General features: G+C 44.2%; 6 protein-coding genes and 1 pseudogene across 37 annotated transcripts; 5 read left to right on the forward strand and 2 right to left on the reverse strand.

Annotated features, from left to right (window-relative positions):
* The first annotated feature begins 7,331 nt into the window (after window positions 1–7,331).
* Window positions 7,332–152,748, forward strand: Ppfibp1 (PTPRF interacting protein, binding protein 1 (liprin beta 1)). 18 transcript variants are annotated; one of them, XM_011241625.2, is made up of 32 exons: window positions 7,332–9,406; window positions 12,191–12,241; window positions 59,629–59,712; window positions 97,327–97,425; window positions 98,767–98,972; window positions 111,237–111,323; window positions 113,125–113,238; window positions 114,029–114,160; window positions 117,113–117,205; window positions 117,532–117,624; window positions 118,890–119,004; window positions 120,385–120,417; window positions 121,664–121,725; window positions 122,917–122,992; window positions 126,571–126,725; window positions 130,695–130,810; window positions 131,586–131,642; window positions 133,178–133,241; window positions 133,641–133,670; window positions 136,945–137,116; window positions 137,584–137,616; window positions 139,757–139,904; window positions 140,183–140,311; window positions 142,024–142,174; window positions 142,869–142,980; window positions 143,085–143,173; window positions 146,238–146,360; window positions 146,878–147,003; window positions 148,031–148,219; window positions 150,284–150,460; window positions 150,806–150,871; window positions 151,037–152,748. In XM_011241625.2, exons 4-32 carry the CDS (start codon window positions 97,362–97,364, stop codon window positions 151,121–151,123), a joined length of 3,099 nt encoding a protein of 1,032 aa, XP_011239927.1. In that variant the 5' UTR covers window positions 7,332–9,406; window positions 12,191–12,241; window positions 59,629–59,712; window positions 97,327–97,361; the 3' UTR covers window positions 151,124–152,748. The 18 variants fall into 18 exon arrangements, with proteins under 18 accessions (XP_011239927.1, XP_011239926.1, XP_006507161.1 ...); XM_011241624.2 differs by lacking the exon at window positions 12,191–12,241 and adding an exon at window positions 38,471–38,631; NM_001355728.1 differs by lacking the exon at window positions 12,191–12,241 and having other exon boundaries at window positions 9,217–9,406.
* On the reverse strand, window positions 72,024–75,162 carry 1700034J05Rik (RIKEN cDNA 1700034J05 gene). 10 transcript variants are annotated; one of them, XM_030255626.1, is made up of 3 exons: window positions 75,002–75,162; window positions 73,609–74,309; window positions 72,024–73,220 (listed from the first exon to the last, which is right to left on the reverse strand). In XM_030255626.1, exons 2-3 carry the CDS (start codon window positions 74,263–74,265, stop codon window positions 72,975–72,977), a joined length of 903 nt encoding a protein of 300 aa, XP_030111486.1. In that variant the 5' UTR covers window positions 74,266–74,309; window positions 75,002–75,162; the 3' UTR covers window positions 72,024–72,974. The 10 variants fall into 10 exon arrangements, with proteins under 10 accessions (XP_030111486.1, XP_006507175.1, XP_017177265.1 ...); XM_006507112.4 differs by having other exon boundaries at window positions 72,024–73,223; XM_017321776.2 differs by having other exon boundaries at window positions 72,024–73,223; window positions 74,998–75,162.
* Window positions 148,226–150,276, forward strand: Gm35876 (annotated as a pseudogene).
* A 511-nt stretch (window positions 152,749–153,259) lies between the features above and the next one.
* Rep15 (RAB15 effector protein) lies at window positions 153,260–154,241 on the forward strand. The gene has a single exon (NM_025620.2). The coding sequence runs from the start codon at window positions 153,388–153,390 to the stop codon at window positions 154,078–154,080; it is 693 nt and encodes a 230-aa protein (NP_079896.1). The 5' UTR covers window positions 153,260–153,387; the 3' UTR covers window positions 154,081–154,241.
* A 9,209-nt stretch (window positions 154,242–163,450) lies between these two features.
* On the forward strand, window positions 163,451–191,629 carry Mrps35 (mitochondrial ribosomal protein S35). Of its 5 annotated transcripts, XR_869605.3 has the most exons (9): window positions 163,464–163,623; window positions 166,834–166,871; window positions 168,857–169,024; window positions 170,551–170,611; window positions 176,575–176,714; window positions 180,865–180,974; window positions 182,146–182,215; window positions 186,211–186,454; window positions 191,277–191,620. XR_869605.3 is itself a non-coding variant. In XM_006507037.3 (8 exons), exons 2-8 carry the CDS (start codon window positions 166,860–166,862, stop codon window positions 191,544–191,546), a joined length of 831 nt encoding a protein of 276 aa, XP_006507100.1. In that variant the 5' UTR covers window positions 163,451–163,633; window positions 166,834–166,859; the 3' UTR covers window positions 191,547–191,626. The 5 variants fall into 5 exon arrangements, 4 of the variants coding, with proteins under 4 accessions (XP_006507100.1, XP_017177050.1, NP_663548.2 ...); XM_006507037.3 differs by lacking the exon at window positions 186,211–186,454 and having other exon boundaries at window positions 163,451–163,633; window positions 191,277–191,626; NM_145573.2 differs by lacking the exon at window positions 186,211–186,454 and having other exon boundaries at window positions 163,493–163,623; window positions 191,277–191,625.
* Window positions 191,630–195,784: 4,155 nt separating this feature from the next.
* On the reverse strand, window positions 195,785–207,755 carry Mansc4 (MANSC domain containing 4). Its single transcript, NM_001034903.3, has 3 exons — window positions 207,471–207,755; window positions 202,309–202,443; window positions 195,785–196,487 (listed from the first exon to the last, which is right to left on the reverse strand). Exons 1-3 carry the CDS (start codon window positions 207,685–207,687, stop codon window positions 195,826–195,828), a joined length of 1,014 nt encoding a protein of 337 aa, NP_001030075.1. The 5' UTR covers window positions 207,688–207,755; the 3' UTR covers window positions 195,785–195,825.
* A 3,582-nt stretch (window positions 207,756–211,337) lies between these two features.
* Klhl42 (kelch-like 42) lies at window positions 211,338–233,501 on the forward strand. 2 transcript variants are annotated; one of them, NM_001081237.1, is made up of 3 exons: window positions 211,798–213,090; window positions 222,289–222,482; window positions 228,418–233,501. In NM_001081237.1, exons 1-3 carry the CDS (start codon window positions 212,255–212,257, stop codon window positions 228,867–228,869), a joined length of 1,482 nt encoding a protein of 493 aa, NP_001074706.1. In that variant the 5' UTR covers window positions 211,798–212,254; the 3' UTR covers window positions 228,870–233,501. The 2 variants fall into 2 exon arrangements, with proteins under 2 accessions (XP_006507101.1, NP_001074706.1); XM_006507038.4 differs by lacking the exon at window positions 222,289–222,482 and having other exon boundaries at window positions 211,338–213,090; window positions 228,418–233,500.
* Window positions 233,502–286,763: the final 53,262 nt, after the last annotated feature.

The raw sequence follows: 286,763 nt of genomic DNA on the forward strand, positions 1-286,763 counted from the left end.
TCAGAAAACAGCACTCCTGAGGAAGAAAGTCGGGGGTCAAGGATACATAAAAAACAAATACTTACTGTTTTCTAAAATTATTTAGAAGCCAGTGGATTGAATATTATAATGAGACTCCCAATTAAAAACAAGACAAAACAAAAACTTCTTTAGAGGACGATAAAATGGGGAAATAATTTTTAGCGTAAGACATAAAGGTCTGACTGCGTAGACGTCCCCCAGCAGTTTAGTAGATTTCCTGGGTTGTTCTTTGCAACTTACTTGCAATCCAGCCTCTCTCGGGAAGGGCTTAAGCTCGTCCACTCTTCTCCTACCTCAGAGGAGGATGGACTCCATCCTTTGATTAACAGGAAAGCTCAAAACATTACAAATAACTTTATAAGAAAAGCAGCATTTTCTTTGTCTTGCTGGTCCTTCTCATGAGAGGACTTCATAAAAGCACAGCAAGATTGTTGGAAAGATTTGTGTGTGTGTGTGTGTGTGTGTGTGTGTGTGTGTGTGTGTGTGTGTGTGAGACAAGATGGTAGCAAGGTATGCTCTGACTTTGTTCTCCCCCTAATTAGAACACAGCTAAACTTCAGGACCCTCAGTGATCTGGCTGCAGATCTAGAGGTTCTGGGAAGATAACATGGCGTTCAGGCCCCTTTCTCTCGGTCTTCGTTCACCGGACCTGTAATCACAGCTTCCTTCACTCTGGTTGCTTAGGGAAAGGATGAGGTGGAGCAGGGCCTTGTAATTAATATAATGACATTAATTAATATGCAGTGGTAATTACCTGGTGCAGAGTAACACATTCTGAACTCCTGTAGTGTCTGAAAAAAATAGACCCTAAGACAGACTAAGACCGACTCGAAACAAGTCACCAGGAAACAAGATTAGAAACATGATCTTGGCCACCAGGTTGCATCGCATCTTAAAATTTTTCTCATCGATTCAGAATAGAATACTCAGCTCTGTACTGTCTGCGGCTCTTGGGAAATATGAAACACTCCCACGAGTGTGCCTCAATAGAACCATAGGTTAGTGACGCTCATTCAAGGGTTTCAGATCATCCCAGCTGATAGAGACAAGGGTGTGAGACAACCCGAGAAATGAGAGAACTGGGGGGTTGGGGTGCCGGGAGAAGGTGGAGCCACAGAGGCTCATGGGAACAGGGCGCAAGCTCTCCCAGACAGTCTGTATGCATCCTCTATGTAACAGCCTTTCTTTCTGCAGGCACCAGCCCCAAACTGGGGTGGCCTCAGGGAAGTTCATAAGCTCTTTGTGGCTGTACAAATTTAGGAAATAAGACAGGCTTTACAGAATTCATGCTAGTGTACATTAAAGATTTAAAGATTTAAAAGTGGTGTGTGTTTGTTTACTTTTACAATTATTATTTTTGTTATTGTAGTTACATTTGATCCCATCTGCAGCTGCTACAGCCATTCGTGTCATGGCATCTACTGCCCCATGACTTCTGGCCACCCAGTGTTCTATGTGGGACTCTCAGACCCCCTCCCTTTCAGTCACTAACTGCTTTGTTTTGATCTCTTTTTCTGTAACTTCACACTCCTGCTTACTCTTGGGGCGGCCCACTGTTTGCTTTTCTGTCTTTGCATCTGCTCTACTCTAGTGTCTGACATTTAGGTTCTCACACCCATTGTCTTTGGAGAAGACTTGATTGGGCCAGTTAGTGAAGATTCAACACGGACTTCTGAGATCCTATTTTTGTTGCACTGATAGAGACAAGGGTGTGAGATAATCTAAACTCACACTCAACTCTCTGAGTCAAGTGAGGATTCATGGTACAGTCAATCCTATCACATTCTGTCTGGCAAGATGGCTCAGTGGGTAAAGGTGCTTGCTGCCAAGTCGGATGATCCAAGTATCACCTCTAGCACCCACATGGTGGAAGGAGAGAAATGACTGCCACAAGTTGTTCTGTGACCTCCACACACAGATAAATAAATGTAGAAATAATTTTTTAAAAGATAAGGTAAGGAAAACAGGTGGGGGATGGGTACGGCAGTATGCAACTCCCATTGCAGGGGCAGGGGCAGGGGCAGGGGCAGGGGCAGGGGCAGGGGCAGGGGCAGGGGCAGGGGCAGGGGCAGGGGCAGGGGCAGGGGCAGGGGCAGGGGCAGGGGCAGAGGCAGAGGCAGAGGCAGAGGCGAGAGTCAGGAGCAGCTCTTTGAGTTCAAGGCCAACCTAATCTACACAGGTTAGCTAGGGCTGCACAGTAAGACCCTCTCTCTCTTTTAAAAAGGAAAATTGTCAAGGCATATTACCTTTACTGATTTCTTTCTCCGGTGGGGTTGTTGAGATGGGGCTTCTCTGCTGAGCCCTGGACGTCCTAGAACTCACTCTGTAAACCAGGCTAGCCTCAGACTCAGAGACCAGCCTGCCTCTGCCTCCTGAGCGCTGAGGTTAAAGTCATGCACCATGACTTTATTATTATTATTTTTACTGTTATAACATTTCCCATTACATCCGCAGGTACTGTCTACATTCTCCCTGAGGGATCCTCTACAGTGAACCTTCTCAGACTGCTAGAAGAAAAGCTGTGGGGTCACAGCTGCCAGTCTGTCTGTCACATGCCCACCTCAGTGGACTCTGCCTTCCTCCCTACTGACATCTCATTTATAGATGGAGAAATTGAAGCCCAAGATGCCAAATGATGTAGGCTCAGATTTTACCTAAGGACAGGTGCTGATTTTAATAGTTAACAAACAACAACTCAGGTATGGGTGATAACTTTTTCCCCGACTCTCCATAAAAGGATGCCTGCGGTTATTACATCATATCTCAGTGTGAATTCAAGCAACAGAAGGTCACGTGGAAATGACCTAAGATGAACTAGAAGCACGGTGGTTTGAAGCATTTAAAAGGGAGACATGCTTAAATAATAGTTGTGACACTTTCCCTTGGCTTCCTGATCCCCTGGCTACTTTAACAGACCACAACACTAATTACTTGGCAGTGGAGCTGCTTCAGGCTCAGCATCCTTCCTTGGAAAGGCATTTCTGAAACCAGTGTCTGGAGGAGCCAGCGAGGGCAGGAACGCGAGAGATACACTCTCCAGCCCGAGCTTTATTTACCAGGAACAGTTTCAGCTCACCAGGAAGAGTCCATCCGTGAAAGCAATCTTTCAAACTAGGGCTGTCTTTCTCATGTTATATCTGCTTTTAGAAAACTCTTTCTCCTCAGCCTCCTTAGACAGTAGTTTCTGGATTGAAGTTAACAACAGATCACTCGAAAATGTAAATTCTGGCTTAGTGGGCAAATTCTACTTAAGGTTAAGGACTAGGAGAGACTAAATAAAGAAACATTAACTTAATGATTGTCCAGGAGCAAAGGTGAGCATGGCAGAAATGAAATGTGTTGGTGTGAGGCCTAGGAATGACAAAAGGCATTATTACTCCGGGAAATGAGGTGTCCCAGAGTGCCAAATGGGAGACATTTGTATCAGCAGTAAGACACGAGATAATGAAGCAGAGCTTTGCCTAACGCTGTAAAGAGTGGAAAATCAAAGGGCAGGCAGTCACCTCCTGAGCAGGCTCTGTTGTTGGTCCAGCACCTTCTGTTGTTCCTGAGATCTGTAGACATCTCTGCACAGAATGCATTAGGCAGAAGGATGAACCTGACCTGGGATTCCTACAAAGGCCTGGTGGCTTGGGAAGGGGTGGCCTGCTTGCCTTGAATGCTATGTAGATCATCTACACAGACTGGGAAACAGGAATCGCACCTATGTCTTGAAAAGACTGGACTCCGTATCCTGGGGGTTTCTTCAGAATAACCCAGTTAGGGCGCCCTTCCCCTTTGGCCACTCCTCCTTTGAAGGGTCTTGCTATGTGGCCTCAAATTCCAGGTCGTTACCAATCTTCCCACTTCAGTGTCTTGAGAGGCTGAGATTACAGACGCACACCACTACCTAATATTTAAAAATAACTTAATCAGCTGAATCTGTAATAAGATTATTTAAGGGAATTTAAAAAATCTTATCATTAATCAAAGGCCGTGAAAGGTGATCATTCTTATTTTTAACTAAGAATGTCTCCTTCAGCTTTTAAATGGATGGATACAACAGATAAATTGAACGTACCCAGGACGTTTTTAGATTTATCTGGTGAATAATTAGAGAGTAACCTTGGGAAAGAGTAAAGTAAGGCTCACCCTTGGGACAGAGCATTTCAGTATTACTGACCTAGTTCTTGGGAGGGAGAGGGGTTGGAGTCACAAATGATGTCTGTAGTGCCAGCTCAGTAGTGCCTCAGTTAAGATTGGGTGCTGTCACCAAATGCCACACTACTTACTGGTCAGGCAGCACAGCAGCAGCGTCCTTGTGAAGAAATTCTAAAACCAAGCCTGCTTTGTTTGTTTTTGACTCATGGTTTACACCACATGTTTAGCCCACTCACTGGTCATGTGACTGAAAGCAGCTTGGGGCTCCAAAATCCTTTGGAGACAGTCTGTCCATGTTGCTCCTGAGCTTCTAAAGACATTGCCCACAGCAGGTTAGGGGGTGGAAGTATTCATTCAGTGAGGCTCTCGGTTGCTCTGGGTGTTGTGGTACTCTGCGCTTCAGAATCCTGCTGAGCCTTCACTCTGCTCATTAGAACGCCACTGATTGACGATAGTCATGTCCGGAGCTCTGATTAAGAGCACTTGCTATTCCCGCAGAGGACCTGGGTTCGGTTCCTAGCACTTGCATGGTGACTCATGATAGGGGATAGTAAGCTTGGGAGTTTCAGACCCCCCCTTCCGGCCTCGGGGGTCACTTTGACTTCTGCAGATGTTTGCATACATAAACTAAATCTTAAATAACAACCTGTTCCTCTCACAGATGGTTCAGGATTACAAGGCAGAGGCTTTTGAAGAGGAAAATGTGAAACCAGGTTCTGGCATACTGGGACAAAGATCCTCACCGTGGTCACTTTCCTGGCTTGTGTGTGCCTCTTCCTATGGGAAATACTGAAGAAGGGGCTTCCAATGACATTTAGGGTTCCTGTAGGGCCTCACTTTCCCCATTCCCAGCTTTCACTGAAGTCTCTCCCATTCCCCACCCCAACATGATGATAGCACCTGGCAGAGTTCCCTGAGACTCAGTACTAGAGTAACTGGGCAGACAATAGTCATGTGACCTACAGACCGATTGTGGACACAGGAACATTCCCATAAGCCACAGATGACCTGGGATAGAGGTTGGTGCTGGGTTTGACCCTTATCATCTTATTTTCTTCTGTAACGGTGTCCTGATTGGAGTTTCCCAACATACACAAAGGTCAGTGCCTTCAATGTTAAGTAGCAGACTTCCCTCTATTTTATTTTTATTTTATATGGATAGGGGTTTTGCATGCATGTCTGTGCACCATGTGTGTGTAGTGCCTGCAGAGGCTAGAAGAGCATGTTGGACCCGCTCAGACTGGAGTTACAGAAGGTTGTGAGCCCCTGTGTGGTTTAGAGAATTGAACCCTGGTTCTCTGGGTTGAGCCACTGAGTTGAGCCCTTTCTCCAGCCCCTGAGGCTATCTTATAAACATTCAGTATCACAATAAAATCCAAATGTAGAACAGGTAAGAGCTGGGACCATGGTAGAAAGGAGGGAGTCAGAGGCTGAAATGGCCCCCACCGGCCCTGCTCAGTGTGACTCCTGGTTTGATCTGCTCCAGATTGGGTCTTTTTCAGCTTTCCTTTTGAGTCTCTTGTTCCTTACACTTCGGTGGCAGCTGTTATCATTCCAGCTGTAGAGGGAACAGGAGGCAACTTCCTGTTATTCTATCCTGCCATCTCTATGGGGGTGGACGTTCCCTCCCCCTCCTGTGGCTGGCTGTGGTTTTGGAAGAACTGGAGTCTGGAGGCAGCCATCCTGTGACTAGGGCTTTAGGAGCGGCTGGAATCTTCCAGCCACCCTGTGAGGGCACCTGGGAGCAAAGCAGAAAGCAGGCACTGACTGAGGGAAGAGGAGGCTGGAGTAGTAGAGAGAAGTCAAAGGATGAGTTCTAGGTTGAATGAGAGACTGGCAGGAGGAGGGGGAGGGGGGAGGGGAAGGGGAAGGGGAGGGGAAGGGAAAGGCCTGCTGCTGAAAGGAACAGGGGCAGAGGGACATTGAGAGAAAGCCATGGGGAGGTGGTTGATGTTTTTGGCTGGAAATAATTCAGGAGTAGACTTCGTATGCAGAAGTGACAGGCCCCATTTTCTCCAGCCCTCTGTAGTTGTTACATTTGCTAAAGTCTCTCTTTGCATTTGGCACAAGGAATACACAGAGGCTCTTCAAAAAGTTTTAAACTTGATGCTGATGTGTGGTACAGACCTGTAACCCTAGCATTCTGGAGGCTGAGGCATTGGCTACATGTCCAGCCTGGGCTGCATCGTGGGTTCCAGGCCAGCCTGGACTACATAGTGAGACTGTCTCAAATATCAAATTTGCTGGGTATGGTGATGTATGCCTTTAATCCCAGCATTCCGGAGGCAGAGGCTTATGCACCTCTGTAGGTTCCAGGCCAGTGTGTTCCAAGACATCCAGGCTACATAGTGAGACCCTGTCTCAAAACAAACAAAACCCCCGCTCCTTTCACAAACTATAAAATGTTAAGAGAAAGGCAGGCAGGAAATACCTTGCTTTTTGTTTTGTTTTGGTTGTTTTTTGAGACAGGGTTTCTCTGTAGAGCCCTAGGTGCCCTGGGACTTGCTCTGTAGATTAAGCTGGCCTCAAACTCAGAGATCCTCTTGCCTCTGCCTCTCAAGTGCTGGAATCAAAGGCATGTATCACCATTGCCACTGGCAGGAAATATCTTTAACGAGGTAAAACTCAGCCTTTACACACCTGTAAAATACCTCCCACGGTAACCTTGGTAGGCATTGTGGGCCCCACTTAGAGTGGAAGTAGCTGAAGTTTCAAGTAGATAATTTGAGTGTTACACAGCATGTGGCAGAGCTCTGTAGAGGTCCACTCCCAGACCTCCCCACCCTGCCCTGTGATTTCACTGTGGCACACAGCAGGTCCTGACAGGTCAAAGCTTTAATTGGACCTTGACAGAAGAGTAGGCAATCTACTTATACCTTTGGTGAAAGTGACAAAAGATGGCACCCAAGCAGTGTCTGTGAGTCTCTCTACTAGAGGGATGGACAGAAGAGGGAGATGGGTGGGGGTGGGGATAAAATAGAAGCCTGACCAGGGCTAGTTTTAGGAGACCAGCTGAGAATTTCAGGGCAAGATGTTGATGACAAAAACAAACACTTCAGAAGCTCATTTGGTTTGGTGTAGACAATCACCGCTGGGGAATTCAAGGGAAGGCTTCAGAATAGAGTCAGTCAGACAGTTACCATGGTGACAATATAAAGTCAGTGCGAGCACAGGGGGCAAGTCTAGTTTATCTGTGTAGCTTTAGAGTTTCTGAAACTGTGTGGAGTATGAATAATCAATACTATTTTTTTTTTAAATGTGAGTCTCTTGCCCAGAGGTACCCCTGGGGGACAGAAGAGAGCGTCAGATCCTCTGGATCCGGCTTTATAGTCAGCTGGGACCTTGCTGAGGCTTTGACTCCTTATGTTAAAATCAGTTTACTTCCCATGGACAGGTGGGCTGGGAAGAGCATATGGGACACAATGAGGGACATTGTGAATCCATTGTGGTAGAATGGCGAATGTGCGACGTCATTAATCAAAGAACACACAATAAAGCCAGCTGAAAAGTCACATGTCACACACCTTAATCCCAGCATCTGGGATTAGTGGAAGAAGGTTCCTGAGTTCAAGGCTGGCCTATGTTACATAGTGAGTTCAAGGATAGCTTCAGCTACTTAAGAATCTGTCTCAAGAAAACTAAAATCAAACCCCCCAGTCAACACATACACAAACACACCACCTTCCGTTCCCCAGGGTGGTGGCAGCGGCGGCGGTGGGGGCTGGGGAGGCTCATAGCCAACAAAAAGCTAACAGAAACTAATCATATTCTGTATCCATAAAGCTGCTTTTCATTATTCAGTTCAGTTCTGGGTCTGACAGGGGAAACTGAAAGAAGGGCTCCTGAGAATCTCCCTGACTTTGCAGCCAAGAGGATTACACAGCTGATATCCACCAGAGGGTAAATAGTAGTTAATTCTTAATTGTTAGCTCAGTCACTGCAATTGGTTCAACAGTAATTATTATCATGTGGTTTGAACTCAGTTGTGAGGGTTCTCCCTTTTCAGTTGTGCATCAAAACAGAAGCCTTATGGGACTTAAAAAGTTCAGCATAGGGCCTGAAGAGATGGCCAAACAGTTAACCTCTTCTGCTCTTTTTGCAGAAACACTTGAGTTCAGCCCACAGCCCCTATCTCACAACTGGGAGAATTCAATGCTTCTAGCCTCCATGGGTACACACACATACTACACATAATTAAACAAAATAACAAAAATAGCTGGGTGTGGTGGTACACATCTTTGATTTGAATAGTTTGAGGCGGAGGCAGGCAGATAGCTGTTCAAGACCAGTCTGGTCCACACACAGTTTCACGACAGGACAAACAACAACAACAAACTCCAACAAAAATAATAATAAAAAATCTTTAAAAAGCAGGTTATTGCTGAGTGTGGGCCTGTAACCTCAGCTATTAGGAAGGCTAAGGTAAAAAGATAACAATTTGAAGACCAGCCTTGATATGTGTCACAGCGGGGGGGGGGAGAGGGGGGGAAAACCTCGAAAAAATATAAATAGTAAAACATTTACCCCCTCCCTCTGGAGAGTTCATTTTATTTCTCTGGAAGCTTGCGTGTCTTTTTATTTTTATTTTTGTCTCGTTACTAAATGCAAAAGCAGCCACGTGGTTGAGCGCCGCTAGATGACCACGCGGAACTAGGGTGGCCACCTCTGGGATCCTCGTCCGCTCAGTCTCTGTAAGTCCTCAGTTTCCCCTCCGGGGCCTTTTACTTTATCCGCGGGGCTCCCCGCCCGCCACGTCCGCTCGGTCCGCGACACAGAGGCGTTCTTTCGGGATGAGCGTCGCTTCTGACCCGGGAAGAGCTGCGAGCGACCGCCCGGCTCAGCGCAGCCCTTTATCCGCGCCCTACGGACCGCAGCGGACCGGGCGCGCTCCCCACCGACGCCCACTCCCAGCTCCGCTGGGCTCGGCCAGGAATGTGGGAGACCAGGCGCCGCCTCGGAGTGACCGCGCGCCCGGCCAATCAGCGGGCCGCAAGCGCGAGGCCCCGCCCCCTCCGCCCCTGGGGCTGGTTCCCGCCGGGGGAGGGGCGGGGCGGTGGGACGAGGAGGACCGAGGGGAGGCGGCACCTGGGCGGCGGTGATGTCAGCCGGGCGCTGTGCTCCGGCCCCGGCTCCTGTCGCCGTGTAGGGCGCGGGGGCGGCCGCGTCGAGAGTGGCGATCTGGCAGCCGGGCGGGTCCCGGGAGGCGGAACTGCAACTTGTGGAGCTCGGCGGCCCTCCGCCTCAGGTAAGCCAGCCGCGGGCGGTTCCTTCTGCGACCCGCGCCCGCGTTCTCGGGGATCTCTAGTGAGTGGGGGGCAGCAGCTTCGGGGTGACAGGAAGGGCTCGTCTGGGTCCTCGGTTCCCTCACCCGGACTCCCCACAGCACAGAACTCCAGTCAGGGAAGTGTGCTCGGACTCCCCCAGAGACTCCAGTCAGGGAAGTGTGCTCCCAGCTCACACCCAGACTCCCCTCCACAGACTCCAGTCAGGGAAGTGTGCTCCCAGCTCACACCCGGTCTCTCCTTCACACCACAGTCTCCAGTCAGGGAGATGTGCTCCCAGTTCACACCCGGTCTACCCCCCCCAGCACCCCCCCCCCCAGACTCCAGTTAGGGAAGTGTGTTCCCAGCTCACATCCAGACTTCCCTCCACAGCCTGCAGCCAGGGAAGTGTGCTCCCAGCTCACACCCGGACTCCCCGACCCCTTACACACCCACAGTCTCCAGCCAGGGTAGTATAAGCCCATCTCATACTCGTCCCCTCACCATACCATAGACTCTGAATCACAGAACTCCAATCAGTGAAGTGTGCTGGGACCCCACGCCTCAGAATCCCCACCACACCACAGCCTCCAGTCAGAGAAGTGTGCTTCCAGCTCACTCCTGGACTCCCCACCACACCACAGACTCCAGTCAGGGAAATGTGCTGGGACCCGAACACCCCAGAATCCTAGTACCATGGAACTCTAGTCAGGGACATGCGCACAGTTTTACACAGTGGGTATCTCACCACGCCACAGACTCATTCAGGACAGTGTGAGCCCATTTCACACTTGTCCTCCCACCACACCATAGACTCTGATACCACAGAACTCCAATTACAGAAGTGTTCTGGGACCCTACACCCCAGAGTCTCCACCACACCACAGACTTCAGTTAGGGAATTTTCGTGGGACCCCACACCCCGGAACTACTCCAATAATACCATACGCTCCATTCAGGGAACTGCAATGGGACCCAGACTCCCTGTAATATACCCCAGATTCCAGTCAGGGGACTGTGGTGGAACCCCAGAATCCCTATATAATACTGCAGAGCCACGCCACACATTTGGAAAGTGTGCTCAGACCCTGAATCTCGGTTTCCTCATATTACAAGAGAATGCCCATCAGGGACATATGCTTGAGCCCAGTCTCCTACACTACTACAGAACCAGCAGGGAAGTATATGTGCAGGTGGGAATATTTAAAAGTGTCACAAATATGTGAATCATCTTCCCAGAAAGTAAAGAGAAAATAGTTTTATGTTTTCTCAGTTTCCTTACATCCTACCATATATTGCTTAAGTAAAAGAACATCAGTGTTATCCTTGCATATCAATGTAAAATATTTTTTATGTAGTCCAGTTAGGATGTGAGAAATTCACTTGTATATATTCGTAGCTGTGGGAAAACTGGTTTCTTGGGGGCACAATTCTATAACTCTGTTGGTGTTTATACACCAGAGCAGTTAGGAAAGCGGCTGACAATCTAGATCTTGCCTGGGGCTTCTTGAGAAAAAGTTGAATGAAGGCTGTTAGTTGTGTTTTCAGGGTTCACTTTTAGAGAAAGGAGTTTAAGTTTTATTTTATTACTTTTTATTTTTAAAACAGGATTTCACTATGTAGCTCTGGCTGTTCTGAGCCACTGTGCAGACCGCTCAGGCCTCAAACTCACTGAAGTCTGCCTGTCTCTGCTTCCTAACTCTTAGGGTTAAGCCTGTGCCAGCATTACTGGTTGGGAAAGGAGTTTTAACAGGGGAATGCTGGGAAGCATGGTATACAAACTCTTAATAATGAGAATATGATTTTTTTCCGATGTGGGACCAAAACAGACCCTTGCTTTCAGTAAGAATTGACAGCAGTGTGAGGGGAACTCAAAAGGTCTGATTGTTAACTTGAGAAAGCAATTGTCTATTGGCAGGATTCTGATTTTATTTCTTGTTTCAAACTCCTTTTCTTGCTTGGAGATTTTCTGCTCATGGGTCACTGAGTGTGATTGTCTCTCTGGGGGAAAATTAACTTTGAGTACTCTGACTCCAACACTGGCTCTCAGAGTTTCAAGGCACTTTCTTTTAGAGCAAGAAATAGAAAGCATGTAGCTGAGATTTCTGAGTGAAGCCAGTTTCCTCTTTGAGGGCAGGGGTGCCTCAGCAGTGAGGATTCCCTGGTTGCCAGGTCTGGAGGAAGTGGGAGTGGACTTCATTGTTAGTCAGAAGCTGCATCCCAGACTCTGACCTAAAGGGCATTTCCAGGAGCTAGGTAAAGAAAGTCATCACATTATGTCTAGTAAACCCAAGTCAGGAAGTGTGGGCATAGAGGATTTTAAAAATGGAACTTAAAAGACGTCTCTATAGCCAGAACTGGGAAGGACATTTGTGTGTTATTTGCTTTGTTTTCAAACAGCATTGTTCCTAGTTCCCGGAATAACCAAACAGCACGGGGCATATGAAGAGCAACCTTTTGATAGGGCCAACCCCACTCCCCCTTTCTTCTTTGAGATAGGATCTCACCCTGTTGCTCAGGCTGGCCTTTAACTTTGGTTCTTCTTGTCCCCCGTCCCCCCCACCCCGGGATTACATGTTTGTGCCATCGTACCCAGCAAGAACAAGCTTTTGTAAAGGGAGTATGTACTTTATGGGAACAGAACATTTTAATTTTTGTTGCATTTTTGAACTAAGGCATTGGAATTGCTAATGACTCAGTAATAATATTGGACAAAATTTTGGTATTTATGTTCAATGAATGTATGTAAAATATTCTGTATTTTCTAGTGCAGTTTTCTTCTATTGAGAAAGAAATGTGGAATTCCTGTGGGCACTAAGGTGGGTACTATGTAGTGTAGCCTTGCTTGATGACAGATTCTAGACAATGACATGCAGATAAAGATGGAACCTCGAAGACCAGATAGTCAAGCAAAAAGTATTGTGTGTGTGTGTGTGTGTGTGTGTATGTATGGGTTTTTTTTTGGGGGGGGGAGCAAGTTTTAAAACACTTGAGCAATAAGTTATTGTACAACTTAATTTGAAATACTATTTCTCTTTTTCAGTTCATGGTTATGAGGGCAGATGTGGTATAGTAAAACATGGCACTTTTATTCTTTTATTTTATGTGTATGAACTTACTGCCTGTATGCTGTATAGTGTGCCCCAGGAGCCTAGAAGAGGATGTCAGCATCCCTGAAACTGCAGTTACAGACAGTTTTAAAACCCATGTGAGCGCAGGGTCTGTGTTAGAGTCATGAGTGCTCTTAATCACTGAGCCACCTCTCCAGCCCCAGCGTGGTAGTTTGAAAGGCAAGTTCTTGGGCCAGTGAGATAGCTTAGTGGGTAAAGGCACTTGCTGCCAGGCCTGATCCCTAGATAGAAGGAGAGAATGGAGTCCCCCAAGTTGTCTTCTAGCCTCAGCTCCTTATAACATATGTGGGACACATACCCTAAGTAAATAAAAGTGAAAAGAAAAAGGAGAATTGTTAAAAGATATGAAAGTTTTTAAGAAAGGTGAGATTAGGTTTTGATTTAATTCCTTTTGTTAAACAACTATTACTATTATAATAGTGACATTAACATAAGAGTCAGTTGGTCTTACCAGACCAGAAACTTGAAATCTAGGCTACGCTGTAATTCTAAATTACCCATGTCTAATCTGAAAGTTGTCTTAAATTGTTCTTGGGAACACAGTCACCGAGGGAGCCTCATGCAGTTCCTGTGGTCTTTATGCCGTTCTTTGTACCAGTATGAGGTAAATCACAACAAGGTCATTCTGTCGCAGAGCAGCTGACTTCTTTTACAGTCTTTTATACCCATGGACTACTTAGGTTTTGTAGTAAATTATGCTGACAACTTATTACATTAAAATCAACTTTTTGAGGTTTTCATTTCCAATTTTTAAGGTACCTATTTTTTAAACAGCTGAGCTAGAAGGAAATTCTGATTAACTGAAGGAAAATCTTATTTAACATTCTGTCTTTTCAAAGATGTTGCATGTTTCTGTCCTGGTTTGAATTACCTTTACAAAACAGTGAGTGAAGGATTTAGTTAATGTCTCCATATCCATTCATATTTGGGTCTATATCTTTATTTTATTATTTTTTTAAAATTTGGTGTGTGTATGTATGTGTGCGTGATTGTATGTGGAAGGCCAGGAGCAGATGTTAGGTATCTTCTTAAGTTTGGCTAGGCTCACTACTCAAAAGCTGCAGCGGTTTTCTGCTTGTCCAGCTCCTGGTATTACAGGTCTGTATTGCTGTGGGTGGTGCGGCCCAAACTCAGGGCTTCACTCTTTTGTGGTAAGCACTTTAACAACAGAACCATCTCCCCAGTCCTAAGTATCGAATCTGTATTTTAAAAATGTCAAAGGGGGAAAACATGAACAGGCAAGTTAATTAATTAATTTCTGAGATAGGGTTTCTCTGTGCAGCTCTGGCTGTCCTGGCTTTGCAGATCAAGCTGGCCTCAAATTCAAGAGATCCACCTGCCTCTGGCCCCAGGTGTTGAATGAAATCAAAGACATTGACCACCACCACCCAGCTCAATTAATTTATTTCTGTTTAATGTGAACAGATGTTTTGTTTGCGTGTATGTCTGTGCACCACATGCCTAGTGCCCTTGAAGGAAGGCCAGGAGAGAGCGTTGGATCACCTAGAACTGGAGCTTCAGACATTTGTGAGCTGTCATTTGGGTGCTAGAAATCAAGCTGAGCTGTCTCTCAAGTCCCATAATTTGAATTTGGAAAACCATTGTCAAACATGAGTTTAAATAAGAAATTCAAAGTTATTACAGTTAAAGCTCTGTTTCGGTGCTGGGTCATGTTTAGAAATAAAGCAAACCAAGTGTCTTCTGGACAGCGTTGTGGTGCAGCTAAAAGTTTATAAAATTACAGTTAAATCAATTATCAAATGTCTGAAACTTCTGTGGGCTCGTGCAGTTCCTCATCTGTTGTGTTACGTACTCCTGAGACTTATTGCAGGGCATGTCAGAACGTATGCCTATTACACCCCTGCAGCTTTTGTCATATATATCACAGAGATTAATGCTTTATTAAATAAAGCTCATGGCAAAACCAAAACAAACCAAAACAAAACCTAAGATGATTTAGCCCGCCCTACAGAATTCAAAGACTTCCATTTTTTTTTCTTTTCATGTAGTAATTATGTTGTTGCTGGAATGCAAAGTGGTGAGGATTCTTTTTCTGTTTTATTTTCCACTTTGAAGGAACTGAAATGCCAAAAAAGGTTGGGTTATAGATTAAAATTGGCCTCTCTGAAAAGATTTAATTTGCATGCAGTTTTGTGGTGAGGAGGGAGGGAGGGTCTGAGTTCAGTGTGGAACAGTCTATGCATTGAACAGTTTCTATTTCTGAAATGTGGGCCAGGTGGGTTTGCCCTCACAGTTTGTGCCTGCGTTGGGCTTATGTGTCTCACTGGAACCTGCTATGACTCACATTTTGACCAGCCCACACACGTGTCTTTGTTTTGGTTGGCAAGTTTAAGGAGTTGAGAATAGACAGACCATTTAGTGCTTTCTGTATAGTTCTACACCTGAAAATGCCCATGAATACAGGAATTGTATAGAGTACCAGTCATTATGCTTAGGTATTTGGAGCATGTAGGGGGAAGATCAGACGCTATAATGTTTGGGGGTTGTTGTAAATTTCATGGACACCCCATTAGCCTGAGTGTGAACGGGTATTTTTACCTGTTCTCTAACCAATCTAGTTCAAGCACACATCTTTAGGAAAGCAGGTATGCTGTTCATAGTGTATGAGTTCTAGATAACAAGGCAAACTTGATTAGATAAAAGTAAGATTAAAGATGGTGCTTTCAGAGGAAAGAGCTCATGATGCCTCAGTGCTAGCTGAGGAGCTGTTGCCTGCCATGGAATGGAGTCAGTTTTCTTCAGTTTTCTTTGGGGATGTGGCCTCTGGTGTATTGCTCCAATGATTGGCTATGGATATATGACATATACATTTATTCATATATACATGTGTATGATATGGTATACATATATATGATATATCCATACACACACACACACACATATGATATATCCATATATATGACATGATAACGAGAGAGGGGGATGTGTGTGCATGGGGTGTGTCCCAGTGAATAGGGAAAGGGGAGTAGGGTGGCGGCAGATATGACCAAAATATATTGTATGCATGTATGAAATTGTCAAAGCATAAAATGAAAATGTTTTAAAACGATGCTGTTTTCAGTGGTAAGATTTTTTATGCCTAGAGAAGTGACTGAGTCCTTCAGGCAAACAGGACCCAAGGCAGCTCTTGGAAAGCTCATTACATTGCTTTTGCTTCTCTCGTTTCAGTTGTAGAACTTTGCATAAACATCATCGCACTGCTCCAGAGTTGTATGGGATTTTTTTTTAGTAGGGAAATCTTATTGAATTTACTTTATCTAGAAGAACATGAAAACATGAGGAACTTGACGACCTGTTTTTGTTGCTGGTTTTTTTTTTTTTTTTCCATTTTTTATTAGGTATTTAACTCATTTACATTTCCAATGCTATACCAAAAGTCCCCCATATCCACCCACCCCCACTCCCCTGCCCACCCACTCCCCCTTTTTGGCCCTGGTGTTCCCCTGTACTGGGGCATATAAAGTTTGCAAGTCCAATGGGCCTCTCTTTCCAGTGATGGCCGACTAGGCCATCTTTTGATATATATGCAGCTAGAGTCAAGAGCTCCGGGGTACTGGTTAGCTCATAATGTTGTTCCACCTATAGGGTTGCAGATCCCTTTAGCTCCTTGGCTACTTTCTCTAGCTCCTCCATTGGGAGCCCTATGATCCATCCATTAGCTGACTGTGAGCATCCACTTCTGTGTTTGCTGGGCCCCGGCATAGTCTCACAAGAGACAGCTACATCTGCGTCCTTTCAATAAAATCTTGCTAGTGTATGCAATGGTGTCAGCGTTTGGATGCTGATTATGGGGTGGATCCTTGTTGCTGTTTTTAATCATGTAAGAACTCAGCAGCATAGGTAGTGTTGAACAAATAATGTCCCTACGGCCATTATGTTTTTCAAAGATGTACAAACTTGAACAACCACTTTGGAAATCAATTTGGCAGTTTCTCAGAAAACTGGGAATAGTTCTACCTCAAGACCCAGTTATACCACTGGGCATATATCTAAAAGATACTCCAACATCCCACAAAGACCCTTGCTCAACTATGTTCATAGCAGCTTAATTAGTAATAGCCAGAAACTGGAAACCACCCAGATGCCCCTCAACTGAAGAATGGATAAAGAAAAAGTGGTTCATTTACAAATGTAATACTGTTCAGCTATAAAAAACAAAGACATCATGACTTCTGCAGGCAAATGGATGAATCTTGAGAATATCATCCTGAGTGAGGATGACACAGTAGAAGACCTAATTTTGTTTGAAGTAGAATTTGAACTTGCTCTACTGTCATCTTGTGAATGATGGAAAAGCCTGTGAGCCTGTGTGTTGTCTTCTAGATTGGCTGTGGGCAGAGGGGTGGGGGAGGGGAAGGGGACAGGGAAAAGGGAAAAGGGAAATGATGAGTCAGGAAAGTATCTGGTTGATCCAGTGAGTCTGCTGGGACCAGACCTGTGAAGTTACCTGAGTAACTGTTTCCTTGGAATCAGGTACTTGGATGTTCCTGTCAACCTTTCACATTTTCCAATTGTAACTGCACAGTTGAGAAGCTTTTTCAAGAGTTATGGTTCTTGATCATTTTCTCTGCTTAAGGACTTTGGTTCTCTAGGGTGACATTTCCTTCCCATTGCCATGTAGGGGTCAGTGATGTGCAGTCGCTTGTGGACTTAACTAAGTTTAAATTAAAAAAATGATTTTTTTTGTTTTTTTAAATTAAAAGACATTATTTTGTGTGAGGGGGGAAGAAGAGTGTGAGGTTAGAGCCCCATAGATACTAAACTAGAAGTCTTGTTTATAATAGGTTGACACTGGCAAGTTGTTAATCTCTCAGTGGTAGTCTTTCTATCTCTAAAGTGGTATAAGTATTGATGCTTGTGTTGAGAGTATTTGCTAGGATTAGAAATCATTGGAAATAATGAATCAAGATAAAAAATGGCACTGGAGGTAGGAAGCTGAGGGCATAGAATGTCACGGTTCTGGGAAGTTAGTTGGAAGCTGAGAAGTTGGTGATATTCTGGATTTGCTATACTCGATTTTATCTGCCCATCTCTTGATTGACACTGGCATACTTGGCATATAGACTTCCAAGAAAAGATGTTAGCTATTATGGAAGGAGCATTGTGTAGAGACCCTGGAGAAAGGGGTAGCTCTCCAAGTAGGTTCTCAATTAACATAGGTAGAGCGGTCGGGTGACGGGCCAACTGTGAACTCTTTCCTATCTACTTATTGTTCCTTTAGCTCTCACCTCACTCCTACCTCCTTAAACCAGAGCACCCAGGAGTCTGCTCTCCAACTCTGAGAGAGTAAAAGATGTGCTTATGAAAATTTTATTAGCTGCAGCATAGGAATGAAGGGTGTGGGCTCTGGAGCCAGATGATTGTAGATTTGAATCCCTTGTCCTTACTAGCTATGTGATTTTGGTTAATTAAATTGCTTGTGAACTGAGAGTAGTTGGGTGGTTATGAGGATTAAGTATGATAATGTCTGTGAAGCACTAATAGCTTTATTCTTGGCAAACAACCTGCCTTGGATAGATGACAGATATTGTTATTATTTCATTGAATATCTGACAAGCTGATCCCACTTGTTTTTTTTTTTTTTCTTAAGGTGTGGAGGAGGGTGATTATAAAGAAGGGTTTGGAAGTAGTATGCTGGGTATTCCTAGGTGAATAGATGAGAACAGGACTACAGGGAGCAGATGACTCTTAACCAAGAAGAGCACACAAGAAAAATGGAATTTTAATGGGAAACATGATGGCTAAGTCTGATTGTTTGGAATTCAAGATTATATTGTGGTTTATATATAGTAATCAACCTTAGATAATAATCACTTTACTAGGTTTTTAGGTGAACAGTACCATCAGAGAGAGTAGCTAATGCTTACCTAGCTCTTGCTGCACCATAAACAGTTATAAGCATCTTACATGTTTCACCTTAATCCCTGCATTTGCTCGAGAAGAAAGTACTGCTATGACGTGTACTTTATACACAAGGGCTCAAAGACCCTGAAAGGTTCAGCAACTTGGTCAAGGTCATGAAGATTGTGTGAGCTGGGCTTGGGTGGGGAGAGGGGACCATGCTATAAATCAGGCTCTTCATTAGCCACTAGTGCAAGGTAGGTAGGGTTCCAGGGCATGTTCCTGCCTTTGGTTTGGCTTTGTAAGTGGTATATTAAAGGCTTTCAAGCATTGTTAGTGGGGGCTGGAGAGATGGCTCAGAGGTTAGGAGTGCCTGTTCTCAAACCACAAGGACTGGACAGGACTGGCATCTCTGCATGCGCCTATAACCTCAGCTCTGAGAGAGGCGGAGATGGAAGGGTTGCTGTGGCTGTCTGGATTCTAGTCTAGGCAAGAAATATAAGCCCCAGGCACAAGGAGAGACTTTTACCTCAAAGGGAAAAAAAAGTGGCAAGTGATAGAGGGTATATTTAGTGTCCTCTTCTGGTTCCTGCATGTGTTTACATCTGTATAAACACATGTGCATGTACTCATATAGACAGAGATACAAACAAATAAATACATCTTTTCAAAAAGGATTGTAGGTTGATATTATCCACATGATGATTTTAAGCAATATTAGAAATTTAAGTTTGCAGTGTGGGCAAATTCCTAGGTTGATAGTTCCTAGTTCTCTGTAGAACTGTTACATAAAAGCTGGAGTGTAAACTCTGAGGAGTGTATAAAGAGAAGCAAGTACCTAACCTTGAGGAAGCACGTGGCACTTAGGAGGCAAAGGAAAAACTACCGAGGGAGGTAGAGCAGGAACCATAAAAGAAAATGGTGGTCAAAGCACGGGATGAACCCTGTGTTGTGATTGTTCGTATGCTCACAGTCAGCAGGCTCATTACAGGGGTAGACTGGGGAGTCTGCCAGTCTTTTTGTGAACTCAGAGAAAGCAAGCAGTTCGAGTAGCACAGGAGAGATAGAATCCAGTGAGGAATATTGAGGATTACAAGGAGAACAGTAAGCCGCAGCAGGTGAACATTTTGTCTGTTCCCTCAAGGAATTGATGGGCGAGGCACTACCGATGTAGTGAGTAGCTGAGGTTGGAGAAAGTGAGGTCAAGGAGCAAGTGCAAGGCACAGGGGCGGGGGAAGGATGGGAGAAACACAACTGGGCAGAGGGTGGCGGGTTCATTTTGAATTCTAGAGAACTCTTCTTTAAGTGGGGTTGAAGAAAGCACTCAGTGAAATGGAGGAAAATATAATGGGAAGGGCTAAGTGTTGAGTGAGTTCTCTGCAGGCCATCTTCCATACAGTAGGAAGCAGTGAAAGGAAATTCATAGACAAGTTGCCCTGGCTCCAGAGGAGCTGGCTCTGGGGATTATTGTTCAAGAGGAAAAACTCGAAATAATGACAGGAGTCTCTCATCTAAACAATACGGAGTGACATATTTACCAGGATGTGTCTTGAGGCAGTCAGTTAATTTATTGAAGTGGAAAGCAGTGTTAGCAAAGAGAAAAAAAAAATCAGACAAAGGAAAACTTGACTTGTTTGGAGGAGGAATTTTTAGACAACCAGACTTAATGGCTTAATGGTTCACAGGCTAGCTTCTTGGGGAAACTTGAGCATTCCAATTGGTGAGAAACAGCTGGTTTTGGTGCCACATTCAGTTACTGGTTAAAGCAGAGCTTCCAGTACCCCAGGAAATGCTCTATAGAGAGGTGTTGTGACGCAGAGGCCATTGCGTTACATGCTAGTTTTGATAAGGTTGTTGTTAATCTTTATTTTAACTAGTTATTTCTAGTCAGAGCTTTTGCTGAAAAGACATTGGGTTGTGGTTTTCTAGAAGATTCGTTGTGGTGATGACATCAGGATAATGAAGCAGAAGACTAAAGCAGTCCAGTGAATAAGAGTGTGGTCCACTGATGTCCCCTTAGGATTGGCTTTGCATTTTGCTGTTTCAGTTATCAGCAGTCAGCCATCGTCCAGCTGAAACCAGAGATTCCAGAAATAAACACTTCCAAATCATGCGCCATTCTTAGTAGCATGATGAAACCTTTCCCTCTCCCCCATTTGCCTGGGGCATGAATCATCCTTTTGTCCTGAGTATTCATGCTACCTGCCTGTCTTTACTATGGCTTACATCAGAGTGCTCACACAGGTAATCCTGAGGTGGAGACCACATGGGGATAGGTATGTGTTCTACAGTCTTTAATAAATTTTAGCCAGCATTTGGTCTGGGAATTTTTACTTACTGAATTAAGATTTAGAAAAGGTCTGTCTCCTGTGGGCCTTCACTTTGATGAAGGATGAACATGAGAGCAGGGAGGGCTGGGCATGGAGATAAAGAAGTTGGAGTTTATCTCTCTATGGCCGCTTGACCTTTTGTTTCGGTAAAATCTCTACCTTCAGTCACACAGCTTTAAGCATCTTTCTATTTTCAGTGAATTCTCGCCAACCAGTCAGAATGTACATCTTTTATTCTGAGATTCTCTATGGAAGTTAAGGATATGCTTTGTAGCCACTCTTGCTTACTTTCTAAGGAAAATGGTATTTCTTGGATTTTGCCTGGCTGTTGTCACAACTGTGTCACTGTGTCACCTCATCTGATCTTGATCTCTTTCCAAGCTTGTCTTTCCTGCTCCTGTGCAGAGGGACTGACCTGTGGCAAGCTCAACAGGCGTTGGTCCCCTTCCTTATTGCTTCTCGTGCTTAAACCGGTCTTGCCTTCAGCCCCGCTGGAAGCAGCTTTGCTGAGAGGCTGTGTCAGAACTCAGCTTGAGAACTCTACCAGAGATCAGGTAACCTCCAGTGTAGATTTTAGATGCTCAGCTACTATGTAGGTGAGGCGTTTAGCTTGCCCAGCCTAACCCATTTGAGACTTTGACGCTAGCCTTGTTTGTTGCCACTCCTTTGGTTTGTAGTTGTTTCTGGAATTGTACTTTACAATGGGAACTTCAGTTGTGCTATCTCAGTTAGTTATGAGGGCCATGTAAGCACTGTTTCTATTTTACAGATGTGGGAAGAGGTTTTGTTTGTTTATTTGTTTGTTTTCCAATACAGATGGCTTGTGTCTGGATGTATCTTACTTTTTTCAGATAGATTATATGCTAGTTAAAGACCATGATGTGTTTCCCAGTAGGAAGTAAATAAATAGGTGATGAGGTTTCTTAGACCAACATTTGCTGAGGTCCATGGAGGTAGAAAGGTGGTTCAGTTAGGTAAGATGTGTAAGGTAGGCATGAAGAGATGCATGAAGTATATAGAATTGTGGATCTTAGGCTCTGGAGGCCCCACCACTCCGTTTGCCCGTTTGTCAAGTGAGGGCAGTAACAGTAATTTCTGTAGCAGTGGCTTGCAGAGGAGGTGATTTTGACTCCAAGAAGACATCTGATGATGTCAGGAGACATTTTTATGTCACAACTTGGGGACTGGAAGAATTGTCACCAAATCTTGTGGTAGGGTCTGGAGATGTGCCTAAGAATCCCACAGAGAAAGGCCATCCTGACAAAGACTATATGCCCCAGATGTCTGTTGTGGGGTTCTGAAGATGAAGCAGGATGAGGAGCACAAAGTGTTTGCTGAGTTAGCAGTTGCTGTGGGAAAGCCATCTCAGAGACCGAGCCTTCGAGAGGGTGAACCCCCAGGAGTTAATTGTGATTTTGCTGAGGCAAAGCCATGTGCTGAGAGCTTCATGTTGTCCTGTTGAGCACGGACAAGCTCACTAAAGATGGCTTGTTTATGTTACACTGTGTACCAACATGAGCTGGCTGTTATTCAGAGCTGTGAAAACAATGATTAGTTTTTAAGGTGTTCCTAGTAACTTCCTGCTCAACTAGTTTGTTTTGTGGAGATAATTTTGGTGTGTTCCCTCATAGAAAAGGTTTCAGTTTATGAATTTCTAAAATATGCTTTGATATGTAAAACATGTAGCTTTTATTCTGATACCAAGAAGCCTAGTGTTGTGCTAGACCTAGTTCAGTACAAAATAGCTTTGTTCCTGATAGATGGCCTTAATTAACTACAGCTTATGTGCTACCTGCAAAAATGTGAGAGCCTTTGGGTTTACATCTATTGTTCATCATGTACTCATATTTGAAATTGTTAGGTTTTTTTTTTTTTGTAATCACAAAATGAATTACCTTATAAGTTTGAGTAGTATAGAAAAAAAATACAACGGAGACCCAAATTTTAAAATGTTATCAGGAGCTGAGGAAATGGCTTAGTGATTGAGAGCACTTGCTGTTCTTACAGAGGACCTGGGTTTGGTTTCTAGCACCCACATTGAACAGCTCATAAATGCCTGTAACATCAGTTCCAGGGGATCTGGTGCCCTCTTCTGGCCAGTGGGCCCTGCATATATGTGGCACACATACTTATGTTCAGCTCCCCACCACTCCCACGTGTTCCTTAAAAAAAATCCTGGGCAAATCCAGGAAGGAAATCAGGCCGAGCGTTGAGGTATACTTCTTTTGTGTGGTAGAATGTTTCCTTTCATCTTTTCCCCTAGTCATATATTTTCTCTATAAGTCAAATATTCTGAGTATATAATTTAACTTCCACTTTTATACAACTTGTCTCATTTGCATTGCTGAAGTATCTGTAAACAGTTCTGAGGACTGTGGTGCTCTGTGTACTGGGGGGCATGCTGCTTGTTTTCAGCTTAGATGAGCATTTGTGCTGTCAGTGTTCTCTGAGTTTTATATTGGTCTCATTTTCACAGGATGGAATGTGTGGAAGTCCTGGTTAACATTTCTGTAATTAGCCAGAATTAACTAATTCTTATTCCCATTAACAGAAGGATATTCTCACTTTGATAATATTTGGGTCTTTTTTTTTTTAAACCCCAAAGACTTTTTAAAAGACATATTTCTTTATTTTATGTATATGAGTACACTGTGGCTATCTTCAGACACACCAGAAGAGGGCATTAGATTCCATTACAGATGGTTGTGAGCCACCATGTGGTTGCTGGGAACTGAACTCAGGACCTCTGGAAGAGCAGTCAGTGCTCTTAACCGCTGAGCCATCTCTCCAGCTCCACATATTTGGGGCTTTTTAAAGGAAAAAAGATACCTTTTCTTTTTTATATATTTGCTGTTAATGAGATCAGATGTGCATATGTGACTAAGGGCTTTGTTGCTGGAATTTCTAACCACAATAAACCCTGTATAAAAACCACTCAATCCAGTTATTTAAGATATAAGCCTAGACTGGGCAGACCTAACACTATACTAACTTATTCCCCAGCTATAAGACCCCTTGCTACTTGTGGTTTCTCCTGGCCACATGGTTCTGCTCAATCATGGCTTCCTCCTCCTCTTATTCTGTCCTCTCTCCTTCCCCTCTGGTCCTCTTCTGCCCCTCTTGAGGAAGCAGAATTAATATCAGAATACAAACAGCATCAGGAAAACCCACAACAGGCTTCATGTATCTTAACACTCTTCATGTTATTGTCCCATTTTATCTATTGTAAATTAGCATTTTTAACTCTTTCAACTCTAGCTCATGTTTTTAAATATTATTTGCCCTCTATATGTTATACCTATTTTTACCTAGTTTTCTTATCTAACTTTTTATTTCAATGACTTAATTTTTATTTTATTTATGTATAAATGTGTGTGGTTTTTAGGCACATGCAAACATGTGGTGCCTGAGGAGGGTAAAAAGGGAATGCTGGATCCCCTGGAACTGGAGTTAAGATGGTTGTGAGGTGCTGGGACCTGAGCTGTGCTCCTGCGAGAGCAACATATGCTCTTGACTGCTGAGCCACATTCTTCTTTTATTGTTTTCTTTTCTACCTCACATCTACAAATCTTTTAAGTCAATGTTACAGTGAACTCCTATTGCTCTGCAAGTGACCATTTAATGTAATCATTGTTTAAAGTTATATCTCAAAGGAGATGACTAGTGTTTCCTGTGGAGGACTGACCTCAAGTGCCTGTGTCCCCACTGTGTCCTGGGATAAAGAACCTTCATGCACACATATGGGATACAAAAGGGAAAGTTGGCAAGAGAAGATGAGGCTCTTACTGGGTCAAGGGTTGCATGATTGGTTTTGTTTCTGATTTCCCTTGCCTCTGGGTGGAAGGGAGTTTACTGAAGGCTTCCACTGATTCCAAATTGGCTAACTAACTATGACCAGGAGTCCATTCAACAAACTGTGGCCTCGATTTGTATAGAGTTATCCCACAATCAATTTTTTATCTATGGGAAGGTAGCTGAAACAGGGGCTGTGACAGGTTTCCTCGATGCCTGGGCCCTTTCCCCTTCAGGCTCTGAGGTGTGGTCTTAACTGGGCCCTGGACCTGCACTCAGTTGCTCATCAGCTGTACCACCCCAAGCTTGAAGATGAGGTAACATTATGGAACACTTGGCTGTTTTGGTAAGGCCTTTCACTGCGGCTTTTATAGCTGCTTCTTACCTCAATGTTATGAGGTTAAATACCATCTTCATCTCCATTAATTTGGGAGGAAACCATCACTCAATGGAAGTGTTGTTAAAACAGAGCTTCTGACTCCAGGGCTGATGGGCTCCACTTAGGAGCAGCCCTGTCACTGTAGTCAGGGTCCTGAATTCCTTGGTGGAACTAGTAGGTAGTGTGCAGCTTCCAATATCTTAGGTTTTGGAATCAGTTGTACCTTGGATAGAATAGGATTCTATTCAAGGGTGCTCTTGTTTTAGGATTACAGTTCTGTTCCTTACCCACCCCGAGCTCTGTCTTCTCATCAGTAGCATGAAATAACTTTGCTTTTTAGGATTGTTGGATTAAATTGAGATGCCTATCATAATACGTGGCTCATTTTCTGTGGGAGTTCAGCAGATTATGTCTTAGTTCTCAATTTAAAAAAAATGCAACTTTTCTTTTTTGTTCAAAAGTTTTAGAATATCTGATAAGTGAATTTTTCTTTTTTCTTCTTTTCTTTTCTTTTTCAAATATTTTATTTAGATGTGAGAAAATTTCCCTGTTCAGTGCTTTTTTTTTTTTCCCCCTTTCTATTGTGGATAAGTTACCTGCTCCTCACAGGTCTTTCTGTTTTGTTGAGTTCATCATGAACTTAGGACTGTGCTCATAGTCAAGGCAAAGTGTGTTTTGTCTGTTTATTCACGTGAAACACAGCTCTTGCGAAGGGTGATAGCTCAGTCATTCCTTTGCACATAGCTAAGAGTTTTGGCATCCTTTAAAGAGTTGTTACTTTTCCATGCTTTATTAACAGAATCATGAGAAAAGAATATCAAGCTTAAGTTATCATGCTGTGTAGAAGTCAGGTTTGGTTGGTGCTGGTGCTAAGCCCTTATGACCTAAGAGAACGGCACTAATAGGAAGTCTCTGCATGAAGAATTCCACATGAGGTTATCTTGTCATTTAACTTCTATTGTGTGTATGTTCAGGCTTTGCATGTTAATGAATTAAGCCAAATAGTTTATGCTTTCAGAATTCTAAGCCAATATGCTTTTTATTCTGCAGAGTTAAAGAAAGACATTCATTGGGAATCCCCTTTATGCTCTATTTATTTAATTTTAGTCCCTGAAGCCATGATTGTGTTTAATTAAAAAATTTTTTTATTATTATTTTATGTGTATGGGTGTTTTGCCTGCATACATGTCTGTATATCACATGTATTCTGATGTCCAAAAAGGCCAGAAGAGGGCATTGGATCTCCTGAAACATAGTTATTGATAGTTGTGAGCTGTTATGTATGTGCTGAGAAGTGAACCTGTGTTCTCTAAAAGAGTCATCTTCAGCCTTGTGGTTACACTTCAGCAGTGAATTAACTCAGTATTTGAATAGAAAGTGAGTTATAATTACAGGAAAGAGCTTCTGAGCTGGTGACTGACAGCCTTGGTTTGGATCTTGGAGCTTGGATCTATTGTGTGGTTTTCTCATCTTCTTTCCTGCATCTTGGTAGGAATGGAGAGGATATGGGAAATTTTCCTCATGTAATACATATAAGTTCATAAATTAGAATTATAATATAATTTAGGGCATGTACATTCCATAGGTAAGACATAGATACAGTAAGCATCAGTGATTATGTAAATTGGTGTGATTTCTACATTCCCTTACATGTTTAATGCTCAGGGGTCATTGGCCAAATCTTGGGACTGCTGCAGACTGAGGCTTGAACATTGTAAAATGTTGTGCCATTGGCCAGTTGGAACTGTTTCACTAAAATTCCAGTCTTGCAGTTTGACTGGAAGTTAGAGTGGATATTTGGGGACGGAGGTAGAAGTGGAAGTAACAGTGAGGAAAGTTGAAATTGATGAGGAGAGAAAGGAAGAATAAGACTGATACTGATCTGACTATTTATTGATGGCCCTGAAGGACTGGAGAGAGTGGTTCATGATCTTGAGATAGGAACCCAGCAGGCAGCTCTGTGCTAGTAGTCACTTGAAGTCATGTTGGCTCCAGCCCTTTGAAACAAGGCAGGGGTGGTGCATGCAGGAGTGGAGCGTGCCAGCTGTTTTGTGTTTTATTGGCTGCTTGGCTGATGGAGTTAATGGAGTGATTAGCTTCCATTAGTGTTTGCCTTAGCTGAGTCTCTGTTGATGGCATGAAGATCCCCTTCTGACTTCCTGTGTCCCAGCATCTTTTATTGCAGAAAGAGAATGCCAAGTTGGCATGAGTAAATCCTGCAAGGGCCTCAGATAACAGCAGACAGCACCCAATGACCAGGGACAGTCTTTTCTAAGTTACTATGACTAAGGAGTCTGTGAGCTGTTTAAAGTGTCGTGTCTACTTCCCTCCGCATATATGCATTTGACATGAAGTGCATTGGTGAGTGAAGCTCATTGTGGTGAACTTGACCCTTCCAACCTCTGTCATCTGTACTTTGGAAGTTGTGGTTTGTTATCAACAACAGAAGATCTGGATTATTTAGAGTCAGAGAGGCAGGTGGGGGATTGGCTCTGCCCCAGGATTATGTGCCATTAACAGTCCCTGTCTTTATGAAATACTGGTCTGTAGCATGAAGGTGGGAGGGAGAGAAGTAGGGGGAGCCAGACTTTCAGGGGTTTTGTATACAAGTTTGAAAAAATACTTAGACAAATTGGAACTGGACAGATTAAAAACTCTGAGTCTTTGGAGGGAGGAAAGGGAAGGTGAAATGATGTAATTACAATCTCAAGAATGATGACGATGATAATTATTACTATAAGGAAAACTCCCACACCAAGATTCTGGCAGTCTGACCCCAATGTTGATAAGCTTTGTGGTCTTGGACAAGCCATGCTGCCAGTTGTAGACTGAGTATGATAATTCCAGGCCAGCTTTCATAGGAGGGCTTTCAGGCTAAAAAATGAGATCAGATGTAAAAATGCTGACAAACATTAGACAGAATTGTACGGTTAGGCTAAGTTTTCATTTGAAGTATATTTTCTTCCCTTTAAACAACCTGACCACCCCAATCTTGCAGTAATAGGAAGTAGTCATTGCTTTCCCTCTGACTCCTGGTGCTGTGACAAGTTTCCTTTTGTCTCATACCCTTAGCCTGTATGGATCCCAGCCAGCCTCTTAGGGTTTTCTGAAAGAAGATGCAGCTTACCGTGCAAAGCAGTATAGGAGCTCCCAAGTCCTGCTGCAGCCCCTCCCCTGTCTGGTCTCTTGGGGGATTACAAAAATTACTACCATGTCATCAGTATCAACCCCAAACCTTTGTTCTTGTTAGTAAAGATTTGGAATGCTGTTCCAAGTTCAGTGTATACTTAAGATAGAGAAGTTCTTGACAGGTAGCTTAGCAGGGTGAGTCTACTGGGGTGTGAGGGTGGGGTTGACAGTGCCAGTTTGGGCACCCTTTGTACGAGTGTCAGTTCATAGCGCCATGTGATGTTGTGATGTGCATATTATTAGTTAAGATAGGTCTTACTGTCCTGACTTGTGACCTTGCTGTACTCCTGTACATCACTTAACTCCTGTGGTTGTTTACTAGCTTCGGTTGGTGTTCAGAAAGTGGTCAGAGCTGACTGCTAATTATTTGTAGTTTTTAATTGAATGGCCACCTAACAAGTGTTTTTAAAATTTCAGCCTTCATGAGACTTTTGAGGGAGCTTGTAGTGTCCTCAGCACAATTTAAAATAATTCTCCAGACTTAGATTGCCTAGAAGCTCCAAAGTGGGTGTCAAGTGGAGTTACGCTGTGTGTCTGTTAGGAATCAAACACAAGTGTAGATGTGGCAAGACACTTTATCTGCCAGGTTGGGAAATTTGGACCCTGTAGCCAAATGAAGGGGGGGATCATAACCTCCTTGTTAATTATTAAACAGCAGGCCTGTGGCTTCTTGGAAGTTCACATGATGCTTGGTGATACATATGCCTGATTGTGGTGTAGTGGGGCCTAGCTTCTGGATTTCTGAAATGGCTGATTCCAAATTGAATAATTTTCCCCAAGTGTGAATTGCTGCATGATCAGAATATTAATTCTCTAAATATATAAGTACAATAGTTTCTGAAACAACCTGTGTTGCACTTACAGAGCTGGTGGGTCATCATCACAAAAGGCGAACAAGCAGGCAAGGCACACAAAATATCAACCCAGAACTTTGTGGCCAAACATTTCCAGGGTTAATGGATTTTTGTAAAAAGCTTCTATCTATCTATCTATCTATCTATCTATCTATCTATCTATCTATCTATCTATCTTCTATCCATCCATCCATCCATCCATCCATCCATCCATCCATCCATCCATCCAGGTGCATTGGAGGTTGGAGGACAAATGGAAGGGATTGTATCTCCTATTGATATTCTAAATCCATGCTAGGATATTTTAGTCATGGCTAAGGTTTGGGATTTATGAGTTTGTTTTGGTTGTTTCTTTTGTCACTGTGACAAACCCTGACAGAAACAATTTAAGGGAGAAGAGGTTGCTGTGGATTACAGTTTCAGAGGGCTCAGTCCTTCATGCACAGGGGCTTCGTGGTGCAAGTGTGGTCAAGTTCCTCACATAGTGGCTAGACCAGGAAGAAAAGAGCTAGGTGGAGTCAGATGCAGCCTTCTAAGCCTTCCTCCTAGTGGGCTACATTCCCAGAGTTCTACAGTGTCCCCTAAACACAGACCAGCAGGGGACCAAGTCTTAAAAGCACGAACTTGGGAGGGACATTCCAGATTCAAACTAGAACAGAGTTCTCTTGCCAGAAGATAAAGTTAGTCTGCTGTGGTTAAAAAGGAGTCAGTCAGTTCCTGGCATTTCCCAAAACCCGTTGTGTTCAGCAAATTTCTGAAACTGTCAGTCATGGTTTGTGGTGTGAGTGAACAAAGCCAAAGTCATACATAGATAATCATGCCCAAGCTCTTTCCTGAGCCCAGAGTGAGTCTATCTGCAGAAGTGAACACACATATGCTTTTCTGTCTTCTGGGAAGTGAAGGGGTTATAGGTTCTGTTCATCTAATGTATCAATAGGTTAGGTGTCCTGTAGGTCTAGAGATGGGGAATCTTGGTGATTTGTCCTTGGCACACGGCCAAAGTGGTAGTATGTTATTGTGTGCTGGTGTGTTGATGTGTATGTGTGTGTGAGTGTGTGTGTATACATACTGGCTTCTGAGAAAGCCTCCCTCAATCTCTGGACAGCTTTGTCACCTTTTCTTTGACACAATGAGGCTGGAGCTCTGTAGTGCCAGGTGGAGGAAAATGTTACCAACCTGTTTCCATGATGTTTGTAGTGGAAAGATAAATAAATAGTTCACTGTTCTCTATTCAGAAACTGAGCAGATTCAAGTTGCCATAGTGACAGGTTTTGTACAAAAAAAAAATACCCATTTTTAAACCTCTTAAAGGGATGTTGGCAGTTGGATTGTTGGGATATGAAATGGCTGATCTGCCACCGTTTTACTGTGTTTGCTAAAAATAAGAGACAAATAAAGAATTAGAAGTTCAAGTTTTCCTCAGATGAAAAGGAAAATTTGAGCACTATGATTGCTTGGTGGTAGAAAGACAGAAGATCCCTCTCTGATGGGTATGTGTGCTGTTCAAGAAGACTTGGATTCTTTTGTGTGAGCCCTAGAGCCTTTGGAGTCTTATTTGGTCTTTTGAACATGCCTGTACACATGTGCCTACCCGCCTGCCTGAGGTAGACCACGACCTCTTGTCCAGCTCAGATGAGGAATCTCCAGCTGTGCCTTTTCATTGTGACTCATGTCTGCAGAGGATGAAAGAAGAGATTCCTGGCATGAATCATGGTGCTGTGCAGAGAGAGATGACTGGTGTTGGGAGAAAAACTTCTGAAAACCCAGAATTTTTAAAAAAGTCTATCAAGAAGAGCTAGACCAGAAGGAATTTTCAGTGTTGCCTTCACACCTGAGAAGTCAATCAGGACAAGAAGGGGAAAAGGCCAAAGGAAAAACCTTCTCCATGGGACTGGCTGCACCTCAGGAACGAGGCAGGGCCAGTTGGGCTTGGAAACCACTGGAAACTCTCACTCACTCCACACAACACCACACCACCCTCTTACCCCACCTTGGCCTCATTCTCCTGCAGTCGGAAGGTTTGACACACTCTCTGGGGAGAATGCTCTTGGCTGTTTGAGGGTGGGACCTCAAAGTGTGGGAGAGAGCTGCCTTCTTTAAGCTGATATTGCATAATGTCTCTAGGAGGTAGGGTGTAATGGTTAAGGGCAAGCTGTCAGCCAGGCCGACTTAGGTGCCTGGACCTCAGGAAAATAGGTTAGTCTGAAAGAGTTAGCTGATTGTAACAAATAAACACTCATGGTTTTTATTTTTACACACTAAGAGGTGTAGTGGTTGAATCTGTGAAATGTACTTTCCTATCCTCCCAGACCCCAATGTATAGACTTTAAGCCAGAGTTCAGCTGTTGCCAAATACTGAGACTTTAAGGGCCCAACATGGGGGCTGGTTAGTAACCTAAGCTTTGAGTAGTAGTTAAATCAGGGGCAGGTCCTTATAAAGGGTGTTGGGTCTTCATGAATATTGTCCTGTTAGAGGGACCTGAAGGGTCATATATTTAACTTCTGATCTTTGGAAAAAAAAATTCACTCCAACCAGGGTTTCTGCATACTCAAACATGTTAGCCAAACATTTCCAGGGTTAATGGATTGGTTGTTTTGTTTGTTTGTTTGTTTGAAGATTTTTTACATTTACTTTTTATGTGCTTTGATATTTTGACTGCATGTATGTCTGTGTGAGGATGCCAGATTTCCTAGAGCTGGGGTAATAGACAGTTGTAAGCTGCCATGTGGGTGTTGGGAATTGAACCTGGGTTATTTGGACGAGTGGCCGCTGAGGCATCTTTCCAGCCCAACAGCAAGCATTCTTGAGTGCTGAGTTGTTTCTCCAGTCTCTAGATTGGTTTAGTCCCATTTTCAAAAGAGAAACAGACACACAGACTACCAACCTAATCTTGGGACAAGGTCATAAAGCTAGTACTAAATGTAAATTCTGTACCATGATAGACAGGCTTATTTATCTGCAGGACAGACTTGGTTTGGGTTCTAGAAGTGTATGTTCTGGTGAGGGATCGCCACAGTTCCGTATGGACACATAATTTAGATTTATATTGGGGTCAGGCAGGATACCCAAATGGGGGTTGGAACCTTAACTAATGGGTATTTTTGCTTCTACATCCTAGTAAACACACTGACAAAAATAGTCACACTTGCCCTACATTACAGACCACTCCTAGTCCCAGGTCTCCTACGCTGGCTTAGCACGAAGGAATTGGCTTTATTTATAATTTAGATCTTTCCACTTCCTAGCGCAATGAAGGAATTGCACAGATGTGCCTAGGAGAAGGCTCAGGAGCCTGACTGAAGAATGGCCAGGCCTAGAGTCTTTGTCTCTCAATTAATTTGAATAAAAGGGAAATTAACTGCCTTGCTTTTCTAGTCCTTGCCTGTGGTAGAGACAGTGGTGGATTGAAGGTAGCTATGAACACAGTTTGGGGATGATAAGAAGACAGTGGAAAGACTAGGCTGATGCTTCTGCTGGCCCTCAGTGGTGCTGTCTCTATCATTGCGCACCGGGTACCACAGCACTCACCTGTACTCTGGTGAATGTTGCCTGGTGTCAGGCTCTGATTCTCCCGTAGCCTTTCCTGGTTTGCTGGCTGACATCCGTCTAGAGCCTAAAGGACACTGGCTGCTGGGCTGGATAACCTGTGACTTCATGAGTGCCCTGTTCAGAGTTCCCTGGGTGGAATTACTGTGTTCTTTGACAAATGTCAGAAAAGTCACTAGAACTGGAAGAGCTCTTCAGCAGCCCTGTGTTCTGTGACAGCCTTCCAGGAGTGATGGATTGCCTATGAACTAAGGACCTAGGAGTTACAGAGAGAGTAATTCTTGTCTGCAGATTTTAACCTTCAGTGACAGGAACAGGCCACTAAGAAAGGGCCCTGATGACAGGAAGCCTTATTCTCAGAGACTCAGCACCTATAACAAGGGCACCACTCACTCACACCATCTGAATTTGGCCCTCTCAGCAATTCTCCATACATTTTAGTACATTTTCTGGTGACACTTTGTGAACAGGCATGTGGATGGGGTGGGGGAATGATCTTTGGCTAACAATGAAGTGATTTCCTCTCTCCCCCCTCCCTCCCTCCCTCCCTCCCTCCTTCCTTCTTTTTTCTTCCTTACTTTCCTGCCCCTCTAGGTCTTCCAAATTGAAATACTAAATGCTTTCAGAATTATTGGTTATTTAAAGCCTGTTTAAAGAGGCAGTAGATCAGCAACTCTTGCTAAGTATTTTAGATAAAACATACTGTCTCACAGAACTGAGAGGGCAGGAAAATGCATCTTGCAGGAGTGCCTGTATTTCCACACAGTTTCATTTAGGAACAAGTACTGTTTAACATCATCCATATGGTTTGCCCAGGTGCATAGTTGTAAGGAGAATGGCTTCAAACTGGCTGTCCTGCTAAGATTCTTGTCCTAGTGAAATTGTTCATTCCATTTAGTGCAATTTGCTTTCGGAAGTTTTGTAAATTTTTTAGTAGAAAGATTTGCTTTCAGAGATAATTTGGAACTCAGTAGCACTCACCATAAAACTCTTAGCATTATATCAGTGATTGGCTGGAATCTATAGTTGAAATGTAGCTGAGACAACTGCTGATAGTCAAAATCCAGGAAACAGCCTGGAGCAGCTCCATAGTGTGAATCCATACTTTAAAAAAAGTCTAAAATGGGGATACTTGGTTTGCTTACCCTCATGAGGTTTGTCATTCAGCACAAGCCAAATGTGCAGTGTCACTGCTAGTGGGAAGTTATCCCAGCTGGGGTTAGCAGGTTAATGTAAGTTAATGTCTGAGTGTGTAGTTAATGGCCCTTTGTGCTCCTGCCTGGGGATTCTGCATCTGGAGTCTTTGTCCTTCCTTCTGTTTAAAGAGGAACGTTGCCCTTGATGTGTTTCCATGGCAAGAGGTTGACCAGAGGCTTGCAAGTTGTGCTCCTGTAGGCACGGTTTGCAGAGCCAGAGCACGTGGAGGTCAAAGGGGAAGGAAGCAGGGCTGTTGGTATCAAGCACATGTCTGTGTGCCAAGCAGAAGGGGCAGGCTGATCATGTGTGATCCTGAGAACAATCCTTACAAGAGCATGGGGCTCTGGAGTGAGGCCCAAGTCCAGGAAGGCAGCAGGACTGACCCCAAGTGTTTCAGAAAGTACACTGGCCAAGGCTGCTGTGTGGAGCATGATAGGGCACTGTTACTATCAGCACTCAGGAGGAAGACATGTGAGGGCCATGAGCTCAGAGCCAGTCTGTAGAGCAGGGCCCTATCTAAACCAAACCAAACTAACCAACTAACCAACCATTCTGGAAAATATTTGGGTCTTGATCCTAGCCTCTGGCTCTGGTCTCCTTCAGCAATGAGGTTCTATGATTTTGTAACTGTTCCTGCTCCACTCTCCTTTCCGAACATCATTTAAATCAGGAAGTGGGGCCCAGAGGCTCGTATTCATGCTCCATGTGTCATAGAAAGGAAAGCCGACTGTCTGAGGACCGCTGAAGAGGCTCTGGAAATTTTTCTGAAGGTGGTTTCTCATATTTCTGCCAGCACTATGGAGTCTTTATTTGCTTTGATTTTATTTGAGTAGATTAAATAGCAGTGATTATTATATGCAAAAAGGATTGCTACTTTTTTTTTTTTTAATGTGAAAGCTGAGCCTTGCTTGGCAAATACCATGCTTTTTTTTTTTTTGGTGTGTGGAGGAAATCATAAATCAGGATTGAAGGTAAAAGTTATTTTGACTCAACTCTTTCCCCTTTCTCTGCAGAGGAACAATTGCTTGGCTCTGGAACAGCTCAGGGATTGGTGACCCAGAATTAAACTCTGTTAGTGAGCTTGAATTTCTAAGGACTCAAGTGTTTTGAGAAGTAATTTTGGGGAGCAAGAGCCCCTGCTTTATGCTTGTTTGCCTGATCAGATACCAAGCATATTTTTGTTTAAGGCCTTTCTTTACATAGAACAGTAGCTCACATTTTATATTAAGTGCTGTATTTTATGTGTATGTAATATATGCTTACATTCACGTATGTAGGAAAAGCAATTACTTGTTAGTGTTAAACTTATAATATTTCAGACTTAATTGTGAAGCTTAAGTTGAATTGTGAATAATTAATACAGAATACTTTGGAATTAGCAACTTGCTTAGTGACTAAAGCTGCTTCCTGAAGACATCTGTTGATAATGGAGTGAACTATTTTGTTGGCATAATATGCTGGTTTTGAGTAATCTTTTTATGGTTGATAGGCCAATTTTAAAATCTGGAAAAACAAGAGCTTTACTGCAGGCTTTTAATTTCTCACAGTTTAACTTTAAATTAATTTCTGAAATACATGTAAATGGTTTTAAGTATTTCCTTTAGCCACGAAGCGTAACAAAGATCAGCAGCATCCATATCTATATGTCAATGAAACATAAATATTTTACAAAACAAGAACTGCCCAACCTGGATCTTTGAGCACTGTTTCTGCTCTCTGCCAGTGATAATATTTGCTGTCATAGAATGGAAAATTGGCTTTTCAGTATCTCCAGACAGCCACTGTCACAGCAATGACCAGAAAGGGACAAAAGCCAAATTCCAGCTGTGTAGATTTTGTCGTAGAGCCTGCTGGGAGGTTAGGTTATGGGAATTGGGAATTCCAAATGAGTTTTAGTCTCACATTTATTGTTTCTTGTTCTACAGTGTATTGTTCTTCCTTACTGAGGGCAGGAAATCCAGTATAGCTCTGACTTCTAATCCTTGACTAGGAATGGGAGATTGTGTTGGAAGGACTGACAGAATGACCTAAGGAACCACCTCACTGTTAGGTTTTAGTTTCCAAACAAGACTTTTTAGAAAGGTTTGGAACTAATACATTTGCTAGGGTATATGCATTTCGAAGGTGAGGGAAGGCTGGAATCTTAACTCAGTGAAGACCTTTTATCCCACCAGCCCATGTCCTTGAATAGGGCTTACTCTATGCCTCAGTGGCTTGGATTTTACTTTTATAGTTTCAGAATCTGAAATTTTGTTGAGACCTCTCACGTGAACATACATCTCTTTGTTGTTTGATTTATTTATTTATTCATTTATTTATTAAGACAAGGTTTCTCTGTGTAGCTCTGGCTTGCTCTGTAGACCAGGCTGACCTCAAACTCAGAGATCTGCCTGAATTTGCCTTCCAAATGCTGATATTAAAAGCATGCACCACTGTACTGGGCATTTGATTGATTTTTAAATCAATGAATGATAAACCTTTCTCCCATTGCTCTTCCCCCCCCCCTTTTTTTGTATTGAATAGAAATTTTTGGGAGTAACACCGTGATAATAGTATTTACTTTTAAACAAGACAAAGGAGTAACCTGAAAAGTTAAGTCAGTTTAACAGAGACACAGGACTGTCAGATGATGCTTATCATCACAGATGTTTACTAGGCATTTCTATGGCTTTAAAACTCTGTCTTTCTCCAGGTGGTGATGCTGCATGCCATCCAGCACTTGGGAGGCAGAGGCAGGGGAATCTCTATGAGTGTGAGGACAACCTGGTCTACAGAGTTCTAGAACAACCAGCATTGAACAGAGAAACCCTGTATCTAAATACGAAACAAACAAACAAAACCTTCTGCCTTTTGTTCATGGGTGTCTATGTCAGTGCTATTTTTAACCTTTCAGGCTGACTGGGAAGTGTCCAGTCTTGTAGGCATGGTACATTCTATCTATTTAAGTGCTAACCACTTTCCTGGAGGTTTTATACTAGAAATGAGTGATTCACATTTATTAGGGACAAACATACAATTATTGCAACATGAGCTGCCTTCTGTGATTCCATTTGCCTAGGAGAATTCCCACTGTCTGAGAGTTCTAAATGGAGCCTCTAATTGGGTGTGTTTGAGTGTAAGCTGGCTGAATTGTTTGCACCGCATCATTTATAAATGCTTTGTTAGCATGTGGCTGCATGCTGATTCTCTCTCACACCTTTTGCTTTTCCTGAGATCTGTGCTTTTCTGAAAGTATTGGGTTCTTAGAAAATGCAACTTTTAGATAAGCAAGGCAACATGCAGTTAGATCATATAATTAAAAATGGAAAGAGCTACTCTCTTCATCTGCCTGTTTCCCAGGAGGACAGCAGTACAGGCAAGTGAGGTTATGTATGATCATGTCTTAGTGTGTGTGTGTGTCTGTGTACTTGTGTGTGTAATGCCATATACCTGTATTCAATATAGGTGGAGAAATACCATACTCATAAGGAGGTATAGGCTTGCGAAAATAGTTTTACTTTGTCAGTTCTCTCTCCCTACTGCCCACCCAAACATGCTGCTTCTATTGTGTAAGCTATGAATTGTGTGCATTTTCCTCCTGCAGTGCATAAGTGAACCAGTGCGAGGCATACCATGTGGTTGGTTTGGTCTCATTTATTTAACCTGAATTTGGTCTACAGCCTAAAAATGGGTTAATACTGACTGTTTATTAATTTGCTGCCTTGCCAACATGATTATGGAACCCAAAACTTCTGGTATTCTACCATCATTGAGACATACCCTAGTTTGCATGCGTGCATGCACATATATGTGTGTGTGTGTGTGTGTGTGTGTGTGTGTGAACACTTAGTTATGTGAGGCTGTAGGTTGATATTGGATGCCTTCCTCAGTCACTCTTTACCTTGTTTTTTTTGACTAAGGGCTTTGCACTGAACCTGGCTGACCAGCAAGCCTCAGGGTTCCTCTTTTCTCCCTTTCTGGTGCTGAGGTTAAAGGTACACACTGTTGTCCTGGATTTTGATATAGGTGCAGGAGATCTGAACTCTGGTCCTTATTGCTGATACAGTAAACACTTTGAACCATCTCCTCAGCTCTATTCATGATTTTAAAGTGTTACCAAATATATTTAAAAACCTTATCAGTGGCAAATTGATGATAATATAATAGCTTAATTTCTTTGATAAGCAAGTAAGCAAGCAAGCAAACCCTTTAGCTAAGATTTCCCGGTATTTCCTGAAGCCTGGGAGGTGTGATGGCCTAGGAGAGAAAAAAGCTAACTGAGTACCACAGTACCAGACCCCTCTGCAGTTTTACAATCGGATCATAGAGATAGATACCTATGGTATTAGAAGTCCTAATTATAGTTATGCCTCATGGCATAATTATAGGCTTCACCTTCCAGACATGAAAATTAAATAGTGAAGTTTCTGTACACATACGTAGCATCAATGTGAACAAACCCTGCTATTTCCCAACATGAAAAATATGTGTAAGTGGGCTAAGTTGACATTCTCTAGCAAGGGCACACAGACTAGGAGCTGGTAGCATGGTGTATTCCTCCTCCTCAAGACCCCAAACACTGTAATTGTCATTTATGCCAGTCAGTCACATGCTGATGGCCAAGGCTTCCTGTGCTGACAAAACAGACCGCTTGTACTGTGCTCTTACGTCATGCAGGGATGTGCCCAGAGACTTCACATGTGAATGTTTCACAAATTGATATTTAACTTTGTCCTCCTGTATATTACATTTCCATCAGAACCAAGTTTTTTTCCTCTTTATTTTCAGATGGCAGTCAAAACTCTTTTATTTTAGAGTTAGATGACTCTCAGACACAGCGGCAGCTTTGACCTGTCATTCCAGCGCTCAGGAAGAGGTAGAAGTATCCTTCCTGAGCCTCAGCCACAGGAGGCCCTGCCGCAGAGAGCCAAGTTAAAATAAATAGATAAGTAAGTAAATACATAAATGAGAAAAAAGTGTTTGTCTAGCTTATGAGGGCCTTGCTGGAACCCTGAAAGAGGGTTTTCCCTAGGAGGGATGAGTGTACCCTGGAGCGGTGTAATAAACTGTGCTTTTGTGAATTCTATTAATCTTTGTTGGGAATTCTGTTAATTTTGTTGTTGCTGTTCTTGTTTTTGTTGTTTGTTTGTTTTAGCCTCTTTTGAGACGAGGTCTTTCAGTGATACATTCATAGCTGGCCTGGAACTCCCGACAGTCCTCTTGCTTCAGCCTCCCCAGTTCTAGGAGTGCAGACAAACCACGATGTCCTGAAGGGACTTGTATTTTCCTGAGGTGACCTTGCTGAGCACAGACAGAAGAGCCCAGGGGGCTGTGATTTGGATCTCATACACGCTGCTAGTGCCCAGCCTGTGCAGTGGCTCCTTAAAGAAGGACCGACTGTCATGCTTTTGTGACAGATGCCACTTTGTATGGTTTGCCTGGGATTTCCCAGTTAAGGTGGCTCACCCTTCTATTTTAAGCTGAGTGAATTGGGGTTGGTAACTTGAAAGGGCGGAGCTGGGATCTAAATCTCGCCTGGATGACCCTCCAGATCCTGCCCATCGGGCCCACTGTCCTCCTCTGTGTGGAACCACATCACTATCCTGGGCACCTTCCTTTCAAACAGTAAATGAGTTAACCTGGCTGGGTTAATTGATTACTTACTTGCTCATTTACTGGGTAACCTTTACAAGTGCTGCTGGGAAGAGAGAATCGCTGCTGATTTTGGTGCATTCAGGAGGAAGCGTTCCCTTTGCTCCTTAACTTCCAGTTTCAAGGCCTGTGAATTAAACAGAAAAAAATAACAGATTTCTCTAATCTTCCCTCATCTCTGGCTCTCTTTTTTTTTTATGTTATTTCTTTTTTTTTCTTTCTTTCCATTTTTTATTAGGTATTTAGCTCATTTACATTTCCAATGCTATACCAAAAGTCCCCCATACCCACCCACCCCCACTCCCCTACCCGCCCACTCCCCCTTTTTGGCCCTGGCGTTCCCCTGTTCTGGGGCATATAAAGTTTGTGTGTCCAATGGGCCTCTCTTTCCAGTGATGGCCGACTAGGCCATCTTTTGATACATACGCAGCTAGAGTCAAGAGCTCCGGGGTACTGGTTAGTTCATAATGTTGATCCACCTATAGGGTTGCAGATCCCTTTAGCTCCTTGGCTACTTTCTCTAGCTCCTCCATTGGGAGCCCTGTGATCCATCCATTAGCTGACTGTGGGCATCCACTTCTGTGTTTGCTAGGCCCCGGCATAGTCTCACATGAGACAGCTACATCTGGGTCCTTTCGATAAAATCTTGCTAGTGTATGCAATGGTGTCAGCATTTGGATGCTGATTATGGGGTGGATCCCTGGATAAGGCAGTCTCTACATGGTCCATCCTTTCATCTCAGCTCCAAACTTTGTCTCTGTAACTCCTTCCAAGGGTGTTTTGTTCCCACTTCTAAAGAGGGGCATAGTGTCCACACTTCAGTCTTCATTTTTCTTGAGTTTCATGTGTTTAGGAAATTGTATCTTATATCTTGGGTATCCTAGGTTTTGGGCTAATATCCACTTATCAGTGAGTACATATTGTGTGAGTTCCTTTGTGAATGTGTTACCTCACTCAGGATGATGCCCTCCAGGTCCATCCATTTGGCTAGGAATTTCATAAATTCATTCTTTTTAATAGCTGAGTAGTACTCCATTGTGTAGATGTACCACATTTTCTGTATCCATTCCTCTGTTGAGGGGCATCTGGGTTCTTTCCAGCTTCTGGCTATTATAAATAAGGCTGCTATGAACATAGTGGAGCATGTGTCCTTCTTACCAGTTGGGGCATCTTCTGGATATATGCCCAGGAGAGGTATTGCTGGATCCTCCGGTAGTACTATGTCCAATTTTCTGAGGAACCACCAGACGGATTTCCAGAGTGGTTGTACAAGCCTGCAATCCCACCAACAATGGAGGAGTGTTCCTCTTTCTCCACATCCTCGCCAGCATCTGCTGTCACCTGAATTTTTGATCTTAGACATTCTGACTGGTGTGAGGTGGAATCTCAGGGTTGTTTTGATTTGCATTTCCCTGATGATTAAGGATGTTGAACATTTTTTCAGGTGCTTCTCTGCCATTCGGTATTCCTCATGTGAGAATTCTTTGTTCAGTTCTGAACCCCATTTTTTAATGGGGTTATTTGATTTTCTGAAGTCCACCTTCTTGAGTTCTTTATATATGTTGGATATTAGTCCCCTATCTGATTTAGGATAGGTAAAGATCCTTTCCCAATCTGTTGGTGGTCTCTTTGTCTTATTGACGGTGTCTTTTGCTTTGCAGAAACTTTGGAGTTTCATTAGGTCCCATTTGTCAATTCTCGATCTTACAGCACAAGCCATTGCTGTTCTGTTCAGGAATTTTTCCCCTGTGCCCATATCTTCAAGGCTTTTCCCCACTTTCTCCTCTATAAGTTTCAGTGTCTCTGGTTTTATGTGAAGTTCTTTGATCCATTTAGATTTGACCTTAGTACAAGGAGATAAGTATGGATCGATTCGCATTCTTCTACATGATAACAACCAGTTGTGCCAGCACCAATTGTTGAAAATGCTGTCTTTCTTCCACTGGATGGTTTTAGCTCCCTTGTCGAAGATCAAGTGACCATAGGTGTGTGGGTTCATTTCTGGGTCTTCAATTCTATTCCATTGGTCTACTTGTCTGTCTCTATACCAGTACCATGCAGTTTTTACCACAATTGCTCTGTAGTAAAGCTTTAGTTCAGGCATGGTGATTCCACCAGAGGTTCTTTTATCCTTGAGAAGAGTTTTTGCTATCCTAGGTTTTTTGTTATTCCAGATGAATTTGCAAATTGCTCCTTCTAATTCGTTGAAGAATTGAGTTGGAATTTTGATGGGGATTGCATTGAATCTGTAGATTGCTTTTGGCAAGATAGCCATTTTTACAATGTTGATCCTGCCAATCCATGAGCATGGGAGATCTTTCCATCTTCTGAGATCTTCTTTAATTTCTTTCTTCAGAGACTTGAAGTTTTTATCATACAGATCTTTCACTTCCTTAGTTAGAGTCACGCGGAGATATTTTATATTATTTGTGACTATTGAGAAGGGTGTTGTTTCCCTAATTTCTTTCTCAGCCTGTTTATTCTTTGTGTAGAGAAAGGCCATTGACTTGTTTGAGTTAATTTTATATCCAGCTACTTCACCGAAGCTGTTTATCAGGTTTAGGAGTTCTCTGGTGGAATTTTTAGGGTCACTTATATATACTATCATATCATCTGCAAAAAGTGATATTTTGACTTCCTCCTTTCCAATTTGTATCCCCTTGATCTCCTTTTGTTGTCGAATTGCTCTGGCTAATACTTCAAGTACTATGTTAAAAAGGTAGGGAGAAAGTGGGCAGCCTTGTCTAGTCCCTGATTTTAGTGGGATTGCTTCCAGCTTCTCTCCATTTACTTTGATGTTGGCTACTGGTTTGCTGTAGATTGCTTTTATCATGTTTAGGTATGGGCCTTGAATTCCTGATCTTTCCAGAACTTTTATCATGAATGGGTGTTGGATCTTGTCAAATGCTTTTTCTGCATCTAACGAGATGATCATGTGGTTTTTGTCTTTGAGTTTGTTTATATAGTGGATTACATTGATGGATTTTCGTATATTAAACCATCCCTGCATCCCTGGAATAAAACCTACTTGGTCAGGATGGATGATTGCTTTAATGTGTTCTTGGATTCGGTTAGCGAGAATTTTATTGAGGATTTTTGCATTGATATTCATAAGAGAAATTGGTCTGAAGTTCTCTATCTTTGTTGGATCTTTCTGTGGTTTAGGTATCAGAGTAATAGTGGCTTCATAAAATGAGTTGGGTAGAGTACTTTCTACTTCTATCTTGTGAAAAAGTTTGTGCAGAACTGGAATTAGATCTTCTTTGAAGGTCTGATAGAACTCTGCACTAAACCCGTCTGGTCCTGGGCTTTTTTTTGGCTGGGAGACTATTTATAACTGCTTCTATTTCTTTAGGGGTTATGGGACTGTTTAGAAGGTCAACTTGATCCTGATTCAACTTTGGTACCTGGTATCTGTCCAGAAATTTGTCCATTTCGTCCAGGTTTTCCAGTTTTGTTGAGTATAGCCTTTTGTAGAAGGATCTGATGGTGTTTTGGATTTCTTCAGGATCTGTTGTTATGTCTCCCTTTTCAGTTCTGATTTTGTTAATTAGGATTTTGTCTCTGTGCCCTCTAGTGAGTCTAGCTAAGGGTTTATCTATCTTGTTGATTTTCTCAAAGAACCAACTCCTCGTTTGGTTAATTCTTTGAATAGTTCTTCTTGTTTCCACTTGGTTGATTTCACCCCTGAGTTTGATTATTTCCTGCCGTCTACTCCTCTTGGGTGAATTTGCTTCCTTTTTTTCTAGAGCTTTTAGATGTGTTGTCAAGCTGCTAGTATGTGCTCTCTCCCGTTTCTTCTTGGAGGCACTCAGAGCTATGAGTTTCCCTCTTAGAAATGCTTTCATTGTGTCCCAAAGTTTTGGGTACGTTGTGGCTTCATTTTCATTAAACTCTAAAAAGTCTTTAATTTCTTTCTTTATTCCTTCCTTGACCAAGGTATCATTGAGAAGAGTGTTGTTCAGTTTCCACGTGAGTGTTGGCTTTCTGTTATTTTTTTTGTTATTGAAGATCAGCCTTAGTGCATGGTGATCTGATAGGATACATGGGACAATTTCAATATTTTTGAATCTGTTGAGGCCTGTTTTGTGACCTATTATGTGGTCGATTTTGGAGAAGGTACCATGAGGTGCTGAGAAGAAGGTATATCCTTTTGTTTTAGGATAAAATGTTCTGTAGATATCTGTCAGATCCATTTGTTTCATCACTTCTGTTAGTTTCAGTGTGTCCCTGTTTAGTTTCTGTTTCCATGATCTGTCCATTGGTGAAAGTGGTGTGTTGAAGTCTCCCACTATTATTGTGTGAGGTGCAGTGTGTGCTTTGAGCTTTACTAAAGTTTCTTTAATGAATGTGGCTGCCCTTGTATTTGGAGCATAGATATTCAGAATTGAGAGTTCCTCTTGCAGGATTTTACCTTTGATGAGAACGAAGTGCCCCTCCTTGTCTTTTTTGATGACTTTGGGTTGGAAGTCAATCTTATCAGATATTAGGATGGCTACTCCAGCTTGTTTCTTCATACCATTTGCTTGGAAAATTGTTTTCCAGCCTTTTATTCTGAGGTAGTGTCTATCTTTTTCTCTGAGATGTGTCTCCTGTAAACAGCAAAATGTTGGGTCTTGTTTGTGTAGCCAGTTTGTTAGTCTATGTCTTTTTATTGGGGAGTTGAGACCATTGATGTTAAGAGATATTAAGGAAAAGTAATTGTTGCTTCCTGTTATTTTTGTTGTTAAAGTTGGCATTCTGTTCTTGTGGCTGTCTTCTTTTAGGTTTGTTGAAGGATTACCTTCTTGTTTTTTCTAGGGCATTGTTCCCGTTCTTGTATTGGTTTTTTTCTGTTATTAACCTTTGAAGGGCTGGATTCGTGGAGAGATAATGTGTGAATTTGGTTTTGTCGTGGAATACTTTGGTTTCTCCATCTATGGTAATTGAGAGTTTGGCCAGGTATAGTAGCCTGGGCTGGAATTTGTGTTCTCTTAGTGTTGTATAACATCTGTCCAGGCTCTTCTGGCTTTCATAGTCTCTGGTGAAAAATCTGGTGTAATTCTGATAGGCTTGCCTTTGTATGTTACTTGACCTTTTTCCCTTACCGCTTTTAGTATTCTATCTTTATTTAGTGCATTTGTTGTTCTGATTATTATGTGTCGGGAGGAATTTCTTTTCTGGTCCAGTCTATTTGGAGTTCTGTAGGCTTCTTGTATGTTCATAGGTATCTCTTTCTTTATATTTGGGAAGTTTTCTTCAATAATTTTGTTGAAGATGTTTGCTGGTCCTTTGAGTTGAAAATCTTCATTCTCATCCACTCCTATTATCCGTAGGTTTGGTCTTCTCATTGTGTCCTGGATTTCCTGGATATTTTGAGTTAGGATCTTTTTGCATTTTCCATTTTCTTTGACTGTTGTGCCGATGTTCTCTATGGAATCTTCTGCACCTGAGATTCTCTCTTCCATCTCCTGTATTCTGTTGCTGATGCTCAAATCTATGGTTCCAGTTTTCTTTCCTAGGGTTTCTATCTCCAGTGTTGCCTCACTTTGAGTTTTCTTTATTGTTTCTACTTCCCTTTTTAGGTCTAGTATGGTTTTGTTCATTTCCATCACCTGTTTGTATGTTTTTTCCTCTTTTTCTGTAAGGACTTCTACCTGTTTGATTGTGTTTTCCTGTTTTTCTTTAAGGACTTGTAACTCTTTAGCAGTGTTCTCCTGTATTTCTTTAAGTGATTTATTAAAGTCCTTCTTGATGTCCTCTACCATCATAATGAGATATGCTTTTAAATCTAGGTCTAGGTTTTCGGGTGTGTTGGGGTGCCCTGGACTGGGCGAAGTGGGAGTTCTGGGTTCTGATGATGGTGAGTGGTCTTGGTTCCTGTTAGTAGGATTCCTACGTTTACCTTTCGCCATCTAGTAATCTCTGGAGTTAGTAGTTATAGTTGACTCTGTTTAGAGATTGTTCTTCTGGTGATTCTGTTACCGTCTCTCAGCAGACCTGGGAGACAGATTCTCTCCTCTGAGTTTCAGTGCTCAGAGCACTCTCTGCTGGCAAGCTCTCTTACAGGGAAGGTGCGCAGATATCTTGTTTTTGGACCTCCTCCTGGTCGAAGAAGAAGGCCCAAAACAGGGCCTCTCTCAGAAGCTGTGTTGCTTTGGCAGTTCCCAGAAGCTGTCAGCTTCTGTGGTGCAGACTCTCACCTGTGCAGACTAAATTCCTAAGTTCCAGGGAGTCCTGGAACCAAGATGGCGACCGCTGCTCCTGAGGCTGAGGCCGCCTCCCGAGCCAGGCGGACACCTGTCCTCTGGTCCGGACGGTGGCCGGCTGTCTGCGGCCCGTTAAGGGTGCTGCCTCAGCAGCTCTGTGCTTCTGCCCGTCCCAGAAGCTGTCCGGTTCTCTGGCACACTCTCTAACCTGTTCAGACTAATTTCCTAAGTTCTGCTGAGTCCCGGAACCAAGATGGCGACCTCATCTCTGGCTCTTAAAAATCTTTCTTCCTCCTCTTTAAAAATGGTTCCTGAGTCTGAGGGGTAAGGGGCATGATATAGATGTCACGTCTGTGGCTGAGTACTCTAATTTTTTGTGAATTTCTATGCTAAGCATCCTTCAGTGCACAGAGAAACTTGCCTGATGAGGTCTGAAAGAAATACTAACGTATGGACACAGAGATACGGCTTTGGAGGTAGTTTGATATTGTCTGTTTAGCAAAATAATAACACTACACTTACCCTTACCTCTAGGACCTAAGAGCTCCATAACCATGGCTTTTTTTTTTTTTTCTTTTTTGGGGCCAGCTTGACAGTAGTAGGGATGCATTTCTTCCTTAAGTTCAACAGGAAAGCAAGCAGTTGGTTACACCATAATATTCACTCTACTATCACACCCATGGACATATCTTTCCATGCTGGTTATTATTCTAGTTTACACGGTTCACAGCTGGACAAGACTGGTTTTGCCCACCCCGACCCCTCTAGCAGCCTGAATAGGACCTTCTGTAACTAGCCAGCAGGGAGGAAACTTTCTAGTGAATCAAGAAGCAATGGCATTATCCTGTATTGTTTGGTGAGTCTTTGGAATGTCCGTGACCAACTGGAGGGGAGGTCGCCCATGCCTGGGGGCCTTTGACAACCTAAGAATTCTAGTAGGAACATGACTTGTTGTGTAGGGTAGCTGCAATTAAACTCTCAGAATGTGTGTGTGTTAGTGTGTGTGTGTGCGCGAGTGCATGTGTGTGCATGTGCATGCATGCACGTGTGTGTGCATGCGTGTGTGTGTGTGTTTTATGAAATACTAGATTTCCATGCAGGTTTCCCAAACATCCTTAGTATTTGTTTTTCCACTCATCTACTGCCTGCTCTGCCCTATCTTCCCATCCTTCTTCCCACATAAACGTTCCTCATTATTTCTCCTTTCCTTTTTATATTACCTATGCTATACTCTTTCCCCCTACTTTCACATCAGTGGTCCATTACAGTGTCCTTGATTCAACAAGTATCCAAATCAAACACGCAGACTTGAGAAGTCAGCAGTAAGTAAGAGGTGTAAGTGGGTAAGGACGTCCAATGTCTGTCTTTCTGTGTCTGAGATACCTCACTTTTCAGCTCCGCCCACTTACTGCACGGTTTACTTTTCCTCACAGTGGAATAAAATTCCGTCGTGTGTAGGTTCCACATCTTCATTATCCATTCATCAGTAGATGAGCCTCTAGGCCGCTTCCATGTCCTGGATGTTGTTACCCATCAGTTTTGTTCTTCCCAGGCATAGAGTGTTCAGATACACACACATACCTGAAAGTTTTTGTGAGCTTATAAAAGTGCTGTCACCTAGTTACTTTAACAAGCTGTTTTCTGCGACTCCTAATGTGTGAAAAAATGCCTTTCTGTAACATACACAGCTCAGTTTTTAAGTGACTCCACTGTGTTCTGTTCGGCTAGACTCTGTTCTTTGATGTAAGTCATTCCTAGTTGTTCATTGAGTTGCTTGGTAAACAGTTCATTTTTGTGCATTCCTGTGAGTAGTGTTTGTAGGTCACAGCTTTCATGCATTTAAAATGTTGCCACATACTGCTGTACTGCCCTTGGGTAAAATATATTGATTTGTGCTGTATCAATGGTTTCCTATTCTCTGGAAACTCTCAACAGGTAGTTGGTTTAAGGATAGGGTCAGGTATGTGAGGGTCGGGCATAATGAGGAGACTTAAGTGTTACAACTGCCTTTTCACCTTTCAGATTCTGGGCTCTGGGCATGCATTATCTCCTCGGCCATGAAACAAGGGCACAGTTACTTCTTGTTTTCCTGAGCCTTTCCAAATGGGTGTTCTGGGAGGAAACTCTTGTTAAAATGCTTGGTATCGTATGTCCTTCAGAGTTCAGAGTTCTTCAGATTTTTTGAATATTTGTGTAGATTTTTGGGCTGAGCATCACAATTGCTCAGACTTTTTCAGAGTATTTTGGATTTGGGCTGGGCTGTTTAGTTTATACCACAGTTTTTAGTACTGGGGAAAAAAAAAGGCTCATGTTAACTTATATTCTAAGACTGTTAAAGAGATTGCTTTAGTTTCATTAAAAACACAAACACAATTTGGGAGGTTTTTTTTTTAATACATTTAAAAAATATAGTGTGCACACACTCTTGTGCATGGGTCATCATAGTGCATATGTGAAGAAGGGGTTGGTTCTCCTTCCTCCTTGTGAGTTCCTGGGATTGAACCCAGATCGTTACCTTGGTGTTAAGCACCTTTACCCACTGAGCCTTCTTTAAAGGACCGAGCCTCAGTTTTAAAAAGTTTAATTTGAAGATAAAAGAACAGATGCTGAGTCCGTTCTTGTTGAAAAAGCAAATATCAGATTCTGGAAGCTGGTAGAACTTTGGAGAAGTCTGTGTTTAGTTTCCCATTTTGGGGCATGAGCTTTAAAGACATTAGTGGGCTTATGGGATATGTAGACCTCAGAGTTCGGCTTCTGGGATGAGCCAGTAATAAACGTTAGTTCCTTCTGATTCTAGCTGCATGTGATAGGTCTGGAATGTTGACTTGGTAAGCTTAGGTTTCAGCTGGAGGTGGTTGTAGGTAGGCACCATTCTGCACATAAGAAGAACCAATATACTTTTTATGACTGTTTGAGAGTAAATCAGCAGCGTAGTTTAAGAACAGTCTTCTTAAGCATTCCCTTGGGGCTGGTAGGTGTGGCACCGTGGGGTGGTACATGTGCAGTGGGCAAAGCCAGGGGCCTAATCCCTGCATCAAAGCAGCAGAACAGAACACACCCATTTGGTTCATTTCACAAGTACAGTTCTGTGAACTTATTTCAGCACAGTTTGCCAAGCCTCATCTTGTTTTCCCCCCTTTTAAATAAGGTAGAAATAGGATGTAGTTGTTTTCGAGAAGTTGAATGTTAAGAGGTGAAGGTAAATGAAGGGAGACTGCACGATCAGCTTTTCCCTGCTGTGCTGTTCTTCAGAGGCCTCCACTTTGTCTTCTGTGGAGCCTTTGATGTGTCTGTCATCTAGTAGTTTTGCACAGATATTATTTGCAACTTGCTGCCAGAAAGCCTCCAGGGGGAATCTTCCTGCTTTCCAGGTCCCTCCTTCGTGCTTATCTCTGCCCTCATGGAGTCTCCTGTTCTTTTTCCCAGGTCACCAGTTCTGTCAACCTTTCTAGGTATTGGCAATGGCCACTGTCCTCACCAAGGTCCTGACTAGCACCCTAGACTCTTTAGTCTTGTTTGTGACCTCTGCTTTCAGACTGTGGGTACTGCTGGACCAAGTGACGATTCACTGTAGTCTCTTTGGCAGAGGGACAGACAGCAGTCTTTTGATTTTTTAATCTGTTGACTTCCTACCCACTTTTTGAAGCTGTTATGATTTCTTCCCCGTCCTTTTTAAGTCTCTTTCTGCAATCCCCACTTACTCTCTAGGGATGATATCATTTCCTTTATTTATTGAAAAGATCCAGGCCAGGGGTCACATATTCAAATGCCACCAGAAGGCATTGAGATAACTTAAAAAAAAAAAAAATCTAAGAAATGAGACAAGAGGCAGGGACTGTAAGTGCAGTGTGTGTGTGTGTGTGTGTGTGTGTGTGTGTGTGTGTGTGTGTGTGTGTGTGTGTGTGTGTGTGTGTTTGACCTTTGCCCCATGGGAACTTGGCTTTAGTGTTGCTCCCCTCTCTGTTTTATCTGGAAAACTCAAACGTCTGTTTTTCTGTGTGAAATCTGATCATGTTAAAATCATCCTGGGTAGGCCACCAAACAGTCACTTTCCTTTGCCACCTCAGCATCTTTCTTTGTCACCCTTTCTTTGTCTTTGTGGTGTTCTGTGTTTACCATCCTGTCTCAGGGGTTTAACCCTTTGTCCACAACTTTCTTTTCTCTACATAAAGACACTTAACATGCCCCCTTACTCCTGAACGGTCTTGGTGCTCTCTGTACCTTTGCTGTTGGTCTCCGTTGGTTGGACAAGCATCTTACCTTGTTAGAATGGGAATGATTCCGTCTCCTCTTTCCCAGCCCCAGCTGCTTACCTGGGTCCTCAGGGCCTCATCATTTCTCTTTCATGCCTAATTGGCTTTATAGGGCTTTTCATTCATTGCTTTCTTGATTGATTGAGGCAGTGTCTCAAGTAGCCATGTGTGCAGGATCTGTGCAGCTGAGGTTTCCTTTGAACTCTGATCCTCTATCTCTGACTTGAAGTGCTGTGACTACAGGGGTTCACCACCCTACTCAGCTGTTGCCTTTGCTTTTTTACATTATTTTGCAGATATTAATTGAACAAACCAGTGTGTTTCATTGTGTATTTTTTATAGACAAGATAACATACTTTGACTATTCTTATTGTCTATGTCTCCCCTCTTGATGCCACTCCCTACCTTTTCCTTATTCCCTTCATGTCCCCAGGATCTCCTCACTCCTCTAATGCTTTAGCTGTTACCTTCATGACTTGGTCTTGAGGATCTGAGACTGCATTGACTTGAATTTTTGATTTTGAACATAAATTTACCATCTGGTTTTACTTGTCCACCCTGCTGTGTCCCAAATACTGTATCTCAAAGATTTTTTTTTTTTAATCACTGTTTGCTGTACTTTTGCTGTTAGTACTCCTCACCCAACTCCACCTTGTGGAACAGGACTCACTTCATCTCCCTCTCACTCACCCAGCTCCTCAATGGCTCCTGTTCAATTTCAGAGTGACATTTTTCCTTCTAAAACTTCGCTGCTGCTCTCCATATCTTCTTGGAAGGCTTTTACTTACAAATTAGCCAGAGATATCTTCTCCTTGTCTTTCTCTGGTTCCTCATGTGTCCCTGTTACCTTGTGGAAAGCCCAGCTCTGGCCAGGCTACTCCTTGGCTTGGAAAACCTCAAAGACAGTGAGTTAGCAAAGCTTATTGGCTTGCTTGCCAGTGCTGTCAAGTATCATTCTAGACTCTTCTCTCATTGTCCCTCCAGATACTCTCTACTCCAGTGCACTGGAACCATGGATATTGCTGAACACTATCTTGGCCACACTATTCAGTTTTCTGTGGCTGATTTTCTTCTTGCTTCTCCCAGCCCTGTCTTAGATACAGGGAAATTTATATTGTTACACAGCTGTCTAACCCAGCAGATCTCAATCTGTGGGTCTCAACCCCTTTGAGGGTCATGAATCAGAGATCCTGCATATCAGGCATTCATATTATGATTTACAACAGCGGCAACATTGCAGTTATGAAGTGGCAATGAAGTAATGTTATGGTTGTGGGGGTCACCACAATCTGAGGAACTGTATGAGAGCATCGCAGTGTTAGGAAGGCTGAGAACCGATGGTCTAACCCAGTCTCCCTTCTTTGGTAGGCCTTGCCACTGCCTTTAGCTGTGAGCTGCTCTTCCATTTTGGCTTCCTCAGATTTTCTTCCTCAGATTTTCACCTGTGCGCGTCCAATGGCATCGGTCATTACATGTCATTAGTTTATTTTGTAGAACATTAATAAACCTCTTTTCTAAGTCTGTTCTTTAGAAAGATTCTGTGCTTTTTAAATTTTATACCAAGTAGGGTGTAATCAAATGGTAGGAATTGAATACAAGTTTTAACTGAAAATTCATGTTACTAATAATTAAAACATAAGAGCATTGAATTTTTTTTCTCTCCTTCCAACTCAGCAGATTAGAATTCATGAAGTGTGTGTGTGTGTGTGTGTGTGTGTGTTTTTCCCTGAATGCCATACTTGGCACATGACAAGCACTTTGTCAAAGAAAAAAATTCTTTGTCTCTGACTTGAATGCTTCTTATATATTGAAGGTCAGCTCCACGATTGTATCATGTAAATAACATCATTGTGAAAAATATATTCACCTTCTTTATCATCTGTCTAGCCTAAACTTAATGTGGAAACTGAATCAAGGCTGTAGTTCAGACTTTTGGCAACTATTGCTAGTTTTTAATTTACTCTACTCTACAAGCATCTAACAGTTTGTTCTCTTCTAAAAGAGAGAGAGAGAGAGAGAGAGAGAGAGAGAGAGAGAGAGAGAGAGGACATAGCATTTTCTTACAAAGATGGAGAAGGTGAGAAAAGCTTTGGTATTGGCCTTGGTTAACACACTGATAGGGGAGTTTGCGGTTGTCCTTTATGATTTGCTTGGCCTCAGTGCTTTGTTATATAAGATGTATATCATAGTCTTATCTGTTTGCCACAGAGACTGATACACTTAGAATCTGAACTGTGTGAATCCCTGTGTGTACTGTGCCATACGGCTATGTATGTGTTCATTTGTGTATAATTTAGTGGAAGACTGTAGTCATTACATTCAGTTCAGGCAGAACTTTCAGAAAGTAACAGTGCTTAAATTCCCAAGCTGCTTAGGAGTTTTCAATTAGAATCTTTCTTGGGGGTGGAAGGACACCTTTCAGTATTATTTAAAACAAGTCCTTATTAACTACCCCAGAGATGATTATGCAGCAGCATGCTGATTTAAAACTACATGGGCTCTTTTTGATGTACTCAGGACAAATGTAAACACTTTGGAATCTTCAAGAAACTAGCAGGACTATAGGGAGTGCTATTTTAGCAGGGGAAGTGGGTTGACTGAGGACCTCAGATGTCACTGTCAGGTTATATATTCCTCTGGTATGTATGTATGTATGTATGCATGTATGTATGTTTCACTTTGTGTGTGTGTGTGCATGTGTGTATGTGTATTTATTTGAGATAGGGTCTCTTTATGTAATTTTGGATGTCCTGGAACTCACTAGACCAGATGAGCCTTGAACTCACAGATCTGGCTACTTCTGCCTTCCTCATGCTGGGATTAAAGGTGTGTGTTACCATGCCCAACTTTATTCTTCTGACTTTAAAGCTCAGTGATTGTACTATGGTGACATACAAGAACCTGTACACCGAGCCCTGTACAAGCCAGAGGGAAGAAACCATCTCTTTGTCTAGCTTTGGACCTAGAAATGCACTACAGCATTTGAATATCTGATTTTCCCCTCTCTTCAGTGTAGTGGTTTTAAGTTTTATTTATTTTCAGTGTTTGGTTGCTTTTGCTTGCATGTATCTGCACAACTGTGTGCAGAAGAGGGCATCAGATCCCTGGATTGGCATTACTGGCAGTTGTAACTGCCATGAAGTTGCTGAGGGTTAAACCCAGGTCCTCTGGAAGAGCAGCCAGTGCTCTTATCTGCTGAGCCATGTCTCCAGCTCCAGTGTCCTTGTTCTCTTGAAGCTAAGGACCATGTCTTTCTTGTAGCACTCAACCTGATCTTCAGTTTCATTGCTAGCTTTATTTTTCTGCCTGACCCACAATGAAATAGTTTTTGTCTTCTTTAGAAGTTGCTGGATAGGCAGAAAGCAAAGCTGTGTTGGAACACAAAGATGTTATGTTATTGCTTAGAAGCATCCCATGTAACTAGCCATACTACCCAATTACTCAGGAAGTGGGTATGCATGTAACTAGCCACACAGCCCCATTGTTTGGGAAAGTGTTCATGTAACTAGACACACAATCCCAACTTGTGACTGAAATTTGCTCAACTTGAAACAGCTTAACTTAGTGTTGCTTGCTGAGGACCCTGGATTGACAGCTTGCATATGCCAAGTGTCTTTCTGAGAGAAACTATGTCCTCCTAACAGACTCTTACTGAGAGCCATGGGGATGGAGTGTGAAGTTTGTGTGCCATTAACTCCCCCAGAGGATGGATGGGAGGGAAAGTTAATGCTGTCTGCAGTGAGAGCAGATGTGAGGACTGTGATTCCCACAAGACTTAGGAACCCACTCTCGGCATGTAGCCGAGTTAGACTCCAGCCCAGGTTTTTGTTTTTTTTGTTTTTTTTTTTTAATATCTGAATTCCTACACACACGATTCCAGCTACAGGTCTCAAAGATTTTGGACTCAGGTCTGTCTAACTCTAACTTCTGTGTTACCCTTCTACCTTTAGAAACAACCATCCAGCCTCCACCGGTCTTTCCTTAAGGTCCAGTCCAGGTACCTCTCTCTCCTCAGAACTTTTTAGATTTGACCGTCAGGAGCCTGTGGAGCTGTGAACCTTTCACGTATAGCTTTGCTTTAGTCTCTGCTACCCATTTCCTCTGCGAGGTTGTGAGCCTCTTCAGTGAGAGAAATGCCTGTTACACTACACAGGATGGAGTGTAGACACTGTGCACTTAGTGTGAGGTCAGTACCTAATAAAGGCTGAGAAGCTCCTCAGAATTCCCTGCAGTCAGTTGGAGCCTCGTCAACCTGTTTTCAGTACGAAAGGGCACTAGGTCACATGGAATTGACACACTTCCTCCAGAAATCCCAGGGAAGGCAGGAAGTGTGGGGATGATTCAGCGAGGGGGTTCTTCCTGTGCACGGATGGGCGGCTGTGGCTGCATGATTTCTGTCAGTGTTTGTTCCACCTCTCCCAGGTGGAAGCCTCATGGGAGCAATGAGACCAGGTGGGTACACATCTGGAAAATGTCGTGTCTGTCTGGTCAGCCTCCTGCAATGCTAGCTTAAGATCCATGTGATCAGTTAGCTTCTTTGACTGTTTACCACAGTAAAGAATATGGTGGCTTTTATGTTTCTAATACCCTAAGGTTAGATCTAACTTTAGCACCAGAAAGAACTCAAACATATAGGAAAGTCCAACTTACATTATTTTAGATGTCAAATTAAGAGGGATACTTTATTGTATTGACACAGCATTTAGAACTAATAAACCTTTTGAGATTTGATTGTATTTTATATGGCCTGCTAACATTAGATTAATGTCATCGTAGCCTGGAGATGAAGTTATATGGGCTGTGTAGCTGGGTTACCTGGGCTCTGGCCCTGACTCACCACTCATTAATTAGTCTCGGGCGGGTTACTTAATACCTCTGCCTCAGTTCTCTCTCTAATTTATTTTTCATGTAAGGTTTTTGCCTGAATTAAATGAACTAATTTTTTGTTTACCTACTAAAGATAAAGCTCTCAGTATCTAGTATTTATTTTTCCCAATGAACATTAGCAATTAGTGTATCATAAATGATATAAATAAAGCAGGTTAGGTAGGTATGAGGCAGTGTCACTCAGCGAGTAGCAATGGGTCGCTGGAGTAGCTTTAGAGAGGAACAACCTTTTTCTTTTTCCTTTTTAAATTTAGTTTTATCTTTTACTTATTCACTTTACATCCTACTCACTGCTCCACTCTTGGTCACCTCCTCCCACAACCCTTCCCCTACCTCCCCCTTTCTCTGAGCAGATGGGGGTCCCCTGGATATCTCCCCACTCTGGTACCTCAAGTCTCTTCAAGTCTAGGTGCTTCCTCTCCCACTGAGGCCAGATAGAGCAGCCCAGCTAGAAGAACATATCCCACATATAGGCAACAGCGTTTGGGATAGTCCCTACTCCAATTGGTCAGGACCTACATGAAGACCAAGCTGCATATCTACTACATATGTGTGGGGGGCATGTTGTCCTCTGAGAGGCTCCACCCAGCAGCTGACTCAGACAGATACAGACATCCATAGCCAAACAGTGAATGGAGCTTGGAGACTCTTACGGAAGAATAGGAGGAAGGATTACAGGCTCCAAAGGGGGATAGGAATTCCACGGGAAGACCAATAGAGTTAACTAACCTGGACTCTTGGGGCTCTCAAGATCTAAACAACCAACCAAACTTTTGGCCTGGACCTAGGCCTCCCTGCAAACTTTTTCTTAAAGGACCAGATACTAAACAGCTTATACTTGGTGAATCTTACAGTCTCTGTTGGTATTATTCAGTCTTGGCATTACATCTTGCAAGCAGCAGCTATGGATAATATGTAGACACATGGATACAGCTGTATTCCAGGCAAAATTTAATTTACCCAAATAGGTGGGAAGCCACATTTGGTTGTGTAGAGTCCCTGCCCTGGGCACTTTAGTCACGCCTGGAGCTTGAGGGACTGTGAAGACACTAGCTTCACTCTCTATTCATTGCTTAGCACAGGGTCAGGCCTTAGATCAGCAAAGAGACTTAGATTAGCTGTCATGAATGAGTCCCTTTAAAGGGTGGCATAGAAGTCACTTATTTAAGGTCTCAGAGCATTTTCTTGTGATCCCGAGGTTGTGGAAAGATCAGGGTTTGTTTTATTTGATGGGCACAAATACAGACTGTTTTTTTCTTCTATAATCTCTATGTAGAAAAGGCTTATGAGCCAAATAAAAAGCAATTTGCAATTGTGCTTGTTGGTACACTGAGGGTTTTTCTTCTAGATGTGTTGTTTATATGGGTTTGGGTCTTTTATTTCTTATTTTTCAGTACAATAACGAGCTCTTGTTTTTAAATTAAACTTGCCAGTGGGCCTTTTTGTGAGTGGCTGACTGTGTTGGTGAGTTTGTATTTATAGTCTAGGTCGGTTTCTGAGGAAGTGACTAAAGTCCCTTGCATTCCATTAAGACAACACAACAAAGACCATCTTTGACTCAGGGAAACAGGGCCTATGATGAAAACTCAAAAAGCTAATGGTTAGTGTTTATCAATGTTTTTATGTATTCAGTACTGCTTGGGCCAGATAATCAGAGCTTTGTGCTGAGGGCCAGGTTGGATGTTCGCTGCCCCTCAGTACTCCAGAGAGAATTCCTCTGCAGCAAGTTCAGGCAGCACTTAACTTACTGATGGGCCCTTTTTACCCTTTAGATGTTTTAAAGTGGGTGTTGTAGAATATAAGTATATACTGCTCCTCTCTTTAAAGTATCCTACCAGAACCCTTGACACATGTCCAGCAGAGAGGTTGATGGTGGTGGGACCCAGGAAGCGACTAACTTACGGAAATCCACTGTGTCTTGTTCTTTGTTACAGGTCCCTGGTTTCCCCATCTTTCTTTTTTGTAGTACTGTTATAGAATACTTGAGGCTGAGTCAGTTATAAAGGAAAAAGTCTGTGTGTGTGTGTGTGTGTGTGTGTGTGTGTGTGTGTGTGTGTGTGTGTGTGTGTGTGCGCGTGCGTGCGTGCGTGTGTGTGTGTGTTGGACACCTTCTGCTTGTTCTTGTAGCCAGTGATGGTGGCTGAAGGAGGAATGAGCTGGTCCAGTTCTGGGCTGTCTTTGTTTCTGGGATCCAGGCCAGAATTCACATTTCCCCAGAAAGGACCCATTAGGAATGGTGGGTGGGACTGGGCTGAGCTCAGTGTAGAGTGCTTGCCTTGCACTCGTTGGAGCCCTGGACTCATCCCTAGTAACATTTTTTTTGTTTTGTTTTTAAAAGGGAAAGAAGGCAAGGGAAGATTGAATTTTGTGTTTCTGTCTGCTCAGTGCTGGCACATTGAGTTTCACACTGGTTGAAATGGTCATTGTTTGCTTTCAGTGCTTCACCTTTAAAGGGGTTTTCTGCACTCAGCATTTATTATTATTATTACATAATTTTTTTTCTTTTTTCTTTTCTTCGAGACAGGGTTTCTCTGTATAGTCCTGGCTGTCCTGGAACTCACTTTGTAGACCAGGCTGGCCTCGAACTCAGAAATCCGCCTGCCTCTGCCTCCCAAGTGCTGGGATTAAAGGCGTGGGTTATCACGCCCGGCTTACATACATTTCTTATTTCAGTCTTTTCATAAGCAAGTTACTTTAACTAAGTTCTAGACAGAATTATAAAACAAAGGAAGGTAAAGTTGCTCTGCCCACTGTCATGCATGCCCACTGTCATGCATGTCCACTGTCATGCATGTTCCCTGGCTCCTGCCTCTGTTCTCAGAAGCACCTAGCTGGCCTTCCTACAGGTTACTTTTAAAGCACCTATTTCTGGCAGCTCACAACCTCATAGAACTCCAGCTTCATGGGATCTGACACTATTTACACACACACACACACACACACACACACACACACACACACACACACACACACAAAGAGAAAATGGCTTATCTGTTGAACTTTATTTTTGGAGCGAAGCTTGATCTGAAACTTAGGCTTGACTTTACAAACCATATCAGCTGCTATAGGAAACTTTAGGAAAAGCACAATGCACAGATACTTTCCTGATGTGATTTGATGAGGGGTAAGAAATTCCTTAAAGACCATGTACACCTCCACTCGTGCCTAAAATGCCCTTGCCAGGGAAGAATTCTGTTTCACTGTCAAAACCCTGTTCCTGGAGCTTTTATAAAGAGGAGATGGGAAAAGAATAAGTAAATAGATGCCTCCAGCTGGAGCAGATCTTTGTCTCCCTGCTGGAGGCTACACTGTCAGCTGTCTTGGAGGGGACGCATAGTCCTCATGTGTACACTGGAGTGTTTCTTATGTATGAAATGTGTAAAACAGTAAGGGTATCTGAAGGGCGAGCCATGAGGCATACGTGTCGTCTTGTGTTGTCCACACAGCTCCTCTTAGAAGAGAAGCATCTCCTTGCTTCTCTTTACCTTGACACACCTTTGTACATCTGGCCCCATAGCTATAGGACCTCATGTGGATTCAGTGGAGTTGGACAAAAAGTATTTGAAGCAATGACATCTGTTCCCAGACTGAATAATCCCATCCCTGTCATTATTCCCTACGCCAGGGCTTCTTAAACTTTACACTTGTCACCCATTTCTGCCCAAGAAATTTTTACGTGGCCTGGGACACTTATTATATACAAGCCAAACATCTACTGTTAAGGAATCAAAAAAGATTTTTTGGTATATGTATATATGGTTAAAGATGGATGGCTGGATATTTGACGTTGTGGGGCAATGAGCATATTAATGTTTTTAGTTTATTAGTATTTCATTTTTAGACAGGATCTCACACAGCCCAGGATGCCTAAAACTTGTGAAGTAGCACAGGGTGGCCTTGAACTTGTGACCCTCCTGCTTTTGCTCCTCAAGAACATTTTGATTTTTATAGTGCTGAGTATGCTACTTTGCATAAGTATGTGAAATAAAATGGCCAAAGTATGTTTAGGGCTATTTAAGAAAAATTTAAAAATTCTGTTACAATCTCAAGTCAAAATTCATTTTAATAATTAAAAAAAAGAAAGAAACTCAGGCAAGCAATTCAAACAAAAATTTAAAAAAACCAAGCATTCTAGCATAGTGTAATCTGAAGGTACTAATTTGCTACTTCTGTGATGAGGAATGGCGTTAAGAAGATATTAAAAGTCTTTGTTTTCATAATTAAGCTTTTATGTTTCTGCAAGAAGGCTTTGTATGTACGACATACAAGTCTTTTGAAACTGCCAGAAACATTCAACCTTTGCTACATGTTTTAATTGCTTTTTGGTGATTCCATATTCTGAAACCTTTTATTGCTGTGAAAATTCTCATGACTACATTCAGTTATGTGGTCCCGTATTGGGTGTCCACCTATGGTTTGAGAGGCTGGACTCTAAACAGTATAACGACAGCTTTCATAGGAACAAGCATTATTGATAACCTAGGCACGATATAAAGTACACAGGATAATGAGCTTCGGCCATATACATCCGTGAGCTCTTGAGCATCTTAAGGTTCTGGTATCTAGCTGGAGATCCTAGAACCAATTCCTGGACAGATTTTATTGTAAAAATCCTATTCATTTGTTTACCTAACAGCTGTTCATAGAGCATCCACCATGTGCTGAGTGCTTTGGCTGTAAAAATTAATGGTAGTGATTTTAGCAGAAAATTCGACTTTAAGGAATTTTTGAGACTGTCCATAGCTGAGGTGTACAGAAAAACATGGGGCCAAAGAGGCAGAAAAGGAGGTGCCTGGGAAAGGAAGGCGGTAGAAGGAAGTCCTTCACATGAATTTTCTCCTTTTAATAACTCCCATGACAGTAGCTTTATGTGAGTTGTTTATGTAACAATTTACCACCTAAGCCCTTTTTCCTGCTGTGCTATGATTTGAAATCTGTTTTAACCTAATTTTTGATTTCTTTTCAGTACCAAACGTCTATGGATCAGTTTGCTAAGGACGTGCAAGATTGGAGGAGCTGAGAAATCAACACTGAACCTGTTCCTTTTAAAGTGAGTAGGCTTACTCCCATAACCGTTCATTTCAGACATCCTTAGCTGTAGTTAGCAGTCAGCACGTCACACCCGAGAGCTTACCCCCTTCCTCCTTACAAGCACCTAAACTTTAAGAGCATCGTGGTGAAAATGGGCATGTACAGGTTCAGACGTGTCTCCACGGCAGTCTGCCAACCAGTCTTCATCTGGCAGGGATCAAGCAGGACAGCACAGGCCTGGTAGCATACCAAAGGCACCGCCCTTTTCCTTCTCAGGTGCTTTGTTGCTCTTTGCCTTCAGACCCTGTGATAGCTTGTCCACAGGAGTGAGGCTTGTTGGCCCTTCCGTGACCCTGCAGGCTGAGGAAGTGTTTTCATGTGGCTTAGCGGCCTCCCTTCTCCCCATTCCTCTTGCCAAGTGGTGATATTATTGCTGAACTTGTGCTAGGTGGTAAGTGTTTGATTGACTTGTTCAGATTTATTCTGTAAGTTCTACGTTTTACCTTGCGCCAAACACTCCTCTGACCCTATTGCCTCATCCCCAGGTAGTTACTGAGTCGGAATTTTAGTGGCTAAGAGAAGGGAGGATGCTGAGGGTCAGTGTGTACTGTCAGTCATCCGGATGTGAGTGTGGACACAGCTGTCACTGTCTGACTTTTTGATTGCCATATCCTTAGTAGTGTTAGAATGCCATTCCTCCCGGGAGGTGGTGCTGCAACATGTTTAATCCCAGCACCCGGGAGGCAGAGGCAGGAAAATCTCTGAGTTGGAGTCCCCCCTGTCTACAGAAGGTGTTCCAGGGCAGCCAGGGCTACTCAGAGAAACTCTGTGTCTAAAACCAAACCCACACCTAAAGCAAAAAAACAAAACAAAGCAGTGCCATCCCTATCATGGTGGTGGTAGGACACTGGTGCCTTCTGAGTTGTGATTATAATAGAAATGTGATTCTGATCCCCCGAACCCTGACAGGAAGGACGGGAGTGGGGAGGAGAAACCCTGTTTCTCGTCAGAGTCAAGAGACGACTGGTCCTGGGTCAGTGTTTCACACAGAGATGAACAAGCCCTTGCTAGATAGCTGTGTGGAGCAGATGTTACAGATGAATCCATCTGTGTGTGCAGCATCTCTAGTAACAAAATTACTGGTGCTGTACATCTTCTGCCCTCGGGGTCCCAGGAATAACCAGTGTCCCGACTGTTAGTGTCTTTGAGTAGTTTTACTTGCCTTTAAAATGTATGGCTAGAATCATACCGCATATATTCTTTTGTGTGTGGCTCATTTCACTCAGTCTGTATGTGACATTCCCCCGTTACTAAATGTGGTTTATTTTTTCCCTTCTCCTTGCTCTGATGAGATCTAATTGTGCAATTGCAGGGCACTTAGGTACTATCCAGCCTATTTCTAATGCTGTACATACATACAAATTCTTAAAAAGACCTTATTTTGTGTGTATGGATGTTTTGGCTGCGTATATGTCTGTCCACAGCTTGGGATCCTGGTGTCTGGCCAGAAGAGAACATTGGATCTCTGGAACTAGGCGTATAGATGGTTGTAAATCAACAAAGTGACTGCTGGCAATCAAACTTGGGTCCTCTGGATTAGCAGTCAGTGCACTTAACTGTTGAAACATCTCTCCAGCCCCTTATTTTTTTTTAATTATGTGTTTATGCATGTGTGAGGACAGGTATGTGCATGTGAGCACAATGCCCATGGTGGTCAGAAGAGAGTGTTAGATTACTGGAGCTAGAATTGCAAGATGTTGTGGACCTCCACATGTGTCCTGGGCACCTAACTCAGAGTCTCTGCAAGAGCAGTATGTACTTGTAACTGCTAAGCTATCTAGTGAGGAGGATGTGTGGTCTTTTCCTCTATGTGTGAAACTTTGAGTTTCCTTATGTGTGAAACTTTGAGTCTTTGGGAGGTTAGCCACCTCAAGGCCACAGAGACCCATGGGCAGTCGTCTCCTAACTCTCTCTAACATGGTCTTTCTAGGCTGAGTATTCAGTTTTGACCCTTTAATTATTTCTGTGCCTATCTTGTCTTATGCTCCTTTGTGGATCACTCAGCAATTTAGGTTCTGTGGAGTGAGATGAAAGTAGACTTCTTTGAAAGCAAAAGTATTGATATTTAGGTGGCCTACTTCCCTGTGATGTTCTGAGCACCACAACCATAAGGGACAGGAGATGCTTTCATGGGTCCTCTGGGGCATGGCCAGGCAGAAGTCCTCCCTGGAATGCATGTGATGTGTAAGGCTGGTCCCTTGGCACAGACAGGTTTTATTTGCATAGCATAAAAAGGGATTGCAGAGGAGAGAAGAGAGTCTAGAGAGAGGTGTGTCTGCGCTGCCCTAGAAACTGTGACGACACTTGGTGGACCAGATCAAGAGCCTGGGAAAGTGACATCTCAGAGGAGGACCTGATGTGTAAGACCTGATGAGTCTAGGGCCAGGAGTAAATGAAATGGATCTGATCTAGCATGCTAGACTCACGAGAAGTTTTGATTTTCCTTTCAGAAAGCTTTGAAAAATAGTCCCTAAAGACTGAATCTCGAGCCAGGAAGTAACTGGATAAAATTACCGAACTAGGAAAATGTAGTTTTATAATGGATGTGGGCCTCAGAGCTTTCTTTTGAGAGAGTTCTGTCTTCAGATCACAGCCCCACCGTCTTCTTGGCCTATGAACCCTGGGTTAGCTTCTTTACCTGTAAAACGGGGATATTATCATGCCCCATGCACTTCCTGTTCCAGTTTAGCACAGGCGTGTCTTCAGTGTGTGCACGGGTGCTCTCTTATTCTTGTGACTAGCAGCCATCTGACTATCTAATACAACATAGTGTTTTCCCAGTTAAAAAAGAACATTATGAAACTAAGCATGGGAATGCTAACCCAAACCTCAAGTTGAAAAGGAAAGATGTAGGAAACACCTGTCCCATGTCCTGGGTGTGTCACTCAGCAGGGCCCTCCACTGAAGACCTTAGTTATTTACTTGTGTCAGCTTGAGGCCAGTGCAGCTGAATTCAGGGAGAGCAGGGTCATTTTGCACATTGTCATTTCTGGCCTTGCTTTTAACTCTTGCTGGGTGTTTTGCAGTATCTTGATGGTCAGGGTTTTGGCGAGGTCTCAGAGAGTGACTGATTCTGCAGACCATGTCCAGTATGAGGTCTGGAAGATTTCCAGCTGACCATGGTCAGTGTCATCCACCTCTGTCAGAGCTGTGGCACATGATGAGTTCATGCTCTAACAAAATAGCCTAGTGTGAGAAGGGGACTTGTAGAGGTGGTTGAGCCAGAAAGAGCAGTGACTGTGAGTGTCTAACTCCAGCCCCCAACTTTTCTACTGTGTGGTGGAAAAGCAGGAATTTGGTTTAGATTGAGACAGGAGCAGAGGTGGGCTCTATGAACCCACTAAATACCTTGTCTTGTGTACATTTGTGCTTTTCTTGATATTATATTCTCTCTCATGCCTGTCCAGGATCAGAAGTTTCTATGACTATAAGGGTGAAGATGGTCTTGTGTTGCAACTTGTGTTTACAAATAGAAACTGTGACCAGACTATAAGTGATGCAGGGTTCTGTGAGTGTGTGTAAATCTATATCTCACCGATACTACTTTGTATGCTTTGTTCATTAAGGGTAAGGTTTATTTTCCTCTGAACTAAATAATAGGTAGATTAAAAGTCATTGCATATTCATTCATGGTATACATAAACACTTAGGTTTATGTATTTATTTATTTAATGGGGTGACTCCCACTCTTGATTCAGGGTGCTACTAAAAGCTTTCTCCTCAAGGAACAACTTTCTGTAGGCTGACAGAAGACAGTGGCAAAACTAACATACAGGACTAACATTTGTGCAAAGCTAAAGGCTGTGGTGATAGCATTTTGGGGTTTCACATCCGTAAAGTAGAAATCGGGGTTCTGTACTTGAGTCTTCTTGTGTTTCCTCTCCTCTTCTGTTGAGGGATGAAGGATGTCTTCTGTAAGAGATCTCCTTGTCTGTCTTTCAATTCTCAGTTCCCACATTCTAGTCATGCAGTTAAGAACGTTCCTTTTAAATGTTGGGTTTGTTTTATTGTTTAGATATTGAAGAAATATGTATTTAAGAGCACCAATTAAAATACTAGCGGTGCCTGGTAGAGTGGTTCATGTCTTGATCCTAGTATTTGGGGAAGCAGTAACTGTGAGTTACTCAGCCTGGCCTACATAACAAGTTTCGGGAAAGCCAGGGCTGTATAGAGCCACCCTGTCTCAGATGACAGCAACAGCAACAAACACCAAATATTAGCATCAAGGTGGGTGTGTCATGGTATATTTATCATCCTAGTACTTGGGAGGTTGAGACAAGAGGATTTTGTTTTTGAGGCTGCTTTGGACTACATAGCTGGACCCCATCTCCAGAAGAAAATTGAAATATTGGTATGCATGGAATTAACAGAATAAAAATAAGTGTTCAATTGTGTTTTTCACTTCCTCATTATGGCTGTCCTGAGCCTGACGGCAGGAGCAGCACAGGAAAGCATCCAAACCGATGTGACATTTGTCCACTGGGCTTGGGAGGCGTTACTGCCAGTTGAGTATTGATGTAGTAGCATCCTGTGCCTAAGAGCACAGGTAATGCCTTTGTCCCTCCTCTATGATATCGATTCTTGCTTTCTTGGCTGGGGGTAGTCTGTTGTACCTGGTTATACCACTTTTGGGGGTGGCCGGAGCCATTTGTAAGAATGAGGTGAAGCCCCCTGTCTAGCTATGTCTTTGCCTTCTCTTAAATGGTTTAAGAATGGCTGTAACATGGGATGGCTTCCACCCATACAGGCCTGCCTGTGTGTCCATATAGCACTTTGCTGTGAGCCTGCAATTTGCAGCCTCTGATAGAGTATAGCCCCTGACATAGTGTCAATCCTGTCTCCCCCCGCCCCCTCAGGAAAGCATATCCCATGACTATGTCCTATCTGCCCTTTTCTTTATAACCCCCTTGCACTCACTGTCACTCTGTTCCTTAGAATTGACATGTCTATTTCCTGACTTTTTTTTTTGTGGAGTGAGCATAATTAATATGAAATACATTTTACCAAAACAACAATAAAAAACAAAAGTAAAGATCTCATGTCTTTAACATGAAGTGTTTCTAAAGTTTTTTTTTTTTTAAAGATTTATTTATTTCATTTACATGAGTGCACTGTAGCTGTCTCCAGACACAGGAGGGCATCAGATCCCATTACAGATGGTTGTGAGCCACCATGTGGTTGTTTGGAATTGAACTTAGAACCATCTCTCCAGCCCTTAGAATTTCTTGAGAGTGGTGCTAAGGATTGGATTTTAGAATATTTAGGATTATAGATTTTTGTGTTGGGAATAATCCATTGCTTTCTGTGTGACAGGTATCAAATGTGAATTTCTTTTTCTCTCCCTCCCTTGCCTTCCTTCCTTTCTTCCCCCCTCCCTCCTCCCCTCCCTCCCTTCTTCTTTCCTTCCTTTTTCCCTCCCTTTCTTCCTTTGGAGGTGATTGGTCCCCACATCAGGGTTCCAGTAAGCCAAGGCCTTCCATTGCTTCAGAAGTACAAAAATAGAGAATAGATTTAAGTGGGTTTGTAAATCCCCCCCATTTAGCCCAGTTCATACATCTGTGCATCATGATCCAAGGACAGAGACTCTGCCTGCTGTGTGCACATTTTACTTTCAGGAGGTATTTGTAGAAATTATGGAAGCTTTGAGTTTGTGGTATATAATCCATTGCTAACTATAGTACAATAATGTCCTCCCTGTTTACATTTGTACCCAAATTCAAATTGTCATGGCACTGTCAGATATGCTTGTCTGTGTGGATTTTACTTTATATCTTCTCTCTGTAGTAGTAATTCTGGCTTGGCCTTAGAGTGTTATCGGGCATTTGGCACTGTGATATGCAGATTTTAGAGGAAAAGGTCAGCAGCTGTCTTTCTGGGCTATTCTGGGCATTTTGTACTATATTTACTTGGGACCTAACTTTTCTGACCCTTGTTTTTTGGTACCTACCCCTGCCGTGGCCTCTCAGCTTGCTTGGAAGCTTTTCAGTCATTGTGTGCATGGATGGCAGTTTTGTTCAACAAATGAGCATTCGACTTAGAGCAGAGCTAGGACATAGGGCAGAAGCCTCCACTAATGTCCCTCATTTTGAGCATGGGATTCCTGAATGACGCAAGGAAGCCAGATTCCTGTGCCTGGGCATTGAAATTGTTTACTCTTGGAGGAGGTTAGCTCTGTCCAGGAGTCATGTGGCTTCTGAGGCATTCTTAAAGGTTTTGTTTAGCTTAGTGGAATCTGAGTTGCCTTATTCTTCATAATTTTTGAAAACCGTACAATGTATATTTGCTTAGACAAGTGAGACCTTGAATTGTTCTAGGAAAATTCATTGTGTTAGAACTGGCTGCCAAAGGCAGAAGGTGTCAAGGGATTCAACAAAGACTCAGCTCCAGGACTGTGCAGAAACACAGTTATTAGTGACTTATGCATGGAAGTGTACCTAAGGTAGGTCCTCATATCATGAGACAGAAAGACGTTTATATGATAAACTAGGCAAAGGGAGCCATGGGCAACTGGAATGCATCTGGGCTTTTTCAACAAGAAAAACCAGTTGTAGAGGAGCCAGGCATGGTAGTGCATGCCTGTAATTCTAACACGTGGGAGGCCGAGGCAGGGGGATAGTGAGCATGTGGCCAGACTGGCTTACAGAGTAAGACTCTGTCTCAAAACAACAACAAAACCCTGTTACTGGGCTGTGTGTGCAGTCCAGGTTTTACCTAGTGTACACAAGGCCCTGTTTGGTTCCCAGCTCTGCAAAGAAAAAGATATATATTAAAATTATATATAATATAATATATTACATATATTAGTATTATAAGGTCACTTCAGAAGCAGAGTATGTGTCAATGGCTGGCACCAAAAGCTTATCTGAGGTTTTTTGTTTTTTGGGTTTTGAGGCTGGGATAAGTCCTCAAATTAACACATTTCCAGCCTCAGCTTCCTTCATTGCTGGATTGCAGGTGTATGCCATGTTGCCTGCTTGACCAATTATCTTTTTAGAATTTTTTTTAAAAGATTTATGTTTATTTCTTGTATGTGAATGCTTTGCCTTTGTGTATATATGTATGCACACCACACGTATGCCTGGCGCCCATAGAGGTCAGAAGAGGGCTTTAGATACCCTGGAAGTGGAGTTACAGGTGGTTGTGAGCTGGGAACGGAACCTGAGTCCTCTGTAGTTCCTTGGCCAGTTATCTTAGTGACTCTGCTGATTCTGAGGAGCCTGGATGCATGCAAAGGTCTCCTGGAAAGCAGAATAGACACCTTCGTGTCAAACTGGGTCCTTGCTGTGCTATGTATTGGTTTTGCCTGAGTCCGACACTGAACAGCCCTTTCAGAGCCCTTTCACCCACACTGGGGCTCCTGTGTGTCTGGGAAAGGTTAACACCCAAGCTCCAAGCAGGAAATGATAAGAATGGCAGGCCTTCAGTCATTGGCCTTCTCACAGGAGAAGACAGCACGCACCCCTAACCCACAGCAACCCCCTGGGTCTGGTGGCTCTCCTTTGTAAGGCTGAGTGATCCAGAAAGGCTGAGATAGCAAACTGGGGCCCAAGAGTAGTGCAGGCTCTGGGGGCTGGGTGTTGTTTCCTGAGATAGCACTGAAAAGGGAAAAAAGTGTCTGTGGTGGGACTCTGCTCTCCGGACTCCTGTCTCTTGTCACCTCATGAGTGATGCTCTGTAAAGTTGGCATGAACCTGAAGTAACTGGGTATTTTTCCTAGAGGAAATACAGAATTAATTTCCTGCCAGCCTCTGGTCACGGCATTTTTTGTCAACCAAATTAGTACCTAACCTTGTTTTATGTGTTTCTTTTTAGGCATGATTTAATAGTTGAATCATTAACATCTAGCTCATGGCCAAGTGCATTCTGACCCATGCATGCATAAAGCTTGGCTGAAAAACGTATTGTTTGTCCCCGAGGTCTCTCAGCCTTCTTGACTTGGGGATGTCAGGTAGCCTTTTTCAGCACCAAGCTGGGGGCAGGGGTGGGGATGGGTGGGGAATCTTTGAGACAGTAAAATTTCCAGTGAAAGGCACATTGATGTGAAAACCTTCAGGATACACCTTGGAAAGGGCTGTCACAGTCTGAGGGTCAAGCTGAACCAAAAGGCCAGGAACCTCCATGAGGGCTGAGGGCAATCCCCGACGCCCATACTTCCCCCTCCGCCAGCTGGAACAATCCTGAAACCACCTAGAGTGGTGGTCTTGGGTTGTACAGTGTTAGCACAGGACAAATTCATGCACAAAACAAGTGAACACATGTGAGTACACTGACCCTAGTTGTCGGCCATGAATCACCCCCACCCCCAGTCCAGCTATACAGGTCATGTGGTTGAGGCGCAGATACACTCTCCCACAGAAGCTAGCTAAAGGTTATGAAAGGAAGTGACATTCCATCCTAGATCTTATCGACTTAAATTGTTTCCTGCAGATTAACCATTCATTTTACCAAAGGTTTATCATGGAGCCTCTGTATGAGAAACTGGGTCAGGGGCTTTGGAGCATGCAGAGATAAGCAGAACATCAGAGCCTTTGTCTGGTGGGAGAGAGGGGTGTGGGCATGTGTTTCTGCTCTGATTTCTACAAGTCAGGGTAAAATGTGCATTTACACACCAAAAACAAGTGCTTGGGGACACAAGGGGTGGGGTTAAGCCTCAGGCCTCGCTGGCTCTCTTCTGTAGCATGGCTTGAATATAGCCTGTGCTTGAAGGATAGGATTTGAAAACAGGAGAAGCAGTGTGGACTGAAGATGTAGCCAGGTTAGGGGAAGTTCCTGATAGGTGAAGGAGCATGAGCCTTGGCAGGAGCGCCTAGAAACTGCTGCTGCTGATGCTTTGATCTCAGGTTGGTGTGGGGAGGCACTGTAGAGAAGTGCAGTGCCTTTTTACTTGAATTTTCTTCTGTGGCCACCAGGAGTTGTGACAGATTTCTTAGAATAAAGAGTGTTATGTTGACAGCAGTTAGCAGCATTTACACTCTATAAACATAATGTGCCATTAATCCTTGTACTGAGTACTCATTACTACTTTCTTTTAAAGGTTAGTGCTGTAGTATTACAGCTTATAGATGAAGAAAAAGAAGGCACAGAGAGATTAAGTAATTTCCTCAGAATTCACAGCAAGTTTAGAGGACCAGGGGCCAAAGCCAGGAAGTCTTAATAACTCCCTTCTTTAACCTGGGATGGAAAGATAAACTTGTCAAGAGTTTCTGAATGTTCACTGCTTGCAGAGTGTTCGTTGTATGTCGATGTGCACGTTTGTCTCAGACAGGGCCTAAGCTCGCTGTGCTTCGTGTGCTTCCTGTGTGCACTATTTCCCATCCAGGCACGTTTGATGCTGTCCTGCTCCAGAAGGAAAGGAAGCATCAAAAAATCAATATTCAGGAGCTCTTAGACCTGTTCCTGCAGGGCGAGGAGCAGAGAGGTCTGTACAGCGAGTACTTCCCAAGGTAGAGCAGATGGAAGCCCTTGCAATGTGAGGTCATTGAAAGGTAAACTTGCCTCTAGTGGGCAAAACTCTTCTGACCTCAGCGAAACTAAGCAAGCGGAGCTCTTGCTTTAGAACAACCCTGGGATGCCATTCTGCTCTCAGCTAGACCCGTTTGTGAGCTCCAGTTAGGAATTGAACACCCCTGACTGTGCACGAGACTGACTGGACGTTCCTGGAGCCAAGGAATCCAAGACAGAACCCAGGATGAATGAGGGAGTCTAAAGAACCGACCCATTTATATAACCTTAGCAGTTAATATCATGTTCCAGTGCTTAAAATGTTAGTTATTTTAAGTAGATATATGACTAAGATACTGTGTCATGAAAATGTTAGGCATAGAGAACTGGACTCCTTACTTCCTAGAGTTTGTTTTTCTTAGTGGTTTCCTGGTCTTAGCTTTCTTATTTTCTTATTTGTAAAGAATCGAAGGTGTTCTCTTATGTAGCCTTGGTGTTATTATACAGTAAATATTCGACCATATCGTCAGTTGGTAACACCTGTGCAGCCGTCCTGGCTGTCAACTTGACTACATCTGGAGCTAACTAAAGCCCGTGCAACTCAGGACCCTGAGGGGGATTTTTTCCTTAAGTCATTTGAAGTGGGAAGAACCCACTTTTAATCTGAATCTTTTGAGGTAGAAAGTTACACCTTTACTTCAGATCTTTTGAAGTGGGACATGGAAGAGGGAAGTTTGGTCATTGCCTGTTTGTTCTTGCTCTTGCTGGCAAGTCCATTTTGTTACTGGCGTTAGAACCGCCTTCTTTAGGATTCTGGCTTCTACTGAAGACAGCTGAGACATCCAGCCTTGTGGACTCAACAGCTACTGGATTCTTGGATCTTCTGTTCATAGGCAGCCATTGTTGGACTAGCTAGACCACAGCCTGTAAGCCATTCTAATGAATATATACGTGTTATATTTTATCTAAAAGATATAATAAATAAATATTCATTCTATAAGTTCTGTTCCTCTAGAGAACCATGACTGACACAGCTACTCGATCATATTATATACTATCTGTCACTACCTGTTTTTTCCAGATGTTATGAAGAATCCTTTACCTAAGTTTTGTTTAGCTTTGTGGATTTGATCCAGGCTTCAGTTGGAGATCATGAATAGCAGCTGGCCTCATGTCTCTCTCTCTGTGGTCTCCATTATAACCTGCCATGTCTCTCTGTCTTTTTCAATTAAAAAAAGTTATTTTGTGTTTTGTGATCCTAACATGTTTAGTTCCAGAGAGTGTCTAGTAGAATGTTCTGCAATCTAAGATTTATCTGACTACTGCAGTCCTTGTGGTGAGATTCAGGTTGAACATTGCCGGCCAGTCTACGCTGCTTCTCTTGAAGGTGTAGGCTGCTTTCTACCCGTGGAGTGACTGTTGGACTACCTCCAAATACTGTTTCCTGACAGTCCTTTACACAGTGGATTCAGTGTCTATTTCTGGTCCTTATGTGAATGAAATTGCTGTGTTGCAATAATGGTACAAATATTCTGATGCCACTTTACTGATAAACTCTCCTGTTTGGGAAAACGTAAGATCCCAAAGTCAGAGCCCATGGGTGCATCTGACATGCCGCCTGTTCTTTGAGCGTGGGCTTACGAGGGAAGTTTTATAATGGTCAGGGAAGAGGGGGAGTGGCTGCTCTTTGTATTTTAGAGGATTTTTTTTTTAAACTTAAAATAATAGATATTGAGGTAGACAAGGAGTATGCAAGTCAATTACCATTCTTATTCCCTTCTGAACAGATAATGCTGTGGTAATGAGATTAGTGTTCTTTCAAAAGCCACAAACTGGAGAGATGCCCTCCGTGCCTTGGAGGTAGTTTTTTTTTAATCAAGCATACTGTACTGAAATAAAAGGGTATTAAATCCATGAGGTTCGTTTGAAATGTGGGATAAGACGGAAATTGTTTAGCAAGGGAACTTCTTGATCTGGACTAATAATCTTTCAGGGAATTTATCCAAGGGCTTTTGCACCCACTCTGCTGAAGACGGGCTCATTCAGCAGTGTTATCTGATAGGGATTTTGTTTCTTCTGAAAGCTGACCATTGTTCTGTTTGCTGGGGAGTTAGGGGGTAGCAGGAAAAGACTCCTGGCAGGCAGTGCAACATAAACCCCACCTGTCATCCTGAAATTAGACACCATGTGTGCTGTGTAAATTAATTCTTCACTTGCAGTTCACATTTGAAGCAATTGATTATTTCTCCTAACTACATCCTTCTTTAATATTGAATTTAGAGCCTTAGCATTCTCTAGGAATTCATTTAGCATTTACTTCATTTTTATTCTCCTGTCTTATGAGGGAATTTGAAACAGGGTCTCTCTCTGTAACCTTGGCTATTCTGAAGCTTGGTATGTAAACCAGGCTGGTCTCAAACTCACAGAGATCTGATTGCTTCTGTCTCCCAAGTGCTAGAACTAAAAGTGCCTGGAAGATGTTCTTGTGTCTAAATAGACTTGAACTCATATCTGCCTTGAACTATGAATTTGTCTTGTATTCTTAAAGTCTTGGGAAAAAAAGATTTTACCCTTGTTTACTGATATATCACCCCAAACCCCGTAGCAGGGTTCTTTTCATGGTTGGTCTATAATGCATTAGCGTTAGCATTTGCAGAGAGCTGAATAACTTCTAAGTTTGATAAATTATTTTGCTGTATCCTATATTTACAGTATTATGAATTCCAGAATATGATTGTGTAAGTTATACTCACCCAGATAATTCAAGCAACTGAGCCTTCCCTTCAAGGATGAGATACACTTTAAAGAATGGTTTTACATTTTCAGTCATGAGGTTAAATAGATCCCAGAATTTATTGATTAATGAGATTAATATGTGCCTGACAATTATAGTAATTCTACAGGAGACTTAAAGGTTCAGTAAAATTCTTACCCCCAACACCCCAGTGGCCCTCCAGCTCCCACGCATCCCTTTTGGTACTCACTAGCCTCACCCCTTCCCCACATGTGAGGCTTAGAGGACCTGCTTTGGTTGGATAATGCATTGGACACTAGAATGAACGAGCTATGCTTGAATACTTCCTATTGCCGCATTCCAGAGGTTAAAAGGAGTAGGCAGAAACCAGAAATCTTACTAAAGAATTGGGCTTTTTCTTCAGTATAGTCTTGGGGGAGATGGGAACCCCTGCTCAACAATCCCCACGTCTTTTTCCCCAGTAAACACAGATCTCTCTTATGTGTGTCTTCTCCAAGCAAATTACTTTGACTCAGGCTGAAAATATGCTTGTTGAATTCAGAAGGCTGAATTAACTCTTGGTAAACTTAGGTAGTATGCTGCTTCCTAAAAGAATAGCATCCCCTCTCCCTCCTTCTTTTTGCCTCCATTTTGTTTATGTGTGTTTTACTCTTTCATTATGCAAACCCTCATTTCCAGAAGGCAGTATATATCCCACCAGCCTCCCGCCATGGTGGGGTGGCTTAGGTTGTGCTTCCAGTGGGCACTGAGACTGTTTGGAGCCACTCCTTAGTCGAGGGTCCAACATCAAGACAGCAGTTCTGGTGGTCCAGGATACCAGACTACTTCAGGTACACTTGTTCCCTGGTTGTAATAAGTGGCTTGTTCAGAAGGAATGTGAAGATTGGAAACTCCCACTGTGTACTCCAGGTATTGATTTCCTCAGCTGTGAGGTGGAAGAGAGGACACATACCTCTTAGGAATTTTTGAACAAGAGGCTTCAAAGGTTTAAAACTCTGGGGCTGTCAGGTGAACTCATTCCTGTGTCATTCTTGGGGTTGGATTCTGTTGCTTCTGAGAGAATGTATATTTCTCACTGCTTTCTGGTGCCAGGTGTTGGTAGCCTGGCTAGGGCGCTGTCTCCTCCATCGGGAGAAGATTTGTGTCCGCAGCCATTGGAAGACCCACCGAAAGTTCATACAGAATATGTTGTGTGAGCGGGAAGCACCCTCTGGCTGAGGGGATGACACGGAGGAGGTTTCCAAGGAGCTCTCAGATGCCTGTCTTATCTCCTGCTGAGAAAACAGGATGAGTTAGATGCATGTAGTGTCAAAATCAGTGGGCCTGCTGTCTACTCCTTTATAGAACCCAAGCCCATTTGCCCAAATAGCCCAAATATAGCAAAGTTTCGAGACAAACTGACTAGAACACACACTTCCATTTTTATGTGGTTGTGGTTGAGGGTTGCTGTGCCTACCCCTCTTCCCTCCCTCTGTGCTCTGTAGTATCTTTCCTACAGTGCCCCATCTCCTCTCCTTACTGTTATCTTCCCCCCTGTCCTAGTCTCCTGGGGCCCACCTTGCCTCACAGCAGGTAGTGAGAGTGAGGCTCCACTGTCCAACCTTGTCTTCCCCAGTCCTGCCCCTTGCTCTCCTGGGAGGCATGCATCTCTGTGCTCACCACAACTTCGTCTTTCAGTAACCTTGGAGGATCCTCTAGCACCTGACAGATATCTTCATTTTCCAGGGATCTTTGCTTGGACAAGTCTTGACAAACATCACGTTCTTTAGGACTGACCTGAGCAGTATGTGGAGGGGTAGTGCTGTTGAGGTGGACATCTTCCTTCTGAGTAGATTCAGGGAGCACACAGCCGTCATGCTGGCCACCTTTTTCTTTTCCTAGAAATGTCTCAAGTTTCTGTACTAGGTTATACAGTTTGCAGGGAGTCAGTTTTGTCTTGTCTTCTGGCCACTTATCCATCCACTGGCTATGGGCATTTAGATCCAGATTAGCAAGAGAGTCTGCATGGTTAGAGTCCACATCGATATCCCAGGCCAGTGTGATGCTTAGCTTGCTGAACTGCTCTGGGTCATGCTCCACCTGATCTCGTTTCCTGAAGAGTCTCCTTAAACTCTCTGTCCTCCAGGTGCTTTGGACAGGAGGGAGGAAATGGACCAAAGAATCCACAGAGGCTGTCTCCTCACGGGAGACCAGGTCCTCATAGGAAAAGGTGTTCTCAGAGGGGTAGTAGCCCACCGAGGCGCTCTGGTTGGACTTGCATTCATAAATAGAATCCTCTGTGCTACTGTAGTCACTGCTGGAGGGTGAGGTTGTCATGGTGCTGAGAGTGTCCAATCTCAAGTTTTCCTTGATTCTGGAAACTTCAGAAGAAAAAAATTAGTAAATGATATTATGGGGGGAAGTTATATGACCCATTCCTTTTTCTTATTGAAACTATTCCTTCCACTCTGTATAGTCCACCCTTTTGTACTTTCTGCCTCTGTAAAGACAAAAACACTCTGGCATCTCTTCTTTGTGCCTCTTATTTGTTTGACAGTAGCTGAGAGAGCTTATAAACAAAAAGGAGAATTTGAAAATGACAGGGAAGTGTGACTAGAGTCAAGTATGTTTTCAGTCCACTCTTCTGAGGTCAAGGTAACTAATTTCTTAGTATATATGTATATCTGTGCGCATATGTACATATACACACATATCCAAATACATGTGGTTCTCACATCAATAGAAACTTATTATCAAGTTTATAATAACCTATGGCTATTCTAATATTCTTAACTACTTTCTTATTAAATAGCCTTAGGTGTCACCTACTGATACTCAATAACTTGGCTGATTAATGATCACTAGGTTACTTAAGACCATACCATGATCCATGGAGTTAGTGGACCAAAGATCATAAATATATAGACATAATAATTGATACCAGAATGCTTTCCAGAAAGGTGACTGTCATTTGAGCACCCATCTTCCCACCATCTGATGGCATGTTTATTCTGCATTTTCCATAATCTCCCTGTAAGCAAACCTGGAAGACCACACACTCACACTCACACACATGCTCATGCCTTTGTCATGCCCTGATCTGAGGGCTGCCCAGATGAGACAGGCGCTTCCAGCAGTGGAGACAAAGTGATGGAGTCAGAAACCCTTCAGAGCCCATGTCTCAGTGATGTAAAGCCCAACTGCTTCTGAGAAGTTTGTGTTCCAAGACTGTTGGTTACCATGGCAACAAAGGAACCAAGTTATGGTCAGAATTATGTAAAGGGACAGGATCTGTCCCTTCAGTTTCAGAGTATTCTGAGCACATACAATAGTAGGCTGCACTCTCTTCATTAGAATCAGTCAGTTCCATGAGATCTTTCTCACATTTTCCCTCATTTCCATCCCCCAAGATTTCCATCCCCCAAGATTGCACATTAGTCTGCTACATGTCATACTTAGGTTTCCACTGCCATGCTAGGTCTGTAGATTACAGGGGGCAGATCTTGGAACTTCTCAGCAATTCTTTGTAACTAGTCTCTTTTTATACATTAAAATTTCCTGTTGTTTCTGTGTCTCTAGAGAATGCAGGCTACCTACTTATTTTGCTGCTTTTGAAATTAATGAATGATGACCATATAGTATATATCTGTAATCTAGCTCTTGGGAGACCAAAGCAAGAAGATTGAATGTAGCTCAGGCTGGTATCCTCTTGTCTTAGTTTATATCAGAAATACCTCATACACACACACACACACACACACACACCGGACAGTTGAGTGCCTAACAAGTTTCAGACCCTATGTTCTGCCACTTGTAGCAGGAATTAATTAACTAACTAATTAATGATTTCATGTATGTGTGTCTGTGTATGTACACCACATAGATGCCAGAGCCTTGGGTCCTCTGTAACTAGAGTTACAGATGGTTGTGAGTCTCCTGATGTGGATGCTGGGAACCTAACCTGACTATGGGGGTCATAGTAAAGGAACCCAGTCTAGCAAGGGAGCCATGGTAGAAACCATCCCCCCTGAGTACATTCAAAAGACCCAGTGGGAATCCTTTGGCTAGGAGGGTGAGGTGAGTGCCACTTGCTGTGTTTAGAAACTGTGGACACTGTTGATGGCCAACAGTTCTCCCTTTGGCTACATTATAATTTGGGTGCAATGGTTTTACCAAAAGACAAAAAAAAAAAGTTTGAAGGGATGATAGGATGTAGGCTTCCCAAGAAACAAGCTGAGGTCTTCTTAGGAGACTAATAGCAAAATGCTTAAAATTCAGACATTCAGATGATTCTTGTTCTTCTAGTCCTCAGGGCACTGTGAAGGAAAAGGTGGAGATGGGTGAGAAGAGAGGGGAGGGCAGACATGCTCAAAGTTGACTGCTGAGAAGGAACCTAACCTAGAGGCAGAGCCAAGTTAACCTAATAGAAAGTGGGGCTCGGGGCTGTGGGTGTGGCTCAGTGGTAGAGCTCTTGACTAGCCTATGGGAGACTCTCTGCAGTCTCCTGTACCATAGAAATACAGTGGCAGAAAGTCTACCTAGAGTGTTTATTGTGTTTTGGAAAATCAGACAGATGGTAAAAAGAATCTAGAGTAAGTGAAGATGACTATGAATAGCAGCAGGCAGAATGAATGCCTGTTATAAATAATAATTCTTTTCAGATTAGTTGGAAGGGGCCTGGAAGAAAGCAGACAGGGAGCAGACGGGGCTGGGATGAGTCGGACAGGATGCAGTTGACTGGCTCTGCCTGTCTCTGGCTGTTATCATCGGGCATCACAGAGTCCTCCCTCACAGGCCGGCTAGCGGGCCAGAACACCCTTCTCCTGCTCTCCTCCCACATCGGCTGGCTCAGTGCTGTGCGTGTCTACTCAGCCTGTGAGCACAGATAAAGCTTTCTCTCCACTTCCTGAGGCTAAGTTAAGCTCTCGGAGGTTCCCCACCTCTGGCTCAGATCTACCGCAGCATGTGTGAATAGATGCTGTTGTGTGTGTGCACAATGGCCTCCATTCATTTGAGGACCACTGTGCACGTCCCTCGGAAGACAACTTATTGCCCCAAGTGCATTCGAGGCCAGTTAATGAAAATGATATTGATTAACAAATACTATTATAGATGAGTCTTTTCAAACTCTTGTGAAGTTAAAAACGAATGTTAAAAATTATTTTTAAAACCTCTACAAAATGTTTAAGAAAAATTACAAGGTTCAGGGTAGATATTTTAATGGAAGTATTTTAAAACCTCTTAGAATCAAATGTTTCAGGTATACAAGGTAATTGGTAGTTGCCTGGAACTGGGAATAGGATGTGGTATTCCCTGCAAATTGCCAAGTCAAAACCATCTGCAAGTAAAAGGCAATTTGAGGCACAAGTGAGATCATTAACTTTTAATTTTCTAGTAGTTCCAAAAAAGAGGAAAGACTCAGGTAAAATTATTTTTGTTGTACTTCAGGTAATTCATATAAAATATTGTAATTTCACATAAAATAAATGTAAAAGATTTAGTTCTTTGCGTTTTCTCAGCCAAATTTTTGATGAGACCATACATGGTTTGGGGCCTGTGCAGTTCTAAGCCCCATGCTAGTAACCATTCATAGTGCCTCTGTTGAGCAACAGGGCTCAACAGCCTTAATCATGGTTACATGGCTGCATGCATTGTCAGAGTTTATTGGACTGTACACCTAAAAAGGACAACGTTTGCTGCATATAGATTGTATTTTAATTAAAAATATTCTTGCAAACCTGCACAAACAAATGTATGTTCCTTCTGTGAACATTTATTTAAGCTATTTTCTTAAATTAGTCCTGGAAATGGGGTTTTGCAAGTCAGTTGTCAAATTCAGAGAAGGATAAGTTAGCACAAGCTAGTGATTTTCATAAACCTCAGGAATATGTGTGGGTGAGTGAAAGTGAGTACACACTTCCTCATCTGTCTCTTTCATCCATAGTTTTTGTGCATCTTAATTTAGAAAGGACTAGAGGAAATTTAACTAAACAGCACAGTTCGTAGGAAAAGGATTGGCATATGTTTGGCAAGATGAAGACAGGCATGGGTTGCTTCAAGAAAACTCAGTGATATTTTTTGTAAAGAGCTTGTCATTTTTATTTTTGTTTTACAGCCATTTCTTTATTCCAGCAGCATTAAAACTCACTTAATTCTGACTTTTTCTGCTCTTATTATATATTTTTGGGGTGATTATTTTGACTGCCTGCCTGCTGGTACGTGGGGGTGGAGAAACATGGAGCTCATAGGCATGGCACACTTGATTAAGAGTAAGTTTAATTCTCATCGTTAAAGCTGGGATGGTTTGGAGGTGGAACGTGTTACACTACTTACAGGTAACATCCACAATTTGATCGATATCTGCATGTCCTCCTTTATGTTTTGAAATCCCATGCTTCCATTTTGCTAAAGCTTGAAGAAACTGACAGTTTCCAAATGACTTAAGTAAAGGAAAGTAGACAGAAAATACCTTCAATATGGTCTCACAGTATCTGGGCTGAGCTTTGTAAAGTTCAGTAGCCCTGGAGTTTAATTCCATAAATTTGAACCAGGCAAAACTCTGTCTGATAAGAAAATTAGCCCAGAGTCTTCACAGGTAAATCTAGGGTGAACACAAAGTGTGAGGTGGGTGTTTCACGTTTCACAGGAAATGTTTAAGAAGTGAGCCACAAGCTAGAGCAAAAATTACCCCTTTGTTTTAGTTGACCTCAGGGTTCTTATAAACCCAGAAGCAGTTGATTTGACCCATGGTTAATTATCAAGATGCATTTCATCAATGGCCATAAAAATTCAATCCCACTGTGTATTGAAAGTGTGGATTCTCATGCCCTATCCCTAGGACTTGCTGGCTAAATAGACTAGGAACAGGACCTTCCAGGTAATTGTGTGAGAGAGACAGGCATACTCTGTAGCCCAGGCTAACCCGGAATTCATGATTCTCCCAACTGCACCATCTTGTCTTCCAGGTGATTCTTCTGCTTGCTGATTTCACCTTGAGAAACAGTGACCTAGGATTACCAGATGCTGGCATGAATTCCAGTAACCAGCAGGGTCTCTGTTGTGAGTGTAGGATCAAGGTGGTGTGCTCAGATCAGGAAGGCCAGTGCCCCCTGCACTAAGGACACGAGTATCTGTCGAGCTCTATGGAAACAATCCTGGATGTCACCTCATGGCAGACAGTGTGGGATCTCACAGGGAGGGTGGCATTGCCGGGGAAAGAGGCTTGCTCTGGTATTAAATACAGCTTTTGAATGCCAAGCAGTTCCTAGTGCAGAGTAAAATACAGCGACTAGACGGACGGACGTAGACACAGAGATGTTATTGGTGACTGTCAGTGGTTTCTGAACTTGAGTGTGCTTCCTTGTCACCCAGAGGACTTGTTACAGTACAGCTTTCCAGTGCCACCCTAAGAATTCAGTTCAGTAGGTCTGGGTGGAGTCAGAATCTTTGGTCTTAATGAATGAGGTTTATGAAAAACGCACTGATCATGAAGGGAATAAAATTATAGTAGCAAAATAGGGGGAGGATGCTGACTACTCTGTCCCATGATCTTGACCACTTACCCCTTAGTTTTTCTGTGAGACTTCTCTACTCTTAGAGCAACTGGTCTCACCAAAAATATGCAGGGGTGGGACAGGAATGTGGCCATGGAGAACAGTCTGAGGGAGGTTTCCTGACTTAAAAGCAGTTTGTAGGCTTGGAGCTTCTGAAACTCTGATCATGAGTGCATTTTCTAGTCTTATTTTTGAAAATGTAAATCTAGCACGTTATATTTTAGTACCAACCTATGCTCTAAGAGCATTTTAACACAGCACTTTACAGAAGTCTCAACTCAAATACTGAATTTGGGACCTTTACCAGCAAACATGCTGTGCTCTTCCTGCATAGCCTCAGCATCTGGCAGCTCCTCTCAGGGCCCAGGCCGGGCATCATCTTGGTTACACTCCTCACTCAGGCTTCTGTTCCTGCACCTTCCTTCAGGAAGCCCTGTGGATTCTGCCCCTGTCACTTGTCCACTTCCTGCTTTGTCCTGACTAGTTCTTAGGTGGACGTTACCGCGTCTTCTCTGGGTTCTTTCAGGAAAGGTAATGAGTCTTAGAAACACAAGTTACCTCTCTGCTTAAGTAAGACCCCTTGCTGATATCCCTGTTTTGTAGTGTAGACTTTAAATTTTCAAAATGGCCCTACCTTCTGGCACTGCTAGTCTCAGCTGGAGCTCCCCCCAGCTTTACACTCCATTGTGCTGATTGTTTTCTTTCCTGAACCAAACTTATGTAAAACCTTCACAGTGGAAAGCGTAGGTCAATAACACAAGGGTGTCCATCTCAAGAATATTCATGGGAGAGGGGCTCTGAAGTTACATTTTGACAGTCAGAAATGACATTTTATTCAGATTAATGCTAGGAAAATGAAACTGAGAAAATGTTACCATGGGTCCATAGAGAGCCTAGTATATAACCAGTATCTGATGGCCAAGGATGAGGGGTCTGCTCCAGGATGTCACTCACATTCAGGACAGTGACCCAGCTCCAAGTGTCAGTTTGCCTCCAAGTTAAAATAAGTCTGTCTGACCTATCTCATATGGGAAGAACAAAGAGTAATGTCTAGAAGTCCCTGGGAGTCCAGTGATGTGGTAATAGTAATAAATAAGTAATAAATAAGACAAGCTTTTGCCACAAGCAGTAGAATGGTCTTCCTGGTGACTAGCATGACATCGTAACTGCCTTATTTAAGCCAATGTGGTTGTGACTCTGCTGCTTGCTAACTAACAGCTGTGGGGTGTAGTTAAAGGTCAGGTGAGCTTTACAGTCTGGAGGCCTGTAGTCATTAGCACTGGCGGTCCTCAGTCCACTGTGACTTTACCACATGGAGGGCCTCCACCATGCCAGGAACAGCAACCTTTGATCGGCATGTTTGCTCTGGTGAAATGGCTAGAAGTATTTGAGACCTGGCAGCAGTGGACGTGGGAGGAGGCTCCATTCTTGCTGGCTGTGACTCATCCCACGAACACGTAAAGTGTGCACTCTCTTCATTGGTTTTGATGTTGATGCCGTGCTCCGGCTTTGATGTATCATGTTTCCCTCTGTGCCCTGTGTCTTGATCTTGTGACCAATCTGTATTTAACTGAATTAGCACATTGGGCCATACATAAAAAGGAATTATTATTACTGATGCCTACATATAGTGGTGGTGGAGTTTTTCAGGCCAGTTGTACTTTGAAAATTTCTGGATGCTGGAGGCAAGTGGAGGTTGGACTGTGAGAAAGGAGGCATTCCAGGCTTCTCTCCATGATCGTGGGAGGCTAGTTTCTCCTCATCTTACCCTGTTAGATGCCTTTTTCATGTCCAGATTTCTCCCTTACATAAGGATACCAGTCAGATTGGGTTAGGTCTCACCCTAAAGGTTTCATTTAACCTGAATTAGTTCTTTGAAGATTCTGTGTCCATATAAGGACACATTCTGAGTTTGTGAGAGTTGGGACTTCAATATACAACTTTTGGGGGAGACACAGTTGAGCTCATCACAGACTGTGATGAAGTTAGCTTCACAGAGATAGCAGGCTTGTTTGGGAGTCTTCCATAAACCCAGAAAAAAAATTCTAAGTTGACTGAGTTTTGCTCCCTTTCTGGACCCACAGAATGCCGTGGTGCTGGTTTCTACAGTCAGCACCACTCTTGGTCTTGTGTTTGGTGGAAGATCTAATGCAGTCTAAGCTCCGAGCTTATCACAGTCTCGCTTGATGATTGTGCTGTGTTTTTTAATGCTTGTTGTATCGTTGCTTGATGTGTTGTTTCAGCTCCACCTTTCTTGCGTATTCCTTGTCAAGCACAGGAGCCTCGTTTGGCTGTGTACTGTTGACATTTTCAGCCCTCCAATGCTTTAGATGGACTGTTCATCCCAAGAGTTCACAGCTGCCTTTTCTGGCAGATCTCTCAGCTGTTTGGATGCTGTCTGTGATGCTGTCAAGAAGTGGGATGTGTTTGTTTTCCCTTCTGCACTCTCCCATGTCTTTGGCTGTTCCGGATATCTGTCACAAAGTCCCTCTCTCTACAGCTCTTGGCACCTGCCCTAGTCTGTACCTCAGCTATGCTTTTAAATGCACCCCATTCCTCATCGCTAAGTGCATCATGTTTGTGTCACTGGTGCCCACTGTCTCAGTCCTGGGCACTGAGATAACAACTATGTTTTGTTTTCCCAGCCAGAGACCAGGCAACACTAAATCATTTCTCCCTTCTGTTGGGTTAGTCAGGTTTTGTCTCCCCTGACAAATATTCTAAAATATTGTTTCAATAAAACTGTGTTTTAATAATTTAAACTGTCATGCCTGCAGGAAATGGAGTTTAGGCAGGATGGGTAACATTCCTCCCTGTTAACATCACCTGTCATCCAGACCGTACTAGACCTGTAGCATTGAAGAGGGAAAGGGGCCCAGAGTCCTTTTCTTGTATAAAAGGCTGCTGTAACCATTACTGTTGAGGTGAAGTAGAATATTGAAGCCTCTCTGCTGTACAGGGAATACATGCATTTCCCCAGGCAGAGGTTGCTCTCTGTTGCTGTTTGACAGTCACTGACTCTACCCCACTAAGTACTTTCTAAACAAGGCATTCGCTACAGCCGAGGATCTTTGCTTAGCTTACGTTCCCACCCTGCCTCTTTCAGTCTCTTAGGAGAAAGTTGCTTCTTGGAGAATTCTCCTCTGGAACCAAAGTCAGCTTGCATGTACTTTACCCTACTGGCTCATTTGCTGCTAAAATGAGATGTAATGAGTGACAGTCATTTTCCCCTAGTGCTTTTATGATGTGCTTTACTGCCACAGCGTGGCCAACCCTCAAAGGAGCAAGCCATGTATTTTAATAAAACTGATATGCAGTAAGATTAGCCATCAGAATTTGCCTTTAAATGTGGGTTTCCTCCCTCACGTTGTGCCTCTCATGAGATTATTTAGACCTTGAGCCTGCTTGTATCTGAGAAGAAACAGGCCTGGGACCTTACTCTCCAGAGAAATATCAGATACTCAGAGGCTCTGCTGCTAGTCGGGGAGGCTAAGGGCTAACCCTGACAGTTAAGTTGCATTAAGCTTTGCTGATAGCCTGAAAACCTTCCAGAGCTTCCCAGATGTTGGGCTGTTAGGAGGGGGCCATGGCTTTCAGTCTCCACGGGGTGATTGAGTGGTCCCGAAGATAACCTCTGAAGAAGCAAAGCTCACAGGATCCTATCTTAAATTCCAGTTTCTCATGGGCCTGCCTGCATCTGACTTTTTTTTTTTTCTTAGAATATAAATTATCAAACTAACACCCAGGCTGACATCTTCTCAGCAGGCTGACATCTCCCTTGCCTTCTCCATACCTTTCATACAGCTTTATTCCTTGGGCCTGGGCCTGAGATCTTAGCTCTTGAGGTGACTATTCTAGAGCCAGTCTCCCTTCCTGTCTTCTGGGAAGACTGTCTCAGCACAGATTTGTACTGTTCAGCCTTCAGTTTCCCTCTCACCATTGTCTAAGCCTAAGACTTCTCTCACTTGTGTCTACACACCAGGACCTACAACAAGTTCTGGATACATGGTGAGCTGAACAGGAATTCCAAATCAGGTTATCTCCTCTCCTGCAAACGAGAGCCCTGGGCTATGGCTCTTCTAAACTACTCCTGGCTTATCAAGGACCCACTTGCTTGTCCAGATGGCTCGGTTGTCACAGGTGGCAAAAGCAAGAGGCTGCCTGCAGACTTTTCTATTCATTCTCAACCTGGTGATAATTTCAGACCAGTAGGAAAGGAAGGGAAGTAGAGCCTGAAATCACAGAGATCTGGTCCTGGGAGAAATTAGAACAACAACAACAACAATGAAAATCGACTATGACAGGTTTCACTTAAACAAACAACAGCTATGTAACCAGGTTCATAAATATTTTTACACTTAATTTGAAGTAGAAGCTTTGAAGATTTATATTCAATAATCGAGAGTGATCATTTGTTTCATTGAGGAAAACACAAAACATCCATGTACTGATTGAGGGGAGGAATTGATGCTCTTGGTTAGTGGAAAGATTTTTAAAATTTATTAGAGATTTATTTTTATTTTTAACGTGTATGTATAGATGTGTCTTTGTGTAGGTATGTGCACATGTGCGCACAAGTGCCTGTGGAGCCCAGACGAGAGCCTTCAGTTCCCTGTGGCTGGAGCTACGGGTGATTATGAGCTTGCTGACTTGGGTGCTGAGAACTCCACGTGGGTCCTCTTCAAGAAAAACTCACGCTCTCAATCACTGAGCCATCTCTGTAGCCCCGAGTTAATGGGCACATTTTATAGATGATTTTGTGTAAGTTGGCCATCCAGTAATCTGGTGTTGATTTGGTTTATAAACCCAAGGAGTGATTTATGACTAGGACAACCAGTTAGGGAAAGTAGTTTCTGGAACGGAGCCTGGTGAGCATGGGGCAGGCAGGATGCTTCCTCAGCTCAGGACACTCATCACCTCCCTTCATTTCTTCAACCTCTAAGGCCTCAGCAGTTTTTAGTCTCTGAAGATCCCATTGTCCAACTCCTTATCCCTAACCCAGGAAATGAAACAAGTTGTTTTAAAAATTCTTGGAATTAAATGCTTAGAGAAAGATCTTGAGAGTGGAAAATGGCACTCTGATTTTGTGTTTTGTTGCCGGGCTTACCCTAGTGGTCTCTGACAGAGATGAGTAATTAAGAGCTTCCAACCCCATCAACAACAAAACCAGTTGCCACCAGACACTCAGGAAATACTACTCAGGCTTGGTGACTCATACCAAACACTAGTCCAGCACTTGGGGGGCTGAGTCAAGAACATTGCAAGTTCAAGGCCAGTCTGACTATGAAGTGTGAACTGCAGTCCTCAGAAAAAGACCTATGTTAAACCTATGTCATACCTATGTGAAAGACCGACTTTATGATTATAATTAGTTGGAATGATGTAGATCCAGAGCTGTAAGCTTGTGCTGTCTTTAGTTCTCTTAAGAATCTCTCACTTCTGTGTCTGACCTATCATCCTCATGGCTGTCGGGTAAAACTAGCTTAGCAGACCACTAACCCAGAAAGCTAGGCGGATCACCAGACAGCATCTGGAACCCCTAGAATTTCTCCTGCTCTTGGTTGCCTTCGACCTGTTGTCTCCATGAGAGTAAATGAAATGGCATCATAACTCTTTCGTTCTGTAGTTGAAAAGTCAGCTCCAGGGCTGTCCAGTCATTTGGGGCAATGTAAAACTCATGTTCCCAAGCCTCTGCCTCTTAGATTTGACTCAGAATAGATTCACCTCTGCTCCCTCTGAGGTGAGAGCTGGTTTCTTGCATCAACAATAATAAGACTCTTTCTCAAAAAAGCAGATGCAAAACCAAACCAGTCTAGGTATGTCTGTGCTTCCTTCTTTAGCTTTTTCCGGCTCAGCTTCATGATCACACAGAAATGAGAGAACAGGCCAGTAAGTCAGTACACATAGGAACATTAGACAGTCAAGACTTCTCCAGGGTGGGAGGTGTTTATCTTCCCAAGGGGAGATATGGAAGCCATCTTCTAAGATGAAGAGTGGGCAGCTATAGGCTCTGCGAGGTTCACTGGGAATTGTTAGAGACAGTGGAGTGTTGCAGGGAGAGAGCGGAAGATCAGTACAGATCCCTGCTCAACATCAACTGCAGGCCACGGTGACATCGCTAACTCTGGGAAGTGGAGCCAGCTCATGTAGGCTTTCCTTAGAGGACTCAGTATTCACACCACTACTCTTCAACAGGAGGCTGAGCCTCAGCATAGGAGGAGGTTCTGGGATGAAGATTATTTGGTAACAGCAGAAAGTAAAGTCTTGAGTGTATCAGTTCTTGCTCTTGTTTGTTTGTTTTAATAAAAGCTCGGGAGAATGCCACATCAGGTAGAATGACTTTCTACCCAAGGTTGGGGGCACCACTTAAAACCATGTACTTAGCTAGAGAAGGGTCTGTCTTTGGAACCTGTTCTCTGAGGTAGACTTGATTGGGAAGTAGGTACCCAGTGCAGTGGCAACCCCCCAGAGCCTGGACCTGATCCTGGCCCACGGGACGCAGCTCCGGAGAAGTGTGTGTGGGAGGAAGTGTACCAAGTCATCCAGGTGGACCGTGGAACTGCTCCCTTCAGTGCCGCACAGTGTGCGCACGGCTAACCGCTGAGGCCGTCCAGCACACTCCTACAGGAGAGGCATCCTTTCAAGTTCCCAGCAGGGCATCTCAGAATGTTCATTCTCTTCTTCCCTGCCTCTTCCCCTCCCCAGCTGGTTCCCTCTCACCAGAACGATGTTGCCAGAACCTTTGCTGGAATAAAAACAAAATCTAGGTTAATGATTTAAGACACAGAAGAGCCAAGCAAGTCTAGCCCTGTACTATCCTTTCATGTATATTACTCCTGGGTGTTTGATGATGACTAATAAATAGCTGTATGCTGGTGCATAGTATTTATCCTCTCTAGGAATCATTACAGTAGACCTGGTTGGTGTAGAGACTATTGAAAGTGATGTCGGAGTCTATGAGAAGCTTGTCGTGGTACATACTGGACCTGACGAGCAAGCCCACCTTACCTTTTCCCAAGGTCACTGTAAAATAGCTGTGGTTTGTGTGTGTGCGCTACATGTTTGTTAGTTGGTGGGTGGGGGCTTGTGGGGAGGTTCATCAGTGGATTCCTGGGTATCCTGCCATGCATGTAGTTTTCTTTAGTGTTCGGACCACAGCTGGTATCTCACCTGGTGAGACGACTTGGGTTTACGTTTCATGCTTGGGGTGGGGTGTAGGCAGCTGATCAGATCTGTAAAGTTTAGCTTTGTGTGGAGTCGTGCACAAACTTTGAGACAGCCCTGTACTGTTGAGTAATCTGGAGATGATTTTAGGCATATGGCAGAATCACATAGGCTATACACAAACACCACATCATTTTATACAGGGGGCTCCAGCTGTGGAGGGTTTGGCATGTGGAGTCCTGGGGTCAGTACGCACAGATACCAGAGAACACTTCCCCGGAGCAGGGAGAAAGCTGCCTGGGGACATCACAAAGACGAAGTAAAAGGGCAGGGTGTGTCGAGATGGCAGGTTGTTCAGCTGCACTGTCAAAGGCAGGGGTGGTGCTCCACTGGTACTTTAGAGTTTGGGTTAGAACTCAAGGTTGGTGGCCCTTCTCAGAGGATAGCAGTTTGACATGTTCTTGTTCCCTCGGTGAGCACAGGCCTGGGCTAGACTGGCGGTCAGGAGAAGTGGAGCATTCCTTCCACAGGCCCACCATTTGCCCACATTCCTCCCCGTCTGTCTTCAGTAACAGCAGCATCCTCCTACTCAGGAAGGAAAGGAACTTGGCTTATCGTGTGGCTCTCTCCATTGCTTCAGTGCTGCCTGTCATTCCTAAGTATCAACAGCAGCACCAGTGACCTCGCCTGCCACCCCACTGCTTCTGTCTTACCAATGCTTCCTTGCAGGCTTGCCCATCGCTCTTGGTCGCCTGTCATTTTAGTCATCACTGAGCAGTGCACACCCCTGGGCAGTGCACACTACTGTCCTGTGCAGTGCATGTTAATGCCCCGTGCATGCTAACATGGTCAGTGCTCCCTTCACACTCAGCGCAGCTCTCCATCTGCAGGAGGCTGCTCTGTCTTCGGAGTGTGCATGCCCGTGTTTGTGCTCATATGGGTAGCTAGTACAGCAAGCGTCTCATTATTTGATTTGTAAATATTTGGGGAGCTCTTAGTGTGCTTGTGGTTACGGCAGAAAAACAACCTGTTTAAGACACTATGTCATGTCTGGAGGTGTTTGAAAATCCTGTAGTTTAAAGGTCGGGGTAAAAGTGAAATAGTTTTGTTACAGAAGTCTCCAACACACAAACGTGAGCTAGAATTTTAGGACATACATACTTATTACCTCTCCTTGGTAACAACAGCATGCTTGGCTTCAAGGTAGGAATTCCAGGTTGATATTATTTCACTTAACAGCATTCTGCTACTCATTTCTGAGCAATTAGGATTCAGAAATGAAGTATTATTGATAACTTTCTAATAATTCAATTCAAAGGTAATCTTCAGATCTCTAAGGTCAGCAATAATATACTTGGTTGACTGAGTTTAAACCCATCACATTAAATATCACCCTTTCCATAAAAGACACCAACCTTTCTGTTTTTTTTTTACCTCCCCTGTTCCTAACAGCCCCTACCCATACCTCTCACTCCACTCTGTGACCTATTCAAGGACTTTTCAGTTTATGTGGGTGAGCTAGAGCATATAGGAGATGAGTGTGTTTGAGTTCATAGACTACAGAGAAGATCTGTGATGGCAGATACATTACAGAGAATCAGGGAATAATCCCCAAGCCTGATATGGTCACAGACGCCTGCAGTCCTAGTACTGGGGCTGAGGCAGGATGATTCTGAGTTCAAGGCCAGCCTTAACTATGTAGTAAGTTTCAGGGCAGCCTAAGGTCCCTAACCAAATCCTACCTCTAGAACAAATACAGGGGGTGGTTATATGCTTTAGACATTAAAGTTTAGCTAGGGAGAGATTTTCTAATTAAAACTTAAAAAAAAAAACCCTTTAATTTCTTCTTTAGAACTGCTGTTTTTGGATTGGAAGTTAGTAGCAGCGGTGGGAAGGGGATTCTGCTCTATTTACCTTGGTAGCCAGGTCCCATCCTCCGCCCCTTTCCCAGCAGGAAAGACCTGTTAGTACCACTTCCGTAGCTGTAGGTGAGACCCCTGGCACTCTGCTGGAGTTCAGGAAGGATTTGCATTCCCAAGAAGCCTCCAGTGGCTGCTGCCCCCAAACTACAGACCCAGTAATGTCTTCTGTGTCCCCAGGTCCTGTCCCCAGGTCCTTCTGTTTTGAAGATGGCTTATCTTTGCTGAGCTTGTATTGCTATACACTCCAGACTTTGGTCAATCGGCCATTGCTCATCCTCCACTCGTAGCATCGTGGGAGGAAAATCTGGTTAGAAGTGTATAGTAATTGATGTTATTTTGGATAAAGCAAACTGAGACTGCCAGGGCACATGTTCATGTTGTTCCCGCCAAAGCTCAACATGGATTTGCTAATTTTCATACAGTCTTTCTTGTAAAGACAGGGACAGTTGTCAGTTTGTCAGCAGCCCAACAAAAAGCTTGTGTTTTTTCTGCCAACCCTTGATCCACCACACCCATTACTGGAACTTTCTGTGGTATTTTATCCTGTTCAAGTTTGCCCTGAATGTATCCCTGACCAATCTGAAATTAGACTTCTAAATGTATTTCTATTGGATCATGTGTGTGTGTGTGTGCGTGTGGTGGGAGAGTTCCAGGCTATAATATATGAATATTATACTTAGAAGTTACTTCTAAGATTTTTCTAAATTCACATTTATTAGTAAAGATCCACTGAGATGGGAAGCCCCACTTTTTGGACCTGTACACAGTGACGCTGTCGCCCATATTGCCCAGAAAGAAGGCGCTTTCCTGTGAACCTGTGACTTTGGACACAGCACTTCTTTTCTGTGGTAATTGTGTTTGCTGGTGCTTTTCCCTTCAGCAAGTGGCTTGAAAAAGTGTAGGGGAGCCATTTGTAAACCTAAAAGGTAAATTCCTTACCTTGTCAGGGTTATGATGGTGAAGTTATAATTTTCTAAGTACTTTTGTCAACTTGGAAGAGCAAACCAGCCATTTGTGATGGTGAGAACCTGTAGTCCCAGCTCTGGGGAGACGGAGGCAGGAGAATTGAAATCTTGAGGCTTATCTGGGCTGCAGAGTGAGACCTAACTTTATAAGTAAGCAAAGAATGAGACCAATGGGACCTGGGTACTCTGACTTTTACTTTGGGCCTCAGGTGCATAGGATTGGATGAAATTATGATAAAATTTGCATATAGTAAAAGATATATCTTAGGTATACAATCTGTGTGATGTGTCTCCCCCCCCCCCAAGTAGGACATTTATTTTAGAAAGTAATCTTAAAGAAGACTGCTAGAGCCGTGGGGAATCACAGGATCACAGCCTGCGGTGATCAAATTCATCAAATTGGTGCCACCCTGAGTGGTGCTGAATGAAGCCCTAGGTGATTCTGGGAACCAGGGGGACGATGTGAGTGGGAGGTGGACTGTTTGAAGTGGATGGCCACTCCCTGGGGGTATTGATGACTCCGACGGGTTTGATAGCAGAGGGAAAGTTCCCTGAAAGTCTTGGTTAGTTATAATTTGGGCTGTGTGTATGGATGTGTGGACAGGCACCAATAGCACTGGCCGTTGAAACTGAACAGTACCTAACTGGCACATGCATTCTGTAGAAATTTCTGACTAAGCAAGCTTTGAATTAATTTTGAGCTTTTGCCATTAGCCATCAACTGGTAGGTCTCCATTAAAACAGACAACTTAGATGGCATTGATCCTGGGGTCCTTTTGGGGTGGGAAGACAGGACTTATTTCACTGCACACTTCCCAGTCAATTGTTAAGGAAAGTCCTGGCAGGAACTGAGCAGAAACCATGGAGGAGAGCTGCTTGCTCACTCTCTGGATTATGCTCAGCTCTGGTTCAATAGTGGGATTCCTTATACCTAATACAGCATAAACCTGTTGCCTGCTTTGATGAGTTTGAAAGGTGTAAACCTCGTGTAACCAACCAAGATACCAATCAGAGAGTTCTCCAGTTCTTCATCTACCCATTTGTCAAAGAATTGATTATTCTGCTTTCTGTAAGCCGAGACTTGGAGACATAATTTAAAAGGACTTGTGTTGGTCGTGGTCATTTGTGTCTACTTTCTTTCACTATAATGTCGCAGAGCAGCACTTGTTCGTCAGGTTTACATTGTACTAGAGTAATATTCCATTATATTAGTTAGTTATTGGAAGGAGCTCAGGAGATCTTCCTCTAAGATTTTTTTTTTTTTTTGGAGGACATAAAACATTTTTCAGAGGATAGGTTTTCCTAAAATATTCTTATTTAGTCTTTCTATTTAAAAAAAAAACTCTTCAGCTGAGCCGTGAAAATTAACATAGCTTTGTCAACACATGCTGTCTAAACTGGTCTGTGTCTTAAATAGCTCATCCCTGGGCAGGGTAACTTTTTAATAGATGCGCTTTATGCGTCTGTTTGTGCTTTCTGAACTTTTCAGCGGTCTTTTAAAACCCATTTGAGGTTTACTGAGGCATAGTTTGTGGGTCTGCACTTGTGCTTTTACAGTGGCTTCTTTGTTTAGGGGTTTGATTCTTGTTTAGGGTGCAGGAGATCCCTTAAAGACCTGAGGGTTTTGGTAATGGGGTAAGTAGATGTACAAAATATATTATAGTGATATATTTGTGCCCTCACTGGTGAGTTAGCTTGCAGACTCGAGAAGATTGTAGGTTCTGCACTTGGGCATTTGGTTCTGTAACTCGGGTTAGTCCAGGTAACTGATGGAATTGCTCAAACCTTCTGTATTGGGGTCTCTCCACCCTGTCTGCCAATTGAACAGAAAGGGGGAACAAATGAGTTATGGGATGAATAAAAATTGGTATAATATTTATATCCAATTCTATCAATAATCACATTAAATGTAAGTGAGCTAAATTTGTGTAATTCTTTCTTAATTCTGCCAGTTTGTGATATTAAGTTGCAAAAAAAAAATCTCTCGTTATGACTTCTGGGCAGACTAACTCTTACTTTTACCCCTATAAAGTATACCAACAGGCTTACATCTGTAGTTGCAGCTACTTAGGAGGCCAAGTCAGGAGGTTTCAGCTTGAGGCCAGCCAGTACCCATGTCTCTGCCTGCCTACCTGCCTATCTCTCTGTCCCTCTCTCCCACCTGCCTTCCCCACTCAGTCACATTCCCAAACTCCCACAGTGTGCTTAGTGCACTTGGCGTGGGTAGGGTAGGGCTGGGCGCACCCACAGGGGAGCTTAGGAATCTTACCTATGGCAGGAGTGGCCTTCCCTCCAGGCCTGAATCACCTCTACCCCCTACTGCTGTTAGTCTCTCTTCCCTTTCTTCAGACTGTTCTTATATTTCATTCAGCGTCTGACTTTCTCAATATAATCATCCTGACAGTGACTAGAACTGCAATTCTCAGTTGTTATTTTTAGTAATAAATAATCATTTTAATGTTGAATACGTTTTTAACCTGAGAACTTCTCAGTAACCATAGCCCCTTTCTGCATAGTTAAGTTGATTGTATATTTATTTATTTCTCTCTCTCTCTGTCTCTCACACACACAACCACACATATGTATATGTGTATATATGATACATATATATATATGATACAAATTTATAATATTCATATTAGTTAATACACATAGACCTGATTAAGTAAATCTGTTTAATTGGCTTAAACTTTGGGAAGTACTTTGCAGGTTTGTGGAGCTCTTGTGTTTACTTGTTTCCTGTACAGACTGCAGGCTGCTAAACCGTTCACCACCATCCCCCCATCCTGTGCACATGCCTGAGGTTACCTGCTTCATGTGGAGGAAGGGTGGGTTGTTTCCATAGTTTTGTTCCTATGACGACTCCCTGTGAACATTTGTGCATTGCTCTTGGTTATATGTTTTAAAGGCAGTACCACTGTATAGAAAACGAGTGTGGCCATTTAAAGTGACAGTGCCAAGCAAAGTGTTTCTCAATGTAGTGAGTCCACATACAGTCCCAGGACCGTGCTGCAAGGGAGTGTGTGAATTCACAGCCTTTACAGTGCTTAGCAGTCTCAAAAAAAAAAAAATTTAATTTGCTAATTAACTGGGTCTAAACTAATATCACACTATTGTAAATTTCTTGATTCTTAATGACATTAAGCACCGCTTCATATTTCTGTTGAGTAAAAAAAAAAAAAGACAAATTCTGTCATGTCTCCATCCCTTTGGCTTTTTCATTGAGTTGTAGGATTTTATGCTTTGAAAGGATCCTGTGAGCTCTAGACACTTGTGTGTAACTACTTCAGACGTCCTTGGCTTTGAATCTGTCATCGCTCCCTCTCCAACTCTGCTGTTTTACCTTGTCAGTCCCCACCTCCTTCACCATGTTATAGACACATTCATTACTTAGGCTTCACTGCCTTCCCTTAGGTCATGAGGCGGCGCCATGTGAAACAGAGACTGAGAGTGAGCACATTTAGCCTTGTACAGATACTTAATGCCACCATGCTTTATTATATTAGAGAAAGGACTGGTTTAATGAATCCGGAACGTTAGAGTTGTTTTTGTTTTCAGTTGTTTTGTTTTTGTTTTTGCTTTTTTAGACAGGGTTTCTCTGTAACCCTGGCTGTCCGGGAACTCATTCTGTAGACTAGGCTGACCTCAGAGATTGCTTGCCTCTGCTTCTGGAGTGCTGGAGTTAAAGGCATGTGCCACTGTACTTGGCTATATGAGTAAATTCAGGAAACCCCTTGGTTCATAACCTAACTTGTGTTTTGCCTTGGTTTCTACTTGGCTGTATGCATGTACTTGGGTATTTTTGTCCTATATTATTTTCACATAAAAGAACAGTGAAGTTTTATACCTTATGAAATGAGTAAAACTTTAGAGACTTCTTAGATAAATTTATAAATCAGACTATGGTATGTCAGAATTTTGAAGTATTTTTCCTATCAGATAAATAACATGTTCTTATTGTAAATTAATAATAAAAGAAAACAAAAAGTAGTATTTTAGAATTTTATGGGCTCATTAGAAAAAGTGGGTAGTAGAGAACTGATCCCTGAAGCTGATAGCAGATCTATAAATATATTTATGAAATCAGTGGTGTATGAGCTCTGGCTGCTTGGAAACAGAGGGCAAAGGTTTCTTTGAGCAGCACGTTCCTTACTTCCCAGATGTTTACCACACACTGTAGTATCTGCAGCATGATACCAGCTTTATCTAGGCCTGCTGGGAAAATCTATGTGGGTGCTGGCACCAAAAGTACATTAAAGAATTTGGAAATCACACATATCAATATTCTGTTGCTGGACATTGCTATGGAAAGTGTAGTTTGACTTCATCTTTTGGCCAGTGAGACCATATGCACATATTTAATCCCAGCACTCAGGAGGCAGACGTAGGAGGGTCTCCGTGAGTTAGAGGCCAGCCTGGTCTATAGAGCAAGTTCCAGGCTAGGCAGGGTTATATAGTGAGACTCTGACTTAGTAAACAGACCAGTCAACCAGTAAGACCATAGGTAGATGGTGATGCCACTTCAGAGTAAGTTTCCCATTGAAGTGGAGCCAGAGAAACAGAAATATCACGTGCAGTGGATGCCACACAGACCTTTGTTTAAAAACTGCTGTGTTTGCTTTTTTTGCTTTATTTTGTTTTCTATGAGAATATCAAACACCATTCTCATTTATAAATTGGAGAGATTAACTCATTTTTTTGTGTGGTTGTCATGGTTAAAATTATGACTAATGGGCTGGAACATACAGTGCTTGCCTGGCACACACAGCCCTGGGTTTGAGCCCTGGCACCGTGAAACAAAAACAAAATCCAAGGCTTATGGATGATTTATGTACACAACTGGGGACACTGCTACAGCCACTCAGTACATGGTACCTACTGATATATTATAAATATGTGTGAGTGTGTGTGTGTGTGTGTGTGTGTGTGTGTGTGCGTGTGTGTGTTACAGTTACAACCAACTAACTGCAGACCAGAAGTGTTTTGAGAAGACACATTTCCACCGATTATGTGTTTTCTTATTTTCACAGGGGTGGGGGGCTTATCCTGTATCTAGTACATCTAGGAAGGCAGAGGAGGGGTATGGAGTGTCTTTAACTCTTTGTTATTCTGTGGCCAAAAGCTGCTGCCTTCTGGTAATTCCACTCTCCTGATAGCAGCAGGGGTTTAAGGAAAAAAAAAAAAAAAAAAAAAGAAGCAGTTTCTCTCTGGCTCTAGGGCCCCTCCCTGCCTGGAGGGAGGCTTAGAGCTTAGGGCTTGTTAACTCTTCATGAGCCAGAGAGAAAAGGAAAGGATAGGGAAAAAGACACACACACACACACACACACACACACACACACAGGTCAGGCCCAACTACCTGTCTCAAGAAATCCATAACTGTTCATGCATACTTATGTACATACACTTATACCTGAACATGTATTATGTACATACATATATACATTTGGTGGATGGGGCTGAGCCTCAAATGACATACTTTATTTCTTCTCTCAGCCTCTTTTATACATTCTTAGACAAAAGTTCTTTATAAAATTACTTCATAGATAAAATGTTATGGGAAAGGGGATGCTGATAGTAAGGTCAAAGCAATGTTTCATTCTGTAAGCTCATTATAAGTTCAAAGCAACAGTTTCCCATGGCCTGGCTTTATCATAGTGCATATGTAGAGCCTCATCCTTGGATCTGACCTAGAATGAATGTTTTTCCTTGATTATACATCTGTCCCAAGCCTATTTCTCTTCTTAGTGTAATTATAAAAGTTCATTGTATTACTTATTATGCAGCCTTTACTTATTATTCTATGAGGAGGGTGCACAGTCTATTCTTGATTCGAAGTTTATTACATCTTTCTAGCAAAGCAACTAAAACCATCTTCTTAAACTTTCTCTTTAAAATTATTTGAGTCAATCTTTTGATACATATGCAGCTAGAGACAAGAGCTCTGGGGCACTGGTTAGTTCATATTGTTGTTCCACCTATAGGGTTGCAGATCCCTTTAGCTCCTTGGGTACTTTCTCTAGCTCCTCCATTGGGGGCCCTGAGGACCATCCAATAGCTGACTGTGAGCATCCACTTCTGTGTTTGCTAGGCCCGGACATAGTCTCACAAGAGACAGCTATATCAGGGTCCTTTCAGCAAAATCTTGCTAGTGTATGCAATGGTGTCAGCGTTTGGAGGCTGATTATGGGATGGATCCCTGGATATGGCAGTCTCTAGATGGTCCATTCTTTTGTCTCACTTCCAAACTTTGTCTCTGTAACTCCTTCCATGGGTGTTTTGTTCCCAAATCTAAGAAGGGGCAAAGTGTCTACACTTTGGTCTTCATTCTTCTTGAGTTTCGTGTGTTTCACAAATTGTATCTTATATCTTGGGTATTCTAAGTTTCTGGGCTAATAAGATGGCCTAATCGGCCATCACTGGAAAGAGAGGCCCATTGGACATGCAAACTTTATATGCCCCAGTACAGGGGAATGCCAGGGCCAAAAAGTGGGAGTGGGTGGGTAGGGGAGTGGGGAGCAGGGTATGGGGGAATTTTGGGATAGCATTGGAAATGTAAATGAGGAAAATACCTAATAAAAATATTTTTAAAAGTATTTGAGTCAAATCAGGAATTCTATAAAGTTATTAACACATCTAAATCATTCATCTGTAAGCATTAATTCATGAAAACTCATCTTTATGTTGATCTGCAGAAAATAATCACTCAATAGGGTGGTGTCCAGAATGATTAGGCTATATAACAGAGGCAGGGAAGGCACATGAGCAGCAAGAAGCAATCCTGGAACAAAGTCTCTGGGACTGTGCCTGTCTGGCGTGTACCCATCACAGTCATTCAAAATGGTGGGCCATCTCCAGGAAACCCATTTGCTTGCCATAGCCTTTTCTAGATGGCTCCTGGCCCTCAAACAGTATAGTGTATCAGCTAGTTACAAAACACTCTTATTGGGTTAAATAATACTGTTAACTAATCTTGAGGCACTTCAAAGTGGTCTATACAAATACTGTGTAGTCTTATAGAAGGAACTTGAACTCCCATGGAAGCTGGTACCAGGCATAGTGCTAAAGCCAATCTCCTGTGGATATAGCAGGAGATGGTTGTCTGTATGTTAGTGAACACTTTCCGTATATAAACCTTTTGACAAACTGATACCTAGAACTTAAACAATGGAAAATGAGGGAACCATGATTAGGTGAAACTGATACAGAAAACCATCTTTCCTCATCCTCCTGACCTTCATCAGGCTTCTGTAATACCCCTGTGTCCTTAAGTCTGTCCTCACCCTGCTGACCCTCGTCAGGATTCTATAATACCCCTGTGTTCTTGAGTCTGTCTGCACCCTCCTGACCCTCATCAGGCTTCCATAGTAACCCCGTGTCCTTGAGTCTGTCTGTACCCTCCTGACCTTCATCAGGATTCTGTAATACCCCTGTACACTTAACAGACACTTAGAGCTCTGAAGAGCAATCTGGCTACCATCCTACCAGACTTAATGTTTTGTAGTTTGGGGACTGAGCCCAAAGCCTTGTATATGAGGCAAAACACTTTGTTGCCAAACTTTATCCCCACCTCTGCTGGACCTTGAATAACCTTGAGTGCCAGATCTAAATCTTCTCTTATTAACTGGTAGAGACACGGACTGAAGTGCTGTTACCTACACTAGTAATTAAACAATCCAGTTAATTCAGCTGCATGCTGCTTCTGACATTGTCTGACTTCCAAGTGCAGTTTACTGTGGAGTAGAATTAACAAGCCCTCTTAAAGCACACAATGATAACATCGTGGTCTTCTTCCAGGTTGAAGCTGGAATTTGCCCCTTACGAGCAAGAAGATGATGAGTGACGCTAGTGACATGCTGGCCGCGGCGCTGGAGCAGATGGACGGAATCATAGCAGGTACCCACACCACACAGCCTGAGCACCACATATCCTGTCCTCCGTCCTCTCTGCTCTTATTTTAGTTTTTTGGCTCTCTCCAAGGCTCTTGGGACCTTCAGTTTTCACCTTTGTTCTGCTTCTCCAATTCTACCAGTTACTCTGATGCTATGCTGCAAAGTGTCAAAAGTGTCACTTCTTCTGCAGACTTCTCATGAGCTGCAGATCTGAGTCCTGGGTGTCAGCTGTGGGTGGCCCATGGACCACACTAAAGGGATATCCTCCCCTGTTTCTGTGAATGACCTGTTCCTAGAAGTCAGCATTCCAGCCACAGGTGGCTTGGTTTCTCACTAAACCTCAGGTCTTTTACCTCTGCCAACCAGATCTCTCCTGTGAAATATCCAGTAGGCACATCAGGGTCTTACTATGTAGTATGTCTCACCTGGAACTTTCTATACAGACCAAGCTGGCCTCAAAATCACAGAGCTCTGTCTGCCTCTGCCTCCCAAGGACCAGGAATAAAAGTGTACACCAACACTTCCTGCTTAGAATACCAAGTTTAGAACTAATGTTAACAAGAGATTTAGGCTATAAACGAGGTGGCAGAGGAAACGCTTATACACATATGCTCACATACGCACAGTTACATATATGCTCACATACTCATAGTTACACATATGTTCACATGTCTATAGTTACACATATGCTCACATACACATAGGCATACATATGCTCACATACATACACATAGGTACACATATGCTCACATATACCTAGTTGCACATATGTTCACATAAACATAGTTATACATATGCTCACATACACAGTCACACATATGTTCACATACACATAGTCACACATATTCTCACATACACATAGTTGCACATATGCTCATGTACACATAGTTGTACATATTCTCACATACACATAAGTATACATATGTTCACACATAGTCATACATGCAGCTCATTGCACAGTACCACCTAAGTACATAACTTATTTCATGGAATTCAAAGACTTCATGCTCTCTAAAATTTCATGTTTTCTGGGAGGCATGGCCCCACCTGACTAGTCGTTCCACTAGTTCTGGTCACTTTTGAGCCTACCATGCTCCTTTTCCATCTGTCCCCCACAGCTGGCCTTTTCATTAAGCATCAAACCATTCATATTTACTGTCAATGACACTTTTTATTTTCATCTATGTAAGATTTAGAGAGATAGATCTACATTATTGGATTATTTGGTCTGTCTTTTCCCTGTTTTTTGTGATCATTGCTAGTGGCTAGGCTGATTTATCTTTTTCAGGTGTGGTGTTTTTCCTAACATAAATCCTATTGCTCTCTGACTTTCTTTGGAAACCAGGTTCTAAAGCCTTGGAGTATTCCAATGGGATTTTTGATTGCCAATCTCCCACCTCCCCATTTATGGGAAGCTTGCGCGCTCTGCACCTTGTGGAAGACCTGCGTGGATTGTTGGAGATGATGGAAACGGATGAGAAGGAAGGATTGAGATGCCAGATCCCAGATTCAACAGCAGAAGTGCTTATTGAGTGGCTTCAAAATCAAATGGTAGGCTTCTGTATGCTCCTTCTCTGTGCTGTCAATCTCCTGTGTGATCCTTCTCTGTGCTGTCAGTCTTCTGCATGTGCCTTCTCTGTGTGTGAATCTTTGCATGATCCTTCTCTGTGCTGTCAATCTTCTTCATGTTCTTTCTTTTTGTTGTCAATCTTCTGTTGTTTACTATAAAACTGAGAGCATAGATTAGCAGATCAGCAGAAGAGAAAAAAACTTACAAGGCAGAACATGAGACCCCAGTTCCTCTCTGCTGTAAAGAAAACTTAGAATTTTTCTTTATATGAATGGATATTTTGCCTACCCATATGTCTGTGTACCAAGCATATACAGTGAAGGTATCAGGTTTGTGTGTGTGTGTGTGTGTGTGTGTCTGTCTGTCTGTCTGCCTGCCTGTCTCACAACAGAGAATTGTGAGCCACCATGTCAGTGCTGGGAATTGAGCCATGCTCTGAAAGAACAGACAGTGTAGTCCCTAACCTCCCCATCTCTCCTAAGGATAGCTTTGGAAAGGCACTGTATTGTATCCGTGCCAATGAGTTGCTCAATTCTACCTCTATAAATGGACTGGCTTCTAGGTTGTATAAATGACCAGGTATGCTCCTGTGAGGAAGAGAGCCTTGTATGTAACAGTAACAGTGGGGTGGGGCCACCTCTGAAGGACTTAATAGGTATTCTAAACGGGAAGTATAGTGGGTGGATGCTTCAGAAAGCAGTAAAACTTTGTAGCTGTGATTGAGGAGAAGTGCCATCTAGTGGTGTGTGGCAGCCATGTCGCTTCCACTTCTGTTAGCTCTTACAGTTTCTAGACATCCTTCTCCACTGTAAATATCACATCTGGTATGTGTTGAACGCGAAGTCTAAAGAACATCACAAAAGCAGATGAGAAGATAGGAGGGTGACGTAACCATAAGATGCTTAGGACTTGGTTGTGTTTACATAAAACCTATTGCAGGATTAAGGTCTGTCTGGCAGACTGGAGGAATGATAGCTGGCTGCCTGCTCTGAGGGCCTGGATACCCACCCTGTGCCAAAGCATTTCCTGGGGTGTTGCACAAATTCTGGAGCCCCAGCCAGTCCAGATCTGAGCCTGGTGTTCCTGGTTCCATCCAGTTGGTACCAGTCAGCATCTTTCAGTGGCATTGCAGCTAACTGCAAGGGGTTAGGAGAGTTAGAGATGTTTCACTTTTAGAAACAGGTGATGCCTGCTCCTGAGACTTGACACTTGCCCTGGGAGGGTCCTCCAGGGATTTAAGAGTCCAGGTTTGCTAGTTTCTTTGGGAGTAACTTGGTGCTGTGAAACTCACTGTCCCCTGGCACATTCCTCAGCCTGTTCCTACTTCCTGTGTCTTTACTCTGACATTCAGCACACAGTGAGAAAGGAATTTATTACTTGGCTCAAGAGGACCTGTAGATAATTGACTTGTGCCTTTTGGTTGAGTGTTTGTTTCTGAGGGCTGAGGGGGAGAGGGGAGTCTGCAGTTGTATTGTTAAGACTTGAGTTCAGTCTTAACAAACAGCACTTGCTGAGGGCAGTGAAGGCACGCTGCTGTCATGGCCACTCTGCGCCGGCTGCCCCCACCTGAGAACTCTGCAGACTTGGTAATATGATGGTGGACACTGCTCTGAGGTTTTCCCAGAAGTTCAGGACACTTGCTTTAATGTCAGCTGGGGTGTCTCAGTGTGCTGCTGTGTGACACAGGTGACTAAGATCACTGAGAAGACATAGGCACCTTGTTTTCAAAGGTCTGAAAAGCATTCCTGAGAGCCGCATGAAAAGAGGGGCCTTGTGGAGAGCAGCAGAGAATCACTGCAGGAGGCTGGAGCACACTCTAGCTGAGCAGCTCTAAGTCTGATTCTGAGACAAGCCAGAGGCCCAGAGAGAGCACAGCCCACATGTTGGCCCTAAAGTATGCACACTCACATTTTTGCACTTCAGAAACACGTGCACTTGGGATTGGAATGTTTTCCATGTAAGCAATAAAGACTGGCTGGTGTGATGATTATTTAGCAGGTCAGAAGTTGGCTACTAATGCCTCGTTTCTACACTCTGCCTCACAGCTTAGAAGCCTTGATTTGCAGACATTGAACTTAGCATCACTCATTTCATTGAAGATGGCATTTTTGTAACCTCTACTGATTGTGAGATGACCCTCCTGTCAGTCTGTCTCTTGACCTCTGCTGCTGCAGCTCCAGGGCCCGATCCTCAGGTTCTTGGATTAGAAAAAGCATTGTGAGAATATTCCAGGGCAACTTAGATATGGTGGTTTGAATATGCTTGCCCCAGGGAGTGGCAGTATTAGGAGGTGTAGCCTTGTTGGAGGAAGGGTGTCACTGTGAGGGTGGGATTTGAGACCCTCCTCCTAGCCACGTGGGAGCCAGTCTTCTGATCTTCACCTTTTGGATGAAGATGTTGAACTCTTAGCTCCTCCAGTGCCACGCCTGTCTGGACACTGCTATGGATCTGCCTTGATGCTAATGGACTGAACCTCACAACCTGTAGTAAGCCAGCCCCAATTAAATGTTGTCCTGTATAAGAGTTCTTGATCATGGTGTCTCTTCATAGCAATGGAAGCCCTAAGATATTAGACATAAACAGAAGCTATGTGTTTGGCTCAGACATATTTTTTTTTTTTTTGCCAACTTAAAGCTATGCTTGATAGACACACAGTCCTCCATTAGTGATTCCTGTGTAACATACTCTACCTTGTCAATATTACAGTGGAATTCTCTTCTGCCTCCATAACTGAGCAGGTGACATACTGGGTAGATTTTCCCCAATCACAGGAGGCTACCTGCTGAATCATAAATGTCTTCATTTTTTAGAAGCATACATTTATAGAAATTCTGTTAAGACAAATCCATGCTTACACAGTGTCCCTTCACTGGGATATGTTATTAGCCATGTTTTCTTTTTTCCAGCTACCTTTGTTTGTTTCTTTGCTACCTGGTCTCTCTGGGTATCCTAGGCAGGCCTCAAATTCTTATTCCACCTCCTGAGAACTGGCATTACAGGCAGCTGTCCAGCTGCCAATTACATGGAATAATTAAGGAGGTGCTGCAATTAGTAAAGAAGTAACCTGCATCCTTTGGGAAACCAGGGGTGCTCCCAGATCTGGCAAGAATGATAATTAGCAGTACAAATGCCCACTGCACTAATTAGCATCTCTTAAAGGACACAGACTCTCAAGCTGGCCACCATTGAATGAAGACTTTAATTGCTTAATTGGAATCATTAGCAAGTGATTGTAAAGTATCACAGGGGCATCCTTGCATCTCAGAAGCATCTGTTGTCACCTCACCAGCAGTGAACTGCTATGATGACCGTCCTGGCTCCCTGTGGTGGTGTTGGGGTCATTTCCCTCTGTGGAAAGACATCCTGTTAGATTCTCAATTTCTAAGACCTACTGTTTCCTGGCAGGCTCAGAGAGGAGTGCCTAGCATGTGTTAGTATGGGCTCCTCACACTTCTGCAAGGCTGAGACCCTCATCCATCCCTTACTAAGGAGGAAATGGAGACACAGAGCTAAGGAGAACCTTGTATGGGTTACAGCCCACATTAGGACCCAGGCTTGCTGTCACCCCATCTCTGCCATACACAGCCTTCCTCCTGCAGTCACCAGCCTCCTTTACTTGATACTAGGACCTCCTCTCCACTTGCAGCTGAGGGAATTTGCTAGGGCTCTGTGTATCTCCGTTACTTTTCTTGCTGTTACAAAATACCTGACACTGACGATAGCAACTTAAAGAGGAAAGGGCTTATTTTGGCTGAGGATTTAAGAAGGAACCCGTCCACCATGGTGTGAAACACATGGCCATGGGAGTGTGAGGTGGCTGGTCACATTGTGTCAGCTGTTAGCAGCAGAGAGATGACAGGAAGTGGGGCTGGGCTGTAAAACTCAAGACTCTCCTCCAGCCCTCTCCTTCTTCAGTGAGTTTCCATAGGCCTGGAACCTTCCACAGCCTCCATGACAGCAGCACCGCCAGCTGGGAGCCACAGCGGAGGGACACTTCACAGTGACCCTGGCACTCTGCTCCTTCAGACCTGTGATGGTGTTGTTACCTTTCATCTCCTAGTTTGTTTTATTCTTACAGATCTGTCTACCACTTTAACTGTCTTGAAGTGTATAGCGCAGTAGTACTAAGTGCGTCCACACTGGTGAGTGCGTCACCACCTACCTAGAGAGACCTTTCCATCCCTGAGACCCCGAGTCTGTGCTGTTGCACAACATCCCTGCCCCTCCCCATTTACTTAGCTTTTGGAACTCTGTTGTGGTTCTGTGTCTATGAATTTAAAAGTTCTAGATACTATGCTAATGAAGGGTGAAATGGGAAGAATAAATCTCAGTAAATTATATATGTCTGCATATCCCCTTTTAATATATTGACATAACCCTGACTTCTGAAATACTAAGTGGAGAAGTCATGAAAGTATTAAGTATCACGCTCCCTTCCTGTTGGATTCTCAACGCTGGCCCAGGTCCCTTTTTCTAAAGGGAAGTGCACTGTCAACAGGTACAGTCTGGCTCCTTCTTGCTCCTGCTTCTGTTCCTCCTATACCCACCTCTGCTCTCCTCTGCATGCCTTTGCCTTTGCTGCCATCATCACCATCACCACCATCATCATCACCATCACCATCACCACCATCATCATCATCTCCAGCTCCCTGTGCCTGAGAGAATACATTTACTTTGTCTTAGAAGATTTGTGATTGGGAAGAAGGAACAGACACAATGGGTTAGGCATGAATAAACTGAACAATGAAAACCCTAAGCTCTTTGGTTCCATGGATACTGTATTTGGAATGTTATTATTATAGTGGAGTCTTGGTTGGCTCTGAAAAGTATTTGTCATGTTATGGATCCTTCAACTTAAGATATCAAATGTAAAGACAGAATACAACCTAAGATAAAAACCAATGAGGAACCATCCACCCAGCAATACACTCTGAGCAACTTCCTGCCTTGTAAGTGCACACAGCACTTTGGTGTTCGTGGAACAGTGCTCATTACAGTGTTGTAGTGTGTGCTACATGTAAGGCGCTGTAGTAGACGTGGGGAATAGAGTGGGTGTGTTGTTTGAAAACAAATTTCTCTCATTCATGATGCTGGATCCTGTTGGGAATCCTGGAAGCGAATGATACAGACACGATAAATGCCCAGTGAATAGGAAAGTAATGAGTGCTGAGAAAATACCAGCTGGAAAAGAGCGAATCCATGTGACCTCAGGTGCAGAAGTGTCTCTCAGAGCCAAAATGTGAAGGAACTGAGATGTACCACGTCCAGAGAAAGAGTTTTCCAGATGGTGTGAGCAGCCAGTACATACATAACCAGCAGGCTTGCTGGCTAGTGACTCCACCAAAAAACTGGCAGTTTCTAAGTCACACTCTAACTTGTAACCTAAATTCAAGCACCTCCATTATCATATTGCATTTATCATCATGCTGAAAGTATCCTGTGTGTGCATATGTGCATGTTCACGTGTGTGGAGGAATCTGAGTGTGGGAGTGCACATGACTGCATGCCCCAGTTTGATGTTCATTGTTTACCTTGATCCCTTTTTGTCTGATATACTAGGTCAGGGTCTCACACTTAAACCCAAAGCTTACCAATTCAGCTAGTCTTGCTAGCTGATTGCTCTGGGCATCCTCTATCTCAGATCCTATCTCCACAACCCTGTAATTACAGACAGGTTGCTGTGCCCACCCCGCTTTTATGTGGGTGCTGGGGATCTTAACTGCCATCCTTACACTTATGTGGTTGAGCCATCTTCCTAGCCACCAGAAATTTTGTTTTTATTTCCAGGGATGGAATTGAGAACCGTGTTCATTAGGCAAGTTCTCTGTCACTGAGCTGCACCCTCACTGCTCAGAACTACTAACAGACTAGATTAAGCACATGTTAAAGAAAGGGTTCTGGGCCCAGTCAGCTTTCTGCAGGTCCATGGCTGCCACTGGTGGCCTCTGGGTGTTAATGAGGAGAAAATATTTTGCCAGAAGTAAATTACATTCTCAGTGTGCTGAATGCAGAGTGAAGACTGAGTGAGACAGGAAGCAAAAACAGGCTGAGAAATGTCCTAGGGAATGTTGGATTTCAGAACACCGAAATACCCACAAACCCCAGTGGCCTGGACCCTGAAAATCTGAGGGAGATGCTCCCAGAACAAATGTCATGCCTTTAATCCCAGCACTTGGGAGACAGAGACAGGCGGATCTCTGAGTTCGAGGCCAGCCTGGTCTACAGAGTGAGTTCCAGGACAGTCAGGGCTACACAGAGAAACCCTGTCTCGAAAAACAAAAAAAAAAAAAAAAAAAAAAAAAACAGAACAAATGTCTCACAAACAGACACCATCTGTTTCAAAGGCAAAACATCTCAAAATGTTCATGTTGTCCCGTTAGCTGCACCATTGCGGAAAGATGAGTCACACTGTCTGCACTCAAAAGTCCAAATACCTTGCAAGGCTCAGGGACATCTTGGAGGAGGTGTAGGAGAGGAATTAGGAGCTGGAGAAAGGGGTGGAGTGATGTAGAATGCTGTCTTCAGGCTGGGCTTTGCACTCTGGAACTCAGCAGCTGGGATTTCCTGCACAAGGCCTGCACAAGATTAGGCCTGTCAGCATTCCTTCCTGGAGAGGGGAGGGGTGACGTCTTGTCTCTTAATGAAGAGCTGTAGGCAGTTAGTGGTTGTAGGGTGGGGGTTAGAGGAAGCATTTTCTTCAGTGTGTACCCCTGGTAGGTTGCCTATGTTCCTGTAAGTGACTAGATAAAGTCACTAAAAACAAAAGAAGGGATGAAAGCTAAACCAGGATACTTGAGTGAAAGAAAGGGCTCTGTGAGAGGAGATAGGATAGTAAGGAGAAATACGCTCAGAGTATTTCATGTATGTGTATGACGATACATGGGACCGACTAGTATGTATAATTAATATATGCTAATATACCTTAGAAATCAATTAAATTGGTTGGTAATATGTGAGCATTGGCTCAGGACTGGACTGACTGGGTTCCAGAATTTGTGTGATGAAAGTTGTGTACCACCATTCCTAGTTGATCTGGGATTTAGGCAGAGCTCAGTAAAGAGAACAGAGAAGATGGAGGTGGGAGGTACTGTAGATGACTGCAGATGAATAGAATCCAGGGCTTCGAAGGTAAAAACCCAGTCATAAAGTAGGCAAAGGCTCCTTCCTTCCAGTGAGCTGGTAAATACAGAGGTAGCTAGTCTCTCTAACTCTTGTGTGTCTGAAATGTAACAAAGGACATGGCCAAAGTAGTCATGTGACAGGATGTCATCTGCTCCCACATGTTAGGCGTTCTGTGCTAGTAACACTTGGTGCAGAAATGGATGCCCTCAGCTTGTATGCACCTGCATTGTGTTCAGAAAAGTCACATTCCCATATCGAATTATTGGCTAGTGCAGGAAGTCTGACTAACTCTGTGAGAGATAATGCTTGTTAGATGTTTTTCTCCTCTTGTCAGAAAGACCTGGTCATATACGTTCCTTAAGTGAAGAAAGTGTTTTAGTGTGATAGTGGAGCATATTTTTCATCCTGGTGTTGGATTAAATGTTGTCAGTGGGACTCGCAACACACTAAAGTATAAAGGGCTATTTTGACTGTATTTCAGAGGATTTAAATATATTACTCGGAGTGGTCTTTAATGCTTTGGCCTTAGGAATTTGTAGTAAATACGTTGTTTTTGATGACGTACATCATACTTTGTAAGCCTTCTGAATGAATGAAAAGAAGTATAGCAGGGTTTTGCACTAAGAGACTATTAGGAAGAGTTAATGGCTGCTCTAGTTCGCTTTCTGTTGCTTTATGAGTGGCAGCTCCTCTTGGAAAGAAAGAATTTATTTGGTTTACACTTACAGCTCACAATCCATCATTAAGAAATGTCAGGGCAGGAGCCATGGAGGACAGTGGTTTACTGGCTTACTTTCTGGCTCATATTCTGTTACCTTTTCTATGCTGGCTAGTCCCCCATGCCTAGGGATAATAATGCCCACTGTGGGCTGGGCCCTCCTGTACCAAAAGCAATAAAGTTTTCTTTATTGCCCCTACAGACATGCCCACAGGCCAGGCTTATGCAGGCAGTTTGTTGATTGAAAGTATCGTTTTTTCCTAAGTATGTCAAGTTGAAACCAAGGCTAGCAGCCATTACTGTGACTAATTCATGTGATTTGCTGATTGGCCATCAGTGGCAAAATGTGGTAAAAAGCCGAACTGTGAAGTTGGGGTCAGGGTGTGAAAGGGAGCCATTAGATTAGGAGAAGATATTGACATAGCATCAGAAGGAAGAAGTGAAGCTGGTTATGAAAGGCGTCGGCACAGTCAAGGGGTATCAGGAGGGGAGCAAAGTGTGCACAAAGCCTCTGGGTCAGTGTTAAGAGAAAACTGGAAAAAATCTTAGTACGCTGAAGAAACTGAGACTAAGAAGAGACAACAATTGCTGGTCTAAGGGGAAGTGGAGAGCAAGGTTCCAGAGGAAGAAGTAGGAGGACGAGGAGGCTTTGGGAAGGACAGTAAGTCTCAGCTTCTGTGACTGGCCAGAAGGAAAACAGGAAAGAGCCATGGCTGAGGGATCTTCCTGAAGGAGGAAGGGACCTGATTCAGAGCACCACCATGAAGTTATAACTATTGATTTTAAAGGCAGCGTGACCAGAAGCAAGGCCAGGTACTCATCTACACTCCGTCCACAGTGACAGAAGCCTTGCCATTGTTCCTTCATTCAGCAGTCGGCAGTCAGTGCTCCTGTCAGATGCGAGAGTTGCTCACAGTGAGCATGGTCGGGGCTGGGAGGGAAGGGAGGGTAGTCCCCTGAGCCCAGTGCTTCTGTGATGGAGCTTGTCCAGTGCTGTTAGTAGCAAACAGATGAAGCCTTCATTCGAGGAAAACATTATAGACCAGACCCAAATGTAGGTAGCTATGGAAGACATAAAGAAAGAATGGAAAGGGTAAGAGAGGCAGTCTAGGTAAAAGGGATGAAATGCTTGTGTGAGCATAGAGCATGCCACTTGGAGGGAGGCTTGAGTCATGGGTGGATCTTGGCTGAAGAAAGGACAGAGGTGACAGAAACCTCTCAGGCTTAGCTCCAGTATTCTTAATCAGAAGTATCAGAAAGAGGACACATAGACAGAGCAGCTCTCTATCTACTTAAATGCATTACCATAGCTATGAGCAATTCCTAAGATTTTTTGCTTTGGGTTCCTCTAGTGACTATTAATGCTTCAGAACTACTAGCCAATCTTGAGTATTACAGGCATTCATAATTACCAGGACATTACTGATTTGTTTTCTCATTTTTGAGTCAGTTCTCAGCATTTCACTTTGGAGAAGCAATTTTAAAACATCTCATTCTGTCATATCTGGCTTGAAAAAACAATGATGCTAATTTGGCTAGAGTTTCTTGCTCTCAGAATAAAGGAATAGGGGTGTAGTTCAGCAGGGGAGCATGTGAGCATTTCTGTGTGGTGAGGGCTTCCACATGACAAGTGCCTCCCTGTGATGAGTCCCTGTGACCAGTGCTTCCTTGTGAGGCCCTGGGTTCAAACACCAGTCAGAAATACAGGTGGAAAACTTATGGATACTTTTTGTTTCTACTCAGTGGCATATGACTTTAGTCGGAGCTACTTAGGATGCTAAGGCAGATTTGTTTCTGGCCAGTCTGGTCAACATAGGGAGCTCCATTCTATTTCTTAAAGAGACAAAAGAGAAAGCTGAACCTCTTGTTTACTGAACATAGAATATTTTTAATGTAATAAAATTTGTTTATAAAACATCACTTGGATGGAATTTTAAAAACAGATGCCTCACAATGTGCATAATCAGAATTAGGAATTGAAAGCCATCCAGGGTCTGCCTCTGCACTCCATAGACTAGAACATCCACTGTGTGTCAGGGTCTGCCTCTGCACTTCATACATTCACTGTGTGTCTGGCTGACCTCCAGAAGAGGTCATGCCATGTTCATGGTCCCCAGGGCGTGTAGGTCGTTCTGACTACTCCATCAGACTCTGGTAAGTTAATTCTGGACTGGAGTGAACAGCATGGACAGGGTTGTGCAGTGGTGATACACCCGCTCTAAGCATGCATTGCACACTTGCTAAATTAGCTTCTGGGTTTTCTGTAGACTCTTGGGAAATGTAACCCAGTGCGTCTCCATCTTCAGAAGGAACACCCCAAATTTAATCTTTCCTTCTTTTTCTTCCTCCTCTTCCTGACTTTTCTTTTTCTTTTTTTTCCTCATCCTTCTTCTATAGTGTTTTGTTTTCAAGATATGACATTTTTCACTCCCAGAACTGAAATAGAAATCTGGAGAGGTAGAATAGATGCAGGTTAATTCTGGAGAAATAGATGTCACATTGGATGTGCCCTGGGGAGGAAGAGTGTGCAGTTTCTGGTGTTTGTTTGTTTGTTCGTTCGTTCTGGTTCTAACTCTGATGAGATTGCTTGTGGTTGAGTTCTGGATGCCCCTATCTGTCCATTTTGTATTTCTTCTGGTTTTATTTCTGATGTATTGAAAGGACTATTCAGGGAATCCTATGGATACAGTATATAATGTAGCTAGGAAATTATGAGGAGCAGATCACAAGCTGGGCGTAGTGGCTCATGTCTGTAGTCCCAGGAGGCTAAGCAGAAGGATTATTCCTGACATCCTGGAGAGGGGGAGGACAGTGGATGAGAGAGGGGAGGGGAAGGCGGGGTGTCTTACATACTGTTATGTATGTAAGACAATTTCATGTGTCTTACTCTTGTTGAGACTTTTCAAATGTGTCATTTATGACTTGGATATGAAAACAATGGAAGAAAATCCAAGCACAGTGGTGCATACTTTCAATCTGAGCAGTTAGGAGGCAAAAGCAAATGGATCTCTATGAGTTCGAGGCCAGCCTGACCTACGTAGTGAGTTCTAGGTCACCCTGCTCTACATAATGAGTTCCAGGACAGCCTGATCTACATAGTGAGTTCCAGGACAGCCAGGGCTGCATAGGAAGACTGTGTCTCAAAAACAAATAAACAAAAATAAAAAGTGTAGAAAAGTCTGTACTTCCTTGGACAGTGTACTATGCATAATATACAAAGGTGATTTAAAAAAAAAAAAACAGCAGAAGGGAGAAGAGTGGGAAGGGGAATGTGGACGAGCACTAAGGCAGATGCCAGGAGGGTACAAGCTGATGGCCAGGTTTTGCCTAGGAGCTGATCTTAGCATTGTATAAACCAATAAAAATGTAAGAAGTTAGTGAAGCCAAGATGGAAAATAATTGCAAAGCTAGCAAGCAGGCCTAGCTTGTCAGTACCACCAGGAAAAATCACTCTGGATTGAGTGTTTAAGCTCTGGTGGGGAGACAGAAAGGCTTCTGAAGGCTTTCCAGGCAGGAGCCTTTATCTTACGATTTCATCTTGTGACTTGTAGAGCTAAGTGGACGGGAAGAAGCCTGGCAGACGCTGTCCATGTGTCTGCTCCATAAACAGGCATTGGCAGCCTGGTGTGGAACCTGGGGATGGAGTGGTAGGAACAGGAGGGCATCACAGGTCATAATCACTGTTCCACACCCCAAATTAGTGACAGGGATCATTCAGGGACAAATAGAGTACTGTCCTCTACTAGGTACCCAGAACTTCGTTTTCCCTAGGGCTATGTCTATGGCTACTGGAACATTCCAGCAGCTGCTGCTTTTTAGAGTCTGTGCTGGTTAGCTTTCTGTGATCTTGACACAATACAGAGTAATTTGGGAAGAAAAGGTCCCCATCATCATATTAACGTGTACACAAGCCTATGGGATGTATTCTTAATTAATGATTATGTGGAAGGTCCAGCCCACTGGGATGGGAGCATTTCTGGGCAGGCAGTCTTGGGTTGTATAAGAAGGTGGCTTAGCAGGGCCATGAGGAGCAAGCCAGTAAGCAGTGCTCCTCTAAGGCCTCTGCTTCAGTTCTTGCTCTGACTTCCCTTCATGGTGGACTATAAGGTAAAATAAACCCTTTCCCTCTCAAGTTGTTTTTGGTCAGTAGTCACCACAGTGGTACATTTAGAACCAAGACAGGGTACTTGTTTTCTGTTTACTCAGAAATGGGGTAAGTCTAGTGAGTTGTGTTTAGGTGCCTGTAATGCTTATTTTGAAGTCAGTTAATTCTTACATTTTCCATCCATGCCTGCTGTGCTAAATTTAATCCAGGCCCCTTGAGTTTAAAATATCAGTTTTACTGATTGATAACATATCAATCCTAAGAGAGAGTTGACCTTACTTATGTTACTTTCTCATTCAGACAAATGGACATCTACCTGGGAATGGAGATGTGTATCAAGAAAGGTTGGCACGTCTAGAAAACGACAAGGAATCCCTCGTTCTTCAGGCAAGTGGTACTTGAGGCCATTCCTTTCTCAGGACATGTGTCCTTGCAACTTTGAATCACATATATGTGCAACACCTGTATTAAGCACCTGTAGTAAACATGTCATCTAAGCAATATAACAACTGCTTATGTGCATTTACATTGTACTGGAAAACCTGTGGCTGAGAGTATAAGGAAGATGTGTGAGCTGTATGTGAACATACTGCTGTTCCATGAAGGGACTTGAGCATGCACACTGATATCTGCAGGGATTCTCGAACCAGCCACAGACAGATGCCAAGGGAAGACTGTACTTTCACAGACTACTGAAAATGAAACAATTTGTACAGCAGCCCAGCCAGCCACTGAAGGAAACAGCCAGTGCAGAAGAAGGCAGCTGTGGTGTCAGTGACTGTAATCCCAGGACTTAGAAGGCTGGGGCAGGAGATTTGCCATGAATTTGAGACCAACCTGGGATATAACCCCAGATCCTATCTTTTTTTTTTTTAAAGATTTATTTATTTATTAATTATATGTAAGTACACTGTAGCTGTCTTCAGACACTCCAGAAGAGGGAGTCAGATCTCGTTACAGATGGTTGGGAGCCACCATGTGGTTGCTGGGATTTGAACTCCAGACCTTCGGAAGAGCAGTCGGGTGCTCTTACCCACTGAGCCATCTCACCAGCCCTCTCAGGTCCTATCTTACAAACAAGAAGGGGGTGCTAGGTCAGCTCTCTGTACCTGGAGTGCGCAGGGCTGGCTGTGGCCAGCTTTGTCACCCAGTTCTCAGGAGCAGGTCAGACTTGAGATGATTTTGCCACTTGAGATGATTTTGTATGTCCCCTGCTGTCAGATCTGATTTTATATACATTTCAACTGGAAATCCAGATCTGTGAATTCCCGTAGTATAAAAATCTCTTGTCTGAATATATATTAACTTTCCATCTTTTAAAATGACACACAAACCGTACAGAGTAGCCGAGTGGAGCCTGCTGTTGGGGAGTACTATGCGGTACTTGCTTTTGCTTGCTTCCTCATGGTGTTCCTAAGTACAGAGAAAATGCCTTTATCTTTATGTTTCGAACGATGTGGATCAAAGAGTATTTATTCAGCTGGTATCCCAGGGGGAAGACTTGTAGATCTGCATGGAACCCTGGGGATGAGGGATGGGCTTCACTGTTTGTTTCCTGGGCATGTGGTGCAGTACCCTGGCTTTTTCCTTTTCCTCTTTGGTGTTGGGACCTGAACTCATGCTAAGTGCACCACAGCACTCTTCCTTTGCCCTTGCTTTGAACGCACTTGTGACCATGTTCATCTTGGAAGAGCTTGTAGAATTTGAGGTCTTTATTCACCTTTGCTCCTTTTTATTATTGATCCGTGAAATCTGCGTGGTCCTTTGTGCCTGTTTCCTCACTTCCTCTGTGGCTCCCGACTAGTAGTCTCTTACCATCGCCTTCAACATCAGATTTTCCTAATGACAACTGAAATGGTTTTAATGCGTAAAGAAACTGCAAATCTCTCATCAGCACCATGTTTCTCCTAAATTGAATAGGAATCCTTGGATCATAAGGCAGCATAGGGCTGCAGAGGCTGCCCGGTGGTAGAGAGCCTGCCTATCCTAGCATGCACAAGTCTTGGGCTTGATCCACACAAAGCGAAATATAAATAGCAAAGGGTAGGACCACTGTCCTCTTGTTAAGTTTGTGATGTTTTAAACCACCGTGAGTGATGGATCTTAGTCCTCATTCCAGTTAGAGAATGAGCCATGCTTTGGGGCCCAGAGCCTTTCAAACTCATAGCCTCTTGCTTTGATTTAATAGGTAAGTGTGTTGACAGACCAGGTGGAGGCTCAGGGAGAGAAGATTCGGGATTTGGAGTTCTGTCTTGAAGAGCACAGAGAGAAGCTGAATGCCACTGAAGAAATGCTGCAGCAGGTATGGGCCAAAGCTGGTGGGGGAGGGGATGCTGGATTGTGTTATCTGAGGTGCAACATTCCTGTCTTGTCTCAGCAGCAGTAAATTCCAGAATCCCTAGACTGTTTTGTTTGAAGTCTAGAGTAGCAGAGTCTAAAACCACAGAGACACACAACACTGTGCAGTTATGAGAGAACACAATATTACAGGAATTATAAGTTGATCTTTTGCGCTCATATTATTTCTAACTCTCAACCGTGAGATGAAAAATCACCATATGTGGCTTGTTAAGGCAAAACCTCATATATATATATGCGTCCCAGTGCGTACATGGGGCTTGTGGATGAAAAGCCTGTGATGCCGCAGAGACTGTATTTGGATGCAGAGTTGCTGCTGTTGAACATCAGTCTGTGCTATTGCCTGCCTTGACAGGCTCCGGACCTCCCTGTCCTCGTGATCTAGGCTTCCATGTTTCTAGAAACCCTGATAAATGAGGCTGATAAGCTCTTCTTCCTCAGGAGACTTTTGCAGGGACTGAACTCATGAGCATGTCTCCCAGTTCCTGATATAGCAGGCACCATGCACAGCACCATCAGTGCTGTCGTTGGGCTCAGGAGTCTGCCAGATGCGTCTCCCCGACACCCTGATGACACGTTGTAGTTCTGTTCAGAAGAGGTCACTAGATTAAGTGATCCTCAGCCGTGTGGTGTGTGGCAGTACTTCACCCACAGGCTACACTTAACCGTTGCCGCTCTGCCGTCACGACAGAAATGTGTAATGTAAAACTTGTGAACATCTGGAATCCTAACAGGAGCTTCTGAGTAGGACCTCCTTAGAGACACAGAAGCTGGAGCTGATGGCTGAGATCTCTAACTTGAAGTTAAAACTGACGGCCGTAGAGAAGGACAGGCTGGATTATGAAGATCGGTTCAGAGACACAGAGGTAAGTAGCGCATGCTCGCATGCTCGCATGCTCGTTCTGTCTCTTCCCTCCCTCCTCAGCCCTCACTGTGCTCCTTAGGGCAAGAGCACTGCTCAGTCTCTTCATCAGACTGATTAAGGCTTTTAACCCCCTTTGATGTTTGAGACATGGTTTCCCTGTGTAGCCTGGCTGTCCTGGAACTCACATTGTAGACTAGGCTGGCCTCGAACTCAGAAATCCACCTGCCTCTGCCTCCCGAGTGCTGGGATAAAGGCTTTTGCCACCACCATCTGGCTTTATTTTCCTGTAAGAGTCTGTTTAGACTTTTCCCTTTTCCTTACCCTCTCATCCCTAATAGAACAGTTGCTGTTGAACCTTCGTAGTAGCTGGGGCTGCAGGAGGATTGTTTCAGTGGTGGTGGGAGGAGGCTGTAGGGATGGGAACTAGGAGGCTGGATGGCGGATAGGAAGGGAGTTGAGGAGGCTGTCCACACTGTAGGAGGCGGAGTCTTACTTACCTGGTGCACTGTGCTTAGTTTAATCTGGTTATGAGGCTGGTTGTGAGGTTTTGCAGCAGGTGTTTGTCACGCCTTGTTTCTCCCTACTTCTGTCTTCTCCTGTGTTCTCATCCAGGGACCCTGAGAACCTCTAGAAAACACAATCCTTGATCATATCCTATGAAATAGTTTACACTGCTGATATAAGGGTGTACACATATTCACAGGATACATTACAGTATATTTGGTAATTTTACATTTATATTTAAAATAATCAAAATAGCATTCAGACGTTGAAACAGAATAGAATATGTACATGTTCTGGCTTAATGTCCCCTTAAAAATAAAACTTTTAGCTAGCTATTCTGCAATCCTGAATCGCTTAACACTGCCATAATTTTGAGAGTTTGGATGTTGGTTTCCAGGAAAATGTTGAAGTAAGTGGGGAACATTTATAGGTGTTTCCAAAACCTAGTGCGTTAAAATCTTTAAACCTTGAAGATTTGCGCCCCCTTCTGGTGTAGGCACAGATGGCTAAAATGCAGAGCTCTGAGTAGCGCCTGAGCTGATAAGTGTAGTAGTTTAGATTACATTGGTTTTTAAAAAGATTTTCTTTCCTTTTCTCTTTTTGCATTAAAGAGGTAGTTCCATATTTTCCAGCCCGACTTGTCTTGGGCATATCAAGCTTCTCACAGGTTGGAACTTCAGATTCATATTTAATCCATTGCCACCAAAAACAATTGGATAGTTTGTCTTTAAAAAAAAATAGGAAAATGGCCCCACTATGTAATTTGGTTTTCTATAATTCTTCCTTCATCTTTGCAGTCAGCACTAAAGGAAGGGGTAATGTTTATAGCAGTCCCTGCCGGGGGTTCAAAGCTGCCTGTTAACAATAGCAAAGCCTGAAAGATCAAAGGAAGGAAGGCCACTCCTGGCTTCTATGCAGGCAAGATAAGCTAGCAAGAGAAACCAATTCTTTTTAAACTTGAATTCAAATTATTTAAACAACTTTCACAAGTACATTTTTAAAATGGCAGTAGAAATGGTATACAATTATATTCTGTTATAAAATCATTTAGGCTTTTAAAATTTTACATGTATAAAATTATGTTATTGTATTAGATATATGAATATACTATATATATATATATATATATATATATATATATTAATTAGACCCTCATCTACCTTCATGTTGAGATTGTTGGCTTAAAGAAACTTAAGTTTATATTTTTATAGACTAGGCAAAAATTATAGAAATCTTTAAATAACTATAATGCATCACAGAAAAGAATTTTAAGGTTAATGGAAGAGAAAATACTCTAGTTTATATGAAAAGGTGGGGTCCATAGTTAGTTTTAATATAGAAGCAGATGCTAAGTGGCTTTGTTGGTGTTAGACAGCCTTCTGCATTAGTTGTGTTTCTGTGATGTTACAGTGAGCATGGAACATCAATTTGTCACAGCCTAGAACCACCTGTCAACAGTCCCAATTGAGTAATTCATCTTTGTCAGGTTGGTCTTTGTCAGGTTGTCAGGTGGACATGGTGTGAGGAATTGCCTTGACTTTCTTAACTGCTGTAGGCAGGTCCAGCTTATGGTGGGGCCTCCATCTTCTGCACGATATAGAAAAGCTAGGTGGACATGAGCCAGGTCAGTGAGGCAGTGAAGGAGCCAGCAAGCAGCACTCATCTGGTTCCTGGTTCCTGCTCCCAGGTCTCAGACTTGGTTTCCTGCCCTGGCTTCCCTCAGTAATGGACAGTGACCTGGAAGTATAATTCCTCCCCGCCTCCCCTCACCACACACACAAACACACACACACACACATACACACACACACACACACACACACACAGTCTGCTTTTGGTCAGATTGTGTCAGATCGTTTGATCACAGCAACAGGAAGAAAACAAGGACTCATCACTATAACAGATACCCAAGACAGCTTATAAAGAGACAGTTTTATTTTAGCCAACGGTTTTGGAGAGCATAGTCCATGAATAGTGGGCCTCATTGCTTTGAGATGGCGTTGAAGCAGCACATTATCATGACGTGCAGGCAGGAAGCAGAAAAGACGGCAAGGGGCTGGGGTCCCCAAATCCCTTTCGAGGGCATGCTCCTAATGGTCAAGAATCTCCCTGCAGACACTGCTGCTTCAAGGCTCCACAAACCTTCCAGCCCCACACTGGGGTCCTGGCCCACAGTTCTCACAATAGCATTTCTCTAGTCAAAGTCATAGCTACGTTTTTGTTTTCATAAGCACTTAGGGCAGAAGCACTAGAAGGTTAAGTTAGTATTTTAGTGGAAGTGTGCTTTGGCAGTTAGGGGTAAATTTCACTGGATCTCCCTTTATTAGGACTGGTTCTCAAACTCGTATCCAAGGAGCTGTGCTGGCTTAGGGCTTTCTGGCTACTCTTTTGGTGACTGTGCCATACCCTTTTCTAATTATTATTATTACTATTATTATTATTATTACAGGGGCTAATTCAAGAGATCAATGATTTGAGGCTAAAAGTCAATGAAATGGACGGTGAAAGACTTCAGTATGAAAAGAAGCTCAAGTCAACTAAAGTAAGTTTCTCTGGGGAAAAATGATGTTTTTTTTTTTTTTTAAACATGGTCTATTGTTCTATGAGAAATATTATTTAAAAGAAAGTGTTTTCCAACTGGTACACGGCAACACACATATCTCACAACTAAACCGTGTTTCTCCCAAGCTGGAGGTGCTTAGTTGACACGCTAGAGTTCTCAGTAAACCCAAGGCTTCACTAATCTGCCAGGACACAGCCTGTGGCATCTGGGTTAGCTGACCTTCTTTATGAACTGATGCTGTTTTCTTAGTTATTTAGCTTATCTTTTCTGCCTCGTTTTCTCTCATTCCTCTGTCTCTCTACCAGTCTCTAATGGCCAAACTCTCTAGCATGAAAATCAAGGTGGGTCAGATGCAGTATGAAAAGCAGCGGATGGAGCAAAAATGGGAGACCCTGAAGGTGTAGTAGACGTTGGCGGGAGCGGGCTGCCGCCTTGTGGCGTGTGTCGTTCTGCTGTGATAGTGTTTTCAGTAGCATGTGCATCCATTGCGTGTATGTGTGTCACCTGTCTGTTAAGAGTGCATACACCCAGATTAAAGGGACAACAAGAGTGCTAATGTAAATAGTAAACGGGCAGAGCATAAAAATGTCAGCTTATCAGCTTACTGCTTAGACTGTCTGACCCCTAAGTATCATAAGATAGTTGTTCAAAGTTCACCTGTGGAAGAATTCCGTCTCGTATGAACTGGAGCCTGCTCTCCTGTGAGGGGTCCCCGGAAGGCCAGTGTGTGTGCGTTCCTTATCACGACAGGGAAGAGAAGCCACTGCTCAGAAGCCCTGCAGGGAGAGGGGGCAGCACCTCTTTCAGGGATACTGAAAATTTCTGGACTTGGCTCCATCCTGTCTATCTTTACTATGAGTCAGGAGTACAGGGCCAACCTGGCCTCCTGGGTGGGTTTTTCATAACACTGAATGTATAGATAGCTGAATGAAGACTGAGAATAAATGCCACACTGAATAAAAGATGCCTGTTGCCATTGCATAACTAATTTCTGTGACAGATACAGCCTGAAAAATATAAATTTGCTAAACTAGTATTTTCTAAAGCCAGGCTGAGTTTTAAAATGTTAACAAATACATCAGGGCCTCAGACGCTCTTGCAGATTTCGTCATTTCAAAAGGAACACTCAAATCCTCACTTTCCATTGCCATAGGAGCCTGCCTTATTCAGTGATAAGAGTAAATTATCTACTTCATGATTTGGTCAGTCACCCCTGAATTGCCTCCCTGTGGCTACTGATGCCCAGGGACGATCCCAGAACCATGAGTGTCACCTTGAAATGCTGAGGGAACCAATCCAGCCTCTTTGAATTTGCTTTTTATTTTGCTTTTAAGACAAGTATCTAATTTGGTCATCTTCAACTAACTTGGTGAGACTTTGATTTAGCGCAGGCAGAACTTTAGAGAGTACTCGGTCTTGGTTATACTTCAACTTCTTACATTTACCCACAAACTTGAAACATTTACACTGCAATTATTACAAATTATTTATATTAATGGTGTTTATCCTTGCCTCTGTCTAATTTGTGTTTGCGTGTAAGTTTTTGTGGGTTTTTGTCTCATTCCTATAGTCTGAGTATTGATTTTTAAAGGGCTAATACCGCTTTATGCGTATTCCTTTTCTGCCATAGTCTACTGTTTTAAAATGAATTTATAATTTGTAGGACGAATTGGCATCTTTAAAAGAGCAACTGGAGGAGAAGGAATGTGAAGTAAAGAGGCTGCAGGAGAGACTGGTTTGTAAGGCGAAAGGAGAAGGGATCGAAGTCCTCGATCGAGGTAAGGCTGACTGTGGTACTCGATGGTTTCATTGTGATCCTGTAAACTGCAGGAGAGGATCTGCTGTTGGACAGTAGAACAACAACTCCAATGACATTTTAAACTCCAATGACATTTGGATCTGACCTCTGCAGCTCTAGCACGTGGAAATGGAAGCAGAAGGAATATAGGTTGATACCAGCCTGGGTGACACAGGGAGACCATGACTCAATTTAAAAAAAAAATCTTGAAATATAATATGTATAATGTCTGGCAGTCCTAGAATGTGTGTGTGTGTGTGTGTGTGTGTGTGTGTGTGTGTGTGTGTGTGTGTGTGTGTGCGTGCGTGCGTGCGTGTGTGTGTGTGTGTATGTATGTATGTATGTCTGTATGTAGCTAGCAGTTTCTGACTCATTTGGACAGATAGATTCTAGTTGGTGTAGTTTTGTCTCATGCCATGTAATGTATAGAAACAAGTTGCATTCTGCACATATTTCTTTATCCATCAGAAAACTCAGCGTTACAGAAGTAGATTTTCCTCCCTGGGTCTAGACATGAGTAAAATAACATTACAGGATGTTCAGAAATAGACCACAGCTTTAGGGTTGAATCTGTTGCTCACACACTGTACCAGGGAATCCATAATGCCATCTCACTTTCAGAGTTTAAGAACAGAATGGACTGCGTGAGTACATGTGACTAGACATGTCTTTGGGGTGCTGCCCACACAGAGTCAGGGACTAGAGCCAGTATGAACTGCTCATTGTCACCGTGGGACCAGCTGAGTCCACAGTCTGAGTACGAGGTTTAGACACCTCATGGCAGTCTGACCCTGATACTGACTTGTGTCAGCAGTGGACCTGTCTCCTTGAACAGGGGACACACTGTTTCAGTGGTATTGGACCTGAGTGCATAAGTGAATAGCACGTGGAAATGGAAGCAGAAATAATATAGGTTGGACACCAGCCTGGGTGACACAGGGAGACCATGACTCAACTTAAAAAAAGAAAAAAATCTTGAAATGTTAGTTTGATACCTGGTACTCAGGAGGACCAGGTATCAAACTAACATTTGGGAAAACCCACCAGAGTGACATTAGCCAGTCCACATCATGGTTGGTTGACCCTGAGGCCTAATGTCCACAAAGAAGCAGCGAGGTTCAGAAGGACGAAACTCGGGTGTAGCGCCTCGGCCAACCGCACAGCAGTTCTTCCCGAGGCTCCAGCACTGCTTCCTGCATCTGCCAGCCTCAGAGTCGTGTGGGAGTGCTTCGTGTTCTGGGTTGTTCATGAGATTAGAGTCCCAGCATTTATGTAAAAGGAAACCAACTACTAGTACTTGTAGGATAGTGTTTTGTTATAATAGATGCTAACTCCCAATCTGATGGGTTTTCCTGTACAGATGAAAATATTAAAAAGAAGCTCAAAGAGAAAAGTAAGGCTTTGGTGTGTCTCCATCAGCTTCTCATTCGTCGTCAGAGCCACTTCACTCTTTGCATGATCTAAGCATCTCTGTCCACAGAAGTGCAGCTGCTTCATCCATAGCCCCTCATTTCTGCACAGGGTACAAGACAGAGGCTAGACAGACAGGCCATAAAGCAAGGAGGAAAAGATCATCTTACAGGTGTTTGTTGCAGCCTGTTCACTTCCCAGAGTGCAGCAGGACACAGAGGAGTGAGCTCAGAAAGTGTGCTCTCTGTGTGCAGGTGGCGTAGGCACAGAAGAGAAGGCAGCTCATTACTCAAGTCACCACAGCAGAGCTTGTGGGTGAGCTTCGCTGGGTCTGCACTGAAACTCATTGTTTAGCTGAGGTCCACATTAGAAGATTTATGGAGCCTGGACTATTGAATGCACATAAAGATAAATCCTTACTAACCACAGAGAGTGAATTATTAGGTTAAAGAAACTTGCTTGAAACAAACAAACAACAAACAACAAACCTCAGCAATTCCTACTTGAAAATGTATCAGTGAGTTTTATAAAGTTACTAAAATGTTTTCCCCTTCAGAAGCTGGTAACTTCAGGTGAATATTTCCCTGTTTCCATATTTTAACCGTAGGTTCGCTTTGGGGTTAAATGGTCGTTTTTACTAAAGTGTTTGGCTATCAGACTTTAAGGAAGTCACGTTGTGCGTGCTGTGGTTTGTTATGTCTCGATTTTTGTGTTAAAATGGTGTTAGAAGTGAGGCTTATAGATGAAGCAAGGTACTCTTCCTTCTGTGGCACTGCAGCCGGCTTCTCAGCTTGACACTCATGTGGGCACCACACTGCTCAGTCTCTCAGCATAGCCTCTCCAGCTTGGTTATGACAGCACTGTCCCTCCGCCTTGGTCATTGTGAATACCATCCGTCCATTGCTCTCACCCACTGCCCACGGCTTCATTTTTTTTTTTTTTTTTTGGAAAACTCAGTGCTGTCATTGCGGCTGTGCCCACCTTTCATCCTCAGTGTTTAAAGGAAGACTTCTCTAAGAGGGGGTATCTCCCTCCCTGCCCACGCTGTTATTTTCCTGTTATCACAGCTGTGTGGGCAGGGTAGTCAGCGCCATCCTTTATTGTTCCTAAAGGAGGATCATTGCCACTCGTACCTTGGAACTTGTCAGGCAGAAGAGCAAGTGTCTTCCCACACAGGTTAGCTGCCTCTAACAATGTCGCTGTGTTCTAACAATGTCGTATGCTTTCAGACATTGAAGTACAGAAAATGAAGAAGGCAGTGGAGTCTCTGATGGCAGCGAATGAAGAAAAGGTACCAAGTGAGACTCAGATATTGCGCTTTGTCTGTGCTCTGCAGCATCCTGGCTGGTCCACGCAGACCTTGACTTACCTTTAGCTGGACAGGACATTAAGGGACCTTCCTTGTCTCTCCTGCCTGAGTGTGCACAGGCTCAGTGATGACATTGTGACTGTGGCTGTGTGCACACAGTAGAGGCCAGCACTCAGGTTCCAATGAAATCCCCATGCCCTTTCCCCTTCTGAATTTAGGAAATGTTTAGGCCATTGGGCTTCCTTATTTTCAGATGAGAAGAGAAATGGTACAGTCTGGAAATCCTAGGCTAACACGACTTCTGAAGGGTGGAGCTCCAACTTCACAGAGGTGCACACAGCCACAGAGAGAAGGAAGGCACCAGCACTACTGTGAAATCATAGTTACTTTCTTTATATTCCTGACTTCTTTTACATCTGAAAGTGTCTTGCCTTTCCTGAAAGGTGAAATAACAGACACAGGCCAGGTCCCTGGATCATTCTTGGCCTTTGTCTTCAGTGCGTTGGCCTAATGCCTGTGTCACTAGGGCTTTTCGCTGTGGTCAGTTTTCCTCACCCGTATTTGGCTTTCATCCTGCTAGAAGCATGGGGCGGTGTCTTTCTCACGATCTACCTGACCTGATCCTGGCTGCCTAACAACCACTGGGTTCGGCTTATAACGTCAGTGCTGCTTTCTCCTGTGTCCCTTAGGGAATGGAACAAAGGGACAAGTCCCAGAAAAGACTAATTCCAAGGAGGACAAAACTGCAGAATGCCAAGAGATAGCTATTCTTCCTCATCACAACTTCTCCGCCCACTGCCCCCAAGTTCTAGGTTACAGTTGCCACATCCGATCTCTGTGTGGAGGATGCCGGGGTTCTGAACTCTAGAATTTTATCGACTGGCATCAAACACAAGTCATCAGACTTGATGCCTGCTCTTTCACCACTGAGCTATCACTGGCCCTGATATTTTTCTTTTTTGTTAAGTGCTGTTATATCAGTTAGGGTTTTAAAGCAGACGAGTAAAAGAATATGTAACATCACACGTTCTGGTTCTGTCTCTGAAACACACAGGAAAAATATAGGCATTGCCCCTTTTGCTGAAGTTTAGAAATACTTTTCAGATAGCATACACCATTCACAGGTGCTTCTCTGACTGTTTTGAAAGTGGTGACGCTTTACTCAATTCACAGGAGCGGAAAATAGAAGACCTGCGGCAGTGCCTGAGCAGGTACAGGAAAATGCAGGACCCAGCAGTTCTGGCCCAAGGTAATATAATAATGCAGACGGCTCTCTGGAGGCCTTCCTACTTCAGTCTGTTTTAACCAGCCATAGACTTACACATTTAGACCCAGCGTTTTACAGAGTTCATGTGCATTATTCCAGATCACGTGGCTCATTTGTTTATTGATGGTAGCGTCAGGCAACTATCCTGTAAGGATGCACTCAGCTGGTGGGTACATTGTTGTAGTTGTATGCCTCAGCCAGAGTAGCTCCCAGAAAAGCATTCTATAGAGCAGGAACTACAGCCCTTGTCAAGAACCTGGAGTGTTTTAGAAGGAAGGGCAGTGTCTGGAGAGTTCTGAGGGGTGGGGAGGGTGTGGCGTGTTGATGACATGAGAGGAATCTCAGAAGGGTTGGGCTGGGTGTCTGCTCATAAACAAGAATCCAGTGAGGCTTTGCTTTGTGTTGTTGGTCCTAGGGCAGTGGTCCTCACCACTCCTCTTGCTGCGACCCTTTAGTGCAGCTCTTCGTGCTGTGGTGACCCATTTCTTAACTCCTTTAGCTACTGTTATGAATTGTAATGTAAACCTGATATGGAGGCCATCATATGCCACCCCTGTGAAAGGGTTGTGGACACCATGTTGAGAACCCCTGTCCTAGGGATTGAACCTAGGGCTTTGCACATACTAGGCAAGTATCCTACCATTGAGCTACGTCCCAGCCTGGGTAAAGGGCTGAGTAACAAGTTTGCAGTGTAACCTTTGCCGGGTGGGGGGGTTGGGTGGGGGGAGGTTACGAGGGACATCAGTATCTAGAGCAGGGGGAGCAAATCCAGACTCCTGCGAGTCCAGTGGGTCTCGATTCACCCGATAGATTCATGCTGTGATATGCCGAATTAGATGAGGGGCATGGAGCAAAGGAAATAAATCAACAAAGGTAGACACTTGGGGCTAAAGCACCAGGTAGGTGATGGTGGCCAAGGAGTGTGAGTTCCTCTTGGAACACATGCAGTTCTTCTGCCTTCCCTGCGGATGACCGTTTTCAAACCTAGTCTGAGAGTTATTTGAAACATACAGGATGTTAGAGCTTGTTGACTGTGAGCATGCAGGTAGTCATCACCCTAAAGATGATAAGCGCCAAAACCATGCCTTTAAAGAGCTGTTTTAGTTAGGGTTTCTTTACTGAGGAAACACCATGACTAAAAGCAGCTTGCGGAGGAAAGCCTTTATTTCAGCTTACAATTACAGAGGAAAGTCAGGGCAGGCACTCAACAGGACATGGAACCTGGAGGCAGGAGCTGATGCGGAGGACGTGGAGGATGCTGCTATCTGGCTTGCTCTTCATGGCTTGCTCAGCCTGCTTTCTTATACACCCTCAGGACTAGCAGCCCAGGGTTGGCACCACACACGATGATCTGGCCCTCCCACATCAATCACTAATCAAGCCTGCCCATAGCCTAATCTAGTGAAGGCATTTTCTCAATTGGTATTGTCTCTTCCCAAATGATTCTAGCACCAGCGTCAAGTTGATATAAACACTAGCCGGCAAAGAGATAACTATGAAATACTCAAGAATTTGACATTTTATTTTTAAAATTAACTAATTTTTTATTGCTTGGGATCTGCCTCGCGCATCCTAGTCAAATCCTCTGCTACTGAGCTGTACTCTCGGGTGTTTTAATTCTGATGAACTCATGAATCAAAAGAAAAACTCTGCTTTGGGCCAGGAGATTCGAGACAAACAAACAAATAACTCTTTTTCTATTCATAAGGACTAATCAAGTTCCATGAGGGACACCAAAGATAACTTGTGAGCCACATCACTGGCCCTGTGAGGAGCCAGGGCTTCTCACTGATTGATGCTGGAGTTCACTGACTGTCTAGATTACCCTGTCTAAGGCTATATAGATCACCATGCCTGGCTTTTAAAGATTTGTTTTATTTATGTATATGTGTGTGGTTATATGTATGCCACATTTGTGCAAGTGCCTGAGGAGGCCAGAAGGGGGTGTCAGATCCCTGGAGTTGTAAGCTGCCTAGTTTAGGGGCCAGAAACCAAATCCAGGCCTTCTTCATGTTCAGTGTATGCTCCTGGCCTCTGGGCCACCTCCCAGCCCATGCCCAGCTTTCATGCAGGCCCTATGCTTACACGGCAGCACTTGACTGGTTGGACCTCTCCAGCCCCCATGTAGTAGTTTGAAATCAGATATAATATGATATGTTCACAAGTCATGAACATCATGCCCTGCTACAGTGAAGAATTCTATAAAAGGTGATTTCTCTCTCCATAAGACAGACATATTTACTTAATCTTCACAAAACTCTTAGCAACACTTAAAATCTTGTAAAGTTAGGATAAAATTCTACTAAAACCTCAATTTAAGAGTTACGGTTAGATTGGGAGAGATGGCTCAGTGGTTAAGAGCATTTGCTGCTCTTACAGAGGACTGGAGTTTGGCTCTCAGCACCCAGTCTGGCAGCCCACAACCACCTGTAACTACAGTTCCAACTGATCCAACACCTTCTTCTGGCCTCTGTGGACACATTGACACATGTGGCATACATACACACATACTTCCAAAAAATAAAATAAATCTTTAAAAAAATTATGGTGAAGTTGGGCATGCCTATAGTCTAAGCACTTTAGAAGCTGAGTCAATTTTTGATGCTAGCCTGGGCTATGCTGTAGGAAGACAATTGTGGGGGGCAAAGAAACAAAACAGCCTTGTTAAACTCTTTAGATAGGTTTATGGTTTGCCAATTGGCATTATTTAGAGATAAGAGGTTTTAAAAGCATTCTTTCCATTTCTAGCATTGTGTTCTACAGTTAACCCTTTACATCTTGACTGATGCTAAAACTTTTTCAAGCTTAGTGCTTTTGGATATTTGGTTTCTTTTTTCTGTCAAGCCTTTCCTACTTTAAAACGGCATCAAAGGATTGTTTTGAAGGATCAGCTGTCATTTTTTTTATCATGCTTTTCATTTTGTGTATTTCCCGAAGCACAACAGTGATAAGAAGTACCATGTCTAAACGGCGACACTGTTGTTACCCAGAGTTAGATAGTCACACTGGGATAGACAGGTACATAGGTGGGTAGATACATAGAGTAGATAGGTAGGTAGGTAGTTAGGTGATAGGTAGTATATATATAGGTAAGTAGGTAGCTAGATGATAAGTAAGTTAGGTAATAGACAGACAGACAGACAGACAGACAACTTATGTGGGATAGGGTCTTACGTAGCCCAAGCTGGCTTTGAACTTGTTATGTAGCTGAGGATGACCTTGAACTCCTGATTCTTCTGCTCTCACCTTCTGAGTGCTAGGATTAAAGTTACACATCACCAAACAGGGCTAAACTAATACTTATGAAGCCTAAAAAGAATTAAAACAGAATTACAGCCAGCTCTTGAGTCCCGGAGCTTAGTTGCTTGCAGTTTAAGATGCTATATCCTGTGTTCTGTGTTGCTAATTTACATATGATGACAGGAGGAAGGCCTGTGTTTGCTTATACTTTGGCTGGCACTATAGCTCAGTGGTACAGTATATGTTCAAGAAAAAGAGAAATGCATCATTCCCATTCTTCCAAAAGTGGACTGCATGGTCACCTGCTTTTTCTTTTCCAGGTCAGGATAGTGAGTGTGAGGGCCTGTTCCATTCCAGCTCTATCTCCACCCTGTTGGATGCACAGGGTTTTAGTGATCTGGAGAGAAGCACTTCTTCTACGCCAGGAATGGGGTCTCCCAGCAGGGACCTGCTCCACACGAGTGCTCCAGAAGAGGTACGTGTGGGATTCTGACACTTTATGTTGACGGGGCAGTGCCTATACTGCTGTATACATCGCCAGTGCTGTGTGATGTGGGTTCTTTCCAGCAGTATTACCCACTGGTCTATTCTGGTAGCTTTTGTGTACTGTTGGTCTCTTTTCATTTTTAAATGTGTGCTTCCCTCTTTTTAATAAATGCCTTGGACAAAGTTAAAATTGCTTATAAAACTCAGTAAGAACAAGACAGGTAGGTTGACTTGTGCCTATAATTTCAGCTGCTGAAGAGGCAGAACATTCCTTGGTTAGAAACTTGAGAGCAGCCTAGAAGGACCCCAGTCTAAAAAAAAAAAAAAAGTGATCATCTTTGAGGTGGATACCCCAAAATATGAGATTATAGTTTATTTTTCAAAGACAGAGTACAAACAAGTCAGGTGAGGGTAAATAAGATTAAATCTAGTTTTGATGTTTCTGATGACTCAAAGTTTTTAGGCTTGGAAAAAGCAATCAGAGGGCATTGGAGTTTATTCACTTCCGTTCATGAAGGCTTCAGGAGCACCTGTTCATTATCTACTATCCAGCGCCAAACTGGCTGGATTGTCATCTTCCTGAGGAGCCTGCAGGGTGGGCAGCATTCAGCAGGAACACCTCAGCTCTGTCACTCAGCTCAGGAGCAGCAAGCAGCTTCTCACTGCAGTACCTGGTTGTTGAGGCAACCTGATACCTGAACCCTGTTCCACTGTACCCAGGCTGGACACCCCCCCCAACCCCTGAGAAGACCAGGTTTGCATCCCCTGACACGTGGCATCATTGGCATGCATCCCTGCTGCAGTCACAGGCCAAGCAGACTCACAGTGAGCAGACTGTCTCTAGTGTCTCAGTGATGTCACAGTGAAAAGAAGACATGGTGCCACCATTTTGGAAAATAGTCACCGTTTCACCTCCTAGGTGAATCAGTTTGCACCCTTCTCACATATAAAAGTCAGCCTTTCCTTCTCCACAGTTCTGCAGATGTCCCTCCCAGGAGCATCGTCCATTCAGGTTGATGCATAGGGGGGCCCCTCAGTAGTTCCTAGAGTATCATTCCAAACAACATACAGAGCTGGGAGCAAAGCAGTTCTCTGTACCCACATACCCAGCGCGTGTGGTGAGTCAGGAACAGGGTGACTTCTGTTGACACTCCTGCTTTTTTAAAAAGGGAAGAACGGAGGCGCCTGGTCATCCCTAGTCCATAACAGTCCAGCCCACTAGGCAGATGATGTCGCTTCTGTCTTAGAGACCACTTTTAGGCTCACCACTCTTCACTCCAAGTCTGCTTTCTTTTCCCCTCTGAGTATTTTCAGATGAATGTTGTCTCAGCTCTGCAAAGTGCCGTTGAGGTCCAGAGCATCCTTTAATTTCCTGTGGTGCCTATCCATTCGAGCCTGATTTTGGTGCATTGCCTTTAACAGTCAGAATCCTCCGCATTGAGAGCTTGTCCACACCTTCCTTGCAGCGTCCCAGGGCTAAGCTCCCTGCATGGCTGCTGGACTGCTGATCATGTGTAGTCTGATCAAGGCAGCAGTGTTCAGTCGTCCACAGCCTCAGGAGCCCAGGACTCCCCCAGTGCAGATTGGTCTTTGCTTTGGAGTCACTCCTTAACTTTAGTTTAATTGCTATCTGGAGCGACTAGGAAGTAGGAATGTCCTGCTCAACTCAACAACAGGCTCACTGTGTGCAACAGTTGCTTCCTCTCGACAGCTTCCCTCTCTTGTTTTCTTTCTCTCCTAGCTGTGGTTGATAATCCCACAACGAAACAGTAATGTTTGGTGATGAGTCTCCTTTTCTAGTACTTTTTATCTTTCCCCCTTTGCATGAGTACACTACACTGAGCTACATCTCTAGTCCTGAGCAAGTAAAAACTGAGTTGAATGAAAATTAATTCAAAGAGAAAACAACATAACACTTAAATGTTAGAAAGTACTAAAATAGTTCATCAATCAAGATATTAATTATGAAATAAGATACAGGGGAAGTTTCCTGCTTGTTAAATATGTTTGTATTATATTGAATTTATATTGAAAGGTGGGAAAACCAAACTTTGTTTTATTTTTGAGTCAGAGGCTCACTTTGTTGTTCAGGCCAGCATAGTGATCCTCCTGACTCAGCCTTCCAAAAAATAACCTTTGACAGTGTGCACATTTAGAGAGGAATCGCTTGTATATGTAGAATATACTGAATTGTTCTTCAGTCTTTGCTACATGAATCTCAGTTTAAAAATTTGTTTTTATTTATTTTGTGTGTATGAGTCTTTTTTCTGAATGTCTGTACACTGCTGCATGCAGTTCCCAAAGAGGTCAGAAGAGGGCACCAGATCCCCTGGAACTGGAGTTAACAGACACCGTGCCCACCATGCTGGGAATTGGAACACCATCCCTAGGAAGAGCAACCAGTGCTCTTAACTGTTGAGCTATGTCTGCACACCTTGTGAATTCCAGCTTAATGATGTGTAGTTTGTCATAAATGATGGTTCCGAACTGAATAAAAATAGCATGAAAAATAAAAATAAAAATTAATAGAATGCAACCAGAGTTTTGAAGAAAACCAGGAAGAAAAATTAAACTGAAACATTAAAGTTTGACACAGAAATCAAGAGAACAGGTCTATGTGTTACTGTATTTTCCCCACGGTTAGGAGTCTAGGGAAACAGTTGAACTTCAAGAAATATGGGTGAGTGCTAAAGAGATTACCCAGCATCAATTGCAAAGATTTCAATCAAAACCAAACGGGGTATATAGAAAGAGCCCCATTTTAAAAATAGGGTAATCTCTTTAACACTGCACCAGGCCAGTGCAAGAGAGCTAGGCACACCTGTAATCTCATAGGAGGCTGAGCTCATGGCCAGCCTGGACTACATAGGAGACTGATCAGAAAGAGAGTTAAAAAAGAGGTCATGAATGTGGGAGGGAGGGAGGGAGGGAGGAAGGGGGAAAAGGAAGGAGGGAAGGAGAGAGAAAGAGAGCAGTTAGCAAAGGGAAATACATGGAGGGCAGGAAAGTGAAGGGGGAAATATAAATTTTAATTTAAAAATTATTAATAAAAATTAGAGAGAGGGGACAGAGAGAACTGTGGCTTGGAACATAGCTCAGCACTGGACTATGTGGTAGGTCAGCACTACAAATAATTAAACGAGGAGCCCACTGGTTACCTGACTTGGAGTTCACACAGGTGTTTCCTTTGTGAGTTCTTGGTGCCGATCCTACTCTGTTCTCTAGTTCTCATACATTACCAGAAAACCCTAGTGTTAAAAATCCTTCAGGCCGGGCCGTGGTGGTGCACGCCTTTAATCCCAGCACTTGGGAGGCAGAGGCAGGTGGATTTCTGAGTTTGAGGCTAGCCTGGTCTACAAGGTGAGTTCCAGGATAGTCAAGGCTACACAGAGAAACCCTGTCTTGAAAAAAAACCCACCCCCCCCCAAAAAAATCCTTCAGACTCCAGCCCTAGGCCCCAGAGGTATTTGAGAAAATTATATCCATATTTCATTGTTTCTGTAGAGTCTGTTCTCACTGATTTTAATGCATTATTCACCAGATAGGATAGTTGAACATAGTCAACTTGTTCACGCATGAAAAGAACAATTAACCAACATGATGCATGTTATGTGTTAGACGTGTAGTAGAAATAAAAATGGAAATGGTACTTTGTTTACAATATATGTCGACCCTGAGGAGTCAGTACCTTGGCACTGGCACTCCGTGGGCTTGCCCCGTGATCGGGACATGGTACTTTTTTTAGTTTAGGTATTTTACTTTGTTATTCAGGATATTTGCTGTCTTAGGACCAAATTTAATCCTTTCTCCACAGTGCTTGCTCTCATCAACACCTTGTCTAGATGTTTGTAAATAGAGTTCCAAGCACTGGTGTATTTTGTAGACCAATTCTGTGATGCTTTGTTGCTCTGCGGCATGTGTTTTGATTGGTTTTCTTTTCACTTACATCTTTTTACAGTTTCACACCAGCGTCTTGCAAGCTTCAATCCCTTCACTATTGCCGCCATCTGTGGATGTAGACACTTGTGAAAAACCCAAGTTGCCTACCAAGCCCGAGACTTCATTTGAAGAGGGGTATGCCATTTATGGACTAGCATTGTGGTATAGATGCTCAGAGAAATAGAGCAACCACAGATAAGGGCACGTCACACTTACTTGCAGACACAGGTTTCACCGTCTGTTTTGCAATGATGAAACAACGGGGTGACAGTGGAGCCTGGAAGTGAGGGATGAGGTCAGAGCAGCCTTTAAGGGCTTGGGTATTACTTTCTAGGCCATAGATGCCTGTGAATAGTCAGCGAAGCAGGCTGAAGAGTGAAGTCAACAAACAGAAACACGGCTGTCTCTCCATAGGCAAATCGATACTTTGCCAGAAAATTCTCAAGTGAATTGCCTAACCTTGAAATAGACTTAAGAAAATATTTAAACTTAGATTCTTCTTTGCAATATTTTTTTTTAACATTTCCGTTCACTTAGAACATGTACAGACAGGCCCCAGCTAGGACAGCTTGCCTTGCGATTTTTTTTTTTTTTAACTCTACAATGTTGCCGTAGTTTCACTTCTGCACTGTTTTGACAGGTATGAGGTGGCCAGCACACCCTTTAACGTAGACTCTGTGGGAGAGATTTTTTTTTTTTTTGCCCAGCTGTAGGCTAGTGCGGTACTGTAAATATGAACAAGGAAGGGCAGACCAACTGTTTTTGGTTGATTAAGCAAAAGTCACTTTGATTTAACAGTGATTTGAGCTTCCTATGGGTTCTTTGGGACTTCACCATTGCAAAGCTAGGTGTGTCTGTGCGGTTTTCAATTCATGCCGTTAACAAATGCTTTTTTAAAAATATATTTTAGTGACGGAAGAGCAATCCTGGGCGCTGCCGCTGAAGTCTCCCTGAGTGATGGTGTTTCGTAAGTTGTATATCCTTGAGTATGAAGTGTGATCGAGGCTTCAGAAAACCGGGGATCTTTTGTGTTCATGTAACCATTACACAGTGACCAACTGGGTCATGAGAACTCAAGTGCGCAGGTCATGACAGGAGGGGCTGGAGGCTGATGTCACAGAAGCTCTCCACCCTGCTGTCTCAAGCCTGACGGTTGTAAATCTTTAGACACCGTCACCAGTTCTCATTGGGAGTTCAGCACTTTTAATTCATTTTGTGCTGATTTGTTATGTTTTATTCCAACAGGAAAGAATCCCAGAGAACTCGAAGCTGGCAGAGCTGCTTTCTGCACTTACATTTTAATAAACTGGCCTAATGTGAATGTTTACCCAAGTCAGAGTCTGGATTAGATTAGGAAAGCCCCAAACAACCAGGAAAGCCTATTTTCAGACAGAGTTCGCATGAGTTGTTTCTGTTTCTCTGTTATCTTTTATGGTTTTGGCAGTCAATATGACTGACAACTTACGTAAGGGGGAGAAATGCCTTTAAAGGTTTTGTTGCTCTAGCTCTTTTGGAGTAGATTCCTTCTATCGTCTCTTTCTCTGCTGTGCCTTCCTTTTTTATCCTGCATTGCTGGGGATCAGGCCTCTGGTAACTCACATGCCGAGCACACTGGCACTGAGGTACACCCCAGTGTCTCAGGTTGTGAAACTGGCCCCGTGTTTGTGCATTTAGTTTTTGAGTCGGGCCATCTCCAGCTGTGTATAACTGAACACTACTTATGAGAAAGAGAAAGTTTCTGTGATTTACAGGCTCCTCCTGTCTTCCTAGGGTAGCAAATGAGTTACCTTGGGCAATAACACGGATTCCTCTAGTGCCCTTTTTCACTTCCTCCCCTTCCTTCTCCTCTTCTCCCTCCTCCCCCTTCCTCTCTTGTTTGTCCCTCTCCCTCCTCCGTCTCCCTCCCCTCTTCTCTCTTTATTTTTGTCCTTTCCTTCTTTCTTTTTCACTTTTGGAGACAGGCTTTGTCCTGATAGCTCATGCTGATCTCAAACGCCCTTCTGCCTCTTATGTACTGAAATTTCAGGCATGCCCACAAAACCTGGCTTATTATGCTTTGATCAGAACTATTGACTGAATTGCTTTGCCAGACTCAAAACAGTTATTCCTCTTTGAAAGAAGAGAACATTTTCATTCTTAAGTAGAAGGGTTAGAGCTGAGCAGTGCACGGGCGTCTACGGAGCACCTAGTGTAAATGTGTAAGCGCCACTCGTCCATGGAAAACACTGACACTGCCAACACAGCCTTAAGTGTTTTTCCAGCTACTGTGACAAGTGTGGGACAGTTTGTGTTACTGGCACGGCAGCTAACCACCCTGCTTTTAAAGAACTAAATGCTGCAATTTACTTAAGCACTTAAGTGTTTGCCTGGATCCAGATTTTCTTTTATTACCAAGATTCAACCCCCAGACAATTTTTAGTTTCCTTCTAAGATGATCTGCTTAGATACAGGCACCAGAGTCAGCTTACTATTAGTTCTAATTATCATTATTTCTGTTTTTAGAACTTCAAGTCTGCAGAAATCTAGCAGCCTTGGAAATCTGAAGAAAGAGGCATCGGATGGCACGGTGGGTTCTCTGGCTGGTTCTGTTTCTGTTCCTCCTTCCACTTTTTATTCCCTTTTTCCCTGTTGTTAGAAGAAAATACTGAAGGATGGATCTTCATTTTGTCCCCATTTTATACACAGGAAAAATTCGTTTTAGGAAAGGCTATGGTTTCTCTGATGGGAGATTTCTAGCTACCATGGTGCAATTAATGACAGAGACTAAGAACAAATACAAAAGACTAAAAATACGAGAACAAAAAGTTGGGACTAGTAAGACAATATAGGAAATAACACAAGAAGATTTTGTGGTTTAGAAGTGATAGAAATGGCTTTTTTTTTCTTATCTATCAAAGTGTGTGTGACGACTTAATATATAAAGAATTTATAGCAGCCTTCCTTAAATGTTATTGTTTTTGAACAGGAAAAGGAGTCTATCCAGAAGCTTTCAGAGGTAATTTTTATATCTGAATTGAAGTATAAAATCTTTTAAATTTTATCACATGAAAGTTGAGTGACTGTCCCCACTGCAGGAGACCAAGGCTGTCAGAGCCCCTGCCACACTATGCTGGTGCAGAAAGCCAGCTAGGAAGGTCATGTGCATATGGTTGTGTTCAGTGACGTGTGCAGCAGGACTGTATGTGAGGGGTGCGGGTGGGCAGAAGAAGGATTAAGTGGGGGGGGCTGTGGCTTTAGGGTGGAGGCAGTACTTTGGAATTGATGGGTTGTTACGATTCAGGGAAGTGCTCAATGCCACTGAATTACTTAATTTAAAAAGTTAATTTTAAGAGCTGGAGGAATGACTCAGTGGTTAAGATCACTGGCTGCTTCTTCAGAAGTCCTAAGTTCAATTTCCGGTACCCATGTGGAAGTGTATAACCTATAACTGTAGTCATGTGGGAATCAATACTCTTTTCTGCTATGCACACACATACATGCAGATGAAACACTTGTATATGTAAAATACATACATAATTTTTTTAAGTTGATTTTTGAGATAGGTAAATACTTTTAATCCCAGCACTTGGGAGGCAGAGGCAAACAGATCTCTGTGAATTTGAGCCTAGCCTGGTCTACACAGTGGGACCCTTTCTAAACAAAAGTTAATTTTGAGATCTAAACTCAGCATCCAGCTCACAAACTCATGGAACTCCAGCTCCAAGGGACCTAACACCCTTTTCTGACAGACAGACAGACAGACAGACAGACAGACACATCTATCTATTTAGCATATGTATGGCTGCCCACCAGAGGGCTCTGCTGGTCTAGAGAAGCAAAGTGGGGTGCATCCAGTCATTTCATACCTGCTGCTCAGTGCCTGGATGCACCACGGTAACAGCAGAGGCTGTGAGAGTCTTTTTGGAAGCTGGAAGTTTAGCTGGAAGGACAATCCTGGCATCTCTGCTTGGGACTATGCTTGGAACTATAGACTAGTCACAGCACTATGGTTAGTCTGTCTTACCCAGGCATATATATATATATATATAATTTGGGTCCCTGTATTTTTCAAATGCCCGTTATTCCCCAAACCATCAGTGACGAAAACAGGGAACAAGAAATAACATGGATTATTACTCCCAAAGACTCAGGCTAGCAGCCTGTGGTCTGAAGACCAGCTACCCATTTATACAGAGTTATATACAACACAGTTATGCCCATTCATTTACATACTGCCTAAAGCAATTTTCATACAACAGTGGCAGCATTGAGCAAATGTTACGGAGACTTTATGATTTAAAAGTCAGAAACATTCCTGCTTTGTTGATCTCTGTCAAAGAGGAATAGTATGCAGCTTTGAAAAGAAGTAGACTTATACATCTTCCAAATGAATTTCAGAAACATTTCAGAGAACAGAAATGTGACCATGAAATACCAACATCTGTCAAACTGTATATGTGTTATTTAGTGACATCCATAGGTGGTAAAACTATAAGGAAAAATGTGGGCGGGAGAACTGCTTAAGAATGAAAGATCCATAAAGCTTAATTATTCTTAGGGGCTGGAGAGATGTCTCTGTGGTAAAGTGCTTACTCTGAAAGCATGAGGACCAGAGTTCAAACCCACAGCAGCCACATAGGAAGCTGGGCCTGGCAGCACATGCCTGACATCCCTGTGCTGAGAGGACAGGAGGATCCTGGGACTGGCCAGCCAGTCTAGTCAGTCGGTGTACTCCAGGTTCAGTAAGAGACCCTGCCTCAAAACTACAGCAAAGAGAGACAAAAAACATCCAACCTCTAGCCTCCACCCGCACACATGAACATACATACCCGACGTACGTACATTATTCTTTACATATGGGCATCAAAGTCCACATATGGAACAAGTGCAGGCAACTATGCTATGGTCTCAGAACTAGGCCCTAGATACTCCCCACCACAATGTAAAGATCAGGTAGACAGGGAAGGGCTTGTCTGCCCAGCCCTTACCTGCTTGTCCCTTCCTCATGAGTGCGGTATGTAATCCACAGCTCAAACTGAAATGAACATCTGGGTAAAGAAAAGAGAAAAGTTAATTTGGGGCAGTTGAGGTGGCTCATGGGGTGAGGGCATTTGCCGTCAAGTCTGATGGCCCAGGCTCTATCCCTAGGGTATCTATGGCAGAAGAGGAGAATAGCTCACACAAGTTGTCCACTGACCGCTACAAACACGTGTTGTGGCACATGTACCCCCACACATGCCCACAGGCACACATACACATAAGTAATAAATAAACGAATATTTTTAGAAGTTCATCTCTGTTATTAGAAAACCAAGCTGTGATGTTAGACTCATGTGATTTGAACAGCTTTACTGCAGCTGCCTTCACCAAGCCCTGTAAAAACCCCTTAGATTGCCTGCTGTTTGTTTCATAAAGCCCTTGTCTATAGGAGCAAGCGTGGTGTTCTGAACAGGTTGTCAGCATGTACTCTCGGTCTTTTCCTGGGTTCAGATCATGAACTGTATAAGGACCACAATAGGGTAGAAGTCCAGTTCTAGTCTTCACTGTCAGTAAGACAACTATCTCTCAGGTCCTTTTAACTCAACATCAACAAATGAAGGAAGGGGGGCTTGTCCGTATTAAGGTGTAGATAATGTGTTGAGTGTATAGACTTTCAGGTCCTGTGGGCAGCAGACGACAGAGAGTTAGTCAGTCATCCCTTTGACCATCTCACCAATTCTGTAAAAGAACAGCAGAAAGCAGGTGTTAGAAAGAAACACAGCCAGAGAAGAATCTCTTAAACAATGAAATGATTTTATAAGCGTGATGAGTGACTCAAAGTCAACAGTTCCTGATTGTATCTCCATCTTCTTACTCTCCGAGAAGAATGTGTAATGTAACTGGGAGGCTCTCCTCATTGGTCTTGTTCACTGCCTGCTTTGCAGATTTGCCTTAGGCTTCTATTACGGTAGTGGGGATTTAAGGATGTGAACTCGTTTATAGCTCTGCATCGTAATTGCTAGAAAAATAAGACATCTGCAATCCTGGGTATGGAGTGTCTTTACAGCATGTCTTAAAAAAGGAGGAAGATAAAAAATGCAGTAGACTTTAAAGCTGTGTTAGACATTTAAAGGAACAAATGTACTGAGTGAGGATGGAGGTGGGTGTGGTCGTTGTGGTGTTATTTCTTGGGCTTTATAATTGGTGTTGGGCTCAGTGTATCCCTTCAGTGATTGGTCCAGTGATTTGAGCCCAGCCTCTCCTAAGGACAATGCACCCTAACACCCAGTTACCTCCTTGTCACCCCTCAGGATAAAGCTCCGACTGACAGCCGCACGTTTGGGACCCTGCCTCCCAAGGTCCCAGGACACGAAGCCTCTGTGGATGACAACCCCTTTGGCACTCGCAAAGCCAGGTCCTCATTTGGCCGGGGCTTTTTTAAAATCAAAAGTGGAAAGAGGACAGCAAGTGCACCCAACCTTGGTATGTGGTGAGGGTACTGAGGGCCTGACCTTCAGGAAAGAGGCCACGCTTGATCCTACCCATCCCTTGTTCCTCTGTGAATGTTTCTCATTCTCAGAAATAAAGGGGAATGTCTTGGCGGGGATGGGGGGGGAAGGGGTTAGCAAAAATGCTTCAGTGAACTTAATTTTCATTGTGAAGATAAGTCAGCTCTTACCCCTCTCTCTATCCGGTGATATAAACAGCAACATGAAAACAACCTAACCCTGTGATGTTCTGAGATTTGCTTCAGACAGTCTCCCCTCTGTGCTGTGGGATGAGTGAGCCCCCATGAGTGACCCTGTGCAGTTTGTAGTCTCAGAGCAGTGCATGTGTTCCTCCTGTGGGCATTTGCCATGGAGGGAAGAGTCTGATCTGTTTCATTTTGTCACCCCTGTGTTCTCTCCATTGGTCTGCGTGTGTTGTGTGCGTTGTTGGGATACCTGAAGACCGTAAACGAAGTGCCAGTGCACCCACCTTAGGTACCGTACCCTGCATGCCAGCCTTCACCAATACTGCATTCCAAACCATCTAACCCCCACTCCTGGCCTCTGTGATCTCTACCAAGCAAGCTGGCTGCAATCAGAAAACATAGTCTGTTCTAGAATTTTCATTTATCTTTGGCTGAAACAGACACTACAGAGCCTTTGCTTTTGAGCCTACCTACTGTTTTAAGCAGTACTGTTGACACCTTGTACAAGTTCTGAGGAAATGCCCAGCAACCTGCAAGGTGCAGGGCTGGAATGTGCTGGGTTCATACATCCCGGCTCCCCTCACCGTGACTGAGCCCTCATCCACCAACTCTCGTTCTTCCTCCATGTGTTTATTTTCCTGGCCTCCCCCAGAAGTGTCTGTTGCCAGGCCAGAGCTGACTTACTGCTCTTATGGGAACATTCTGGACATTTTATTACTTTGAAATTGGGGATATTCAGTGATGACAGAGGTAACTTCATGGTATCTGAGGGTTCTCCATCAGAGTGCTTTTAAGAAAAGTTCATTGTCTGCCCATGGGGAATAGTGTGAATAACGCCTTCAAAAAAAAAATAAAAGTACAGTGCTTTTTAAAGTTGGGCTAGGAACATTTTCAGGGCACCTATACCCATTGTGGCTGTGGAGTGAGAATGGATCGACCCCCCTGGGTTTCTCTGAGGCTCTGTCATCTTAAATAAATTAAGATAAATTACACTCTTCCAGTTGGACAACTATTTCCAGCTACTCCTGTGTCCTTCTACGGCAGTACTTGATGCTTGTAGGCCAGTGCTGCTTATCATAACCCGTAATCACAGCTCTGCTTCATAGAAAACTCAACTTCTGCAACTTCTGCAAATCCTTCTGGGTCTCTTCCCCTGAATTTTTTTTTTGAACAAGTGTTATTTTCCTTTGTAATATGTAAAGTTTCACATTTTGGAAAACACCAGCCCTGTCTTTGGTTGTGGCTGTTCTCCAGGGATGGACAGTTGAAAGAACTTATATGATGCATCTGTGGAAGTCTGCAGTGGCAAGTGTGGATGCTGCTCTTTCCATGCCAAATCAAAACGACTGACTTTATATCTAAAGAAAATCTCACACATACCTGGCCACTCTTTTTCCAGTGTCTAATACATAATAGGCTGAGTTGGTCTCCCCCTCACCCCTTGAGTTAGGATCTCAGCCTGGTCTGGCCTTGAGCCTTTTGGGTGCTGGGATTATGAGTGTGCACCACCACGCCTGGTGACTCATTCTTTGAAAAGAATTGCTAGTCCTCTGTAACCGTGTGATCTAAATGGCAAAGGAGAAGGAGAGTTAAGAACAAAATGATATAGAATCTTAATTTGACCTCGAATAAAATGTGAGAGAATATGTTCAGGGGAACTGGGTAGTTTTAATATGTCCCACTTGACCCATTAAATTGGGCCTCTGCAGACTTCAGGTGTGGGACTCGAGAGTGAAGTGAGGCTCAGTAGTTCTGATGCCATCTGCCTGTGAAAGTAGAGCCATCTTTCAGGGCTGAGCTTAGAGCAGGCGAGCTTGCTGAGGGCCTAAGCAGAGTCTTGGGGTGCACTGTGGGAAGGATAGAAACTAGGGGCTACAGCAAAGAAGAGACAACCAGGCCACAGATCTAGGAGCAAGTCATGGCGAAAGATGTTAGAGGAAGAAATGAGTCTCACTTTGTAGCCCAAGCTTGTCTCAGAATCGCTCCTCCTGTGCCGGCCTCCAGGCCGGGGATTTACAGGTGTGTTCCACCACACACAGCTCTGTCACACACTTAACCTCAGAGGCCAATTTTAAGCTAATTTACTTTATGCAGGAGAGTAAGCTTAGGGGACATACACTTACATTTTTGTACTTCAGGGAACTTTCTGGAAGTCACTGATTTATAGACGCAAAGGGGAAATCTTTTTTTTTTTTAAGATTTATTATTATACATAAGTACACTGTAGCTGTCTTCAGACACATCAGAAGAGGGTGTCAGAGCTCATTACGGGTGGTTGTGAGCCACCATGTGGTTTCTGGGATTTGAACTCAGGACCTTTGGAAGAGCAGTCAGTGCTCTTACCCGAAAGGAGAATTCTTAAGTTGCTAAAAGCAAGAAGGTTTATATATTATTTGTACTCACGTGGTCTTATTCTATCCTTGGGACAGCTGAGACAGAAAAAGAGACAGCTGAGCACCTGAATTTGGCTGGTACATCTCGGTCAAAAGGTTCCCAGGGAACCAGTCCATTCCCAATGTCTCCACCATCTCCAGATTCCAGAAAGAAATCCAGAGGCATCATGAGACTCTTTGGGAAGTAAGTGGAAGGAAGGGCAGGTGGAGGACCTGACTTGTGTGCTGTTCAGGTGCAGAGGACAATGGGAAGTTTGCCTGGGCGTGGGTACCAAATCCCAAGGCTTTTTGAAAGAAAGACTGATAATGGGATGCATATACTCATTGGGCCTTGGTTAATATTTAAATTCAAATATCTGGACTAATGACATACAAAAACAAACAAACAAAAACCTTATGATTAACCACCAAGTCAGAAGCCTCCTCAGGTCTAACGTATGACCATGTGCGTTGTGTCCTTAGACTTAGAAGAAGTCAGTCAACTACATTCAACCCAGATGACATGTCTGAGCCTGAATTCAAAAGAGGAGGGACAAGGGCAACTGCAGGACCCAGGCTTGGTTGGTCTCGAGATTTAGGACAGTCCAACAGGTAAGTATACCTGTGATGTCACTATTGGCTGAAGTCCGACTTACTGCTCTGTCTGGGAAAGTGACTCTGCTTGTCAGTAGTTGGTGACAGCTGTGTGGGTGAGAGCAGTGTGAACATGTAAGGTGTCAGGATGGTTCTGGGGCTGAATGTTGATGTAGGTACAATTATGTGGGAAGTCTCAGAAGGCATAGTCTTGTAAAGGTGGGGCAGCCGAGTGGTCAGGAGATGGTTCTAGGGGCTGGGCTTGTGGCATAATAGCAGAGACCTAGTGTGGCAAACATGGGGTCCTGGTACCAACTCCAGCACTGAGAAGTGGAAGGGGAGAAGGTAAAAACTATGCTCTGGAGTCAGACTTCTTGCTCTCCAAACTCGTGTCCACCAGGCAGGTGACCTTGAGCTATGCCTTCATGCTCTGATTCACTTTCCTCTCACCACAGAGGGACCTAGCACCTATCCTTAAAGGTGATTGTGAGGACTGAGTTGATATCTGTCTAGTAACAACTGATCAATAGACATTAGCAATTTGATAGAGCCTTTGAAAGTGCATAAAGACACATTGTATCAGAATTCCTGAGCTTATCAAGACCATACATTGTTCGACCGAATTAATAAAAGCCTTGTCATACTAGTTGGGGAAAAAAGCTATGTTTCACTCACTAGGAGTCCAAGAACTTTCCTTGTGCTTTATTAAAACCTAGGTGGGTTTGGAGCTAACCATACTGACCTCCTGAGCATAAGAGGGCGGGGTTGGCAAACTTACAGAACAAGGTGTTGAATGCAGAGCCTTTTAAAGAGTAATCAGCTGGGAACACAGACTCCCACACAGGTGGAGCCCTGGACATGGGTTTCATCAAGAAGTTCCCTTTGGCCTTCAGATAACAGATGTTCCCACTTGCCATATGTCTCCTTAAGTACAATAAAGAACTCCCTTGTGCTATTAAAAAAAAGTTTTTGTCATGCACACACAATGTAAATTAATATTTTTTAAAAACTTAGCCATGTCACTTTGAAAATTTTTTCAAGCAGCAAAGCTGTGTAAGAAAAAGAAAATAGAAACTTCACTTGGAGTGTTCCTTCCTGTACTTAGCAGGGGCACATTATCTCCTCAGTGATTCTCTGCTAGAGAGAAACCATAATTCTGCTGAAATGAGTTCATAGTGCGCTTGAATTTCTTTCTGCCAAGCAGTATTTTCAGTTTGGGAGTCAGCTCTTGGGATAGTTTTTTTTTGAATGTGGAAAACATAACTTACATAGTTATGTAAGTTAACTGGGTTGCTTTAGGTCTCCTGGTAGGCCAGCAGCCTTGGCTGTAGCAGACCACCTGTGGGGCCTTCCAACTGGGGGCTCTTCACAGAGGCAGAGAAGATGCTGATCTGTTGCCCTGGCTGCAGTAGATCTCCTGGGAGGCCACTAAAGACTGTAGGGTCTTTAGTGGAGCAGTTGTACAACGGCTCTGAGTGCAGCTGATCCGCACATAGCTCATCTTGGTGTTTTTCTGTAGAAAGTGTTCTCAGTAACTCCTGTTGGTTCTTCCACAATTTCTTTTGAATTGAAAACAGGGATTTTAGAAAGTAACTTTCCAATCTCGAACTGAAAATTAGGTTTTTCTTGGTTAAATGTTTGTTGCCAGGGAATTTCCATATTGATTGTATGCACAGTTGCTCAGTACTGACTATACGCTGCAAGACTGGGCTGTTTCTCATTTCCTACAGTGACCTGGATATGCCATTTGCCAAATGGACCAAGGAGCAGGTGTGTAGCTGGCTGGCAGAGCAAGGCTTGGGGTCCTACCTGAGTTCTGGCAAGCACTGGATTATATCTGGCCAGACCCTTTTGCAGGCTTCTCAGCAGGATCTGGAGAAGGTAACTGTTCCCATTCTCCTGTACGTAATAAGAAGAGGGGGGTGCGCATGTATAGCTGGAAATGCAGCTCAGGGGTAGTGCGCTTGTCTGACGTGTGAGAGCCCAAGGTTCAATCCCCAGCAACACCTACCCTCAGCCAGAGTCTTGATGTAGTATTGATCCTTTATCATCCTGAAACAGAGCCGGCTGAGTGGAACCCGTAATGAAAAGCATTAGCTTATGTAATTATATAGGTGCTATAGTGAATAGACTTCATAAAATGGATACAGTTCATACATCTCACTCATTTTGTAAACACACATTGACATATCTTTTTAATATAATATATGCAATTCAACTTCACAAAGGAATACTTTATATATTTTATGTTGTAATTCTCAAACACTGTACACAAAATAGAAGTCAAATCCCATTATGCATTCAACAGTTTCTTTCTTACAAATAAAATGAATTTATTTAGGCAGTGTCTAACATCCCACTGAGCCCATTGTGGTAGACTTGGGCCTTTTCTTCAGCAATGCTGTCCTGGCCTGAGGTTCATACTATAATTCAATATAGACTGGGTTATTAGCCTGAGGTAGTGTTCTAACTCAATGCAGGGCTGGTCTTGAAGGGAAGCTTCCTGGTGGAGGGTTCTTTGCTGGTGGATCCAACCCTGATGGACAAAATTCTAAGGCTCTGTTTATTGTTTCAGGAACTTGGCATCAAGCATTCACTGCATCGTAAGAAGCTCCAGCTGGCCCTGCAGGCCCTGGGATCTGAAGAAGAAACCAACTATGGGAAGCTAGACTTCAACTGGGTTACTAGTAAGAGGCCTTTATGCATGAAGAAGAATAAACATTGTCATATTTTCTCCTTGACAGTTAGGCAAGTTCATAGCTTGATAACGGCACTGGCTTTTCTCCTTTAGGATGGCTGGATGATATTGGCCTCCCTCAGTACAAGACCCAGTTTGATGAAGGGCGGGTGGACGGTCGAATGCTGCACTACATGACTGTGGTTAGTAGATCTCTGTTGGGGTGTTTCCTGTGAAGTGATGTTGTAACAGTTGGTACAGCTCTGAGATAATTAGAAACTTAAGCCAGGCAAAACTATATTTAGCCTAAGCTATCTAGAGGACTGAGGTAGTCAACAAGGTGAGTTCTGAAGTGTACACGTGGATGTTTGCGTTTTTATGGTGTGTGAGTTCTGTCACAGAATTGCTACTAGATAGAAAGGGTTGAAGCCCTGGTCATTTCTACATCACGCGTTCCAGAGTTACGAAGCTCTAGTTTGCCCTGGTGTGCACAAGGACCAGCCTCCTCCCTTGCCTTCCTTCGCACGGCTGCTCCCTGAAATCCTCTTCACATCAGTCCCGAGGGCAGGGGCTGCGGGGTTAGAGGAGGCGGGAGGCTGAACCTGCACTGCTCCCTTCTCTACTGGGTGTTTTCAGGCTTCCAGCCAGCGTAGGAAGACCGTAGGAAGACTGTTCCTTATGTATAACAGCAGGGGAGATGGCTGCCAGGAGAGCCTTGTTCTGGATTCCACAGTGTGATTAATGTTTTATAGAAGATCCTTTTATTTAAAGAACACGTTGTCAGGTAGGGAGCCCCATAGGTGTTTTCTTTGTTAAGTAAGGGGAAAGTTTAACCTGCTAATTCCATATTTTTTTTTTCATTGTGAAAGGAACTTGGAGCTGAGTTCATGGGATTTGTATTCTTTTATCATTGAGCCAAAGTACTTGCAAGCTTGGCGGGGACATCATGTAACCTTGCATGAGTGACCATAATGAGCTTGGCATAGTTTATAGCCGCTGTCTTTTTTAAGAACCACATTTATGGATTCTCAGTAACCCTTTAATACTATTACATCTCCATTCTTGAGACTAAGAGACAAGGAGCTGAGAAGTTGGGGAATGTAACCAGTTGTCCATGGTTACTAAGTAGCAGGAAGCCATAGAGAATTTGAACCTAGGCTGGTTCCAGGTCCTTCTTTGCATAGCGCACTATTCCACCTGGGACAAATACAGTGACATTTGACCTGCTTCTGCCCACGTCCATGGGGTCAGATGTCCCGAGGGAATGTGAGCAACCTCAACTCAAAAGTCACAGGAAGCACTTGTAAGACCTGCATGCCTGAAAGACATGGAGTGACACTGGAAAGAGTGACCTGTGATTCCTAAAAGGAAAGTCCCTGTTAGGATCTGGTTCCCTGGGTTGGCTCCAGGAACAGAAAAAGGATCTTAGTAGGAAACTGGCAAAAAACAGGAAGTAAAAAAACAGTTTGGGAGCCAGTGAGATGGCCAAACAGATAAAAGTGCTTGCCTTGCTAGCTTGACAGCATGAGTTCTATTCCTGTGACCCATGCCAAGGTGGAAGGTGAGGACTGGGGCCACAGAGTTGTCCCCTGACCTCTGTGTGTGTGTGTGTGTGTGTGTGTGTGTGTGTGTGTGTGTGTGTGTGTGAGGGGGGGAGTGAGAATGGTGTACATGTGAGCTTGATATGTGTGTGTATATGAGAGTGAGAAGAGCTTGATGTTTGTGATTGTGTGAGAGAGAGCTTTGTACATATGTGTGAACTTGGTGCATGGGGGGAAGACAGACAGACAGACAGAGGGGAAGAGAGGAAGAAGAAGAGGAGGAGGAAGAAGAGGAGAGGAGAACAGAGCTTGGTGTGTGTGTGTTTTCCTCCACACACACCATACACATGAACTAATGAAAACAATAAGCCTTAAAATTGGCAAAAGCTGAATAGAGTCTATACTAATTTTATTTGTGTTTCTTAATTTTGATGTGTGCCATAGTTTCATAAGATGTGAATATCAGGAGAAACTATGAAACACAGAATTCTACACTGTCTAGAAGCCCCTAAGTCTAAAATCATTTTAAAATAAACCATGTGTTTATTTATTTGCTATTTTTAAAAAATAAGATCTCACTGTGTAGCTCTGGCTGTCCTGGAACTCTCTATATAGCCCAGGCTGGCCTCAAACTCACAGAGATCTGCCTGTCTCTGCTGCCCTATTGCTGGGATTAAAGGCGTGCGCCAGAATGCCCAGACTTAAAAAGGGTTTCAAATGAAAGTAATCCTTGTAAAAAAGAAATCTTTCAAATATATTTCAGAAGTAATTAACATTTTATTTATATTGGAAACAGTACACATTTAGATGTTTCTTAATCTGATAGACTTTAATTAAATGAAAGTAGCCTATACTGAAGTGTTTGGAATGAGTATCTCAGTCTTAGATCAAAATGTTAATTGCTTTTTCTAATGTATTGTAAGACGCTAATTTTAATAAGCTAATCCTGCAAAAAAATTAGGAAATAATATTTGCTTGTTAGCCCCAAGAATAAACTACTATTTTTTTTACTCTTAAAAATATTTTTATAGAAACTTAATCTCTTTTATTTATTTTTTTCCCCAAGAAATATGTTATCAGTCACAGTGTGCTATGTACCTGCATGGGCAGCCTCTGCTTATTTTCTGGGTGTGTTGATAAGATTTCTCTCGGCACTGCCCTGACATCACTTACCGCTGAGATATTTGTTTAGGTGTGTGGGGCATGGTTGAAATTGCTCCCGGTACCCTCAGACTGCCCAGTGTTTCCTTGAAGACATTTATTGGTGATGTGTTGAAACAGAAGTCTCCATTTCTTCTCTCTTTTACTATTACCCAAACCCTTATACTGAGGGACATAATTGTTTTCAACATTGGTCACCAAGTCTGCTAGGTGAAGCAGTAATCCTAATCAGGGGACTTTGCAGGCCAGGAAAGCTGACAGAAGTGTGCTGAAACCACGGAAAGCAGCTTGGCCGCTGACCTTCAGGCGGGGCGGGACCTGATGATACTATTCTATCAGAACACCTAGACAAGTGATAAAGACTTGTTAGATTTGGGGGAACAATATAAATTTGAGGTTCTAGAGAGGGATTTGTTGAGAACAGAAAAGGAGTTCTGTTATGAAATGAAAACTGAAGTCACAAGCAGAGTGATTGCACTCTCATGGCAGAGTTGTAAGATTCTCCAGGGCGCCCCCTCCCCCCTGCTGTGGGCCAGCACAGTGAGCTCCTGTTTCTCCTTTGCAGGATGACCTACTGTCCCTGAAGGTTGTCAGTGTGCTGCACCATCTCAGTATCAAAAGGGCCATCCAAGTGCTGAGGATCAATAACTTTGAGCCAAACTGTCTAAGGAGGCGGCCGTCTGATGAGGTAGCATCTCCGATAAGAAGCTTGCACATGTGAACGGGGCAGTCCATGTGTGGAAAACTTGGAGCCATTTTCTCTTGGAAAGTGTAGAAAGAGCTGGTTTCCTCAGAGCTCAGATCCAGAGTCACTGACTTGTGGACTTTCCTACGTCCCTGCCTTTTGTACCCATAAAGCTTCCACTGTGTAATTGAAGCCAAACGTTGTTTTCTGCTTACTCTTGCTTCCTCCTGTTCACAGACTATACTTTTTCCTGCCACCTCAATCCACGGAGTAAAATGTCACTGTAAATATTTCCTTTACCTTTTCTTACTGCTTCGTAAGAAAGCTCGAATCTGTGGTACATGTTCTTTCAAAGAGCAGTCAAATTAGCAAACACTTATTTGGCCTTTCCTTTGAACACTTCACAGGACACCGGATAGTATGCTCCATGGGCCAGGCCTGTTAGACTGCGTGTGCAGGTTCAGTATCAAGGGTCCTATCATCAACACCTAAAGTGTACAGTATCTGTTTGTTTCCACAGAATAGCATCACCCCATCTGAGGTTCAGCAGTGGACCAATCATCGTGTGATGGAGTGGCTTCGCTCTGTGGACTTGGCAGAATATGCCCCCAATCTCAGAGGCAGTGGTGTCCATGGAGGGCTCATGGTAAAGCTCTTTCAGTTTGAAATTGATTGCTTGGTTGGTTGGTTTCCTTTAGTCTAAAGGGTGAGCAGTCTTGGTCTGAAATCTGCATTGCTTTAAAATCTGTAAACTTTTGTTTCCATGTCACAAGTAGAGTATTCTACACACAGCCATGATAGAATAGCTTTGTGTGCTAGAAGAATTGCATCAAGTCACCATGATGTGCCTATGAAACATAAGTGAATCTATGTTGGGATTTGGATTCTACCCCCAAAATTAAATTTCACTTCATGCTGATATTCCAAACTCTGAACACCGGTTCCAAGCATTGCAGCAAAGGACACTCACTGTACATCCATTTGTTTTCAATAATCCTGGTAACCCCAACCGTCCCAGGGTGTTCCCTGGATTTCACTTGCAGAGCAGTTTTAGTGTCTTTCTTTAAATTAGGCTTAAACCCATTTCTTTTTTATTGCTCCTCACCACTGAGTAACACCCAGCCGTCTCTCATGTGATCCTGGTCTTAAACTCCTGCATGTGTGTAGACAGTATTTCTGCACACCAGTGTTCCATGAGCAGTTGCTTTCAGAGGCAGCATTCCAAATGGAGCTGTGCTGCTGCTATCCCCTGAAGCCTGGGTTACACATGCCTCTCTCGGGCACAGTGATATGTGAACTAAAAATCAAAGTTCAGGCTGGAGAGACAGCCAAAGCATGGTTGCTCTCGAGGAATTGGGTTTAGTTCTCAGTACCCACATGGTGGCAATAACAATCTTTAACTCCTCTTCCATGGCATCCGAGACCTTCTTCTGGCCTCCATGGGCACTACTGTACACACAAGGTACACACACACACACACACACACACACACACGTAGGCAAACACTTTTACACATAAAAAAATTATTTTTAAAAAAACGAAAAAAGAAAATCCATACCCTGGGCTGGGGCATTGGGAATTACTCATGTCAGCGATTTTTGCAGTGTGAAGTACCTCCATTTCAACTGTGTATAAGCTATGATACTTTTTACCAATCCCAATTTTTCTTACAGGTTCTTGAGCCTCGTTTTAATGTAGAAACTATGGCCCAGTTACTGAACATTCCACCAAATAAAACCTTGTTGCGCAGACATTTGGCGACCCATTTCAACCTTCTGATTGGTGCAGAGGCCCAGCACCAGAAGCGAGATGCCATGGAGTTACCGGATTATGTACTGCTAACAGCCACTGCCAAAGTGAAGGTTGGTTCAGGATTTTGGCATTTAATCATTGTCCGACGTTTGCAAAGGCCCCATTATTCCACTTTCTAAGATGTACTCAGTTTTATTAATGAGTTTAAAATATCTGTATGTACACATATCTATAAATTTCAAGCCCAATTAAGGGATTGCATGTTTGAAAGTTTCTGCTGAAGTCATTTGTGTTATTAGAGTCGAAGAAGATGTGGTCAGCTTCTGTTGTCAGTGTATTTTGCCAATGCTGAGGACTCTGACGTGAGTCCAGTCTGCCACTGCAATGTTTTTGCTTTTCCCGTTGGTAAAAGGAGAAGTTAGGGTGAAAATAAGTGAGTAGAGAACATATACCTTGCAGGCGTGTGGTCTGCGCTTGACCCCGGGACTGCTGACAAGCAAATGGACCAACAAGAAGGCTTAGCTCCTGAGTACACCTTAGCTCCCGTGGTTTCTAAGTCAGAGAAATCTTAAGAACAGAGCCAAATCTCCTCCAGCCGGTGGGTAGCTACCATCATGGTGGTCGAGCTGTGCAGTTTCAGCTAGTGCAAGATTTACTCAGGGCACTGGCAGCAATACACCAGGATCCATAGGAAGGTTTTCGGGTTTCTTAATGTAAAATGTGAGTCAGCATTCCTTTCCAAAAGAAATGCTCTGCAGATAAACCAGTATATCCTCTATAAAAGAAGCCATAAAAGAGGATAATTGGAAAAAATTCAAATGAAAAGTATCTGCTATGCAGATTCATGCAGGCCATCGTTGGCACATCACCTGAGGATGTAAAGGCCAAGAAGAATCAGAAACCAGAAGTTAGGATGCTCAGAGAGAGCAGGCTGTCAGGGCTGCCAAGGGAGCAAAGAAGGCTAAGCAGGCATCAAAGAAGACAGCAAGGGCTGCTGCCAACATCTCACAAAGGCTACACCTGAACAAGAGATTGTGAAGGTTGTTGCTCTGTGGGTCGGTGGAAAATGCTAATTTAATAGATCAGAATTTTAAATGAAGATCCATCTTTAATTCAAAAAGGAAGAGAGTCAAAACCAGAGGTTGTGATACCTGCCTGTAATCCAGCATGCAAGAGTCTAAGGCAGGAAGACTGCAAATTCAAAGATGGTCTGAGCTATATATTACAGCGTGGGTGGTTTTTACTTGCCAAGGTTTGAGGCTTGTGCCAAATTCAGATTCCCTCTTTCTTCTTTTGAGATACTCCCACATCAACTTATCTGTATATTATTTTCACATCCTTAATATGAAGACAATTAATGAGTTCTCCTAGAAATGTATGCTGAGCTCTTTTTGTTTTTACCCTGTCTGCCTTCCTAGCCTTCTCCTGGGGGACTGTGTACTGATTACGATGACATTTCTCCCCTAAAGATCAGTGGACTCTTTCTCTCCAAGGGTGTGAATTCTTTTCCACTCATCAGTCCTACTATTAAGGAGAACAGGCAAATGAAGTAACCCCAGCTTTACCACCTGCCTTCCCTTCCTGTCTCCCTCCCTCCCTACTTCTCCAACTTGGGATGAAACCTAGGCTCTTAACCATATTAATCCAGTGCTCTAAAATTGATGGGTACACCCCAATCTGCCACTTTTCAATTTTTTTATTTTTATTTTATTTTTTAATTGTGAGTCATGCTCTTGTTAAGCTGCCCAGGCAGTATTTAAGCCTGTGGCTCTCATGCCTCAGCTACTGAGTAGCTGCAGTTGCAGGCAGGCCCATGCCACAAAGGCCCAGTGAGGACCACTGGCTTTCACTGATCTTAGACTGAATAGTTTTGCAAAATTTGGCTCATCCCTGAGAGGAATTCGATTGCATTAAGTCCTGTCTAATCCTAACAAAGGATTTTGACATGTCCAGCCTGTGGCATAACGGTGAGATTGACCTTTTGAGAGTTACATCAAGACAATTTATGATATTTGGGTGTGCTGATACTATGTCTGGGGTGCTTGTGGCTTTCCCGTGATAATTTGGTCATTGACGTTGCTTCCCCTGTATGGTGAGGTGAATAATTATCTTATAGGTGTAATTAGTCCTTTGTTATAGGGATTTTATCCTATTGTATTTGTTTGCTTTTAAAGCCGAAGAAGCTGACCTTTAGCAACTTTGGGAATCTGAGGAAGAAGAAACATGAAGATGGAGAGGAATATGTTTGTCCGATGGAGCTAGGCCAGGCATCAGGTAGCTCCCAGAAGGGGTTTAGACCTGGCTTGGACATGCGCCTGTATGAAGAGGATGATTTGGATCGGTTAGAGCAGGTAAGGTGCCCACAGTCATGCAGACACTGCTTGGAAGCCTTGCACACTGTCACTGAGGAAGGGTGCTGTCTTCATGTGCCTGAAAGTAAAAATAGCAAAGTATCCTGAATAGCTGCCAATTGCTGCGCGCTTCCAGGCACTGTCCTCAGCACCTGACGTACTTTATTGCTGGTGCTGATTTGAGACCTTAAAAGTGTCGCAGTAGGGAAGCTGAGGCACGGAGTCACTCTTGTTCCTGCTGCATTCGATGCTGTGTACATTCTTTCTGTTTAGACTGTCATTCAGTTATCTGTACTCTTGAAATTGTACAAATGAGCTTGTCACACTGTGGTCTGTTCATGGCAGATGGAAGATTCAGAAGGGACGGTGAGACAGATAGGTGCATTTTCTGAAGGCATCAACAATCTCACGGTGAGTGTGTACAGTGAGTGTGTGCAGCAAGTGTGTACTGTGAGTGTTTGCAGTGAGTTGCAAATGTTATTCTAACAGCACCCAAAGCCACAAACACCTCCTTGCATGTTGGAGGCATGTGCTAAGCTCGGGACTCTGTGTAACTCCATGTCCCTTGTTTTTCAGCACATGTTAAAGGAAGATGACATGTTTAAGGATTTTGCTGCCCGCTCCCCGAGTGCCAGCATCACAGATGAAGACTCCAACGTTTGAGCAGAGCACCTGGGCAAATGCCAGGAGCACAGATGTCATTTTCTAACTTGGTTTCTCGGATAGTGAATACAGCAGGTGACAGGTTGTGCATTGTTTATTGTTTGGTCTTCTGCTCACTCAGAAGGAGAACTGTCACACGGAAATGGTGCCAGTTCTGAGGATACTGAGAAAAAAGACACTGGTGAACGGAAGTGCGCTTGCTCTGCCTCTATTTAATGTAAAGTCTGTGACATATGTTGCATTTACGATTGGGTGTTTACCAGAGTGCTTCGCTCACATCCCCAGGAGGGAGGATCTGGCCACATCAGTGTTCACTGCAGCCGTCTGAGCGGAAAGAGCTGCTCCCCAGATCCAAGGCCACCATGCCAGCAGCACCTCCACTTGCCTCTCACTGTCTTATTTTTATATATTTTTCTAAATACGTGTATATATACAGTATACAGAAAGCAGAACCTTTATTTTGTGACACAAGGATCAAAAGATCATATTAAAACGAAGAAACCCCAATATTTCAATGATCATATACCAGCTGATTCCTGAAGATACCAGAGTCCCATTTTTTTTCCACTGCTGAATTTTAACAGTGTTACCATTCAGGCTAAATTCTACTTGATAAACTTCTTTGGCTCCCACAAAAATTGCTGAGCAGTTTGGAGCTTGGACTTTAATCTTGACTCCATTTGCTTTATAATGAAGAATTTTAGGGTATTACCACATCAACTTGAAGCCTTTGGATGCACTCATATACCCATCAGAAAAGTTTTTGTTAGAATAACTTTGGAAAAACAAAAAAAACAAACAGAACCTTTACATCTTAAGTTTCTTTTTTTTTCCCTTTGCTAAACTCATCATTATGTTGAACTAAGGAGTCCTGCCTAGCCATGTCGATTGTACCTTACACTCAGACTGTCAGCTGATGGGGCTTCGTATTATTTCAATCAGAACCCAAATATTTTAAAGCTGTAGAACATTTTCTAATGGCTATCCTGTCCAACAGCAGGTTGCTCATGTTTTCTGTCACACAGGGCCCAAAGGCTTTTTGTAAAGAAAATAGAAAGCTACAAAGCAGCTGTTGAGTGGTATGTGTCTATGAGTGTTTTCAGCAGGGTTGGAGACAATCTACTTTTCATTCAGGGCTACTCTAAATGAGATCCCCTGTGTTCTGGACAGGAGCTTAGACACTGGGGGACAGGTGGACAGGTCACTTTACAGTGATAGATCTGGTGATAGCTATTTCCAAATGTCAGCAGTATGCCGTTTTTATGCTCTGCAGGTTATAAAGCTGTTCATTGTGAACCTTGTAACACTGCTGGTTATTTCTAATTAAATTATCAGATGCTAACATGCTCCCATTCATGATTTCATGACAATATTGGCTTCTTCCTGTATTGGGGTTTTAGTTTAACATGAATAAATACCACCATTTGAAAGCTCAGTTTGTTATTAGAACCTGGTTAAAATACCAGCAGACTGTTACAGATGCCAAATATTCTTTATCAAGGACAATGTAACAACTGATGATATGTGATAAAGTTAAAAACTTTTGATTATATATTTTATTTACAAAAGTATTATGCAAAGTTTGCATTACCTTATGAGAGGAAATAAAGTCAATTGATAATTGCCTTGTGTATTTGTCATTGTTTCTTTGTTCAGAAAAACAAAGTCTTCATTTCTGGTGGAAACAGTAACTGATTTTTGTTTGTAAACTTGCACGTTTGATTGAGTTTTTTTGAATCAGACAAATTGAGATCTCTGCTTAAGAAGTACATATAAAAGGAAATGCCAGCAACCTGCCTGGGGAAGGAAGGGTCAGAACAGATGCGTCAAAAAAGGGAAACAGAAGAGACACAAGCTTAGAGACATTGGTTGGAGAATGTAGGAGTCTAACCCATACATTCACGTGCTGGTTTTATTTTGACTAGTTTTTAGAAACAGGAGCCACATCCAGGAAGAGATCAAATGTAGCCTGTACATAACCTGGAGTAGAGCAGGTGTTTTGTGTGAAATTGTCATTTGTCACTTGGCAAGCATCAGGAATCTGTGAGCACAACACACCCAGTTGACAAACGGGGCCCTCCCTCACATGTTTGTCTAGCCTCGGGTCTATATGGCTAGCCACATCAAGGAAGCTGTGGCATTAGGAAGCTGGTGGTGGCTTTAACAGATGTGGCTTTGCTGAAGAAAATCTATGAGAAAGAGGCAGTTCCCGGTGACATTCACATGCTGAATAGCTAGAAGCAGCATTTACTGGGTGTGAGAAAATGGGACAAAAGGCTTCACAGCAGGTAGCTCCGAAGGACAGCCAGGAGGTTCTTGCCATGTGTGAGGTGGTCAGTGCGGCTATTTCCCATGCAGCGCAGAAGCTGAAGGAGTACCTCGGGTTTGAGTATCCGCTGAGCAGACTCTGCCTTGCAGCGAGTTCACTGACTGAGGTCTTCCTCGTCCACTTCGTTACCTTCTGCCAGGAAAGGGGAGCGGATGAGTGGCTCACCACCACCAAGATGACCAAGCACCAGGCCTGGCTGTTTGGAGCAGACTGGATTTGGACCTTCTGGGGACCTGATAAGCAAATACGGCTTCAGGTGGCAGTGCAGACTCTGAGGATGGCTTCGCTCCCTCTGACGGACCCAAAATCCTGTGAGTCAAGGGGAGAGGAGTCTTGGAAAAAAGGCAGATTTGACAAGCTGCAAGAGTTCTGTAACTTGGTAGGAGAGGACTGTCTGGGTCTGTTTATCATCTTCGGTGTGCCTGGAGAACCTAAGGCTATCAGAGGCGTTGTCCTGGAGAGTGTCAGAAACGGGATGATGGAGAGCCAGCTGCCAGGACGAAAGGCTGTGGAGCAGTTTGTGCTGGAAACAAAGGACTGTATCTCCATCAAAGAGCTGCTAGGGAACTGTCTGAGTAAAAGAGATGGGCTGAGTGACATGGGCAGAGTTTACATCCGCATCCTCTAAACTGGGCATGTTGCTGTGACTGGCCTGTGAGACAGAACAGGAGGACAATCCCCAACACAGGGCTATCCACCCCCTACATTGACTGAAAGTGATCCCTGGGTTAAAACTTGCTAGTGTCCCAGTTACGGAAAAGAAAAGAAAAAAAAAATAGCTGTTGCTGTGTCTTGGGAAATTTTACTTTGGGTTTTGTTTATTCAAAACTAAAAATTGGAAGAGAAAATGATAAATTATACATAAAGTTTGATTTGGAAAAAAAAGTTGTCTTTGAACTCATCTCATAGTCACAAGCTTAAAATGTTACTGCTGTTGTAAGGAGAGCAACTGTTCATGAGGTGTGGTGGGGATGTCAGTTTTGGTTCAGGACTCCTAAAGAAAACTTCCCACTGCTGACCTTCTGAGCCCTCCCTCCACAATTGCTTCTTCCCAGCAACTCCACAAATAAAGGACTTTCAAAGTATTTAACATAGGGTTCAACTGGGTGTTAGCTATACCATGAGTTACTGAGTCACCGGTGAAATATGTGTATTCGCAGTAAGGAATGTATTTTCAAACACAATGGTCATATTTTCTAAAATGTCTTCTTGGGACTTAACAATATAAAGAGCAATTGCCACTATTTACTGACCTCGTGTTGGGCCCAGTGCTTTAAATATATTATTATAATTTGCACATGAGGCTCTATTAAGAAGTATGTATTTGGGGCTGGAGAGATGGCTCAGCAGGTAAGAGCACCCGACTGCTCTTCCGAAGGTCCTGAGTTCAAATCCCAGCAACCACATGGTGGCTCACAACCATCCGTAACGAGATCTGACTCCCTCTTCTGGTGTGTCTGAAGACAGCTACAGTGTACTTACATATATAATAAATAAATAAATCTTAAAAAAAAAAGAAGTATGTATTTGTTGCTATTTGTCTATGATGTGTGTCATTCCCAAGTCATGAGCTGTTAACAAAAAGCCAAGTCTCCACTTATGGCTCCAACTCTTCCAACAATACATAAGTGAGTTGACTCTTGAGCACAAAGATGTTCACCTGTGAGGAAGCTGGCTGTTGTTTGTCTCTGCCTCACTCCTGCTCTCACTCTGTGCTGCCCTTCCTAGCCTGTTCCCTAGTGTGGAACCCTTGCTGAAACGTGGACCATGCTGATGTGGTCGTGCAATGCTGTAATCCTAGCCCTGGGAGAGGCTGAGGAAAAATGGCCGTGAATTTGAAGCCCAACCCGGGTTACCTGTCGAACTCTGGGTTAGCAGGGGCTACCCAGTGGAACTTGTCTTCAAACAACATGGACCAAATCTCTACATACCTACCCTCAAAAAAAGGGGGGGGGTGCTTCTCATAGCCTTGATCCTCTCTGTGTTTGGGAATCTAGGGCTCTTTCAAGGCTGGATGATGACATTGTAAGGCAAGATGGTAGCAGGTAGCATACTGGATGGCCTTTAAAGTAAGCAGTACATTTGATGTTATGATCTGTGTCACTGGAACTTCTCTGTTCTACATCATTTATTTAGAAAGGCTCATTGTATAGAAAGGCTCATTGCAGGCCATTGAGTCTATACAAGACCACTGACATGTCACAGTTGCTGAGGATGGGATGCGGTCAAATCTGAAGCCAATGCTTCCCCATTTCCACTCACTTATCCTGGAGCTGGTTTTTCTCTAGTTGTACGTTCCTCCCTCTATTGATCCCAGCCCTTGCAACCTATTCTAGGGCTCTGGCATCTAGTTACAAATACCTAGTAAACTACCAATAGTGCCTATCTAATTGGCTCTCCTCTGTGACTCCATCTGTCCTCTCCAGGCCATTGTCACTTCACTGGGTACTTTGGAAATCCCTTTTGCTTTGTCTTACCTCTGCCCTAAAGAATCTTGTACAACTACTTTTTCTTTAGTTAAACCTCTGGGATATGCCATTTGATTTCTTCTAGATTCCTAATGCCTCCAAGTTTTTCCATTCAAAGGGTAAGGGTAAGGGAATAGGAAAGGTGTGATTCGTACTTCCACTCTGGAGGCTGGAGGCAGGAGAATTCCCATAAATTCATATCTAGCCTGGGATACAGTCTCAAAAGCAAACAAAACAAACATGGCAATACCTATCTTGTAGTGCCGCTATTGGCTGTCTGAAATCCAGTCTTCAGTGTTGAGCACTTACTCAAATCCACTGCATCCTTCCCTACCCAGCACACAGGATGTGCAGAAAACAGAGATAGATGTTACTTCAGTATGGGCAGAGCCTAAAGAAAGAGCCTGTTCCTGTCTTCTGTCCACTGAGCCTTGGATTCAAATGTGAATACACAGACAAGTCCTGGAGAAAGCAGGGGAAGAATTTCTGTAATCCCTATGGCATCTCCTTGCTGCAAGAAAGAATTGAGTACACAGCTTTCTTTGCCTTGCTTTTCCATCTTTGAAACATGTATTCAGCCTGAAGCTCTCTCCTTAATGAAGTTAGAATAACGAAGAGTGAGAAGACAGTCCTATCCTGGAAATTGGCATGACATGCAGTGTTTAATATTGTAGTAAATAAGTATTAATATACACGATTACTTACCAATTTAACTTTAAACAAAGATAGGGCTGAGGATATGGCGCTGGTAGAGTGCTTGCCTAACACTTGTACAAGGTGTTCATCTACTAGTACTGTATAATAAGAACATTAAAGAATATGGAATACTGATAGAGACCACCATTTCCCCTCTTGGTTGGCACAGTATTTGTTATGGTTAATCACAAATTATTAACTTAGCTGGATTTAAAATTGCTAAGAAAATATACCTCTGGATGTGGTTGCGAGTTTGGAAGACCCACGGTGAGTATGGGCAGCACCATCCCATGGGCTGGGGCCTTAGACTGAATAAGGAAGAGAGAGTGAGCAGAGCAGCAGCATCTATGACTGCTTTCTGACTGTGGAGGCTGTTCATCACCCTGTCTCAAAAAAAAAAAAAAAAAAAAAAAAGGATACACATCAGCTTTGGCCTTGTGTCCAATGAGCATGTTTTGTTTGTTTGTTTGTTTGTTTTTAAAGAAAGGTTTAATGTAAATTGATAGGCTTATTCACAAATTATTGCTGAATGTCTATTGGACAAAGGCCTGTTTTATGCCCTATCAACCCAAGTATACAAAGAATGAAGTCCCCATTCTTGGGGGTTTTCTATTTTATGGTGGGTGGTACAATAAATATATGTATGCATCTTTTCAATGCATCTTTAGATACTTCCAAGGATTCTGTAAAGAGAAGGTATGAAGAAGGCTAGTGAGATGGCTCAGTTGGTACTGGGTTATTTTTGAGGCAGGATCTCAGTACATAATGTGCAGTCTAGTGTAGTCTTTCTGCCTCAACCTCTGGAATTCTGGATATCCCTTCCCTCTAAACAAACAAACAAACAACATGGAGCAGTGGTAAAGGTACTTGCTTCCAAGGCTGACAATCTGGGTGACTTTCTTAATTAAAAAAAAGTATAAACAAATTAAACACAAATAAAGCTTTAAAAAATTAATGCTCAAAGACACCTAGATTAATTGGCTAACACTTCAGAGTGAGGCCGAGATAGGTTTTTAAAGCTCTTGAGGTGGTTTTAGTGTTCAGTCAAGGTTGAGACCCATATTTTCTTTCCTTTCCTTTCCTTTCTTTTTTCCCTTTTTTCTTAATTGTTTTATTATTTAAATGCATTGTATACATCAAACATATTAATAATATTGAGTATTTTGAGAATCAAGTAATACATAAAAAACTTGTTCAACTTTTATATTCATATCCTTTCATACCCTAAAAATATCATTAATGAATATTTAATATTATCCTTAACTGAGGATTTTATATCTAATATTGAATACTAAATTGTTTTACAACATAAAAATATTCTTTTGGATTAAGCATAGTAAAACAGCATAAAATAGTAAAAATAAATCATTAAGAAATATATTCAAATGCCCTTATATAATACTACCTGACATGGTAGGAGACTATTTAAAATGCATTATATATCTGTGTACAGTGTCTAACAATCAGTTTACTTAAAAAAAAGATTATCAGTGTTTCTAGGCAAGAAATTATTTTATCAGTAAATATATTTTAAACATTTCAAGATATCAAAAACTCGGTCTGGTGAGATGGCTCAGTGGTTAAGAGCACCGACTGCTCTTCTGAAGGTCCTGAGTTCAAATCCCAGCAACCACATGGTGGCTCACAACCATCTGTAACAAGATCTGACGCCCTCTTCTGGAGTGTCTGAAGACAGCTACAGTGTACTCACATATAATAAAATAAAATAAATAAATCTTTAAAAAAAAGATAGCAAAAACTCTTAAGTTAAACATTAAGAAAATGCTAATTTCAAGCACAGTGAGAAAAATTATTAATAATATTTCCATGATGTTTGTAGAATATGATTTTAATATTTCAACTGTTCATATTCAACAAACAGAATAATTATTTTAAGATATAGTTTGCTATTATTTCTCCCTCTTCATTTCTGATTTTATTAATTTGGATTCTGTCTCTGTGCCCTCTGGTTAGTTTGGTTATGGGTTTATCTATCTTGTTGATTTTTCTCAAAGAACCAGCACCTGGTTTGGTTGATTCTTTGTATAGTTCTTTTTGTTTCTATTTGGTTTAATTCTTTCCTGCTTTCTACTCCTCTTGGGTGTGTTTGCTTCTTTTTGTTCCAGAGCTTTCAGGTGTGCTGTTAAGCTGCTAGTGTTAGCTCTCTTCAGTTTCTTATGAGTTTTCCTCTTACCATTGCTTTCATTGTGTCCCATAAGTTTTGGTATGATGTGTCTTCATTTTCATTAAATTCTAAAAAGCCTTTAATTTCTTTCTTTCTTTTTTTTTAAATTTCTTTCTTTCTTTCTTGACCAAGTTATCCTTGAGTAAAGAGTTGTTCAACTTCCTTGTGTATGTGTGCTTTCCATTGTTTTTGTTGGTGTTTAATACCAGCCTTAATCCCTGTTGATTTGATAGGGTGTATGGGATTATTTCATTCTTCTTGTATCTGTTGAGGCCTGATTTATGACCAATTATATGGTCAGTTTTGGAGAAGGTACTGTAAGGTGCTGAGAAGGAGGTATATTCTTTTGTTTTGGGATGAAATGCTCTATAAATATCTGTTAGATCCTTTTGGTTCTATTAGTTTCACTGTCTCTGTTTAGTTTCTGTTTCCATGATCTGCTCATTGCTGAGAGTGGGGAGTTGAAGTCTTCCACTATTATTGTGTGGGGTGTGATGTGTGCTTTGAGCTTTAGTAAAGTTTCTTTTACGAATGTGGGTGGCCTTGCATTTGGAGCATAGATATTCAGAATTGAGAGTTCATCTTGGTAGATTTTTCTTTTGAACAGTATGAAGTATCCTTCCTTATCTTTTGCGATAACTTTTGGTTGAAAGTTGATTTTATTCGATATTAGAATGGCTACTCCAGCTTGTTTCCTGGGACCATTTGCTTGGAAAATTGTTTTCCAATCTTTTACTCTGAAGTAGTGTCTGTCTTTGTCTCTGAGGTGTGTTTCATGCATTCAGCAAAATGCTGGGTCCTGTTTATATATCCCTCTGTTAGTCTGTCTTTTTTGAGGGAATTGAGTCCATTGATGTTAAGAGATATTAAGGAAAAGTGATTGTTACTTCCTGTTATTTTTGTTGTGAGAGGTGGAATTATGTTTGTGTAGCTATCTTCTTTTGGGTTTGTTGAAAGATTACTTTCTTACTTTTTTTAGGGTGTAGTTTTCCTCCTTGTGTTGGTGATTTCCATCTATTATCTTTGTAGAGCTGGATTTATGGAAAGATACTGTGTAAATTTGGTTTTGTCTCGGAATATCTTGGTTTCTCTGTCTGTGGTAATTGAAAGTTTTGCTGGGTATATAGTAGCCTGGGCTGGCATTTCTGTTCTCCTAGGGTCTGTATGGCATCTGCCCAGGATCTCCTAGCTTTCATAGTCTCTGGTGAGAAGTCTGGTGTAATTCTGCTAGGTCTGTCTTTATATGTTCGTTGACCGTTTTTCCTTACTGCTTTTAATATTCTTTCTTTGTTTAGTGCATTCGGTGTTTTGATTATTATGTGATGGGAGTAATTTCTTTTCTGGTCCAGTCTATTTGGAGTTCTGAAGGCTTCTTTTATGTTCATGGACATCTCTTTCTTTATGTTAGGGAAGTTTTCTTCTATAATTTTGTTGGAGATATTGACTGGCCCTTTAAGTTGGGAACCTTCACTCTCTTCTATACCTATCATCGTTAGGTTTGGTCTTCTCATTGTGTCCTGGATTTCCTGGATTTTTTGGGGTTTAGGAGCTTTTTGCATTTTTCATTTTCTTTGACTGTTGAGTCAATGTTTTCTATGGTATCTTCTGCTCCTGAGATTTTCTCTTCCATCTCTTGTATTCTTTTGGTGTTGCTTGCATCTATGACTCCTGATCTCTTTCCTAGGATTTCTAACTCCAGGGTTGTCTCCCTTTGTGATTTCTTTGTTTTTATTTCCATTTTTAGATATTGGATGGTTTTGTTCATTTCCTTCACCTGTTTGTGTTTCCCTGCAATTCTTTAAGGGATTTTGTGTGTGTGTGTGTGTGTGTGTGTGTGTGTGTGTGTGTGTGTGTTTCCTCTTTAAGGGCTTCTAGCTGGTTACCTGTGTTCTCTTGTATTTCTTTAAGGGAGTTGTTTATGTCCTTCTTAAAGTCCTCTATCATCATCATGAGAAGTGATTTTAGATATGAATCTTGCTCTTCTGGTATGATGGTGTATCCAGAACTTGCTATGGTGGGAGAATTGGGTTCTGATGATGCCAAGTAACCTTGGTTTCTGTTGCTTATGTTCTTGCGCTTGCCTCACGCTATCTGATTATCACTATTGCTACCTGCCCTCCTAATATCTGACATGAGTCTGTCCTTGCTGTGATCCTGGTTGTGTCAGAACTCCTCAGAGTTCAGCTGTCTCTGTGATCCTGTGATTCTGTGATCCTGAGATCCTGGATATGTCAGAGCTCCTGGGAGTCAAGCTGCCTTAGGGACTCTGAGATGTTGGTGTGACCAAGCTCCTGGGATCCTGGGCGTGTTAGAGCACCTGAGAGTGGAGCTACTTCTGAGTGTTGTGGGACTGGCTGTGGATTCAGCACCCAAGGTCTGCTCAGGGCACCTCTGATTCTTTGATCCAGAGCTTATTAGAGTGCCTGGGAGTGGAGCTTCCTCTGGGTGTTGTAGGACTGGCTGCAGAGTTTGTGTCCAAGGTCTGTCTAGGGCACTGACTCAGACTGGAAGAAACCTATGTCACTGGTCGGGCAGAGTTCCTGGGTGCCTGGGTCCCAATGGTCTCAGTTACGTCCAGTGTTGGGGCAGATGTTGTATCCTCCTTACTTCTGATCCTATGATCCTGGGCTTATTTATTTATTTTTCCTTTTTTAGGACAATCACTGGGTAACTTGTAACTCACTACATAGACCAGGCTGGCCTCCAACACACAGAAAACCACCTGCCTATGCCTTTTGAGTTAAAGGCATGTGTTACCATGCCCAATGGAGAGCCTTTTTTTTCTTCTTTTAAAGGTTATTTATTTATTATGTATGATTATTTTGCCTTCACGAATGTCCTTGCACCTCATGCATGCCTGGTACCTGTGAAAGCCAGAAGAGGGCATTGTAGCTGAAATTACAGATGATTGTGAAGCACCATATGGATGCTGGGAATTGAACTAGGGTCCTCTAGAAGAGCAGTTACTGCTTTTAAGTGCTGTGCCACCTCTCCAGTCTTCCCTCCCCAACACATATGCACGTTCTTAACTCCATCTCATGATGTAATCAGTGCTGTTCTGGTGACTGAAGCGGCTGCATGCTCTCTCCCTGCCTGGAGATTGGTACTTTATCTGGAAACAGATGAGCTTTGTTCACATGCTTTTTAAAAAGAACTTAGTTTTTATTGAAAATTATCCCTCATATTAACCTAGGCTTCAAATTAGTAAACGACCATTAAAAAAAGAAGGCTTAAAGTTTTTCAATTGTTCTACCCAGAATTACCTATGTAATCTGTAGAGATCAATGAAAACTGAAAATGTGGAGTCCCCTTGCAGAATTTAATAAGAACATAAGCCACCAGTGGATGATTGTACTTCCAAAGCCTTTCCAGCTGAAAAATTACAGTTTAGAAACTTCTGCTGGCAAACTAATACATGCTTTATACTGTAAACCATCTTTGCTTACTGATACTTTATAAAGGAGTTACTTGTAAAGATGATTTTTAATCTGTGTGTGTGAGCCATAGGACTGTGCACATGACTGCAGGTGCTCATGGAAGCCAGAGCCTATGAAGCAAGAGCTACTTAAGGTTATGGGCCTTTCTGCACTGGTCTAAGGAATCCAGTTCTGGTCCACCGCAAAAATAATACATGAAAAGACAAGGTCAAAATTTAAACTCGAACAATCTAGTTCAAAAGGCCACTTGAACAAACAAACAAAGTGGTAGGGGTGCAGCCACACTGTGCCATTGTGTTGTCCCCTCATCCCCCAAGGCCTTTGCCTCTGGTGCTTGTTACTTTCTCTGTTGGATGGCAGTCATTTAAGAAGTATAACGGCATTGGGGCATGATGGTGCATGCCTTTAATCCCAGCACTCGGGAGGCAGAGGCAGGCGGATTTCTGAGTTCGAGGCCAGCCTGGTCTACAAAGTGAGCTCCAGGACAGCCAGTGCTACACAGAGAAACCCAGTCTCGGAAAAAAACAAAACAAAAAAACTATAAAGACTGCTAAAATGTTAAAGCCTTACCCCTGGAGTTTAACCCTCAGAACCTAGGTGGTGATGGGATAGAACCAAAGAACTAATTCCCTTAAACTGTTCTCTTACTAGTGCACACACACACACACACACACACACACACACACACACACACACACACACACACAGAGTAATTAAAAGCTAGGTGTTATGCTATATTCCAGCAATTGGGAGACTAGAGCAGCATGATTGTAAAGAAAGAGAAAGGGCAGAAGGAGAAGGAAGAAAATGGAACAAAGAAAAAAATGGGCTGAAGAGGTGGAGAGGTGGTGCATTGATTAAGCAGGGACTACTCTTCCAAGGGACTAAGGTTCGGTTTCCAGCATCCACGAGGAAGCCCATTATTTCCCTAACTCCATGTCCGCTGCTGGCGCAGTGAGCAATACAGGCACATGGTGTGCTGATATGCAGGAAAACACCGATATACATAAAATATACAAATAAACGGGAAAGGAGAAAAACGTCTTAGAGCAGCCATTAAAACAAACAAACAAACAAACAAACAAACAAACAAACAAACAGGCCAGTAGACGTAGACTGTGAGACTTCTAGGTCAGAGTCCCCATCATTCCACAACAGTCAACCAAGAGCCACAGCTCCACTATCCCTTTGCCCAGTGCTCTTCCGTTCCCAGGTTACACACTTCCGGTCCCGCCCCCTCCCGGCGGTGCTTGTCCGCTCCGGCTCGCCGTCCTTTATCATGGCGGCCGCCGCGCTGCAGCTGAGGCAGACCCTGTGCCCGGGAGCGCGCGTCCTGCGCACCTTCTCCTCGGTCGCCAGCCCCGCGGCTCCGAGAGCCGGCCCGCGTGAGTGTGGGTGCGTCGCTGCGGGCTGGGGGGCGGGGAGAAAGGAGGCCGTGCGCTCCGTGACCTTCCTGTGTTTTTCTGGAGGTCGTCGCGCATTTCCACGAGTGCGTTCGCTGAGCCCGGCACACCGCAGGGGTTCGGGGCGCACTGTAGTGTGAGAGGCGGTGCAAGCGTGGGGCTGGAGGGAATGCAGCGATGGGAGCCGCGTGCAAGAGTGGGCAGCAGGAAAGGCTCGGCCAGGAGCGGGCACCTGCCCACCAGGGCCTTCCCCGCCGCCTCTCCTGCAGGGCATGCTTCTTCCTTCCGCGCTCGCTCTCCTGCAGACCTGCTCACAGCACGTCGTGCCTTTCCACTCCCTTGTTGAAAATCCACAAATGGTTTCCGGGCAAATTATAGATTACTTAATACATCATAGTGGCTCCTCATAGTCCTAAGATGTGTCTATCCCCAAGTTTTCGCTCTTTTATTCTCTTAAGTGTGTTAGGCAGAGTTGCAGAGGTTAGCAGTCTATCAAAGTTTTGAAGTAGCGCGTAGACACAGGTAAACGGTAACAATAAAACTTATTATCACGAAGAAAAAGAAAGCACAGTATTGAAAACGATATGCTGTTGAAGAAGTGGCTATAAGGTAGGATGGAATAGTGAGGAGAAACCTCCCAGAGGAAAAGATGTTTGAGCAGTCACGACGATTTGAGAGAAGAGCGCTGTTCTTCTCAAAGAGGTTAGACATGATCAAGGAAAAGAAAGGGACACCCGGGCCAGAGGTGTTCAAGTAAAGGGTCGAGTGGCAATCCAAGATGTCAGAGTAGTGGGCTGAGCTTTAAGGATTTGGGGGCGTTTGGTTTTGATTTGAGCTTGGACTTTGTTAGAAGTCGAGGATCACACTATAATAGAGAAGTGACATGGTTTCTACTTGTGAAGGATCTATCACTGGCATCTGCGTGGTGACTCACTTCAGCAGGGTAAGACTGCAAGACCTATTTGGAGGCTGTTGGTATTCCAAGCAAGATGATGGTAACAGTGCAGAAGGTGGTTTGGCTTATTATCGGATGTAGTTTGAGGATGAAGCCAAGTAGGATTTACTGATGGATTTGATGTAGGCCTTGAAGATAAACCCTTTCCTGAGCCGTTGGATGAGTGTTAGTGCCGTTTACAGGGATTAGAAACCCTTTGCTAAGCCTGTCTTGTGGATGCACATTAAATATGGTGACCCTCTTCAGTTGTCTGTCCTTTTTTCAATATCAGCCATACTGAGTCTGAGTTCATTTACTTGTTTCTATTTTTTGTGCTCTCTCTAATCTATAAGGTCAGATAAGAGGGGTATTTGGCAATGTGAACTAAATGCAGCTGTGGCCAGCTGTTTGGCACTGTAGGAATAAGCATCTCAGTAGCAAGCATCTCCTTGTGCTCTGAAGACTGAGTCTGATGTTGCGGACATTCCTAGTCTGCATCACTCAAGATGGGATGATGCGCATTTCTCTGTAGATTCAGCCCAAAAGTGAATAGTACCATAAAAAGCCTATAGATTGTCCCACCATGGCAGAGACTAAGAATTCCTTTAGCAGAGTTTCTGCTTCCTGAAATATACTTGCATATCTCTTCTTTACCTTCTGGCCAAGGGCATCTCTTCAGTATTTTGGAATACTCAGACTTCCATCATTGAAAGAGGAATTCCTCTTAGAAATTCAAGCAAACAAACTCCAAGTTCACTGAGGACCATGAATGTGCCAAGTCAAAGCTGAGGTACAAAGTATCTGGGGTTTCTAGAATTCTCCCATCACCCACTAGGGCTGCCTCTCTTCTCACACTCTAGAGTTCGTTATGAAATCCCTACTTTAACCCGATTTGAGGTTTTCTTAATGAAAACATCCAACAAGGTATAGATTGTCAACAACAAGAACAAAATGTATAATCAGCGTCATAGTCTAGCTGACAGGCAAGTACTGCCTTGAAAGTCTGTTTTTCTAAAACCCACAGAATGAAATGTTACTAAGTTGTAAAAGTATGGACCCCCCTTCATGAATCTGCCTGTCATCGGTATGCAGGACCGTTCATTGCAGCAATAGAAAACCTAACCAGGACAGGTAATAAACTGGAAAGGGATTCCCTAGGAGACTTGATTCTCATAGTTAGGAAGGTGAAGACATCTCATGACAGACCACCTGCAGACTAGCAGCACAGGTGTCAGCCATCTGCAGGCTATATACTGCAGCAACAATACTGAGCAAAAGCTGTGTTGTACTCATTACTGTGTTCCTGGTTTGTGATGAATAGTAGCCCTCGGTTTTGGAAAGAATGAGCATTGTGGGATGAATAGAAATATGTCAGATGAAGAAACAGAGTAGGGACAGGGAAGGAGAGCCAGGATCATGGGAAATGTGTTCCAGGCAGAGAACAGAGTTTAGCATTGGAGACAGGGCTGGGGACATGGCCTGGTACTGAAAGCCCCTTGCAGCTGTGGAGCTCTTAAAAGTAAGGCTGGAGGCAGTAGACCAAAACATGAGGAATCTTGCATGCTATGCTGCAGTCACCTTATCTTGTCCTTTGATTTTCTTGACTAAAAGTGGCCTCTAAAAAAGACAGTAATACTTTTATTTGTCATAGTGAGTAAGGCTAAATAAGTGATGAGGAGTAGTCTAGGATAGTCTATGGAGAAGTACTTAGTGAGTGTTGCTGTTTCTATAGCAAAGCATTTGTTTAACTATGGTAAAAGAACTTTTGGTATGTGAAGACTCCAACCACTTCTACAGTCCTGTGACTGAAATGTTCTGTTCATGAGTTTTGGTATTGATCATTTTTGTCATTGGACATTTCAAATCAGCTATCTTTAAAGATTCGGAATACTTTCACAGGTATTATGTCAGAACATGAGCTTACTATACTATAAAGCCTAGAATTCGTGAAAATATTTTCTTAGCTGGGTATGGATGCTGCATGCCTGTAATTGCACTTGGGAGACTGAGGCAGAAGTATTGCAGCAAGTTAAGAACCAGCCTGGGCTACTGTGTAAGACTCTGAAGGAAGGATGTATTTCTTTAGATGATGACTTTACTGTATCATAATTGCCATGGAGTTTCTTTATCCCCATTATTCACAACTTAGAGAAAGCGGGTTATTGTTCCATTTTCATGTTACTAAATATCATAAGTTGTGTTAGACCTGTAAGCCAGTGATTTTGAACAATGGTTCATTATAAATTCTTGTCTTTTAGGTACGGCATCCAGAAGCGAAAGGCCGATGAGGAGAAAGGTACACGTGAATTTGTTTACTCTGCTCTATTCTAATGGTTTCTGAAGCCCTGAGGTGAAGTGGAGGGTGCCCTAGAGGAGGCTTCACAAGGCCTCTGGGCAGCTCCCAGATCTTGCTAGGAGTTAGCTTTCAAATCATCAGCTCCAGGAAGTAGACTTACTCAGACACACCAGAAAGCAGGTGCACACAGAACACAGACTGTTTGATGACGCTTTCAGTGGTCAGCGTTAATCTCCTCTAGGCATTGTTTTTCTCCTCTGGGCATTGTTAGGAGCTCAGGTCAGTTGATGAGCAAGGAGTCCAAGGCCCAGGCAGTGGTCACCTAGGGCAGTAATTTTCAGAAAAATATTTCTCACTTTGGGACATGTACCACCCTGATGTTAAAATTTAGATGGCATGACTAAGTTTTGCCAGCCTAACCCCCACTTTTACGAAGTATTTACTTTTATTTACTAATGTGTATTTGTGAATGCGTAAGTTTATGTGTACCAGTCGGGTGCCTGTGCAGACCAGAAGAAGACATCAGACTCCCGGAACTGCAGTTACAGGTGGTTCTGATGTGGGTGATAGGGACAGAACTTGGGTCCTTTGCAAGACCAGTAAATGCTCTCAACCACTGAGCCATGCTTACCCTAAATCCTACCTTCTGTATGGGGCCATCCCCTTCTATCTAACACTTTAAAATACACCTGTGTGTTAATTTGATTGGCTAGGCTGTCAAGTCATTTATCTCTGGGCCTAGGAGAGGTTATGCATTTTAAAACCTGTTTAACCTTCATTAATTTATCTCAAATGCTTGCTCTTTATTTTTTAAAAAATTTTAAATTACATGTAATTATGTCAGAGAGTGTGTTGTGTGTGTGAATGTGTGTGCATGTGTGCACGCTGTGGCATATGTGTGAGGGTCAGAGGACAACTTTGAGGAGTCAGTGCTCTACTGTGTGGGTCTCAGGAGGGAACTCAGGTTGTCAGGCTTGCTGGCACACACCTTTACTTGCTGAGCTGTCTCACAGACCTGTAAGTGTTTACACTGCCGTATCTTCCTTATTCCCAAGTTCCTCCCCACTACCCCAGACCTGCTGCCATGGCTTCCTCCCCTTTTTGAGGTAGGGACTCCTATAGCCCATGATGGCCTCAAACTTGCTTTGTAAGACATATGTATGACCTAGAACTTTTAAAAACCTGTTTCAAGACTTAATCGTTTTCATTTTATCTATATGAGTGTTTTGCCTGTATGTGTGTATGTGCACTATGTATGTGCCTAGTATCCAGGGAAGCTATAAGAGGGCATCAGATTGCCTGAAATTGGAGTTACAGACTGTTGTGAGCCACCATGTGGGTGCTGGGAACTGAACTTAAGTTCTCTTTGAGAGCAGCAAGTGCTCTTAACTGTTGCGCCATTTCTCCAGCCCCTGACTTAGAACTTCTGACCACTTCTCAGGAGCTGGCATTATAGGTGTGCACCACCATATCTAGTTGCTGGGGTCTAATCCGAGCCTTTGTGTGTGCTCAGCAGCACCCTACCAACTGAGCCAAGTCCCCAGCCCTGTTTCCAAGTTCTTACTACTTTCTCGTGTTTGATTTATGTCATGGGTGTAAGTTTAAAACTTCATAAATTAATCCTTGTAAAGGAACTGTGGCTTTAAAGGAGCTCTTGTCATCATTTGAAGCAGCTGTGCAGATATTTATGCTGAGTTAGTGTTTATTACTTGAAATCAGCGTATTTTACTCACTACTGTTTGTGTGTGGCGTAGGGGCACACGTGTGCATGGTGTGTGGAGGTTGGTTCTTTTCACCTGGTATGGATTCCCAGGGTCAAATTCAGATCACCAGGTGTGCACAGCAAGGACCTTTCTCAGTTCCTCAGTCTTTGAAATATGGTTTTGTATATGGTAGCTCAACTTTTATGTATTTTAATTACAGATTTTGTCGTAATATTAAAGAATGTTTATATTGAAAGATTTTAAGTGTGTCATGTTTCTTAGGCACTACCTCCTAGGACGGAGAAGATGGATACTGATCAGGACTGGCCCAGTGTTTACCCCACTGCCGCGCCGTTTAAACCCTCAGCTGTTCCTCTACCTGTTCGAATGGGATACCCAGTAAAGAAGGGTGTGCCCATGGCGAAGGAAGGGAATCTAGAGCTTTTAAAGGTAAGTGGTGGGATCAGGGCGCAGCCAGCTCCTCAGGTGCTGAACCCTGACCCACCCCACCCCTTGTGTGAAGCATCCAGTAGAGAGCAGCACATTATGTTTTAGATCTCTATTTCAGGTAATGATAGACTTTGTTCATGGTAAAGAAGACTTAGAGTCATAGGCATTTAATAAAGATTGGTCAATCCTGTGGCTTCTCGTGGCCTTTTCTCTTGTAACGTTCAAGTGTAACTAAGGAGCAGAAAATAAACTGACTCTGAAAATCAGGGCGCGCAGGTTTCACACAGACCCATTGAGACCGTCATACCCAGAGTGGCCTTGAACTCAGTATCTCTCTTCTGCTTCTGCTTCCCTCTCCCAGGTGCCAGAATTATAAAACTTTGCTAAAAGAAAGGAGCAGAACAGGGTGAGGGGTGTCCTACACAGTGGGGTGAGTGTGGATGGCCAGGGAGAGCATTTCCAGAGACAAGAAAGCAAACACTGAAGAAACAGGACTTCAGATGAGGAGACCTCGGTATAAAGCCATCTGTCCCCGAGGTGGTGGCACTGAGCATGCTCACAGCCTCAGCAACATCAGCAATTATTTTTCCCTTTTGTGATCCCAAGCCTTACATTTTTATGTTTCAAAATAAAAGAATAACAGCAAAAAAAGCCACCCACCCCATAATGCCAGTGTGTTGTTCCTCTTTTTCACTGGATTTTTAAGTAAATATTTTCTGATCAATATTCAAAATTCATGGCACAGTTTTTAGAGTAGCTTTCTGCTTTTTAATTTTTCTTTCCAAATGAGTTTAAGATAAATTGCTTTTTGCTTGCTTAACATTGTTATATAAAGTTTGCTGGCTTCGTCCATTCAGTTTATAAAGTGTTGAATTACATGCAAAGTAAAAATAATATACCCGGTTTCTTGGAGAATTGTGTGACTGACAGATTGCTGCCCTTAATGCTCTCAGAACTATTATTATTACTATTATTTTCATCTTTGAGACTGTATTGCTGTGTGGCCCCAGATGACCTTGTCGTTATGATCATCCTGCCTCAGCGTCCCTGAATGCTGGAATTGCAAGTGTGAGCTAACGCAGGCTGCACGCCTTCAGTTTCACACTGCAGCTGTACATGAATGCTGTGGGTGTACGGCATAAAGAGTGTTATGAAAGGGTTGGTTCTTTAACACGGTTGTTCTTACAAGACAACGCGCTGTCCGACTCCAGCGTGTCCATGCTGGATCTGCTTCTGGTCCTGATGCCTGTGCTTAGATCCGATGCTATAGAAGAGCTTTTATTTAGATGACTCATCGGGCCTGTGGTTTGGTTTATAGGACTTATGATCCTTTTAATGTGTTTCTGGCATAGCTGGCATGGTGATGGGTGCCTGGAGTCCCAGCCGCTCAGGAGGCAGAAGCAGGAAGGCCATGTGAGCTTATGAGTTTAAAATTACCCAGGAAACAGAGTGAGACTCTAGGTGGTAGGGATTAGGGGAAGAGAAATTTGGCTGTAATTTATCCTTTTAAAACATCTCTGTTTTAGATCCCAAATTTTCTGCATTTGACTCCTGTGGCAATTAAAAGGCACTGTGCAGCATTGAAAGGTACGTTTTCTTCTGGGAACATTCAGCAAAGGGTCTCAGGCCTAAGGAGATACATCATGTTCTAAGTCTCTGTCTCTTTTTATGTTAATTTTGGCTTGTTCATAGGGTCTTGTTCTTATTTGCTAGGTATCCAGGTTGGCCTGGATATTGCCCAAGCTAACCCAAAATTCATAGTACTCCTAACTCAGCCTGTCAAATGCTAGGGCTCCAGGAGGGCACCGCTTTCTTGCCTCTCTCCATTAAACAAAGCTTTGTTCATTGTTTAAGATGTTAAGTGTATAAGCAATATATGTTTGTTAATATTATCATGGTTTTGTGTGTGGATGTTTTTACCTGCATGTATATTTGTGCACCATATGCATGCAAGGAGGACAGAAAAGGGTCTCAGATCTCCTGGAGTTAGAGTTAGAGATGGTTGTCAGCCACCACTGGGTACTGGGAATCAAACCTAGGTCCTTCCCTCTGGAAGAACAACCAGTGCTCTTAACTGCAAAGCCACTGTCTCTCAGCCTTTTACAAATATATTTTTTTTTCTGAATACTATAAGGTCATAAAAAATAAATAGATTGAAACAGAGGCATAGTTATGCACCCTGTAATCCTTGCTCTCAATAGGATGAGCTGAGTGGGTGAACAGTTTGAAGCTAGCCTGGACTATCTGACTATCAAAAAACCAAACTAACAAGCAAGACCAAAACAAAACAAAACAAAACAAAAAACAAAGCCACATATATTTTTTAAATCACCAGATGATAGATTCTGTTACCCTAGTTCCATTTTACATTTAGGAAATAAACATTGTCATGAATATTTAATGGATGTGCAATAGCAGAAGCAAATGACCACTATTATTTTAAGAGTGTGAGGCTCAGGGTGACTTGAGTTTGGTGCTGTTATGTTTATATTGTGTACTGCTCTTTCCACTGGAATGGGCTAACACATTTATAGAAGTTGCCAAATGACTCTAAGAAGCCACTGTGAGTCTTTCCTAAAATACTGTTGTGCAGGTCAGTACATTCATCTGTCCAAAAACTGACTTGCTCCATTGTATCACATTGTTGGTCATGCTATATTTTGTTCATTCTGTAAAGTGGCTGAGTTCAAATATGAAGGGATATCATTTAAAAACACATAATTTGCTTATCTTTGAACATTTTATACATGCATGCAATATATTTTTGTCATACTCACCCTAATCCCACCATGATACACCTTCCAGCCCCAAGTTTGTGACCTATTTATTTATTAGATGATCTGCTGAATTCGTTTTGTTCTGCCCATATATTCATGGGTATGGGGGTCACCCACCACACTAGCATGATTCCCCAAGGAGACACCGGCTATCAATAGTTCCTCAGCTAGGGGTGGGGACTTAGCCCCTCCTCATTCCACATGACTCGTGTGATCTTGTGTGGGCAGCCACAGCTATTGAGAGTTTGTGAGCACAGCAGTTCTTTCGTGTCCAGGGGACAGTTTCAGTCTGCTTTTCCCTGACCTTGGCTTTTACAGCATTTCCACCCCATCTTCTATGATGGTCAGTAATCCTTGGGGTGGGGTGGAGTGGGACTGCACATGCCCCATTTATAGCTGAGCATCCCACGGACAGATACTTTAGACAGTTGTGAATTTGACTTAACCACTGTCCCCTGCACAGTGGTGCTTTGATGTAGTCCTAGAGCTTCCCTAATTTGTAGGTATAGAGATATGGATGTGGAGGGCAGTTTCATATTGTGTCCTTTAGCCAGATGATAGCAGTTCACCCTGGGTCCTGTGAGGTCCCCACTCGGGGGTTCTTGACCAGGTTTAAGTATGGGTATGTGTTTCCTCCTGTGGAATAGGCCTGTTCAATCTCATCTGATTGAAATCCAATCAGAAAGTAGTCACCTACACAATGCCTGTTGCCACATCATTTGTTACCGTAACTTGTGGTTTATAGTTGGGCGAGACTGTTGATGAGTTTTGCCCCAGCAGCCTGTGTAGCAACTTCTGGAGCTGTGCTAACTACCCAGTGGGGAGGAAGCTTTCTGGTCGGTACCCATGTGGCTTCTTCATGTCCCGTGATCACATTGTCTTCAGCAATTGCGTCTTAACTTTCAAGTTCTGATGGTTAACAAAGAGTAGTGGCAACTGCTGCCCTGTTTTAGAGGTCTCCAGACACCCGACAGCTCTGGCCGGTGTCCCACAGACACCAAGACTTGACAGGCCACCAAGCCATGATTCTTGCTTGTAGGCGGGGTTGAATTAGAGAAAGCACTTGTATAGACTGGAGCGAACACTGCAGTTTTGCCAATAGATTCAAATGAGCGAGGCTCAGACTTAACCGTGCAGGGAGATGCTAGATAGCAGTGCGGTCAGTGGGGCCAGCAATGGGCTGCTACACAGCAAAGAGCTATCCTGGAGTTGGTTTATTTATTTATTTATTTTTAATTGTTTTGAGACGGGTCTTGTTGTGTGACCCAGGTTGATCTGAAACTTGCTGTGTAGAACAAACTGGCCTCGACCATGCAGCATTCAGTCTTTCGGCCTCCAGAGTGTCAGGATTACAGGTTTGACCTGGTTGATTGTTTTAGAACATTGACAAAAAGTGATTGTGTGTGTGTGTGTGTGTGTGTGTGTGTGTCTAATCAGATAGTAGAAACCTCCTGCCCCTTCATCCCTGCCTCTCACCCCAGAACGCTCTCTTGGTCATCACTTAGTTCCTGTACTCACTTCCCGAGGACTGAGTAAGTACTTACAGCACGTGCTTTGTATGCCGTGTATGCTTGTGAATAAATACAGAAGTGACTGCAGGAGCTCGGCCCCACTGCCGCCAGCTGACTCGGAGCAGTGCCTGTTGCTCCCTGGGCAGCAGTGAACCCGTCTTCCACCTGTATTACGGCTTCTCCTTCCCATGTGATTAGCAGTACTTTTTCCTCACTGTAATAGAGCACCAACTGAAATGCTTATGGGAGGGATTGGTTTGTGCTCATAATCTGAGACAATATAGTCTGTCATGGCAGGGAAGGCATAGCTTTGGCTCCTGGATGACACAGCCGGAGTGTAAAGTAAACTGGCTGACTGTCTCAGCAGACAACCCTACACCAATTTCCTCCAGCTAGGCCCCACCTTCCAGAAGTTCGACAGCCTCCCAGAGCCGTGTCACCAGCTTACACAGTGAACCCAGTGGAAGTATGTCACTCCCAATATCATCAATGGTGCAAAGACACATTTTCATGTGGTTGTGTGTGTGTATAACTATGCTTATATTCTGATTCATTTTGATCTCATTTGTACCAAGTCATATATAGATAAACATCTCTGATATTTCCTAGTTTGAAGTTGCAGCTATCAGGGATTCTGTAGTTAATACCTTCAGACAGCATCTCTAATGCTGTATCCTAATTACCCTGTTAAAGGTATTCTGGTGGTGTTCAGAGTACTTGTCCTGACTTTTTAGGAAAAGAATGAAATGAATTGTTCCAGATTGGAGCTGTAATGGTCAGATTGAATTCCTTTTTTTTTTTTTGGTCTTGTAAAAGCCAGTTAACAAATGCATTTCTATACACCATGGTAAATTTCAGTTTTTACCTCTTTAATTTAAAAAATTTTTTAAATTGCATTTTATTTACTCTGTGTGTGTGTGCACACATGTGTGAATGTGTGCATGCATGTGTTAGGGCAGGTGCTTGCTGTGGTGTGTGTGTGTGTGTGTGTGTGTGTGTGCATGCATGTGTTAGGGCAGGTGCTTGCTGTGGTGTGTGTGTGCATGTGTTAGGGCAGGTGCTTGCTGTGGTGTGTGTGTGTGTGTGCATGTGTTAGGGCAGGTGCTTGCTGTGGTGTGTGTGGAGGTCAGGGATAACTTATAGGTCAGCTCTCTCCTTTCAGCATGTAGCTCCCTGGGATCAAGCTCAAGCAGCCAGCCTTGGCAGCAAGCATCTTTCTTCACTCACTGAGCCATGTTGCCGACCCCAGTTTTCCTTTTTAAACATTGTCTTTTAAATGTGCTTGTACTCATTAACGGATAGTACTGGTCAGGGAGTCCTCTAGTTCCTACTTCAGAGTGAAGGCGTTTGCACAGCACATCCAGGAGGACAGCAGTGTTTCTTTCTTACAGAGCATAAGTGAGCGTTTGCCTGTTTCCTTAATTATGCTTCTGCCAGTCCTGGCTTGGGATTGGATCTTCCAGAAGACTCACGGGTTTTCAGCATTTCTTCTCAATCGTTTTTCAAAGTAGGTCACTTCAGATTTTATATCTAACTTGCAAATGGAAAATGTGAAATTCAGGAAAGTTCAGTAATTTACCAAAGCGTGGGTAATCAGTGGAGAAGTTAAATAGAAGCCAGGGTTCTTCAGAGTCTGCCCACTGCTGCGCCTATCAGATGAGGAGACGCTAACCGGGTCTATTATGTGCTTTCCAGTTGGCTGCACTTTTTAGACACATAATTTAGGTAATTTAACGTAAAAACTGTAATTATCATCTGGTGATTGAAATGACTTATTTGCAGTTTAAAAGGGAAAAATTACCCCGTGCAAAGGCAGAAGCCCTTGTACTTCTGCAGACTGGTCTCTGACGGGCGTTTAGCGGCTGCGCCGGTGTCGGAGCAGTGTGCTGCTGGAGTCCATGACAAATGGCGGCTGGCCCTGCCCTGCTGTCCTCTGTTTCTCAGGCCACAATGTTCTCCATTTCAGTGATGCCTCCCTGACTTCTCTGAAAACAGGCTTTAGGGGTTGGTTGTTATTTTGAGACAGGGTCTTGTAGGACAGCTCAGGCTGGCTGGCACTTTCTATGTAGCCCAGGGTGACCTTGAATTCATGGCCCCTGCTGCCTCCACACAAGTCAGTGATGCCAGAGAATCTTTATAGCTTGTGACATCTTATTGACCCTGATCAAGCCTAAAGGAAGATAAGCAAAGTACTGCTCATTGGGAAATTGTTAACTTGGAGAAAAGTCACGGGCGAAGGACCTCTCAGTGTCCCCTAGGTTATCTGTCTGAAGTGATGGTAGCCTCTCTCACAGTGTGCCTTATAGGAGGAAGCCTGGGTCTCTGAGGTCTAACGTTATAACCGGAGGAACCGATAGCTTGCGCTTGTTCTTAGAGTGAGGCTCTTTAGGAAATGAGAAGAGACCACCACAAGAGAGACCTTCATCTTCGGCTCAAATCCCTTTCCATCCTGACCTTGTGGGGTAAGGCAGTGTGAAATCACATCCCAGTAACTGGGAAGCCGGCAGTTCCCCCATCAACAAATGGAAGCTGAGTTTATGCCTCGGCTTGGGGATGAGAGAGCCCTGTCCACAAGTGCTTGGGAAATTGTTGTGGTCTAACCTCAGGCCCAGGCCTACCTTCTTTCTGGGCTCTCGTGCTTGAAGATGAGGACAATATGTTTCCCATTGCCCCACTGGCTCATTGGGGTTATACGGGAGAGCGGGAGCTAGTGTTAGGTCCCACTTACGATGATGACCGTCAGTTTCTGGAAGACTGTTGACAGGACTTGAGCTCCTGCAGGGATTTCCGGTCCTTTCAGCTGATCTTGTGTAGTGATGTTGATCGGGGAATGAGTCAGCATTACTTTTTGCTCTTCACAAACAGTCAACTCTGGGCACCGAGCTCTGAGCCTTTTGTTGGGAGGGGGAGTTACAACAGCAGCTATTTACAGAGCCAGACATGTCCATCAAGGCAGTGTGTTTAATTTTAGTGCTGGGGACTGGGCCATGGCATGGTAAGCTCCCCCAGCTCTCCCCCAGCCCTCATCATCAATTCTCCCCTCTAAACTTAACCTTCTCGGGTCATTTCTTTAATCAAACTTTATGACTAGGATGGACACAGAGGAATGGGTGAGGAGTAGCAACATGGGTGTTAATGCAGAGGGGAGCCTGTGCCCGCACCTCTGTGACTCCAGAGTGCTTGGATAATTACCCTGTCTGCTAGCCATGTTACAGTGGGAATCACTTACAAAGCTGTAAGTGAGGTAACTTTGTGTTCTCAGATTTCTGCACTGAGTGGCCAGCTGCACTCGACAGTGATGAGAAATGTGAGGAGCATTTTCCAGTTGAGATTGATACAGCGGATTATGTGTCATCGGGACCATCTATTCGAAACCCCAAAGCCCGAGCCGTAACGTTAAGGGTAAGAGCTGTTTAAACACTGAGTCCGTAGGTACAGTTTAAGTGCATTTGTGTGTGATTATAAAACAAGTACAGTTTTACTGCTTGAGCAGCCTCCTGTGGTTAATGGGAATATCATCATATTCTATGTGCTTGCAATTGACTGTATTTAATAGGAATAAGCATCTCGAATGATTATTAAACACTCGTTAGTTTTGTTCTGTGGGGTTAGTTCTCTCCTTCCACCTTTACATGAATTCTAGGGATTAAACTAAAAGAGTGTGGTGAAGGTGACTGTGCAGTAGTGTAGTGGTGACTTTTCTCATTGCGGAGACCGAGTCCCTAACAGAGCCGCTTAGGGCAGATGTACCTGTGCTGGCAGTTTCATGGTGGGGAAAGCATGGTGGCAGGAGAGCCCCTATTCAAGATGGCAGGAGCGTGGGCCAGCTTGCTCACATCTCTGGATCCGCAAGCAGAGAGCTTGGCCTGGAAATGGAACCAGGCTACAACCTTAGAGGCCCTCCTCCCTGCACCCAAATCCGTCCAGCCAGACTCCGCTTTCCAAAGGTTCTACAATGTCTCAAAACAGTGTCACCACCTGGGGACAAAGTGTTCAAACTCATGAGCTTATGGAGACATTGAAATCCAACCACAGCAGTACGATTCAGAGGGTCACATTTATCTTTGTATGTGTGTGGCATGTGCACATGTATGCATTCTTGTTTCTCTGTGTTTGTGCTATGTGCATATGCATATGCTTTCTGTCTGTGTATGCATATATATGGTGTATGTGTGTATGTAGTGTGTGTGTATGTATACATGCTTGTTTGTGTGTTTGCGGACTCCTGTTTATGTGAGTGCACGTCTTTGTAAGTATGTATGGAGACCCTACAATTTCACTGGGAATTATCCTGGATTACTCTCTCCCTTATTAGTCAAGGCAGGGCCTTTTATCTGAACCCAGAGCTTGCCAGCCTAGCTAGTCTAGCTAGCCAGCTTGCTCAGGGAATCCCCTCTCTGCCTGAGCTGGAGTTAAAGGCAGTCCTCTGACATTTATGAGGGTGCTGGGGATCTCAATGCAGCCACCTCCTTAGTCCTCTCTGAGATTATGTTTTTCTCAATAATCAAAAAGTAGTTAGGAATTAAAGATGCTTGCTGTTTGTCTAGACCTTTACTTTTAAAGGCACTTTCTTCTGTTAATCTTGTGCATTTCTGCAAAAATCCTGTGAATTACGCTGTCTTAAGAGCTGAGGCCTGCCAGGAGATAAAGTGACTTGAGGTTTCAGAGCAAGCAGCAAACCTAGAAGCCTCACTCAGCTCTTACGTGTGGTAGCAGAGTCCTGTCACATTTTGTGTGCGTATAGGGGACGCATTCACACACGTAGCTGTTCTCAGTATGGTGTGGTTAGTATTTCATTTCACCACAGTCTCTTGATTACAAGTGGCAGCCATGTGAACGTGTATCCTGGAAGAGAGACTGATGGCACTTGGCCTTGAAGTCAGAGTGTTTGTTGGTCCAGCTTAAGGATGAGGAGTTTGTAGCCTTTATGGGCTAGCAGATGGCGTGAGTGTGCCACGCAGACACTGAAGAGACGCAGAGTGTCTGGCTAAAGTCTCTTTTATGTAAGATATTAATGCGAACTGAGTTTTAAAACAGTTGTTAAATAATAATACTGCTTCCACTTTTTGAATATTGGCATACAAATCGGAATTTAAAATGTCACGGTTTAATGTTAGGATTTCATAGAGGTTTAAAAAAGGAAAATCACTATATTCTCATTACCCTAGTATAAAAGGCACTCACTTTTCTGTGTGTTGTCACTACACATAGACACATGTGTATGCATTTGCATTGTTACAAAGTAGTACAGTTTGCTGTTTTCATAAACTATTTCTCCATATTGCCACCAATCAGACTTACCATAGAGTGGGTTGCTTATCTGTGAAGCTCATAGCCTGTTTGTTGAAGCATACTCTGCCCAGAAGACAGAAGATTCTCAGTGCCCACAGAGTACAAGTGTGATACTGAATTGTTTTCTGAGATAGTCTGACTGTGTAACCCCAGCTGTCCTTGAATTTGGGGTCCTTCTAAATGTTGGGTGATAGACATGTCCCACCATGACCCTATTCCTTTCTTTTTCAGCTTTATATATTAACTTACCAAATACTTACTGAATCTTTTTAAGTTCTATACAGTTGCCAAGAACAAAATAGACACTGTTCTCACCCTCAGAGGTCTGTAATCTGAGGAAATGTGTGAGTGAAGTGAGCCACTGAGCTGTGGTGTCCTGAGCGAGGGAAGGTTATTGAAGGGAGAGACAAGGACCAGAGGAATCCTAGGCTCCCATTGAGCCTTTCCCTTCATTATGAGGTCTCAGCTCTTTCTTCCTCCTGACGCTCTCCTGAGAATAAATCTATGTTTGCTGTGCTATGGTTATGGCTCTGCCTGTCCCTCAAGAGTTGTGTTTTGAGAGCTTGATACTCCGTGTGGCAGTGATGACCCAAGGCCTGAGCGTTCTTAAGTTGTGGAGTACACACCTGGGAAGGGAATACGATAGCTCTGTGAGACCTGACTTAGTTCTTTAGAGAGCACACTGTGCCAAGGCAAGCCTAAGGCCGCGCTGCTCTGGGCTTCCCGACTGTGATGTGTGATGGCTCCGTCTCTTACGGCAGTGGCATGCCCTTTTCACGCCAGAACTGTAGAGGAATAAAGTTATTCAAAAGTTATTCAACTATTCCATTATAGTAATCAAAAAACAGGGCGATAGTATTTTATTGAACTATATTCAAGTGTCAAATCTATGTCTAGTTAATATCTTAACCCTTGTCATAGTTCTCTGAAAACTAAAAAGTTCTCATTCAGTCCAGTATTTCCCAGTGCATGTCTTGAGGATTTTAATTCCATGAAAAGTAGAACTGAGCCATGTACATTAGAGATTCATGTACCACCACTGCATCTGAAAATCCCCAAATGGTCTGAGAAATTCACTGTAAGAAATCCAATTTAGGGATGGGCTTGGTGGCACAGGCCTGTGTGATCCTAGTATCAAGGAGGCTAGGGTGTGAGAATCTCGAGTTGGAGGCTATTCTGGGCTGCTTCACAGCTACCATGTACCTAGGCTCTGTGTCACAACAAACAGAAGGAACCTAATTAAACTTGATGTATCCTAAATATATCGAGTAGAAATAAAAATAGCCTTTACCTCTTTGCAGTGCCCCAGGTCTCGCACATGTGCTGGATAAACACTGCACTGCGGAGCTACAGAATCACCCCTTACAGAAAAGATTCTGAGCTTGGAACGTAGCTCAGCGGCAAAGAGAGTATAGCTAGTGTGTGCCTGTCTGCAGTTTAGTCCCCAGTGTGTGTGTGTGTGTGTGTGTGTGTGTGTGTGTGTGTGTCTACGTACACGTATGCCCATGCCCTTGTGTGGTGGTCAGGGGCAACTCTTTGTCTGTTGATTGAACTCTGATCTCTAGGCTTGGTGGCCAGTACTTTGGGCCATGTAAGCCTGCAAGAGAAGTTAGCAGCCTGTGGGTGGGGCTACTGTCCGCTTCTGAGGGATGCCTTGCTGAGTTACTGCAGCTGCTCCTCCCTGCTGTGGTGTCCCGCCGCCTCCTAGAGCTTTCACAAGTTAGGGTGACTCTTTTTTTTTTTCTTTTTCTTCGAGACAGAGTTTTTCTGTGTAGCCCTGGCTGCCTGGAACTCACTCTGTAGACCAGGCTGGCCTCGAACTCAAATATCCACCTGCCTCTGCCTTTCGAGTGCTGGGATTAAAGGCGTGTGCCACCACTGCCCAGCCTGGGGTGACTCTTAAGCCTCTGAGTAGTTGCAGTGATACACTCGCCTGGTCTCATGGTGGAGTGGCTAGAGTGCTTGGTCTGTTAGACTCTCCCTTCTGCTGCCCAGCTGTACTGACAGCGAGTGGGGCTGTCCTCTCTCTCAGCACTTGTCTACAGCTTGCTGTGGATCTGCAGGGCGGTACTGCGCTCGCACTTTGAAAGCATCCGAACTCTTTTCACTTTGCTTTCCCACTTTCCAAGGGACTGCTAGCTCCATACAGAGAAGTTTGGGAAGCTTTATCTTAGTGATTTAATGTTGATTTAAATAGCACTGATACTTTTCTTCATGAAGCAAATCATCATTTTTACATAATTTTTCTTGTATTTTTAAGGTTAAACTTTCCAGTTTGAATTTAGACAATCATGCCAAGAAAAAACTCATTAAGCTTGTAGGAGAGCGGTACTGCAAGGCCACCGATGTGCTCACTATCACCACAGACAGGTGGGTGCAGCCTGCGGGCTGCTCGTCTTCATTCTCTGTGTGCCTGCATGTATGTGCTTCTGCGTGTGTGTGCGCGCGTGCGCGCATGCTTCTGTGCTTTTGTTTGTGTGTGTATGTGTATGTATGTGTATGTATGTGTGCATGCCTCTGTGTGCATGCCTCTGTGTGTATGCCTCTGTGTGAGCTTCTGTGCTTTTGTGTGTGTGTGTATCATCTGATAATGCTGCTTTTTCTATACATGATAGTACCTGTCATTTATCTAGTTATGTGGCTTATGCTAGGAACTACTTAAAGGACTTTTTAATAAGCCACATGATGCTCTTATTTTATATTTAAAGAGATTTGTTACTTTTTTGTGTTTTATTTTATTACCCAAAAAGTATCACATGCCATTCTCATATGAAGTTTTACTTAATATCGGGATGTTACTTTGATTTGAAAGTAGCTTCCGTGGATGTACAGTGTAGCTCATTTTTGAAAGAATCAATATCTGCTTTTTAGAAAAAAATATTTATTTCTGTTTTGTGTATATGAATATTTTGCCTGCATGTATGTGTGTAGAATGTGCATACAGTGTCTGGGGGATCAGAAGAGGGCATCAGATCCCCTGGAGCTAACGTTACAGATGGCTGTGAACCATCTGGGTGCTGGGACCTGAACCCAGATCCTCTGCATGGCCACCAGCTCTGACCTGCTGAGCCTCTCTCCATCCTCATTTGCCCTACTTTTTAAAGGGACTCATTATCGAGTTTGTGCCATTCACTTGACTCTAACTAAGCACTGAGATGGTAAAGAAAAGTTTGGACATCGTCATGTTTAAAGTAGCTTAAAGGGTAGTACACAAATAAACTCATTAACGATTAGAGCAAAGATAGAAATAATAGCAGTATTTAATATCTTGAATATTCTCACTTTCTATCTCTCTGCCCCTCCCCCCTTTCTTTCTCATCAAGACAGGGTCATATTATGTTGTCCTGCCTAGCCTGGAACTCACTATGTAGACCAGGATGGCCTCAAGCTCAGAGAGATCAAGCTTCCTGTGCCTCCTAGGTGAAGCACCAAGCCCCGACTATCCTGTGTAGCACAGAACAGAGAATGCTGCAGTGACCTTTAGAACGTCTCGTGAATTATCTGTATGCTGAGACGTTGCCTTCTGCTCTTCTCCTTATAGATGCCCTTTGAAGCGGCAGAACTGTGACTATGCAGTGTATCTTCTCACAGTCCTGTACCACGAATCTTGGGTAAGTATGTATGTGGTGTGTGGCCAGGATGTGTGTGATGTACTGGAAGTGTGTATGAAATGTGTGAAGGCAGTGAGGTAGTTCATTTGTCCTATCCCAGGACAATAGGACAGTGTCCCGAGTGCTGGCATTAGAGGCCTGTGCACCGTGCCCCACTCTTAGGTACAGCAGTGGAAGCAATGGTGAGAAGCCATCCTGATGCTCACAGGACGAGTGCTTCCGAATGGAGTCATGCCTAGGAGGCTGGCTCCTCAGTGGGTGTGGTTCTGTGTTGGACCACGTGAGGCCCAGGGACGAAGCATCTCCCTGTGTATTGCGGCAGTCCCAGGGACTGATGGGTAAACACATGCAGCTTTGTATTGCGGCAGCCCCAGGGACTGATGGGTAAACACATGCACCTGTGTATTGCGGCAGCCCCAGGGCCTGATGGGGAAACACATGCAGCTGTTTCCAGACTGGCATTTTCACTGTTACTAACAGTGATCAGGTTTAATACGTGGCTGGCAGGTGAAAGTAAAGTAAAGCTTTATTTCAAGGTTAGTAAATGGCAAAGCACAGTGTCCACTCGTTTTCTTTTCAAGATCCTCACTGCCATGAATCCTCCGTGTTTGTTTGTATCCTGGTTTGTTTGGATTAATTGGCAGCAATTAATCTCTTTCCTGTCAATTGATTGAGAATTGTCGTTGGCTGTGAGCCAAGAACACGCTTGAGCATAGCTACTGTTCAAAAGAGTTAATAACAAGCAGTAAAATCCAGCCAGTTCAGAGTCTCTTATTTGCCAGCTGCCTGGAAAGGGAATACCCCCAAAGGAAGAGACAGGCACAAATACACCGAGTGAGAGTTTGCTCACCAGAGCCTTTCTGTGGTTCTGTGACGTGACAAGCCGGTATTCTGGATTCATGAAAAAGTCTTCCATCTTTCATACTAATTACCTTGATACCAGAGTAAGTAGCCTCGTGTAACTGTCTTAAACAGCTGTAATTAAGGAATTCCCACATTAAAGCCCCACCCGTGGGGACGCTGTGAGATGAGAGGAGCCGAGGAGCTCTGCAGGAACATGAGCTTTGCTACGACAGCACTGGGCTTTATTGAATTGAGTTCTTTTTTTCCTTCACCAACTTGGAGTTTAAACTTGAAACTGGTGTTGCCGCCTGGTGTTTGACCAGCAATTAGAGCCCTTCCCCATCGCCTGCTTTATTCTCAGTAGCCTGGTCTCTGAACACTTAGTGCTCACACGTGAATGTCCCTTGGCTTTTTAGCATTTCTACGGAGTTTCCTTCTGGAAAAGTGTTTACCTAGACCTTCATGTAAGGGTGTTTTTGTGTAGTAGTCAAAACAAGTAACTGCAGCCGTGTCAGTCATTCCACAAAGCGCGGCTGGACGGGAGGCCAGTGCTTCCAAGAACATTCTTTGAGTGCTGACAGTAATAAGAGACAAATATGTGCTAGCGTCTTCAGACATGCTAAACTCTGGGTTAGTGTTTCAGCTTGTGCTATGAATCAGCCTTCAGCCTGTGCAGCCATGCTGGCCTGGTGTTTTAGTTTGGGTTTTACTGCTCTGAACAGAAACCATGACCAAGGCAGCTCTTACAAGGATGACATTAAATTGGAGTTGGCTTACAGGTTCAGAGATTCAGTCCATCATCATCAAGGTGGGAGCAGGGCAGCGTCCAGCCATACATGGGGCTGGAGGAGCTGAGAGTTCCACCTCTTGTTCTGAAGGCAGCTAGCAGAAAACTAACTTCTAGGCAGCTAGGATGAGAATTGTAAAGCCCACACCTACTCCAGCAAGGCTGCCCCTCCTAATAATGCCACTCCCTGAGCCAAGGATATACAAACCACCACACCTGGGCTCTGTGACTTTCTGCATGGGTCATTGTTTTAATCTTCAAAAGCCATATATGCAGACATTAGGCTTTCTAAGATTTTGGGTGGAACAGAGATTTTTTTTTTTTTTTTTGTAATTTCTACCAAATAATGGGCTTTCAGTAATGGTCCATTATTTTTGTTAAAAATACTACAGTGAGATTTTTTTTTCTTAGAATTTCAAGTACTTTTATGGCAAATTCCTGTGTACAGCCTACACATTTAACTTGACAGAGGCTAAAATAAAACACTTGAGACTGAATCCGTTCTCTTCTGCCTAAATCCAGTACATCACCCAATCTTCCTGCTCTGATGAAATTATTGAGCTGTTTCCCTCTTATTTCTGCTGCTCCGCCCCCTGTAGATCTTTCTTTATCCTTCCCCTGAAACAAGGTGGTCGCGCCCCCCCCCCCATCATTGGGTTTCCCATGGCTTTCTCAAGTCTGGCTCTGTGGTGTAACCTTTATGGCAGTGCCCCCGTTAGCAGCGTGTGAAGCCACTGCACTCCCCGTGCATCATGGCTTTGCACACGTCCTTCCCTGCTGACCAGCCTTCCAGATGTGTGTGAGTGGCATCACTCCCGAATGCTTCCTGCCATCCTCTTTCCTTCCTTAGGTAACATTGCTACATTCATGCTAAGTGCCTGTGCACACACCTGCCTCACTGCAAGGACAAGACAGTACCTCACTCCTCTCTGTCACCCCAACATCTGTACAGTATCTGGCACACAACACTCAGTGAATTGCTTTTAAAACTGGTCCAAATTGAGTTGAACTCTTGGACATACGCAGTTAAAATTTAGTCTTGGCAGTTGAAATAATTGGCAGGGTGTTTTGTTGTTATTGTTACTTTATTAAGACATTTTTTCAAATAAACTGTTTTATATCTATATGAATTGCATGTTTGTTTTGTGTGTATTTGGGAGAAGAGACACACATATATTGAGTGCCCTGTGGATCAAAGGACATCTGTGGGAGTCAGGTTTTTCCTTCTAAATGGGTCCCTGGGATCAAACTCGGATCATCAGGCTTGGCTTGGGAGCAAGAGCCTTCTCCTCCTGAGCCAGCCTGCCAGCCTGGGTTTTTTTTTTTTTTAATGATTAAACTGTTTTCCCTCATGTAGGACAACGGTGTCCTTGTAATCATAAATGGTGGAATATTACTGTGATTCATGCCCTAGTCACAGAGAGTTGTAAATACAGAGAGTGGTAGGAGGTGGCAGATCTGTGTATAGAGCGCAGTTCCTGCATCAGTTCCTGCAGTGTGCTGACCCTCACATTAACCAGCTCCATGTTCTCGTATTAAATCTGTGCTTCCGAAGGAGAAGGATACGAGGTTATCCTTTTGCTCCGTGATTCTTCTTACCAGGTCTCTGTGTTCCTTAGAACATGTTGTTCCACCACCAAGGCCCATTGCGGTTTGGGGCAAATTGTTTAATTGCTCTGGGCTTGAGTTTCCTGGTCTGTAAAACAGATAATAGGTGTAACTCACAGGGCTGTGTGAGAGAGGTCAGTGAGTTAATAGTATCGGAACTTAAAATAGTGCCTGGTGTGGAGAGTCCTCTCTCGGTTGCCCTTTGGCTGTGTCCGTGCTGGGCCGTCCTCCCTGCCCTGCTCTCTCTCCCTTGACTGCCAAGCTCTGCTCGTTGGGACCTTTATGAGTCCATTCTCCACTGGGATCCCAGTCTTCTGCGCTGGTGCCAGGTCAGCATCAGGCCTCCTGTTGGGCTGAGGCTCCAGGAGGGCACGGTGCCTGGCACAGCAGCTGGGTCATAAAATGTATTGAATGAATAAGTGGATGATGGAGCCAACTGGGAAGGAGAACAGGATCACGTGGAATGGAAAGTTGATACTTCTGATGTTGTGGTCAGGCAGGAAGAAGGAGGTGTGTGTGGGTGTGTCTGTCTGTGTATGTGTGTCTGTGTGTATGTATGTATGAGTCTGTACATGTGTGTGTGTCTGTACATGAGTGCAGGTGCCCATAGAGAATTGGATCCCCTGGGGTGATTTTGATCTGGATGATGTTAGGCTGGGAGTTGAACTTGGGTTCTCTGAAGCAGCAGCTCTCTTAACCCTGAGCCATCTCTCCAGTGTTGGTGGAATTACAGCTGATTCTCTTCCTTTCTTTCTAGTAACTCTCTTTTCTGTGAGGATGTGTATGAATTATACGCTGCTGGAGCTGTGTGAGAGGTCACCTCTGGATTACTATCCTTGGATGCTCATGTGCACCTGTGTGCACACACAGGCACGTACACCCATGAACACAGAGGCCAGAGGACATTGTCTGGTGTACATTACTCTCTTTTGCTTGCTTCCTTGAAACGTGGTTTTTGACTGAACAGGAAGCTTGCTGGTTGGACAGGCCGACTGGCTGAGGTGAGCTCTTGGATCCACCGCTGTCCCTCAACACTGGGGCTAAGGCTTCTTATAAGTAGCCATGTCTGGTTTTTACATGTGCTGGAAATTTGAACGCAAGTTCTCATGCTTGCAAATATTCTTAGCTACTGAGCCACCTCCCCAGGCCCTTGCCTTTTATTCTAATCGCCTAATTTTTTTCCTCCAATTTTTTATTAGGTATTTACTTCATTTACATTTCAAATGCTATCCCAAAAGCCCCCCATACCCTCCCGCCCCCCCCCCCGCACACCCTCCCCCGCTCCCCTACCCACCCATTCCTACTTCTTGGCCAGGTGTTTCCCCTGTACTGTGGCATATAAAGTTTGCAAGACCAAAGGGCCTCTCTTCCCAATGATGGCCAACTAGGCCATCTTCTGCTAAAAATGCAGCTAGAGACACGAGCTCTGGGGGTACTGGTTAGTCCATATTGTTGTTCCACCTATAGGGTTGCAGACCCCTTCAGCTCCTTGGGTACTTTCTCTAGCTCCTCCATTGGGGGCCCTGTGTTCCATCCAATAGCTGACTGTGAGCATCCACTTCTGTGTTTGCCAGGCACTGGCTAAGCCTCACAAGAGACAGCTATATCAGGGTCCCTTCAGCAAAATCTTGCTGGTGTGTGCAATAGTGTCTGTGTTTGGTGGCTGTTAATCGCCTATTTTTAAAGACCATCTGTGGAACAGTGAACATTTTCTAAAAGACAACAAAGTTAAACAAAAATGTTTAAAAGTCATAATTTTATAACATAATTAAGTTATATAAATAAGAAAATCTCACTTCAAAATTGTTCTTTTGGAAAGGTGGAGGGGGCTCGTGCATGTATCTGCTTCCAGCTTGCAGTAGGTGGGTTGTTGCCCGGAGTTTGTCCTTTTCCTCTTTTCCCTCCTCTTGCCTGTTCTTCAAGATGTTGAAAGTCACCCCGAGGTCCATGGTGGCCCCAAGCAAGCAAGACAGAGATGAGGATGTCAGGGCACTGGGTAGGTAGGAGCAGAGCCTCCAGTTGTGCTGTGCGAGCCTTTGGCTGCTGCTCTGGAGGCAGCCGTGCTCTTTGTCTTTCTGGACTGACTTCTTGTTTAGCTCACAGGGTGAGAGCATGGCCCTGAGTGTTGCACCGTTGCAGGGCTAGCCACCTGTTCAGTGACAGGAGAGAGAGGATACTAAGATTGTAAAGTCTCTGCTTGCATTCAGCTCCAGCACCCGACTGCTGCTTCTGCATGGTGTCTTCCTGCCCCCAGGCCGCAGACAGACATGTCCCCAGCTGTGAACCAGAGCCTGCACACAACACGTCTTCTGATGGTGGACTGAGTGAAAAAATGACCTAGGTCAGGCCTTTGTGAACTTAGATGTGACCAAAGTAATAATGGCATTGGCCTTATAACTTTAAAAATAGCCCTTGTTTTGTTTAGGAAAAGGTCTGAGCTACTGCCAATTACATGACACAACATCTACGGTTTCCTTTAGAATGAATATGAATTGAATGGCCCAGCTGAGTTTGTAACCCAGCACTTGGGAGACAGAGGCAGGTGGATTGCCATGAGTTTAAGGCCATTCTGTGCTTGTCCTATAGTTATTAACTACATTGTCCTTCTATTTGCATCTTTGTTTATTGCATGCCAAATATTGTCTTTTCTTTCATGTTTAAAAAAGATTTATTCTTTGTGTGTGGATGTCTGCGTCTAGGTGTGTGCACATGGTACGCATAAGTGGTGTCGTGTTCTCTGGAGCTCCATTCCAGGCACCGTGAGCTCCTTGGTGTGGGTGCTGAGAACCATCTCAGGTCGTCCAGAAGAGCTATATCTGCTCTTAACCACTGAGCTATCTTTTCCACCCTCATCCTTTTGAGACAAGGACTGTCTGTGAGCCCAGGCCTGCCTCGGTCTTGGCCGTCCACTCACAATCTATAGATTTTGGAGTCGATTGCAGGCTTGAACTGCACAACTGCTACACCTCTCAAGTTGGATTTCCCATAAGCCCATGGCAGCTCCAGTTGACGGTGTCTGTCAGAAGGGATTTCCTTTCTCCCCTGATCGGCAGCATCCTGGGCTTGTCCTATTGATGGAGTTGGTTCGCGCTGGGCTGCAGTTTTCATGATTTAGTTTACCTCTGTTTGTCTCTTTTTCTAATCCCAGCATTTCAGGTTTGGGTGACTTGCCAAGGACCAGCCTCGGCTTAGAGAGGAGGGGTGTGTGGGAGCAGCAAAAACAAACAACTTAAAGTTAAATCGTGGGCCTAAGCTGGTAGCCTAGGTCCTGCTCTAGACAGCTTTCCAGACTACTTTCATCCTGTTCTGCTTTTTCTGGAGATCTCCAGACAGCTCTTGCTCTCTCTAGAGACAGTTCTCCATGCAGTTCTTTATTGCTATTCTAAAAAATTCTCTGGATAGCTCATCTCTTGCTAATCATAAGCCCAGTCTTTTATTTTATATACCAACCCAGTCATTTACTCCAGGTTCCCTTTTGATTATCCTATGAGGCAAGCACATTTTTTTAAACATTGCAAAAGAATTCAGAGATCTGCCTGCTTCTGTTAAACACAGATGATAAGCTAGCTGGGTGGGACCCCACCCTGAAATTACCATTTCTACCATACCTGGGCCTAAACATGCTCTGTTGCAGGTCGACCCTGAACTCAGGAATCTGCATTTGTCTCTGCCTGTCTTTGTATTTTTCTGACAAGCTGTCTTATGGTGCAGCTGCCGCTGTTCCTTTAGATCTAAGAAGCTCCTTATATAATTCATATTGTATCCTTATATTTTTGCATAGTTGAGAAATTATATATTTTTGAACTTAGATTTTTAGAGTTCCTTTCTGCAGCATTAAGGGCTGCCCTGAAGGTCTCGGTGTTTCCCATTTTTGCTGAGACATTAGCCACACCTTAGGTCGCAGTGTTTACCATTTTTGCTGAGACATTAGCCACACCTTTGCTCCCCAGACTCATGCTGTCTCTGATTATCATGGAGTCATTAATGTTACCAAGGGAGACATTCCTCAAAGAAGGTACATAAAAGTATGTACGCTACTATACAAACAAACCATACCCCACAGCAGCCATTGACATTCATGAAGGTCTATGCCCCATTGACCCTGTCCCAGGGTGGGAGCCGTGTCATTCCATTCCCATGAAGACAATGCCAGACTCAGCAACTTCCCATTTGGAAAGGCTGGCTGCTTGCTCCTTCAGAAATAAGAGGTTTAGTTGGTAATGTGGAGCACCTTACAGATTCATGATCCAAGCAAGCCTGGAGAGGGTGTTTTCGTCTACTCAGTTCTATGAGATTATAGGAATTTCACTAAGCTTGTTAGAAGCCTGGTCCCTTTAGTAGCCCAGAACTAAAGACAGCTCTCTATGTAGCTTTCCTAATTCTGGTCTGACTTGCAAGCCCTGTCTCATAGCTCAGTGTCAGGGTCCCTTGAATAAAGCAGGTTCCACTCTTGTAACGTACAGAATCCAAAGACGGTCTAAGGAGGATGGTGGTGAGCAGTGTTTAGAAGGACCTCTTCCATGTTCTTGCAGCCAGGGGTTCACATTCATGTCCTCATGGAGTCTGTAACCTGCGTCTTACCTACTGGGGTGGGGCTGTGTGTACCTTCTATTGCACTTGCTGTGACACTGCCACATCTTGTTTTAGCAGTTGTAGCTAGGTGGACAGCACAGTCTTATATCCCAGCATTTGGGCACCTGAGACAGGTTTGCAAGTTCAAGGCCGCAGAGAAAGAATAAGGAAGGAACAGACAGTGAGATTTGCTTCTACTTTAAAAAAAGGCAGGGAGGAGCTCTTATAAGCTCTGTATTTGTGCTTCTTAAATAAAGAATGTTCTAAAGTGATGTATTTCATAAAAAATAGTACTGCCTTTGTATCCTCTTGTATCCCGAGTCTGGAGGGAGGAGCTTCTGTTGTTTTTAGACAAGGCTGTCTCGCTGTGAAGCCTTGTCTGGCCTGTGTCACCTCCTGAGTGTGGGGATTAAAGCTGTGTACAACCACACCTGTGCTGTGGTAGCTTCTTGGTGCCGTTTATAAGCAGCATTTCCAGTTGGGTTGGTGTGCACTGCAGTGTACAACAGAACACCAGCACTAGTAAAAACTCATTTCTGTTATAAGAATAGAACGTAAGAATAAAGAGAAAACAGGACAGACAGCAGCTGCATGTGTGTCTAGACACACCACCCCATTCATGACTTCCAGTAGCAAACAACTGCGTGTGTATCCAGGTCCTGTGTGCATTCAGATATGCCCCCACTTCCTGGTTTACGTGTCATGGCACGTTATCTTCCCAGTCATTCCATAAGCATGTTAGATAATACTTTCATCGATTCATTATTTTTAACATTAAAATCGAGATAACAATGAGCGGCATCAAACACCTGCAATCTTAACCCCTGGGAGGTAGAAACAGGATGGTCAGAAGTTCATGGCCATCTGCAGCTATCTATGTAGAGAGTTGGAGGCCAGATGGCAGCATAGTACCTTGTCTAGCGTTAAGATGTCATTGTGTTACAGTTCGGGTCCTGCAGGCCTGTCTCCTCCGTCTGTGCTCCAGCACAAGAGCAGGGCAAATGCTTACTTGAGGGGCCCCTCTGGTAGCTTACGGAATAGCTACCTGCAAGGGAGTTTTCTGTCTGTTGAGTAAAGTTTGGGAGGCAGAACAACCCTTGAGGCTGGCCTTGGTGCCATGCAGGCTTTAAGGGTACAATGTAGATGGGGACCTTGAACATAGTGTAGCCTTTTCTTCCCCAAATCAACAAGCAAAGGGACTTTGTCTTTGATAACATTTCCCAGAGTTCTGAACTTTTCTTTCCCTTTCAGAAAACTGAAGACTGGGAAAACAGTAAGACCGAGGAAGACATGGACGAGTATGTGTGGGCAAAGAGCTCCTCGGAGAACAGTGTCCTTCAGACCCTGCTGCAGATGAGAGCTGCGGAGAGCAGTGTGGCGCCGAGCAGAGAAGAGCTGCTGGGGACCAAAGAGGTCGAGGATTATCAGAAGTGTATCGTTCGTCTCAAGAACGAGGGGGAGAACGAGGCAAGCCTCGCTCAGTACAAGGAGTCTGTGAAGAGACTGTTAAATTTGGCGTGAAGTCCAAACTAGAAGGCAACTGTATCAATTTTATGTTGTATTTAGTCACTGATTTGATATAAATGGGAGAATCCTTAAGACTATTGTCTTACGTCAGGTGACATTGCGGCTTTCAGACTCCTGTGCCCTGTGGGGGTGGTGGGGGTGGGGTGCGGTGGGGTGGGGTGGGGGGCTAGGGACTGTGGTTTCTCTGGTTCTGCCATGTTTTGACTCTGTTTCTACACATCGCCTTAAACCTCCCCCAGCTACAGAGCATAATTGTTTCATTAGCTGCCTTGTCTCCACTGCCAGGCTTAGTGATTGCTTGTGATCAATAACTTTGGTTTCTAAGGATACCTAGCCCAGCGCCTGACCAAGCCCTCCGTGCCCCTCAGTGGCCAGCCTCAAGGAGGCTGCACTCTTGTGGACAGCAGCCAGGCTAGCTCTTGCTCCTCATCTACCCTAGCATCCGTCACACTTTCGTTGGTGCTCTGTCTCACAAACTTCACTTAGCAGCAGACAGAAAACTCTTCAGGTCCCTTTACAGCTGGCCTTTGCAGGTGGCTTAGTTTCAACAGCACAGCGCAGTACTAACAACTTGGTTTCTGTAGTGAGGGCAGAGAGCACAGACAACAGAACAGTCCTGGAGGATGGAAAGCTGTCGTGGCAAAAGCTGCATCCAGATGTGCTGGCCACTTCCTGATTTAGGCCTGGTAAGTGGGGAATTGGAGGTTCCCTGTGGAAACAAGGTGATTGGCTGTGTGACCCACCCATAGCTGCCTGTCTTGCAGTCTGAAGTTCTCTGCGTTCCTGTTGCGTTTGATGTCGTGTTGCTTCAGCTCTGATTGACTACACTCTGCCTCTAGAGCTCGTTGTCTCTAGCCCAGCTGGTAGGAAGGACAAGTGGAGGCCTGTCCACAGCCTTCTCCCTCTGCTCCTCCTGCCCCTATAGCCAGCAGTGCAGGATGAGCAGACACGGGCCAGGACGGACGGGAAGTAGCAACAGATGGACTTCGGGTCAGGGTGGAACGAGTTGCTTTGTACCCAGGGCCTGATGTATGCTCAGCCCACACTGCCATTGAGCAGCATCCCCCCTCCCCCAGCCCCAATCCAGTATTTTTAATTTCCAGTTTTCAATTTTCTAGTATTGTATCTGGAATTGGACATTTGTAGAAAATGAAACTAGGCTTTGGAATTAGTAATGTCCAAGGCAGACAGATTATAAAGGACAAAAATAGAGCCTTGAGCCTTATAGGTGTGTGTGGGACAGGGTGTCACTCAACAAGTGTGGCTCTGCAGGTAGGGTCATTGCATAGAGTGAATGAAAAGCCACACATGTAAATGACCTGTCATTTAAACATCAAAAGCATGTTTAAAGAAGTTTTGGGGGCTGACTGGTACAGATGCCTGTTCCTAGTACACAGAAGCTGAGGGGAGGGGATGCCTTTTATTTTTAATTACATGTCTGTATATGTGACTGGGGCGGGGCGTGGGTGGTGGTGCAGGTAACCAGAGAGGACAGAGACCTCAGAGCCCCTGGACATGGGTTCTGGCACTGAATTCAAGTTCTCTGCAACAGTAGTGTGTGTTCTTAACCACTGAGCCATCTCGTTTAGCCCCCTGATTTTTATTTATGGCATATCAGCACTTTAAAGACTCGTGTGGAGTGGTGGAAAGCAGGCGCAGAGCAGGGCCAAAGGAAGCTGGGTGTATATAGTGCTGGGACAGACCGGATGAGGTATAGTTCCTTCCATAGGACTGTCTGGTAGGGTAGTACTGATGAGAATAGGGTATCCTGGCCATGTTAGAAATCTCAACTGTGCCTTTGCCCTCAGCTTTTGTATTGTCGGAGAATCTTTACCTAAGGCAGGATCTGGAGACTTGGCCTTGCCTGAAGAAGAACCAGCACTGTGATCCAGGGCGGGGCTTGGGTCATACAGCTGATGGCTGTAATTAGGTAACCGTGAATGCTTTGGATAGCCAGGTGTGGTAGCCTGCACCTAAAATGCTAGCATGTACAAAGTCAAGGCCAGCATGAGCTACAGGAGATCCTGTCTCATCCAAAAAATAAAGTAACAAACCTCTTGGATGTTGTGGGACCGTTCCATGTAGCTGTGACACAGTGGCCTTGGGAGAGTGCTATGGCCTGACTCCACAGAGAGAGAGGACCTTTGAGGCTCGGCACTCAGAACATGTCCTGGACCAAACTTCAATCTCCCCTGGGCCATGTTAACCAGTGTCCTTCCCTGAAGGACAACTGACCGAGCCCTGAATCCTAATGAATTTCCCAACCTTGGAGTGGTGTTGCGAACACCAAAACCTACCTTTGGTGGGAAGTGAGGCACTGTGCCTTAACTGGCCAGTTCAGGTTGATCAGAGGACTCAGGCCACTGTCATTAGTGGCGAATGGCAAGAGCTTACTGTGTCTCCAGCCTGCTGTATCTGCTTCTTGACTAACTGTGGTCTGCATCGCCTCTCAAGTTACCTGAAGGGCAAAGGACCCAGCCGAAGGACACTTGGATGCGTTTGTTTCCTTATAAAGGTAAACAGGGTTTTCTCACATCAGAGTCATTTCTGTGAGATTCTTCAAGGAACAAGCCAGTTTCCCAGAAGGAACAGCTCTCTCTTTGAACCTCCACTGTGTTGGAAAATCCCTAAGCAATTCATACAAATTGAAACTAAATCCGGAGCTGGGCATGTTCACACATGCCTGAGGCTCAACACTTGGTAGATCAGGAGTCCAGGTTATCCTCTCAAAACAGCAACAAATGTAAATAACTCTTTTTTTTATTTCATTTTTTTCTTTTTTAATATTTTTTATTAGGTATTTTCCTCATTTACATTTCCAATGCTATCCCAAAAGTCCCCCATACTCTCCCCCCCCCTTGTAACTCTTGAAAGACTATTCTATTTGAATACAGATTTATCTGTAGATACAATGTCATGAATGACTTGTTTAAATACAATTTTAGGGGGCAAGAATCCCAGCAGTGCTATTATGCATGTATACACACACACACACACACACACACATGAATAAAGTTTATGCTCATTTAAAGCTGGATATTCTTCCTACAGTTGATGTAGAACTTTATAATGTATTAGGAAAGAAATTGACAAAGTTTATGAAGCCTAATATTTTGAATCATGAGCAAGTCAAAGTATGTTTTTAAACGTTTTTTTACTTTGTTGATACTCTACTTCCTTGTGCATGTGTGCATGTACATGCCTGCATATGTGTATATATGTGTTAGTGTGCTTGCATGTGTACATGTGTATGTGTGTGTTTGGGTGCATATGTGTGTGTGTGTGCTTGTGTATGTTCGTATGTGGGAGCTTGTTGGTATCTGGGTGGAGGTCAGGCAACAGCTTTTTGGGAGTTTGTTCTTGTTCTGTGAGTCCCAGAGGTTGAAAGCCTGAGGTCAGCCAGGCACTTTTACACACTGAACCATCTCTCTGGCCCTACCTTTTTTTTTTATATTAAACAAAAATTGCTACTTTTACCCAGTGTCAATACTGGGGAAGGTGAAACTCTTTTTAAGCTACTGGACAGTTTGTTTTAACAGCTGAGGAAACTGTTCTTTTAGTCATTTTTTCCTTTAATTTTATTTTTAAAAGAAGTTTATTTTAGTTGTACAGTAGATATCTTACTACATGTATTACTGTGCTTGTGTGTATTTGTGCACATTCGTGCATATATCACAGTACTCTGAGGGGGTCAGAGGACAACTTCAGGAGCCTGTTCTTTCACTCTGTGGGTTCCAGGGACTGAAACATTAATCAAGGGAACATGAAAGCAGGAAGTGCTTGCAGCTAAGTCCCTGTTCTTGCTCATTTGCCTATACCTCTAACCAGTTATCCCTGAAGAGCAGTTACTGAGCATCGGCCTTTGAACCAGGCCACCTGTAAGCCGTCTCCTCCCTTTCTCCTCTTCCATTCCTTTTCTTTTTAACAGGGTCCCATGTAGCTGGGGCTGGCCTGGAACTCACTCTGTAACTGAGACTGACCTGGGCTAGCCTTGGACTCACTCTGAGACTGACCTGGGCTAGCCTTGGACTTACTCTGAGACTGACCTTGAACTTCTGATCCTCCTGCCTCCTCCAGAGTGCTGGGGTCAAAGATGTTATCACTTCTAATGTAGGATCCCCTCCCCTTCCTCTCAGTTCAGGAAATGGAAACCATTGGGGAAGTAGACAGTTTTACCAAGCCTTTGCTTGGGTAGATATTGTTTTGTTTTGTTTTGTTTTTTTTTCTTTTATAAAATGCTCTTTCTCACAGAAAGCCTTAGGGTCTCCAGCCTTTAGGAGTTTTCCTTCAGTGTGTTACGCCTGCACCCAGATGCTGACCTTTGCCCCATGTGAGACCAGCCCTGCCGCTTCCCACAGCATCTGGATGTCCCGAGGACCACACGGCAGCAAAGGCTGATGACGGCAGCACCCAGGGTCACACAAGCCAGCCAGACCCCTGCAGACGCTGGCGCTCCATCCCATGGCTCTTCGTTCTCAGATGAGTGGTTTCTGCTGTGGGACCCCTTTGTTTTGTTCACTGATGGTTTGCTAATGTTGAGTCGAGATCGGCTGGGCACCTGGGAAACTCTTGTGTCTGTGGGTCCAAAGAAAGGAGAAATAGTCTTGTTGCCTGGACTGTGGGTGAAGTCTGTGCTTGGTGATACCATGTTGACCTTGGTAGCAGTGGACACGTTTGCAGATGTGAATCTTAACCCCACATCCGTGGTTGACTTCCTGGAATAACTGATACCCGTGTTTGCACCTAAATCCTGCTGTGTGGTTGACGCTGCCTCTGTGGATGGCACCATGCGGTTCATCACATCTGGGTATACTCCTTCACTCCCTACACTCATAGCTTTTAGAATCCGCAGTCTATCCCACCATTCGGACGAGGAGCGGCTGTTTGGGTAGATGGGAGATGTATGCTCAAAAACCAGCAAGTCTGGGTCTATGCCTGAAAGATAAGAGATATTTTATTTTTAAAAATAACAGCTTATTTGAGAATTTCACAAATGTATGCAGTGTTTTACCAGTTTCTTTGTGACGGCCTTAGGCACAGCCTGAAAGCTGTGGGGTTTTTCTCTGGAGTCTGGGCTGAGCCAGATTCCAGTTCCAGCTGCACAGACTCCCGAGGTTCAGAGCAGGCTGAGTGTGTGTTTATTCCAACATCCCAATGACACTCTGCTGTGGACAAATATGGCTGTACAGAGAAGACGCCTTTGTGTATAAAGAAAGCTTTGTGCCAGAGTTCCCATGCTGCCAGCAGCCACGGTGAATACCACACACCACCTAATAAGCTGGTAAAAACAGCCAGGGAAAGGACCCTTTGAAATTGGGAGCAATGCCAGCAGCCACACCCTCCCTGTTTTAGCTTTGTCTTCTCTCGTTGTACACTCAAAGGCTGTGTAGCTCCCCAGTGCTCCCCACCAGGAGTGCTGTCTGCCTGTGCCCCCAGTGCTCCCCACCAGGAGTGCTGTCTGTCTGTGTCCCTAGTGCTCCCCACCAGGAGTGCTGTCTGCCTGTGCCCCCAGTGCTCCCCACCAGGAGTGCTGTCTGCCTGTGTCCCCCAGTGCTCCCCACCAGGAGTGCTGTCTGCCTGTGTCCCCCAGTGCTCCCCACCAGGAGTGCTGTCTGCCTGTGTCCCCCAGTGCTCCCCACCAGGAGTGCTGTCTGCCTGTGTCCCCCAGTGCTCCCCACCAGGAGTGCTGTCTGCCTGTGCCCCCAGTGCTCCCCACCAGGAGTGCTGTCTGCCTGTGTCCCCCAGTGCTCCCCACCAGGAGTGCTGTCTGCCTGTGTCCCCCAGTGCTCCCCACCAGGAGTGCTGTCTGCCTGTGTCCCCCAGTGCTCCCCACCAGGAGTGCTGTCTGCCTGTGCCCCCAGTGCTCCCCACCAGAAGTGCTGTCCACCTATGCTGCTTCCCTTCCCCACTTTGACCTCTGTGACAATGCTTCATCTCTCATCATTTTGCAAAGCTTAAGTTTCCGAGGCAGTGACTTCTGACCTCCTGGTCATGTGTGCCACATCCTTGGTACTGTGGGACCTTCTTCTTGAGTCTCCCTGGCAGTCAAGTCCAACTGCCTGCCTCTTCTTTAGCCTTGGCTTTTTGTCCCAGCCATCTGTCTGTCTGTCCTCATTTCTGTTGTCAATTTGACATAAACTAGAGACAGCTGGGAAGAGGGACCCTCCACTGAGGACTTGGCCTCCATCTTGTTAGCATGTGGGCGTGTCTGTGGTACTGTTTGATTGATGGTTGATGGGAGGGATTAGCACACTGTGGGCTCCATTTGTATGCAAAGCTAGCTGAGCTCAATCCCAGGAACAAGTCAAGTGCTCCTGCCTCAAGTTCCTCCCTGATTTCCCCTCGTGATGGGTTGTGAGCTGTGTCAAGCGCGCCCCCAACTCGCCAGCAAGAACGACGCCACAGCAGGATCCTTCTGCACACGTTTATTCAGTCCTATTTCTTCTTTCTCTATATATCTCCCCTGTTTATATCTCTCCCTTGTTTATATCTCCCAATAATAACAATCCTCTCTCGAATAATAATCCTCCCTCTAACCCGGGCCTCTCACTCTTATATACTCTCAGTTCCCATCCACGCACAGCAGGCCACACCACTTCACCAGGCACGCAGCTTCAGCTAATCAGGGCAGCAGGGGCAAATCTCCACCAAATTGGATTCACCTGTATCCTGGTACACCTGCGCAGCACTCAAGATGTTTGTGTCTTATATGAGGAAGTCAGGTGCAAGTCATATGACTTAGCTGCAGTCTCTGGCGCCTTTGGGACTGCCGCCACACCCGCTCCCCACAATTCCCCCTTTTTTCTTTTTTGGCAGAGAGAATGTCTGTAGATAGCCCCCCGCAGCCATGTCCCTTACCCGTCCTTGGGAGACAAACAGCATTGGTTTGATCCCTGTCTTAGGTTGGTGACATGCCCAGGGAGTCTTATCACTGACTACCTCTCTATCATGCCAAGCCACACCTGGGGAGATTGTGTTTTGCTTGTGGCAGGTGCATCAAAAGGCCAGGATGTTGATTAATCTATGGCCAGATCTTAATTGCTGCAAGCAAGCCTCATGGGTGAAGGTAGAGGTCTGATCCCCAGTGTGCAAGCATAGGGGCCCTACACAAAACCATCCCTTAGGCTCATCACCCAGAGAGGTCTTGGCCAGCTCCCGTGTCGTTTTTCCTGGGGGAAGGGAACTAGGACACTGAACCTTCATGCAATCAGACATACCTTCCACAGGATGCCAACAGCAAGCTATCCTCTGTGCAGTGCTTAGCCTCGCACCCCACGGCATAACGCAGCATAATTTCTTTTAGAGCGGCAAACCGAATCTGAGGAGATTGTCCCGCCTCCACTGCAGCAAAAGCCTACGCTACCATGGCGAAAGTGCGGGCCGCACACTCTGCACCTAACACATGTGCCAAACACAAAAAACACACACACACTATAACAAGCATACATCCCAGGGCTCTCATCCCCGCTCATCTTCCCTGAAGCAAGGGATAGATAGCCAGAGAGGCTATCTCTTTAAGGGGAATTCAGGGATCAAAAAGGCATGGAAAAATTTGAATGTCATGTCGAGCTGGTATCGGCTTCTGGAATACCGAAAGGATCTCCCATCTCGGCTCCATCCTTTGTGCTTGTGGGATCATCTACCACATCCACAGGGGCAACTGGATCAGGAACCTCATTCTTGCAGCGTCTCACCAATCTCTCCGGCACCCAAGGCACCCAAAGAGGTTCCGTCTGGTCCTGTGGAAACACACAAACAGACCCTCTCGCCCACGTCAACACCAGATCTGGTCGATCCTCTCCAAATCTCCGGACAGAAGGTCCACCTACAGGTGGCTGCTGAGGAGGCATAGGGAGAGGACGCAGAAGCTAATTCGCCTTCCTCCTCTGCCTCAGCTCTTTTATTTTGTCCTTTCTGTCCACCTGATAACACTGTGTCTCCTTTCTTTTTCCTTTTTCTTTTTAAGCCCTTCTCCTCTTCCGACATACTTTCTTGTTGCTCTGTAAGGATTTTCTGACCTGTCTTGACTGCCTCTACACACAGTTTCAAACAGTAACAGAGTCCATATATCAGAACAAACAAGACCAAAACTATCAGACCTACCCACAAAGGGTCAATGGGAGAAAAAAGCATAACTACACAGCGAGGCTCTATTGATCACTACACTGAGGTTATCATAGTTCCTTAACTTGTCCCCAAACCGGGAACCTTAACTTGTCCCAAAGCCGTGAACCTTATCTTTACTTTGTGCCTGCTTCCTGGCAACTTTATACTTGCCTCTATTTTATCCGAGGTCCTTCCCAAACTCCTGGGGTCGCAAGTTTCACTTACCGTGAACTTACCCTGCCTGCAACCACTGACTGCTGAAAGTTCTGAACTCGGTGGGGGAGTCGGTTCCCCGTACGGGCCACCAATTGTCGCGTCTGCTCTCGACCAGCAAGAACGACACGACCACCAGTCCTTCTAACAGCAGCTTATTCAGTCTTCATCTTTCTTCTTTCTCTTCATCAGTACCGTTCCCCAGCTGAAGAGTTCTGAATCCACGCCGGATCCTTCTCAACAGTCTGTTTTACAGGAACTTTTATTAACCACTCCTTCCCCGTGATGCAGTTCTGAATCCTCCCTGTAGCAGGGGGTCTTCACTCGTGCCTGAAGATGTTTCTTGTCCCGGGTTTCAGCACCAACTGTCGAGCGCGCCCCCAACTCGCCAGCAAGAACGACGCCACAGCAGGATCCTTCTGCACACGTTTATTCAGTCCTATTTCTTCTTTCTCTATATATCTCCCCTGTTTATATCTCTCCCTTGTTTATATCTCCCAATAATAACAATCCTCTCTCGAATAATAATCCTCCCTCTAACCCGGGCCTCTCACTCTTATATACTCTCAGTTCCCATCCACGCACAGCAGGCCACACCACTTCACCAGGCACGCAGCTTCAGCTAATCAGGGCAGCAGGGGCAAATCTCCACCAAATTGGATTCACCTGTATCCTGGTACACCTGCGCAGCACTCAAGATGTTTGTGTCTTATATGAGGAAGTCAGGTGCAAGTCATATGACTTAGCTGCAGTCTCTGGCGCCTTTGGGACTGCCGCCACACCCGCTCCCCACAGAGCTGGGAGTCATAAGTGTGCAAGATGAAATAGCCCCACACACGCACATACCCATTAGTTACCTTCCTATTGCTGTGATAAAACACCATGGCCGAGTACATCAAGGCAAGCAGCAAGCAGCAGGCCTGGTAGTCAGGGCAGGAAACAGAGCTCACATCTTCAGATGCAAGCAGGAAGCTTACGGGCAGTAAGGCAAGGCTATCCAATCTCAACGCCTGCTCCCAGGGAAGTGATTCCTCTATCGAGGCTGTACCTTGTAAGCTTCCCCAAAGAGCACCACCAACTGGAGATTAGGCCATCAAATACCCACGCCTACGGGGAACATTTATCACTCAAGCACTGTGCTCCGAAAGCTGCTTTTGGTGTGGTGTAAATCACCGCAACAGAAAGCAAACTAGAACAGCATCCTTGGTCTTCAATTATGTTCTCCCTTCACCTCCCTCCCCAGAGTCCACAGCTGTCCCACTGTACTGATGGCACCGAGGTGCATGTGGCCTGTGCCTTCCTCTTTCAGGGCACTGAACTTTCCCAGTGCTCTATCAGACACTTCTGCATGCACACCCCAGGCACCATCTCTGAGGGGGTCCAAATGCGCTAACCTTGGCCTGTTGCCTCTTCCCGCCCCCACTACCCATTCTGGGCTATGAGAAGCAGGGGTTGGCTCTTCCCTCATTTCCTCCCTTTAAAAGGTTACTAAGGGATGGAGATGTGGCTCAGTGCAGATCCCTGGGACTGATCCCCAGTACCAGAGGCTCCTAATGAATCGTTCCAAAGTTCAGCAGCAATTTCCTTCATCACAACCACCATTACCTTGTCAGTTCCAATGCTTCCCTGACCAGATGTCTCCCTCTGCTTCTGAAAATGTCAACCTGAAGATGCCACTGCCCTCTTGAAGCCATATTTCCACTGTGGCTCCTAATGTCCCCATTCATGTGGCCAGGTCAGTTTTCCCACTGTCTGGATGGTGGCTCAGGGCTCCCTGCCTGCCTCTGCCTGGTTTCTCACTTTCTGCAGTTCCCTCCTCTTAAGGGCTTTGTGCTGAGGCAGTATCTATCATGTGTTCATGTGACTACCTGTGTGTGTCTCTGAGTGTGTGCATGTGTGTGAACACACTGATGTGTACAGGAACAAGAGTAGGAGATGAGAGGACAACCTTGGGTGGTGGTCTTCAGATCCATCCACCTCTTGAGACAGTCTTTCTCAGTGTATTGGCTATCTAGAGACCAGTAAGATGCTGCTGTCTATCTGGGGAGCTTCCTAGTCCCTTACTCCCAACCCTGCAGGACCCTATTGCAGTGTCCATAGACCTCAGGTGGCCCATGAGCACTCTCTCTGCTTCTGAGTGACATTCCTAGCCACTGTAGTAAAAATGCCTACTTTAGCTTTTGCTGAGTTTTCAATATAGTCCAACCACAGAGCTTACACTCCTGTTCAGTTGTGCATAGTCTGTCATCTGGAATGAATGCTGGTGAATGTGCCAAACAAGGTCTTGATGGCCAAACTATCTCCAGACAGAGGTTTCTGGAAAACAACAGTCTGGGGACTTAAGCCTGGGTGTTCCAGCCAGTGTTTGAAGCTGCGAGCCCTTCTAGAGAAGTAAGTGGCATTTGCTTCCCAAAGCCTTGTCCGACGCAGTCTTTACCTGCTGTTATGTTATACAGTATGGCGCTGGCCCCGGGCTCCAGGATGCAGCTCTCCAGGGTTGGGCAGTGAACATGAAGGCAGTTGACATTGTCGTGGACGGGATCGTGGAAGAAGACAGCCACATTACAGGAAACTGAAAGGCCAAGGGAATCAGCTTAGCGTTAGGGTCCTGGCTTCCATCAGTTGTGTATTTGTGTATGAGAAAGAGAGAGACAGAGACAGAGACAGAGTCTCACTACACAGCCCAGGTGGGCCTTAATTAAAAAAAAAAAAACAAGAAATTTTATTTTAGATTTATTTATTTACTTTTTGTATGTGAGTACACTATAGCTGTACAGATGGTTGTGAGCCTTCATGTGGTTGTTGGGAATTGAACTTTTAGGACCTCTGCTCGCTCTGGCCCAAAGATTTTTTTTTTTTTTTTTTTTGGTTTTTCAAGACAGGGTTTCTCTGTATAGCCCTGGCTGTCCTGGAACTCACTTTGTAGACCAGGCTGGCCTCGAACTCAGAAATCCACCTGCCTCTGCCTCCCAAGTGCTGGGATTAAAGGTGTGCGCCACCACACCTGGTTGGCCCAAAGATTTATTTATCATTATACATAAGTACACTGTAGCTGATTTCAGATGTACCAGAAGAGGGTGTCAGATCCCATTATGGGTGGTTGTGAGCCACCATGTGGTTTCTGGGATTTGAACTCAGGACCTTCAGAAGAGCAGTCAGTGCTCTTAACAGCTGAACCATCTCACCAGCCCCCAGGTGGGCCTTAAACTTGTAATAGTCCTACCCAGCCTCCTAGTGCTGGGATCCTAGGGTCAGAACCACCAAGCCTGGCTTTGCTACCAGTCAGATGAGATCTGAGTAACTTCTATTTCTTTCTGGAACGTTGAATGAATCTTGTATTGTGGTTAGATATTTTTCAGAACATTATAAACTATTAAAACTATATAATACACCTATTTGAAAGAAAATATTATTCTAAATGCTCTAGTATATTCCTTTCCACAGAGGACACCTGGAATTTTTATTTGATTTTCATTCTTTTGAGACAGAGGTCTCTCTTAGGCAATCCTCCTGCCTAAGTGCTGGGACTGTAAGTATGAGCCACCATAACCAGCCTTAGATTGATGGACTGATCATATATTTAGAGATGGGGTCTCACTGTGTTTCCTGGCTGGCCTGAAACTCACTGTGTAGTGTAGGCTGGCTTTGAACTCAGAGATCTGTTTGACTCTGCCTGCTAGGATTAAAGGCACACACCATCACATCCCATAGAATCATTATAGTTTAGTCTTAGTAATTTTTGTGCATGAAAAACATCAGTTGTCTACACAAAGCTCTGGAAAGTACCTATCTGATTTCTAAGAACCACATGGTCTGAGTGCTAAGGTCCTGGAGCCACTGGAGGAAGAAGGAGGAACAAAAAAAAAAAGATGTGGGCTGGAGAGATGGCTCAGCAGGTAAGAGCACTGACTGCTCTTCCAGTGGTCCTGAGTTCAATTCCCAGCAACCACATGCTGGCTCACAACCATCTGTAATGGGGTCCAATGCACTCTTGTGGTGTGTATCTGAAGACAGCTACAGTGTACTCATATAGATAAAAATAAATAAATCTTTTAAAAAAGATGCTCCAACCACAGACAAAGGAATGACATAGCGGGGACAGCCAGAAGATCGTATGACACCTGAGGGTGTGGATCTGGGTGCAAATGTTTTCCCAGGGGAAGCCTATCAGTGACTCTTAAATACACAAGGATGCTGGCTTCAGTGGGCAGGGCATATCTGCTACTCACATATTCACGCTGGCTTTTGTTTTCCAGATCCGTTGCTTTAAACATACTGGTTATTTCTGGAAACCCAGAATCAGAGTTACTGGGTGCAACACTTTGTGCGTCCGTCCGTCCTAATGTGCACATGCACTGCGAATTCATTCCTAATGCAGAGCAGCCAGGACCATGTGATATGTCCGCTGGCTCAGAGGTATCACACTCTTTAATAAAACAGGATTACAGAGATACAGTGTCCCACCTGAAGCATGCTGGGGGTGGGGTCCGTGTAGGTCAGGGAGGGTGCTGTGCTGGGGGGTTGGGAGGTGAAGGTCAGGGAAGGCACTGCTGTGTTGGTGGGGATCATGTAGGTCAGAGAGGGCACTGTCCTGTGGAGTCCTGCTCTGCCCTTCAAGAGAGTTAGCCATGGAGAGCCACAGCTCTAGTCTCACTTCTGGGACACCTTCGGGTTTCTGCAGCATTTTCTTTTCCCCCAGGAGAGAAAGAATAAGACAAAATTAATTACTACTGCATTGGGTTGCAAAACCCCCGAGGATGGTTCTGGGAAGTTGTAAGGAAAAGGAACTGAAAAAGTTATTTAATATTTAGATTTGAGATAAGAAAGTCATTGGTGTGATAGAGAACAGTATTGGATCTTACTCTATAGCCTAAGCTGCTCTTGAACTCAGGCTTATTATATATCCCAGAGTGACCACAAATTCATGACCATGCCCCTGCCTCAGCCTCCCAAGTTTTGGGATTACAGGTATCAGCCACCACACCTCTCTTATAGAGACTGATTTTTATTGGAATAATTTTTTATGAAAGATTTATTTTATTTTTAATTATGTGTACTTGTATATCTATGAGAGGGGAGGCATGTGGCATCAATGCATTCTGTGGAGAACTGAGGTATCAGATCCCTGGACCTGGAGTTATAGAAGGTGTGAGCCACTCAGGTGCTGCTCTACAAAAGTCATAGGAGTTCTTATCCACTAAACAGTCTCTAATCTCTCTGGCCCTATGACATGCTTTCTATGGAGCTGGGAATGTGGTGCCCACCCATAATCTCAGCTTTCCAGAGGCCGAAGGGGACGGATCAGGATTCCCCAAGAAGAGGACAGGGTGAGAGGGAGGGAGGGGAGAAAGGAAGGATGTAAGGAAACTGACCTTCTAGTTCATGTGTATGTTTCAATGTTCCAACTCCGTGCAGAAGTGTGACAAGTCTGGGCCCTGTCGTCCTGTCTTGCCTTCCTGGCTGCAGAGGCTCTGGGCTCATGGAGTGTCCTGGATGACTGCCCTGAACTGTTTTTCTCTTTAATGTTGATGTGTGATATGTCTGTGAGTGTGATATATGTGTGCGAGTATGCATGTGTCAGCGGACAGCCTTGGGGGTCAGTCCTCTTCCACCTTGTTTGAAGCACAGTCTCTTTGCTTTTTGGCTGCTACATGCCTTAGGCTAGTTGGCCTGCGAGCTATCAAGGATTCCCCTGTCTCTACCTTCCATCTCCCTTTAGGGCCACTGGGGATTATAGATGCTCATACTCCTGTGCTCAGCTTTAAGTGGGCTCTGGGGATTCAAACTTGGGACCTCATACTTGTCTGGCAAGCACTTTAGCCACTAAGCCATCTATTTTCCCAGCTCTGTTTTGTTTTCATTTCAGCAAGATTTCGTGTATCCCAGGCTGGCCTCAAACTCATTACATAGCTGAGGACAGCTTTGAACTTGTGATCTCCCTGCATGTCCCCCTAAGTGTTGAGGTTACAGAAGTGGGCCACCACTCTGGGTTTATGTACTGGAGGCCTCCAGCATGCTAGACAGGCACCCTACAGATTTAACAGAAACCCCAGCCTGTGACCCTGCTCTGAAAAGATTCCTTATCAGACCGATTGTTCTTTGTGCCTCTTTAGCTTTGAAGGTCATGGCTTGGGACAAGTCTCTCAAACCACAATCCCTGAAAATCTGGCCGCCCTCCTAGACGCTCTAAACTTTATTCAGAAATTTGCATATGCAATTGGCTAAGCAATGTCTTTAATGAATAATCAGTATCAAATTATGGTTAAAAAGACCATGAGGCCCCTGTGGGGATGGCTTTCACAATACACTGTGTTGCTCTCGTGTCTTTCTACCTAGCTTTAAAAGAAATGAAAATGTCTCCAAGCAGTTTTGACCTTGAAGGCGTTCACACCCAAATCCCATTTATAGGGAAACTTGAAGATAGCATATCTACACTCTAACTTCCTGTACAATGTGCCCCATGCTTTTTAAGCCTGGAGATACATCTTATAAGATAGGCATGACACTGAAACCACCAAAAGTTATTTTAAGGAGAAATTATTAAACATGGTGGTGCTTGCTTATCATCCCAGCACTTGGGATTCGTGGATGGAGGACCAGGAATTCAAGGCCAGCCTCCACCACGGAAAAGTGAGTTCAAACTGGGCCACATGTAAGTACATCTCAAACAAACAGAGCCTCACTGCTGTACCAGACCAGTACAGGATTAAGCCAGTTCGCTTTCCAGCAGGAGTTAGAAGGAGATCGTGAGCCCTTACTCCTCACTGCGGAGCTGTTGACAGTTGATGGCTTCATGGGAGGGGGACTCAGGGTTGGTTAGTTGGTTTTTCTTTCTTTCCTTCTTTTTTCTCCCCCTTAGAGGAGCAGTTCTTGGTCATGCCCAGGAAAATCTGGGCAAGACAAACTGGAGTCAGTAGGTTATTTTTTTAAAAGGAGAATATGAAGGGAGTGGTGGTGAGGGATCTAGAAAGGTTAGAAGTTAGAGGTTAGAGGGCAGAGTGGGGGTGAAAGTGGTCAAAACACTAAGATTCTCAGACTTAACAGAAAACATCTTAAAAGCACTGAGAAACAAAAGTAAATAATGACAGTTTGAAAGTTGGTTACTGTAAATCCAGGTTGTTTGTGTTTGTTGTTTTGGTTTTGAAACACAATCTTAGCCCCTGCTGGTTTCAGCTCACAGTGTAACTGAGGCTTGCCTTGAGCCCTTGATCCACCCCATCCCCCCACCACCACTTTCCAGTTCCTAAATGCTGGGATTGTAGTCATGGGCCACAGCACCTGGTTTATTGGAAACATTTGGATTATAAAATAATCAAGTTAGTTAACCCTGAAAGAAATATGTCCCTTTAGCACTTTGTCAAAGAACGCAGGATACCGTGGGTTCAAAATCACCGGCTCTGCTGCTGCCCACCCTGGGTCCTTCTGCCCCCCCCCCCCCCCCCACACACACACCTGGGCGTGCTCCTGGAGTCCTCTTTGGATCTCCCACTATGGGCCTTATGCTCTGGTTTCGGGGTCTTCCCTGGTTCTACCCCCTAGCCTTGGCCTTGTGCTGTGAAACTACCCAAGTGGGCTCTGCCAGCCCCCTCTCGCTCTCACCATCCTTCCGGAGGCAGCAGCTGCGGCCGCACTTCTGCCCGGTGTTCTCCGAGTAGTACTTGAGGAACTGGGCGCCCAGCCTCTGAGACTCCTCCAGGTCCAAGAGCATCCCCGGGAAGCGGCGGATCCAGCAATCTCTGTAGAACACAGTGGGTGAGCAGAGCCCATGCACCATGCTAGCCAGCCCCAGCAGCAGTAGCAGCTCCACAGCCCGCATCTCTCCGTGCTGAAGGGAGGCAGCTGGAGCTGATCATGGGCTGCTAGGGCTGCAAGGGGCGTCCTTCTGCCGAGGCATCTCGGCTCCTTTTTTGTTCCTTTCCAGCTGGGCCCCGGGAGAGTGCTGGCCTTGCTGCTTTCTCTCTGGACCCTGTCCAGAAAGTTTTGGTGTTCTGACCCTTGCTCTTTTGAAGGCGGGGATGCTCCCGTCAGCTAGTCAGCTATTCTTCTTTCTCTAGGAGTAAAGAGTCACAGACACCTTTTCCTAGGCAGGCATAAAGGCCAGGAGAAACCCTAGCTGCTGAGAAAACAATTACCTAGTCTCTTGACCTCAGATTAAGGGAGGCTCTGTTTTCAGAAACAACACATTGTTTTGTGAGGTGTTCACTATAGGCTTAAGAGCTGGTGACGACTGTATTTTTTTTTCTCCCTAAGTTTTGTTGTTCTGGCTCCAGAGAAAACCAGTTCGTGTACTTGTTTGACTTTTTATTATTAAACAAAACAAAACAAAACAAAACAAAACAAAACAAAACAAAAAAAAAAACAAGAGCCGGACATACGTGGTGGTCTACAAAGTCAGTTCCAGGGCAGCCAGGGCTATACAGAGAAACCCTGTCTCGAAGAACAAACAAACAAAGAAAACAAAAACAAAACTTAAAAGGAAAAAAGTAGAAAAAGAAATATATTTAAAATGTTTAATTTTGCGATAAATGCAATTGTATATATTCTGGTTACTTCTTAGGGCCAGTAGTTTTCTTGTAAGCCTAAAAGAAACTAAGAATTCGACCCCAATTCAGCATGCTCATAACGAAGGGGAAATATGACAGCCTTGAAAAGGCATATGGCTCCATCCCCAGTAACTCTGTGACCCCACCTACCTGCCTCCCTGCTGAACACCATTCGAATGCGCATGTCTCACAGCCACTTCGTGTTTGCCCATGTGGTGGGCAGAGACAACTTGCCAGAGTTGGGTTTTCCTGCTACCACATGGTTCCGAAGTTCAAACTCAGAGTATCAGGAGTCCTCAGCAAGCACTTTGACCTGCCCAGCCACCCCACCAGCCAGCCAGCTGGACATAACCTTATTTATTCTCTCTCTCTCTCTCTCTCTCTCTCTCTCTCTCTCTCTCTCTCTCTCTCTGCCCTGCTCGTGCCCCCCCCCCCTTTTCTCCAGACAGGGTTTCTCTATGTAGTCCTGGCTGACCTTGAACTCAGGTAGGCCTGCCTCTGCCTCCTGGATGCTGTGACTAAAGGTGTGAGCACCACCAGCCGTCTGTTAGTTATTTCTAACAGGATCTTTTCTGGTTTTGGTGCTGTCATGGAGACCTAGGACCTTGTGTGTGCTGGCTAAATGTTCTGCCACTGATCTGGGAACGCTGACTTTGAGAGACAAGTCAACTTTCCTCACTTTCAACACCTATGTTTTTGAGACATTGTCTCCCAGTGCAGGCTTGGCTAGCCTGGGACTTGTTATGGGGACCAGGCTGGCCTTAAACTCAGATCTGACTCCTTCTGCCTCCTAAATTCTGAAATTAAAGGTGTTTGTCACATGACTTATTTTGCCAGAGAGTGTTTTCTTGACCCCAGGTGTATAGTAGATGCACAAATCAAACATTCACTGATAGTAAACCAGAAATAATTTTATTTTGGGGCTGGAGAGATGGCTCAGGAGTTAAGAGCACTGACGATTCTAGAGGTCCTGAGTTCAATTCACAGTAACCACATGGTGGCTCACAGCCATCTGTAATGGAATCTGACGCCCTCTTCTGGTGCGTCTGAAGAGAGAAACTGTGTACAAAATAAATATTTTTTTTAAAAAAAGAATTTTATTTTAAACAAATCTTTGAAATGCATAGAATTTTACCATGTATTAAAACAAAATTTGTATGCTAATGATATGGATGTGCTTGTTAATTTGCACAAAATATTTTTGAATTAATCTCCTCTTTGACAATTTCACACATGTACATAATATATCTGGAGCATACTCTCCACCAATTAATTCCTCCCCCAAACACTTCCAGTAAATATCCCCTTCCTGCTTCAGGCCCTCTGTTGGCTGGCTGGCTTGCTTTCTTCTTCTTCTTCTTCTTCTTCTTCTTCTTCTTCTTCTTCTTCTTCTTCTTCTTCTTCTTCTTCTTCTTCTTCTTCCTCTTCCTCTTCCTCTTCCTCTTCTTCTTCCTCCTCTTCCTCCTCCTCCTCCTCCTCCTCCTCCTCCTCCTCCTCCTCCTCCTCCTCCTCCTCCTCCTCCTCCTCCTCCTCCTCCTCCTCCTCCTCCTCCTCCTCTTCTTCTTCTTCTTCTTCTTCTTCTTCTTCTTCTTCTTCTTCTTCTTCTTCTTCTTTTTTTGGTAACCTTGCTGGAATGTTGACCATTCTTCTTGTTGGCTATCTAGTGCAGACCATAGTTCTGAGAGCTCACCAGTGTGATCTCCTCTTCCCGTACAAAAGACACACATTCCACAGCAAATCCTCCCCACTCTCCCACCTTTATGCTCTTTTAGCCCCTTCTTCCAAGTAGTTCCCTGAGCTTGTGGGGAGAGGTTGCTATAGAAGTCCGGTTAGGGCTGAACACCCAGTCCCTTGTTCTCAGCACTTTGATGAGCTGTCTGCCCACTACAGACAGAGACTTCTTGGGCCAAGGCGGATGGAGAGCAGCACTGATCTGTGGCTATGAACGTAAGTATTCAGAAGGTAACTTGATAGCATATCCATTTAGCAAAGCAACAGCAGTGAGCCCCTTAGGGCTGTGACCCTGAGCACCAATTGTCAGTGTTTAATGATCAATGACAGCTTCATCCACTCAATGATGACATTAAACAACGTGTTCATGAAGCCTTGATACTACTATAGCTTAAATACTTTGTAACAAAGAAGTTTATATGTATTTGTCTTTATGCCCAGCTTTTTAGAACACTGTGTGGTTTACTGAAGTTATTGGATCTTTTAAGATGCCCCATCGTATGGCCAGGGGTTAAAATCTTGCAGGAGCGGTGCCCAGTATTGTCAGGTACCACTTCAGATTGCAGTCCAGCTGACCTCACTGTGGTAATGTGACCAGGGTTGAATTGCCTCTCTAATGAGAATCATTCTCAAAGGTTGGCTTTCTGGTTTGTTTTAAAAGGCAAGAGAATACCAGTTGGTCTGGAAACAAAAGCTTCCATTGGTAAAGATTCTAAAGAGCCAGAGACTAAGAGCCTGTTCTTCTGGTGACTCACTGAATCCTGCCTTGCTGATGGAGGCGCAGACAGATCCAGGTCCAGCCTTTTTTAAGTCAGCCCTCCCAGAAGCCCCCAGCCTGATGTCTAATGGTAGCTGTGGCATTTTGCCTTGCTGTAGAATCTACTAAATCCTTGGCCCCTCACCTGAAACCCTCCTCATACCCCAAACACTGAGAGTGACAGATGGGGAACGGAAGCCTGCCAGGAATGATTGCAGGCCTGTCAATCACGGGGCTGTGTTCCAAGTTTCTCAGAGTATCCAAGAAAGTAAGGCATAGCAAGCCTCAGGTCCATGTGTTGTGTCTCTTTCCCATGGGAAGGCCGGATCCTGCTAGAATGTTTTCTGTACTTCATAGTTCCTTACCTTTGTGTGTATTCTGCAGAATATAATGGCCGACAGCCCTCTCTCTGTGAAGCAGCCGACGGACACAGTAATGCTGGGGAATGCAAGGCAGGGCACCATGGGTACCAGGGCAGACACTATCGCTTCATTACAGCCTTTGGGATCCAGCCTTCTAACCAAGCGTCCCGCCAGGGAACATAGGAAAATGTTCTTTCCTAACAGCTATGATGGGATGGTGGTGGTGGGGTAGATAGGGATGAGAGCGGGCAAGTGCTACCCAGAGGGGACAGCTCTGACGCATCTTCATCTCCGCATCCCCATCTCCGCATCCTCTCCACCCACCTGCCCTTTTTGCTGCTCAGAGACTCTGCTGTCTTGGTGCTGGGGTTTGAACCATGCCACTGCCTGCCTTCCTATCTGTCTGTCTTGTCCATGGAGTTAATAACTCTTCTAATAAATTGCTTAGCCCTAGTAATCCGTTAGTCCACTCTGGAACCACCCCGCGGATCTAAAACCTCGCAGTACTGACTGGCCCAGGAAAACTCACACAGGGACTGTGGGGCTGCGGGAAACACCAGAAGATCAAGTACGGTGACTTGTGCGTAGGGGGCGAGCACCGCGAACCGACGCGTTTGTTTGTTTCCTAACAACACCGTGCTGGAGAAATGCACAGTGGTTAAGAGTGCACACTCCTGCTGCGGAGGACAGGAGCTCCGTTTCCGCGTAGGGCAGCTCACAACCGCCCTTACCTCAGGCTGCAGGGTGATCTGCCGCCTTTGGCTTCCTGGCACCTGCATTGTAGCGGAGGAACCCACATAGACACATGGATTAAAGATCAGAGAGGCCGTTTACTCGGAGGGCGTGTGACGCACCGGCGGGGCTGAGCCCGGGGCCCGCGGCCCGCGGCGGCGGAAGGAAGGAAGCGAGAGCGCAGGCCGGGCTCGGCGGAGGCTGTGCGCCCGGGGGAGGAGCCTGAGCGGCCGAGCGGCGGGGCGCAGCGGCCCAGCCATGTCGGCCGAGGAGATGGTGCAGATCCGCCTGGAAGACCGCTGCTACCCGGTGAGCAAGAGCAAGCTGATCGAACAGAGCGACTACTTCCGCGCGCTCTACCGCTCCGGCATGCGCGAGGCCGTGCGGCCCGAGGTGGGCCCGGAGGTGCAGCAGCTGCGCGGCCTGAGCGCTCCGGGCCTGCGGCTGGTGCTGGACTTCATCAACGCGGGCGGCGCGCGCGAGGGCTGGGGCCTGAGCGAGGACGAGCTGGCCGAGGCTAGTGTGCTGTCCGAGATGGTGGAGGCCGCGTCCTTTCTGCAGGTCACGGCGCTTCTGCGCTTGCTGCTGTCGCACGTGCGTCTGGGCAACTGCCTGGAGCTGTACCGCCTGGCGCAGGTGTACGGACTGCCCGACCTGCAGGACGCCTGCCTGCGCTTCATGGTGCTGCGCTTCCACCAGGTGCTGTGTCAGCCGCAATTCCCGCTACTGTTGTCGCCGCCGCAGGCCCCCGGGGACTGCAGCCTGAAGCAGAGGCTGAGGGAGGCCCGCATGCGCGGGACCCCGGTCCTGGTGGCCCTGGGGGACTTCCTCGGGGGACCCCTTGCCCCGCACCCGTATCAGGGGGAACCCCCGTCCATGCTTAGGTACGAGGAGACCACGGAGCGCTGGTTCCCCCTGGCCAACAACCTGCCCCCCGACCTGGTGAACGTCAGGGGCTACGGCTCAGCCATTTTGGACAACTACCTCTTCATCGTGGGTGGTTACAGGATCACCAGCCAGGAGATCTCTGCCGCACACTCCTACAATCCCATCACCAACGAGTGGCTGCAGGTGGCCTCCATGAACCAGAAGCGGTAAGTGCAAAGGGGGTGTCTGCACCCTTCATTCATTGCCCTGGTGTTTGCTGGCCAGAGGCGATGGCATCTTGCTTAGTGCTGCTGGCCTGTCGCCTCTGGCGGAGTTCCCAGGGAGCCCAGGGCTTGCTAGGAAGAAGACGAGTACTGTGTCAGCTAGCCTAGTGGTCTTCTTTCAGGTGCAGGCCCCAGGTAAGAATGGTTTCTCTGCCTTAGACCGGCTTGCAGAGAAGGCTATTGGGAAAGATAACGGTTGTTTTTCCTTCGCTTTTCTTTAACTTGTCTGACCCGAATTACGGAGACACTAGCAGTAACTTGTAATTCTGGCTTCAGAAATTTTTGTTGTTGCTGACAGTGACTTTGGATCCTTCTCACTTGGGTAGGAGAGCGTGCATCCCCTCTCCCTAGGATGGTGTAAGGGATTTGCCAGAGAGGATTCTCTTCTCTTTTCATCCTCACTTTTGTTTCTTATTTCCTTCTAAGACGGCAATCATCTTTGACCCAAAACTTGAGCCTGGAGCGGTCAGCTACAGAATGGGCGTACCCTTGTCTCTCCAAGTCTGTTGTCTATCTGGGATGCCTCAGACTCCCCGGTCTGGATGCCTGAGTCCCTTGTGGGTAGCTTTAGCATGTACATATAAACCCTACATATACACCTATGCATATATACATTAGCGCATATATATATATATATATATATATATATATATATATATATATATATATATATATATATATACCCTCCTGCATATGTTCAGATGGTTTTCCTTTATCTTGGTATGTTCCTCAGGCTGGTCTTGAACTCCTAGGCATGAGGGTCTGCCATCCTCTGCCTTCCAGCCTTCAGAGAGCTGGGACTAAAGGTGTACAGTACAGTATTGGCTTTCTACAATAAATAATCTGTAACTTATAACTTCAAATGTAAGGCATCTACCATGTCAGTGGTTGAAGGAATGACAAAAACCAACTCGTACTGTTCAATTTCCCCCTCTTATGGCTTGAAGATGCATTCCTTTCCACTTCACCCATCTTTCCCAAGTGGCCTGGGGGACAAGTCAGGGCTTGTAGAGAGGGTTTGTTGCCCCAGCTGCTTGGAAGGCTGAAGCAGGCAGATTCCAAGTTAAAATTCTTCCTGGCCTTCAGAGTGAATTCCAGGCCAGCCTGGATAATGTAGCAAAACCAGAAAGAGTAGGGGAAAGGTGTCTTAGAGGGATAGCACTAGCCTAGAATTTTGAGGCCTCAGATTCAATACCAGTGTCCCAGCAGTAGAAAGAGTAGCCAAGGACAGGATGGGCGCTCTCTCTCTCTCTCTCTCTCTCTCTCTCTCTCTCTCTCTCTCTCTCTCTCTCTCTCCCTCCCTCCCTCCCTCCCTCCCTCTCTCTGTCTCTCTCTCTCTCTCTCTCCTTCCCTCCCTCCCTCCCTCCCTTCCTTCCTTCCTTTCTTTTTTTTTTCTTTCTTCTCTTCTTTTTCTTTTTTTCAGGCATAGTTTCTCTGTATAGTCCTGATTGTCTTGGTTCTCACTCTGTAGACCAGGCTGGCCTTGAACTCAGAGATCATCCTGCCTCTGCTTCCTGACTGCTGGGATTAAAGTGTGCCACCACCACCCAGCTGAGGATAGGCTTTTTTTTATCAGGCCACTTGATGCCATCCCAGTCCCACTCTGGTCTCTTCTAGGTCCATTACAGGACAAAGGAACCTTTAGATCAGAGATTATTTGTAGAAACATACCTCGTTCTGATGGCTCAGAGGTTAAGAGCACTTGCTGCTCTTGCATAAGATTAGTGTTCAGCGCTTAGCATCCCTGTCTGACACCCCCTTATGACCTTTATAGGCAACCACATGAATGTGCACACACACACAGACACACAAATAAGCATAAAAATAATTTCTAAAAATCCTGGCAAGCTGAAGTGTGAGAAGCAGAGATGGATGCATTACCCTCTTCCTTCCAGAGGCACTAACTGGGGGCTGGCTAGTTTTCATCCAGCCTCCTGCAGTATGATACTTCTATCATTGAGATGATACAGTAGCAATCCACTTGTAATCACAGGCTGAGCGGCTGAGGCAGGTGGAACTGTAGTCTAGCCTGAGCTGAAAACAAACAGAAACAAAATAATAAAGTTATTTTTTTTAGTATCAAAAGTATTATTTAAAAAAAATTTTTAAGAGTGTTAATTGATTCAAAGGTGGTGTTCAAAAAGGAGAAGGTTCCAGGTTCTGTCTTACCTTTCCCTGTGTGTGTCCAGCTCTGACCATGTGGTCTCAGCATGTCGTCCATCCTCAGCTCCACAGTCCAGACCTCTTACCAGTCTCTTTTTAGCTACAGATTCTTGGTCTGATTTCCTCAAAGTGTTCTTTCTGTACTCTTTAAACATGGTCAAGTTGTTTTCCAGCTCCTGCCTCATGTGTCTACCTTAGAAACCGTGCGTAAAGTGAGTGTGTCTACCTAAATTACTCTGTGACAAGCATCTGACATAGTGGAGTAGAGTGGTTAACTCATGGCAGAGAAGAAAAATATTCCTCACGTCCACCTCCACCCAGGGGTCTGCTTCCTCCAGTGAGGCCCCACCAGCTGCTTTCCACATGATGTCACGTGATTCTCTCCATGGACTAGAGCCCTTGTGACTCAGACCTCCCTAAATCTATGTGTGATCAATGCAGGGGACCAAGCTACCTGTATCTATAATGCATGTCACAGTTAGGTATTATAAATGCATCGATGCTTATAAAAATATAGGCGTGACTAGCCATTCTCAGTGGAGAGCTGCGTGCATAGTTTCTCCAGTGGGTGGGATGTATATACATGTACTTTTACTCTAAATTTGTTATGGTACTTAATAATTCTTCTAATTAATGGTTACTGTATATTAATATTTTGTATTCACAGATGTTTATTGATATATTTTATTTTATTTTATAATAAATTTTATTTTAAACTAATAAATTATTTTATTAATTTTTTTGAGCTGTGGTCTCATGAATTTTTTTGTATTCACAGATGTGTATTGATATAAATTTTTATTCTATTTTATAATAATGACTTTCATTTTATTTATTAAATTTTGTTTTAAACTAATAAATCATTTTATTAATCTTTTTGAGACAGGGTCTCATGTATCCCAGGCCTTGAACTTTCTGTATATCTGAGAATGACCTTGCATTTCTCATCCTCCTGCCTCCACCTCATGAGTCCTATGATTAGAGACATATAGCAGCACATCGGCTTGTTGTTTGGAGAAAGGTTCTCACTCTTTAGCCCCAGGTGCCTTTGGACTAGAGGCAAGTCGCAAGTCCTGCTTTTTTCAAGCGATGGGAGTAAAGGTGTGAGCTAGCTGCTTCTGTCTTGTTCATGTTTATGTAGCATTCCAGGCTCTGTTTGGTGGTATGCATTTGTCCCTATAAATAATGCTGTATTGGACAGCCTGGTCTATGTGTATGACTGTCTTTAGCACATGTGAGTTGGTCCCAAGTTCTCTGAGTGACAGGGCAAGGTGTATGCACATTTTATATTTTGGCTGCTGCCTAGTTGCCCATGAAAGATTTGTAATTTTCTCCTGAGCAGTGTTGGATATTGCCAGTTCCCCTCTCCTGTCAAGATGAGATGCTCTCCCCACCCTACGTAGTGGGCAACTCTTCAGTGTAGTATCCTTTCATCAGAACATCATTCTTTGAAAATGCTTATTGGCTTCATTTTTGTATACAAATGATTTTTGAGACAGGGTTTTTCTGTGTAACCCTGGCTGTCCTGGAACTCTGTAGACTAGTCTGGCCTCGAACTCAGAAATCTGCCTGCCTCTGCTTCCAAAGTGCTGGACTAAAGGTATGTCCCACTACCACCCGACGATTGGCTTATCTTTTAAAAAAAGGTTTATTTATTTTTATTGTTGCGTTTTGCCTGAATTTATGTGCACCTTGTGTGCAGTACCCACAGGTCCCAGAGGAGAGCACCAGATCCTTTGGAGCTGGAGTTACAGATGGTTGTGAGCCAGGGTCTGGGTGCCAGGACTCAAACCCAGGTATTCTGCAGCAGCAGGCATTGCTCTTAATTGTTGAGCCACATTTCCAGCCCCTGCTTATTATTTTTAAATTCATATTGGCAGTTTTATATGGCTAGAGATGTGAACTTCTGGCTGTTAATACAATATTGGATAGGTTTGCCCACACATTTTTTTTTTTTTTTTTTTAGTGTGGTCAAAACTGGAGTCAGAATGGCAGGGCAGGTGATGTCAGTGTGTAGAGTGTGGGTAGGAGTTGTGAGGACCAGATGTAATGTCGGCATGGGACTCCTCACCCTGGACCACACTGGTTATTCTTTAGTGGAAGTGAGGAGTTGGAGTGGCCGGACATGAGGTATCCTAGTTTTTAAATGTTGTCAGTTTATTCTGACTTTATCTGGACCTCATCTAGATGAGGATGTGGACAGACTCCTCTGTCTTACAATTCTGCCCTCTTACGTTTAGATAGGAAGCTTTGAAATGTCTTTTTAAAGTATAATGTAAAGTCATAGGCTTGGAAATGATCATATAGGTTGGTAAGATGGATCTTAGTCGGTTATAGGCACTCGCTGACAAGGCTGGTGAACTGAATTTAAGTCCCAGGACCAACATGGTAGAAGGAGAGAACTGACTCCTGCAACTTGTCCTTTGACCTTTCATGTGTGCTGTGGCCTGTGTATATGTTCATGCACATAAATAAGTGTCATTTTAGAAAAGAAAATACGGTTCAAATACCAGCATTTTCTTTCTTTTTTTTTTTTTTCTTTTTGAGGTGCTTTTTCAGGTGTACAACATGGTTCATTGTCTGAACACAGATTTGACTCGACATGTGAAAGCTTGTATGACCACAAAATTCCCTTCTCTCCCCACCTTAACTAGGGACGGCTTGCAGGAACTGGCCACTGACTGCAGACATCCTTTGTAAATTTTTTTTTTTTTTTTAAATTTCAGAGCTTGTCTCTAGGGTCTTCCTCAACCCCCAGGCCTCTGCTCTGAAGGTGAAGCCCGGTGGGTCCTGTTTGTGTGAGAATTTGTGTGAGAATGTAGCAAGGCCAGGCTGGAGAGGCCTCTCACCGACAACCGTCTGCTGGCAGAGGAGCCTGAAGTGGGAACACTTTGAGAGGCTGCAGAGCCCACACAGCTAGGCACTAGGGGAGGAGGGAAAACGACAGGCCTGTTTTAACCTCCACAGCTGGATTCTGACCAACAGTTGAAATTGCTTTTGCTTTTTGCTTTTTGACTTTCCCACAGGTGGTTGTAAGAACCACAATGAGTGTTTCTGTTTTCTAGCTTCTCCCATCTCCAACCTGGTCCCCAGCAGAGGTCACTACAGCCGAGGAAGGGGAAGGAAGGAGGGATGGCCTGGATGGCCTGGGGCGGGGAGTGGGGATGGGGCTGGGGAGGGGAACTTCGGGTTTCACAGTAACAGAATTGTCTGTAGCAAGCCACTGTTGCATTTTCTGTTTCTGGAGCGTCAGGTGTTGTGGTTACTTTGTTATTATTCTCCAGCATCTCTGTAAGGTTGGTCTCATTACTGACCCCATCTCCCCAGTGAGTTTAGTCATTTTTACACAAAGGGCCAATCTCAGCTCTGGTGTCACCCTCCTCACTGTGGTTTGCATAGCTGTTAGTCTGTGGACAGGTATTTAGAAAGGTCACATCATTTAGTTTTTGATTTGTGAGACAGGGTTTCTCTCTGTAGCTCTCACTGTCCTGAAACTCATTCTGTAGTCCAGGCTGTCCTCAAACTCAGAGAGATCCGGCTGCCTCTGCATCCCGAGTGGTGGGATCAAAGGCGTGTGTCACCATTGCTCAGTGATCAGATCATTTAGTTTTAAGTGTGTGTTTGAGTCAGGGGCTTCTATATAGTTTGGCCTGGCCTCTCTGAACTCTAAGATCCTCCTGTCTCAGCCCTTCCATCACCTCCTGCCTCTGCTTTGGGTATTGAACCCGGGGCCTCAGGCTGAGCCCATGTTCTATAGCTTTCAGGCTTTGTATCTCTTCCCAAGGGAAATGGAAATTTAATTGCAGCCATGCCTAATTTGTGTCACTTGCTTTTTACTTACTGCGAGTGAATCATATACAGCTATAAAATGAAGGCTTATTTGGTATTATTTGGTATTTGGTATATTTCTTCCTCAACATAGTGTGTCCAGGGTCAATATGAAAGAAGAAAAGATAATTGTGAAGTAATTGATGGCTCAGATGCATACTCACTGCTCCAGCTGATGAGTGTAAGCTACTGTAAGAAGTTGGAAGTCAGCTGTCAGGGATTTATAGACGAGAGCACAGACTGAAGAGTTCTGGAGGTCGTTTGTGCTGTGGTGAGAAGCCAGTCCTCCTGGAGCTAAGAAAGTGGGGCTCAGGGCTGGAGAGAGGGCTCAGGGTCTGCTGCTGAGCCTGACAATCTGAGTCCACCCCTGGGTCTCATGTGACTGAAAGACAGAAGTGTCCTCTGACTTCTACCTGTACACTGTCGCATGTACACCCCTGCATGCCAATGCACAGACATACACATATACACACAGAGAGACGCAATAAATAAATGTAATAAAGTTTAAAAGAAAGAGGGACTGGAGAGGTGGTTCAGTGGTAAAGGGTATGTGCTGCTGTTCCTAGCATTCACTCGGGTGGTTCATAGTCAATGGATGCCTGCACACATCTGCATGCACCACTATATGTATGTAGTTAAAGAAATGAAATCTTAAAAACAATACCAAGGCTCCTTCTCCCCCTAGGGCAGACTGTGTGCTTAACTCTATTTGAGAGGTAGAGAAATGGGCACAAATCTACTGAGCTTCAGTCACTGTCCCAGGTCACCCAGCTGTTCAACAGTGGAGTTTAGATTTCTCTGTACAAGCCTGGAGTTAGAGCCCTCAGTGATGTGCCTCTAAATTTAGCAGCCGGTTTGTTTTCAGGTGGCTAGCCCATCTGCAAGCAAACCCAACATTAATAAACGTTTCTCTTGACGGGAGCTTGCACTTACTGCGCTTGGAGGGATGGGATTGTTTACTTAGCTGCCTGTCCTGAGTTTCAGAAAAAGACCTCTCACCTTTTTGCCTAAGAGCATGCAGGATGAATTGCACACGCTGTTTTGATACTGCACAATTTACTCTGTGCCCACCGGTGGGAAGTGAAACCAACCCGAGCTGGTTAAGATCTAGAGCTGTTTACGAACATTATTTCCTCTGGTTCACCGGATCTGCACACGCAGAGAGGGCATGATGGTTGGATGTTAAGGACCGTGGTTGGCAGTGGGGAGAGTAAGCAGCATGAACCGGGACCGCCCAGGTGCTGCCACCAGGGTGAGATCTGTCTGCACGGCTGGATGGATTTAATGGCCTTGAGGCTCTGGATGGAGAACGCTGGGTTCACCCTCACATTTGGAAAACAAAATGGAACAGTTCATATGCACCCAGGCACCTGTAAAGAGCCGTACCTTCTTGGTGTTCTTCCTCCACTGCGCCTGAGACTCCTCCCACCTACACAGCTTCTGCTGTGGCTTTGCCTCTGTTAGCTGCTTCCGCACTTGTCTTCTGCAACATAATTTTTCCTGGAGCAATCCTTCATTTCACAAGGCAGAAAGATTTGGGCAGAAAACATTCTTGCTTGTGTGTTTAGCCACTGAGTGAGATTCCCCTGCGTTAGAGATGAGGACCTGAAGTGGACCGGCTGTCCTGCTTGTTGTCAGGAGCCGAGGCTGAGCCAGCTGATGGGTACATGGACTTTGTGCTGTAGGAGGGTTGTAAACGTGCCTGTTGTGTGTCTCTGTAGAGGAGTGGGGACACCCTTAAAACAACCAACTTACTTAGCTAGTATCTGAAGCTGATGACAACACATTTATCCATAATTAGTTCAGCTTAGCCATCCCCATTTATATGCGGCAACTGAGCATATAAACTGCCTTCCGATGAACCTTATCCTTTATACCTGTGTCTGTACCAGGAGCCTCCTCTCTGAGGAAAAATGGCCTACCCATTCTGTGAGGAGAAAGCCAAGGGATGAGTCCGTACTCTCTCTCCTCCAAAGACTTATTTTAAAGGTATTTAAATGCACATCTGTATGATGGTATGGCGCAGGTATGCCAGTGCCTGAGGACGCCAGAAGAGGGAATCAGATTTCCTGGAGCTGGAGTTACAGGAGATTGGAAGCTGCTGTGTATGTGCTGGGAACTGAACTTGGGTCCTATTCAAGAGCAGCCAGTGGTCTTAACCAACCAGCCCTGCTTTCTTTCCTGCTCATACCCCTGGAAGGTGTAGTGGTCTTTTAGCATTGGTGGGTTGCAATTTGGACTGTCCCTGTCCCCCGTGCATTTTCCCTCCTCCCCCAACCCCGGGCACAAGTCTTAAGTCTTGGGAACTTCCTCAGCTGGTGAGGGTTTTCAGGAAGGTTATGGATCATTTAGAACATGGGTCTCTTGTCAAGGGGTGATGTAGTCACAAAGGGTGAGACTTGAAGGCCACACCTGGCCGCTTCCTAGTTCCTTCTGTCTCTGTGCCTCCCGTTCCATTATGGTGTGACAGACTCCAGCCCCTGCCACCAAGAACTGCTCTTCAAGTGCTCCCTGTCACAATAGGCTGAAATCCTTTGAAGCTGTGTGCCAGACGTCCTTCTGTGAGTTGTTTCTGTCAGATATGGGGACCACAGTGACGTGAACGTAATGACTATGGCTGGGGATTGGTTCCAGGTCTGAACATAAAATGTCACGGGCTGCACATCACTTCAGCATCAAGCTGCATTTTAATGCATCTCGAATTGCATGTAACAGAACAGAACGCATGTGCTCTTTAGGTAGTTATTGCAATCTCGTCTAAGGGGGATGGATGTCTGCACATGTCCAAGACAGATGCAATATGTCATTTACATTTGGGTCTGAAGCTGCTGGCTGGATGCAGGCATGGCATCTTCAGATGCGGAAGACTGAGTTCAGTGAGGCAGGTATCCTGATCCTGGCCTCAGGCCCACAAGCAAGATTGGTCCTTGTCACCAAGAGCCGCCTGTTTGGAGTTGCTTGTATCTGTGGATTCCCATTCCTGCCCTGCAGAGTGTGGAGTCCTGGGTACCAGAGTAACATTTGAGAAGTCACCTCTGCAGTCACCAGGCAGAATGGCTCTGACTGGAAAACTTCAGGACACCTTCTACCAGAGAGTGTCCTCCCATGTCAAGGCCAGAACTGACCTTTTGGTCTGCGTCTTCCTTTCAGATCTAACTTCAAACTTGTGGCTGTCAATTCAAAGCTTTACGCCATCGGTGGGCAGGCTGTTTCTAACGTGGAATGCTACAATCCCGAGCAAGATGCGTGGAATTTTGTGGCTCCCCTGCCAAACCCTCTGGCTGAGTTCTCTGCCTGCGAGTGCAAGGGGAAGATTTACGTCATTGGCGGATATACCACCCGAGGTGAGTGAGTGGCAGTCAACTGCTTTTGCATAAGCTGCAGCAACCTGGCTGGGTCAGGACTGGCTAGAAGAAGCTATGTATCTGAGTGAGATTTTATGCATCAGATGCTATATACTCGCCTTTTCTTAAAGATGTGAGCCCCGAGGCAGGATGGATTAGGCAGGAAGGACCTTTGATGACCTTATTTGAGCATGGACATTGTTCACATGGAAGAGGGAATTATAGAAGATTATGAATGTTCGTTGTGCTTCTAGAAACCCAGCCTTATGGTCAGTACCTGGAACCTGCCCATTTTGGAGGTTTGGGTCACAGCTTGGGAAAAAAGGGTAAACTGAGTTCTCTTCTCTCCCCAAGAGTTAAACCCACCCACCAGTGCCAAGCCAGAGCTAAGTCTGGCTTTTGCTTTACTAGATAGATACCCAGAAGGCCAGTTCTGGGGGCCCGTTTCTATGTCCCATGGAGGTGATAGGGTGTGAGCACAAAAGAACTTTTTAGACCAGATGGTTACACCTGTGCAGAGTGTTCTACTGTTTGCATGTACACATCTGTGTGATGGACATTTTATAGGAGTAGTGTGGAAAAGAGACAGTGCCCAGGTTCAGTGCTGCTGTGTGTAGCAGAGAGATCCCAGGCATCAGGGTAGAGAACATCATAGCTACGTGAGGGGGTGTTTCTGGGTGCAGGGAAGAGCCCTGTCCTTTGTCTTTGCCTCCCTTGAGGAGGCTGCCACCAAGTGGTCTGTTAGCTAAGGGCATTTACATCTGTGTTTGGTGTGTCTGGTGTGCAGAGCCCGTAGCTGAAGGAGAGGAATAACTGGACTCTTGGAGTTGCTTGTATGTTTGGCATGCAGGGGCAGACAGAGCTCGCTAGCCCTGCTGATCACTGCATGAGGGAGACTCTGGGTCTACAAGTGAACACAGGCAACTGTGTAAATGTCAGACACCAATAAAGTATTCAGATAGGTGGCCCATAACTGGGTGTGACTATGCACTCATGTGATGCTAGCACTGGGGAGGTACAGGAAGTGGGACCAATACTTTAAGGCCAGCCTGGGAGATGGTAGAGCAAGAGGAAGGGAGAGAAAGCTCTCAGCAGGGCGTCTTCCTCACCTCTTCACTCTCTTTCTGGTGGCTTCCTCATGCATGTCTGCTGTCTTCATGTGGCTTCTCCTGTAAGTCTCTACCTCTAATACGGATGCTGGCAGTTGGGTTTGTGATCCAGATCCATTTTTTAAATATATTTTTTATTAGGTATTTTCCTCATTTACATTTCCAATGCTATCCCAAAAGTCCCCCATACCCTACCCCCTACTCCCCTACCCACCCACTCCTATCTTTTGGCCCTGGCGTTCCCCTGTACTGGGGCATATAAAGTTTGCATGTCCATTGGGCCTCTCTTTCCAGTGATGGCCGACTAGGCCATCTTTTGATACATATGCAGCTAGAGACACAAGCTCTGGGGGGTACTGGGTAGTTCATATTGTTGTTCCACCTATAGGGTTGCAGATCCCTTTAGCTCCTTGGATATGTTCTCTAGCTCCTCCATTGGGGGCCCTGTGACCCATCCAATAGCTGACTGTGAGCATCCACTTCTGTGTTTGCTAGGCCCCGGCACAATCCCAGATCCATTCTGTTTAGCGTGTTTACAGCCACAGATCTGTTTTCAAATGAGCTCTCTCTGGTGAGCTGAGGTTGTGGATTGGACCTGCTTTGGGAGTGGGGTGCGGGCTCTACTCTCTGCAGCTGGCCTATGTAATTGTGCCTCTGAGAAGAGGCAGCAGCGAGGGAGGAGTGTGATGGAAGCCATGGACTATTTTCTTCCTCAGATGCTGTCACTTCCCAGTGGCCCCCACTAGGAATCAAGATAATTTGTCTTTGCTAGTGCTTTGCACCATTTGCACTGGGGCTCAGTACAGCATCGATTAAGTTCACAGCAATGCACGGCAGCTGACACTCCTGAATCCTACATCCTTGCTTCTGTTTTTCTAGGAAAGTAACTAGCTAGATTGTTTACCTACGGACATTTCTTCTTTCTTTCACGCAACATGGTTTGTGTTTTGAAGCCAGGTCTTACCCTAGCGCAGTCTATGGTGTAGAACTCTGTAGCTCAGTCCCCTTGTCTGAGCCTCCAGGTGCTAGGATTCTATGCATGAGCCACCACCGTGTCTCGGCGAGCTATTCAGAATACACTCTGGTTGACATGACACACGCTTGTGCCCCGGCTTCTCTTCCACACAGGAGCTGCTGGCTCCTGCTGGGAGCACTGTTCTTCTGGTAGATTTCCTGGCTCTTCCATGACCTTGGCTCAGCAAATGGGTTGTAGATTTGACCTGGAAAACCCTTCTTGTGTGTTTTGAGCTTCATGGCCACCACTAGCGTGCCTTCTTCACTTGGGCCACCCAGGATGATGTCCATCCCGGATTCTCCATGCCAGAGACCATTCTGTGCGGTCAGAGGTGGACTGGATGGGTGTTTGTGTTCTAAGCTGAGAGGGCTGGGCACTGGCTGGCCTCTCTAACCCTCCTCTAGCCTGGATTTTCCAGCACTTCCTGATAGTTCCTGTAGTTCCCATTATAAACAGCTCTTCCCAATTGTTTGGGGGAAAACAAACAGACAAAAACAAAAAAACAAACAAAAGAAGAAGAAGAGGAGGAGGAGGAAGAAGAGGAGGAGGAAGAAGAAGAGGAAGAAGAAGAGGAGGAGGAGGAGGAGGAGGAAGAGGAGGAGGAGGAGAAACCAGGACTTGAGTTGGATTCCCATCCTGTTGACTTCTTAGATGAGATTTTTTAAAAATTCAGTAAATAATGGTTCATGACTTTTTGTTGTTTTGTTTCGGTTATGACACAGGGTCTCTGTTATGTAGCCCTGACTGCCTTGGAACTTGCTGTACAGCCCAACTCACAAAGACTCACCTGACTCTGGATTAAAGGCGTGCATCACCACACCCATGACTTTTATAATAGATTTTGGTTATTTTCATTCTTTGCCAGGCAGTAGAGTGATGGAGACACCAGCTGTGGTTGCCCATCCCTGTATTCTTATCACGTGGAAGGCTAAGGCAGGATTGCTGCAACTTTGAGGCCATCCTGGGCAACATAGTGAGTTCCAGGTCAGCTGAATGCAGGCTAGAGAATGAGCTATCCCAAAATTAAAAAACAAACAACAAAACAACAGGCAGAAATCCAGAAGGAAATCCTAGCAACCCTAAAGGGCAGAGGAATCTGTTTTAAATGTGAAGACCCAAAGATTGTCTCACCAAGTCAGGCTGCCTGAGCCAGGGCTCAGCGAACAGGGGGAGCCAGTTTGTAGCAGAAGGCCCAAGAAGGCCTACAGGATGTTGGTATGAGGGGAAGAGATTGCTGGTGACTCAGCCAGGTGTCCTGGGTAGATTAACCAACCCCTCCTTGTCTATCTTCTAGAGTGACACCTCATTATTTAATCTCTAAGCAGACCTTTGAGATGACCAGAAAGGCAGGTCCCTAGGGCTGGAAAGCTTGTGGGCACAGGGACCAGCATACACTAAGGACCTGCTTTTCTTTCTCTGCTAGCGTGGACTCAGATTTGGCTCTGGGGCTTGTCTTTCTGTCTGTACCTCCCCTTCTTAGGCAAGGTCTTACTTTGTAACCAAGGCTGGCCTTGAGTTTGCAATCCTCCTTCCTCAGCCTCTGAGGGCTATGATTACAGATGCTTACCACCATGCCAGGTCTGACAGTACAGCTCTTTACGCGTAGCAATAGGTGGGGTGGATGGCATTCCACCTGCTGTGCAAGGGTCAGTGACTATGGATTATCATTGCTTTGAGAGGGTCCATTGCTGTGGGAGGTGCTGTTGCTGTTTTGAGTCCATTGCCATGGGAGGGTCTGTTGCAATGGGTGGGTCCACTGCTGTGGGAGGGTCCATTGCTGACAGAGGGTCACTCTGTTGTTGTGGGTCCATTGCAGTAGGTGAGTCTGTTGCTATGGGAGGGTCTGCTGCTATGGGCTGGTCTGTTGCTATGGGCTGGTCCATTGCTGGCTCCAGACCCTGAGCTGTTTCCTCTGCTCACAGCTCACAGTTTTTGTTTTTTGTTTAGCGATAACAAACAGAAACTTCATTGTGGGGGGTTGCTAATAACTTTACTTCTTCTTTATTTTTCTCCTGCCCTGTGGCTAAGGCCATTTATGCTTTCCTAGAGAAGAATTTTTTTTTGTTGTTTTTTTTTGTTTGTTTTGTTTTTTGTTTTTTCGAGACAGGGTTTCTCAGTAGCCCTGGCTGTCCTGGAACTCACTCTGTAGACCAGGCTGGCCTCGAACTCAGAAATCCACCTGCCTCTGCCTCCCAAGTACTGGGACTAAAGGCATTTGGTTTTAAAAAATCAGTTTAAAAAGAGAGAACTGAGCCGGGTGTGGTGGCGCACACCTTTAATCCCAGCACTCGGGAGGCAGAGGCAGGCGGATTTCTGAGTCCGAGGCCAGCCTGGTCTACAGAGTGAGTTCCAGGACAGCCAGGGCTACACAGAAAAACCCTGTCTCAAAAAAAAAAAAGAAGAAGAGAGAGAAGTGAAGCTCTGTGTGCGGAACCTCCCAAAGTTATTTTCTGTTTTCCTTATTTTGCAATGATGGGAACCTCACCAGGTCCTCATGCACACTAGCAAGTACTCTACATACTTAACCTTCTTATTATACATACTTTGAGGCAGAATCTCACTATGTTGCCTAGGCAGGCTTTAAACTCACTCTGTAGCACAGGCAAACCTTGAACTTGAAATCCTCTTACGCCACCCTCTCAAGGAGATGGTAAGATAGTCTTTTTTTTTCCTTAAAAAAGAGAGACTATACTTTTCCTGAAAGAAAGTAGTTATTAGTTAAAAAAAAAAAAGACAGAAGGCTTTCATTGGTCCTGACTGTTATCCATAAGATCAAGCAAGAGCAGGTGGGAGGCGAGGTCTTTGATGGGTTCGAGCGCTACATTTGGGAGGTAGGTCTGTGAGTGAATTTGCAGGAGCTGAGGTTCTCCTGTGTCTCCTGACCCTGACAACCTGTTTTGATGACTGTTGCATTTTGGCATGGATTTTAGGGTTTGCCAAGACACAGAGGGCAGGGGTCTGGACCTGCTTTCTGTGGAGTCAGGCATTCTCTAGCTGTCTGAGAGGCTGAGGCTGTTGGGCTGTGTGTATGGTGATCTTGTGACTTAGCAGGCTGCAATCAACGCAGGGCGGGTTGCTCAGGCAGGCAGGCAGGACCGTAGAGAGCAATGTCATGTGGGGCGTTCCGAGGGTTGCACAGTGCTCCCCCACCCACAGGCAGGCAGCACTGTTGCAGTGCTGTGAATCCTGTTTGTTCAAGTCTAATCAGGTAGGACACCTGCCTGTTGCGCATCTGGATGTCCAGGTAGATATACCACCATTTTGCTGAAGAATAAGTTTTACATTGTGGGTTTTCCATTTTGTGTAAGGCAGCGTAGGTCACTGGGGTTCAAACCTCTGTTAGCCAGAGCTCCTCATTAAAGCATAGAATCTGCTACAGTAGTGTGAGGGTACCCCGAGGCAGGCTGCAGTCAGGGTTTGCTGAGGTTAACTCCTCTCAGAGGACTTGGGGGTCTTGCTCTGAGGTACAGCAACTCAGCATGGCCACCTGTAAGTTGTATTCAAACCAAAGCTGCCCCTTTCCAGATGTCCTCAACTCAAGAGCCTCCTGTTTAGGCTTTCCCAGTGCTGGGATTATAGGTGTGAGCCACCATGCCTGGCTTCTGGCTTCATGGTTCTTCCTTCACAAGAAGGAAGTTCCTGGAGGAAGGTAGTGGGTGAGAATCCAGATGACCTCTGCCCCATCTGCTTAGAAAACCATTTCTCTATCCTCTGCCTTTCTGAGTGAGCTGCCTAGGCCACATGGTATGTGTGCAGGAGGATGCCTCTCCACTGCCTGGATGGTGTCATCTGCCTTCTTTGTGTCTTTCAGATCGCAACATGAACATCCTGCAGTACTGCCCCTCCGCCGACCTCTGGACGCTGTTTGAGACCTGTGACGTCCATATCCGCAAGCAGCAGATGGTGTCCGTGGAGGAGACCATCTACATCGTGGGTGGGTGTCTCCATGAACTGGGGCCCAACCGCAGGAGCAGCCAGAGTGAGGACATGCTCACCGTGCAGTCCTACAACACAGTCACGCGTCAGTGGCTCTACCTGAAGGAGAACACGTCCAAATCGGGCCTGAACTTGACATGCGCACTGCACAATGACGGCATCTACATTATGAGCAGGGACGTCACCCTGTCCACCAGCTTGGAGCACCGAGTGTTTCTCAAGTACAACATCTTTGCTGACAGCTGGGAAGCCTTCCGGCGGTTCCCAGCTTTCGGACATAACTTGTTGATTTCCTCTCTCTATCTGCCCAATAAAGCAGAGACCTGACTGATTCAACGGTATTTAAAAGAAAAGTCTGGTTCAAGGGGGAAAAAGCAAGCCTTTGAAGTCCTGACTCCTGAAGGGACAGAGCGGGCTAACGTAGGTCACGTATGTAGGCGGCTCAGCTGTAAATAAGCTTTCTTGAACTAATTACTTGAAAACTTGGGGTGAAGAGACCAACCCTATTTTTTCCAGATTATTATTATTATTATTATTATTTTGTATCATGGGAACAAATATCATGATATTCATCCAAACCTAACAGTCTTGGACCAACAGCTAAAACCCACCATTAAAAAGTAGACTGCTAGGGTCTGCTTTGTACGGGCCAAGGTCAGTAGCTAACCTGTTAGTAATGGTTTTGTTTTGTGTTTTTTTCCTGCTGGGAATGGAATCCAGGGCCTCATGGTAGTCCTGGAAAAGATGACATTAAAAATGCCCTTTCTTCAGGTCACCTGAGATCTCCTCAGAAGGGACATTCCTTTTGGCGATCGGTTTATTTGACAAGCATTAGGATCCGTCACCTCCTTAGCTTCCGACTCCCTTGTCACCCTGTCTCTCTGGGCAGGCATTTTATCTTATATTTGTTTTCAGAAACGCTAACAGGTGTGTACAACCTTTTGATATTTAGAAATCATATTATCATTTATAAACCTTTAAAGAAGTCTCTTCATGTTCTAAGTAAGTACCTGATGTTGTGTTGGCTGCTTCGTAGCTGTCCTTGGGGCCCACAAGCTATGGCTGCCTTGCCTGCTACAAGGATAGAGGCAGCCAGAGCATCCACATAAGCAGCCAGAGCATCCACAAACGTGGATAAACACGTTCTCAGCCACTTTCCCAGTCTTTGTGCAATTGAAAATGCTGTCTAAAGTAGACTAGTGAACCTCTTATGTCATGTGTGGCAAATGAGGGTCTGTGTGGGTCACCACAGCTGCATTGTGAGGACTTTGTTTTTAGAAGATTGCTATAAACACTATAAATTGAGTCTTAGATGAGGAGGAGGACCACATGAGGAAAGATGCCTTTAGGAGTTATTTTAATTGAATGTATTTAACCTAGTTCTTGTTTTAAGACAGAAATCAAAACCAAACCAAACCAACGTTTGCACATTTACTTAGGTTTTCTCCTAGCTTGATCTTAGCCTTAGATGTTCAGCCGTGTTTTGCCTTTTTAAGGGAAGGATGGCTGTAGCTGATGTGTGCTAGAAAGCAGGGGAGATGTCCTTTACAGACATGGGAAGGCCTCTGCTGGCCTTTCTGACTTGAGGTGAGGTGCTGGCTTCAGAGCTCTCATGCCAACAACGGTGCATAACTTAAGGACCTGCCAATCATGGGTCTGTGTTTCTTAAAAGACTCAAGGACCTACTTAGCACGCATGAGAGGCCCCAGGTTTAATCTCCGGCACTTACAGCAACAGCAACAAGGTCCTCACCTACAGGAATTTTGATTGAAGAGAATTTGCTGCAACCAGCTGCTATCTTGTAATAGAGTTGGCTAAAGGGACCGGACTCCATCTCCACACCAGCAGCGGGCTGCCGCCTTGCACATTAAAGAAAGCTCCACAGAGAACCAAGAGCTACAGGCAGATTCTTCCTGGTTCCTTGCACAGCTGCTTTCCTGGTAGCTGGCCATGGGAGAGGGAAGCTGACCCCTAGTAGGTCTTCAGTGTTAATGAGGGAGTCACTTCAGAGTTTCTTTGCAGCCATGCCTCTAATACAGCTTTAGAGCCTCGTTATAAAACTCTTCTTTGCACAGTGGTTTAGAATCTCTGCTAGTCTTTATTTGGGACATGGTGACAATTCTTAGTGTCTTGTCATGAAATCTACCAATATCCAATCAACCTGCTTATAATGTCATTGGAAGCTTACAGGCCATTTCCAGCCACATCTGTTTTCAAACACTAAGTCTGTTTTTCTTACTCCCACCCCCTTTTTTTCCCTCTCTAAGACAGGGTATTGCCTTACAATCCAGGATAACTCCAAACTGGAGACTCTCACCTCAGCCTCTTGCTTCTGTGCCTGTCTTTATGTATTACTTTTAAAATTGTTTTGCTGGGCTCTTTTCAAATAACAAAAAACTCTGAGCTAAAATCTTCACCAAAATGGTACTTATATAATAGATTTAATTTATATTCACTTTAGAATTGAATTTTGGAGGAGTCTATAATTTCATTACTGCACTTTAAAGTCTAATTTATGTTTGTTGTTATGGCTCTTCATTTTTATGCAGCCTAGTCCTGAATATTCAGAGGAAACTGGCAGATGAATTAGCAATGGACAAAGATGGGCAATTATCTTGTGAAAATACAGATCTTAAAAGCCCATCATGGCATCTACCTGTTGACTTGTTCTCTTCCTGATGGCCATCTTTGGACATATTTCCTAATGCCAGCAACTAGATTCTTGGACCAAATGAAGTTCTAACACTGACATCCACAAAGCTCTCACCCCAGGCTTAACATGTAGCCTGTGTGCAGTATATGGCTCTGGGGTTTAGATGCACAGACTCCCAGCAGAAGTTTGTTGTTCTTGCTGTCATCTATGCTTGGAGAAGAGAGTCATGTCATAGAACTGGGAGGGTTTTATGACATCTGTCTGCCTGTGCCCTTTCTGAGCATTCTGAGAGCACTTGGAGTTCAGCTGGTGCCGACTGCAGACTTCGCCAGGATGATAGTGTTCCTTTGGAAACCTTCCCTTCCTCAGACAACTCCTTATGCGATACTTCGTATTTCTTTCCATTCTCTGTTGCCTTACTCCCCCTACCACCAGCTTCTGAGGGGTTCTAGCTCCCACTGTGTAGCAGGAAGTGTCTGGGAGTACCCCCAAGGGAGCTTCCTGTCAAGTGTGCACTCCTACTCCGGGAGGCTTCTCCCCTTGGCACCAGAAAGGTTCTGAGATGATTGTGTGAGAATCTCTAACTTCTGCGATCTGAGCTAGGACATATTGTCAAAGAACCTACAAGGTGGGGGATGCTGGCAAGAAACGCATACGGCTTAGGATTAAGCATGAAACCAAAGAGACCTTGACCCTGCTGTGTTCTGTTGTTTCTAACGCCAAGAACCCAAGCAAACTTAAATGCCTTAGGTTTCCGTTCAAGCAGAGGGAAGGCGAGGATACTGTAGCTCTATACTGGGAGAACAGAGGAAAATGTTTCTTTTTAATAAATAGTTGTTTATAGACTATTAGAGGAGCAGTCCTCATAATTCCAGGGAAAGTTATAAGCCTGTTTGGCCAAAGAGGTAAATAGAAGGGGCCCTGATGTCTTTGTCAAGGTGTTGGGTGAGCTTAGCTTAGCACTGCTGACGTGAGGGGCTGCAGGACAAAGGGATCATGCTGAAGGCTGTCTTGACCTTACCCAGGAGTACGGGGTCTGTGTGTACACTCGCTCTGTCAGGGTTTGCACTTAGGAGACCTGTCAATCAGTGCTACCAGACATCCTGCCAGCCTACCAGAGTGAAGTGAATGCCAGTTCCTGCCCCTGCCTCCGAGATAGTCAGTATGAAGGGAGCTGTGATCTCTGGAAGTAGTGAGCTACATCAATTCCATTCCTTGGTGACCAGAAACATTAAGTGTTGGTGTGAGACAGAGCCTAGCCTGGGGACACTGACTGAGCCACTGTCCCTGGGACAATGTGCTCTCATTTCAGCCATGGTGTAGTCAGAGATGCCCACTTTAGTCAGGCACACTGGGCCCACTGCCCACTGCCTTGTGATTCAGTAATAACCATGGGAGCTTGTTTGCCCTTAAATCTGAACATCATATCCCATGTTTCAGGTTTTTTTTTTTTTTACTGTGTGTTTTTTCTTTTTTTTTCTTTTAAAGTTAACTACTTTTTATAATCCTTGCACTTCGCAGTTTGTGAAAACACAGAAATGATGTGGAATGTGTTTTACTTAGAACTCACTCAGCACTGTAGCCCCGCAGATGGTTCTAATGAAGGAGGAAGAAGAGAAGGTGAAGATTTGGCACGAGTAAGCTCAGCGCTGGTACGTTTACGCCTTTGCCTTTAAAACATTCCCGTGGAAGAACTCAGCAATGCTCCCTTGGATACTTTATCACGGAGGATGGTTGAGTTCGCCTTGCTGATGACTGTCGAGTGGTTTCCACCTTAGGTTTAGTACACGTGTTTGCTTTTCACTTTCGTTAGTTTGGAAACACAACAGGAAATACATAGTGACTGCCAGCTGCCACTTGACATAGCCATATTCACCCATTCCTACAGGAAGCCCGTGAAATGAAAAAGAGGGTCCATTCCGTAGAGCCCAGGGTGCTCAGTGTTTCCGTAGGGCTGGTTGGTGCTTTCCATAGCTTGTTACTGGCAAAGCAAAGGAAAATGTGATTTGTTGTATCACTTCAGGGTGCGACATTTCTCTGTCCCTCCAGTGTTTTCTTACCTAGTTATTTTTATGGAAAAGAATAACCCTCAAGTTACATTCTGTTATGACTGACACTTTCTTTGTTTGAAATATTGTACTGAGTCTGTAGTTTGGAGTGTGGCATAAACACACACATCAGCATTGTCGCATATCTATAGCCGTGTTTGTACATTTGACACCTGTGAACCACAGAGCTGTGTTCATTTTTTTTTTTTTTTGGACTATGGAATGAAATGCCTTTAAATAAAAGAGTTCTCAATCAGCTTTTGATGTGTGTGTGGTGAGACCAGGGGCTTAGTAATCCAAAAGGAGGGGTCTCTGAACTTCTGCAAGGAAGCTGGGAGGAGGTTGAATTTTAAGGATTTCTGGGTCAGTCTTCAGCCCCTGTGTGTCTTTGAGTCCCTGGAATCCTGACCAGAGTCAGCTTGGCTTGTGTGCTGCACCATCTCGTGGTGCCTCTCTGTCTCTGACATTCTTCTCCCTCCATTCCAGAAACGTGGAAACACACAGTTCCTTGCTTTTGTATTGACTTAACTGTGACTCCAGTCACAAGGCTGGGTCAGTGACTTTTTGAGCAGCTTCTGTTTGCTTCATGTGCAGGAAAATGTGAACATGCATATTTAAGAGGCACTACTTGGTATGGCCACCCTTATTCCTGGCTGTGTGGGGGAAGTATCTGTGTATCTGTGGCAGCTACAGTGTGATCCATAGACTCCCAGGTCCAGGGATGTTAGGGAAATCATAGGAGGCTGTCACCAGGAACTCTTTTTTTTTTTTTTAAAGATTTATTTATTTATTTTATGTATATGAGTACACTGTTGCTGTCTTGCTGTCTTCAGACACACCAGAAGAGGGCACCAGACCCCCATTACAGATAGTTGTGAACCACCTTGTGGTTGCTGGGAATTGATCTCAGAAATTCTGGAAGAGCAGTCAGTGCTGAGCCATCTCTCCAGCCCTTCAAATGAACTCCTAACTGCTGAGCTATCTCTCCTAATATAGTCTTTTGTCTGTCTTCCTTTCTTTTTTCTTTCTCCCTTTCTTTTTCTTTCTCCCTTTCTTCCTTCCTTCCTTCTTTCTTTCTTTCTTTCTTTCTTTCTTTCTTTCTTTCTTTCTTTCTTTCTTTCTTTCTTTCTTTCTTTCTTTCTTTCTTTCTTTCTTTCTTTCCTTCCTTCCTTCCTTCCTTCCTTCCTTCCTTCCTTCCTTCCTTCCTTCCTTCCTTCCTTCTCTCCTTCCTTCCTCCCTTCCTTCCTTCCTTTTGGAGACAGGGTCTTACTGAGTATTTCTGGCTGTTCTGGAACTTTCTCTGTAGACCAGGTTGACCTCAAACTCAGATTCTGTCTGTCTCTGCCTCCTGAACGATAGGATTAAAGGCATGTACCATGACCACCTAGCTTATATATAGTGTTTTGTCAATAAACATTATCAGGTAAACCATTTTTCTGCTGATGAATGTAACCCATCAAGCATGGGGAGACATTTCAGCTTGTGGCTGTGGTGGGAACACCTCGTCCCATAGAGAGCAGTGTCTATTAATCCTGGGGCCCAGGGTCAATTGGACCTGGGCTCACACTTTGCCCTTGCCTTGTTAGTGGAGTCCATGTTGGGGCTTGAAGCTGATGTTACTAGTTAAGCAAATTCCCCCATAACACACACAAAACCTACAAATTAAAAAACAGTAGCATTTGAGTGCCAGAGAGAATGAGAAAGCTTAAGGGTGCCATTTCCAGGAAGTATCCCGGGTCTGTGACAGAGTGGTGGGTCCAGGAGGAGAGCTGACCCCTCTCATGTCACCTTGATCCCTGGTTGATTTCCAGGTGCTGCTGGGTGGGAAGATGAGTTAATCTGAGGCAAGAGCCTGTACAGGCTCTGAGTACAAGCTGCTGGCGGCTGGAGGTGGTTCTCTTCACAAAATGTTCGTGTGTGAGTGTGGTGTGTGCATGCGTGTGCTTGTGCATGTGTCCGTGTGTCTGTTGGTCTTGTTTTACTGACATCATCAACGTCCTCTGACAGTCAACAGGATACTGTCTTAGGTGCGATGGTTTGGAAGGGAAAAGTCTCCTATGGTCTCATGTGTGTGAATATTTTGGTCCCCAGTTGGTGGTGTGTTTTGGGAGGTTCTAGGACTTTTGGGAGACGGTGGGGTCTAGCTGGAGGAAATGAGTCTCTGTGGGGTGGGCATTGAGGTTTCTAGTCCCAAATTCCCAGGACAGATGCCATAAAAGAAAAGAGCATGTTCAACCTTGTAGCAGAGGTTGGAGGAAGGGGAGGAGCCAGCCAGGAAACTCAGACAGCCAACAGCCGGGAGATCATGTGGACTGCAGGGCCTTGGTGATGGGTGGGGTGGGGGTGGGGTGGGGTACGAGGTGAGGGATGGGGGTGGGGTGGGGGCAACAGAGTGCAGAGAGGTGAGACTATGCTTGGTTAGTAGGACAGCAGACAGGAAGAAAGCACAGGCTCCTTTAGGCCACACAGGGAAGACATTAGCCTTTTCAGATTCTTCCTGGAATCGGAGAAAAGGGCTTTCTGTTTTCAGACAAAGAAGAAGAATGCTTCTCATGTGAGTGCATGTGTGTGAGTGTGTGAGTGCGTGTGTCTCAAAAAAATCCCCAAATCACCATGACAAACCAAGTAGGCATCAAGCTTTACTGTTATTTGAACACTGTAACTGTATGTAGACTTTTCACTACTGTGCAGGAAATCAGGAAACGTTTATACTTTGTTGCATTCAAGATATTGCCAGGATCCTGGGCGATGATGGCTTGGCCGGTAAACTCCCTGGGTCCTGATCCTGACAACTTGAGTTCAATCCCTGGGACCCAGAGGGTGGGAGGAGAAAACTCAGTCCCTACAAGTTGTAGCCTGACAATGTCTGCACTTGCACCATGGTGCACCCCCCCCCCATACATACACAATAAACAAATCATTTAAAAGGATTTTGTCAAGCATTGCTTACTGTGGTAGCGTCCTCCCCACTACTGATGGCAAGGCTGCCCGTGGGTGTCTGGGTAACCCGGAATGGTATTCTTTTTCTTTTGTCAGTCCTTTATAATGGTCACATCCCTGTCAGGTTGTCCTCTAACTCCTTTAAATTTTTTTTGTCCTTTTCAGGTAGAGTCTTGCTGTGTCGCCCAAGCTGGCTCATGATCCTTTGTCACTGCAAGAGGGTGCCCCTCTCACTAAAGCATATTTACTTCTTAGCAGAAGAATAGGAAGACCTTTTATTATACACTTGGTCTCCATTTCTACAAGTGGCCATCACAGGATACAGTAAAAATGAAGATTTGGGTTTGACAGAGCCCAGAACACTGGGATTAAATGATTCTCTTAGCACCCAGGGCTCACAAGGGCACAAAAGTCCAAGCAAGTGGTTGGAAGGTGCACCCAAAGGGGTGCTTGAGGACATTCAAGTGTGTTTACTTTGAGTCTCCTGACTGGTTTAGGTCACCTCCTGCATGGAACCCAGACTTTATGTATGCTGGATAAGAACCCTCTCCCTAGCTGTACCCCCAAAGTATTATTATTGTTATAGTTTATTCTGGGTCAGGGATTAAAAAGTCAGGGGTTAGAGTAGAAAAGGGTTTCTTGGAGAAAGAAGTTGCTCATGATTGGCCAAGGGGGGGATGGGTCACTGGGAACAGTCACCTAGGCAGAACAAATCAGTCTCCATTCTCCTGGACACAGTTCCCAGCAGTCCCGGGCCAGTAAGAAGGGCCTTCAAGGTAAGGCTGTCTCAGGATCTGTGGAAGGAGAGGCTGCCAGTGATTCTGATCTCTGCCACATCTGGGGCTCGACCATTTCCTCAGGAATACAAGGAAAAAATTTGGGAGAGAGAAAAAATTAGTTTTCCTCTTAAACGTCAGAAAAAGAGAAACGGAGATAACTTGGCAGCAGTCAGCAGACACTGGATCCGAGTGAGACAGACATCGAAGCACTGTCACCAGAAAACGTCTGTTTGCCCCATCAGACCAGTTATAGCCTCTTTTAAAAATAGGAGTTAGCTTTTACAAAATGCCACAATGAAGTGGGATTTTGTGTTATAAACTTTTGTTTTACTACGTTGGCTTAATATTCTCTCACTCATCTTAAATATCAAAGCCTGCTTCTGTGGTGCTCACAGTTCCTACCTAAAACTGTAATTTTATAAACTTTGAAGTGGATCAGCTCCGGAGAAAACCTGCTAGCGCTCCAGAAAGCCTTTAAACGGTATCGCCAGTATTCTCGGCCACCTAGCGGTAAAAATCTGAACTGCAAACCTTGTGCCTGTCTTGGGACGCTACTCTAAACCATGGTTGAGGGAGCTGGCCAGCAAATTCCAGCCTCCTAGCCACAGTGGCCATGTGTGGTCGACTGTGGCTCCGTCATTCCTCTAGGGGGTTTGAGAGACCCAGAGAATCTCGACTACTTATGATTGCTTTTGTGGCTGGAATGAACATAGCTCATTCCTTTAGAGTCATGTGTGCCAGAAAAATAGGGTTCTCTCTATAAAACTAGGTTCAGTATGTTTTCCAGTTTGAGAATAGATAGATGTATATGAATCCTTCTGTTCTTCCTCCTCCTTCTCCCCCTCCTCTCCCGCCTTTCCTGTCATACCCCTTTTCTTTCTCTTTCTTTTTCTTTCTTTCTCTTTCTTTCTCTCTTTCTCTTTCTCTCTCTGTCTGTCTGTCTGGTAAATATTCTGAAGAAGCAATTTAAGGATATGATGTGGCTTCATCACAACAGCTAGCAGGAACGTGAGGCTGACTTTGCATGTCTCAGGATCTGGAATCTCTCTCTCTCTCTCTCTCTCTCTCTCTCTCTCTCTCTCTCTCTCTCTCTCTCTCTCATTTGTTTTGTTTTTGTTTTTGACCAGAACCCCACCCCAGCCTGTGGGATGTTCACCTACATTAACAGGATTAATTTTAATTTTAGCTAATTTTTTTCTGTTTCTCAGTTAATCCTCTCTGGAAACCCTCTTACAAACAAATTCATTGATGCCCTAACAGCCTTTTCATTTAGTTGAGCTGGCATAAAACTTGCCCATGATAGAACTGAGGAAACAAAGCACTGAATAGCTCTGTTACCACCAGAAATCTTACACAGATGAACAGAAACCATAAGAATCATGTGAGAAGAGCCCAACCAAATGCTTCAGATGATGTAAATCCCCATTTCCAGCTCTGGTCAAGCGGTACTGTGATGGTCTAGATATTGTTCTCTGGTCATGAACAAACTTGACTGTGGACATTGGCAAGCTCTCCCAGCCTCAGTTTCTCTACTCTTAAAACTGGATAGTATCCGGAGTGCAGTGAAATGAACTAACTACTGTGGGTGAGAGCGCGGTTTTGGAGCGGAGGTGAGGTGGCGTTGTTTCCTTGGTTCCTCTGTTTGGAGGCACTTGATACCTCTGGAGCATGCGTCCACAACACCACCTGGGTGCATGAGCTCAGCCTTGAGTCACAGGACAGATCAACTCTGTGTGATTCACCTTCCTGGGGCTCCTTAGTCATCTACACTGGTCCAGACAAGGCTGCCCCAGCTGGGACTGCTCAAGCTTTGCTTTGAGTCAGGTTGTGCTATTTACTGATAGTCTTCCCGAGATGTGTGGTGTTTGTGTATGGACCTGTGGTGTGGCCAAGGTAACACACATGTTCTGGGGAAAGTTGTGAATTGCTACAGAGACCTGGAAACTGCTGTTCAGCTTGGAGGGAACTGAACTTTTGGGTTGCTCTGAAAGTGCTCTCCAACATCATCTGCCCTTGCCACTGGAACATCAGGGATGCTCGCCAGCCATGAAGAGAAACTTCAGTGGGGCCTTAACACTTTCCCTAAACATTAGACATTTTGGTAATAATGGCAGCCACAGTCATAGCTGTAAGTCATTGCTGTTTCTGTGCTGGTGGTGAATTCCCATTATGTAAATTTGACTTATGATTCGAACAAGCATCAAAGTTACAAATTAGAGGTACTCTTTTATTTTCTGAAGAAGGAATGTTGAATTTACAATTATTAACTGTGCTTACCAACAGGTATTACTGTGACATTTCCACATAAGCACATGGGCTTTGGTCTTAGCCTCCCCCCCCCCCCCGTTCCCTTGTTCTTTTGTAATCACCTACACTCAACATTTTGTTTGATTTTAAATCTGGTTTGTACGCATGACAGGAAGCAGTGATGCTTGTCTTTCTCAGGACACTAGATTCTTCTGTCAACCCATGGTATCCAAGGAGATCCCTGCCACATCACACAGTCCTCGGACTCTCAGGTTTGTGAGTAAAATGTCTTAGAACCTGCACACATCCTCCTGAATAATTTAAACCATCTCTAGATGCTAGTGACCCCCAAAGAAGGAAGGAGATGCACAGTCATTACACTGTCATCTAGGGGTAGTGTGGAGATACTCAGTTGTTACACTGCCATCTAAGGGTAGGGTGGAGATACTCAGTTGTTACACTGTCATCTAGGGGTAGGGTGGAGATACTCAGTTGTTACATTGTCATCCAGGGGTAGGGTGGAGATACTCAGTTGTTACACTGTCATCTAGGGGTAGGGTAGAGATACTCAGTTGTTACATTGTCATCCAGGGGTAGGGTGGAGATACTCAGTTGTTACACTGTCATCCAGGGGTAGGGTAGAGATACTCAGTTGTTACACTGTCATCCAGGGGTAGGGTGGAGATACTCAGTTGTTACACTGTCATCTAGGGGTAGGGTAGAGATACTCAGTTGTTACACTGTCATCTAAGGGTAGGGTGGAGATACTCAGTTGTTACACTGTCATCTAAGGGTAGGGTAGAGATACTCAGTTGTTACACTGTCATCTAAGGGTAGGGTAGAGATACTCAGTTGTTACACTGTCATCTAAGGGTAGGGTGGAGATACTCAGTTGTTACACTGTCATCTAAGGGTAGGGTGGAGATACTCAGTTGTTACACTGTCATCTAAGGGTAGGGTGGAGATACTCAGTTGTTACACTGTCATCTAAGGGTAGGGTGGAGATACTCAGTTGTTACACTGTCATCTAAGGGTAGGGTGGAGATACTCAGTTGTTACACTGTCATCTAAGGGTAGGGTGGAGATACTCAGTTGTTACACTGTCATCTAAGAGTAGGGTGGAGATACTCAGTTGTTACACTGTCATCTAAGGGTAGGGTGGAGATACTCAGTTGTTACACTGTCATCTAAGGGTAGGGTGGAGATACTCAGTTGTTACACTGTCATCTAAGGGTAAGGTAGAGATACTCAGTTGTTACACTGTCATCTAAGGGTAGGGTGGGATAAGGAAGAGTATATACAGGTTCAGTAGAGATGAATAATTTTTATTTAGGATCTTTTTTATTTGTAGTGATAGATGAATGTGGAATCTACAAGTGCAAAGGACCGAGGGTACACTGTGGTGAAAGTCTTAGTTAATGCAATCAGGTACCCCACCCACCCCCTTCATGCTCAGCACTGTCCTAGTCTGGCTGATAGACTACAAAGATAATATATTCTTGAAATGCCCATACCACTGCCTTCAGGAGATAGCCACTGCGCACATAGTAGCCAGTGGCTATGAAGTCTTCCATCTGACAACAGGGTCAGAGCCAAGCATTGTAGAGAGTGAGAAGTCAGGCTCTAGAGATGGCCTGGGACTTTCTAGAATAGCTGAATGCTTATATGAAAACATATTTTAAAAATACAACTCCTCCTTCCCAGTGTAACTGTGGTTGGAACTGGACTACAGTTGGAGGAGAGCTTGCCTGCCACGCGTGAGGCCCTAGGTTAAGGTTTCGAATAAACCGGACTTGGTGGAGCAGTTTTGTGATCCTAGAACTTGGGAGGTAGAGGCAAGAAGATCAGAAGATCAGGGTCATCCTTGGCTATGCATAGTGAGTTGGAGGCTAGCCTGGGCTACATGAGATTCCCATCTCAAAAACAAACAACAAAAATCATAGGGACAGTGAGATGGCTTTATGGGAGTGCTTCCCACCAAGCCTGATGACGGACAGACCCACAGGGTAGAGAGAGAGAAGCAACTCCCCCAAATGGTCCTCTGACCAACATGTACATATGCTAAACACACATGCATGATAAAAAAGATAGCAAGAAATAGAACTGCTTTCTTGCCACCTCCTGTCAGACACATTGAAATAATATGCACACATTTCAAGCTCCAGCGACACGGGAAGAGCACAGGCACCCTCTGTTAGTGGCCACCTGCAGTTAAGTTGCCCGTCTGCAACACATTCTCTCACTGGAGAGATTGGGGATGATGACCCCGCTGCCCCCTGGTGCCTTCAAGGGAAGGTTCTGTCATGCAAGAATGCAGTTATTATCACCGTTGCTGCTGGGCTCTCTGAACACATGTTGATTTTTCATTTAGCCACTATACAGAATGGTTTCTTAACCTCATTTGTAATAAACAAAAATCCCCAGTCAATATGGAAATGTGAGTTTCTGAGGGGCCTCTATTCGAATGTTGTTCTTAAGCAAATAAGCCTGGTTTCAATCAGTCCAGACGTGGGACCATCGTCCTGGCTACCAGGGCCTGGTCCTTCCAGGTGGGACTTGGGGCAGTCTGGGTGTGTGGGAGGCCATGGGCAGAACACTGGCATTGCTGTCTGTGGTGTACCTGTTCAGTCATAAACAGAGAGCCTTAGTTTCCACCTGGCTCCTCTCGCTGGCTCCGCACCGAGAAGTAAGAGAGAGAAAGAGAAAAATGAACAGGAGAGACGTCTCAACTATTCCAGAGACAGGGTCAAACCCAGCCCCGTCCCACTATGCCAGGTTCTAATGTGGTCAGAATGAGGCAGGAGATGGGGGTTTCTGAAATTAAAAGAAAAAAATCCCCTTGGAGGATGTATGTGGACTGTGAATACCAATTCTAGTCAAGTTCTCAGCAAGGAGTGCTAGAGCTGAACTGTAGTCAAAACATCCCACTGAATGGAGTGCTGCCGACAAGACCCTCCCTTTCCTGTTGCTTTATTTAGTCCCAGCCCAGTCCAGCGTTTTGTCAGGCAGACGCTGTGGAGATGCCTCCTTTATCCTCACTGTGTGGAAACGGTGACTCAGAATCTCACTCTTTTTAGGCTCTTGCAGTATCCCTCCTCTTCCCGGCTCCACCCAACTTCCTCCCGTCCTACTAGGTCTGAAAACCTCCAGTCTGGGGACCCACTGTTTAACCTACTGTGATCCAAAAGCCCTGTTTTGCCTTCTGAGGCCATGGGTTGATTAAACCCAGTTCCCACCCGACTCCGGATCTGAGGATCGTGGAAATGCACATTACTTCCCCGCCCTTTGTGGCTCGAGTGTGAAATTTCCCCAACAGGTTCACGCACTGAAACACTGGTCCTTGGCTGGTGTCGCTGCTCGGGAAGGTTGCACAGGCAAGCCTTTGAGGTTTAGAGCCTTCCTTGCCCCCTCCTCTCGTTCTTCCTGCTTCTCGTTCCATCAAGATGTGAGTCGTAACGGTTCCCACCCCAATACCACCGTGATGGACTTGGTGGGCACCATCCCTCCATAACGTGAGTCCAGATAAACCTATCCCCCCTTAAGCAGCTCTTGTTAGGAATGATCTCACAGCAACCAGGAAAGTAACAGCTCTATCCCCCTCAATAGTTTTGTCACCAAATCTATATCAGTAAGTTTTCTCTGCACAGTGTTAAGTATTTCTTGAAAACCAACGGGTCACAAATGGCTATCTTTTTCTGGGAATAATAGCTTGATTCTAGAAATCATTTGTTGGTGTTTATGTCTCTTACAGACACAGAGTGAGTGACACCCAGTGACCAAGTCTTGATGATTGTACTTCATGCCATTAGATAATAAATGCAGTATTCTGTTCAGTCAATGACAGGCCTCCCATAAGATCATATTGCCTCGAGATGCTGAAGCCATCTGAGTTTGTGTGAGGATGCTCTCTGATATTCATAGAAGGGAAAACCCCTCTGATGCTGTTTCTTAGATTATGTCCTATCCATGAGCAATACCTGACTGTATATAACTTTACCAGAATAGATGGCTATTATTTTTATTACACTGTTGCAATACCAAGAGGAATGTTTCTGGGGCCGGCTGGGTAGATGATCTAGTTGGCCAACTGCTTGCTGTGCAAGCATGCATACCTGAGTTTGCACCCCTGTCACCCAAGTAAAAGCTGAGCGCAGCTCATTCCTGTGTATGAGTGCCAGGGACCAGAGACAGGAGGACCCCAGAGCTTTCTCATCAGCCAGTATAGCCCAACCAGCGAGCTCAGGTTTAGTGAGTTTGTCTCAAAAACACAAAGCAGAGATTGAATAAGAAAGACATCTGGCATGACCTTTAGTCTTCATCTGCACTCATGTGCATTTGCATACCTCAAAATGGCACAAGTACATGCACAGAGAAATGCACACACACACACACACACACACACACACACACACACACACACACAGTATTTGATTGAGCTGTCTTTACTGCTTATGTATCTTTATTGCTAGTAATGACTTACCTTAAACTCACTTTAAACCTCACCGTGTCAGTAAACAAATGTTTGTTACTTGTATTCTTCATGAGGGGTGGGAACCCAGGAGCAACTTTGCTGGATGGTTCTGGCTCGGTGTCTCTTGGGGAAGTTTCCTTTGTTTGGCAGTGCTGTAGTTGTATGAAGTCTGAACCTGGGAAAAGGCTCCACCTCCAGACTCTTGGCTGTTGGGGATGGCCTTTGATTTCTCACTATGTAGATCCTCTCACAGTGTGGATTATGGTGTGCCTGCTGTGTTGTACAGCACAGTCAGTCTGAGAGAGAACAAATTGATTCACGGTGTCCTTATGCTCCAGCCTTGACAATGGCAGAGCTGGTCACACTGATTGATTCTGGCACATTGTAAAAGGGGACAGAGGAGGGTGAGAATCTAACAGGCCATCTTGGTTAGCAATCGCAGTCCAACTTTAGACTCTAATCTTTACATCCCTTCTACATGAAAAATGTATGCAGTCCTTCATAACATTACCCTAAATCTCACCTCATTATAATTCTTCCTCAAAGTCTAGGATGTTGTTATCCAAGTTAAATCTGTATACAGATGGGCTCACCTGGAAATGTTCTCTCTAACACCTCCACAGTGTCTGTATCAGGAGTGGGAGATGGTTCCATGTGTGTATATATTAGTTAGGGTACTCTAAAGGAACAGAACTGATAGAATGAAACACACACACACACACACACACACACACACACACACACACACACACACACATTTATTAGAGTGCTTTCAGGATATGGTTTGGGTAGTTCAACAATGGCTGTCTCCTGATGGAAAGGCCAGAGATCTGTTAATTGTTCAGTCCATGAGATAGGATGTCTCAATAATCCCATCCAGTGCTAGAGTACCAGGCATGTCCTAGAAGACTGCCAGCTTTCATCTATGTTGGAGGAAGTATCATCTAACACCAGGGAAGGAATGCTTCAGCAGCAGAGTGGATGAACTTGCCAGTGAGAGTGAGGGAAAGCAGGCAAAAAGTGTAAGCTTCCCTCCTCCACATCATTTTACTGGGCTGCCACCAGAAGATGTGCCCATATATAGGGTGAGTTTTATAACCTTAAATAATCTAGTGAAGAAAGATCCCTCACAGGTATGCCTAACTGCCTAAGTCTTAGTTAATTCCAGATATGGTCAAGTTGACACCAAGATTAGCCATCACAAAGCCAGAGAACAACTTTGGGGGTTGTTGCTTAGGTGAATGTCTTTCTTTCTTTCTTTCTTTCTTTCTTTCTTTCTTTCTTTCTTTCTTTCTTTCTTTCTTTCTTTCTTTCTTTCTTTCTTTCTTTCTTTCTTTCTTTCCTTTCTTTCTTTCTCTCTCTCTCTCTCTCTCTCTCTCTCTCTCTCTCCCCCTCCCTCCCTTCCTTCCCTTCCTTTCCTTCCTCTCTCTGTTTCTTCTCTTTCCTTTCTTTCCTTCCTTCCTTTCTTTCTTCCTTCCTCCCTCCTCCTCTTTCTTCTCTTTCCCTCCCTCTCTCTCTCTCTCTCTCTCTCTCTCTCTCTCTCTCTCTCTCTCTCTCTCTCTCTCTCTCTCTCTCTCTCTCTCTCACAGGGTCTCTTACTGGCCTGAAACCTGCCCAGAAGGCTAGCCTAACTGGTCCTTTAGCACCAGGGATGCTGTTGTCCCCACCTTCTTGATACTGGGATTACAAGCTTGTGCCACCATATCCAGACTTTTAAATGTGTGTTGTGGGGACCAAACTCAGACCTTATGTTTGGGTGGCAAGCGCTTTAGTAACAGAACCATCTCCCTACCCTACCTTTTTCTAATAACTTTTGTTTGAATTCAAAGAAATAGGTCTCATGTTGACATTTTATTTTTGGCTTTGTTCTTATTCACCCCTCACCAGCTTTGCTGTGGGCTCTGCACAGTTCTCCCCTGCTTTTGTTCTGTCTATGTGTATTCTAATATCCTGTCTTGCTCCCATCATTCCTCTCCATCTGTAACCCATGAGCCACAAAGGCAAGTTGTATCCCTCCTGTATAATGTCCCTAGCTGCTCCTGCTCAGAATATGGGGGTCAGGCAGCAGATAGAACCTCAGGCAGCTCTGAAACTCAGTGAGGGTGAATGTAGGCTTTCCTTGGGACTGCCACAGCCCTGGCTGGAGGGCCTCAGCATCACCCTTGCCTCTGCCTCCTGGGCACTCTGACCTCTGAACACTCTGACCTCTGGACACTCTGACCTCTGGACACTCTAACCTCTGAGCACTCTGACCTCTGGACACTCTGACCTCAGGACACTCTGACCTCTGAGCACTCAGACCTCTGGACACTCTGACCTCTGGGCACTCTGACCTCTGAATCATCTCCTTTCTCCATGTCAGTCGGGTTTACATCTGAGTGCTTTTTCTCATCCTGCTTTTTGTGTCACAGAAGTCTTGAGTCTGTGGCTTTTTGTTTTATCTTTTCTGTGCTTTCCAGCCACAGCTGAGGGTTTTTCAACCACCATTCCTTAATAACTGGTATGGGTCTTTTGTGACTCCTTTTGGAGTTTACTGCACTAGAAAACATGCATAACAAATTTAAACATGCCCTTTTAAACTGTAAACTTTTGATGAGGGAGAAAATGTATTTAAAATTTCGAGAGTTCTATTATTTAATTGAATGAACTCATGGCCTGAACCATAAACCTGTAGATCGTTTTTTACTGTGAGCACAGTTTCCCTTATTTTTCTTGATTTCCACTTTATGTCCTTTTCTGAAATGTATGACCTGTATTTAATGGCTTTCTGGCTGGTTCTATCTAGCAGTCTCTATAGTAAAGGTTCTCTAGAGAAACAGAACTTACAGAATGAACATATTTCATTATATATATGATATTATATGTGAATATGTTAATATCCGTTCATATATAAACACATATATAAAATATATATTAGGGGGATTTATTAGAATGGATTACAGGCTGTGGTCCAGCTAGTCTAACAATGGCTGTCCACCAATGGAAGGTCCAAGAATCCAGTAGTTGTTCAATCCAGGAGGCTGGAGTCTCAGCTGGTCTTCAGTAGACGTTGGACTTCTGTAGAATAAGAGGAATAGACTTGCCAGCAAGGCAAGAGCAAGCGCTTCCTTCTTCATGGCCAAGGCCACGGTCCCGAGTCATATAAACCCTGTGCTCACTGAACTTCCACATTCCACCGAAGCTTCCCTCGGAATTCTCTCTGCCACTCCAGTTTCCATCCGCGCTCCATGCCAAAGCCATTCCCACATTTGGGTGGTTGTTATGGTCTCGACTCTGGATGCCAAGATCTCAACCGCACTTCTTCCAGACGAATTCATCTGTCCCTCGTGTATCCTCAGTTCCACTTGCTAGTAGGAAGTCCTCTTCTCAGTGGGACATAGCACACTGGTGCTAAAATACAAAGGGCCTGACTTTCAGGCACCTCCAGGCCATCTTTGGAGAAGAGACCATTTATTTATTAGCTATCTGGAGTTGCTGAGGCCTCGGCAGAAGCACAGAGCCACAGTTATGGTTGTACCTTTTCTCATGCTTTGGTGATTTCTGCATTTTGGTGATGTTCTGGGTTTAGAAGAAACCAAGATTATTGCATTATTAGGGTTATGGATTATACAAATCTTGTCTAACACCCAAAGCGTGTACTACCATGGTTGGACTCTGAGTTGTTCCTCGAAGACACCTGTTCTGAATGCTTGGTCCCAGTTGGCCATAGTATTTAGGAGGTAGTGGGATCTTTGTGAGATGACGTCTCGTGTTTTGTGATAGGCAAGACTTGGAGAGAGCTGTAGCCCTACCCCTGACTGGTCCACATTCTGCTCTCTGGTCCTGTGCCGTGATCAACCTCTCTTCCTTCTCCTTTGGCCATGGATGGAGTTCTTCACTATGTCTTCCCTGTTTTGACAGGCTTCTGAAACTCTGAGCCCAAATGAAGCTTTCCTCCCTGTAATACTCCTTCAGGTTTCGATACTGGGACACACACTACTAGCATGTGCACTGAAGCCCAAGGTATTCCATTGCCTATGGAAGGACCGATAGGGACTAACTACACCACTTCAAATTGTCTACATTTAGAGTGTCTTGGGTGAGAAGCACCACGGGGGAATTTCTCCTAGGCCGACTTGTACAGACTGGACCAGGCAGAGTGGAGAGCTCAGCCTGTTGTAAATGCCCACCGCTGCCCTCCCACGCAGACTCAGGAGGTTGGCGTTCCAGCTCCAGTCCCGGGGTTGTCTGAACTATTCTGGGTTCAACTTCAAAACAAAGATGGGGAGGACCTGCTGTGGATGTCACTGACATGGCGAGGAAAGCCAGAAGAGTTCCATGATGAGTTTCTCAGCAGAAAGCAGTTGCAGAGGTCTGGCCTCCGGCATCACCATCTCTCAGGGTATGAAAGAGCCTCATTCTGAGGCCCTAATGCCCCTTTGGCTCCAGCCAGGGCCTACGCTTCATTAAATCCTGTGAACTGTGCCAATGTGTCTGGAGCTTTATGAGGTACATGAAAGGGGTCCCGGAAGCAACTATTGGGTCTGCCCTGGCTCAGGCCGGTGTTTGCCCCCAGACTCATGTGGTGAGACCACAGCTCCGGCTCCCTCACCTTGCCGCGGGCCTGGCTGCTCTCAAGGGCCAGGGCATTGATCTCGCCCCCAAGGTTTGGAACGAGGTTCAGCCTTATACTCAGGCCTCTTGAGGCTACACAGTCAGCCTCACACTTCCACAGGTTTATTCCTGGTGGTAACCAGCCTCACAAAGTAGGAAAGTATGAATTTGGGGCTTTGTGGTCAGTTTTATGTAACAGTGTTTCAATACATAAGATGTCAGCATTGAGCTTTCTATGCTTTCCAAACCGTGTCTGTAGTTTGATTTTTACTGTGCTCCCGAACAAGGCGGTCTGCCAGGTCTGGCCAAATCTGGTTACGAGGCGCTCCTGTACCTGGAAAGGGTCCCTTGAGAAAGCACTTCAAGTCATTTATCCAGCACTGTCTGTGTTGGCTCTTGGCTTGGATGGTCAACTTTCCACCAGCCCTGCCACACAGAAGAGCCTAGCCTCTTAGAGAGGGTGCGGCAAGGCAGTCAGAGCAAGCAGGTTGCAGGAGCCATGGCTGGAAAGCCCATGTTGTTAGTGGGTCCTGGGTGAGGCTGGGAGGCGAGTACAGTAGCTTCGTTTCAGCCTCCAAGGTGGGCCACAAGTCTGTGGTCTAGAAGGCAAGCTGCTCCCATTTGGCTGAGCCCGCATCCTGATCATCTCCAGGAGGAGAACACTTCATCGGGTGTGTGAATTTAGAAATTGGATCTGGAAGGGACCATGTTTGATGAGATGCAACATTTGAGGCTCAGCTTAAAAGCTGTCAAAAAGACACCAGTGAGGAGCTCTGAGTCAGGAGTCTTTGTGTTTCACGGCCACCCAGTTGCTACTTTTTAACCTCTTATTTAAGTCATAGGTTTGATTAAATAAAAAGGAAGGCAAAATCAGGATCACAGCCATGGGGAAAATGCTAAGTCTGTCAAGGAGCACACATGGCCTTAGATTAGAGGCCAGGCCTCAGTTTCCCATTCAGAACCTTAGGTCATCTCCCTGGCATCTTCACTCTGAAAGAACATCTTGGTCAATTCAGTATTCTTCCCTTATCAACCCCTTTGGGGTCTGTAGTGACTCCTGGCACGTGGTAAAAAGCCACTACATAGTGGACACTTGCTTAGATTTAGGTCTCTTTCTTTCCCTCCCTGAGAATTAACATAAGGTTCATTAGTTATGTTTCTTATTGAAATGACCAAATACTAGACAGAAAAGCAACTTTAGGGAGGAAGGGCTTGTTCTGGCTCGTGGTTTGAGGGGATACACTCCTTGATGAGGAGGAAGGCACAGAGGAAGCAGGAATGGCTTATGTTTGTAGCAGTCAGCGTATGAGGCCTATTCATCTTGGTAGACCAGAAAGTCTAGAGCAAACAAGAAGTAGGGCAGATGAAAACCTAGGGGCCTCCCCCAGTGACAACCAAATGGAAAACAAATTATTGACACTGGGGTGATATTTCTTATTCAACAACATCGCGATAATTCTATGACGTGGATTTTGACTATATTTTGGAAAAAGTTACCCCATGTCAAAACCTCTGAGCACTTTGGAAGCTACCTACCTCGGTGGCTTTCCCTGATACTTCTGCCTTGCTCCGGACTCCCACCCATACCTCTACTCATATTATATATTCCCTTAGGACAATATAGTCAAGTGCTAGGTAATTAATTTTAAAGAATGATACAACAAACTATATTAAGAAAAAATTTATCTCACTAAGCAGTGTTTGAAAATCCAAAATTAAAATCAGATCAATATCCATTGATACAGTGATGATTCCTAGAGGTTTAACATGAGACTTGTTGTGTTTTGAATGGGAAATGTCATCACAGGTACACATATTTGAACTCTTGGTCTCTAGCACTGGAACCATTTTAAGAGCTATGGAACCTTTAGGAGATGGAGTCTCACTGGGAGAAGTGAGTCTCTAGGCCTTGAGGTTTTGTAGCCCAGTCCCCTTCCCATCTGCTCTTTGCTTCCTGACTACAGGTGCAACACCAGGTGCCTCGTGCTCCTGAGGCCACCTATTTATCACTAAGACAGAGCATCCACTGAAATCTTAGGCCCAAAAAGCCCCTCCTCCTTTATGTTGCTTCTTTTCAGGTGTTTGGTCACAGTAAGTAACTAAGATGGTGCTCACTGGATACAATGTAGATGGAGAGGGCTACCCATAAGATACACTGCAGAGGGAGATGGTATTGGTTGTGGTTTGGTCTGCTGTGCAAAATTACCTCTCTACAAATTATATTTATGCTATGTGTGGTGGCCAATGGCTTTAATTCCAGTGCCCAGGAGGCAGAGGCATGTGGATCTCTGAGTTTTGAGGCCAGGATGGTCTATATAGCAATTCCAGGTTAGCCAATATAGTGATGTAGCCTCACCCTCAGCTCATGTATCAGTTCTTGCTTAACCATTCATTACGTGTTTTCATTTCCATGCCAGTGACTGGTTTTGAGTATGAATTTATTTTTATGAAAACTATTTGCTTAGTACTCCTGTAGAATGCCAGTGCATATTTAATGCTTATATTTGTGAAGATGTATTTTTCTAGAGGTAATCTTAACTCAGAAATGCTGTCTTACTATGCTAACTTTAGTTCAGTTGCTTCTCCTCTATGGTGGAGAGGGTTGAACCCCAGCTCCATGCTAGACAAATGCTTTGACCCTGAGTGATGGCACCACATTCATTGATAATTTCTTTTAAAGATTTTTAAACTATTTTTAATTATGTGTAGGTGTGTGTGTCTATGTGTATGTGCAGTATACATAAGGTGTGTATGTATATACAATTTGTGTGTATGTGTGTCATGTGTGTCTATGTGTATGTGTATATGTGTGTGTATGTATAAGTGTATATGTGTGTAATGTGTGTATGTGATGTGTGTGTGTATGTATAGGTATATGTGTGTATATGATGTGTGTATGTGATATATGTGTAGGTATATGTGTGTATGTGATGTGTGTGTATGTATCTGTGTAATGTGTCTATGTAATGTGTGTGTGATGTGCATATGTGATGTGTATGTATGTGTGTAATGTGTGTATGTGTGTGTAACGTGTGTATGTGTGTACATATTGCATGTATTCATGTGCATATGAATCCAGGTGACACATGTGCCTGCAGAAGCCAGAGCTATGGGATCCTCTGGAACTGGAGTTATAGACAGATGGTTATGAGCCACCTGATGTAGGTACTGGGAACCAACCTGGGCCCTCAGGTATCGAGGCAAGCTCCTAACAGCTGAGCCATCTTTCCTGCTCCATTATTGACAATTTTTATACAAACATATAATGGAAGACCCTAGTTCTTGCATGCGCTGGACTGGCCAGCAATAACAACGCTGCAATAGGATCCTTCTGCACACGTTTATTGGGAGAGCTTGATTGCAGAGGTGAAGAGACCCCGAGCCCAGAACTGGTGCTGCTTATATAGGCCTAGGAGAGGTGTGTCTCACACACTATACCTCATTTGCATGTTCCTCATCTGATTGGCTACTCTCTCTCTGTACCTCACAGAGCCTCATTATCATACCTCATTTGCATGTCTCACATCTGATTGGTTATACTCTCAAAACCTCATTATCATGCCTGGGCCAGGCAGTGTCTTGGCAAAAAGCTTTACTGCAAATGTACGCATTGGTTGTTTGTCCAAACTTATGTATGGTGGCCAGCAGTAGCCAGCGCCACTCTGCAACGGCACATGTGGCTTCCCACATCTCCCCCTTTTTGTTTTAATAAAATGAGGCTGGACTAGGCCTGTGCAATTATGTCCATCCGCTGTGGCTCCTGTTTTAGGTCGTTCTTCTAATGTCACAGCCTTACCCGTCATAGGGTAACCCTATCGCCACCGGACCCTGTGTCTTAGGTTGGTCTGTGCACGAGGAAAGTTGCCCATCTCTGGATACCGCAGTGCTGTGTGACAGTAACTGCTAAATGACCTAGGGCGAACTCTGCAAAAGAGGCCAGCCAAAAAATGAATTAGTGGGGAAATCATGATCACCCTATGGTGTGCAAGAGGAAACCTCAGCGATGTGCAAGGGCTGATCGTTGAGTCTCTCTCATCCCAGTGCCGTTGGGTGCAAGAGCAGAGAACTCAGATGCCGACTAATTCTTGAGCATAGATAACCAAATTTCAGGGGAGGAGCCGTTTTCAATAGCAAAAAGTGCCCGAGTTATAATCACCTTGTCACATTTTTTTTGTTGAGTTCTGAATTTGCATACCAACCAGAGCATGAACACCAGTCCACAGCATATGGCAGCACCAAACAAAATCACTCCCACCCATTCCTTAAAGTAAGAAAAAGCAGAGGTAAGCCAAGAGGTAAAGTCTCCGAGGGTCACTGGTTCCACTCTGGTCCCATTAAGGTTCAGGATCTGTATCTGCAGCCTCGTCTGCAACCTTTCCAGTCCTGCGACCAGTTCCCCTTCAGGTAATTCGATAGGTCTGTACTTTTAATAAAAGAATTATTAATATGCCTTTTGGGAGTAATGCACACATGCAAAGTGGATGCCACACAACTCATTTGTATGACATCCATCATCTGTTCCATGTCATGTTGTAAAATATCTACTCTCTGATTCACTAACATTAACCCTGAGGTGATATGAAAATCCACCCTTTGCAGGGTAAGCAATGCCTCAGACGTTTTTTTCTGCTGACTTATAGTGTCAGCAGTATTAATTTGATCTGCCCAATTAGAGATAATCTTTTTTCTTAAAAAATATACAGGGTGTAAAAGGTTTATCCACATTATGCACAAAGCATAATGCATGATTTAAATGAAAACTAGTACTCTTATACACCCGTGGCTCTTGAGGAGTTTGTCGTGCATAAGGCACATCCAAAAAACATTCCTTTGCAAAAAACAAAGGCTAGGTAGAAGAATTGGAATGTACCGGTAAAGGTACTGGCCATGATCTTACTATGGCCCACAAGGTTATACTTATCCCAGTCTCAATCATCAGGAGCAAGAGGATCATCTTGGGGTTCATCTTGCTCTTTCACGGTCCTTGTCAGTCGCATCGGGACCCAAAGTGGATTTTCTTCACCCTGTGGAAAAACACAAATAGCTCCCTGGGATCTGATTAAGATAGGATCCGGGCCATACCATTTATTATCAAGGACATTTTTCCACTTGACCATTTTATTGGGCGATTAAGGCCGTTGTCCGTGCCTTTCAGCTGGTGATCTTCCAGCATCATCCAATTTTAAAAAATTAAGAGTAAATATTGTAAGGGATAGAGCCATCTTTGGTGTCATAGCCTCTATTCGCCCTTTCTGTTTTTGCAAATATTGTTTCAGAGTGCGATGGGCTCTCTCAATGATGCCTTGGCCCTGTGGATTATAGGGCAATCCAGTAATATGTTTCACTTGCATTTGTTTGCAAAATTGGCTAAATTTAGAAGAAGTATATGCAGGACCATTATCTGTCTTTAACACTAGGGGCTTGCCCCATGCAGCCCAAGCCTCTAAGCAGTGAGATATGACATGAACTGCTTTTTCCCCTGTCAAGGGAGAGGCATGTAGGACACCAGAACTGGTATCGATGGATACATGTACATATTGTAATTTCCCAAAAGATGGGATATGCGTGACGTCCATTTGCCAAACATCCAGGGATTGCAATCTGCGAGGATTAACACCCACGGAAAGTGCATTAATAAATTCTACACATTTACCACACTGTAGGACAATATTTCGGGCTTCGGTTCGTGTGAGTTTAAACTTTTGTTGTAATGTAGAAGCAGGGACATGATAAAGCTGATGAAAATTCTTAGCACTGTCTATAGAGCTTTGTGATAGGAAAACCATATCTTTGGTGGCTGAATCAGCAATTGCATTTCCCTTAACCATAGGTCCAGGTAATGATGTATGTGCTCTAATATGTTGAATATAAAAGGGGTGCTCACGCATGAAAATACAATCTTGTATTTTTATCAAAATTTTAGATACTGGACTAGACTGCTTAAAATTTCCAGCAGTCTCTAATGCTAGTACCGCATTAACTACATAAACAGAATCAGAGATAATATTTATGGGCATAGGAAATCTTTTAAAAACTTCTAAAACCACCAAACATTCTACCAACTGAGGGGCTCCTGGTGCAAATTGCAACCTTACAGCCTTTCCATTGATTACATAACTTCCAATTCCTGTTTTGGATCCATCTGTATAAATATCAATGGCTCCCTTTATAGGGGTATTAGCTGTTACCTTTGGAAATATAACTGGATGTAATAACATAAAATGCAATAATGGATGTTTAGGATAATGATTATCAATTAAACCAGAATAACTGCATCTAAGAATGGCCCATTCATCTATAGTCACACACAATATTTGCATTTGTGTGGCAGTATATGGAATAATTATGCTATCAGGCATTTTTCCAAAGTGAGTAATTGAAGTTTTTATCCCTTTGTGGGCCATATTTGCTACCATGGTGGGATAATGCTCTATAGTCTTATTAGGGGATATATGTGGATGTATCCATACTAACGGACCATCTTGCCATAACACAGCAGTTGGCAAATTTATGGTTCTTAATATGCATAGGTACAAAGGTTCTTGCTCATTTATACGATTTAACTGTGCTTTTTGGATAGCTCTTTCCACCTTCCTAAGAACATCAGAAGCCTCAGGTGTTAATTGTCTCAATGAGGTAATATGTGATTCTCCTTCTAAAATTTGAAATAAAGGTTTTAATTCTGAAGTAGGGATCCTTAAATAAGGTCTAATCCAATTTATATCTCCTAATAATTTTTGAAAATCATTTAGTGTCTTTAGATGATCTTTTCTTATACTAATCTTTTGTGGGGTGACACATCATAAAGTAATAGTGGCTCCTAAAAAATGACTAACATTAGACTGCTGTACTTTTTCTGGTGCAATAATCAAGCCATTCTTTTTTAAAGTTTCATTAAGCAAGCCATAAGCTTGCTGTATACTTTCTTCTTCTGGTCCACCTGATAACACTGTGTCTCCTTTCTTTTCCCTTTTTCTTTTTAAGCCCTTCTCCTCTCCCGACATACTTTCTTGTTGCTCTGTAAGGATTTTCTGACCTGTCCTGACTGCCTCTACACACAGTTTCAAACAGTAACAGAGTCCATATATCAGAACAAACAAGACCAAAACTATCAGACCTACCCACAAAGGGTCAATGGGAGAAAAAAGCATAACTCATGAACCTTAACTTGTCCCAAAGATTGAGACTTATCATCTCAATCCTTTCTTTCCTTCTCTTCTCTCTTTCCCTTTTCTCTTTCCTTTTCCTTTCCTTCACTATTTCCTTTTCTTTATCACTGATTCCTTTTATTTTTCCTCCCTTTTCTTTTTCTTAAAAAACATATCCCCCTTTAACCCGGGGATCAATTTGGGAGACTTACCGGTACCACCGTTCCTCAGCTGAAGAGTTCTGAATCCACACAGTCGGATCCTTTTGAGCAGTCTGTTTTGCAGGAACACTTCATTATCGCTGTTCCCCAGCTGAAGAGTTCTGAATCCACGCTGGATCCTTCTCAGCAGTCCGATTTACGGGAACCTTTATTAACCGCTCTTTCCCTGTGATGCAGTTCTGAATCCTCCCTGTAGCAGGGGGTCTTCGCTCCCTGAAGATGTTTCTTGTCCCGGGTTTTTGGCACCACTTCTTGCACGCGCCGGACTGGCCAACAATAACAAAGCTGCAACAGGATCCTTCTGCACATGTTTATTGGGAGAGCTTGATTGCAGAGGCGAAGAGACCCCGAGCCCAGAACTGGTGCTGCTTATATAGGCCTAGGAGAGGCATGTCTCACACCCAGATTGGTTATGCACTATACCTCATTTGCATGTTCCTCATCTGATTGGTTATACTCTCAAAACCTCATTATCATGCCTGGGCCAGGCAGTGTCTTGGCAAAAAGCTTTACTGCATATGTACGCATTGGTTGTTTGTCCAAACTTATGCGTAGTGGCCAGCAGTAGCCAGCGCCACTCTGCAATGGCACATGTGGCTTCCCACACCTAGTGTTGAGTAAAATAAATGCAGATTGGAAAATTTCACTATGTTCCTATAATACAATAAATGCAGCTTTCTAATAATAAAGATGCTGATTTTAATTTTTAAAAAGGCTTTGAGTCCTCAAATCATGTCATGCATCTCATTATCCAAATACTCTACAGTCAAAGTGTAAAAGGTACCTGCTAGTAGGATGTGATGACAGAGTTCTTGTGATCATGATGTCAGAGAGCTGGGAACCCTGGGCCCTGGGACATAGCTTTGGTAATAAGAGTTGCAGTTTCTGTGTCATAAGAATCATTAGTGTCTCAAGATGTAATTAACCTTTGACCTAGTTTTGATGGCTTGGAAAGTTAATTCAGATTTTATTCAGAGAATTATCTGAAAGTAGCTAAAATTAAAAAATGTAGTGGCTAATCAGAGATTACAAAATTGTTTATTTCCCATCCCTCCCTCTCCTGTTTCCAGAACAGTAATTCTAAACTCTTAGATATCTATCTTTCAGGAGTGACCTTGTATGTCAGTCATTTAATTGATTATTTTATTCACAATGGCTTCTCTCTATGTCTCAGGTTTCAAACTGTCAGTCTTTCCATTAGTTTTTATTTCCCACCAAGAAAAATTGAATGTGAATGTCCCCATAGGGTCATGCGTAAACACTTGGCTTCTGGCTGGTGGTGCTGTCTTGGGAGATTCTGGAACCTTTAGGAAGTGAAGCTTTGCTGAAGGAAGTGGGTCACTGGAAGTGTGTGTGTGTGTGTGTGTGTGTGTGTGTGTGTGTGTGTGTATGTGTAGGTATATATGTGTGTGTGTATGTGATATGTGTATGTGTGTATATGTGATATGTGTATATGTGTGTATTGATATATATATATAATTTATATACACACATATGTGTGTGTTATGTGTGTATGTGATGTGTAGGCATGTGTGTGTATGTGTATGTAATGTATGTGTGCATATGTGTAGGTTATGTGTATGTATGTGATGTGTATATGTGTAGGTGATGTGTGTATGTATAGGTGTGTGTATGTGTGTGTGTCTGCATGCACATTAATACCACAATAGAGGTAGGCTATCAGTGACTTTTCCTGATGTGGATTTTCTTCTCCCTAGAACACATTACTCCAGGATGACTTCATCCATCCCTTCATCTTTCTAATTTTCTAAGGTCACATGATGAGGTCTTCTCCTAGATCACATGATGGGGTCTGGTCTTCTGTTATGGTCCTGAAGTTTTGTATGATCTCATCATGTGAACATTTGCCTGTACCAGTGAACCTGCCAGGCACATTAGGACTTCTGCTTTCACTCCAACCTCAGGGAGGGGAAGGATCTGAAGGAAGTACTACTTGTCCATCATGCAGAGTACCATTCCCTTCTGCTGTATGCCATGGGAGCCTACTAGTTCACTTTCTCTAGGAGAGCCTGTGGTGGGGGCAGAACTATGGTCTCACTGATACTGTGAGGGAGGCCCTTGGTATCACAGGTGTCTTGAAGCCTGGGATTTCAGGGGTTTGCATCTCAAAGCTGTAGCTCCCTTTTGAAAGCTTCCTACCTTGACTATTTTGAGTTTGTCCTTCTACCTTCAAGCCAAATTATTTACAGTTTTCCTGTCCCTCCAAAGGTGGACTAGGAGACTGAATAATATGGAAATTATGTTAATTTCACAAAATACCTTTCTACTCCCCATTTAAAAATATTTATTTAAAATTTATTTATCTGTATGTGTGTATGCATTATTTGTACATGTGCCCATGGAAGCCAGGAGACATCGTCAGAGCCCCTGGAGCTGGAGTTATAGGCAATTGTGAACTATGTGATATGGGTTCTGGGAACCCAGGTCCTTTGTAAGAGCAGAGAGTATTTTTAATCACTGAGCCACCTCTCCAGCCTTTCTATCTTATTTTGAGAAGGGATTGGAAATCCCTTTACTGTTAACACATGAGATTGGATATCTCTCTCTCTCTCTCTCTCTCTCTCTGTGTGTGTGTGTGTGTGTGCCTGTGTCTGTGTCTGTCTGTCTGTCTCTCCCTCCCTCTCTTTATACATACATTATACAGAGAACATTATATAGCACACATGCAAGTGTATGCAGGTGTATGTACCTATGTGTGCCTGTAGAGGCCAGAAGAGTATAATATACCTGTGGATGTCAGAGAAGAACACATAATCTTGTTCTATCAGACTCTGCTATTTTGAGGCAGAGCCTCTCTCTCTGAGGACAGCAAGCCTCAGTAAAACTCCTGTCTCTGCCTTTCACAGTGCTAAGGTCACAGGCATGTGTGTGACCAAGCTTGGCTCTTTATTCAGGTGCTGGGAATTTGAACTCAGGTCCTCAAGCTTGCACAGTGAGTACCCTTATGTTTCTTTTCTGGTCAGCATATTTGCGTGGCTGTTGGGGTATTTACCTGGGGGGTTCACATAATTCCTTTGCCTTTCAATCGGGGCTCTTTGTAAGAAAGAACGGAGAATAGTTCTGGTTCATTTAAGGTCACACACTCCACAGACAAGCTCAGCAGCAGGGTCTTAGAGAGGGCACATGTCTAAGGAGCAGGGAGCAGGTTCCTGAGCGTGCTACTCAGAGGAGAGTTTCATCCAGTCCTCCCAGCTCATTTGTCTCCTTAACCAAAGCCAGATTCAGAGGGCAGAGAGTCAGGTTGTCCAAGCTGGGGTCATGTGTGATGTGCCTAAACAGTTCTGGGCCAAAAGGAAGGAGAAAGATCATCTAAAGGGCAAAACAAGTGCAGCTCTCTGCTCAGGTGATAATTTTATAACATTGGAGAGTGAATGCGTTCCTGGCTTTGCCTTTTTTTTCCTTTGAGAGAGAGAGAGGGAGAGAGAGAGAGAGAGAGAGAGAGAGAGAGAGAGAGAGAGAGAGAGAGAGATATTTTAGGCAAAAATTCTTCCTGAGCTATGCCAGGGCCTCTGGCAGGCCTCCTTTTATGACAACGTGCCTGGCTGGTACAGGCTGTCCACACTAGGGGAGAAACATTTGCCACCCAACACTCTCCTGAATCCTCTTTGGGAAAAACATCCCTAAAATGTTTTTCATAGGACATTTTAGGCCGGAATTAAGAAATCTCTCTAGGAAGAAAAGTGCTCCCCCAGCCCCTTGCTCCATCTTTGCTTTTTCAACTCAAGTCTGAACAATTTCTTTCTAAGAAAACTATCTCGAATAATTATTCATTTTTTTCCTTAGTGGAGAAAAATTTCGTTTCATAGTGTAGGTTCCTGTGAGGACATGGGTTCAGTCATACATCTCAAATTTGCAGGGTGCTCAGAGTGATTTAAAGCCTGTAGCTTTCTTTGGAGGTCAGCTCTCAAACACTTGAGACTGCGAGAACCACCAAAATATGTTTCCCTAAGTCCTCCTCTTTGCAGATGGAGTGGTAACCTTCCCAGCCAAGCACCCATCTAAAACAACATCCATATTTCAGTCTCAGGGGCAAACAGCCTCCAAAGTTTGCATATTGTCAGGGTAATTAAATCAAGACTTTGGCACCGCGCAAAGAGATTTCCCAGAAATCTTGGGCCCCAAAGAGGACTCATGTCAAACAGAATTGGTTCAGCTTTCTCAAGAAAAGGAAAGTTACAGTAATGCTTACAAGCAGGATCAGCACAAATCTAATGTTTTCCTAAAGTGATCAGGTCTCTGACTTTGCCAGGAGTATGATTTGTATAAATGCTGTGGAGTTAATGTCAGTTTTTGATGTTTGGATGAGATGAACCCCAGGAACACCGCTTCTTCCTGGAAGCTCCTTCAGGTACTATGTCTGCAGATGGATCAGCCAAGCAATGTGAACTTAAAAGGGGACAGGTGTGTACCAGTAGTGTGCTTGGCCATTTCCCAAATCTCACCAATCTAACACATGCACTTCTGTTCTCTTTGTAACAAGAATGAAAGTCTCATATTTGAAGTGCTGTTGAGGTCAAGGTTAGGGGATTGTCACCCACGTACTATAATGGTTTGCAAAAGCCTTGGGCATTAGCAGGTTGGCTTGAGATGTCCTGAGCAAGATGGCAGAACCAGTCATTTTCCCACAGTTCAGCATAGAAAGGAAGATGAGGACTGGTGTTAAGAAGGATGCACAGGTGTGTGTGTGTGTGTGTGTGTGTGTGTGTGTGTGTGTGTGTGTGTGGTGGGGGGTGGGGTGTGCAGCTCTAAAAGGACTTGGGTTTGTAATTCTCCCTTGTTGAAAAGTGGAGACCTACTTTTGAGAAGACAGCTGCTACTTGAGACATCATGGCTGAAAGTGATGGACTGGATTCAGTAAAGATTGTAGTGTGTAGTTTCTACTATCCCACTTTAAGCTCTGGGTGGACTGCACTACCAGCCTCTACCAGTTCCCTTGGATCCGTGAATACACACACACACACACACACACACACACACACACACACACACCAGCTTATTTAGCTCAATGGTCCTGTGGCTAACGTGCTCTTACCTTCACTTTCAGCTCAATACCTCTAAATCTGCCCTCAGCTTAGTTGCGTTTCTCATCTCCTGCCTGCTACCAAAGGCCTACTTGGAGAAGTGGTCAATGGCCACTCTATCTGAGATCTCACATGGCTGGTGGCTCTCTTTCCCTCTGAGGCACTGTTTATCTTCTTTCCCCTCCTGCATCTCCTAGCCTGCTGTGGGAACCTGGAAGTCCTGCCTCGTCACCCCAGTCATTGGCTGCTAGCATCTTTATTGATTACTCAAGAACCAATTGGGGAAGAGAACCTTCAGTGTTCACACGCAGATTCCCAATCAAAGCATCAGAAACCCCCTTACAGTGCATTGCTTGGCCAGGGAGATGGTCCAGTTAGCAAGGTGGAGGTCTTACTTATTCAAGACAGGGGGTGATTTTGTTGTTTTCATGCTGGTTTTAAAAGCTAACGGAAGTACAGGGCAGAAAGGATTGTTGGTCTATCTATAAGCTAAGAGGCCCCAAAGTGGGGATTATTAACCAGGGTGGCAACCAGCTATTGCAGAGTATCTGTCTTCACCAAGATATGCGAAGCCTAAGTGGAAAACTGTCCTATTTCATCAATACAGTGATGTTGGTCCAGTGAGATGGCGTTATTGGGTAATTGCAACCAAGCCTGATGAACTAAATTCAATCCCCGAATTCTGTACGGGTGCACAAAATTTGTGCCCGGTGCCACTGGGCTTCGACACTGCAGTGCAATGCAGATGGCATTTCCATAGCACCTCCGATGCTTTAATGAATCCCACTGTTTGTATCAATGCTTCTAGACTGTATAATAATAAATTCCTTGTGAAACATCTCAGGCAGGTCATTAATTGCTTTAAAGTACAATTTAATGCAATGCTTCATGGCAGGAAGTGAGTAAGATCATAAAGACCATTATTGCTGAAAAACCACACTTAATATTTTTATGGCCCCGTTGGCCTGACAAAGGATTCTCTGAGTCATCGCTTCAAAGCAAGGTCTTAGGATTTATGAAAGACAAAACAGCAGTCCATGCCCATGGTAGAAAAGCCCATAGGCTTGAATTGCTCAGGCAAGACCTTTCTAGTATGAAAGAAATGCCTAAGAGAAAGACTACAAAATGGTCTTGGGAGACATGGAACCAAAGGTATTCACTGAAAGTCTTTCAATCACACACATGCACATGGTGCACAAACATATGTGTGCATGGGAGTGCATATACATGTGTTTAGAGGTCAGCCTTAGTTTTGACTTTATTTATTTATTTGCTTTACATCCTGGTTGCAATCCCCCATCCCTGTCCTCCTCTCACATAGCTCCTCCTTTTCCACTCCCTGTCTCCTCTGAGAAGGGGGAGGACCCCTTGGGTATCACTCCACCCTGGCACCTCAAATCACTGCAGGACTAGGCTCATCCTCTCCCACTGAGGCCAGACAAGGTATTTCAGTTAGGGGAAGGGGTTTCACAGGCAGACAACAGAGTAATGGACAGCTCCCCTGCTCCAGCTGTTGGGAACTGCATGAAGACCAAGCTGCATATCTGCTACATATATACAGGAGCCTAGGTTCAGCCCATGCTTGCTCTTTGGTTGGTGGTTAGTTGACTCTGTTGTTCTTCCTGTGGAGGCCCTGTCCTATTCAGGTCCCTCAATTCTTCCCCTGACTCTTCCACAAGATTCCTTGAGCTCCACTTAAGCTTGGTTTTGAGTTTCTGAATCTGTTTCTATTGGCTACTGGTTGGAGCCTCTCAGAGGACAGTTATGCTAGGTTCTCAGAACCAAAAGTACCTGCATGGTATGTGCTCACTTATAAGTGGATATTAGCCATAAAGTACAGGATAACCATTCTACAATACACAGACCCAAAGAAGCCAAATAACAAGAAGGGTCCAAGGAAAGATGCTTGAATCTCACTCAGCAGGGGAAATAAAACAGACATCAGAGGTAGATGGATGGAGGGAACTGGGTGGGAGAGAGGAGAAGGAAGGAAATGGGGTGCGAGGAATTGGATACAAGAAGAGCAGGGGAGAGAGAATGAAAATCGGTGATGGTAGGGAGGGGGGCATCTCTAGGACTCGCCAGAGACCTGGATGGGAGGGCCTATGGGGGTGACTCTGAGACTCCTAGCAGTGGGGGATATGGACCCTGAAGGGGCCATCTTCTCTAGCCAGGCAGTAGATGGTGTCCTCATCCCAGTAGAGGGATGAGGACACCAACCACCCACTAAACCCTTGACCCTTGTCCTGCCTACAAGATGTGTAGGGACAAAGATGGAGCAGAGACTGGGGGAGTGGCCAACCAATGACTGACCCATCCCATGGATAGGGACCAATCTCTAACACTATTAATGATACTGCCATGCCTGATTTTATACATGGGTGCTGGAGACCAAACTCAAGTAGGTGCTTGGCAAGTGTTTTATTGGTTGAAATACCTCCCAAGCTCATTGACTATACTTCTCATGACTTAGCTTCCGTGCGTTTTGTTGAGTAAAGTAAGATTTAGATGGTCTTGTTTTTTAATAAGCTCCAGAGGTAGAAACCTCATGGCTTGCATGAACAGCACTGGCAATGTGTCAGCGTGGTCACATGCAGGACAGCTCCCTCACTCACCTAGATCTCTCTCTCTCTCTCTCTCTCTCTCTCTCTCTCTCTCTCTCTCTCTCCCCTCCCTTTCCCTCTCCCTCCCTCCTCTCCCTCTATCTCCCTCTCTCTTTTTCTCTTATCATTTTATACATCTATGTAACTTATTTTTAACATAGTTACTCATTACCTTCTGTCCTATGACTCCTACTGATTCCCTTTCTTTCTACCTCGTCCCACTTTTATTATTATTATTATTATTATTATTATTATTATTATTATTATTATTATTATTATTTACTTATTCACTTTATATCCTTCTCACTGCCCCTCTCCTGGCCACCCCCTCCCACAGCCCTTCTCCCTCTCCCCTCCCCTTCTTCTCTCCTGGGTATCTGGGGCACTTCAAGTCTCTGTCTCACCTAGATCTAATCACCTGTTATTTGAAATCATTCCCTCTTTTCTTTAGATTTCAAAGGAACTAGACTCACAGGCCATTTAAGTTATTCATTGAGGGGCTGTAGCGATGGCCAGAGGTCAAGAACACTTGCTGCCCTGCCAAATGACCAGTGTTCAGTTACCAGGACTTGTATAATAAGGTGACCAAAACACACAACTGCTTAAAACTCCAGTTCTGGGAGACCTGCACCTCTTTTCTGGTGTCTGTAGGTGCTCAAATGCAGATGGGCATACCAATATACACACAGACACATACGGACAAGTAAACCAATCTTAAGATATTTACTGAGCACATCCTGGGCCTCAGACACTGCTCTAGACACAGGTGACTCAGTGCAGACAGGCAGAACCTTGACAAGCATGGTGCTGTTGGCTACCCTCACGCCACAGCCTCTCATGTGAACCCACCCGCCAGCTTCTCTGTTGCTCATCTAGAATTTTCCAAGCTTCCCCAGGCAAGCCAGTTATTAAAGCTAAGTGTTACCATCTGGCTCTCATCTATTCCCAACCGCAGGTCAATCTCTTCTTCCCCATGCTTGCTGTTCTAAAGGTGTACACAGTTTCTTGCTTTTCTTCTTCATATTTCCTAAAAGAGAAAAAAAGTGAAAGGCCACAAAGCATCAGAAAACCTATGGATGCACAGACACCAGGAATTCACCTTCTTATCTCTTTTATAGCAGGAGGGTTTTTTTTTTTTTGAGACATGTCTTATTATTATGTATCTCAGGCTGGCTTCCTGATCCAACCTCCCCAGTGGTGGTGGGCTTACAGGTATTTACTGCCATGCCTGACGGAATAAAAACACTTGATAACAAATGCTTGACCTATTTTGAACTGGGTTCATGAATTCGTATTTAAGCTTGTGCATTCATCTGTAGAAATGTCAGCTCAGTACAAAGGCCCAAGATAGGGTTACCTGCACTGAAATCTTGGCATGAATGTTTCTGGTATTGTATTTAATGGAAAAATTTTGCAGAAACAACTGTATTGGTTCCTTTTCTTATTGCTAGGACCAAACATCTGACAAGAAGAGGAAGGGCTTCTTTTGGCTTTTAGGTTAAGAAGGGACACCATCCATCATGGTGGGTATCCTAGTATGCCTTCTGTTGCTGTCATAAACATCATGAACAAAAGTAAGTCGAGGAAAGGGTTAATTTGACTCACATGTCCCAGTGATCACATGTCCCAGTTCATCATTGAGGAAGCCAAGGCAAGAACTCAAGCAAGGCTGGAACCAGGAGATAGGAACTGAAGCAGAGATCATGGAGGAACACTGCCAACTGGCTTGTTCTCTATGGCTTGCTCACCAACTTCTCTTATACACCCCAGGACCATATACACCAGGGAGTGGTACTACCCAAAGTGGCCTGGGCCCTCCCACATCAATTATTAAACGAGAAAATTCTTCACAGGATTGCCTCTAGACCAATCTGGTGTTCCCTCTTCCTAAATGAGCCTAGCTTGTGTCTAGTTGACAGAAAGCCACCCGGTAGAGTGGATAAGACATGGTGTCAGGATAAAGCAGCTCATTACTTTCAGGAAGTCTTTAGATGTCCAGGCTCATCCACAGTGACTTTCTTCTCCACCTCCTAAAGGTCCCACACAGCACTCCCACCTGGGGACCAAGTGTTCAAACGCATGAGCCTGCGGAGAGATTTTACATTCAGACTGCCACAGCACTAATGGCTAACACCAACAAAGCTCAGCGGTACTTCATAAGAGCACCTACTGGGTGCTTCGCTGTATTCATAGTCAGGAGAGGGGTTGGTTTCTGTGGAATTTCTCCAAGCACCGCACAGGGCAGATGAATGACTCCCTGTAGTTCTTCTTGCAAGGCCCTCTCACTTGGTGCCCACTTGAGGGTCCTTACCATCAGCCACAAAAGCCTGTCTGTGTACCCATGAACACAACTCAGCAATGGCACTCCTGTTATCTAGAAAATATTTGGGTGTGGGTTTGGCGGTTGGACTCCCCTGAATTCAAAGGTTCTTGAGAACTGGGACTTGACCGCAGATGATTAAAAACACACATACCCCCTGTAACACACACACACACTCCATTGGCTAAAATAATTAAAAGATATTATAAATAAGTCAACTTTGACAGTGATTGCCCCTAAGGGTTGGGGGGGGGGGCAGCAGGTCATGTCTAGGCACTGCCCCAATTTCTCCCCAAGTCATGTATCCCGGAAACTTATCAAGAAACCTCTCCCACTCATTTGAGCCTCTGGCTGCTTTTTATCAGGAATCCCCTGTGTCTGACTTCAGCTCTGAGAAGTGGCCTCTCTCAGTGGTAGTCCCTCTGCCTGGACTGGGGCTGTTGGGAAGGCTGGCTGATTGCCACTGCATCCTGTCAGCCTTGAGCTCAGTACAGGACCAGACATGGTTGGTCTGCCCCTCCCCCCTGCCCAAGTGGCAGCTGCTCACAGAGCTGGTGGGCTGGTCACAGCAAGAGTCCTGATTGCAAGTCCTTGTTTGACTGCAGGCCAAGTGTTCTAAACAGCAGGCCTTTCACAGCTGGGGAAACCCCAGCTCGACCTGCTGGGCATGCCACAGTGCCCCATGTGGCTCCCCTCATGTCAACAGAACTGATAACCAAATGGGGATGCTTGGCTCTCTGTCCCCAGTGGCCTTGCCAGCCCGCTACCCTCCAAATTCCAGTTAATAAGCAATGGTGCTCTAACCAGAAGGCAGGAGCTGAGAGTTTGTTTACCACATAGTTAAGGGGCAAATACAACTTAATCACAAGGAAAGCAGCTTTTATGAGGACCATGGCGAGCCGACAGCCCTATTAAAGAGTCCAGAAGGCTGAAACCTAGACTTCCCGCCAATCTTGACCCTGCCGTAGGAGAGGCAGGCAGAGACAGGTAGAGTGGCCTGTGGTTTTACTTTCTTGGTCATTTGCATTGCCAGGGCAAGAGGCCATCTGTCGAGGCTCTATTGTGCTCGTGTGATCCTGCTGGGGTGGGCTGCAGGTGAGTGTGCAGGGAAACACAACATGACGGAGGACTCTCCTAACCCTCAAGGAGGTTCTGCTGCAAGCCAAGTCGTTTGTACCCACCTGTGGAAGACCCCCGTGGAACTCCTTCACGAAGAGAAAAGCCAACTGCATGCACTTTGGCCATTATGGAAGGCTGCACATTTTAGATGTTAAAGTACCTCTTAAGTCTAAGTCAGACTATATCTGAGAGGAGATCGGGTCTAAATGTGAATTCATGAAGTTTGACATGAAACTCAGTGGTGTCTCTTACATCAAAGATTCAGTAGTATTGTGGTGGTATGGACATGTAATCAGCACTAGGGAGGCTGGGGCAGGAGGATCAAGGGTTCAAGGACAGCTTGGATTACATAGTGAGAAGATGCCTTAAAATAAAACCCAACAACTGAAAAAGGAGCAACAACCTCCACCCCACATTGAGACTTCTCCCCCGAGGCCCCTCCCCTGAGGCCCCTTCTCTAAGGCTCCTCCCCCAAAGGCAGTGAGTGATCTTTTAGAGAAATTGGGAGTGGGCATTTTACTGGGGAATTTTGTTTTTGTTTTTGTTTTTAAAGGCTGATGTATATTTTATTTAACACATTTAAGATGTTGAATATTTATCAATAAAAATTAAATCTGTCCTTACGATTTGGAATTGAATCAGTGCAGATGAAATATAAATGTTCAGGAGGAAACATGGCAGCAGGAGAGGTCTGAAAACACCATTACTTTCCCGGCATCTATCTCTTTCTACCATGACCTTTGTCTTCTACTTTCTTACTTACAGATTACCTTTGGTTATCAGCTTGCCTGACTGAAAGACACGTGCCTAGAAAACTGGTAGTGTCCACTCTTTTTTTTTTTTTTTTTTTCCGAGACAGGGTTTCTCTGTGTAGCCCTGGCTGTCCTGGAACTCACTCTGTAGACCAGGCTGGCCTCGAACTCAGAAATCCACCTGCCTCTGCCTCCCAAGTGCTGGGATTAAAGGCATGCGCCACCACACCCTGCTAGTGTCCACTCTTTCGTGTGTCCACAAGGGTGTTTTCAGATATGGGTGGTGTTCAAAAACAGGGTGAAAGAGATGTATTTGTAATGTAGATGGCAGCACTCTACAGGCTGAGGGCTTAAGTGGAGTAACAGATGGGGGTGGGGAGGCTCTTGGAGGGATTTGGCCCTTGCTGTTTCCTGTGGACATCAGACTCCAGAGTCTTCAGCCTTTGAGTGTGGACTGGTACCAGCTATAGGCATATCTTCTCCAGTTGCCTGTCAGTTGTTGCAAGGATAAGGCGGGAACTATGGAATATAGCTTTGAAGAGCCATTCATGCTAGGGTGGGCTTTCCCCTAATGTAGCTGCCCACGTTTCCCATACACCTATAAGTAACCCCTCATGTATGCTCCTGTGAGCAGCTCGCTAGAGTAATTAGTTCCCCAAAGTAGACTAGGTGGGTCTATGGTTGGTGCCCCATCTATAGCAAATAGACATTTGTTCATTTCTTCCCAGTGAGGGAAAAAAATAATTACAGAATACTGGCTGTTAGTGCAAAGGGTCATTCAGAAACCAGCTAGGGGAACTTCAGCTTTGGATTAAAAGAAGTTGAAAAACATAGCTAGACTAGAAAGGATGTGTTCTGATTCTATTTATGTTGCTCTGATCAAAAGCTACTTGGGGAGGAGGGGAAAAAGAATTTATTTGGCTTACACTTCCAGGTCATAGTTCGTTATTGAGGGAAGTCAGGTCAGGGCAGGAATTCAAGTGAGAACTTGAAAGCAGGAGCCACAGAAGAATGCTGCTTGCTAGCTTGTTCTTATACATCCCAGAACCACCTGCCCAGGGAATGGTGCCGCTCACAGTGGGCTGGACTTTCTCACATCAATTAACAATCAAGACAATTTCTCATAGGCCAGTATGATTTGGACAATCCCTTAACTGAGTCTCCCTTCTCAGATGAGTTTACACTGCCTTGAGTTAACAGATAAAGCTAAGTAGGTTAGCTCACACCATAAATAGATAATTAGATAATCATATTATAATTTGCAATAATCTGAGACAAAGGATGCATGGGACGCTACTGTTGTTGAACAAGACAGAGAACCCAAGAACCTCAGTAGCCACAGGATTAGAAGGTCAGGTAGAGGCTCCGGTATCTTGAAGGAAAATGTAAATCTCAAGTTTTCGAATTGCTGGCTTAGAATCCACAGCCTAAAACCCAGGGAATTTCTATGCACGTGCTGAATCTGCTTATCTTTTAAGCCATAAAGTAGCAGCAAATCAAACAGTTTCATAAGGTAAATTGTCAAAATACATCACCAGTTGAATTTGAAATTCTAGAATAGGTTTCTTAGTTGATAAATAGGTGTTTTTAATTATTGAGAATAGTAGGATCCAAGAATTGAAAGGGAATTTGGGGTAGATTAAATGTCTAACCTCAACTGAATTCCATTTGTTAGCTACAGTAGGTAAAATAATACTCCAAACTTGCCCTGTGTCCTAATTCCTGGAACCTGAAGGGACTTTGCTGATGTGACTAAGGTTGAAGACCTTGAGGTGGGGAGAGAACACTCTCAATTACACAGGAAGCCTGATTCGATACTGTGGATTCTTAAAAGCAAAGGTGGAAATATGATTTTGGAGGAAAGGTCAGTCTGAGATGAAGTCCTGTTGGCTCTGAAGGTGGAAGAAAAAGCTACAGCCAAGAAGTGGGCCTGGCCCTCTAGAAGCTAGAAAAGGCAAGGAAGTGTCCTTTACCCAGAAGATCATGACAAGGGCCCAGGGGATTGGGCATAAATCATGCTTTCTTGGCCCTTTAAATTCTCCTTTGAGAAAGAGTCTTAGACAATCTACCATGTTCTGGTCAGGACTGATAGCCATAGCATGTGACAGCCAGTTACTTGTGGTCTGAGCTGCCCTCTGTGAAGTGATCTTAACTCTCAGAGGGAAGCAGCTAGAAGCCTTCCATCATTAAATGGAGGCTTTGAAGCAGGAATGAGTTTGAGTAGGCCCTGGAGACATAAGTGAACCATGTTCAGCGGTGCTTAACTCTTATTAAGATCTGCTCCTATCTCCTAACAACCACCGGCTCAGCCTGAAACCATCGAAGTGGCAGAGAATCTGGAGAAGGCAAGGTTGACCCAGAGGTGCTTGTGAGGAAGATGGTACAGGTATGGTGACAGGATTGGTGAGGAGCAAGGTTCCTTGGAAGTTTCTTTTTTTTCTTTTTAAAAAAGATTTATTTATTTATTTTATATATGTAAGTACACCGTAGCAGTCTTCAGAAAGACCAGAAGAGAGCATCAGATCTTATTACAGATGGTTGTGAGTCTTGCCTGAGCTAGTATCTCGCCGGCAAGAATTCACTTGGACAACCGGATCCTTCTACGGCAAAGCTTTTATTGCTTCAACATAAGGAAGACCCGAACCCGGAAAATGGCGCTGCTTATACAGCCCGCAGCGTGACGTTTCAGCACCTGATGTGGCGTGACAGCACCTGATTAGTTGCTCGCCCATCACCCCATTACTACACCCCGAAATGGGCAGTGACTGGGAGTGAATTTACTCTTGCACTTGCTCATAAGGCTTGTTTACTAGTTAGGCGCAGTGGAAGCCAGCGCCATCTTATAATGGCGATTGCTCACGGCACGACTCTCCACATGTGAGCCACCATGTGGTTGCTGGGAATTGAACTCAGGACCTCTGGAAGAGCAATGCCATCTCTCCAGTCCTCCTTGGAAGTTTCTAATTTGAATGGTAGATGGGTGGTTCTGTCACTGCTTGAGTTAGTGGAGATGGGGAAGAAATGGGTTTGGGAGGAAGAGTGTCTGAGGTGTGTTGAGCAGAGGTGCTCTAAGCCCCATGGAAATGGTGTCCACGGAGCACCTGGAAATGTGAATCATCTCAAGTCAAGGATTCCAGCAAGGGGCGTAGGATGAGGAAGCATATTTGGGAGTTGTCGGGAAGCTGAGTGTGGTGGCTCACACCTATAGACCTAGTACTTTAGACACTGAGGCAGGAGGATAGCTGTAAGTTTGAAGTTAGTCTGGACCATACAGTGAGCTCCCATTCAGCCTGGTCTACAGAGTGAGAACTTGTCTCAAAACAACAGTGACCAGGACAACCACAGCAGAATTGAAAACAAACCAAATTCCCAAGCAAGTAGACAGCATTGTTGAGGAAGGAAGGAAGGAAGGAAGGAAGGAAGGAAGGAAAGAAGGAAGGAAGACAAAAGAAAGAAAAGTGTGAGGAGCGGGTGTGGCCACCACCCCAAGATGGCGCCCGGGACGGCTGCCAGGTCTTATGACCTGCGCCTGACTTCCTCATTATCTCAGACTTAGCTACATCCCAGCCGCCTGCACTGTGTAGATGCCATGCCTCGTCAGCTCGCCTGAGGTGTCGTCACTTGCTGTGAACCTATGGACTGCCGTTAAGTGACTGGGGTGATTGGGAGGAGTCAGTAGGGTATTTAAGGCGCACCCGGGGTTGTTCAGGGGATTCTCGTTCCTGCATTGCAATGCGAAGTGTTCCTGAATAAACCTGCTTGAAGAAGGACAACGTGGTGTTGCGTCTTTCCTGCTGGTCTTCTTACAGGGTTCTTCTGGTAGTCCTTTCCAACCTGACATAAGGGGGAGTCATCTGGGAGGAAGGACTATCAATTGAGGAATGGCCTCCATCAGATTAGCCCACAGGCAATTCTCTGGGGACATTTCTCAATTAGTGATTGACGTGGGAGGGCCCAGTCCACTGTGGTGATGCCACCCCTGTGCAGGTGGTTTTGGGAGGTATAAGAAAGGTAGTTGTGAGCCAGGAGAGTAAGCCAGCCAGCAGAATTTCTCATGGTGTCTGCCTCAGTCCCTGCCTTGACTTCCCTTCATGACAGACTATACTCTGTAAGATTAAATAAGTCTTTTCTCTACTCCTGAAACTGCTTTTGGTTATGGTGTTGATCACAGCAGTAGGAGACATACTAGGACAGGTTCAGAGACCTTCAATTGATGCGAACCACTTACTAGTTAAGACTTGCTGTGAGCTTCTCAGCACCTTGTGAGCTTTCTCCACATCTTTGCCTCTTCCTGCAATCTCCTCAACACTTCCTGGTGGAAGGCCCAGCAGCTGTAGGAACTGGTGACTGTGCCTTCCTGTGCATGGGAGGTTAGGCTAAGAGTACCCTAGAGTTACGTCTCCTGAGCACCCTCAGGCTCCGTGGATTCTGCTCCTCTCGGGAATGGTATGTGAGCCTATGTCCCAGAACCACCTAACAGGGCCTCATGACTCATAGGAGCAGACACCCTTGCTGTGTGCACTTCCTTGTTCATTTCTCATTCTCCACTTTTCCCTTTTCCTTTCCCTCCCACGTGAACTACTTCAGCCCAGATTGCCTTCCTCCCAGGATCTGCTTCAAGGTGACTGTGCATTAAGCCAGCTTTCCTGTTCATCCATTTGAAACGTATAAACGGTTTCTATCTTTTCTCTGATGCAGAAGACACCAAGGGCTAGAGACATCTACAGAAAAAGTCCCTCATCTGTGCTTGGAAGCAGGTGTGACAATACATGTTTTGTATTTACTAATCTTCCCTTCCGGACTTCAAAGTGCTCTGTGTGATTTCAAATTGACTGATGGGGGACTCTCAAGAGGAAAAATGTAGAAGGACCAGGGAGTTCTACCGTTTCTGTTTCAGAGATTCTGAAAAGGCAATAATGGGGACATGGCTTAGTTTGTAAAGTGCCTGTTGTGCTTGAGACCCCAGTTCAGATCCTGGACCTGCTGAATAAGCCATGTGTGGTGACTATAACCCCTGTGCTGGTGGGCGGGGCAGGCAGAGACAGGCACTGCCCTGGAGCTCACTGAGCTAACTGGTGAGCTCTGGGCTTAATGGGGAACTCTTACTCAAAATATAAGATGAAGGATGGTGGAAGAAAATACCCCTCCCCATTTCCATACTCACACATGCATACACACCCATACATATACACACTTACACATGCTCACATGCACACTGTGTGGACACACATATGCACATTGTGCACACCACACTATGCATACACACTAACACACACTGTGAATATACTCACACTCATTCACACATACTGTGTATACACACATGCACACCTATACTCACACATTGTGCACAAACACACACACACACATTGTACACATACACATATACAATGCACATATACACTGTGCATGCACACATACTCACACACACACTATGCACATACACTGACACACACACTCATATACATTATGCATACACACACACACACACACACACACACACACACGGTGTCCCTCTCTATATCCCTGGGTGAACTGAAACTCACTCTGTAGCCCAGGCTGGCCTTGGAACTCTCAGAGGTCCATCTGATAGACTATTTTTTTTCTTTTCTAAGAAACACACAGATTTGATGCCTTTCCATGTTAAATCTCTTTCTTGCACAATTTCACAGAAGATTTGTTTGCACAGATCTGAGTTATGTCAGCAGTCTGTCCTTTTCACTCAGTCAAGAACTTCTACCTTTTCAACCAAACAAGGCCCTGCCCAGCTTATCCTGGGCATGTCTGAACTGTCTACCATGTGCTCTGCGGCCATGCTTACTAAGACAAGAATAATTCGCCCATAGCTGCCACCACTGTTGATCTGTTCACCAAGGCAGGCACAGAGTGACTAAAGGCAGGACCTGTGGGGTAGGGGCAGGGGTAGGGGTAGGGGGCAGGCATACTGACTGATTAATTAAAGGGTTGACTCACCGATGGAGGAAGAGCTGCTCAGTGCTCATGGGTTGTTTACTTCTAGAACTTTCTAATTAATATTTATGGACTGTGGTTCACCACTGAAGCTGGGGACAGTGTGGTGAGGAAGAGGTGTTTCGTGTGCTGTGTATAGAGCCCCCATGGGGTCCGGTGCAGGCTACAGAGGAGACCGGAGAAGCCTGGGGAAGTTGCCGTTCCTCACAAAGCTTGTGTAATGTGAATTTCACTTCGAGTCTTAGTTAAGGAAGTACAACACCAATTGAAATGGACTCAAAAGCCTACCTGTAAAATGTAGGGCTTTGCATCTGCTGGGAATGCAAAAGTTCTGCCTGAATTAATGAAGACACCATGCTTCCTTTTAGGAGGGCTTAAAATGCTATCTCTGGCCCTGCATTTTAAGTTCTGTTTCTTTAAAGGGAATTATATGTTGGGCATTCACATTCGATTAAGCCTTAACATAGGAGGAAAAATGTTTTTGAGGGTAACAGGCAAAGGTTGCCGTGTTCTCCCCAAACGTGTTTCCACCAAAGGCTGATGCGGAGTCAGCAGGGTGGTATATGTTGCTAATCCCAGCGCTTTGGAGACAGAGGTGAGAAGATCATTCTCAGCTACATGGTGAGTTTGAGAGCAGCCAAGGTTACAGGAGCTGTCTCCAAAGAGGAGAAGGGGCCTGAGGGTTGGATCAGTGGGTAAAGTGCTTGCCATAAAAGGCAAGGACACACACCTGAACACGTGAGGTTGTCTCAGGCACACACACTCACATACACACTCTCACACATACACACACATACTTACACACATTCTCTCTCTCACACACACTCTCTCCCTCACACACACACACTCACATACACACTCTCACACATACACACACATACTCACACACATTCTCTCTCTCACACACTCTCTCTCTCACACACACACTCACACGCACTCTCATACACACACACACATACTCACACACATTCTCTCTCACACACACACTCTCTCACACACACACTCACACACACTCTCACACACACTCACATACACACTCTCACACATACACACACATACTCACAACTCTCTCTCTCTCACACACTCTTTCTCACACACACTCAAACACATACACACACTCACATACACACACTCACACACACCCTCTCTCACACACACACTCACATACATATACACACATACACACACACTCACACACTCTCACATACACACACATACTCTCTCACTTACACACACATACTCACACACTCACATACAAACACACACTCACATATACACTCTCACACATACACACACATACTCACAACTCTCACACACACACTCTTTCTCACACACACTCAAACACATACACACACTCACATACACACACTCACACACACCCTCTCTCTCACACACACTCACATACATATACACACATACATACACACTCACACACACTCACATACACACACATACTCTCTCACTCACACACACATACTCACACACACTCATACTCACACACACACTCACACACATACATACACATGCTCTCTCTCTCGCTCTCTCTCTCTCTCTCTCTCACACACACACACACACACACACACACACACACACATGCAAAGAAAAAGAAGATGGTATGGTGTAGGCCTTAGATTCCAGCACTTAAGAGATCAAGAGACAGAGACAACAGATCTTTGTGAGTTCAAGACAGCCCTGGTCTATATAGAGAGCTCTGGACAGCTGAGACTACACAGTGAGACCCTGCCTTAAAACAAACAAACAAACAAACAAACAAACAGCAGAAGAAAAAGGAAGGACAGAGTGGTGTTGGTTGAAACAAAGCAAAGCCGACTGTTTTCCTTCCCCCTCTGCAAACGTGAAACATCGAGAACAGATCATGGCTGCAGCTCAGCCACGCACACAGCTCACCCAAGTAGGAATTCCCCTTCCTAGGGAGCAGGCTCCTGTGTCTGGTGGTCTCTGTGAGCCTTGGTGTTCAAGGCAAATATAAACTGCTCCGGCCTGGAACAAACGATTGGCTTGTTCAGTGCCCCCCAAATATTCCAGCTGAAGATGCACTAGCCAAGTGTTTAAAGGCCAGTGAAGCGGCCTGTTCCTAGGCCTTCTGTGCCCTCAGACCTTCCCTGACCAAACTGTATCAAATCCCAAGGAAAAAAGTACCCCCCCCACAACCTCAGTGACCATAATGACTATTTCCATAAAGACATCCAGATGTTTAATTTTTTTTCCAGAAGAAATTTTAACAAAACCAAAACAAAAGTAACTGGGGAAGGATCAGTTTTCCATTGACTCTTTAACCCAAGTGCGGCTGGTTGGGCCGGCCGCAACCACAGATGTTGTTCCCTGATCAATCTTTCTCCGTCACTGTCCCTTCCCTCACACAGGTGACTTCTGCCCCAGAGTCCTGCTGGCCAGATACTGGTGACTTCTGTACCAGTGCCTGAGTTGCAAGAATCTTTGGATGGCTGACGGTCACCAGACTTGTTCTCCAGCCCTCTGGGCCTGCTCCTGTGTGCAGGAAACCTGCAGGAAACCTTCACCGGAAGGTTTCCTGTCTGTGGGGAAATCCCCTCAGCTGATCGCCTGCAGATGAGAAAGCAGCCCTAGGGGGGGTGGGTGTCACACAGGCATGGGGACATTCCTTTGGTGAAGGGCTGCTCTGGACCTGTGAGAACACCCCAGCTTCGCTGACCAGACTGTGAAACAGTCGTTTAAAACAGCACCGACCAGTGCTAAAGCCACAGCGAGGGGCTGTTTACTCCTCTCTGAAAGCCCCAAGCCTGAGCTTAGGAGGAGTGTCTCTTCCAGAACTTTCTAAATGTCCTCCTGATTTTTATTAAGATAAAGTTCTGTGGAAACAGTGGAGGTAACAGGCCTCTGTGTGAGCAGTGAGATGCTTGAACGCCTACCCAGGCCTTCCTGCCTTGGTCAAGCACCATAGAAGTAAGATCCCTGTGTGTGTCCATCCCGTAGCTTGTTTGGTTAACGCACTGGCTCGTAACTAAAATGCCAGTTCAACCACCAGTTTGTTTTGCTGGTGTTTGGTTTATACATAAACATGAGTGGAAGGGACCAACCTTTTTTATTTTTATTATGGCTGCTTCGCTTTTTTGTTTCAAAGGGATGGCAGGGACACGGTACCACAGCTGTACCCAGCCCAGCTGGAAGGCCCCGGATTCTGAACTTCAATTTCTTAAAAAGGCGTTGTGTGTTGAACATTCAAGCGTTGTTAACCATCTCTATTTTATTTTCCCTGAAGTTCCCTGTGGAGAAGAGTCCAAGACCACCTCCAGCTCACAGTTGGGAAAGGTAGGGCTGAAGAGTTGGCAAGGGTGATTTAGACTAAGGTGCCTCAGGACGAGTTGAGTTGTGTCTTAGTCCATTTCAGATTGCTGTATAGACTACCCTGGGCTGAGTAAGTTATAAACAACAGAAATCTATTCAGCTGCAGGTGATAGTCAGCAGACCACTTTCAGGTTCTTAGTTCTCTCCTGCTAGCTTAATCCCCGGGCTTGAACTCAGGTTTTCAGACTTGGTGGCAGGTGTCTTTACCTGCTGAGTCACCTCACCGTCCTCTGAAATGCTATTTTATTTTGTTTTGTTCTTTTGTAATAGAGCTGTTTATTTTTTGATGGGTCTTCTTGCTGTCAAAATGTGAAGGAGGGCAACACATATGGAGAGTTCAAGGGCTGGCTCAGATCTCTCTCCTTATAAAGCCTCTAAATACTGTATACTATTAACACGAATTCTGGGATTATATAATGTCCCAGTTAGGGTCTTTCTGCTGTGAACAGACACCATGACCAAGGCAACTCTTATAAAGGACAACATTTAATTGGGACCGATTTACAGGTTCAGAGGTTCAGTCCATTATCATTGAGGCAGGAACACAACAGCATCCAGACAGGCATGGTGCAGGAGGAGTGGAGAGTTCTACATCTTCATCTGGAGGCTGCTAGCAGAATACTGACTTCCAGGCAGCTATGAGTGGGATCTTAAAGCTCATGCCCACAGTGACACACCTACTCCAATAAGGCCAGAGCTACTCAAATAGGGCCACATCTTCTAATAGTGCCTCTCCCTGGGCTGAGTGTATACAAAACAACATATATGAAACCCAAGAACTTTCCTGAGGCACATGCAAACCCTCACTGCCTACTAGACCCTTACACCCCCTAATTATCCTATTGGAATTTAATCCGTGTTCCTCTTGGCTTCTCCATGCCTTGTGTGCTCCATCTCTGAGACGTAGCTCTGTCCACACTGGACTAGCTTATGTCATGTCCATCAAGGTAGAGTCAAATGTCTTGCAATCCTGTTGGATGTAGAGCAAGCACAAGGTAATGGAAATGATTTTTAGGCCTTCCTTAGGTAAAAAATTAAAAATATATTGCTTCCTAAGGTCATTTTTATCTCTTTACAAAGATCACATACAAAAGCCTAACCTGGTAAGAATCCCCAGTGTAAGATGTCCCTCTCTGAAGACTCACTTTCCTGGTGCCATGCAATCTTCTTCTTCTTCTTCTTCTTCTTCTTCTTCTTCTTCTTCTTCTTCTTCTTCTTCTTCTTCTTCTTCTTCTTCTTCTTCTTCTTCTTCTTCTTCTTCTTCTTCTTCTTCTTCTTCTTCTTCTAAGGGAGGGAAGCAACCAAGAATTCTCCCCAGCTTTTATACCTATGAACCACAACAATGACCAACAAGGAATTACATCCCCAAGTGTGCAGTAGTGGCATGCCTGCCTCAGTGGTAACCAACAGCTCTCTAGCTGGACTTAAGGCCACACAACAAGAGGGAGATCATGCCTGAACTAGAAACCTAGCCAACTGCCAAAGTGCCTATGTGGTGTCAAGACTCAACTGATACTTCTAAAACCCAACTCCTACACATGAGGCTCAGTGGTCAGAGTAGAAGGAGTGGGGAGACCGGAAGAGCTAGAGGAACAGGAAGTTGGTTGTGAGATTTTTTAATCTCCTAGAAATGGGAGAAAAGCTAAACCCAAGTCTCACCAACATGGCTACCTAAACCAGACCTAACAATGATGACGGCAATGGACATGCTAGCATGGAAGCAGGCATCTCCTGGGGCTACAGCTCAAGACAAAGAACTATGGACAGTGAAGGATTTCTGAGTGCAGGAAAAAAAACTTCCCCAGAGAAGAGCCTCTAAATTGGGTTTCCAATACCATGTGGTCAGCCTTGAAGTCATCTACATACAGTAACATCATGGAGACTGAATAAACTGACCTTACAGCAACAACTAAAGAAACAGAGATGATGATTTTAGAAAGAACAGGTGGAAGGTGTGCCTGGGGACGGTTTGAGGGAGGACAGGAATGGGAAAGTGATGCACTTATATTTTAATTGCAATTTTGTAAAAACGTGAGGTGTGTGTAAGCAGCATTGAATTCTTTTCCTTGGTTTGTGTTTATTTAAATGATACATAATAGATTTAAATTACATTTAAATTATATATTATATGTATTTAAGCTAGTGTCTCACTATGTAGCCTTGGCTGGTCAGGAACTCCTTCTGTTGACCAATCTGGACTTAAACTCATAGAACTCCTCCTGTCATTGCCTCCTGAGTACTGGGATTAAAGATGTGCCCCACCATGGCTGGCTGGGCTAAAATGTTTACGTCATTTATTTTTCTTGTGGTTCTGAAGACTGAACCTAGAGCCACATATTTTGCTCTCGACAGAGAAGCACTATATCAGGTGTGCAGCTCCATCCCTTAGGTTAGCTTTTTATCAAAAAAAATCCAGTGTGCTCTTGAGGAAAGGTGGTCAATCATTCTATAGTAAAACCCATCTATAAAGATTTATTTGAACCAAACAAAGTGATTAGTAACCTTTTAAAAGATTAATTTTCCACTCTAGTTTCCTCTGGTCTTCTTCCTTCCCCTCTTCTTCTCCCTTCTCTTTCTTTCTTTCTTTCTTTCTTTCTTTCTTTCTTTCTTTCTTTCTTTCTTTCTTTCTTTCTTTCTTTCTTTCTTTCTTTCTTTCTTTCTTTCTTTCTTTCTTTCTTTCTTTCTTTCTCTCTCTCTCTCTCTCTCTCTCTCTTTCTCTCTCTCTCTCTCTCTCTCTCTCTCTCTCTCTCTCTCTCTCTCTCTCTCTCTCTCTCTCTCTCCCTCTTCTCTACCCCTTCCTTCTCCCCACCCCTATTTTCTTGGACCGGCGGATTTAAGTCTATTTTAATTTTGATACGTAAAAGCACGAAGTAAATTGTTTATGAGGTGGTGGGTGATGTTTCAACTCAAGTCTAGAATGCTTCTTTCTTAAAACTGTCTTTAAACTTTATGATTGTGTGTGAATGCACTCTCACGTGGAACCTGGGGAACAACTTGGTGGAGTTGGCTCTTTCCTGAACTCGTGTTGTTGAGCTTGCTTGGCCTTTGCCCATTGAGCTACCTTGCTGACCCCAAGCCTAGGCTACTTTTTGACTCTGGGTAGAAGGGGTTTTAAGCCTGGGTGTAACATTTTCTGAAGAAGGTAAGGAGGTTTTTCTAGTGAACTCTCCATTTGAGGGGAAAAATCCTATATGCACATGAATGATTTGAAAATCACAGTTTGGGATGCAATACCCTTAGTAGAGAATACACAACAGAATTAAGAAGTAGCCTGAGCTGGCAAGAGGGTGACAGCAGAGGCATTTCATCTAGAGGTGCTGGGTATCTTCCTATAGGGAGCCATTCAAAGCCCCAGCTTGATGTGAGGACCTTAAAAGTTGTTTCTAGGAAAGCAGACTGGAAAGCTGATTAAGCAAGAATAAGAGTGACCAGGGTCAGAAGATTGAGGGCGTTGGCAGTTAGCAGGTGGATTATTCCTTGGGAGAAAAACATCACAGGAGACAGTCATCTGGTAGGAGTCTAGCCTAGAACCCAGAAGAGATAGCTTCCATTCTCCTACACTGTGGATTGCTGGAAGGTCTGGGTCATCTGGAGACAGTGCTAGGAGCCTGAAGGGGAGCTGGTCAGTAACTCCCATGGGGAAGAGTTGAGAGTTTGGGTATTTTGTGTTTTAGACTTCTCTCTCTCTCTCTCTCTCTCTCTCTCTCTCTCTCTCTCTCTCTCTCTCTCTCTCAGGACATCATGGTGTATGTGTGAAGACAAGCTGTAGGCATCAGGGATCTGGGATCCAACTCCAGTTGTCGGGCTTAGAGGTGAGTTTCTTTACTCTCTGACCACTGAAATTTTATTTTCTTTCATTTGACTCTTCTTTGGTAGAGTTGTTTATTTTTTGACATGCAAAAAGCTATGTTTTTATAACACAGATTGATGAGTGGGGAGAGAAGAATACATTCAGGAAACCATTGCTATTATCGACACCAGGAAGAAATCCATTACCTCCAATGCCGGTCTCTGTCTCTCATTATCATTTATGGTAAGGACACTCACCACAAGTTTTCTCCCCTCCGGCAGTTTCTAAGTGTGTGATCCAGACTTGCTGACTCCAGACAGTTAGCAGTGCAGATCTCTAGGATGTGTTCATCTGCAGAGCTGAGAGCTCACACCTCTGCACTTTTGTATGCCCCCATTTTCTTCCCCAGCAGCCTCTGGAAACAATCATTCTATCCTAGTTCTAAGTTTTATTAATTATGGTAATTTAGTTATTTGATTTTTAAATTTTAATTTTTAAAACATTATTTTATTTTTATTTATGTGAGTAGTGTTTACCTGCATGCATTTATGTGCACTGTTCTCATGCAGTGCCCTCAGAGGCCAGAAGAGGGTATTAAATCTCCTGGAACTTGATTTACATGGTTGTGAGCTGCCATGTGGATGCTGGGAACCAAACCTGGGTTCTTTGCAACAGCTGCTGAGCCATCTCTCTAGCCCTTATTTGATTTTTTTTTTTTATAGAGAGTTTTTTCTCCATTGCAGATTGGGAACTCTGTCAAGCTCTGAGACACGTCAGGTGGAGATCTGGATTTTATTTTGCCTAACCACCAGCAGCTGGCTAAACCTTGGAGGTGGAGCTTGGAGGTGCTGACTCATGGATACATCTATGAGTTTTTATATTCCTAGAATATTTTTCTGATACAAACACATTAATTTTAAACTATTTTATCCACCAATGGCATTAGTAGGAGTCTAATTCTGACCATAATATGTACATTTTACTTTATTTTACTTCTTTGTTAGTTTAAATTTAAATACACCTATATTGTTTTCTAATTGGAAAAGAAATATGATCATTAATAAAATAACTACACACTAAAGTGTATTATTTTAAACATCAGGTAATAACTGGCAGGTCAGGCCCATGCGCACAGGACTTATGTGGCAGATTTTGGGCGAAAGCATGGACAGAACTCAGTTTTGTCTATGGGTCAGAACCGGCCTTACCTGGTCTTTTGTGCACAGCAACTTTTGTAGGACTAGAACAGGGTGGAACTTGGGGACCATGAAGCTCCAAGTCTTTACTGTCTGGCTCTTTGAGTTTGGCCACATGGGGAATCCACAGTGGCTATGGAATGAGACAGTCACCAAGAGCCAGTGATGACAGGACAGTCTAATCTACCATCTCCACCTCTTGGTGGGACTGCAGGAGAGTGCCACCACACCTGGATGTATGCGAGGGAGCCCAGGGCTCTGTGCATGCTATGAAAACACCCTGTCAACTAAGCAGCACTTTCACGCTGGAGACAGTGTTCTGTAACTGAGATGGTGTGTATGTACATCTACAAGTGTGTGGTATTTCCATCTTTTTTAAAGATTATTTTATGTGTATGGGTGTTTTGCCTGGATGCATGTGTGTGCACCACATGTGTGCCAGGTACCCACGGGGCCCAGAAAAGAACATCAGACTCCCCGGAACTTGAGTTACAGATGGTTATTTGTTACAATGTGGGTGCTGGGAATCGAATCCAGGATCTCTGGAAGAGCAACCAGGGCACTGCTGAACCATCTCTCTAGTCCTGGGCAATTCTATCTTTTAAGAGGGAAGCTAGAATTCACAATGAATTCTTGTGGGAAAAAAAGTGAGTCTGGAGGGCCCTGGCACGCAACTGTTGTTAAGTATACAGACACATGGAAACCGTTTTCAGGAATTCTTCAGAACTTTAGAAAGTGTAGAGGTTGTATTTGTTTCCTGTGTTTATTAGATGAGGTTTTCTTTCACTGTCTCTGCTCAGTCTGAGTTTCTCAACTGTCTACCACATTTCCTATAGGATCCCAGAGGACTTGTTAGAGGGAAGACATTGAAGAGAATCGGAAACCTAGTCCCCCCCATTTCCCCTGAAGGCAGCTGGGAGTCACCACTTCTTGACTGGGAGGGGACTCCCTCTCCAGCTTGGTGATTTAAGATTCCGTTGTTGCATCTGTTTGTTTTGCTTGCAGCCAGTTCATGCTGGTTAAAGATATGTCAGCACAGTGTGAGAGGAAAGTGCTGCAAAGGCAGAGGAAGGAAGGCTTTGGGATACGGTAATGGAGATAATGACTTAGGAAAACAGAAGCTCCTCTGCATCTGGGATGAGTGCAGAGGCCAGAGGGTAGGGATGGAAGAGGAGAGGGAGATGGAGGGGCTTGTTGTGTCAAATCCTGTTGAACAGGTCTGAGCCCACTCCAAATGGACTTCTATCAATCCAAGCACTGTTCAGGCCCTTTATAGTGTCAGATGACATGGGCCAGAGTGGAATGGCCTGAGGCCATCAGCCACAAGGAAGCATCTTGCCTGTGGGGTGGGGTGGGATGATAGGGTGCCAAACCCACCAGATGCTGGTCTCTGATGGAGTAAGAACGAAGGCAGACTTGCAGATGGATTTTCCTCAGCTGAGTCCGTGTCTTCTTAGTTTCTTATCATCCTTTGGTCATTTGTAGAGGGCAGATTGTTGCCAGAAAATATGTTTTATGTTACTTTTATTTACTTATTGAATTCTCAGTCATTAAACGACTTCCTATTCCTCGTTGGTCAATGTCAAAGTAAATGCATGAGCTGGCATCCATTTTGCCACTCCTGAGAGAGTCCAGATGACATCTGGGAGAGAGCCAGAGCAATGCATTGACTGAAGACAAGGAGGTTATTTCCCAGTGCTGAACAGGGGAGATTCAGAGAGAGACAGACTGAAGAGGCCCTGGGCTCAAATGGTTTATCTCTGCAATCATTCCTTTCTACTTGTGAGCAAGCTGGGATTTCACTTGTTCAAATCAAATTGACTTTTATATTTTTTGCTTGTGAGAGTTCAACAAGTCTTTAGTCATTTGGGCGAGAAAGTAATGATTTCTCCAAAGTATGAGAAGGGTTTTGCTAGGTAGCTGAGAGCTACCTCTCTTGACACATCTTTATACCTGGAGTGCCAGGGTCTGTGCTGCACATGGCCACCAATGCCAGTTCCCAGACAGGGACTATCTTTCGAGCCCCATCTTTTAAGGGGGTTATTTGATTTTCTGGAGTCCACCTTCTTGAGTTCTTTATATTGGATATTAGTCCCCTATCTGATTTAAGATAGGTAAAGATCCTTTCCCAATCTGTTGGTGGCCTTTTTGTCTTATTGATGGTGTCTTTTGCCTTGCAGAAGCTTTGCAGTTTCATGACGTCCCATTTGTCAATCCTCGATCTTACAGCACAAGCCATTGCTGTTCTATTCAGGAATATTCCCCCTGTGCCCATATCTTCGAGGTTTTCCCCCACTTTCTCCTCTATAAATTTCAGTGTCTCTGGTTTTATGTAAAGTTCCTTGATCCATTTAGATCTGACCTTAGTACAAGGTGATAGGAATGGATCGATTCACATTCTTCTACATGATAACAACCAGTTGTGCCAGCACCATTTGTTGAAAATGCTGTCTTTCTTCCACTGGATGGTTTTAGCTCCCTTGTCGAAGATCAAGTGACCATAGGTGTGTGGGTTCATTTCTGGGTCTTCAATTCTATTCCATTGGTCTACTTGTCTGTCACTATACCAGTACCATGCAGTTTTTATCACAATTGCTCTGTAGTAAAGCTTTAGGTCAGGCATGGTGATTCCACCACAGGTACTTTTATCCTTGAGAAGAGTTTTTGCTATCCTAGGTTTTTTGTTATTCCAGATGAATTTGCAGATTGCTCTTTCTAATTCGTTGAAGAATTGAGTTGGAATTTTGATGGGGATTGCATTGAATCTGTAGATTGCTTTTGGCAAGATAGCCATTTTTACAATGTTGATCCTGCCAATCCATGAGCATGGGAGATCTTTCCATCTTCTGAGATCTTCTTTAATTTCTTTCTTCAGAGATTTGAAGTTTTTATCATATAGATCTTTCACTTCCTTAGTTAGAGTCACACCAAGATATTTTATGTTATTTGTGACTATTGAGAAGGGTGTTGTTTCTCTAATTTCTTTCTCAGCCTGTTTATCCTTTGTGTAGAGAAAGGCAATTGACTTGTTTGAGTTAATTTTATATCCAGCTACTTCACCGAAGCTATTTATCAGGTTTAGGAGTTCTCTGGTGGAATTTTTAGGGTCACTTATATATACTATCATATCATCTGCAAAAAGTGATATTTTGACTTCATCTTTTCCAATTTGTATCCCCTTGATCTCCTTTTGTTGTTGAATTGCTCTGGCTAGGACTTCAAGTACTATGTTGAATAGGTAGGGAGAAAGTGGACAGCCTTGTCTAGTCCCTGATTTTAGTGGTTTTGCTTCAAGCTTCTCACCATTTACTTTGATGTTGGCTACTGGTTTGCTTGTAGATGGTTAGGTATGGGCCTTGAATTCCTGATCTTTCCAAGACTTTTATCATGAATGGGTGTTGGATCTTGTGGAATGCTTTTTCCGCATCTAACGAGATGATCATGTGGTTTTTGTCTTTGAGTTTGTTTATATAATGGATTACATTGATGGATTTTCGTATGTTAAACCATCCCTGCATCCCTGGAATAAAACCTATTTGGTCAGGATGGATGATTGCTTTAATGTGTTCTTGGATTCGGTTAGCAAGAATTTTATTGAGGATTTTTGCATCTATATTCATAAGGGAAATTGGTCTGAAGTTCTCTATCTTTGTTGGATCTTTTTGTGGTTTAGGTATCAGAGTAATTGTGGCTTCATAGAATGAGTTGGGTAGAGTTTCCTCTACTTCTATTTTGTGGAATAGTTTGTGCAGAACTGGAATTAGATCTTCTTTGAAGGTCTGGTAGAACTCTGCACTAAACCCATCTGGTCCTGGGCTTTTTTTGGCTGGGAGACTATTAATGACTGCTTCTATTTCTTTAGGGGATATGGGACTGTTTAGATCGTTAACTTGATCCTGATTTAACTTTGGTACCTGGTATCTGTCTAGAAATTTGTCCATTTCATTCAGGTTTTCCAGTTTTGTTGAGTATAGCCTTTTGTAGAAGGATCTGATGGTGTTTTGGATTTCTTCAGGATTTGTTGTTATGTCTCCCTTTTCATTTCTGATTTTGTTAATTAGGATATTGTCCCTGTGCCCTCTAGTGAGTCTAGCTAAGGGGGGGGGACTATCTTTCAAGCTGTACCTTATTCAGGAACTTACTAGCCTGAGGAGACTGTAGATTAATAACTCCAGGGTTGGCTTTCTATGTTATCTTCAGCCAGAGATCACAAAAGAACTGAAAACAAAGGCTGTCAATCATTCCAAAGTTGTCAAATCATCCCTCTTGTCTGCCAGAACACCACCAGAAGTTCTTTGATGGTATTTCTCTCTATGAAGTCATGACAAATGATGACCAGCAAAGAGTGGCAAGACGAATCAATACCACAAAGCCTTGTCAATGAAGACCAGAGTCGGCAAAGCCCAATGATGACCAGAAAAGAATTGCAAGGTGAACCAGTACTGTACAGAGATGTTGACCATCTGTTGGGTTATACTTTTCAAACATCACATGCTCTCTCAAGCATCCACACTTGCAGAACATCATATGCCATTTCCCAGGCTGCTTCCAGAGAAACATCACTTGTCTGTTCTCAGCAAAAACATCCTCTCATAAGACAGTTTCCAGAAAAATATCACATGACAGAGTCTCCAGAGAAACCAGAAATTTCCAGTTCAATATAGTACACATGTACAAGAATATGAAGGTATCCCCTGCCTTCTCCCACTCTTATCTGTAACGTCTAAGATCTGTGCTATGAAAAGATGGGTGCTTGCTGCCTCCAGTCCATCTTATGGTTAGTCTGGCCTTTTGTGTGTGTAAGTGTACATGTGTGCATGTGTGTGTGTGCATGCGTGTGTGCAGCCAAAGAATGAGAGTGAGTGTTGTCCTCAATTATTATCTTGTTTCTTTGTCCTTCCTTCCTTCCTTCCTTCCTTCCTTCCTTCCTTCCTTCCTTCCTGCCTTCCTGCCTTCCTGCCTTCCTGCCTTCCTGCCTTCCTGCCTT

The sequence above is a fragment of the Mus musculus genome, chromosome 6 (assembly GCF_000001635.26).
Source record: "Mus musculus strain C57BL/6J chromosome 6, GRCm38.p6 C57BL/6J".
Classification (NCBI taxonomy): Eukaryota; Metazoa; Chordata; class Mammalia; order Rodentia; family Muridae; genus Mus; species Mus musculus.

What these genes read in the sequence shown, in the direction of transcription:
- 1700034J05Rik (XM_017321773.2), bottom strand. Translation starts at nt 74,945, where the DNA reads ATGCAGAATAAACATGCCATCAGATGGTGGGAAGATGGGTGCTCAAAT. An exon ending in CCTTTCTGGAAAGCATTCTG is followed by an intron (nt 74,310 to 74,869) that starts GTATCAATTATT and finishes TTTCTTCTGAAG; the next exon opens with TTTCCAGAATCAAGGAAAAC. An exon ending in TACTGAAAGACGAAGTTGTG is followed by an intron (nt 73,224 to 73,608) that starts GTGAGCACAGAG and finishes CTGTTTTCTCAG; the next exon opens with CAGGAGATAAGACAGGCATC.
- Ppfibp1 (XM_011241625.2), top strand. Translation starts at nt 97,362, where the DNA reads ATGATGAGTGACGCTAGTGACATGCTGGCCGCGGCGCTGGAGCAGATG. An exon ending in AGAAGCTCAAGTCAACTAAA is followed by an intron (nt 117,206 to 117,531) that starts GTAAGTTTCTCT and finishes TCTCTCTACCAG; the next exon opens with TCTCTAATGGCCAAACTCTC. An exon ending in AAAGAAGCTCAAAGAGAAAA is followed by an intron (nt 120,418 to 121,663) that starts GTAAGGCTTTGG and finishes GTATGCTTTCAG; the next exon opens with ACATTGAAGTACAGAAAATG.
- Rep15 (NM_025620.2), top strand. Translation starts at nt 153,388, where the DNA reads ATGGGACAAAAGGCTTCACAGCAGGTAGCTCCGAAGGACAGCCAGGAG.
- Mrps35 (NM_145573.2), top strand. Translation starts at nt 163,518, where the DNA reads ATGGCGGCCGCCGCGCTGCAGCTGAGGCAGACCCTGTGCCCGGGAGCG. An exon ending in GGAATCTAGAGCTTTTAAAG is followed by an intron (nt 169,025 to 170,550) that starts GTAAGTGGTGGG and finishes TCTCTGTTTTAG; the next exon opens with ATCCCAAATTTTCTGCATTT. An exon ending in CTCACTATCACCACAGACAG is followed by an intron (nt 180,975 to 182,145) that starts GTGGGTGCAGCC and finishes TTCTCCTTATAG; the next exon opens with ATGCCCTTTGAAGCGGCAGA.
- Mansc4 (NM_001034903.3), bottom strand. Translation starts at nt 207,687, where the DNA reads ATGCGGGCTGTGGAGCTGCTACTGCTGCTGGGGCTGGCTAGCATGGTG. An exon ending in CTGCTGCCTCCGGAAGGATG is followed by an intron (nt 202,444 to 207,470) that starts GTGAGAGCGAGA and finishes TTGGCCTTTCAG; the next exon opens with TTTCCTGTAATGTGGCTGTC. An exon ending in ACTGTATAACATAACAGCAG is followed by an intron (nt 196,488 to 202,308) that starts GTAAAGACTGCG and finishes CTTATCTTTCAG; the next exon opens with GCATAGACCCAGACTTGCTG.
- Klhl42 (NM_001081237.1), top strand. Translation starts at nt 212,255, where the DNA reads ATGTCGGCCGAGGAGATGGTGCAGATCCGCCTGGAAGACCGCTGCTAC. An exon ending in GCCTCCATGAACCAGAAGCG is followed by an intron (nt 213,091 to 222,288) that starts GTAAGTGCAAAG and finishes TCTTCCTTTCAG; the next exon opens with ATCTAACTTCAAACTTGTGG. An exon ending in TGGCGGATATACCACCCGAG is followed by an intron (nt 222,483 to 228,417) that starts GTGAGTGAGTGG and finishes TGTGTCTTTCAG; the next exon opens with ATCGCAACATGAACATCCTG.